The following is a 274,869-nucleotide window of genomic DNA, read 5'->3' as shown; positions in this document are numbered from 1 at the left end:
TATGTCTTTCCCCTCCGCGCACCTGGAGTTTACAGTAACAATTTACAGCTCAGCTTGCAAAGCTGCCATAATTTAAGACAGAGCCATTTAAACGGGTAAAAAAGTGTTTTAAAATGCAAATGGTTTTCCTTTATTCATTTAATTATTTATTTGTTGCCAAAAAATTCAGCTGCTAAACTCATTAGCTGAAACTAAGCCACTTAAAGGTGACACCAAATATGGATTTTTTTTTATGTTTGCCAAGGATTGGCTCCTTCTGCCTAGGGTGACCAGATGTCCCAATTTTATAGGGACAGTGTCAATATTCGGGGCTTTGTCTTATATAGGCACTTATTACCACCCACCCCGGTCTTGATTTTTCACACTTGCTATCTGGTCACCCTGCAGGGGCCCAATCCTGCAAATGCCAAGGGCAAAGCAGTCATGAGACCAACCAGAACATTTCACGGTCGCTTTGCACTAGTATGAACGAACAGGAGTCGAGCCCTGTAGCTTCCACCATCAATATTTGATCCAGGTGGAATCTTGAGCCTAAAGACAAGCACAAAAATTCTCTGAGGAAGCAGTCTCATCCCAGATGGTCTCTGTACCTTGCAATCTATCCTCACTACTAGACATCACTCCCGCAACGCACACATTGCGCTATCTGTTTAACTCACTTATGCCATCCAGCTTCATAGCTTCCTAGGGCTTTTACTTTGAGTAACAGCAGTCACCGTTCTTTGAATAGCACATGATCGTTTGGCCTGAATTCTTCACTGGCTTCTTAAATTTTCTTCTTGTTCCCTTCCATTTTTGCAGGGGGTGGTTTTTGCAATCCGAGAATCTGGAGCAATTTATCTCATCCCTCCCTCATCCTTGGGAGTTTAGAGAGAGATGGGGTAAAATTTTCAAATGTGCCTAAGTGACTTAGGAGCCAAATAGCCATATTTAAAAATGATGTAGGCAATATGGAGCCTAAGTCTCACTGAAAGACAATAGGATTTAAGCTCCAAAGGTATTAAGCAAACCTGATCAAAAATTTTCATACAAACTAGTTTTCCGTCGGAATATGCTGACTGGATTAAATCAGAACTTTTTGCTGGATTTCATCAGCATTTTTGTAGGAAATTATCCAAAATGCTTTGCTTCAAAAAGGGTGAAAGGCTTGGTTTTGATGCTGTGTTTTTATATTCTAGTATCAGATTGTATAAAAGTCTAAACAAGACATTTTGACCTTATCAAAACAAAATATTTTTGAATTGTTCACAGAATGGAAATTCCATTTTTTGGCCAGCTCTAGTATTTAAGCACCTAAAAATGCAGATGGGTACCTACTAGGATTTTTAAATGTGCCTAAATGAGCTAGGTGCCTAAATCCCATTGCCTTTCACTGGGAGTTAGGTGCCTAACCTGCTTAGAAGCCTTTAAAATTCTCACTAGGCATCTACCTGCATCTGTAGGTGCCTAAATACCTTGGTAAATCTGGCCCTAAGTCACTTTTACAAATGGGACTTGGGCTCATAGGTCACTTAGGTGTTTTCTTAATAGAGGTCCCCCCCTAAAGCTTTTCTCCTCCCTTAGAATAAGCTTAGCTACTTTATTCTTTCTGCGGCAGGTATCTGGGCATAATCTATTGACTAGGGTTGGGGGGATGGGACTGGGAATCAAGACTCCTGGGTTCTATTACTAGTTCTGGAAAGTGAGTGAGATTTAGTGGTTAGAGCAAATGGGCTGTGACACAGGACTCCTGGGTTCTACTCCCAGCTCTGTTGTTGACTCACTCCATGACATTGGGCAAGCCACATACCCTCTGTGTGCCTCAGTTTCCCCCAAGAGTAAAACAGGGATTGTGAGACTAAATTACCTAATGCTTGTAAATTGCTTCTTGCTGGGAAGTGCTACAAAAGTGCAAAGTATCGTTATTTTTAATAAGTTGTGGGAACAGAGTTGTCCCTCCTCTTTGACCTTCAAAGCAAAGACAATCTGGTGGAATGGTGGCCCATTTTCACCTCAGTCATCGAGATGAGATTGAAGGCCAGCACTCTGAATCGATCTCATTTCATCTGTTTGTGACACAGTGTTCCCAAACAGTTTAAAATACATCCCGAACATAGGAATCAAAAGACTAAATCAGACCCGTGGGCCATGTAGCCCAGTATCCTGGCCAGATTCTTCAGAAGTATCCTTGCAGTAGGCAGATGTGGGATAATCTACCCTCTACAATCCCTAATAGAGATCGGTTTAAGCCCTGAAGCATGAGTTTTAATATCCCTTCTAATGCTCATTTTGTTGGCATTAACTATTCTAACTCTGGATATTCTTGTTATCCAAACGTCCAATCCCTCTTTGAATCTTTCAAAGGTTCAAATCATCAGACCTGATGTTTTAAAAACAAGGCTTTAGGGTGAGAGTCACCCTTTGAACTACTTAATTCAAGCAAGCACCACAAGCCCTGTTCTGATGGTCATATTAGACGAGTTAATAGAAATATCCTTGTCCCTGATCTGGGTGCCATCAGTTTGACAACAGTGTAACCCCCAGTTTGAAACTGGTGTGAATCCCAGAATTTGACACCAGTGTGACTCTCATCTTGAAATGGTGGGACTCCCACCTTGAAACTGACATAACTCCCAGTTTGACACTGGTGGGACTCGCTGACTGCATTGGGAATTACTCCTGATTTACACTGGTGTAACGCTGATCAGAATCAGGACCCTTATGCTCGCAATCAGTGATGCAGCCTTTACAAACAATTTCTTTCCTTATCAAGGAATGTTAATCCCCTTCTCATCCTCAGTTTGATGGACAGAAACTTAGGAGACATTGATTTTTGTTCCTTAAGATTGTTGTTATGAGATCATCAGATACTGGCTTGGTTCTTTGTTGACTTGACTCTTGTGCACTCATTTCCACCAGTGCAAAGTGAGAATGTAAATATTACCCATTCTAATTAGGTAGCACTTTGTGTGACATTCAGGGAGACAAGAAACGGGGCCCATTTCATTTTGACGTCAATGGCAGCTTTACCTAAGTAAGTTCTACAAGCTTTGCTCCTGGCTGTGTTGTAGTCTGGATGGGGACTGGTATCAAAACCAGTGGCATCAGAACATGGTTGGCAGGGCATCTGGCTTTTTAGCACCGCAGTTACAATTCCAGGGAGGCCTGGATGAATTTTTATACATGACTAGTAAACAAACAACAGGATTGTCTTTGAGGCTGGGGAATGCAAGGCAGAAACAAATATATCTAAAGAGGCCTAGGAGTTCCAGCTCCTATCTGGCCTATGTTTAAATACACCAGTATCCATTTCAGAATTTACAATACACTGTAGCCCCTGCATAATGCTACTCTTACAGTTGGGGGCACTATCTAAACAGCACCCCCTCCCCCTACCACTCTAAGCCTTCAAAACCTTATTTTCACTGGTTGTTGCAAGAAAAGCTATGACAGGACTAGAACTTTTGGAGCTGTAAACTCCAAGCAGTTGGTTAAAGTAACAAAGTGAGAGTGAGGTAAAGAGGGCAGAGTTAAGGTTGGGTGGTGGGAGTGAGGTATACATTAATACACCTCTATCCATCCCCAAACACTCCCCTCTATCTTCTATCCATCCCCACACACACCTTTCTCTATCTATCCAGCCCCCACACACCCTTTTATCCATCTACCTATCTGCATACACATCTTTCTATCGATCTATCCATTCACTCATCCCTCCCTCTTTCTCCACACCCATTTCCTGGGTTTGGGAAGTTTAAATTTGCATGTTCTTAATGTAAGTTTAGCCACTTTGCATATTCTGGAAGGGCACATGACAGCAGCAGGCAACCATAAGTCTGCCTTAACCAAGTTTTGGGGTAGTTAATAGACAGGGAAAGTATTGCATAGAGCGAGGAGCATGGCTAGTATTGTAGCTGTCATCTTCATGGCTGTCAATTGACATGCAAACCAGTCGCCCCAAGGAGCAGCTAGCTTTCCATTCCCCCACATAATCCAGATCAGAATTGGACTGGCACGCAGCCAACGGACATTCAACAGCTCAACACAGCTGCAAAGGAAGTCAACCCCTTGTGTAGCATCGTTAAAAGATTCAGGTCAGCTCGTTGCAAACTGGACCTCGCATAGCATCATCAAACAGACTCAGTTCAGTCCCTTGCAAACTGCAAGGGATCCATCGGACCTCAAACAGCACCATCAAACAGAATCAGTTCAGCATTATGTTCAAATTCTGTATCTTCACATCAGCGGGACCACAATCCCCCCACTCGTCCATCCCTTTTCTTCTTCCGTGCATCTGCTGAGCCAGGCGCGGATGGAGGCCAGCCTGGTTATCCTGTCTCCTCGCCACCAAAATAAGGGTTCTTTTCCGAGAAACCAAAGTGCACTCATTACGCGCCCTTTGGCCTCTTTCCTTTAGGTGCCTTGAAATTTTCAACGTCTGAGATGAATGTGTTCCTTTGTCCCCCCTTTTTTTTCATATAAAAACAAAAAACAAAACAAATTGACAAAAAAAAGTACGAGTTTAAAAGAAAAAAATTCTTTCCTTGTCCTTTCTTGAAATAAAATAGAAAGATTTAACTTTTACGGTGGTTTGAGTCATTCTCTCCTCACCTGGTGGGTGAGGCTAGGTGTGCAACTGCAAAATTAAAAGGAAGGCACTGTCGTGTAGAGGAATAAAAATGGATTGGTGCTAGGGTAGGCTTGGAGCGTGAGCTGGAAGAGAGCTACCAAGGGAATTATATGTTGCTTTTTCTCCCCAAAGCACTGCACAGTGGCCCTGAGAACAGATAAGCATTTCCATCCCCAAGGCCAGAGTGATGTTAGTGTATAAATATCAAGGCAGCTCCTAAAACCAACCTCTATCTATCCATCCATCGGTCTCCATATATACTCTTCTATCTATTCATCCATCTCTGTACACATTTTTCTCTATCCCCATATCACCTTCTATCCACCCATCGCCATAAACACCCCTCTATGTATCGGTGTACACAGCACTCCATCTATCTATCCATCCTTTCATTTATCCATCCCCAGTCATATCTATCTATCTATCTATGGCAACCCCTACCACTCTGGATGCCAGGCAAAAAAACTCCAGATCGTGAAACAGATCAGGGGATAGGCATTGGCCATGATGTAATGGGCAATATGAGGGGAAGGGTGTTAGGCCATGGTGCAAGCGGGTGATGTGAGGAGAAGGGCGTTAGGCCATGGTGTGAGGGGGATGAGAGGGGAAGGGCATTAGGCCTCATGCCCTTCCCCTCACATCCCCCCTTCACACCATGGCCTAACGCCCTTCCCCTCACGTCCCCCCTTCACACCATGGCCTAATGCCCTTCCCCTTGCGTTCCTCCTCACCCCATGGCCTAACGCCCTTCCCCTCACGTCCCCCCTCACCCCATGGCCTAACGCCCTTCCCCTCTCATCCCCCTCACACCACGGCCTAACGCCCTTCCCCTCTCATCCCCCTTCACACCATGGCCTAACGCCCTTCCCTTACATTCTCACTCACACCGTGGCCTAATGTCCTTTCCCTCACATCCCCCCTTCACACCATGGCCTAACGCTCTTCCCCTTACGTTCCCCCTTCACACCATGGCCTAACGCCCTTCCCCTTAAATTCCCGCTCACACCGTGGCCTAATGTCCTTTCCCTCACAACCCCCCTCACACCATGGCCTAACACCCTTTCCCTGCATCCCCCCCTCGCACCATGGTCTAACACCCTTCCCCTCACATCCCTTCACAAAGCGTTAGGCCATGGTGTGAGGGGGATGTGAGGGGAAGGGCATTAGGGCATGGTGTGAGGGGGGATTTGAAGGGAAGGTCGTTAGGCCATGGTGTGAGGGGGATGAGAGGGGAAGGGTTTTAGGCAGAGACCCAACTCCCAACAAATTCTCCATGGTTTCCTCACATACACAAAACTTCCTGTCCAGCTCTCATTGCTCAGAGGGCAGAATAGGGAGTTCCAGGCACAGAGGAAGGGAAAAAACACAATAAGGATTCAGCCTCTGAAGCTTTTCTGCCTGACGTGGAGACATGGCTGGCTGGCTGGCTAGCAGGTGCAGAGAATTCTTTAGCTGAAACGACAGGGACATTTTCCCTGGCTCATCCCACTTAGGTATATGAAGACAGTCATGTGGAGGCAGAGATGAGGGGCTGGGATTTACAGACTGCGTTTGTTTGTTCTGTAGATGTCATGAGTGCTAGGAGCCGACTCCTCCTCTACCCCACCCCACCCCAACTTGGCACTCTGCTACATTCCCCGCTAGCCTCAACCTACCTTTCAAACGCCCCGAGAAAATTATTTGCTGTCAGGAATCACAGTGGTTTTTGCTATATTTAACCTAGAATCCAAGCTCATTGCTTCTGCATTAGACCTGATTTCATGTCTAGTTACAAGTTAATGGATTTTTCCTCCTTACGGCGTTGCACAGGAATGCCATTTCTCAGCTCAGGAACATGCTTCAGTGGCAGCTTTTGTGCATCAAAAGCAGGCTGGGGCTTAAAGGCTGGGGAAATGATCATACCCGCAAAGACACTCCAGTGACCTGTAAGGTACACTGTGCCCTAGTCCAACCACAAGCTACAAGGCTCCATGCAAGAATGGCTGGGTGGCATTCTCTGTCCTGTTCTTATGCAATAGGTCATAATGATCCCTTCTGGCTTTAAAATCTGTTACCTCAGCTGTCAGCGCACCCATTATAGGAGCTGCTACATTCACGGGGCCAGCTCTCCAGCTGGTGTAAATCAGCATCACTCCATTGGAGTCAATGGGCTGCTCCTGGGTTAGGGGAGAGGATGCCAGGGCCGGCTCCAGCTTTTTTGCCGCCCCAAGCGGCAAAGCCAAAAATAAATAAATAAATAAAACCGCGATCTGCGGCACTTCGGCAGCAGCTCTACCGTGCCGCTTCTTTGGCTGCGATTCGGCGGCAAGTCCTTCCCCCAAAGGGAGTGAGGGACCCGCTGCCAAATTGCTGCCGAAGACCTGGACGTGCCGCCCCTTTCCATTGGCCGCCCCAAGCACCTGCTTCCTTTGCTGGTGCCTGGATCTGGCCCTGGAGGACGCCAAAAAAAATGTTTCACCCTGGCCAGCAAAATGCCTGCGGCTGGCCCTGCATGTCCCCTCCCCATATTCCCCCCCGCCCATATTCCCCCATGGTATCTGGCAAAAGAAATGTAGGTAATGAGATGACACCGGTATTAAAGGGACAGACCCAGAGGACGTAGAAGAAAAAGCTGGCTAGAAAGATGTGACGAGTCCTTCATTATAACCAACTTCCCAAAGGGCCACGGTCACTCCACTGGGGACTCTGCTATGTACCTTGGTTCTGAGAGCAGCATGAACCCCATTTGACACTAAGAAAGAAACATTTTAGCCTGAATACTTGAGGTCCAGAAAAGGCCACATGCCCAGTCCATGATTTAACTGGCCAGCTCTGGAGGCTGGAACCAGAGGTTAAACCTTCCAGAAAATAGAAATATTAACGTCCTTTCCAGGCTGGAGAAAAGCAGCTTCCCAATAGGCATTATTTATATCACAATGATGCTTGGAGAACCCAGGTGTGATTGGGGATCTGTTGTGCCAGGCAGTGTAAAGACCCCAACTGAGATCAAGGCTCCCATTGTGCTGGGCATTGCGCAGACACAGACAGGGCCGGCTCTGGCTTTTTTGCTGCCCTAGGCAAAAAAGCCACCTGCTGCCCCCCCACCCCACCCCCAGCACGGCAGGGGAGGGCGCCGAGCCCGGCCGCGGGCCCGCAATCCCCAACCGGCCGGAGCGCCGGGGGGAGGGCGGCGAGCCCGCCGCGGCTCCGCTCTCCCCGGCGGCCAGAGTGCCGGGAGCAGGGTGGAGAGCCCGACCAGGGCTTTCTGCTCTCCCTGGCGGCGAGCCCCCGGCAACCAGAGCGCTGGGAGGAGGGCGGAGAGCCCAGCTGGGGCTCTCCGCTCTCCCTGGTGGCCAGAGCGCCGGGGAGAGGGCGGAGAGCCCAGCCGGGGCTCTCCACTCTCCCCGGCAGCCAGAGTGCTGGGGGGAGGGCGGCGAGCCCGCCGTGGCTCTCCGCTCTTCCCGACTGGCCGGAGCGCTGGGGGGAGGGCAGCGAGCCCGGCCGGGGCTTTCCGCTCTCCTTGGCGGCGAGCCCCCGGCAACCAGAGCGCTGGGAGGAGGGTGGAGAGCCCAGCCGGTGCTCTCCGCTCTCCCTGGCGGCCACAGTGCTGGGGGGAGGGCGGCGAGCCCGGCCAGGGCTCTCCGCTCTCCCCGGCGGCCAGAGTGCCGGGGCGGAGGGCGGAGAGCCCCCAGCGGCCAGAACGCCGGGGGGAGGGCAGCGAGCCCGCCGCGGGGAGGGCGGCGAGCCCAGTCGCGGCCCTACTCTCGGGCTGGGCTGGAGCGCCCCGTCACGCCGCCCCCCTCCAGGCGCCGCCCCAAGCACATGCTTGGTAGGCTGGTGCCTGGAGCCGGCCCTGGACACAGAGTAAGACACAGTTCCTGCCCTGAAGAGTTTACTATCTAAACAGACAAAAGGCAGGAGGAAAACTGAGACACAGAGACGGGCAGTGATTTGCCCAAAGTTGGTGGCAGATCAGGAACAGAACCCGGGTGTCCTGACCCTCAATCCATTACCTTACCCGCTAGACCAAAGTACCACTAAAAATCTTGCCATTACATTTAGAAAAGAGTGGCACACTGAGATACAGAATGGCCAAGCAATATGTCCCTGGACTGGAACTAGAGGTTGTGGGTTAAATTCCAACTCTGCTACAATCTCTTTAGGTGAGTCACTTCTCTTGTTGGGCCTCAGTTTTCCCATCTTTAAACTGGGAATAATAATCCATCTCTTACCTATCTAGACTGTAAGCTCTCTGGGCCAGGGACTCTCTCTCACCATATATCAGGGCAGCACCTGACACAACAGGGCCCCGATTTCAGCTGGGAGTCTATGCAGCGCTCAGCCCAATGGGGCACCGATCTCAGTTGGGATGTCTAAAGGAAAGCTGATCTCTTGCAAAATCTAGCTTCTATAGTATGGACTAAAGGATATCTATCCCTCAGGGGAAATCCTCTCCCAGGACAATCCCAGACATTCGGCACAATGTGATGCCTCCCAAATGGGCAAAGACATCTGTGGTGGTCTCTCGTGTCATCATTTACACTAGTGTGAAGTAAGCAGACAATGCCCTCTAGATCGTTTCACATCCATCCAGCTCGACTGCATGAGGTTGCTCATTTGAAATCTCTGGTATTTGGGGGTGGATTGGCAGGGATGATACTGCAGGAAGCAGCTGGGGTTGTACTTCAGATCAGGGAATTTGGAAGTAGGGTTTTAAACAGGGTGGGGTACTCATTCCTGGATAGCTCCTTTCCAAGTGGCGCACGTCCTGAATCAAAGCACCCCTTGATGCATGGCATGTCTCCAAAAGCCTACTGAGGAGGAGTCGACGGGGAATATAAAAGCATTTTAAATCCTCTTTTATTCACCTGGAGCCTTGGGCGCCTAATCGCCTCTTCAAAGCCAGCCTGAGCTGGTGCAGAGGAGAGGAAATATTGTAACTGGCTCTTTCCTGGCGCTCAAGCAAATGGATTCGTCGTGGGAGAAAGGATTCAGCTTTTCCTTGTGTTGCTATAAGGGGGGAACCCAACAGCGCATCTGCTGGAATATCCAGGTTAGAATACAGGGGAAAGGAATTGCCTGGTGTGAAGACTCTCACAGGACTCTGTAAAGTAATGCACATTGGAAAAAATAACCCCAACTATACATACAATATGATGGGGGCTAATTAATTAATTAATTTAGCTACAACAAATCAGGAAAAAGATCTTGGAGTCATCGTGGATAGTTCTCTGAAGATGTCCATGCAGAGTGCAGAGGCAGTCAAAAAAGCAAACAGGATGTTAGGAATCATTAAAAAGGGCATAGAGAATAAGACGGAGAATATATTATTGCCCTTATATAAATCAATGGTACGCCCACATCTTAAATACGGCTTACAGATGTGGTCTCTTCATCTCAAAAAAGATATACTGGCACTAGAAAAGGTTCAGAGAAGGGCAACTAAAATGATTAGGGGTTTGGAGAGGGTCCCATATGAGAGATTAAAGAGGCTAGGACTTTTCAGCTTGGAAAAGAGGAGACCAAGGGGGGATATGATAGAAGTCTATAAAATTATGAGTGATGTGGAGAAAGTAAATAAGGAAAAGTTATTTACTTATTCCCATAATACAAGAACTAGGGGTCACCAAATGAAATTAATAGGCAGCAGGTTTAAAACAAATAAAAGGATGTTCTTCTTCACACAGCGCACAGTCAACTTGTGGAACTCCTTACCTGAGGAGGTTGTGAAGGCTAGGACTATAACAGAGTTTAAAAGAGAACTGGATAAATTCATGGAGGTTAAGTCCATTAATGGCTATTAGCCACGATGGGTAAGGAATGGTGTCCCTAGCCTCTGTTTGTCAGAGGGTGGAGATGGATGGCAGGAGAGAGATCACTTGATCATTACCTGTTAGGTTCACTCCCTCTGGGGCACCTGGCATTGGCTACTGTCAGTAGACAGGATACTGGGCTAGATGGACCTTTGGTCTGACCCAGTACGGCCGTTCTTATGTTCTTATTGGTGTAAGTGACTTGTGCTTTGTCTGTACTGGGTTGGGGGGCGGGGGTTGCATTAGTGCAAGACCCTAGTGCTGGTGTGTTGCACTGTGTAAAGTATGACTTGCAGCAGTGCACACTCCAGTGTAAAAAGTAACTTGCACCAGTGCTAGTCCCTCGTGCAGACAGGTTGTACTGCTGTGAACAGTGACTTACATAGTGTAAGGCCCTAGTACAGATTTGTCACCCTAGTGTAGAACGTGACTCACTGATTTGAAACGAAGGAGTTTTGCACCAGCACGCTCTTTGACATTAATGTAATGGCCCTGCCAAGGGGGTTGCCACAATACAGATACAGCAGCACAAACATCCCCCACATCTCATGATTTTTAAGACAATCTCAGGATTTTTCATGGTGTTTGAATGCTTCAGGCTTATGGTGCTGGGAGGATTGGATAAAAGAGCATGGAAGACTGGGAGCTGAGGCAGTAGCATGATTGAGGGACTCTGCCTGAGCTAGCCAGCCAGATTGCAGCTGTATTTAAGTATCCCTTTGGATCAAAGGCAGCTGAGTGTGAAGGTAAAAGACTAAGCCGCTTCCTTCTGCAGAGGAAGGAACAGCAGGACTCCAGCTCCTTTATCTCGCAGTTCGGTGTCTCTCCCGGCACCCCCTGCAGCCCACTTTGGTCTGGAAAAGCATCCCCGTGAAAGAGACAGAGCCCTGACCAAGGGTGGTAATGATAACTGGCATTTCATTTTTTACAAGGAATATTTTGCACAGAGAAGCAGGCGGGGCGGACAGCAGAACACAGTAGGAAATGGGCAGCACTTGGCAATGCTGAGCTGTAGCGCTGGGGTAACAAGCACACTGAAAGGGCCCAGGAGACTGGGAGTGAGTGCAGTTGCCCCAAACAGGTACATGTACACACACACACACACACACACGCTTTGTTTTCACTGCAATCTAACCCGGACACGGGTGCTCAGAAGTCTCTCTCAACAAAATCTGATACACCCACACATCCATGCACACATACCAAATGTGATTCAGAGGCAGTAAGGCCAGAAAGGACCCCTGTGATTATCCTGTCTGACCTCCTGCAGAATGTTACCCACTGATTCCTGCCTCCAACCCATAGCTGGTACTGAGCTACAGCATCTCTTTCAGAGAGCTACCCAATTGTGACCTGAAGAACGCAAGTGACGAATAATCCAGCCCGTCCCTAGTTGCTCCTATGGTTAATTCTCCTCCCTCTGAAAAATGAGTGCCTTATATTTCCAGGCTGAATTTGTCTAGCTTTGGCTCCCAGCTGTTTGTTCTCACTTTGCCTTTGTCTGCTAGATTAAAGAGCCCTGTGCTCTCAGAAATCTCCTCCCCACGTAGGTGCATCTAGACTGTGTGATCAAGCCGCCTTCTCTCCAGTCAGTGAAAAGGACAGACAAATGCAGCTCCAAAAGTGCTGCATTAACAAACACACAAAACCAACACAGCTGACGTAGCAAAAATTCCCCCTGGAGAAAGCTTAACGGGCTTCCTCTGGGGCTCCCGACCCCCACCCTTTGCCACGCGCCAACTGAACCCAGCATGGCTTCAGCTGGCACTCTGCCTGCCTGCCATGTGCTAAATGTTCCCAGATTGCAGGTGATGATGGGACAAGCCTGCAAACTGCCTGTTTAACTTTTTGCAATCTCCCTTTCTAAGACAGTGGAAGCAGGAAGCGAAATAATGCAATCGGCTACACAGCTGATAAGAGAATCATTAGCAACAGGAATATCACACATCTTATCTTCACATCACAGTGGGAGACAGAAGGAGATCAGCGATATGAGGAAGGGTGTAAGGTTATTACCATTTGTGCTACAGGAGAACTTACAGGCCCCACGCTAAGATCAGGGCCCCATTGTGCCAGGCGCCGCAGAGACCCACCGAGATAAGGGCTCCCATGGTGCTTGGTTATGATCTGTGCGGCATCCAGCACAATGAGGGCCCCCGATATCGTCTGGCATCTGTACAGAGCTCAACACAATGGGGGCTCTGATCTTGGTTGGATGACCTTGTACAAGCCTCGTCTGCCTGCTGTGCCTCAGTTTCCCCATCTGTATAACGGGGATAACGATACCAACCTCTTTCATAAAGTGCCTTGAGATCTACGATGAAAAGCACTGGTTAACACTGTGTGTTGTTATTATTTATTATTATTATCCAACTTTCTCATTTGCTTGGAAAATCTGTTTCGGATTGTGGGTGTTGAGCATGGCTAGTTGTAATGTCCCTGTCGAAAACATTTCTCAATTGAAAACAACCTTTTTTCACCCCACAAAATGAATCTTTGTTTCCAGTTGGTTTCGTTCAAAATGTCTTCCTTAATTTTTTTCTGCTCAATACCCAAAGTTTTTTCCAGAAAAGTGAGGGAGAGATAAGTACTGCCCCCCAAAATTCCCCAAAATCCATTTTTGGTTGGGAAAAAAAAAAAAGTTTTTTGCAGGAATTTTTTTTGGGGGGGTGGGGGGGGGAACATTTTAAAATTTTCCCTGAAAAACAATTAGCAGTTGTGTCTAGCTCTGGCATGAAGCTCGTTTGCAAAAGAGGGATAGGGGGAAACCCTCTGTGCCTCGGTTTCCCTATCTGCATGAAGGGTATAATGATTCTTGGGTTGCTGGGATGAACATATTGTTATGCTGAAATGTGCTAACAAGTGCCATGCAGGGGGTCCTGGATCTGAAGACAATCACAGATCCTGTTAAAGCCTGTGGCTGTGCCAAGCGTTCTCAAAGGGAGTGTGGCTCAATGAAAGGAGCAATTGAACATCTTTACAGTAGTAAAAACCAACTGCAGACAATGGAGGTGACCGCCAAGGACTGGGAGACATGGCAGGTCAGAGATAAACCGCGTGGACTGAGGGGTTTCCCTGGTTGCTAGGAGTGCTGAGAGCTAGGAGATCGGTTGCAGGTTGTGTGCTGTGGGAGACAGGTAGCCAGAGGAAGCAGTCGTAAGTGGGACCCTGAGAGGGAGCAGAGAGACAGCGTTTCTTGGGCACAGAGCCTGCTGAGGGGCAGACGTGGGGATTTTGGAGCAAGGAACCAGTCTGCTGTTGGTTAGTTCTGCTGCAAGGAACCAGTCTGCTGTTGGTTAGTTCTGCTGCATTCAGGGTAAGAAGACTTGTAAATAAACAAGATTCCAGGCAGATTAGACCTGACTCATATTGCTGCATTTCCAGCCATGCCCACGTGCCCCCATCTATACCCAAACAAGGCCCTGAACACTGGCTAAGTGCTCGGGCAACAGTATAAGTAATTTGGAAGCATCCATCTGGGGACCCTATAAGCACACTGCCAGGATTCTCATGTCCCATCAAGGATCCACATGTAAACCATCCCCCTAACATCTAGAGCAGGGATTCTCAAACTTCATTGCACCATGACCCCTTCTAACAACAAAAATTACTACACAACCCCAGGAGCGGGGACAAAGCCTGAGCCCACCCGCTCGAGCTCCACTGCCGCGGTGGGAGGGAGGAGGGCAAAGCCAAAGGTCCATGGCTTCAGCCCCAAGTGGGGGGCCTGTAACCTGAGCCCCACCATCCAGGCTTAAGCCCTCGGGCTTTGGCCCTGAGCAGTGGGTCTCGGGCTTCGGCCCCTAGCCCCAGCAAGTCTAATGCCAGTCCTGGCAACCCCATTAAAACAGGGTCCCGACTCACTTTGGGGTCCTGACCCACAGTTGGAGAACCGCTGATCTAGAGACCAGCTCCATGCCCTTACACTGCAAACCAAACACCCTCATGCTCATGTCAAGGCCCCGTTAGCACCAGGGCCCCAGATATGGCAGCTACAAGCCTGTTGCAAAACCCTTTGTCAAGCATGCTTTGAAGGCGTTAAGCAGAAGCATGTGTGACAAGCGGTTAATGTTGCTTGAACTTCCCTTGGCAATTTTCCCCAATTGCTGTCGGAGCAATGAGCAGTGCCAGCCAACGCAGTGTATTTAAACAGCTGCTATTGACCACGGTCAGTAAGGTGGCTCAGAGACCAGAAAACACTGCGAGGGGCTCAAGGCTAGATAAGCAGCTAGAGGGAGCCGACTCACAACTAGTGTAAATCATAGAATGTATAAGTTTGGGGCCCCATAGTACCAGACACTGCACAGACCCTGCCCAAGTTTGAGACCCCCAATGCTTAACCAATCTTTGTCAGGGTTACCTTGCAAACCACACACCACTTCAAGGAGACAGGCCCAGAGAAGGCTGCAATTGGAGTGCACACAGACATAGGGATTAGGGGCACATACAGGGGCAATTCAGGAGAGAATCCGAGATGCAGCTGCAATTTTAATAAACCCTGATCGATGCACAGGGCGGCAAAAGGGTTCCTTTCCCCTGGGTCCTTTTCATGCCCGTTCCACTTGAGATACCAGGCAGCAGCCGCCTTCACATCTAAAGCACCCCCGGAAACAGTGGGGGTCCTTTGTAGCAGGGCAGTCATGCCACACAGATCTCCCCACCCCCCTTTTATAAGCCGGCTGTGAAATGTGAAAGGTCATCAGGTGATGAGTTTTAATTAAAACAGCTTTAAAGTGAGGTGACAGCTGCATTTTGCAAGTGCGTGTGCTGGTGCGGGGGTGCACCTTTGGTCACAGTTAATCCTTGGGATGCAAAGACTAAACTAAAATGTGTGCGTGGGTAGCCAGATTCAGTGAGAGTTAATCTTTGTGTTCTTGTATACCGCATGCAAAACTGCATGTACATACTCTTTACGAGCCTGGCTTCAGACCCGGATTGTTAGGGCATGTGCAGCTCCCAGCTTGATGGGGCCCTGGTCTCCTCTAGGTCTGTGCACCACCCGGCTTGATGGGGGCCCCAGTCTCAGTTAGGGTCTGTGCAGAACCTGACACAGGAGGCCCTGATCTCAATCAGAATCTCAGTCTCTCTCATAATACAAACAGCAACAATCACACATGCACTACAGACACTGACCAGTCCTTTCCTCCATATAGGCAGAGCAGATGGGCCTGCATTTGGATAGCAAACTGCCATCTCTAGGGCTGTCGATCCAGCCCTTGAATTCCCCCCTGGGGAGAGGTTAAGGGGGAGGTGGAATTCCCGTCTGCGGGATAATTGCAGTGTCTGGTAATGAGCGAGGGGCACTGCCATAGAAAGTGAGCCAGCTCAGCCTTGCAATTTAGGCTCCAGATCACAAATGCTCTGCTCTAGGACGGTGAAAGGCACCAGGGATGGGTATATGACTCATGTTTTTATTGCACGGCCCTGATCGAGCGCTAATTAGGAAGAGCCGAGAAGGGGGGGAGGCGCATCCCAGCGCTACGCTGCTAGGGCTGAAGTGGGATGGGGATTTGAGGTTGAAAGGAAGCTACCCAGCTCTGAAGCTGTCTCAACACCATGGTCTGGTCACAGCCAGTGAGTTACTTTCCCCAAAGGGGGCAGCTGCAATCAGGATACAGAGGAAGGAGTGAAATAAGGAGCTAAACACACACAAGAGCCATGATCTTGGTCATGTTCTCTGCAGCATCCAGCTCAACAGGGGGGCCCTGATCTCAGTTGGAGCCGGCCCAGCACCCAGAAAAAGGTGGGAAGAGCGGGTCCCAATCTCATTCGGGGTCTGCACAGTGCCTGGCACAACAGAGGCCCCATTCTCAGTCAGGCTCTGAGTGCCGCCTGGTAGAATGGCGGGGGGGCGGAGCAGGCTGATGTAGGTCAGGGTCTGGGCAGCACCCGGCCAAGATGGGGGCCCCATTCTCAGTCAGGTTCTGGGCAGCCCCTGGTACAACTGGCGATCTCAGTTGGGGTCCTCTAGTCGCTCCCATAACACACATAATAAACCCACTCCGTTAGCAGGGTTCTTCTACAGAGCACGATTCCCCTGGAAGCTCCTAAACTGAGGGTTGAGCTGATGAGCAGTTCCCGTCAATTCTAAGCCATTTGCTTGGCAGCTACTCAAAAGCATCTCACTCCCGGCGAACCCTCTGAAAAGAGGGAATCGCAGCTTAATGCCAGCGAAAACCTGAATGTGCAATACAGCCCAACAGCTATAATCAAGACAGGGACAAACAGGCTCGGACAAGGAATTGTCTGGATCGCACGCTCCTGGCTCCCTGGCAAGATGGCTCCAGCCTGTCGCTACTCTGATGGGGATTCTTCTGGCTAGGAGCAGGGGAACAGAGAGAAGGAGTGACAGGGACAAGGCTGCTCTCACACCCAGGGCTCCTTTCCTGGAGGGAGGTGAAAGGAACCCCATTGATTCCCTTACAACTGCTGGTGGAGGATGCCCTGCTCGGCCACAAGTGTCTTGTGTTGTGGTTAGAACAGGGAGGGGCTGGGGGTCAGGATGCCTGGGTTCCATTCTGGCTCTGGGATGGGAGTGGGGTCCAGTAGGTTAGAGAAAAGTGGAGCTAAATGGCAGGACTCTTGGGGTCTGTTTCTGGAACTGAGGTCTAGGGCAATTAGATCAAGGAGGGAATGAAATGGAAATTTGAATCCTGAAGTCCTAGCCCTAGCTCTGCAAGGGGAGTGGGGGCTTGGGATTAGCAGTGGGCTCGAAGGAGAGAGGAGAACTCCTGGGCTCTAGTCCTATCTCCACCCCTGCCCCCGCCCCCACTCTCCAGGTCTCTCTTTGCCTTGTGGTTCTGCACATGTAGTACCCAGCACATATCCGTGATAGGCCATTTGCAGCCTGCAGTCAGCCAGCTAATACAAATAGATTCAAGAAGAACGTTAACATGCAGCGTGTGTTTTCAGGGCAGCGGCAGAATCCGTGATCAGCGAGACTGCGCCGTAGCAGTGGGTGAAAAGCACCAAGCTGATGAGATAACAGTCATGACTATCCTTACAGGCCAGATAGCTGCCCAGTCTGGGGGGAGTGGGAGGGGAGACAAGCGTGTAAGGGCGAGTTCATGGGGCCGAGCACAGGACTGGGCTGGGCTATCAGGGCAAACTTCCCCCATCAAAACTCGTTACAGATTTTAATTAACTGTAGGTAGCTCTCCATGTTCTATAGATCGGGGCTGGGGAAACTGAGGCATGGAGCTTCAGGGATTGCCCAACATCCACGACAAGAGAGGGGGGAATTTGTAAATGTCCGGGCTTTCCCCCCCATGCAGAGCGCGTGCGGCTGACAGGGCAGCTGGCCGGATGGTGCCACTTACATGGGGCTCCGACAGCCAGAGAGAGCCCCTCCTCCGCTTCCCCCTCCTCTCCCCTGCAGCTGAGAGCACTCCCTCCCTGCATTCGCAGATCACCAGCCGGCCCGTTCGCACCGGCAGTCTGGAGCTCCTCCCCCTGCTCCTCCTCCCCAGCACGCTGGTCTGAGCGGCAGGGTAAGGGGGCCAGGGGGTCGGAGAAGGGGCAGGGAGGTTCTGGAGGGGGCAGTCAAGAGACAGGGAGCGGGGGGGGGGGGTCGGGAGTTCGGGGGGCGCTTTCTGGGGGTGTGTGGATAAGGTTTTGGGCAGTCAGGGGACAAGAGGCAGGGAGGCTTAGGTAGGGGGTGGAGTCCTGGGGGGCAGTTAGGGGCAGGGGTCCCAGGAGGGGTCAGTCAGGGGACAAGGAGCGGGGGGGAGGGTTGGAGGTTCTGAGGGGGGCGGGAAGTGGGAGGGGCAGGGGCAGGGGCGGGGCTAGGGCAGGGGCGGGGCCAGGGTGGGGCTCCTCCCGTCCTCTTTTTTGCTTGCTGAAATATGGCAACCCTAGTTCAGAGCTGCCGACTTAAAGCAGCATATTATAGTGGGCCGATTTTTGACAAATGCAGTTTACAGGCTTCTCAAGGAAGGTCAGAATAAAGGATCGAGGCCAGGGATTGTCTTGTTCTGAGTTTGTAAAGCACCTATCACTACAGAGGGCCTAGTCCATTACTGCAATATAAATAATAATAATGGGCCTTTCTGTCTTTAAAATCTATGACCAACGGGGCGGCTCACATCGCCAGCGCATGGGCCAGAGGAGTAGCAGCATTTGTGCACTCACTTTACACAAACAACTGCACAGCCTCAAGGGCAGCAGAGCACCAGGCAGAGGCCATCACTGACCCCAGAACTACTGAAGGCCAAACCAGCATTTTAACCCCACATCCAGCCTTAATCTCCCGCAAACCTCTGCCCTGCCTAGCCAGTTCCACCTTGCAATTAATCTCTGCCACAGAAGGGCTGCAGTTAGCAACCCCACTGCCCTAACCCAGGAAAACAATTTGATAGCAGGGCTGAGGGGAAATAAATATTTAAAGATGTATTTTGATCAGTGGGGGGGGGGTCCAGGAACCACTTGCTCTGAGCCCTGATGAGGCAGCAATTCAAGCCTACTGTTAGCACCACCAATGATGCGAGCCTTGACTGTATCAGGTGAGGGATTTCCAGTGGAGAAAGGGAAGTATTAATGGCATTGGACAAGGCACTGGGAAGAGCTCAGTGGGAACACCGTGAGCTGTTTTGGTCCTCCACATTCAGGAACAAAGGATTCAAACCGGCACGGTGCAGAGAAGGGGTCCCAGGCTGATCAGGGGAGAACTGATCTTACAAGAGGAGACTGAGCGAGCTCGGCCTGTTTAGCCTGGCAAGGCAAAGGCTGAGAGGGGATCTGGTTGTGTCTATAGTGGAAGGGGGGACCTGGGGAGGGAGAAGGTCTATTGAAGCTAAAGGACAATGTTGTCACAAGAACAAATGGGGATAAACTGATCAGGAGTCAATTGAGGCTGCGGATGAGAAGGTGTCTACCCATCAGAGGAGGGAGTTCGGGTGCAGCCTCCCTCCCCATAGAAGCAGTGGGGGGAAGCAGCCCAGCTGGATAAACTGGAGATTAAAATGTCGGGGCTTGCCTGCAGTAGCAGGGACTGGCCACGCTGAGGGAGGAGTCCCCTATGGGATAGCTTTGTGATCACTTCCACAGCTGTGAGCGGTTCCCTGCCGTGAGCACTGCGCGCTGGGAAGCAGACACTGTGATGGGAGCGGGGAAAGGCAGGGATCTGAAATGGCACCGCGGTGCATGGCTGGCACTTGAGCGCACCCCCACCCTTCCCAGTTACAGAGACAACGTACAGCGCTGCATTCCGGGCTGCACTCCTCAGGGACCTGGACGCTGCTAAGGAGGGGCAAGGGGGGAGCGTGAAGCAGGAAGAGGTTGGCATCAGAGGAGAGGAAGAGGAAGGGGAGCTTTGGCCAGGGGCACAAAGGAGGCTGGTGGTAGGGGAAGGGGATTTGGGCACAGTGAGTCCAGGTGTCCTTTTAAAAGCAACAGGTTTCAGTCTTCAGAAAGCTGCACAGCAAAAGTACATACAGAATCACAAGCCCAGTTCGCACAAGCAGCTCAGCAGAACTGCACCGCCAAATCCTGTTAATCCCTTGCTCTCTATAGCACGTTTACTCAGTAAATCTCACAGCAATTTCCAAAGGAGGTCAGTATCTTTATCCCCAGTCTACAGCTGGGGAAACTGAAGCACCGAGCAAGGCAGTGACTTGCCCAAGGTCACCCAGCAGCAGAGCTGAGTATAGAACCCAGGTCTCCCGAGTCCCAGTCCAGTGTTCTAGCAAAGTGTATGTAAATTTATAGCCAGACAGCATGGTCCAGCAGGTAAGGCAGGCACCAGAGTGGGGTCTGTTCTCAGCTCCGCCATTGACCTCCTGGTGCCTCTGTTTTCCATCCCACCTTTTGTGTAGTGAAATGTTCAGCTTACCAGGGCAGGGACTGTTTCTCACTATGTAGCTACCCTGGACCCCCAATTTCAGGCAGGGTTTGCGAAGCACCTGGCACACAGTGGGGGCCCTGATCTTGGTCAGGGTCTGTGCAGCACTCACCACAATAGAGCCCAGGTGTCCTGACCCCAGCCCCTCTCTGCTCTTCCCCCACACCAGGGCACAAGATATCACAAATTCCTGTAGGCCCAGAATAACAAACCTCCACAAAACCACTGCAAGAGGATCCAGGATCATTCTGATTGGCTGAGGACAATTTAGGGCGATGATGCAACATTCAATGGCTGCAGGTTTCTTCCAGAGGTACAGCAGGGGCACACAAATTGCAAAATATTGCAGGCCTATTGTTCTGATACCTGCCCAGCTCCCAGAATGCCAAGGCCAAGCAGTTAGTGTGCACAGCACCCGGTGTGGTAAATCAATTGCCATGCACACTTAGCTGGGGATATGCTACAAGCACACACAGCATATTCAGTATGAGCCCAGCATAAAACTATATTTTAATGGGCAGATCCCATATTCCATGCATTCCTCAGCACACAATCGCCCAGTCGTGAAATCTGTGAGCACATAAACCAAGCTCTGGGATACATGATTAGTGAGGGAAGTGTGCGTGGAGGCAGGGCCGGCTCCAGGCACCCAAGCACATGCTTGGGGCGGCACTTGGTAAGGGGCGGCAGGGGGAGCGCAGCGCGGCATTCCATGGGCGGGGGGCGCTCCGGCGCTCGGTGGGGGGTTTCCGGCGGCGCTTGGTGGGGGGCGGTGCGGGCTCCGGCGGTGCGGCGCTCGGCGGGGGGCGCGGCGCAGGGCTCAGCGCTCAGGGAGGGGGTTCCGGCGGCGCTCGGCACTGGGGGCGGGCTCCGGTGCGCAGCGGGGGGGTGGCGCTGGAGGCGGGTTCCGGCGGCGCTCGGCAGGGGGAGGGGGCGGACTCCGGCGGCGCGGGGCTCGGCGGCGGGGGGGGTCCGGCGGCGCTTGGCGCAGGGGGAGTCTGGCTCAGGCGCGCGGCGCGGGGGCGGCGCGGGGGTTCCAGCGGCGCTTGGCCAGGGGACAGCGCGGCTCTCGGCGGGGGGCTCGGGGGTGGCGCTTTTTTTTGCTGCTTGGGGCAGCAAAAAAGCTAGAGCCGGCCCTGCGTGGAGGGGGGATTCACTTCTGGTTGTGCTACATGCTTTGCACTTTTTTTGCACAAGAGACTTTGAATGGCAATCTAGCCCAAAAGCAATCATATGATCCTGGAGCCAACGGACAGTGTGCGTAAACGGGCGCATCGTGACCCGGCAGCTTTGGGACCTTGGCTCGATTTGCACATTGGGGTAGCAGATCAGAGTGAGGGAAGCTAGACACGAAAGCTCTGTTGTTTTATTCACAAAGCCAGAGAGCCGCTTAAATGATTTTGTGTAATAAAAAGGGAGATAAAAGCTGTCCATTAAACTGAATGCCGGAGCCTGACTTAAGCTATCAGTCCAGCACTTTATAATGTCTCTTCCAATGCAACCCAGTGAGTTTCTGAATCAGGAATTGCTCCAAGGAGACAGGCGGGGAGAGTCTATAAAAAGAAGGACGCTCACGAGCTGGGTTAACAGTAGCTGCTGGGCGTGAACGCAGGCTAGTTAAACAAGAATCAGTCACCCCAGGAGAGGAAATCGCTTCGGGGAACTCCTCAAATGGATGGGCTGGCTTGGGTGAGCGATGGCTCAGCTGCATGAGGAACAGCAGCAGCTCTTAGCTAGTGGGTCAGCCACTGTGCTAGGAGTCAGGACCCCTGGAATGCACACATTCTCACAACCCCCCATAAGGCAGCACTGTGCTGTTATCCCCATTGTACAGATGGGGAAACTGAGGCAGAGATGCACCAAGAACCAGATTTTTAAAGCTATGCAGGCGCCTAACTCATTGGAGTTGAGACTCACCCAAGGGATCTGTGGCAGAGCAAGGAATTGAACCCAAGTTCCAGGCTACCATCCTAACCCCAGGGCCACCTTTCCTCTGCTTCTACCTTTGCAGTATGACAGACCCTGGGGCTCTCAGAAGTTTCCTCCCCTGTGCAGGCCCTTACAGACCGTGATCTAACTGCTCTGTCATTGTCTGCTTGTGCCCCACCATCAGCTGCTCTGTCTCCACCTGCTGTCTCTTTTCTTCTGCTAAGGGTATGGCTATGCTGCAGTAAGGGCATGCGACTGCAGCGCATGTAGATGGACCAGAGCTAGCTCGGGTACAGCACAGGCTGTACAGGGCCACCCGGGCCACAGGGTGATTACTCAGGCACTAGCCCACGATGAGCCCTGCACTGTAGCTTCACGGCACCGGTACCTGAGCTTGCCAGATTAAAGTGAGCTCATGTATGTCTACACAAGCTAGAGTTACACCCTGTGATTGCAGTGTAGACGGTCCCTTGGGTCGTCAGCTATTTGGGGCAGGGACCATCTTATTGTTCTGTCTGTGCAGCAACTAGCACAACAGCGTCTTGGTCCATGACTGGTCAAATAACACCACTCAAATAACAAAGCCACCTCTGAGTCTGCTCCTCAGCAATACTCCTCCACACTTGCCTCAGTCTTTCCATCTGTAGCATTGGCATCTGCCTTTACAAAGGGGTCCCGAAGTGTCATTAGCGGTGTATAAAAGGAAAGGCTGACAGGAACAGAGTAGCAGGGGCTCTGTCAGTGCAGCACCAGAGTTATTAGTTACTGGGGTAAGTAAGTCCCTTTGCCCCAGTTACTGTCTCTTTATTCTGTGTCTGTACAGCACTTAGCACACTGGGAGCCTGGTCTCTGACTGGGGCTCCTGGGGGATACCACAGCACTATTCAATAATAGTGATGCCTAGGGCCAAGTCGAGACCCCAGCAACCAATCGAAGCACTGCACTATTCTTCCTCTCACTTCGATACGGTCCCACCAAATCCCACTGCAGCACGATGATGAAATCTGCAACACGCTAAGCAGCCTGCACAGAGGCTGGATCTTCCCCGAGGTCTGTGCAGCTGCCCCCACTGCCACTTGCTCTAAAGCCGTGAAGCTGGAGCTCTGCCTTGGCATTAGAGCTTCAGGAAAGTTTTTAACCACATTTTTTTTTGCAGGGCGGAAAAAACGCAGGTGCAGCAACCCTACAACATCCCGCAAAGTCGTGTCCCTTTCACAGAGCTGCTAGGGCAGGAAAAACAAACAAGAGAAAATTTCTGAAAACCCCCCCAGAAAGTTTCACATTTTTGGGTTGAAATGACTTTTTGTTTCAAAATGTCCTTTAATTTGAAAACCCCCATCACAGCCATCGGAAAACCAACGCGATCACAATCAAAACAAATCTTCTAACTTTTCCATTTACTGAAAGTTCAGTTGGACCCAAAACAATTATTTTCCCCCCCAATTTTTCAGAATTTCCAGAAAAAAAACCCCAAATCCATTCTTCACCCTGGTAAGCTGCCTCCACCCCCAAAACGGTGCAGTTTCCCTTGCCGACGTGTTCTGTAAAGCCACAAAGTTCGAGCTCCGCCCAGGCACTATCCCCGCATCTCTGGCAACTGATTTCCCCAAGGGATGGCAAACAGCAGAGAGCGACAGAGTTGAAGTGACAGATAAAGCAATTTACACTGACACTTCAGCATTGCAATATCTGCTTAGAGTTTGTCTCCTGCTCTTCGCAGTCCCATAGCCATTGTATTAGAAGGCAGTGATTCATAACAGAAGGGACTTGGTACTGGCTTGATCTATCCACAGAGAGCTAGAATGAAGAAGGACCATCACCTGCCTAATAGAACCAGGGCAAGACTAGGGCAGTTGCTGTTCAGCTGAATTCTATAGCTAGGGAACCAGAGAAAAGGCTCTTGATCTATCTATGATACTTTTATGGTCCCCCTCACCATGATATTTGGCACCTCACAATCTTTACTGCAGGGTTTCTCAATTCGTGGGTTATGACCCAAAACTGGGTTACCAGAATGCATCCAAGGGTCACGGGGCTGGCTGGGCTCGGCTCGGCTTCCCATACCGGGCACTGTGACCTCCAGGATCGCAACACTGCTCAGGTTTGGCCCTCTGGCATGATGACATGGAGCCACCTGGGCCAAATTTGAATGAGTGGCACTGCAACCCTATATGCCAGGTTGCAAAGCCATTCACACAGATTTGGCCTGACCAGCCCCGTCATCATGCTAGAGGGATGGCTGGGCCGAACATGGGCAGCACTGCCATCCCAGCAATCACAATGCCCGGAGCAGTAAGCCAAGTCCAGCAGCTTCATGGGACAGGAGCCAAGAGGGAGCAGCTGGTGTCATGTCCTCTGGTAAGTACCAGCCCCCCAATGTACCTGTGACCCTAGGAAAACCCCAAAGCTGGTTGGCAAAGGGCTCCCTGGTAAGTAATAGTAAATCTCAGTTGGCCTGACCAGTTTAACACACCACACACACGGTTGTCATGATATGGATCCAAAAGGTGTCATGCACGGTATCTGGTAATGCACTGTGGTGTATGTTCTGGGTGTGCACTAAGAGTTATAAATACGTGCTGGAAATGTGTTTGCCAAGCAATGCCCAGTCTGCCCTAGACAAAGGAACGTGTATTTGCTTGTCTGACTAGCCTGGTCGTCAGGCAGAGACAATGACGGACCATTTACAGAAGGTAAATAAAGGCATCAAGCGGAGGAGAAGACAGCATGGCATCTACACCCCAGCAGGAGAGAGCAGCTTTGTCTGGGCTTCCCTGTCAAAGACCACATTTCAAAGGTTTAGTGAACTATAAAAGGAGGGGGAGAGAGCCCCTAATTTATCCTTCACCTGGGGAGACAAAGAACCCAAGCAGTCTGAGCTCTGCAAGGGGTCCTAGCTAAAAAACTGGGCAGGCACGCTGGAGGAACGACTGGAGAGAAAAACTTCTTTGCATAAAGGTTTCTAGTTTGTTCGGTTACACGGACACCTTAGACAAGTTTCTTACTTCGGTGTGTTTGTAACCATTCCTCGGTCTTTAGTCCTTATACTCACTATCACTTAAACCTGGGTCCTTCTGTTAATTAAACTTGTTTTACTTGTACTATAAACCAACTCAGTGCTTTGACGGAAGGGGAGGGTTTGTAAACCTCCATAAGTTAATAAGCTGCTGCAGACTGTCTCTGTAGAGGAGCAGTGGATCTGATAAGGTTTTGTGGGTGGTGCAGTAAGGGGGGGGTTGAGTGCTGCAGGTGAAGATGGTTCTGTGGCACTCGGGAGGTCACTGATTGTTATCAGCTAGGCGAGCTTTGGGCTGGCCGAGCCCTAAAAAGTTTGCTGGCAAGGCAGCCAGGCTGGTGTGTCAGGGAGCTGGCACATAGCTAAGCAAAGCTCTCACTTGCTGAGGCTGATGGGGTAACAGTGGCTCACAACTCTGGAACCCCAGCAAAGTGTCTGCATATCCTTCCCCACTACACCCCCAGCCCTTTCTGTCCCCCCCCACTCCTTCCCCAGCCCCCCCACATTACCCCCAGAACCCCACATTACCCTCACACTTTTACCCTGTGCAACCATAGGCCGTGTGTGTGGGCCATGTGGTTTTTGGGAGCTGTCGGCTCCCCCCACCCTCCCCTGGGCTCCAGAGCCTTCCCCCAGACCTTCACTGCACTCCAATTCCTTCCCCAACCTCCCCACCCTACCCCCTGCAACTCCTTCCTCACTACACCACCTGGCCCCATAATCTCTCCACTTCACCTCCAGGCCCCCCAAATCCTCCCCACTCCTTACACTGCTCATGGGGGGACAGAGGGTGTTTTGGGTGTCTCAGTTTTTTGCCCCTTCCCCCAATTGCCAGTGGGGTGCGTGCCAGTCGTTCACCTCTGGCTGGAGCATCTGGAATTTTAGCTCAGAGCCTCCCCTCTCCCAGTGGATCCCTGCATGGTCTTGGACATCTGGAGAGGTTTCTGGGTAATAAAAAGCCACCACAGTTTAGAGATGGGGCCTGAACCCAAACAGGCGGAGAACCCCACTGCTGTCATGTAGTTATCCTCACAAGCTGCCTGTAAGGCAGGGCAGTGCTCTCATCCCCAGGGGACACTGGGCACAGACAGAAACAACGACTTGCCCAAAGTCACACAGGAAGCCTGTGGAAAAGCAGGGGCTTGAACCAGGTCTCCCAAGGTTGTCAGAGGTTATTAATTCCCAAGATGAAAAGCAGTGCAGTCCAGACAGACACACTGGGTCGGATAGCTCAGGATTCCTGGGTTCTGATGTGGGCAAGTCACTTCCTCATCTTAGTTTTCCTCCCCCTTTATCTATTTAGCCGGTGAGCTCTTTGAAGCAAGGACTGCCTCTCACTCTGTGTATGTGCAATGCCTGGCACGTGGGGGGCCCCCCCAATCTCAAATTGAACCCAGGTGCCTTGAATCTTGGCCCAGAGCTTTAGCTACAAGCCGGCCTGTCTCTTGAGAGCCTAAGCAGTTAGTGGGGTGTACAGGAATCAAGCCAAATCTCTACATGCTCAAATATTCATTTAGGGGCCTAATGTTAGCAACCAACATCTGAATATTATGTCCCCAGGTTCTGTATGACGAGTGGCCATAATCATGTCTCACTTCATTATTATCTTAACTACAGAGGCCAACTAGTGATCAGAATGCAGGGGACTGGGAGTCAGGACTCCCGGGTTCTATTCGCAGCTTTGCCACCAATTTGCTGTATGGTCTTGGGTGAGTCACTTTCCCTGTCTGTGCATCATGTTTTCCATTTGTAAATGGAAATGGGATGCTTTGTTAATATCCATACTGTTCTTTGAGATCAAACTTTGCAGTCCTCTTACATCTTCATAGGGTCTTCAGGCCAGATCCCTGGCTGGTGTAAATTGGCCACCGCTCCATTGGAATGAGCGTGGCCAGGACCCCAGCAGCTGTAAATTAGTCATCGGAGCTGTAAATTGTCACCAACGGACCTGTGTCAGTGTACGTCAGCCAAGGACGTCCCCTGCCCTGCCCCGTAGGGAACTGGAACCCCTTAGATTTTCAACCAAGGAGCCAGGCCCACCCAGCTCAGTGCTGCAAGCCTCCAGGGGAACAACGCCCTGGCAGGAATGCTCCATTTCATGCAGGAAAAGCCCGGACCAGCCCCCTCTTCCCAGGAGCAGTGGCCTACAAAGGAGTATGTTGTGCCCCCAGGACCGGAAATGAACCCCCCCATCCCCACACACCCTATTAGTACAGACGAACTACTAGCTTAAATGCATTTCCCTTGCTGCTGTGCAATGCTGATCAGGCAATTACTCATGGCTAATGATGATTATCAAGTCGCGTAGAATTTAATGGACAGGTATTATATTCCTGCTTGTGACTTTACATATGAATTAACCACATATGGGTTTCATGAGGCACAGAAGCAGGATTTATGAAGCACTGACAAAGCCCCTTGTTAGTTAAGACTTTTATTCTTCTAATAAACAGGTTGATTTATTGGGGCGGAAATTAATAAGCAGCACATTGGAAAGCTGAGACGTTGGCGCCCCCTGCTGCCCAGCCATGGGGCGGGGGAGAGAACATTTCAGTGAAGAATCAGCTGTGTCAATCTTAGATGTGTTATTACTTGTTATGTCTAGCAAGGTAGGGTCAAGTGAGATCAGAGGCCCCACTGTGCTGCACAGACAGGTCTAAATACAAAGTTACACCAATATAACCAGAGATGTGACTTTACATCAAGTTAGCGTTTCCAATGCAACGTTGCATGTGGATGCCCTTACATCAATTTAAACCTGGCTTATATCGATTTAACCTCACATCAGTCAATTTACAGGCACAAACTAAACCGATTAAGCCGTTTTAAGCAGATACAAATATCCACAGGGGTTGCACTGGCTTAACTAACTCCATTCCACCAGGGATTTAAGTCACTGGTGCAAATTCTATATGAAGCAAAGCCAGAAAGAGCCAAATCAGACAAAGGGAAGGAGGGGAAATCTGGGCTCTGTTCCCAGCTCTGCCACTGGCCTTGGGTAACCCCTTCCCCTCACACTGCGTCTATCTTCCCACCCACCCCTTGTCAATTCAGAACGTGAGCTCTTTAGGGCAGGGACTGTCTCTCACTGTGTGTCATGCGGCTCTGCACAAACCGGGGTCCTAACTTTGGTCAGGGTCTCTGCAGCACCCAGCACGACAGGGTTTAAATTATTTACTGCTGCCCAAATTACCATCTTGCCTTTAGCGTTTTCTCCAAATCTGCTGTCGCAGCCTCCACCACTTCATTACCACCTCTGCGTTCCCGTTTCCAGCCAAGAGTCCAAGGCTGCATTTAAGAAATGGCTCTGCTAGTCCCTGAAGCACTCAGCCACAGCAATTTCTCATGCCTTCCAATCCTAGAGAGTGCTCCTGCTCCCCAAACACCTGCTCATTCGCCCTCAGCCACTCTGAGCTTGGCTTGGCCACTGCCCTTCAAACAGCTGCCCTTCCCGTGTCTGCAAACTGGCCCCTTCTCACATCCATTCCTAACCCTCCTGCCATAGGCATATTCCTGGCTTGTCACACTCATTGCTTCACCTCCTCTTGGTGTGCCCCCCACAGCACCCCAGGTTCTGTTACAAACACGAGCCCCCTCCGCTAGCGCCTAAGCGTGTGGGAGGGAAATTTTCCCATCAAAACATAATTTCAACCAGAAATGCCGTTGTGTCAAAAAAACCCAATCACCCTTTTTTAAGGGAACAAAAATTCATTTGCAACCTCCTCATTGAATTGTGGGTCGGTACAGCACCCGGCACAACAGGGGCCTCCTGATTTCAGGCAGGGCCTGTAGCTACGCAGTACAAAATAATCCTCCAGTGACTTTGAACCTTCAGGGCTTGCTAGAGCAATTGGAAAAGGGGACACTTCTGTTCTCCGTCACATAACACAAGAGACAGGGGATCACCACTGCAATGGGAGGTGGCCAATTCTAAACTGATCAAAGGAAATACTTTATTCACTTGACGCATTATTAGCCAGCAGAACTCTCTTCCATGGGATGCTGTTGAAATCAAAAACTTAGCAAGATCCAAAGATGGGCTGAGTATTTATACACCTCTACCCCGATATAACGCTGTCCTCGGGAGCCAAAAAATCTTACCGCATTATAGGTGAAACCGCGTGATATTGAACTTGCTTTGATCCGCTGGAGTGCGCAACCCCCCCCGAGTGCTGCTTTACCACGTTATATCCGAATTCGTGTTATAGCGGGTCGCGTTATATCGAGGTAGCGGTGTATTTCTAACGAGAATGTCCAGAGCTAGAACAGTGGATTCATAGATTGTAAGACCAGAAGGGACCACTTTAATTGTCTAGTCTGACCTCCAGTATAACAAAGGCCCCATAGGACAGCCCTGAATTAATTCCTGGTTGAACCAGAGCAGATCTTTTAGTAAAACAGCCAATCTTGATTTAAAACACAACTAATAATGGAGAATCCACCACTCCCCTTGGGAAGTTGTTCCAGTGGTTAATCACCCTCACTGATACAAATCTGTGCCTTATTTTCCAGTCAAAATTTATCTCACTTCATCTTCCAGCCATTGGATCTTATTGGACCTTTGTCTCCTAGATTAAAGAGACCTTTACCATCAAACTTCTGTTCCCCATGTAGGTTCCTATACACCGGGGTGAGCAAACTATGGCCCAGGGGCCAAATCCGGCTCTTCAAATGTTTTAATCCGGCCCTCAAGCTCCCGCCGGGGAGCAGGGTCCGGGTCTTGTCCCGCTCCACGCATGCCATGGCTCCCGGAAACAGCGGCATGTCCCCCCTCCGGCTCCTATATGTAGGGGGAGCCAGAGGGTTCCACCCGCTGCCCCTGCACCAAGTGCCTCCCCCACAGCTCCCATTGGCCAGGAACTGCAGCCAATGGGAGCTGCAGGAGCGGCGCCTGCGGACCTGGCAGCACGCAGAGGCACCTGGCCATGCTTCTGCATAGGAGCCGGAGGGGGGAATATACCTCAAGCAGCTCCTGGAAGCAGTGGCAAGAGCCACCCGGAGCCTGCACTCCTGACCCAGCCCTGATCCCCCTCCTGCCCTCCAAACCTCTCGGTCCCAGCCCAGAGCACCCTCCTGCACCCCCAAACCCCTCATCCCCAGCCCCACCCAAGAGCTCGCACCCCCAGCTGAAGCCCTCCCCACTCCCTGCACTCCAACCCTCTGCCCCAGCCTAGAGCTCCCTCCCGCACCCTGAACTCCCCATTTCTGGCCCCACTCCACAGCCCACATCTCAGCCAGAGCCCTCACCCCCCCCCCCCCCCGCACCCCAGCCCCCAATTTTGTGAGCATTCATGGCCCGGCATAAAATTTCCATACCCAGATGTGGCCCTTGGGCCAAAAAGTTTTCCCACCCCTGCTATAGATTGTAACCAAATCACACCTTAACTTTCAGTAAGCTAAACAGACAGAGCTCCTGGAGTATCTCATTATAAGGCACTGTTTCCAATCCTTTAATCATTCTCGGGGCTCTTCTCTGAATCCTCTCCAATCTAGTAACATCACCTGGATTTGTGGACCCCAGAATCTGACAGTTTTTCAGTACTTGTCATATAAGTGCCAAAGGCAGAGTAACAAAACCTCCCTAACAAAGATTTTGGATGGGAGCTAAACCCTCAGGATTCAGGGCTTAAGCTGATCTCTAGTAGAGGGTTAGGATCAGATGTTCATGGAAAACAGGTTACCCAACATCTGCCCACCACGGGGCTCTCACAACTTCCTCTGAAGCATCTTGTACTGGCCACTGTCAGAGGTGGGTTTCAGAGTAGCAGCCGTGTTAGTCTGTATCCGCAAAAAGAAGAACAGGAGTACTTGTGGCACCTTAGAGACTAACAAATTTATTAGAGCATAAGCTTTCGTGGGCTACAGCCCACTTCTTCGGATGCATATAGAATGGAACATATATTGAGGAGATATATATACACACATACAGAGAGCATAAACAGGTGGGAGTTTTCTTATCAAACTGTCTGTACTGGGCTAGCTTGATTATCACTTCAAAAGTTTTTTTTCTCTTAATTAATTGGCCTCTCAGAGGTGGTAAGACAACTCCCACCTGTTTATGCTCTCTGTATGTGTGTATATATATCTCCTCAATATATGTTCCATTCTATATGCATCCGAAGAAGTGGGCTGTAGCCCACGAAAGCTTATGCTCTAATAAATTTGTTAGTCTCTAAGGTGCCACAAGTACTCCTGTTCTTCTTTTTGTCAGAGGTGGGATACAGGGATGGATGGACCAGTCTGGTAATTCCCATGGTCGAGACAGTTCTCAGAAAGCAGCCAGCTCTAAGCAGAGCCCTTTCCCCACAAGCACCCGCCATGAGGAACACACACAGGGAACATATGGCTAGAGTTTATCTCCCTGCAGCTTAAGAGGCATGTGCTGACTGGGTTGACAGGCTCCTTAGCCAGATGTCAGAGATAAATTGCACTGGAGCCATCTCTCATGAGGGACTCTGGGATGAATTGCTTACAGAATGGAGAGTCTGTGCTAAGGAAGGGGAGATGCCGGGGAAGGCTCCATCATTCAGTTCTGGCACACACCAGATTGGGGACCACAGAGGGAGAAGGTGAATCAGAATCTGACACCGTCTCATCTTTCAGTGATGTCATTTGGATACAGCGTCTCTCTCTCTCTCCCTCTCATTGTTCGCACAGAGTTCCTGGTCACAGAATGCTTTGCAGAAAAGGAATTGGATAAAGTGCCTTTCCCCTCTAGGGGCCACCAGCTCCAATCTGGCCCCCGATCAGAGGGAGGGTGAGTGGCTGGCTCAGGGGATGGGAAATGGGACACGGGGCCTTTCCCCTCAAGGGGGCATTGGCTCCAATCCAGCCCCAGGGCAAGAGAGTTGCAAGGAACAGAACATGGGGCCTATCATCTCTAAGGCATCAGGTCCATGATCACACTTGCCAGCTCCCACAAAAAAGCGCCTGCTACTTGACATTTCTCTTAAAAACCCAACTCCTGGAGTCATGGGATGATGCACGAGTCTCGACTTCCATTTTAAACAAAGAAAGATTTAAGCCAAAAAGCTGGAAAATGTGACCTCAAGTGTAACTGCTGCAGCAACGCCTGCCCGAGCCTGCAGAGACCCTGAGCCAAGCACACCAAAAAGGGGGAGCTGGCCCAGGGTAACACACGCAGCAACCCCTGCCTGAGTCTGCAGAGAGCCTGAGCCGATCACTCAGAGTGGGGAGCTGCCCTGAGTAACTGACAACTACGCTCACCTGAGTCTGGCCGACAGCCTGGGCTGCAGGGAGTGATGTCTCACTGGTTCATTTCCTGAAGACGCTGGAGAGGAGAGCCTGCCCCACACCCGGCTCAGCTTTTGTACAACAGAGGGGCATTCAGTTGTATCAGAACAGTCATGGAATCTGGACAGCACCCAACCCACCCACCCCTCGAGTTTGGTTCAGCCCATTTCCCAATGGGTGGCAGGGTTGGGGTTCTACAGCCGCCCAAAGCTCAGGGAGGGTTAGTTGCAGAGCCCCATTTCCAGCAATATTATGACCCCCACCCCAAGCCAAGCTCACAGAGGGACAGCAGCAAAAACGAGGCCAGTGCCACATGAAACCCACCTCCCTCAATTCAGTCAGACACACCCCAGCTTCACTAATGGGGAAGGGAAGTTTTGCTCTGAACAAAGGTTTAAAAACAAAACAAAAACCCTCAGATAAATCCACACCCACCCTTCCCCCAGACAGACAGACAGTAACGAACCCCAACCACCTCACAGAGACCACTCACTAAGTAACTAGGAGACACAGAGCCCATGGACACACATATATAGCAGCTACTGGTGGAAATAGATCAAGCCACCCTCCACAGCCAACCAAAATCCTATACACGCACCATAATCTTTGGGCAGGCAAATAACCAACCTTATAGAACATCTGGAAAAGGGCTAGAACCTACACACACAGCAGTTCTTTAGTGGGATGATCGACAGACCCTATACCACATATGGGATGGGGTTAAGTCCTACACAACCAATGGGTTCTGGGGGGCAACAGAACTGTGCAGAAGTGGCACAGGCTGCATGTTCTCTCAGCAGACAGGAGCCCCACCCTCCAGAACAGACAGGCCAGAGCCAAATGGCACCTAGCCAGCTGCTCTTGGGGGCAGCCCAGCACCCTACCCCACTGAAACTCCCTCTCCTGGCTCAGAGCACAGCCTGACGGGCAGCTGGCACTCCTGCCAGTCCCAGACATGGATGGGAGCACGTTTTCTCACACCCAACCCTCTTTCGCCATATGTTCACCATGGGGTTCGAGCCCGCCGTGACCCAAAGCCTCCACCCCAACCAGCAACATGCAGAGAGGAGGAGCTGTTGGTGCTACATGAGCAGGGGGTCCGGTCAGCAGAGGGGATCTGTAACCCACTCACCAGCATTGACGATTGCATCCACCTCCAGTTTGGTGATGTCCCGGCGGACAAGCGAGATCTTCTCGTTCAGGTGATTGTCTTTGGGGAATTTGGTCTCCTCGGGCTGCTTCAGTCGGGCACCTAGAGACAAGGGTCCAAGGTCAGGGATCTCCACGCCCTACAGGAAAAGCGTCCAGCCATACCCTGCTTCATCCATTGTGCCACCAGAATCAGGATTCTGGGATAGAAAGGGCAGGGCTGTGCCATGCCCCAAAGCATGATTGGCCTAGGCTCTATCAGAAGCGAGAGGGAGAGCAGATCCCAGAATTGGGGAGCCCTCCACCCCACAATTCACACTGGGTTCTAACATCCACATGGCTATGCTGGGAGACCACTGAAGTGCCCCTCAATCCCAACCCACAGTCCCCTGCTATCCCAACCCTGAGCTCCCCCACCACTGCTCTGTCAGTGCCCCTCAACCCCAACCCATAATGAAAATCTACTACGCACTAATAAAGGATTTTAAAACCCCCAGCCTCACTTTTAGCCATTTTTTTCCAGGTGTCGATGTCCTTCAGTGTGACGAAGTCCTTGGTGTAGTAATGCTCCCGTCTTTGCTTCTGATTCAGACCTTTCAGGTATGCTGCAGGGGAGGGACAAGGCCCACAGAAGTGTTACTAGGGTAACGAGAATCAGGTGCCCCTATAATCACCCCCAGCACTTCTGTAGCGCTTCTCATCCATACAGCTCGGTATTGCCCACCCCAAGGGAGCAAAACCATGAGTCAGACCCCACCCCAACCAGGAGATTTTGTTATAAATAGTGTATTGTGGTGTTTGATGTTTGAACTCCCACAGCCCATGCCCAGTGAGTGTGTGCGGGGGCAGGCGGGGACAATTAGTTCTGCTCAATCTCCCGCTTTATTGGGTAAGGTGACTTTGGCTCCTGCTGCAGGAGCTCTCCCCCCCCACCGCTGCCATCTGCCCAACCCCTGACCAGTTCTGCCCCCCACACCACCTCCAAGTCAAAACTGTCCCCCCAGTCTGCCCATCACTTCTGCCCCCTCAGCTCCATCCCTCACCCAATCCCCCTTCACACCACCTTACACCCCACTCACTCCCCATCCCTCACCCAATCCCCCCTCATGCCACCTTACACCCCGCCCCCTCCCTCCATTCATTCTGTCTCCAGCCCAGCCCCACCTCTGCATCTCCTGGGCTCCTCACCCCCCTCTCCCTGGCCTAGCTGGAGTGAGGTCCCCCTCCCCCTTCAGGCTGGGCAAGCAGTTCCAGGGGCTCATCCCCCTCACACAACCCATCCCCCTTGCTCCCAAGGGGAGCCATTGGCCACCCCCAGCTCAGGGCTCTCCCCTCCCCTGCGGTGAGCATGGCTTCAACGTTGCTGAGAGCACTTCCAAAAGCCACTCCAATTGGCTGTTCACCCCAGGAGGCGGGCCCGTGGGGCAGGCAGCCAGTCAGAGGGGGTTTCCCCAAACAATGCAGTCTGCCCTGCTCCCAGCCCAGCTGAAACCCTGTCACTGTGACAACACTGTGAGAGCCAGGTACGCAGAGCTGTGCAGGGGAGGGGCCTTGCTTGAGGTGGCCCTGCAGAGCAGGGTGGACCCAGGCGCTGGTGTGATGCACTCTGAGCCTGGGGCCCTCCGAGTGGCACGGCCCTGCCTGCCCGGCTGGGGGAGCATCACACCCTGCCAATGCCCACCTGCAGAACCTGAGACTGGGATCCTCTGCAAACAAGGAGTGCGCTGCACCAGGGAGGGGAAATCAGCACCAGACTGAGCCCCCCAGGTCTCTCACTCTACGGCATCTTCTCCCACTCTCAAATCATTTTTGGGGATCTTTTTTGCACCCTCTCCAAATTTTCAACATTGGTTTTGAAATGTGATCCCCACAACTGGATGTACCAGTCCAGCCGGGGTCTCGCCAGGGCTGTATTCAGAGGTAAACTCACCTCTCTGCTCTGACTCACTACTTCCCTCTTCATACATGTCAGGATCGCACCAGCCCTTTTTATCCCAGCGTGACACTAGGAGCTCATCCTGAGTTGTTTGGAAGTGGGTTTTAGCCCACAAAAGCTTATGCCCAAATAAATTTGTTAGTCTCTAAGGTGCCACAAGGACACCTCGTTGTTTTTGCTGATACAGACTAACAAGGCTACCACTCTGAAATCCTTTTCAGAGTCACCACTTTCCAGGATACAGTCCCCCCTTCTGTAGGAACGGCCAGCAAGCCTTGTTCCCAGATATATGCTCTCACGTTTGGCTGTAATAAAACATGCTTCGTTGGAATGGGCCCAGCTTACCAAGCAGTGTGGATTGCTGTGCAGGACTGTCCTCACCATCCCACTCCAAAAATCTTTGAGTCATCCATCAATTTTAGCAGCAGTGATTTTATATTTACTTCCAGTGCATTGATGGAAATGTGGACTAGCATCAGGCCTAATACTGATCCCTACAGAACTTCACTAGGGATGCCCTGTAAGGCAGATGCCATCCCACACGCCCCCTTGTGGCCAGGTACAGCACTTCAGACACACCCTGACAATTTCCCCAACTGGGTCATTAGGAGGCTTGGCAAGGCTTTTGAAGGTCTCATTTAACAACAGAAACTTTTACAGAAACACAAGACCATCACCCAGTCTTCTTAGCAGGGAGGCAGACTCCATCTGTGTTTATCATCCTGGGCCCTTTAGCCAAGAGGCACTCAGCCACCATTCCTTCCCTGGAGCCAGGGCCCTCCATCTGACTGCCACTCTTCTCCAGGCAGCACAGATCCTAGTAGGCTGGGCCTCCTGCAGCTATCTAGGCTCCTCCTTAAGTTCCTTTCCCTGGGAGTTTTCTTCCTCTGTACCACTGAAACTCCTGCCCTTGGGAACCTCCTCTTCCTAACAAGCATCCTCCTCCAACTGGTCTGAGGCCCTTTATCTGGTCCAGATGCCCATTAACCAATTCACTGCCAAGCAGCCACCTCGGCAGTTTGGCACAATGGACTCATTCCCCTTAAAGAAGCCCATCACAGTAGAGAGGGCCCTACTCCAGGCTCCCCTTAAAGGGCCAGCCACCCTGAGACTCATCTCCATTCAATAGGGATTCACCCTTGACAGCTACTTTTTGAAATCTGTCAGTTAACCAGTTCTTAATCCAGGTAACATGTGCTCTACTGATATTACATAGTGCTTATTATTGTTGTACAGCATGAAGTCAAATGCCGTACATAAGTCTAAGTGTATTGCATCTACGCTGTTACCTTTATCAACCAACCTTGCAATCTCCTCAAAGAGAGAAATCAGATTTGTTTGACAAGACCTATTTCCTATCAAACTGACATTAATTATAGGCCCATCCTTTCGTTCTATATCACCTGACTCCCATATCAGTTTTTCCATTATTTTGCCTAGGACTGATATCAGGCTAACCAGCCTACAGTTACCTGAGTCATCCCACTCGCCCTTTTGGACTGGTATAACATTAGCACTCTTCCAGTCTTCTGAAATTTCCCCAGTATTCCAAGATTGATTAAAAATTACCATCAAGCAAGCCAGAGATCTCCTCAGACAGCTCTTTTAGGACTCTCAGGTGCAAGTTATCTGGACTGGCTGATTTAAAAATATTTATCCCTCATAGATGTGTTTTAACTTCCTCCTTAGTTAATAATGGACTGAAAAGTACTTCTCACATGAGGATGGTTACAAGTACATCATCCTATGTCTTTCCAAATACAGAACAGAAATATTTATTGAGCGCTTCTGTCTTTTCTGCATCATTAACAGTAGTTTTACCATCTCCAGCTTGTAACTGGCCTGTACCATTGCTAGGATTTCTTTTGTTCTTAAGATACTTAAACTGCTTATTTTCCTTAGCCCTGCCAGAAATGCATTTTTCCCTGATGTCTTCAGTGCCTCTTATCAGTTTTCTACATTTCCTACCCTCTAATTTAGATCATTGCTATTACTCCCTTTTTCCATTTGTTTTATATTACTTTCTTTTTAATTTCTAACTGCCGCCTTCACTTTGCCAGTGAGCCAGGCTGGGCTTTTGGCCAAAATTGTCATCTTGCGTGATTGTGGAATTGTGGCTTTTTGGCCATCTAATACACTCTTCTTAAAGAGCTCCCAATTTTTCTGTCTTGGACCGTTAGGTTCGGCCTAAGACAGCTGTGCCAAGGGCCTAAGAAATCCTGTGCCCCAGCCTTGAGGAAGATAATCCCCTAATTAGGGGCTGAAAAGACTCTTGAGCCTAGAGCATGGGGGCTTGGGTGAGGCTATATGGATGCTGAATCTCAATATAAACTGAAAGGGGCCAGGGAAGAGGGCTGCGGTGTTGGGTTTTATGATAATAAGCCAGCCCCAGAAGGCAGGGCCGGCTTTAGGCCAATTCCACCAATTCCCCCGAATCGGGCCCCGCGCCTAAGAGGGCCCCGCGCCCAGTGGCAGGGCCGCCGGGGTGGGGGCAAGTGGCCGAGAATCCCTTCCCTGGCTAGAGGCTCCTTTTTAATTTTTACTCACCTGGCAGCGCTCCGGGTCTTCGGCGGCACTTCACCGGCGGGTCCTTCACTCGCTCTGGGTCTTCGGCAGCACTTCGGCAGCAGGTCCTTCAGTGCCACCAAAGACCCGGAGCGAGTGAAGGACAAACCACCGAAGACTACGAGTGCCGCCCGGTGAGAACAAGCCCCACATGTTTTTTTACGTGTTTTTTTTTTTTCAGTCATCCCTGCCGGGGCCTCATCAAAACTGTTCGAATCGGGCCCCGCACTTCCTAAAGCCGGCTCTGCCAGAAGGGGTGCAATGATGAAATGCAGAGGCACCCGTCAATATGAGCCCTGCTATACCATCTTTCACTGGGGCAGATACTGTCTCTTACTCTGGGTTTGTATGGTGCCTGGCACAACAGGGTCCTGTTCTTGGCTGGTGTCAGGCACTACCATGATGAAGAGGATTAATAACCCAGGGGGACTGTGCCAGCAGCACAACATGGATGCTTTTGCACTTTCTGCCACTGACTGCTAGAAAGCGGATAGGCCAATACGTTCTCTGTGCCCAGGGCAGCTCTCATGGTGGGGTCAGGGCTGGCATGTGACACTGCAGTGCCACTAGCAGTCAGTGCAGAGTGTTCTGGTCCCATGGTTTGGTTCTAGAAGGCCAGCCCCATAGGGAACAGCTCTAACGCACCAGCTCTGTTCTCCATGCAACACCTGGGATAGGAAGTGCTGCCTCCCTCCAAGTAATTTGGGAATGGTGCCACTGCCAGGTGAGTTCTGGGATATGGCACAAGGGATGCTGGGAGTATTGACACACACACGCACTCCCACAATTCCAGAAGGGGATCCCACAAATCACCCACAATGCATTGAGGCGGCACAAGGCATTATGGGATTCCTACCTATGCTGTATGGCGGGGTGCAGAGATGAGTGATGTTGGAAGAGCTGTATCAGTTTTTAACTAACCCAATGCACTGTGGCAACAGGCCTCCAGCTGTTCCATACCTGGGGGTGGACTTCATGTTGGTATTCAGATTCCCTGCACAGCTGCATGGTGCCCAGGGAAGAGACAAATGCCCTTGGGGTCAAAATTAGGCAGGGTAAGTGGCCCTAAGTGGAGGCATGCTGCAAAGGGCTGTATGATGCCCAGCTAAAGGGAGGCATGGCAGAGGGAAGGGGTAACTGGGCATGGCGCGCGCACACACCCACACCCTCACACTTACTTTTTGCCTCTTTCCAGTCAGTGGACGTGGTCAGATCCACCTTAGCCGCCATGCCTAGTGGGGGAGCAGCTGCCCAGCTCCGGAAGGCTCTTGATACCAACTGGACCGTGCCACGGGGAAGGCTGCTAGTGCTTGGTTCCCTGCAGCTCCACGTGCCCCTCCTGACACTACCCACCACCCAAGGGATCCTGCCTTTCCCCCAGCCCCCCAGAAGCTGCCCTAAAGCTCCAGACAGTCTCCTGCCTAGCAGGGTCATGAGAACCCCTGGCATAGTAGCACAGAAGGGAATGCACTGGGTCTCCCAGACCAGCTTCCCTGGTTGGTCCCTGAGCAGTCGAGAGAAATTCTTCTCCCTTATTTACTGCACCTGGTATTTGGCTTGCAAAGGGGGGTGGGAGAGAGGACAAAATTGCTGCTGCGCTGCCACTGAAACTCACCAAGGGCTTTGCACTTGCAAGACCTGCCCATCTGTGTGCAAGGGATCCTGGGAAATGTAGTCCCACCCCCGTCCAGGCTCTGGCAGTTTTCCTCTTCCTTCCCAATAAAGAGTCCTGATGCAGCAAACTCAGGGAGATGAGCAAAGCCCATCAGTGTCTTGGGATAGCATCTCAGGCGCAATGGGATCCAGAGCCTGAGTTCAGCAACAGGGCCTACGATGACCATGTGCTTCCCTGCTGTTAGCTGGTTTTACTATTACTGTGCCCCTGCCGCACCTTGCATTATGGTAGCACAGCCAGCCCCGCCCCTGTTGTGCTGGGTGCTGTACAGACCCCAACTGAGACTTGCACCCTGTCATGCTGGGTGCTGCACCAATGCACAATGACAGGCAGTCCCTTCCCTGAAGAGCTGACAGTCCAATTAGACAAAAGGGGAGAGGGGAAATAGAGGCACACAGAGAAAGGTCTACAGCAGACCTTGGACTAGAATCCAGGAGTCCTGAGCTGCAGTCCTACCCACTGGACCACTCTGTCCCTCAATAATTACATTCATTGTAGTATTGTATTCTGGACTCCTGGCTTCTATTCCCAGCTCTGGGAGGGGAGTGTGGTCTAGTAAGTTAGAGCAGGGCACAGCTGAGAGTCAGGCCTCCTGGGTTATAGTCTTAGCCCTGGAAAGGGAGTGAGCTCTAGTGAGTTAGAACAACAAGGGCGGCCTGTGAGCCAGGACTCCTGTGTTTTATCCCTAGCTCTGCCAGTGACTAGCTGTTTGACTTCTCGCAAGACTCTTCCCTCCGGTATGCCTCAGCTCCTTATACATAAAATGGGGATAACATTATTTATCACCCAAGATCACACAGGGGGATTAATTCACCCATGTCGGTAAAGCGCTGCGCTTAAACATAGAACAGAATTCTTCCACATTTGCCCCTCAGACTCTTGGGACCAGGCTTAACTTTGAAAACTGGGAGACTGAAAACTTTGGAGCCAACTTTGCAAACTACAGTTCCCAGAATCCCAGGCAAAACAAGATGTAATTTAATTTCAGAGTAGCAGCCGTGTTAGTCTGTATCTGCAAAAAGAAGAACAGGAGGACTCTTAGTCTCTAAGGTGCCACAAGTCCTCCTGTTCTTCTTTAATTTCAGTGACTCTTGCTCTCAACCTGCCTCTAAGCTGCTTGTGGGCAGGAACCAGGAAACAACTAACTACCATACTTTAAAAAGCCATCATTTGCAAAGGGGACACACACTCACACACCCAGGACATTTTAACAGCACAGTAGGTTAGCTTAATCTATAAATAGATCTTTGCCTCCTGAGTTTGCAGGGTGCCTTGGCAACCCTACTAAATTTAGCAGTGCTAATCACACCAGAAGACAGATAGATACTGCTTGCTGGGAGACCTGGCCTTTTGCTAGTCTCTTGGGCGGTTGCTTCAGATCCATGCTATCCAAAGAGCAGGGCACCCTCTTTTATGCCCCCAAATCCTAATTTAGGAAGATTTGCAGTTCTTAGAGCAAGCCTTCAAGATTCAGCTCTGCATTTATCACCACATACTGTTGCTTGGTCCTTTTTTTTTTTTTTTTGGAGGATTATAAAGCACTTCACAGTGATCAATAGTTTTGCAAACTTCCTGGGGATAAATCAGTGTTATTCCCCATCCTGGGGAAAATGAGGCACAGAGCAGCAAAATGACTTGTCCAAGGTCACTAGCAGAGCAAGGGGCAGAACCCAGGAGTCCTGATTCCCCATTGCCCCCCTCTGAACACTAGACCCCTCTGCTCTTCCAGAGCTGGGGACAGAACCCAGAAGTCCTAACTACAAGCCTCCCTGCTCTAACTACTACACCCCACTTCTTTTCTAGATCTAAGGACAGAATCCAGGAGTCCTGATTCCCAGACCCTCCCTGCTCTAACTATGAGACCCTCCTCGCCTCTCAGAGCTGGAAATAGAACCCAAGAGTCCTGACTCTGTCCCCCACACTCTCCTTGTTATAATGCACCAAAAGCGCAGCAGATTTCCTGTTCCTCCCCCACATCAGCTCCTACAAATGTTTTACAGAAAGCTGCCCAGTAGTCTGCACTCAGCTTCTATAAGAGCTTCCCATTGTGAAACTCCTCTGTGAAAACAAAGCTGAGATTTGTGTCCAGTGAGGAAAACAGCCCGGCAGGTGTATGACATCAGGTAAACTCCTAGGAGTTACACTGAGTTAGTGAAATTGCTGCAGGGGGTAAATCCATGCAAAGGTACATGTATGTACGGAACGTGCCCCAAGGCATGTGCACTGTATACAAAAATCATGCCCTGGGAAATACACAAGTATACAGAAATTATGCAACCCATGCTCTTTGCTGTACACTGCACTTACAAAATTATAGTGTACACACCACAGCGCCTAATTTTAGCATATACCCATTTTGCATAACATTGCATGCCATGTGTCACAGTTTCAGGGTAACTGCACCTATTTTCTTCATCTGTGTGGTCCCTCCAGGTGTGCCCAGTCATGGCTCAGGGCTCCAACCAACACCAGTCTCTGGGCAGGGACCTTTATCCCACTCCCTGCTGACCTAGAGTTTTAAGTTTGCAGTTGCATAGCCCCTTGCCATATACTGTAACATCGCCAGCCAGCCTTTCTGCCTGAAGGCTAGTGCCTGGGCTGTTTTCTCTCCGAGGACAATTCATGTTTTTAACGGTGTGACCACACAGGTCTTTCTCAGCAGAGTACATTTTAAGGACCAAAAGAAAAAACCCTAGAGAAAATATAACAAACAACAAAAGTTCCTACATGTTTACTAAACATAACAGAAATTACCCATAAGTCTTATGGAGTCTTAGTCAAAGCCTTTCCAACTTTTCAGCAAGGGTTGAGACCCCCCCAGTCTCTCAAAACTCAGCCTTTATATACCAAAAGTCTTTGTTTTTTAGTGTCTGGAAAACCCAGCCTGAACCAGTATACGTATATGGAAAACACCCAAGGGTTGTTATTTTTCTGGAGCTGGTTACAATTTCTGAGGCTTTTTGTTTCTGGAGCAGCTGTGGTATCCCATAGAGTTGCATACAGTCCCTGGCCCACAATACACTAAACATTCATAAACTGAATACAATATAGTCTTCAAAAACACTGCATGTGGTTGCAATAACTGTCACACCATGATGTACAAATTTTGTACTGTGTGCATACCATGGGACACTTTTTTAAACCTGGAACGCACATTTTTGCACTTACTCATTTACAATGAATCTCGTGCAAAGACTAATAATTCTGGGCAAGTGGGACTGGAATAGTTGCACTACAGCACCCATGGCACGTGTAAAATACGGGCCGGGTGCAAAAGCTCAAGAGAATTTAAGTGAAAATTACACATTGATCACATGGGAGGGAGGCCAACACAGCCTGTTCCCCCACCTCAGGGCTGCCTGCAAGGTACATGCAAACAAGATTCTCCAGTGGAGGGTGTGCAAGGCACATGTAAAAAAACCCAGCGGTATTAGGGGCCGTGGAAAGCACGTACAAGTATTTCACACACCACCACCACCACCACTCCTTAGGAACTCCAGCTCAACCAGGCAAGCTATACATTCAGAACCTCTTCCCCCCTTCTTGGAGTCTCCCAATAAGGGATGGTGTCTTGATGACGCAAACCCGCTACGCTCAATCAGGATGCAGCTCCTCGCATGTCGTCACTTTGTTCCTGAGACCCAATGAAAAGGATGGAAAATTCCAGAAACGGTCTCTAACCAATGGGTACGTCCTTTGGAGCCTGAGGGGGTCTCCAGACCAATGGACTTTGAGAATTGCTGAGGCTATTGGAGATGCTGGCCAATCAGATGGGCAGAGCAGGGGGCGCGGTACAAGGCTGACATCCAATCAAAATGAGGGCGGGTAGGAGAGCTCCTCGAGGTGATATTGATTGGCATGCCGCCAGACCTATGAGACGCGGGGTAGGCGGGACTAGTTGTCGCTTGACATTTGTTTCCACCTATCACTGTGCTTATCGCAATGATCCCCGCCTCCATTGCCGCGGAGGCGGGGAGTAGGCCCGGCCCGGCCCGTGAGCGACACATCTTCTAATCTATCATAGCGTTGGGAGGGCGGGGCCCGGATGTGCACCTACCAATGGGGCGGCGAGGGCGGCTCAGGAGGCTTCTAGCAGGTTCCAGAAGGCGGCGTGAGACGCGGTAGGCCGGGCCGGAGAAGACTTAACCGGCAGTGTCCCGGAGACAGAGCTGGACCCTGAGCCGGAGCCATGGAGAAGGTGAGGGGCGGGGCTGTTGGGGGACCCCTTGGGGGTGTGAAGGCGGGAGCTGGGCAGGCTGTGGGGCGGACTGTAGGGGGCGCCTGTTGGAGGTGTGGAGCTGCGGGGCAGCCGCGGGGAGGAGCCTGGGAGCTGGGGGGCAGCCGCGGCGGGGGCTGGGCGGCCTGTGGGTGGATCTGGGGGACAGCCCACGAGGTGGGGGTAGGGGGATGCGGGGCTGGCTGTCTGCAGCCCGCGGCAGGGGTTGACATCTACAAGGGATGGAGCCTCGGGAGACTCCCTCAGGCGACCAGCGGGGGCGGGAGGTGTCCGGGTGGAAGGAACAGCCCGGGGAAGGTGTTTGGGGGGTGGGGGATGGGACACAGCCAGGGAGTCACTGCAGGGCCCTGGAGTAGGAGACTTTGCCTAAACTAGGTTAAAAGGTGTCTCTTAAGAACCTGTTGCCGGATACATGTTAACATCCTGGCGTAGACAGGGGCAAGCTGTGTTTTAGCGTGGTAAACCCTCCCCCACGACCTAGCTCTGCTAGCTAACACATGTCAAAGACCATCTTATCTTGGCTGCATTTGAGTGTCAAAATGTGTTTGCTAACATGGTTTTAAGACACTTTTTTATCTTTCTCTAGATTGAGCCTGAAAGGGAGGGGGCCAAGTAAGTGAGTGTGGGTGCTGGGGTAACAGCACTCAGGAGAGGGTGGCTGGGATTTGAGGGGGTGGGGTAGATTACCGAAGAGCAGTCTGGGGCACTGGGAGTGGAACAGCTGTGAGAAAAGGTAGCTAAGAGTCCTGGAAGTTGGTGGTGGTGGGGTACCCGGGAAGCAGGAGTGTAGGAGGAGATAGATAGTAAAGGGGGCAGCATAGGGAGTCTGAGTTGGATGTGAACTAAATGTGTATGATCGGGGTTGTTTAAGGAACTGTCTGGAGATATGTTGCTTGGTAGCTGGGACGAAAGTACTGTCCCCGTTATTTTCAGCCTCACCTCTGCATATGCATAAACACCCCTGCCTCATACCCCTACCATAGAAGTTGTGCCCAGGTAGGAGTAATTGTTCTTGTTGGGTAGCTGTTAAGGTCTCCAAGCAACGTTAAACTGTTTGGGGAGGAGGTGAAGGATGCATTCCCATGCTGGAGATGGGAGCTGTACATAGCTGAGCTGCTGTTTAAACAAGGCTTCTTAAGGTGCAGTAGAGAGACCCTGGGGTATCTGTATTGGAGGGAGTGTTTGGAGCAGGTGTACAGCTGGCATAATAAATGTCACCAGAATCTCCCTCCTACCTGTCCCATTTGAAGAGAGACTGTTGCTTTCGCATGGGCGAAAGGCTCTTAATTGTTTTCTCCACTAACTTCTAGCTGCACAGCTGACTTTGCTTCTTGGACCACAGCAAATCACCGACCTGAGGGAGCTGCTTTATCTTGGAGTTGGGCAATTGAGTTTAACTTTGCATCTTGGTCTAAAATTCATGTTGCTGTGGAACTAATGAAACTGAGGCACTTGTGCTTACTAGAGCCTAGGTATAGTGTGGATGAGGCCTCCTACACAAGCACAGCCTTGCCAATGGCCCACAATCCTGAACTACAAGACCCCATCCCGCTATTCCTGTCTTTCTGCATACAGCTCTGCCGATGCCCTTCAGTCCTGACCCTACTATCCCAGCCCTAAGTTCCACTTCCTCACAGCTTTGCTGATGCCTGTCAATCCCAACTGCCTCCCCATTCCACTCAAGGAATTCCTCCTGTCTCCTGCCCCTGCAGACATAACTCCTGATTTATCTCAATGCCATTTTTCATTTCCTATCTTGGTCCCTGACTTGAGCAAAAAAAGCCCAGCTTTTTGCACAATTATGTGTTGGCTTTTTATCTTGCATACAAAAATCCACTGTGAACTGGGATGAGGCCCACCAAAACTTTTTGCTTATGACCTTTGTCAGAATGTAAATCCAGCTCTAAAATGGAAAAAAAGTTCTTAATTTGTAGCACCATCTCTGAGCTCTCAAACCCTGGCACTGGAAACTGGAGTGCCAGTTTTGTCACATACCTGAACACTGAAGTAGAATGTCAATTTTTTTTTAAAAATTTGATTATTTCTGCTTCTGCCCCAAATAGTAAGGCTCTTACGCTGTCAGCTAATTTGGGAGTGAGCATTCAAAAGCTTTTAGAGGCAGTAATTATTTTGCCATTCATGGCATATAATTTGAAGATCCATTATTGCTCAGGCCCCGTCAGCATTGAAAATGGAGTTAGCATTGGAACACAGCTTTTAGGGATCCATCTTAACACTCCTTGTAGAAGGGAGACTTTGGATATAACTGGGACATGCTTCTGTTTGTACTGGCAGAGTTCAGGCTATGGAGTACTTGTAGAGTGGAAGTAACAGGCTGAGAAAAATGCAAATATTATATACAGCCTTCCTAAGGAGCTCATTAGAGAGAGTTCCTACCTGATGTGCTGTTGAAGTGACTCATCAGTGATTGCCTTCCCTTGGCCGAGACATCTCGCTAGCAGTTGCTGGGTTGTCGAGAGGTACTGCCTCCCCATCAGTTCACGCTTAGCAGGGAAGTCACACCTACACAATTTTACCCACCTGATGACTTCTGGGTCTCTGGAGTGTTTGCGCTAGGTGGTTAAATCATAGATAAATTTCCTTTGACTCTGAACGGACTGATTGGCCCAAGCTGCATCTTCCAAGAAACTGATGATATTTCTTGGGCATTGTTTGAAACTACTTGAATCAGTCATGTGGGAGAGTTCCATCGATGAGGCGTCTCCAAATGGGAGAAGTAGCTGGCTGGTGAGAATTTCAAGAGGGATAGACTTGGCTATCTCTGATTTGGGGTATTCACAGACCTCTGACTGAGAAATCTGGAGTCCTTTGGTGTTGCACAACTTCCATAGAACAGCCATGTCAGTTTCCGAGTTCTTATTGAATCTCTGTGCAGTCAAGATGCTGATCGTGCTCTTGTATTAACCTTTCTGGGACCGTTAAAGGAGGCAGTATGTCTCCCTTCAAGCAGGTATTGAGTCAGAGTGGTTGCTGGTGAAAGATTATTCTTCCTATTCCAAGTGCCAACTGCAGTAAGACTTCAAGCAGCTGCTACTTGTTATTGCCTCTTGGGTTCTTCACAAGGGGCAGTCTTTAAAGTCACTCTCCTGCCTGTGATGCTGTGAGTTGGGAAAGATAATTCCAGGGCAAGAGGATCCCTTCGAGACTTCCACCCATAGCTGATCATGCTAATCCCCTGCTCACTCTTGCTCCCCCTTCCACAGGTGAACGAGTTGAAGGAGAAAGGTAACAAAGCCCTGAGCACAGGCAACATTGCAGAAGCCATCAAGCACTATTCGGAGGCAATAAAACTCGACTCCAAGAACCATGTACTCTACAGCAACAGATCTGCAGCCTATGCCAAGAAAGGGGAGTACCAGAAAGCGCTGGAGGATGCCTGTAAAACCGTTGAGCTCAAGCCAGAGTGGGGCAAGGTGAGGGTCCCGCTCTAGATTGTTTTGGGGGTCTTAAACTATGTTGTTTTGCCTGTAGACTGAATGTTAGGGCTGTTGTTATCAAGGTCAGACTGATCACAAGGGTGACTTCGTGCCTTAAAATCTTGGTCATTGGAGAGTCATGTTTTGCAATAGATGCCAATTGGAGTTAGCCTGACTCTCCCTCGCCACATGTGGTGGGAAAAATTGTATTGTAACGCAACATAACCATGTTATCTTCGTAGTTTAAACCAGGAATAAATGATCCCTCAGTGCTCTGAAAACATGCTGTTAAGAGGAATTCCTTTGATCTTGGCTGAGATCTTCAAAGGAGCTGGTGTTGGGTGACTAAATCCCAGCCTATTATTTATTTCATGTACTTGTATGGCTTCCATTACTGTAGTATTTGTGGATCTTGCAATCTTTAACATAGTTATCCCCACAATCTCCCTGCGAGGCAAGGCAGTGCTGTTAACCTCGTTTTACGGATGGGGAAATGAGGCACAGAGAGACTGATTTGCCCAACATCACCTAGTTTGGTGGAGCACGTGAACCCACGTGTCTTGAGTTTAACCCTGAGGAATTTCTCTTCAATCAGAGCAGTTTCCAGTCTCCGGAAGTAACATTTGTGGCTGCTGTTCTATGTGTTGGCCGCCATGTTGGACTGGGGACTGAATCCCAGACCTTCAGCGCTGTAAGCCATGCGTGGCTATAACTTGAGCTAAAAGGTTAGGCTCATAGCTGGGGGCTGTGACAGACTCATATGCTCTGGGCATGGGCAACACAGTGGCAGCTTACAAAGATGTGCTTGTCAAACCTCTGTCCTCCAGTGGTATCTGTTTTCCTGCACAGGATATTGGGGTTTCTGTTCCCTGCCATACAGGAGACATGGGCCTAAATGTTGCAGAGGCAGGTTGCTCTGCTAAGATTCCTATGTGCCAGAGTATGCTAGTCTGGGGTGGGGTGTAGTGATGCTGAAATTCCATGAGTGTGGGGACTCATCCCATCCTCTATTGGGACCTCATGACCTCCCGCCCTATTGTATCCCTCTCTCCCGCTTTCAGGGCTACTCCCGCAAGGCAGCTGCCCTGGAGTTCTTGAATCGTTTTGAGGAAGCCAAGAAGACTTATGAGGAAGGGCTGAAACACGAGCCAGGGAACTCTCAACTGAAAGAGGGGCTCCAGAACATGGAAGCCAGGCTAGCGGGTAAGGGAACGAACTGGGGGAGCAGGAATTGCAGCCAGAGATCTCCACTTAAAATATAAGTACTGCCTTCTTCCAAGCCACCCTGCTTAGATGCTTGGCACTGAGAAGTTGCAGAGATCAGACTCCTCTGTGCACCTACAGTAAGTGCCCTCTCAGGGGCTGGGCTCTGCTCTTGGGTGGGCAGGAGGAGCATGGGAGAGAAAAGGTGCCATGGAATTAGGACTAGGGCTACCTTCTTTCCACCAGGCAACTGGGCTTAAACTGCCCCTTCTTCAACCCTGAGCTGAGACTGACACAAGGCTCCCCACCCCTGCATCTGGTCAAGGGGCAAGTATCCCTCAGCAGAGATTGGTTGTTGTGTTAGCCATGCAGGCTGCAGCTTCCCTATAGCCGCAGAAATGTCATGCCCTGTATCAGACCCAAGTATCCTCTTGGGCTTCCTGGGTGCTGAAATGACCCGCCCATGCTTCTGTTCCTGCCCTCCCACAGAGAGGAAGCTCATGAACCCCTTTAACATGCCAAACCTCTACCAGAAGCTAGAGAGCGACCCCCGCACAAGAGCCTTGCTGAATGACCCCAGCTACAAAGACCTGATTGAGCAGCTCCGGAACAAGCCTTCTGACCTGGGGACGTAAGTTGGACCTACCCCAGTTCTGCGGAGGGTGATTCTGCTGTGGTTCAATCTTGGGAGGAGTAAGGTTTCATCCTCTTGAGAGTAGTTTGTCCTGAGCCTCATGCATGGGGTCTCCCTTGCTCTGCAAACTGCAGCCATTCTGTCTCCATGCTCCCCAGTCTACACCATGCCATCCCAGGGTACGCCTGATCCAAGATGCCCAGTCATGAATAACCCTTTAGCCCCTGTCCTTGAGCCAAAAGGCAGAGTGTATACGGATCACTCTAACCATTCACACTGCCCCTCAGATGCCGCAGGCAAGGACCCTGTCTGTGGGCTCTGGATTGGCATGTGGTAGAGGAGAGCAGGATAGTAGCAGGGTGTTACGGGGGTTGAAGTAGGCAGTGATGCAGGTGAAGCCCAAGCCGTGCAAAATATAAAGGTGCTGCAGAAAGGGAATAGAAAGCTAGTATTTAGCTCCCAAGGCAGTTCCCAGGTATCTGACTTTCCTGAGTTTCCCCCAGGCTACAGCAGGAAGAATCCAGCGCCTGGAGTTGGAGATTCAAACTATATTCCATCATCCCAGTTGACCAAGATTAGAAGCCAGGTCTGTAGGGCCTGTCTGAATGGCTCCCAGCTACTCACTCCTCTCCCTTGCCTCTTTCAGGAAGCTGCAGGACCCACGAGTGATGACCACGCTGAGTGTGCTCTTGGGAGTTGACCTCGGCAGTGGGGATGATGAGGATGAAGCCATGTCTCCACCTCCACCCCCTCCACCCAAAAAGGAACCCAAGCCAGAGCCCATGGAAGAGGATCTCCCAGAGAACAAGAAGCAGGTACCACCAGCTGAATCCCTGGTCCTGTTAGGCTGAAAGCTTCCTGTCATGCGCAAGAAGCTGGGTGGAGGGTTTTGGCTCAAGGGAATGCCCTTTAGTAGGGGGCTGAGTATGGCTGCAAGGCATCTTAATAAAGATGCACTGGTCTCAGGAACAGAGCAGATACTTGGCTGGCTTTGCCCTCCAACTTGCTGGCAGAGCAGCAGATCACCTGATCAGCTCAGATTGGCCATTGGCCCTGTGACAGGAGCCTTAGCACAGACCCTTCTCTCCTGAGGCTGCATCACCTTGTTTCCTTTGTGTTCACTAGGTTAACGGGCTATCGCTATGGTGCTCCTGTTGCCTCTGTTAAGGGGCAACTGCCTGCTTGGGAGGAGGGTATAAGTTTCGTGTTTAGGCTTTTACCTGCACTAGGGTCAGTGGCCAGGGCAAAGAATTCATCTTGGGTTTTGCCTGCACCCGGATTTCCTATGGCAATAAAACAACCAAGGTTAGGGGCCTGACCTCGATAGGTGCTGTTCTAAGAACTACTGTCCACAGCTGGTTCATACCTCAGGTTTTGGTGGGGGAGATCCTGTTAGAAAATCAGGCACTTAATCTGTTCACAAGTAAGAACTGGTAGCAGGCGAGGCCTCCCCAGCCTTCATCTTCTCATTGGGCAAAGGATGTTGCACTGGGGCCTGACTGTTTTCAAAGACACCGTTAGTTCCTCTTGGCTTCCATTAGAGCTCAGTGCCTAAGGCTATGAAGCCCCACTGAGCTGTCTTGCAGTGTGGGAGGAAATAAGTTGCTTTATTTTAGAAATGTGCCATGCCAATCGGCAAGTTCATTAACCTTTGCTAGTATGCAGAAGGCTGGCTCGCCTCTCCCCTGAATGTATCACAGTGTTAGTGTGCCAGACTAGCCCCTTGTCTGTAGTCCACCCATAGATGCCCTCCATACAACCTGCAAGTCGTCTTATCACACAGCTCCATGTGTTGTTGCTGGACTGGAAACACAGGTAATTAGAGCAAGGCTCCCAGTTGACGACAGGAGTGCTAACACATCACTGTGGAACACCTTCCCCTCCAACCTCGTGCTGTCTGTTTCCTGGCAGCAGGAAATACTAAGATTGCATGGGTTTGTAAGAGCCATGCTCCAAAGTAAACATTTGTGCCCCCACAAGCCTTGGTTCCAGTGGTGGTGGGAAGGGGGGATGCTAGGAAAGCCTGTGAATGTCTAGCACTGGTCATTGGAAAGATATCTTAGCATAGGCCAGGCCTCAGCTCATGGCTTGAACTCCAGATCTGGGTTGTAAGGCCTAAGAGAGCTGAAGGGCTTGGTACAATGGCAGCTGGAGATGCTTTTTAACTCTTTCCCCTGCCCCCACTTTCAGGCTCTGAAGGAGAAGGAGCTGGGAAACGAGGCCTACAAGAAGAAAGATTTTGATGCGGCGCTAAAGCACTATGACAAAGCTAAAGAGCTGGATCCCACCAACATGACTTACATCAGTAACCAAGCAGGTAAATGGCAAGTTCCAGTCTGATCTTGAGGGTGCTGCTTCCAAAGTCTAACTCTAAAAGAGATTCTCTCCCCCCACACACACTCTGAGATGCAGCCACCTCTGGGGTGAAATGGGACATCTGTCTGTCAACACCCATAAACACTAGGTCAGGAGATTAAGGAGAATGTTATAACCATTGAAACAGCAGCGAGGCAGAATGGAATTATCTGACCTGGAACATGCCTGAGTCCCCAGAGTTACCAAAAGGGCTGTAGTATGTCCTATATGTACAGAGTCTCTTACCACATTTGTGCCCCTTCGGTCCATGTTGAGGCTGATGGAGTAGATGGCATGCTTCCCTGTGGGGTTCCTTGGCGGTCTCCCATCCACATGCTGATCTGGCCCAACCCTGCTCAGCTCACACAAACTCTTGTGGAGGCAGTGTTGTCTAGTGGATAGACCAGTGGATCTGGGGCTCAGGAGCTCTTTGTTCAGATGAGCTATTCTAAATTTGGATAACTAACCTTGTCCCATGCCCCTATGAGCAGGGCTTTGAGAAAATTGCACTTTCACTGACTGCATGGAAATCATGAAATGAGCCCAATACTGCGCTTCTCCCCCCTAACCCCCCCCCCCCCCCCCCCAAAAAAAAAAAAAACTATCAGGGAGGCAGAAGTGGCCATCTGTGGCAGTTTCATGTTCAGTTTGACTTGTAGCATGTAGCAATGTCATGTCAAAGCAGTAGTTTGTAGCGGTGTGGGACAGTGCTGCTGCTGCTGTTTAGAACATGAGCTGCACCGAGCAGGACGTGGTGCGTGCGGATCCACGCTTCTGTCTCCCCTGTGAGGCTATGGCTGCTCATGTGCCATGTGATGGTGGCATTACCTACTGTGCCTCACATAAAACCAGCTGCTGAAAACTCCCCCTGTACTGCTATGATTTTTTTTTCCAGCTGTGGGGAGGCAGGAGGTGACATCCACATGCCCCAGTTTCCTGCTAAGTGTAGCTCATAATGCATATTCCAAGCAGTGGTGGCACAGGCTACTGTGCCTCACATAAAATTGGCTGCCAAGTCCCCCACCCCCCAAACTGCTCCTCTGATATGCTGCTGCTCAATGCTAAGAGTCACACCAGGCAGGAAATGAGTGCGTGCAGGTGCCCATTTCCTCCACCTGTTGAAAAAGTCACAGTAGTTCAGGGGGGACTCAGTGGCCGGTTTTATACCAATGAGTACAGAAGTGACCTTTCCCTGGCCGCATTCTGTGAAAATTGCTACTTTCCCCATGACACTGGTATTAATTTTTAAAAATTTCAATTTTTCTCAGGGCCCTACCCATGAGGCACACTACATTTCAAAGCAGTATGAGCAGCATGTGGATTTTAGAGCATGTAGAAGGGGTCAGCCTTTAAACAGAAAGAGTGCACAACCTTAACTTGAGTGGCATTGGGGCTCTGCTAGAAGAACAATGCAGGTGGTCTGGCCGGGGCTCATGGTAGAAAGTGGTCTCATGCGTTTTTCCCCTTGCAGCGGTGTACTTTGAGAAAGGCGACTACAATAAGTGCCGAGAGCTGTGTGAGCAGGCCATTGAGGTGGGGCGTGAGAACAGGGAGGACTACCGACAGATTGCCAAGTGAGTGAATTCAGCATGGGGCTGGGGCTTATGAAAGAAGGCATCTTCGCCACCTGCCCTTCTCCTTGGGTTCCTATAGCACCCTCATCAGTGGTGTATCCAAGTGCCTCCTAGTCATGCATGAAGAAACTTCTTACCTCCAGGTTGCTAGTTCAAATCCAGCCCGGGTCTGGGCTATTGTCATTAGCCAGTGGCTAGAAACAAGTTTGCTGGGCTTTGTCACTGCCACAATTGACCGCTGTGCCACAGACACTGAACTCTCCTCTGCAGGGGTCCTCTGGTTCAGGGAGAAAAACTTCAGTAAGGAGGATTGTGCAGGGTGCCATACTTCTGTCCCCTATTGCCCTTCTCTTGATGCTGGCTGCTTTCTCCACATTCAGAGCTTACGCAAGGATTGGCAATTCCTACTTCAAGGAGGAGAAGTACAAGGAAGCCATCCAATTCTATAACAAATCTCTGGCTGAGCACCGGACTCCAGATGTGCTAAAGAAGTGTCAACAAGTGAGTGTGCGGTTGTGTTCCCTAGTGCATGTAGGGTGTGCACCCACTTGCACAGCGTTCCCCCGCTGGCAGAGCAGAGACATCATCCTGCCATTCAAATGCCTTGACTCTAAAATTCAAGCCCCATAGCATGTTTGTAGCTAGGGGGCTTCTAGGGCTCCACGTAGTATTGGAAACATGATTTTTGCCAAGTTTCCCCATTATCACAGCTGTGAGCCCCTGACACCTTACGTTAATCCTTTGTCTCCGAGTCTTCCTTTTGCAGACACAATTCTTGTGGCCAGCAAGAGTGGGAACCATAGAATTAATTATTTCCAAGGAGGGGGGATTTACCCCTCTCTGAGGTATTATTTTCGGCTGTCTGAAGACTTGGGTAGACATCAGCAGTTGTTAAACTCAGTTGCATGAAGTTTTCACTGCAGCCACGAAGGCTAGAAGCATGATCTTTTCAAACAAAGGGGGAGGTTTTAAGCATCGGGGTGGGTGCTTGGCTGCAGCACTACAAGACACCAGCCCCTGACTTGCCCATCGACTGGAACACATTCCTTACTGCTGCATGATTGTGAGTATCTGTGTGAGAGCAGCCAGTCCGGGTGAAAGTGGATCATTGTAGTAACTCAGCCTGACCTCTGTCTGGCACTGACTCACAGCATGGCCACTCTGTCCTAGCACTCCATGCAGAGCCTGCTGGGCTGGGTGGCTTTGTGTGTGGGACGAGGAGACCACTGGAGCTCCCCACAGCATTTACCAGGGCACAGCACCACATTCTCAAGCCCCATCGTCTCCCTGTGTCTTGGCCATTTTTATCCCTACTGCAGCCTGAATGCAAAAAGCAGGGAGCAGTCTGTAGTGAGTGGAACATGTTGCCAAGGAGAGGGGGGTACTACTGAGAAGGACAGGGTCTGTTACATCATACCATGCTTCCTCCACAGGCTGAGAAGATCTTGAAAGAGCAGGAGAGATTGGCGTACATCGACCCCGATCTGGCTCTGGAGGAGAAAAACAAAGGCAACGAGTGTTTCCAGAAGGGTGAGGGCTCTCAAAGCTTGACTAGAAGTCAGTGAAGAGCCCTGCAACCTAGCCAGAGCTACAGGGCTGGGTTAGTGGGTCGGTCGGTCGCTTCAGTAGCCATAAAGGAGCCTGCCTCATGTACCCTGGTGTTCTTTTCCTTGCTGTGGGGGTGTGACTGAATCTGGCATTAGCTGTTTTTATAGCATCAGGCTGGGATGTTGTCGGCCTAGCCTCACTACTGGACTGAGTATGAGGAATCGGGTAGCCTGATTTCCAGAGCTACAGCTGAAACTGAGAGGAACTGCAGGTTCCCGGGCTGTCTGGCAAAGGAGGGAAGAGTTAAGCCATGCTCTGGTCAATGGGTTAGTGCAGTGCTTACGAGAGAGTGCAGGCATTCAGTGGTCCCTGTGATTTACCACTGCCCTCTTCTCCTCTTAGGGGACTATCCCCAAGCAATGAAACACTACTCAGAAGCCATCAAACGTAACCCCAACGATGCCAAACTCTACAGCAACAGAGCTGCCTGCTATACCAAACTCCTGGAATTCCCGCTAGCGCTAAAGGTAAGCACCGAAGGCTACTTGTCTCCGAGTCCATCCTATACATGCATTACTAGGCCTCTGGGCTAGCAGCAAACCGGGGCTTCTGTCATCCTTGCAACAAACCTGGGCAACATCTTGCCATCCCCAGAGATGACTATTTCTTTGTATTACTGTAGGTGCCCCAGTCACAGGCCAGGACTCTATTGTGCTAGGTGCTGTACAAACACAGAACAGTCCCTGACATAAAGAGCTGACAGTACATGCTTAGAATTGTCTCTAGTTACACAACAGCTGGTATTAATTGTACTCCAACCCAGGTTTGGTGGTGGGCCAACATCTTTAAACCTTTCAGCCCTATGTTCCAACCCCACCATCCCTCTGAACATTGCTTTCCAAGGCATTTAACCCTTCAGAAGCTCCACACTCAAGTATAGGCTTTTTCTTGGCTGGCCTGGCAGGTTGTGAAATGGCAGCATTTCTTGCTCAGGGCAGTTAAATAGGTATGAACTCAAGTGCTGATAGGTGCTCCTCTCCTCCCTTTCCCTTCCCCCTCTCTGCAAATGGCAGGCAGGGCCTCATGGGGAAGAGGCTGGGCAGGCCTTGGGGCAGAGCATGGGGCAGGACCACTGTCCAGGTGCTGGGGCCCACAAAAGATTAATCCAGCCCTGTGGGTGCTTGAGCACCGGCACACCCACGGAGTCGGTGCCTATGGGTATGAAGCAGGTCAGGTGTTTTGCTAATAAAATGACAAGCCTGTTAACTTCACTGGAGAGAGAACTTAATATGGTGTCTTCCCTCCTTTAGGACTGTGAAGAATGTATCCGGCTAGAACCTACATTTAGTAAGTAGACTGTGTGTGTCTGACTGGGGGGTGAGTTGCACAATTCACCTTGGCTGGCCTAGTGTCTCATGTGACACTGTGGAATAGCCACCATGTACTGAGGTGAGGGGGGGAGCCTGGGCTGATACTGTAAAGGCCTGTGAAATAGTTCAGGCTGAACATACCTTAAGTTCATCCTGTTGGACAGGGCCTGTGGTTCCTAATCAGTGTTTCACATGCCCTGCTGACCTTGCTACCAAAGGGAACCTGTGGTGGAAGCACAGGCAGGGAAGATGTGTTCAGCAAGCGTAAACCCCAAGGGATTGTGTTTTGCTTGCAGTCAAGGGTTACACCCGAAAAGCTGCAGCACTAGAAGCCATGAAAGACTATACTAAAGCCATGGATGTCTACCAGAAAGCTCTCGACCTGGATTCCAACTGCAAGGTGAGAGCATCTGATGCCTAGTGGTACTATACTGCCAGCAGCTGGTTGGTGTTGGAGAGCCAAAGAGGTGGCTTGATCCTGGCCTGTAAGTGCTCTCAGGAATCTTCTCCCCTTGTAGGTAGAGGGCCTTTTAATGTAGCAAACAAAGACAGAATGAAATTGACTGGAAATAAGGTAAAGTAACTCTTTAACAGGGAACATAATTAACCACTAGAACAGCCTCCTGGGGTTGTGGTGGATTCTCCATCGCTGGTGTCTAAATCAGGACTGGGCGTGCCCCTCTGAAAGAGCTGTGCTAGCTTAGAGATGTCAAACTCCTTTGGGAAACAGTGCTGAATTCTAGGCTTAATTATGGTCTGTGGGTTGGGATATAAATGCCCAGCAGGATCCCTGTTGGAGTTAATAAGACTTGTACAGAGATCAGGGGATATAACCTTTATAATAACAGCTACCTTTGTAGCTCATTCATTGCTGCCTTGACTCATTGCTCAGTGGGGAAATAGGCTTCCGTTTAGGCTCAGTACTTTATTTCTTTCCTCTTTATTTCTCCTGGTTTTTGAGTCTCCTCTGTGCTTCCTGCCACAACTCACCATTCTGAACATTGTTAAAACAACGAGGAGTCCTTGTGGCACCCTAGAGACTAACACATTTATTTGGGCATAAGCTTTTGTGTGCTAAAACCCACTTCATCAAATGCATGGAGGAAAAATACAGTAAGCAGAATATATATTATAGCACATGAAAAAATGGGAGTTACCCCCCACTTGGTAAGGCAAGTGCTGACAAGCCAATTCAATTAAGGTGGAAGTGGCCTATTCTCAACAATTGACAAGAGGGGGCGAATACCTAGGGAGGGAAAATTTACTTTTGTAGTGCTAACGAGGCCAATGCAATCAAGGTGGCCCATTTCAAAAAGTTGACAAGAAGGTGTGGACACCATCAAATTAGGCCTGAATAAAGACTGGGAGTGGATGGATCACTACAAAAAGTAATTTTCCCTCTGCTGATACTCGCACCTTCTTGTCAACTGTTTGAAATGGGCCACCTTGATTGCATTGGCCTCGTTAGCACCCTAGGTATTCGCACCTTCTTCTTAACTGTTGAGAATAGGCCACTTCCACCTTAATTGAATTGGCTCGTTAGCACTGACCCCCTCACACTTGGTAAGGCAACTCCCATCTTTTCATGTGCTATAATATATATTCTGCTTACCGTATTTTTCACTCCATGCATCTGATGAAGTGGGGTTTAGCCAACGAAAGCATATGCCTAAATAAATGTTAGTATCTAAGGTGCCACAAGGACTCCTCGTTGTTTTTGCTCATACAGACTAACACGGCTACCACTCTGAAACCTGAACATTGTGAGTGTCACTTCCATTCCATCCACTACAGCTAGTTAATGTTGACCACAAACGGGGCTCTCAAGTTGACACTTTAATCAGATTAAGAGGGGTAGCAGAACTGGCCCCTCTGAATCACTGTCAAGCTCTCTGAAGACTCAGGCAGACAGAACTGTCTGTTGCTGGTCCCATTTGGAAGGTTTTCTGCAGACATGAGAGCTAGAAACTTCTCTTAAAATTAAAGTTGAGATTATACATAGCCTATCACACAAGCCATGTAAGCATAACATGCTGTTTTCAACCACAAAACATTGGGCTCCATGTTTGGGTGAAAGTATTATGCAGATCAGGCTAGGTGATCACAATGGTCCTGTACCTTACGACTGTCTGTCTGTGGGTGTAGGAGCAGGCTTGTTTGTGCCAAACTGAACTGACTTAATGTACTAGCTAGACAGCCCTTCCCCCAGGGTAAGCTGTGCTGAAATGCCTTGCTAAGGTTCCTTGGTAGCGATCAGTTCTGGCTGTGGTCCCTTGAGGCCCAGGTTGCAAGGACTAAAGACTGAGACGGTCTAAGGCCTGTGTCCTGTCACCAAACCAACCTTGCATGGCATTACCCTTGCCCCTCACCTGCCAGAGTACAGTGGCTAGCTCTGACAGAGCTCCTCATGCTATCCCTGCCGTTCTTGCTTCAGGAAGCTGCTGATGGCTACCAGCGCTGCCTCATGGCCCAGTACAATCGCAATGACAACCCCGAGGAGGTCAAGCGGCGTGCCATGGCTGATCCTGAGGTGCAGCAGATCATGAGCGACCCAGCGATGCGGCTGATCCTGGAGCAGATGCAGAAGGACCCACAGGCGCTGAGCGAGTGAGTGAGGCTGCCTGAAAGTGGGGGTGACTGGAGCTTGGGTCTGGTTAGATCTAGCTCTAGGCATCACTGAGGTGTATAGTAGAGAGATGTCTGCTTAGATCACAGGGAGGTCTCCTGAGGAGCTACATTGTGCTTCCTGCTGAGCCACATGGGGTGTGTTTCATAAGGAACCTATAACACTGCTTAGCTCAGCCTTTAGGTGGTGCTGTTGGGTCCAAAACCATTATCCCATGCTGGTCCCTATGGCAGGGGACCATGTCCACCACAGAGAGCCCATAGCATTTTCTCAAGAGTTAGGGTGTTCACCCCAGTGCCTTAGCTGAATTTCCCCCATTCTTGGAAGTTTAGACTCCTTACAGCCCATCAGTTTCAAGTATGTGCAAGATGTTCCTTTACCCTCTCAAGCAGAGTTGTCTGACACCAGCCACCCCTCACCCTTGCATCCCACCCCAGAGGTGGCTGGGTCACAGGCAAGAAATACTTCATAAAAAGGCACTGGGCCCTAATCTGGAGGCAGCTGCATCTTGCAGGTGATGTAAGTGTCAAACTCAAGTGCTTTGGGGTGATACTACTTCTTCCTCTCTGCAGACACTTGAAGAACCCAGTAATAGCCCAGAAAATCCAGAAGCTGATGGATGTTGGTTTGATCGCAATTCGGTGATGACTTCGCCACCCTGCTCTGCCCCTTTGCCTGTTCATAGGGCAGCTGGGACATTGGACACTGGCAGTACAAGCAAAAGGAAAGGGTATCTCAATAGGAGATAAAGACTTGTACAGTATCACGCTCTCTACGGGACCTGCTGCCCACACCACCCTTGCCAGTGCGGGGCCAGCTAGCCACTTTCTCTCCAGTTCCTGTATCTTCCAAGCAGCTTGTTCCGTTGTTGAGCTGCCCCTCCCCTCTGCGGTTCTTTCTCGGCAGAGGCCTGGGAGGTGGCGGCTCTTACCTGTTCATTGTCTGGTTCTTCTGGCTGTGAGACTGCATTGCCATGCCGCACTCCCAATAAAAGAGCAAAGCAGTCAACGGTGCTTCTGGGTCTGTGTCCGTCCCTCCTACCCACCAGACAAACTAGGGAAGGTCTGTGATCCTAGACGTGTCCATGTACGCTTTAGAAAGGTTGCATGAGTTGTCTCTTAGCAGCCAGCGTGCTTGGCGGCTGGCTGTCCATAGGGGGCGCTAGAAGGCACATGGCTTCACTTGTCAGTGGCTGTATCTGTCACTTCCTGTTTCACTTACTGGTATGAATCTCACTGACATGTCTCGATATGTAGCCAGACAGGCAGGATCTGGATCCTCTGCTGGTGTCACAAGCTGACGGTTATGTTGACACCAGTTGAGATCCTGGCCTGTAGCCTTTAAGCTCATGAACAGATAATACAGGCTCAAGTCTCTACTGTTGTGAGATGCCTGGCTTCTTCCCTGGAATCCCTATCTTGAGGGGAGAAGATAGTGGTTGGTATGAAGGCCCTATCCTGGAGAGATGACAAACACCCTGGTAGCAGGGCTCACTTTGCAAGGGGTGTGTCAAGCTGCCCCTAGGGGGTACCCTGCCCCAGCCTGTTGCCCTACAGGGTCCGCTCCCCTGTCATGCAGTACTTACGACATTGCAGGGGGTCACATGGGCTGAGGATGGGGCCGGGGGGGACATTGCTACATCTCATTCTCCCCGCTAGCGGAGGGAGCTGTGGCACTGGGTGTATTTCCCCCCACCTTAGAAAGGCAGAACTCTGTAGCCCCAGTGCAGCGAGTGGGCTGATTCTGCAGCCAGCTGATCCCAGCTGCAGAGTGCACCTACCCTTTTCCCCGGGGGACCTTAGCAGCTGCGTCCCCATCCCCCTTCCCCAGAGGCTGCGCCTGAACGGAGCTTCTGCTGCTATAAATACAGCACCCACAGAGGCAGGAAGGGGGCTCTGCCGCAGAACAGGAACTAGCGATGTGACGCAGGCTTAGTTGTTCAGATCCCAGTGTGATGTGCCAAAATGGTCTCTAAAATGCTGTGCACTGTTCCTGTGCATTGATCATTCCATGGCCTGGACAAATCTAAACCCTCCTGTAAGGAGAGAGGTGCAGGAACAGGCACGTGCAAACTAAATGCCTCTTGGATCCCGCAACCCAGCTCAAATTTTCCCCTCTCTAGCTTGTCCCATCAGCTTCCTCCTCCCCCACCCCCAACTTCAAGTGTCTGACGTGCACCCTCTTTCCATGCAGCCACTCCCATTCCCCTTCTGCCCAGATATGCCCACTCAGCTCTGTGCCCAGCTGGGAGCTGGGTGTTAACTCTGATCAAGGCTTTTTGTTGTTGTTTTTGCTCCCAGAGTTGTGTTGATAAACTGCCAGCCAGTGCAGTCCTACATTGACAAGCCAAGCCTTGAGGATTGTACTTCAGTTTAGGAGGAGAGGGGTCAGTTGGAGCAGAATTGGGACTCAGGACTCCTGGGGTTCCATTCTTAGGAGTGGGGTCTAATGGCTTAGAGAAGAGTTGGGACTGCAGCATTCTCTGCTGAAATGTGTGACCTAGGGGCAATTAGGGAAGCAAGACACCTGTGATCCAGGGTAGGAGAAGTGATAAGTACCCTAGCACTCCAAACACAGTTGGATGCTTCTCAACAGTGCCCCAAATTCCAATGGCCAACAGCAGTGTGGGAACATAAGAACTGCAAAACCAGATCAGCCCAGTGAGTCCACTGGGCCCAGAGTCCTCTCTCCCCTCAGTGCTTCCTGCTTCAGAGGAAGATTCAAGTAACCCTGGGGTCCTGCTCACAGGGCACACTCCCCCCACTGAACACCTGTTGGCGTTCTGCTCCCTATTCATCCCCCTCATACATTCTTGCCACCTGCTTGATTAGCCCCTGAATGAACTAAAATCCTTTCTGAACCTTTGGCCTGTAATGGAATAATGTGGCCATGAATTCCACTGCCTATGTGTTTTCACTATGTGCTGCTCAGTGGGGCAGAGGAAAATTCATAGGGAGACTCCCTTTCTTTTCCCTTTGTGTTCCAACAGCTGCTGTCTGTCCTGTGGATTAATAAAGGGGTGCCCCCCCTGGGGCCAGGCATTGCCACCCCCTGGGTTGAGCTAGGATGACCTGTTGTGCTGGGTGCTACACAAACCATAACTGAGATCAGGGTCCCTATGGTACTAGGTGCTTCAGCTACAAAGTGAGAGACAGTCCCAACTAGGAAGGGCCTACAGGCTGCCCACAGCAGTGTGGGCGTTACTCTAAAGCAATCCCAGGGACGCAGCAGGTGCCTGAGTTGCCATTGGGCCCTGATGCGAAGGACTTCCTGCTCAAGGCAAACACAATGCAGAGCCCTGGAGCTGTTGAGCAAACTGCTGGGCGGGCTGAGAGGAAGTGGGGGGGGGGGGGAACGTAAGGGAAACGCCTTGGGCTAGAGCAACGGGCTGGAGTGATTTGACAGCAGGCACGCTGGGGAGGGATACAGAGCCCAGGCTGGATCCCTATCGGTGCTAGTTGAGCTAACCGCTCCGGGAGCTTCGGAGAGAGCCCACACCTGGAACGGTAAGGGGCTGGCTGCATGGTGGTGGCTGGGGGTGGAAGGTTCCACTTTACAGTGTCTTGGCAGGTCCCACTCCATCTGTCCCCCCACACGAGTTTGCCACGTGCCCTTATGCACAATCCTCCACTGAAGTGGAAGAGGGGACCCCATTTTGGGTGGGGGTTGGGGACCGGCTGCATGGAGGTGTGATCTAGCTAGACACATGGCACTTCCTACCCAGCCATGGGAGAATTCCTCGTGGGTAGCTGAAAGGATGTGGGGGGGCTGTCCCTGGGGCCAGGCCTCACTCTTTGGGTGCCTGGCTCTCTACTCTACTTCTGGGGCTCCTGGCATTTACCCACCTGCTGATTTGTATCAGCCCTTGTGGCCTTCAGCTATGAGCTAGGGATCAGGGGTAAACTGTGACTGTGTATCAACCTGGGGGATGGAGAGTCAGGATCCTTGGGTTCTGTTGCCAGCTCTTGTTGGGGAGTGAGAAGTAATGAGTTGGGAAGGATTGGTGGTGTGTTCCCCCCCCCCCTCCCCCGGTCAGCAATGGGCCCAGGAGTCCTGATTCTCAGTCCTTCCTGCTCTAACCCACTAGACCCCACTTCCCTCCCAGTGTTGGGGATAGAACTCATGAGTCCTGACGCTAGCTCTCTGGCCTGATCAGCTATTTGCAGGACAGACTCCCCAGGGCCCACCCAGCACCACCTCACTCCTGCCAGGACTGGGATTCCTTGGCTCCCATCTAGCCTGGGATCCTGTGCCCTGCAGCCCCCGAGCACAACACTGGGCCAGCCTAGTGCTGCGGTATGGGAGCAGTGGTCCAGCTATTTCTGCCTCCCCCCTGTGCTTTGGAGGAAGGCAAATCCTCTCCCTCTGTGTAATGGGCAGGGGTGGGATGTGTCCCTTGCTGAACTGTGGGGTTGTTCTCACCCCTTCATCCCCTTGTACCACCCCAGCGCTACTGACCCACTGACATACAGAGAGAAAAAGGGACAAGCCTCCCCCTCATCCTTGTTACACTGACCATTGAAGTTGAGGATAGAACCCAGGAGTCCTGACTGTCAGCCCCCCTGGTCTAACCCCCTAGACCCTGCTCCCCTTCCAGAGGTGTGCACAAAACTCCCGTATCCTGTCTCCCTTCTGACCCTTGTGCTGCACTCGTTCCAGGGCTAGCCATGGCCGGGCTGAAGACAGCGAGCGGGGATTACATCGATTCCTCCTGGGAGCTGAACGTGGCTGTGGAGGAGCTGGGGCCTGAGGCCGAGCCCCTCACCCTGCGAGTCACCGGAGATGTGCACATTGGGGGTGTCATGCTGCAGATTGTGGATAAGATCGGTAAGTATGGGGTCCCCCTGCTGCTGTGGGTTACATGGAGGGGTGTCCTCTCCCATTAAATCCCCTCCCCACTTTACACGCTTCTCCCCACAACGGGTGAGCCCCTGCATGGATGTTCTGTCCCTTTAAATCTCCCTGCCGCACTTCCCCCTCCAGTAGCCACCAACTTCCTGCTGTGAGATTCCCAGCATCACCCATCTTAGCATCAGAGAGGGGGGTTCCCCAACCCTCTACCCTAGGGCACCTCAAATTCCCACTCCCCCCCAGCCCAGAGCTGGGAATGGAACTCAGGACTCCTGACTCCCAGCCCCCTGCTCTAACCACTAGACCCCAATCCCTGCTGTTCCTGCCAGTCTCTCACATGATGCAGGCTGAGTCATGGCCTGATGCAGGGAAGTAACTCCGAATCGCCCAGTTCCACCCTCAGTTCCTGTCTCTCCCCTCCTACTCTGTGCAGGATCGGGGTCTGGCTGGGGCACTGCCTCCCCGATTACCCCAGAATTGCCCTCTGTGTCAGGGAGACAAGCACCTGCCATCTGTGGGCATGGGGGTTACCCAGGGGGTGGGCCAACCCTGGAACGCCTGGCTGGGCTCTAGTCTGCCCAGTTGTCTGTCCTTTAGGTGTTAGTGATCCATCCGTCCGTCTCCATCCGTCTGTCTCCACGTGTCTCCCTCTCCTGTACTCCCCTACAGTGTCTGCCCCCTGCCCCCATCTCCCCACTCCCCTAGGTACCAGTGAGGGAGGGGCCTGGGGCCTGATGGGAGGAGGGCCCAGGGACCAATCCAACAGGAAGTGACTCCTTATCTGCCCAGGACACAAGGTGGGCCTGTGCCATGTCTTCCTGTGGCCAGTCTATGTGGTATGGGGACCTTCCCCTGGCAGTGCCTGATAGCAGCTGTAGCTGCTGCTGCTGGAGACTGTGAGGCCCATACCCTGGATGGAGGCTGATAAGGGGTCAGCTAGCCAGAGCCTATGGCTATAAATAGCCTTCAGAGCTTGGGATTCTATTCCTGGCTCGGGGGTGGGGGGGTTAGTGAGATAGAAAAAGGTGGGCTGTGAATCAGGACACCTGCGTTCTTTTCCAACTCCAGGAGGGGAATGGGGCCTAGTGGTTAGCGTGGGGAAGCCAGGACCCTGCCCCAGTAACCATGGCTCTGGTTTAGACGTCTGTAGTTGTATTGTGTGTGGTTTGCACAGTTCAGCTCCTGGGGTTGCAGCATCCTCTTTATACTGGGAGCTACCTATTGCGTCCCACCCTGAGGTGGCACTGGCTGCATCTCAGTGCTGGGCAAGGGGTCCCTATATAAACAACCCCCATACCTCACCCCAGAGGTGGCTGCATCTCAGCACCAGACAAGGGGTCCCTGTGCAAACTACTGTGCTTTGCCCCCAGAGGTGAAGCAGAACTGGTCAGACCACGCTCTCTGGTGGGAGCAGAAGAAACTCTGGCTGCTCAAGACCAACTGGACCCTGGATAAGTACGGGCTGCAGGCAGACGCCCGTCTCCGATACACACCTCAGCACAAGCCTGTGCGGCTGCAGCTGCCCAACCGTCGGATGATCCGTGTCCACGCCAGCTTCTCTGAGCCCGTCTTCCGTGCTGTGGCTGGCATCTGCCGGGTGCTGAGTGAGTGCCCAGGAGGGGGTGGGGCATAGACGGGCCCAGGGTGGAGAAGGATGCAGGGGTTAGACATTGAGGGTGAGCATCAGGGAGGGGCAGGAGTTTTGGAGGCGGGAAGGGCAAAGGTGCAGGGGGGTAGGGGTTGTGGAGGTGCTGGTGGGGGCAGTGCTTAAGAAGTCTAGAAAAAGTGCATGGGGAGTCATGACAAATCAGTGACATCACATCTACCTAGCTCCTGGGGCTCTTCTCCCCGTCTACCCCTTCCCAGGTGGGGAGTACGAGCATAGACAGGCCAGTGTCTGGGGTGAGGAGGTGACCCAGGGAGCGGTAAGGGGAGGAGCCGGGTACTCTGGAAGGAGCAGGGGTCGGGGAGAGGAGTGCAGGGAGGTACAAGGGGGTGAGGGGAGGGGTTGGGAGTGAGGAAAAGTAGGGAGAAAAGCCTGGGTGGGCACGGGGAGGAGGAATGGGACTTTTGGGAGAGAGGGGCAGGGGCCCAGACAGATGGAATGAGGGGGAGCTGGGGGAAGGCCCCCTTACTGGGGAGCTACCTCACCTCGTGTCCTCTCCCCCCAGGTATCCGGCATGCCGAGGAGCTTTCACTGCTACGGGCGCCTGAGGAGAAGAACAAAAAGAAGCGGAAGGGGCCGGCGCTGGGGACAGAGGATGAGTTTGACCTAAGCGGGGTGGTGCTGCCAGCCAGTGAGTACGGATGAGGGGGGTGGGCAGGGGCGTGTGAGTGCACTCTCCTGCAAGTGCTGGGGTGAGTGTGCATGCTAGTGTACTAGTGTGAGTGCCTGTGAGAGTGCCCTCATGTGCTTGTGCCAGAGGGTACATGCACTAGTGAGCACGAGCACTGGTGTGAGAGGCTGCCCTGCTGTGTGTGCCCCCGGTGGCGTGCGTCTGCCTGGGCGTCACTAACCCGCCTTGTGCACAGAGCAGAAGCCCTCACTTTTCCCACAGGTGCAGAGCAGCAGCCATTCCGGGGGATGCCGGCCCATTTCTCGGATAGCCCCGCCACTGAGGCCTGTTACCGGATGCTGTCAGTGAGCTGGACTGGCCTGACCCCCGAGCATGTACTGAAGATGCCTCGGCCCAGCAACCTCGTGGAGAAGGCCCAGATCAACAGCCGGTGAGAGGAGCTGCGGGTTGGGATTGAGGGGCACTGGGATAACTGACAGGGAGGGGGCAGAGAGCTGCTCCTGCTGGCCCTGTGCCTGGGGGCAGCACCACAGCTGGGTCCCGTCATGGATTTCCAGGGCGTTCTGTACCCCCAGCTTTTATACCATCACCTCTAACGGCGCCCGGGCATGCCGGGCCATGGAGTTAGGATGAGCCCGCAACTCCAGCACGCCTAGGTGGGGCCTGGGCTCCAGCCCCCCATGTCTCTCTGTATCTCCCCAGCGGTTTCTCTGCGTTCAGTTCCCTGCAGCGACCCAGTGCAGCCTGTTCAGAGCAAGCCAGCGTTTTCTAGTCCCCTGGGATCCAGCATCATGGGGTCCTTAGTTCAACACAGAAAGCCAGGCTCAGCCCGGAGTCCATGCTAGCAGCCACCTGTCCCATTCCCTAGGCTCCTGCCAGGCTTCCCTGTCTTCTGTCCGTGATCTCACTCCTAGACCAGGGTGGAGTGTTACCCTTAGTATCCAAGAGTGAACCCTCCCTCCCGCACTGCCTGCATGAGCACCATCACTGCTGAGCCCTTGGGGGGCACCCCACGCTGGTCAGACCTTCCGTCCTTACAGCAACAGGGCGCGGGGAGAGCTGACCCTGACTTGCCTTATGAATGCTATATGGTCAGCCCAGTTCCTAGCCCAGGCCTGACTGGCAGAGCTTCCCACAACTGCTGCTGGGGGATGCAGCTTCTCCCACGTGGGAGAGCTAGGCTGGTGGAAGCACACTCTAGCTACGGTGGCCAAAGCCCTTCCATGCTGGGATCAGGGCATCTGCACGAGGGCTCACGCTGTGCGGGGACACTGCCCTCTCCCTCCCACCCCAGCCCACAGAGCTCTGCCGGGCTAAGTGTGGGCCAGGCTAGAGCCACCTCCTGTCCCCTGATCTCCAGCTGCCTGGTGCTGGGGTCACACATGTTCAGCCTCCCTTGGCTGGCCAGTGGGGGTCCCGGTATCACTCCAGGGTTCCCTCCCTAGGGACAGTTCTTGATGGTGCATTCTTCCCCCACCCCCAAGCTAGAGAGACCCACGGCCATCCCGTCTCCCCTGCCCTAGATGGGAAGGTAACCCCTTCCCGCCCAGTGGGTGGCAATCTCAAGTGGGTGGGGAAACTGAGTCATGCCTGTTCTTACAAATATGACAATTCCCATGTTCCCCTCCAGGTGGCTGAGCTCCTCGCGGTCACTGATGCAGCAGGATGTGCTGGAGAACGAGCAGCTCTGGCTGCGGTTCAAATATTACAACTTCTTTGACCTGGAGCCCAAGGTAGGACCTCCCTGTGCCTCCTCCTCCCGGGCTCTCCGGTCCATCCTTCACTCCCCAAACACAGCCAGCCTGTCCTGGTTACTTCATGCGGGAGCCAAAGGGGGGACCCTCAACCCCTACCACACTCCATTGCCTCTCCCCAGACTCTCCCTTCCCCCCTCAAACCTACCCTGACTTTTTGGATCTGGAGCCCAGGACCCCCTCCCCCCGACCCAACTCTCCTCCAGACCCCTGTTCCACCCCCTTCCCTGCTACTCCCCCTTAATTTCCCCCATTGACCCCTAACCCCCGCCCACCTTTCCTGTCCCCCGTGCTGCAGTACGATGCGGTGCGCATCACCCAGCTGTATGAGCAGGCGCGCTGGGCCGTGCTGCTGGAGGAGACTGAAAGCACCGAGGAGGAGATGATGGTCTTCGCTGCCCTGCAGGTACTGGAACTCCACCCACCCCCAGACCCCCCCCTTCCCCTCCCTCCCCCAGCTAGGCCGGGATCCACCTCCCGCTGCTGGTCTGGGATCCAGCCCCACCTACCAGGGATCCCCCCCAACAGTCAAGCTGGGATCCATCCCCTTCCCCCCCCTCACATGAAGCACCCGCAGATAGATAGGATCCATCCTTTCCCCCGCCATGGAACACCCCCGCCAACCCCACAGTCAGGCGGGGATCTATCTTCCCCAGAGCTCGTCCAGTGGGGCCAGGACTAACCATCTCTGGAGCCGTCCCACCCAGCTGGACTGGGATCCATCTGTCCCCCAAGCACTCCCACCTAGTGGGGATCTCCACTCCCTCCAACGGGGCACCCCTACCCAGTATATTTCCACCCCCCACCCCCAGCTGGGCTGGGGTCTATCTTCCCCAGAGCTCACCAAGTGGGGCCAGGGCTAACTACCCCTGGAGCTCTCCCACCCGGGTGAACAAGGATCCATTCCTCCAGGTCAAGCCAGTGGGTCAGTCCCATGTGGGGGCTATCTGGGTGGGTGGGGTGAAGATCTCCCTCTCCCTTCTCCCCAACTAACCTGCCTCCCCCTGCCCTCCAGTATCACATCAACAAGCTCTCCCTGAGTGCTGACCCCACAGAGCCAGATGGGGAGCAAGGCATGGATGACCTGGACTCAGCCCTGTCCAACCTCCAGGTCAAGCTGGAGGGGGGGACATCAACCTCGGACATGCTGGTAAGGGGGGCATGGAGGCATGAAGGGCACCAGCAGAGCTGGGGGGGGGGGGGGGGGCTAGGTTGGAATATCAGGAGGCTGCAGGATTGAGGGGCATCGGGGGGCTGGGCTGGAGTAGCAGCGGGTGACTGTGTCTTGGTCTCCTGGCAGGAAAATCTCACCACCATCCCTGAGCTGAAGGATTATCTCCGGATATTCAGGTGAGCCCCAGACTCTTTCATCCTCACTATGGGGGCAGGGGCTGGAAGTCAGGATTCCTGGGTTCTACCCCTGCTCTGGGAGCAACGTGGGATATAGTGCTCAGTTCCAATAACATGCCTGACTTCATCCCCCAAGCTGTCCTCTTGCACCTGCCCCATGTCACAGCTCAGGGTCCAAGGGGGACTGTGTGTGTCTTCCATACTTGGGGGGTGCCCGACTGTGCCCCTTCCACCTTGGCACTGACGCCCTCCTCCATAGGCCCCGCAAGCTGACGCTCAAGGGCTACAAGCAGCACTGGGTGGTGTTCAAAGAGACCTCCATCTCCTACTACAAGAGCCGTGAGGAGGCACTGGGTGAGCCCGTGCAGCAGCTCAATCTCAAGGGTGAGTACGGCATCCCTTCCCCCGGCATGTCTTCTCCCCCACACTCTCCCGATCACACTGATGGGCTCATCCAGCCCGCTGTGTCCCAGCTCGCACAAAGCCTGCTGCTTCAGAGAACTGAGCGTAAGCCTTCCCTCAACACTGAGCTCCCCTCACCAGGCGATGCTGGGCGGGATTCCCCCCATGTATATTCCACCTGCAGCACGAGGGTCTCTTGCCATCAGCACCCAGGATGCAAGGGAATCCCTTTCCCTAGAGAAACGTCAAATCCTCTCTATTCCAACCTCCTGGGCCCTTTGCACTCCAGTAGCAGGGAGTTCCATTGTTAACTGAAAGGAAAAGGACGGGGTTTTCTTTTCTGGCCCCTGCCATTCGCAGCCAGCCACTGGTCTCTGGCATCAACTAACAGCCAGATCTAATCTCCCTAAAGCTGTGGCCTCCCTAAAACTCCTGTAGCAAGTAGTTCCATAGGTCAACACAGAGGCGAGAAATTGTCCCCCAGCCTCATGGGATTTTGAGGTGTTTTTGCAGCCACAATAAAGCATTTTAATCACCAGATACACTGCATTCCACTCCCCCCACCCCCAATTTCAGGCTGTGAGGTGGTACCGGACGTCAACATCTCAGGCCAAAAGTTCTGCATCAGACTGCTGGTGCCATCTCCGGAGGGGATGAGCGAGGTGTACCTGCGCTGTGAGGACGTGAGTTGGGGGGCAGCAGTGGGATTGGACTGTGGGGTGGGTGGGTGCCATGGGATTATACCCTAGGGAGTCACATTGGAGGATGCATTTGGGATGTACCATGTAGGAAGAGGGTTGTGGGGAGTGAGAGGGCAGTGGGATTACACCATAAAGGGAGGGCTGTGGTGGGGCTATACTGGGGGAAGGGGCTGTGAATTGGTGGGTGAATGGGATTATCATCTAGAAAGGGGCTGCAGGCTCTGTACTGCTGGGGTCTGGCTACTGAGATGCATTGCAGCGGTGGTCTCAGCTGGGGGTCTCTAGTGCCTCCCCCTCCTTTAACCCCCTCCCTTCCTTTCTCTTCCCTCCCCCCCACCCCTCCGCAGGAGCAGCAGTATGCCCACTGGATGGCAGGGTGCCGGCTGGCAGCCAAGGGCCGGACCATGGCAGACAGCACGTATCAGTCTGAGGTGCAGAACATCCTGTCCTTCCTGCAGCTGCAGAGAGCCAGTCCTGACATGCCCGCGGCCCCCGATGCCGAGGCCATGGGCACCCAGTGGCTGGTGTCCCCCCGCTACCAGAAGAAATTCAAGCCGAAACAGGTAGGTGGGCGTTGGGGCAGCAACCCCAACTGAGCTCCCTGCCCCACTCCCTGAAGCACAGGGTGGCCCCAGGATGGAGTCAAACTGACTGCAAGAGGAGACATCCCCTATGGAGCCCCACCTCTAGCACAGCTCCCCCTAATGGGGACGGCACTGACTGCAAGGGCAGAACCCCCTCTGCTGAGCCCCCCACCCTGCCCTGCTCCTTGCAGCACAGCGCCCCCTTCCGTTGCACTTGGGTAATGGGGCCAGCAATGACTGTGAGGGGAGCACCCCCCCACACCATTCTCCCGGGAGGTCTCCCATCCAAGCAGTGATCAGGCCTGGAACACAGTGAAACACTGACCCATGTCTCTTGCCCACAGTTAACCCCGCGCATCCTGGAAGCCCATCAGAACGTGGCCCAGCTCTCACTCACCGAGGCCAAGATGAGGTTTATCCAGGCCTGGCAGTCGCTGCCTGATTTCGGCATCTCCTACTTTGTGGTCAGGTGAGGCACCCCTCCCCACAGAGCCAAGGGTAGAACCCAGGAGTCCTGACTCCTTCCCCCCCCCCCCCCGCTCTAACCACTGGACCCCACTTCACTCCCCTACAGAGCCAGGGATAGAACCCAGAAGTCCTGACGCCCAGTCCTTCCACTCCATCCCCAACCCACTCAACCTCACTCCTCTCCCCCACTGAGCTGGGGATAGAAACCAGGAGTCCTGACCCCCAGCCTCTCCTGCTCTAATCCATAGACTGCTGCTCCCCACCCCCAAACTGCAATACAACCCAGGAGTCCTGATGCCCAGCCCTTTCACTTCATCCCCAACCCACTCACTCTTCTCCCCACTGAGCTAGGGATAGAAACCAGGAGTCCTGACCCCCAGCCCCTCCATGCTCCACAGGTTCAAGGGCAGTAGGAAGGATGAGATCCTGGGCATCGCCAATAATCGTCTGATCCGAATCGACCTGGCCGTGGGAGACGTGGTGAAGACTTGGCGGTACAGCAACATGCGCCAGTGGAATGTCAACTGGGACATCCGTCAGGTCAGTGCAGGGAAGAGGGTGCGGGGCCTATAAGGAGCATGCCAAGCCATTATGGAATCTGGCACAGGGAGAGCGGGTGTAGGGGAATGCCCTAGGAGACACAATTGTATTGGGTCATCTTCTCTCCAGTGCCCGTGGAGGCTGGGCTCCAGGACTCCTGGAGTCTCTTGCCTGGCTCTGGGAGGCGAGTGGGTCTACAAAATCACAGAAATGTAGGGCTGGAAGGGACCTTGAGAAGTCACCAAGTCCTGCCCACTGTGCTGAGGCAAGACCAATAAACCTCCACCATCCCTGACAAGTGTTTGTCGAACCTGTTCTTAAAACTTCCAGTGATGGGGATTCCACAACCTCCCTTGGAAGCCTGTTGCAGAGCTTAACTGCCCTTAGTCAGAAAGTTTTTCCCTAATGTCTGACCTGAGTCTCCCTTGCTGCAGATTAAGGATGACTTCTTATCCTGCCTTCAGGGACCATGGAGAACAATTAATCACCATTCTCTTTGTAGTAGCCTTTAGCATATTGGAAGACTATTAGCAGGTCCCCTCTGTCTTCTTTTCTCATAACTAAACAAGCCCAGTGTTTTTAACCTTTCCTCCTAGGTCAGGGTTTCTAAACCTTTTATCATTTCCATAGCTCTGCTCTGGACTCTCTCCAGTTTGTTCCCATCTTTCCTAAAGTGTGCTGCCAAGAACTGGGCACAGTACTGCAGCTGAGGCCTCCCCAGTGCCAAGTAGAGAAGGACAATTATTTCCCATATCTTACATGCAACACTCTTGCGACACCCCAGAATATTAGCCATTTCTGCAGCTGCTGACTCACATTCAATGTGTGATCCATTGTAATCCTCGCATCCTTTTCAGCAATATTGCTACATAGTCAGTTGAAGAATGGCCTCTCCCCTTGTGGGTTACAAGACTAGGTGCACCAGGAAGCAGCCATTTACGGGGGGGGGGGGGTCATCTCTGCATCCCCATTCTGAGGTGACATTTACCCAGTCAATATGAGGATAGTTGAAATCACCCATTACTACTGTGATTTCTGGTTTTGTAGCCCCTGAAACCTCCATTAGCATTTCACAATCACGGTCACGCTCGTGGTCAGTAGTATATTCCTACTGCAATCCTCTTATTATTCATTCAAGCTTGGAATTTCTACCCAGAGAGATTTTACAGTAGTTTGATTCATTTAAGGTTTTCCCTTTTATTTTTATTTTTTTAAAACATGTAGTGCCACCTCACCCCCACCAGCATGACCTACTGTCATTCCTATATATTTCATACCTTGGTATTACCATGTCCCATTGATTAGCCTCATTTCACCAAGTTTCTGTAATGTCTATTATACCAATATCCTCATTTAATGCCAGGCACTCGAGTTCACCCATCTTAGTATTTAGCCTTCTAGCATTAGTATGTAAGCCCTTGTACATTTTGTCAATATTTAGTTGCTTGCCTTCATGTGTTATGTTTAAATGAGAGTCGTATGTTTGACCGTTCCTTACTAGCTCCTATCTGTACTTTACCAACTTCTTTCCTATCTTAAGATACTGAGTTTGCCCTTGAATAAATTCATCCCTAAGGAATGTCTCTACTGAGCCATATGCTCCTCCACACCTGTCTGCTTACCCCCAGCTCTTGGTTTAAAAACTCCTCTACGGCCTTTTTAATTTTGCATGCCAGTAGTCTGGTTCCATTTTGGTTAAGGTGGAGTCCATTCTCCCCCGGTACAAGCTACTTCTTCCCCAAAAGGTTCCCCAGTTCCTAACACTAAAAGGTGGGAGCCAGGACTCCTGTGTTCTTTTCCCCAACCAGCCCCTCACTACTGTCCTCTCTCCCAGGTGGCGATTGAATTTGATGAGCACATCAATGTGGCATTCAGCAGCGTGTCGGCCGGCTGCAATATCGTGCACGAGTACATCGGGGGGTACATCTTCCTGTCCACCCGCTCCACCGACAAGGGCCGGGGCCTCGACGAGGAGCTTTTCTACAAGCTGACAGGGGGCCACGAGGCCCTGTGAGCACTCAGCACTGTTCCCATCTCCTGCTGGGTACCAGGGGGCAACAGGGAGGGGGGAGAGCTGGGGCCAACATTGGCCCCACCTACAGGGAGGGAGCAGCCATCTGTACAATGGACCCCTCACCCACCCATCACAACGACCTACCCTCCTATCCCCAACACACCCACCCTCCTCCCCATACAGAACTTAACCAGCCCACCAATCCCTACACACACATTCCCAAGCCCCTCCCCCATGCACCAAAACCCCAGCCTCCACGTTTCCATACAAACCCAGCTAACCAACCCAGCCACCCCAACACCTACCCCCCTCAAATTCCCTACACATAATGCCCCAACACCTACCCCTCAATAGCCTACACAACTCCTGCCCAAGCCACCCCTTAATCCACCCATCCCTTCTCGTGCCCCCTGCCACCCCAGCACTCCTGCATGTGCTCTATGGAAAGGGGAGTACAGGTCCCCAGCCAGCACCCCCTACCCCAGCAGTGTGTGTGTTTGGGGGGGAGGCGGGGCGTGCGGCAAATCCAGCAGAGAGATGGTTAAACAGGCTGCAGCAGATGGAACAATAGGGATGTTATTTTACACTGCTCTCTCCTGCCCTGATTCTCCTCCATGTCATGACCCTGGAGCCGGCTCGGCCCTGTGGGGGTCACTTGAGGGGTAGCAGACGCCCTGAAAGAGAGAAGAAGAATACAGAAAGGTGTTGGCAGCAGCTGGCTTTCCTGCACCCACCTGCCCTTGCCAACCATGCCAGGGAATGACAGGACCCTCCACCCCACACTGGCCCATGGGCACTTCTCTGCCACTCCCTGGAAGAGGATCAAAGCCACAGCTACTTGGATTCTGCCACGAGTTGCCAGCCAGGCATGTCGGCTGGGACTGCAAACACAGAGTAATAAACCAAGCTCTCACTATGTTGGGCAGGTCTGTGACTCTGTGGAAGGGTGGGAATTGCTCCCCAGACTCCAGGGTTCTATCCCCAATGTGGGAAGGGGAGTGGAAATTAGTGGGTTAGAGCAGGGGGAGTGGGAGTCAGGACTGCTGGGTCCTACTCCCCACTTGCTATATGACTTTGGACGAGTCCCTTCCCCTCTTTCTAGTGGGTGGGGCTCATGGGGTGATGGAGAGGTCAGAGATTATCCTACCCACAATGCCAATCCCCCCCCCCTCCCGAGAAGGTAGGAGGCAGGGTGGGGGAGACTCTTACTGTCAGGCCGGAGCTGCAGGACTCTCTGGAAGTACTGGGGAGGCAGGAGGCCTTCAGCATCACCCGGTGTGAGGATGACACCATTAGCTGAGCGATAGAACTTGATCCCATCTGCAGGGGGAAGCAACACACAGGGTCATGGGAACCAGGACACCTGGGTTCTATCCTCCACTCAGGGCAGGGACTGGGGTTGAGTGGTTAGAGGAGGGGGCTGGGAGCCAGGACTCCTGGGTTCTGCTGCTGAGAAGATAGGTGCCTCAGTTGGAAGGGTTAAGGAAACTTCTTGGTTTCCACCAGAGACTCTCACCCCCACCCCACTCCCCTTACTCACCTGCCAGCGCCTGGGGCCCATTGATCACTATAGCCACATCACAGTCCTGCCTCATCCCTGTGGACCAATAGTCAAAGAGGTGGTCAAAAGCGGGCTATGGGGAGCAACTCCTAGACCCACACACATCCCCCCAGCTGACTGGGCTTTGTACACAGAACCACCAGTGTCCCTCGGGATCATAGCCCCTCCATCCCCAAAGAAAGCTCCCCACTACTGCACCAGGGACAGGGGGGCAGGACTCCTGGGTTCTCTCCCCAGTACAACGTGCACACTCACCGCTGAGGATATGTCCATCCCCGGGCAGCCCAGGTGCTAGGTGGATATGGTTGCGCCCCATGCGGGAAAGGCCCCCCTGGCAGATGGCCGGCCAGTGCCGCAGGTAAGTGCCATGGGCCATGGTCTGGGGTAGGGCTGTGGGCTCCAGCAGTGGGATCAGCTCTAGCTCTGACACCTGCTAGTGAGGGATTGCAGGGATATCACAATGATGCTTTTGGCCTGGAGTCCCTTTTTGTGCTCCCCTTAACCACCATTCTCTTGCCCCTTCTTATGTCCAAGGTGCCCCTGCCCCCCATCCCCTGAAGCAAGGATCCTGTCCTTCCCCCTGACTCCTCATCCTGGGAGAATGAGGATCCTGCTCTGACCCATCCCGCATGCTCTGGGACCCCAGGTTGTAGGATTCCCACTGCCCACTCCACTCAGTTCCCCCCACGCTTCCCCAGAAGAGGGGTCCCTCTCTGCTACCCACCACCCCTCCCCCAGCACCTGCAGTGAGTGCCCCTGGTTGGCACGGATCTGCAAGCGCCCGTCACTAGGGTGGGAGCGCAGGGCAAAGCGGCGCTTCTCGTTAGTCTCCACGACGTGTCGCACATCGGCCACAGAGACACCCCCAAAGCGGGGCAGGCTCAGCAGGGCAGCCACGTCTACGAACCCATCTAGGGAGGGGAGACAGATAAGACCAGCTAGGCAGAGACCTGCCCCCTCCACGCACTCTGATGGGCTAGGCTGAAACCTGGCCCTTCCCCACACCCCAATGGGCTAGGCCGAGACCTGCTGCCCGCCCCCTCACTTGTCCTCTCCCACCCCCACAATGGGCTAGGCTGAGACTTGCCCCATCCCCACACCTCGAGGGGCTAGGCAGAGACCTGCCCCCCTTGCTTGCCCTGTCCCCATCCCCACACCCCAACCCCCCGCCCCATTCATCCTGTCACATCCTCCCTGTCCCCACAACCAGCGAGGGTGAGATCTGCCCCTCCTTGCATGCCCTATCCCATTCCCGCACAACTGGCTAAGCCAAGATCTAAACCCCCTTTGCATCCCCAACCAGTGCGGCCGAGACTGACACCCCCTTGCAGCTCCTACTCATCCCTCCAACCTTCACTGGTAAGGCCTACACCTAACCTGTCCTCACATGCTCTAACCCATCCCTCCCCTGATCTGATCTGATCTACCTCATCTCCCGCCCCAACTATGCCAAGGTCCATCTAACCCCATCATCTCCCTCTGCAATCCACTGGGGGTGGTTGAGGGAAAAGACCAGCTTGGCCTCCACAAGATGCCCTACCCCTTCCCACCCCTTCAGGCTCTCCTCACACCCAACCCAGGGCACTAAGGGGCTGAAGAATCCCGGTGTCCTGGGGCAGTGCCCATCCATGGGCCCTCCAGCAGAGGGCAGGCCAGTTCATGTCAGCACACCCCTGTCCCCAATAACCTGCGGGGGCACACAGCCTCTGGAGCAGGGGACTGGGCTGTTTAGTGCAATGAGTCTGTGGATCGCAGGCCCAGCCCTAGTCTCCTTCTCTATGCTCTCTTTCCCAACACCTCTCTGGGCACAGGAAGCACATGCACCAATACCAAGTGCCCCCCATGATGACCCCCTGAACTTTCAGGCCCCAGGGGTAGGTAGGAGAGCCAGGGATCCCATGTCAGCTATGGGGGGGTTGTACCTAAGCAGAGGGTCCCCTGTCTCAGCCCTTTCTGCTGGGGTTCAGTAGCTTTCTCTCCATAGGAGAGATGCTGTCCTGAAGCCTGCCTGCAGGGCCAGGGGGAGCAGATGCGTGGGAGTATGGGTGCACTTACCAGCACCCATCTCCAGTCCCAGCTGGGCTGCTCCATGACGCAAAACATAGGACAAGGCTTTGGACAGACGGACATCTGGGTTCTGAAAGAGAGATGGGGACAGAGAATGGAGGGAGTGTGGGGGGGGAGGGGGGCTCATCCCAGAGGGATCCCCACATAACTCTCCCCCCTCCCTCCAGAAGCCTCAGTAGAAAGATGAGAGGGGTCTAATGGGTTAGAGTAAGGGGGTTGGGAGCCAGGACTCCTGGGTTCTATTTCCAACTCTGTTAGAGGAGAGGGGTCTAATGGGTTACAGTAAGGGGGCTGGGAGCCAGGACTCCTGGGTTCTATTCCCAACTCACTCCTAGGGAGGGGTTCCTGTCATCTCTTGCCGGCCCCACCCAACCAACCCTGAACTGGAGGGGGGAACCCCTGCAAGAAGTCTGGCCATGGAGACAGGTGTCACCAGCTTAGCCATGGGAGAAGACTGGCTGGAGTTTAGAGTCAGGGGCAGGGGAGATTGTGACTGGCTCTAACCTGGTTCTGCTGCCTCTTTCGACTCCCAGACTTCCGGCTCCCTCTCCCAAGAGCCCTAGGGAGAGGCTGCTGAGATTCTGCCCCCCCTGGATCCATACTAGTCGTTCCCACCCTGCTCCTGTGCTCTGTACAGCCTCAGCCTCCCTAGAGTGCCCCCAGGCAGTTACCCTGTTCCCAGAACCCCCCTCCCCACCAATCCCACTCTCCTGCCTCCTCCTGTTCCCAGAACCCCCCTCCCCCACCAATCCCACTCTCCTGCCCCCTCCCCCAGAGCCCCCTCTCCACCAATCCCACTCTCCTGCCCCCTCCCCCACCAATCCACTCTTCTGCCCGGTCCCCCAGATCCCCTCCCCCCACCAATCCCACTCTCCTCCCCCCTTCCCCACCAATCCCACTCCCCAGCTCTCTCGCTCCCTTCCTCCTCTTTCTCAGCGTCCCCTTGCCTGGGGGCAGTTACCCAGTCCCAGACCAGACTGCCAGTCTCCCAGTAACCCACAGCTGCAAACTGAACTCAACGGCTCCAGCCCCACCCACCAAGCATCATGGACAAATACGTGACCTGGAGGCCCAGCTTTGGGGCCGCAAAGGCCTCTGGGGGTTGTAGTCTTTCAGGTAGAAACTGGCCAGCAGTGGGAACCAATCTAGCCCGGTATTCCAGCTCCTGCATGCGCCAGCGGCACTTGCCGGGAGCGGGGGGAGGCTCCCCCTACTGGGCAAATGTGGAATAATGGGGGGCGGGGGTTCCTAGAAGCAGGGTTCATCTTCCATCCCTGCCTATGACTGTCTGTCTAGCCCCAGGCCCACCTATCTGAGCCAAACAGGGCATGTGGGGTAATAGCGCTTATTAGACCAACTTCCCTTGCTGAAATAGACAAGCTTTCACAGGGCTCTTCTTCAGGTCACTCTTCCCATCTGCCTGCCTGTCTATCCCCATACCCACCCATCCATCCCCCTCCACCACTGTCTCTCTGTCCATCCCCTTTTCCTCTCTACTCTGGGCTGGGTCTGGACCCCTGCAGCAGGCCCAGCAGTGCTGCCTGGCCACACACGGTGGCGCCCCACATCCGCTTTGCAGGCAGCTCCAGCTCTGGCTGCCAGGTCTCCTGTTTGCAAAGGGGGTTTGAAGGGCCAAGGCTCCGCTGCAGAAGGAAGCATCCCAGATGCCAGCCCCACCATAAGCTGGGGCAGTGGGAGACGGGAAAGGGCAGGAAAGGAGGGTGTTGTGGGGGAAATGAGGAAAAAATGGGGTGAAATTAAGAACAGGTAAACTGAGGCTAAGGGTGAGGTACCCCATACTGTGCAATCCACTCCCTGGGCAGGGACTGGGAGTCCTGAGTTCTGTCCTCAGCATGGGGCGGGGAGTGAGGTCTAGGGGTTAATGTTGGGGGGGGGGAGCAGGAGCTGAGGCCATGACAGCAGCCCTTGGCCAGCAGGAGGTGACTCAGTGAGTCAGGTTGGCTTGTGGCAGCACCTCGTGTCGGCCCAGGGCTTGTGCTCCTGGAGTCACCTTTCACCTCCTTGCTGCACAGAGCCCTTTCCCCAGCACCACCCACTGATATGGACGGCTGGGGGAGGCCCTGACTCACACACCCTTGGCCTAGTTCATTCCACCAGCCAAGGCAGTTGCAAAGAATATGATGATGATAATAATAATAATAATAATTTACTATCTGCTCTGGGTAGGGAGGGCATCCTAGTGGTTACAGCAGCGGAGCTGGGCATCAGGACGTGTAGGTTCTATTCCTGACTTTACCACCTCGCTGTGTGATATCAGGTACATCCATCACCTTCTCTGTCCCTCAATTTCTCCCAGGGTTGGGGCATGGCAGATTAATGCAATTTATGGGGAGAAGACCGAGGGAACTCAGGACAGATGGGGTTGGTGGGAAGGATCCATGCATAGTCCACAGGCTCCCACAGGAGTGATCCTAGGCTGGGAGGCGCGAGAGAAGGCCCGCATCTCAAGGCTTTAGCCGTTCCTCCCCACTCAGCTCCGATTATCCAGCTTATTGGCAGCTTGAACACAATTAACGAGCCAGGATTCCAGGCCTCACCATCAAACTAGCCATTCACCCCCTCCTTGAGCCGATTAGGGGCTGAGCTGCCCTTGGGCCGGCCGAGACCAGGATTAATGTCTCCAGGGCCCCAGCATCCCAGGACGCCTATGGCTGACGCCTCCAGCCATTAATGTGATGTCATAGGTGTGCAGGGACAACCCCATCCACTGCCCAACTCTGACTGGGGAAAGACCCTGCACAGATCTAACCACTAGACCCCACTCCCCACTGGCCCCAGGAATTTTGATCCTTCTCTACCTGAGCGGGGTGTGTGTGGTCCAGTGGTTAGAACATGGGGTTGGGAGTCAGGACTCCTAGTTTCTTTCCCTGGCTCTGAGAGGGGAGATGGAGCAGAGGCTTTTGTATTATCATCATGAGAGACTAGTGCTATATCCAGCCCTGGGGCAAGAGGGCCAGCTGAGGGGTTGCTGCATGGTAAGACTGGACAATGCAGACCAGAGAGCTGGGGGAACCATCAGAGTCTCCGGGGTGCACCAGCCCCCCTCTGGGGATTGGGATTCCCTTAGAGCTCATGTAGCCCTTGGGAAAGGGGCTGGGCTAAAGTGTATCCTATCCCCCAGCCAGTGCCCCCTAGAGGGGAAAGGCCCCAAATCCCATTCCACACTCCTCTGGGCTAGCCAGTCGTCCCCCCTCAACACACACACACACAGTTCAGCTCTGATGGCAGCTGGCCGAGATCATCCAGATAGGAGGCTATGGGGAAGTGCTGCTGCCTCCTTCAGGGCTGGGCCAGCCCAGTGCATTCTGGGAAATGGGATCATGCCAGAGGCTTAGCACCTGCCACTGCCGTCAAAGAATAAGTTCTTTATTGGGAGATGGGTTCTCAACAGCCATGGCTAAAACAGCCAGAACTGGGCCCTGCCCCTGGAGAGTCTGGTCCTGCAGTGATCCCCCTCCTGCTGGCTCCATGACATAGGGCTGGCATGTGCAGAGAGCTTGCAGGGTCTGTCGATGCTCAGTTTGGCACAGAGAAGCCCCCATGGTGGCCCGGGGAGGTCAGTCCCCTTCCTGTCACTGCCCCCCACCCTGAACCAGGGTGTAGAGTCTGACAGCCCCCTTGGCAGATGGGCACAGCTCCCTCCACATCCCTCCGGTCTGCTCCAGAGTCAGGACGTCCTGCAGGGGAAGCACAGGGACACCATGGGATCAGTGCCAGGGAGCAGGGAGGCAGGGTACCTGCCGGCACCACCCAGAGCTCATGTGTGACCCTTATCGACCACGGGAGCTGGGAGAGCCGGGACTCCCCCGGGACTCCTGGGTTCAATTCCCAGGTCTAAGAGGGGAATGGGGTCCAGTGGATTAGAGCAGGGGGACTGGGAGTCAGGACTCCTGGGTTCTATTCCCATCTGCCAGGCTGTGCCTCCCCTTACCTCTCTCTTGATAAAGATGATGCCGGTGGATTCCTGAGCTTCAGGCCCCCCGATCTCATATCTCTGCTTCACCTGCTCCAACGTCAGACTGCACCTGGGACATGGGGCGGCTCCATTAGCAGAACAGAGACAACCGCGACCTGAGGCCCAATGGCAGCTGCACCTGTTTATTCTCTGTTCCTATGTGCAGCAAAGTTGAAGCCTGACCTTGTGGTAACAGCTCAGGACACCTGGGTTCTATTCCTAGCTCTGCCACTGACTCTCAGATACTTTGGACAAGTTGCATCCCTGCTATGTGCCTCAGTTTCCCCATCTTTAAAATGGGGATAACGATCCTTCTTCTGTCTAGTTAGACTGCAAGCTCCTCAGGGCAAGGACTGTCTCACTGTGTGTCTGTGCAGCACCTGGCATGATGGGGGGCCTCCAATCTCAGTCAGGGTCTGTGCAGCGCCTGGCACAATGTGAGGTCCCAATCTTGGCGCCATGCTAGTATATTTATTTTGGCTGGGGGTGGGGAGGATATGGTAGAGGAAGTCAGGGCCCCAGGATGTGGAGAGAGGTTGCACCCCAATTGCTGATTGGATCTATCACCAGTTCAGGGTTCCTCTAGCTTCTAGATCCAAACAGTCAGGACATGGGTATAAGCCACCAATTGAATCAACAGTGCCTGAGCCAGATCCACCAAAGTGGACCTCTGCCTCCTGAGCTCTCCCTGTGCCTAGCATAGCCCTCCTGGCCTTTCTGTGCACTGAATTAGCCCCATTACCTGACATAGAACTCAGCGCTGGCCCGACCTGCGCTGGTCTGGTTCCGAGCGATGCCCAGCAGCACTGGCTGGCTTAGGGTGGGCAGTGGCAGGTTGACCTATGGAGCAGGGAGGCGGGTTAGTGAGGGGCAGCAGAGCACAGAGACACCAACAGCCAATACCCCACATCTCTCACCTCATCTCGGATCTCCCGCAGGATGGAGTTGAAGATCTCCTTGACAACCATCTGTCTGGGGAGATCCTGCAAACGGATGGATTCTTCTGGGACATCCCCCACCACAGCCTGCAGCAGAGGAAGGAGCCCAGGGTCAGGAAATGCACCTCTGGAGTGGAACACAGCAAGGGAGGTGGATGCCAGGGAAAAAACATTCCTACGCTTACAGGGAGTCCAGGAGATGTGCAATGGGGGCAGGCGGTGGGAGTTAAGGTTTCCCAGGGTGGGGGAGAACTGACTGACTCAGGGGGTGGGGAATGGGATCTGGGGCCTTTCCATTCTAGGGGTGCTGGGTGAACCCACCTGTGGCTCAGGATGCCCCCCGGGGATGTCTATGAGGCCAGGCGCCTCGCCCACCTTCAGGCTGCGCCGTAGGAAGACGAAGCAGTCATCAGCGGTATGCACCATGGCGCCCACTCCCAGCGGCTCCGCCAGGTAGGCCTGGCTGTCCCCAAAGTCCTGCCGCCCCTGCTGCTGGAGGTGCCTGGCCATGCCAGCCCGGTTGGTACCCAGAAAGTCCTTGTAGCAGGTGAGGCCCAGACGAAAGGTCAGGGAGCCCCCATCCAGCTGGGCTGAATGCAGCCGGAATTTGGAGCCGTTGAAAAGCCAGGGGCTGTGGCGGCACCGGGCCTCCCAGACAGCGTCGATCCAGGCCTGGCCCCCGGGCAGCTGGCGCCGGTCGTAGGCTGGGGAGAGCTCAGCCCGCACCTCTGTTTCTGCCAGGCCCTTGGGAGACGGACACTGCAGCATGATGGAGATCTCAGGGTCCATGGTGCTTCCCTGTGCCTCCCAGCCCCGGACACCAGGCTCAGGGCATCTGGGAGGAAAAGATGGGGATCACTCAGTTTCTATGCCAGGCTACCACCCCCTCACACACACCCTGGAGAGCCAAACCCATGGGTACCAAGGCCCTAAAGAGCTGGTTCCATGGGCACTGCATCCCTCCCCCAAGAGCTGGTCCCATGGACACCAGATGCTCCTGATTGCCCCACGAACGCTGTACCTCCCCACACTGCCCCAGAGAACTGACCACATGGGCACTGCACACCCCCTTACTGCCCAGGAGATCCAGGCCCATGGATGACCCCCCCCTTCCTCTACTGCCAGAGAGACCTGGCCCCAGGAGCACTGAGCCTCCCCCATTCACCCAGAGATCTGCCTCCCACTGCCCCAGAGAGAGGGCTCCATGGGCACCAAACACCTCTCCCCACTGCCCCAGAGAGCTGGCCGTATGGTCCCCACATGCCATCCCCTACTGGCCTGCCGAGCTGGCTGCATGAGCACTGCACACCTCCCCCATCCCAATGAGAACCCCCTCGCCCCCAGGACGCATGTGCCCCAAGGTTGTCCGGTGCATGGAGGGGTTTAGGGTGGGGATTGAGCTTCAGCAACTTCCTAGAGGGGCAGCGCTGCAGGCTCATGCCATCCCCTCTGACCGCGGAAGGGGTTCTTAGGGGTGGGTGGGGTTATTAGCGGCAACACCCCAAAGCTGCTAGTTAAACTCCATACACATATAGGGCTGTACTGATGAGAGCAGGGGTGTGCGGGTGGGAGCCAGGACACCTGGGTTCTCTCCCCAGCTCTGGGAGGGGAGTGGGGACTAGCGGATAGAGCTGGGGGCTGGGAGCCATGGACCCCCCTCCCCGTCTCTATTATCCTGGCTGCCAATGAACCGGACACGCGCACAGCTCCCGCCTCCCCGGGGGCAAGGAGCACAGGGGACGGGGCTGCAGCCGGCTAATCCCAGCCCTGCAGGGCAGCCTGCCGGGGGCACATTGTGGGGCCATTCACCCCACGGCACAGCCCGGCCCCTGCGCGGGAGCCCCCGAGCGCTCCGCTCCCCAGCCCCGCGCCGGGCTCAGCGCCAGATTCGCTACCTCCAGCTCCAGCTCCATGGCCCGGCCCCAGCCGCCCCCTTCCCGGAAGTCAGCGGCTGCCTGCGGCCGCGCTGATTGGTTCAGGGTGACTCTAGCCCCCTGCCGGCTGTGCCGCCCCATGGCTCCGGTATCGGGCTGGGCGGCTCTAGTTCCCTGCCGGCTGTGCCGCCCCGTGGCTCCGGCTGGGTGGCTCTAGCCCCCTGCCGGCTGTGCCGCCCCATGGCTCCGGTATCGGGCTGGGCGGCTCTAGTTCCCTGCCGGCTGTGCCGCCCTGTGGCTCCGGTATCCGGCTGGGTGGCTCTAGCCCCCTGCCAGCTGTGTTGCCTGATAGCTCTGTGCCCAGCAGGGTGGTTCAAGCTCCCTGCCCATTCCACCCTATATCTCCAGCATCTGGCTAGATGGCTCGAGCTCCCAGACAGCTCCTCCCACACCACTTTTTGAGAAGCATTTCAGTCACCAGGGGATTCCAATGGGCAGGAGTGACATGGGCATGGAGCCAAAATATGCAGTGTGTGACCCTCTCCCTTGCAGGCAGGGTTGTTCCACCCCTGGCAGAAATCAGAGACATCTGAGTTTATCGTACATGTTTGGCAATGCTTGTCATGCCAATGGAGCACCACTGATGTGAATGAACTGTGGGAAGGGGGTGGGGTCTGGTGAGTTAGAACAGGGGAGTTGAGAGTCAGGGTGCCTGGATTCTATCCCCAGGTCTGGGAGAGGGGGTGGGGGAAGTCAGGACTTGCCAAACTTCTCCAACTCTATTCCACTCATTAGCAGCTCCATTCTATCCCCCATCCCCAGCCAAGGTCCCCGGTCTGTGTTTCCCACTGTGATTAACGCTAATTAGTACCAATTACAAATCAGATTAGACACGGCTTTTCTGGGGCAGATCTCTAATGAATGGAGCCATTGCAAACCTGAGGAGGGGACCTGCATGTGCACACGCATGCGCACATGCACACCTCTCCTCCCAGTGCTGGTGAGAGAACCCAGGAGTCTTGACTACCCAGCTCCTAGGAGAGAAAAGTATCTTATGGTCAGAGGTGGGATAGTGGGAGCCAGGAATCATAGATTGTATCCTAGATTGTGGTCCAGTGGGCTAGAGCAGGGGGGATGGGAGTGAGGACCACTGGATTTTATCCCCACTCTAAGAGAGGAGTGGGGTTTGTGGTTGGAAGGGGCCCTTTGAGTCATCCTGCATTCTGGACATATTTCTGCCACATCCTTGCCATGGGGGCACAGTGACAAGGGCTGTGAAACCCAGCCCCAAATGTCCATCCTGGGGTGAGGAAGAGGGAGCTCTGCCCCATCTGAGTCCATCGTCTATTCTCCCTACTCCCTCCACCTCCTTTGGTGGCGGGGCCACACAACCATGAGACCTACCCTCCTCCCCCCCCACACACACACCCCTGGACTCCTAGGTTCTAATCCTGGCATTGCCAGCAACTCTGGGCAAGTGGTTCCCCTCCAAGGCTAACTCTCCCTCCAGGTGTGTGTTCATGGCTGGGGGGATGGACCATAAGAGCTTCAAAGCTCCCAAATGGCAAAAAAACTCAGCCCTCTCCCCCCTGCATTTATTAACCTCCCTGTCACATTGTGGGGGGCCAGCTCTCCCTGTCGCCCCCACTCCGTGGGGCATAGCTGCCCTGCTTCCCTGGCAACGGGGCTCCCACAGTGTCACTTCCGCTTGCCAGCCCTGACTGGGCTCATTGTCGGGGAGCCCCCGGCCAGGGAACACGGGGGGCATTGTCCCCCGGAACAGGATGAAGTCATCGCAGCCGTGCTGACAAAAGGGGGATTGTTGCCAACGGTCTTGTGCCCCCCCTCCTGGTCTCATTCCCACAACACCATTGAAGCTGACACAGAGCCCCAGATCTGCTTAGCTACTGCCTCCCCCTTACAGTCCCTGTGCTGGCTCTGAGCTGCTTTTCCTGGGCATTTTGCCTCATGTCAGCCATTGAATGGGCACACGCTGGGCATGGCAGGTCCCTTGGGAACTCAGAGCAGGCTCTTCACATCCATTAAATCAGTTATCTATGTGACCACTTCAAATGCAAAGGAGAGGAATGACTGTGGTGTGGTTAAGGTGCTGCATTGGGGTACAGGACATTTGGGCTCAATATCCATCTCTGCCACAAACTACCTATGTGACCCTGGAGAAATCATTTTGGTCAAGATCCACAAAGGGACTCAGGTGTCTGTCTCTGTAGGTGCCTAAGTTCAACAATTAAGTGCCACTAACTTTCCCAAAACCCCCACTCAGCTGCCTCCTAACTCCATAGACAGCCACTAAGTCCTTATGTCACCCCACAGCTACTGAGCTGCTCAGAGCCCTTGTCCATTCTTCAACTGCAGTGGGATTGTCAAACTTTACTAGACATTCCCCTGAGCAGAGTCCCATCCAGCAGGCGTGCTCAGAGCACACCGATCAGGCAGTGTGTGTGTAAAATAGCCAGTAGCTCAGTGGTCAGTGCACACGCCTGGGATGTGCGATACTCACCTTCAGCTCGGTCTCCCACAACCCAGCAGATCGCCCTGACCACTGGGCAACAGGTAGGCTTGGAAGGGCAAGATTTTGATCAGCAAATATGGCCAGACATCAATTTCACCTACACACACAAACTGACAAACATATTTATATTGATAACTGCAATGTACAGACAAGCAAAGTAAGAGAAATGCGGCTTGAGAATTTAGCAAAGTTTGATTTAAGTATATTTACTTGGTATATTTGGACATGTGATGTTGACAATTGGTGTTTTACCCGTAACTTTTTGAAACCCAACATCTATTGCCATGACATAATTATTGTCTACCCCCCCATTGTCTGATCTCCACCCATAATTTCCCACAACTGTGAACACTTACATTGATTTAAAAAAAGCTTACAAATAAACATGGATATTATCTATCACACTTATATAAGAATTAGGCAGCAGAAGATGTATATATACACTCTGCCAAGCCTAGCTCTAGGGTCCTCTCAGATGGGTCTCTCTCCACCATTCTCTTCTGTTAAAGCTGTTTCACTTTGAATAAATAATTACATATTTCTTGAAGCAGGAACCCAAACCTGCCTCATCCCAGGGGAGTACCCTAACCACTGGGCTATTAGGTATGATGGAGTTTCTGTGCTTTTATACAAGAAAGGAATATCCTGGCTTAGGCGCCTGGCTCCAGAAGAGAATTCATGGCTGAGAATCCCAAGCAGAGGGAGGTGTGTGGAGGCCCAGCTCAATGGGAGTTAGGTGCCTACGCATCTTTGTGAATCTGGTCCCTAAGCTCCCCCCCACTTTCCTGTGCACTTCACTCCTGGTTAACTTAAGTGGGTCCCTGCTCATCTTGCTGGCTTCTGAGAATTCCTGTCCTCAGCGCTTAACTCTCCCCATATAGTGCATGGATACCCAACTCAAGGCTCAGGATGCCACTAGGCAGCAGGGCACCTAAGAGTTAGGCATTGCAACACTCAGCATAACAATGCATATGTCCCTTTTTGGGTCTAGCCCTTCAGTCTCTCTGTGCCTCCATTTCCCCATCTGTAAAATGGGATAAAAATCCATCCTTTGGGCTATATAGACTGTAAACTCTTTGGGGCATGAACAGATTCTCACCGTGTGTCTATGCAGTGCCCAGCAGAATAAGGCACTAATGTTGGCCTGGGTCTATGAAGCATCTGGCACAATGAGGGCCCTGATCTTAGTCAGGTTTTGAGCCTCATCCACCACAAGGGCTTGATCTCGGTCAGGGTCTGTGCAGCACCCACAAGACCATGGTCTCAGCTGAGGTCTCTAGCTGCTACAATCACTCAAGCAGTAACAAAGATGTTTAGTTTTAAATTGAAGCCAGGAACTTCAAAGAGCAATGGGACATTTGCAAGGCTCACCACAACCTCCAGAGTTCTCGTAGTGAACAGTTTTACAAGAGGATTGGAAGGGACATAAACACTCGTGTGTCAAGGTTTAAGCCAGTCTCTATTAGGGGTTGGATCAAACCTTCATGAAGGCAGATTACTCCATATCTGCCCACTGTGGGATTCTCACACCTTCCTCTGAATCATCGGGTTCTGGTCTCTGTCAGAGACAGGACATTGGATTTAAATGGGCCATGACTCTGATCCAGTCTGGCAATTCCCATGTTTCCAACTGTTATGGGTGAGGTGAAAGATTGTTCAAACCAGTGGGTGTAAACACTGCCCTTCGTTTGGGACACATGTAAAAACAATTACACTCCTTTTCAGGTGGCTGAAATGAGTGAGGAAGGAATTTTACCACCAACGCACAATTGGCCTGGTTTGTTCGGCTTTTTTTGCATTCCTCTGAAGCATCAGGGATTGGAGACTGGACACCAGAGAGGGTAGGCCAGGCTCTGAGGTGGTTCAGAATCCAGTTAATCCTCTGTCTAGCTGCCTGGCTGCTTGCTCAGGATCCAGCGGATCATCAGATTTAGGGTCAGGGAGAAATTTCCCTCAAGTCAGATTGGCAGGGACCTTTGTGTTTTTTCACCTTCCTCTGTAGCATGGGTCACCAGCGGGGGTCATCTGTCCGACCTCATCAATTCCCTGTCATCACAGGGCCTCCCGCATGGGTGGCCGCCTGGTTTCTCCTGTTCTTTGCCTGCAGTACACAACAGTTTAGTTTCCTGAGGAGGACTGAAATCTTTGGTCAAACTAAAGTCATTGGGCTCAATATGGGATAAATGAGCAAAACTAAGTGGACTGTGCTGTACAGGAGGACTGATGGTCCCTTCTGTCCTTAAAACTCTATGAAACAATAGGGGCCTCCACCCCAACCACAGGCATATGTCACACTGCCCAAAACAAGGTGCATGTGGTGGGCAGAGGTGTTTGATGGGTATCATTCTAGCCGAGGTATGCATGAGAAAGAGAAGCCGAGAAGGATCAGAAAGCCAGGGGCTCAGCCCAGAGAAGCAGGGAGAAAAGCCCAGGGGGAGTGAGAGCTTTTTGGGCTAAGGGCTACCTGAAAGAGGCACATTGTGACTGTGAGCAAAGTTGCACTAGCTGCGGAGACCAGAGGGACAGGGTCTTTCCAGTTTGCTGATCATTCTGAAAAATTGAAGAAAACTAGGGTTGACCCAAACTGAAAGTTTTTCAAATTTGGCAGTGAATCAAAAAGCTGGAAAAAAAATCCTGTTTCCGTCAAACCATTTGGTTTCCAAACTTGTTTATGCGTTCTCTGAATTTTGTTTAAATAAAATCAAAGTAAATTTTGAAAGGACAAGTCATTTTGAACTGGAAAAACTGAAATATTTCCTTTCAAAAATTACCAAATATTTTGGATTTTTTTAAAACCAAAACAATTTGGCAAATTTGACACAAATTCACAACATTTTTCGGTCAGCCCAAATCTGCATTTTTTGGCCCAACGTTTTGGCTGAAAAATGTTGCCTAGCTTCAATCCTAACCGGTGTTACCCTGAATTTTGGCTAACTGTGGGGGTCAGAAGGGAGTAATCTACATTACATGCTACACGTAGAGGCAGGCAGCTGAATTGCCTGGCATCTGCCCATTGCTGCTTCACCGTCATTGAGGCCAGGGCAGCGCAGGGGAACAAAGATGTGCTCAGCTGCCCAGTGAACCCTAATAGTGGAGGGGAGCAGCCACGCAGGGAAGGGGGCCTGGTGGGGAAACAGAGGTTGATTTAACAGCTGTTGCCACTAGTATCTGTTCCGTGCTGGGGATCCTGAATGAAGGTGGCGAGGTGGAAGCGATCGCAGCAGCTGAGGGGAGAGCGTTGGAGGGCTTCAGCAGGCCAGAGAAGCATGAGGGCAGCACTGGGGATCATGGGAACCGTATGTGTTAGCGCAGGCAGGGAGCTGAAGTCTGTGTTCCAGTCCCCACCCGTGCTGGGCGGCAGGCATCAGAAGAGCCCGATCTCGGGTTTACACGTTCGTGCTGCCTTACAATGGGTTGGCTGGGGATAGAACCCAGGCGTCCTGGCTCCCAGCCCCCACTGGCCTCCCAGAGCTGGGACAGAACCCAGGCGTCCTGGCTCCCAGCCCCCACTGGCCTCCCAGAGCTGGGACAGAACCCAGGCGTCCTGGCTCCCAGAGCGAGGCAGGAGCTAGACCCTCGCCCCCGGCAGCGGCCTGGCCTCATACCTGTCCCGGCCTAGTGCCAGGATGCAGCGCAGAGCCGCACCGGGCTCCGCCACGGCGCCCAGTAGCTGGGGCTGGGGGCGGGGCCCGGCCGTCACCACTCCCCCCGCTCCCCGACGGGCAGCTGCAGCTGCTGCCGGAGGAGGCCGGAAAATGGCGGCTGGGGCCCAGCGTAAGTCTCTATGACAACCGGTCTCCTCCCCCCCCGTGCAGGCTCCTTTACCCCCTTCCCACCAGCCCGCCCCCCCCCCTCGGTTTGCCCCCTTTTTATCCTTTGCAGCCTCCACTGTTGCCCACCCGCAGCATGTGACCCCCACACTAATGCCCCCACTAGGGTGACCAGATGTCACGGTTTTATAGAGATAGTCCTGATTTTGGGGTCTTTTTCTTGTATAGGCTCCTATTACCCCCCCACTCCCTGTTCCGATTTTTCACATTTGCTGTCTGGTCACCCTAGCCCCCGCCCCCTGTAGTAACTCCCCCCATAACTGCCCCCCTGCAGTATCTGCCCCCTCCCCCTGTGGCAACTGCACCCCCCACCTCTTGCCCCCTGTACCCGCCCCCCACTGTCACCCATTCCTCCTCCCCCTACTGCATTATGTCCCCCCACTTCTGAGTGTCCCCCCACCCCCAGAGCCCTTTCTCTGGAAGGGCATGACCCTTCCGGGGTGGGCAGAGCTGTTGGCTCACACGCTGTGATTTACCCCTGTTCCCAACTGGCTGGTGAAACCTAAAGTGATTTAATGGAAAAAGCCCTTTCAACTTTGGGGGGCCCAGCTGGACACACCTGTGGGGCTGAGGTTGGGCCCTAATCAGCACCCAGAAGTCCAGGGGAGCGGTGGATGCTCAGCACCTCTGGGCATCTCTAGTCAGGCACCAAAAATCTCCAGCCACCTTTGAGATTTGATCTTTAATTCCGTTCTGACTATTTATTAATATGTGTATTACAATAGTGCCTAGAGGCCCCAACACATTGTGCTGGGTGCTGGACGGCTGTGCTGGACAGAGATCGGGCCCCCTGTTGTATCAGGCACTGCACAGACCTGACTGAGACTAGGGCCCCCATTGTGGTGCTGCACAGACCCTGACCAAGAGCAAGCCCCCCCCCCCCCCTTGTGCTAAGTGTTACACAGACACACAGGGAAATACAGTCCCTGCACCCAAAGTGCTTACAATCTAAACCGATAAGAAAGATCATCCCCTCTTTTATAGACAGGGAAACTAAGGCCCAGAGAGACTGAATTACTTGCCCACACAGGGAGTTCAATGGCAGAGCCAGGAATTGAGCCCAGATCTCCTGGGTCCCAGTTCAGTGCTTCAATCTTGGGTGACGTTGGACAAGTCACTTCCACTCTATGCCTCAGTTTCCCCATTTGTAAAAAGGGGATAATGATGCTGGCCTTCTTTGTAAAGTGCTTTGAGATCTACTGTTGAAAAGTGCTAGATAAGAGCTAGGGATTATTATTTAACCACAAGACCATCCAATGTTTAAATGATTGAAATCTTTCCTTTAACAGTTTTCCCTTTTATAAATTATTTGTATTGTGACCTGAATCAGGATCAAAGCCACGTGAACAGCATTCTTTGTTCATATGGGTGGGAGGCTGATCGTGTGTGTGTGTGTGTGGATATTTACCCAAATAATCTATTTCTATTTGATTGTGTTGTGGTTTTTTTTTTTAATGTCACAAAGCCATTTCTTACTGTGTTTTGTAAAACTTAAAAAAAAAATTAAATAACACACTGAATTTGGGCCTTAAACTCAGGGAATATTAAGTTAAATCCAGGTGTGGAGCAGAGTGTGTCATTTGGTCAAAGTAGCTGCATGCAGAGAAGGGCTTCTAGGCTGATGAGGGGAATGGAGAGCCAATTTTATGAGAGGCTTGTTTAACCTGGCCAGATGAAGGCTGAGAGGGGATCTGGTTGCTCTCTAGAAATACATCCATTTGGGAGGGGATCCCAGGGTGGGAGAAGAGCTATTGAAGCTAAAGGACAATGTTGGCACAAGAACCAATTGGGATAAACTGGACAGGAATAAATTTTAGCTGGAAATAATGGTTTCTGCCCATTAGAGGAGGGACTTCTGGAGCAGCCTCCCCATAGGAGCAGTGGGGGCAAACAACCCAGTTAGTTTGAGCATGGAATTTGATACATTTATGCCTGGGATTATATGATGGTGTTGCCTGCAGTAGCTGGGACTGGACTCAGTGACCCCACAGGTGCCTTCCAGGACTATGTCCAAGGGTGATTAACTGATGCTGATTTTGTTGGTCCAGACTGAAGGGCTAAGAATCAGATTTTAAAAAAAGATTTAGGTGCCTAAATATGCAGATAGGCAGATTTCAATATCCCACCAGGGGACCTAGGTGGTAAAATTGGGAGCTAGGTTAGATGCTTCCAACATGTGAGCTAACACTTCCTAATGCCATCCCATTTATTCTAGTCCAGACAAGGCCTTGGTGTGAGGAATTCCAGGAGGGCAGTGTGATCTAATGGCCAGAGCACTGGATTGGGACTCGGGATACCAGCGTTTTATTCCCAGCTCTGCCACTGGCTTTGGGTAAGTCTCTTTACTTCTCTGTGCCTCAGTTTCCCCATCTGTGAGAATGATACTGACCTTTTGTAAAGCACTTTGAGCTCTACGGAAGAAAGGTGCTATAGAAGAGCAGGGCCGGCTCCAGGCACCAGTTTAACAAGCAGGTGCTTGGGGCGGCCAAGGGAGAGGGGCGGCACCTGCGGCAATTCAGGGGCAGCAAGTTCCTCACTTCCTCTAGGAGCGAAGGACCTGCCGCTGAACTGCCGCCGCCGATCGCGGCTTTTTTTTTTTTTTTTTGCTTGGGGCAGCAGAAATGCTGGAGCCAGTCCTGTAGAAGAGCTAGGGTTTATTAGCATTATCAGCTATTCTGTATAGAGCAGTGGTTCTCAAGCCTTTTTTTTTTTTTGAAGCCCACTTGAAAATTGCTGAGGGTCTCGACGGACCACTTTCCAAATGTTGTTTGTACCGTTAGCTAACTATTGTAAAACGCTTTGGATAAAAGCGCTCTATAAAAAAACCCTTAATAATAATTAATGTTTTTTGTTCTACAAATAAAAGCACACAACTCATATTTTAATATCAGTAGTCTTACCTTTCTAATGCGATGGATGTGCCCTCTCCCTCCCCCCCCGCCGCAGCCCCCAAGCTGGGACTGGGAAGGTGAGGGGTCTTTCCCCTGCTGCGGCAGCCCTGGAACTGGGGAAAGTTGCCTCTTGCTCTGGCCGCCACAGCCCTGAACATCCCAAATTCCCCCCACCCCCTCTTCTCACCCCACTGCCCCCTCCCAGCTAGCCCCTATTCCCCCCAAGGCCACCACCTCATCTTACGTGTGCATCTTCTCCAGGGTCCAGGCACCTAATTAGTAGAGCCATGCCTGCACGACTCCACTAATAAGGTGGGTCGCCCTTCATTCTCTTGCGTGCAGCTGCCCAGGTGTGCACCTTAGAGGGAACTATCCGTGGACCACCTGAATGGAGCTCGTGGACCACTGGTGGTCCATGGACCACAGTTTGAGAGCGTCTGGTATAAAGCAATACACCTGGGGCTGGAGCCATCTCATATGAGAGTTTCTTGTTTCATCACCTATAATCTGCTGGCTTCAATGGACCTGCTCCGATTTACACCAGCTGATGAGCTGGCCTTTAGTGACTGGGCTTTTGAGGACATTTCTGAGCCAAGGGGCAGCCAAAGCCCATTAATAGAACTATGCCATGGTGGGAGTTTTTTCCTTTAAGCACCAGTTTTGAGGTATTTTTATGGGCCCTCAGAAAAATATCACAGATTAAAGATGTTAATATTTGTGAGTGAAACAAGTAGAGAATATTATTTCTTTTGGCAGTGGCTCTCCTCATGTGGAAGCCGTTAAAGCGCTGCCCTTTTCATAGTTGAAATAAATCGCCCTCGAGGGAGGTTTCTTTTTCTAGTGGGCACTGATACAGAAAATATCCTAGTTGTGGCTTGCCTAAAACTCAACTGGAAAGGAAGGTGGGGAAAGGAAACCTAAACCATAGAGCAACTGGGCATTAAATACCAAAGCCTGTGCAATACTGAGCACTCTCAGCTCCCTGAGCCATAAGTAGGAGCCCAGCATCTTTCAGCAAACAGGGAAATAGTGAATAGAAGCAGGGAAGTGATTTTACCTCTGAATATGGCATTGGTGAGACCCATACTGTGTCCAGTTCTGGCATCCACATTTTAAAAGGGAGAAACCAGAGAATGTGCAGAGAAGAGGCACAAAAATTATTTGAGGGCGGGGAAAAATTGACTGTGAGAGACTTAAAGAGCTCAATGTGTTTTTCAGAAAGAAGATAGCAAGGTGACTTGATTACAGTATGTAGGTACCTTCACGGGGAGATAATCTTGGGTACTAAAGGGCCCTTTAGGAGAGAGAGACAGAGCAAGACCTAATGGCTAGAAGTTAAAGCCAGACACATCCACATTAGAAATAAAGCACAGTTGTTTTTTTTAACGGAGAGGGTGGTTAACCCTTGGAACAAACTCCCAAGGAAAGTAGTGGATTCTCCATTTGAACTCCAGATTCAATGTCTTTCTGGAAGATGCTTTAGTTAAACACAAGTGATTGGACTCAATACAAAATGGTAACAGTGGAATTCTCTGGCCTCTGCTATATAGGAGGTCAGAGTAGGGCCTTGTTTTGCTGGTATAGCTGTACTGGCAAACCCTCCCCGTGTAGAAGCAGTTTATACTGGAAAAAAAGTCCTTTTGCCAATATAGTTTATACCAGTACCCCAAGTGAAATAATCTATTACAGCAAAAACTGCATTGCCAGGGTTTTCTCTGGCACAACTGTGTCAGCAAAAACTTACACCCTCAGGTATAACTATGCCAGCAAAACTTCTAAGCGTAGACCAGGTCTAGATGACCTAAAGTTTCTCGTGGCTTTAAAATCTATGGCTCGGTGTTGAAGCTATATCCCAGCAGGCCTTGTGCAGTTTGGCTGTACCACTGGGTGTTGTGTTTGCCACTCACCCTGCTGAGGGCTACTCAAAAAGCAATGGGATTCAACTGCTGGGGAACTCAGGTCTGCGGGCCACATAATGTTCTCTGCAGCCTGGGTTCAGTGGTTCTGTGTTCTTGATCTCTGGAACTTGCAGTAATAAACGTGAGATTTCTGAGGCTGGGTAAGGTGGCGAGGGCTGGAGGGAAGGGCCCCTCTCTCATTAGCAGGAGGATTGGCAGTTGCCATGGCACTGGAATGATGGCTTTTTGCTGAATGCCAGTGCAGCCAGTAGGCGACCCCAGGTGTAGGATGTAGCAAAAAGATCTCCATGCTGGCGAACAGTCTGTCTAAAGTGGGCATGTTTGGATTGATGTAGCTAAGTGCATGCAAACCCCCAGTGCACTGCACTGCTGCAAAATGGAGTTTACGCTGGTCCCACTTACTCAGCTTCCAACCCTGACGTTCCACTGGTGCAGCGGGCATCATGAGGCATTAAATCCCCATGACAGAGAGAGCGTGCACAGAGGAGGCCCTTATGCAAGTAGCTGCGGGCATGCTCCAACAGAGCAAGTGATCTACCGGGTGCGTCACTGAGTCGTGTTGGTATTTCCATCCAAGGGCCGCCCTAGCTCTTCCACGGCATGCCCCTGTGTTTGGTAATAAGGGCGCTCAGAGTGGATCGCTGCTGGGTGCAGGCCAGCTGTGTAAATGCTCTGCCCCTCCTTTATGAAATAGAAGGTCTAGTCTGCGAGGTTGGTTTATGCCAGTATATATGATTGTCCTGATAAAATCAAAACAGCCATACTGAAATGTCGTTCTGATGTTAACAAAAAGGAAGTATTTTGGAATTTTCGTTTCACAGTCTATTTTGATTTTGCTCTGATATGGGATGAAAAGAAATTTGGAAATGTTGGAGTTTCCCATAGAATGGAAATTCTGAGTTTTGATCCACGCTGAAGACGGTATGTAGTATTAACAAAAGGGCTCTGCAGTCAAGCAGACAAAGATCTAACAAGATCCAATAGCTGGAATTTGAAGCTAGACAAATTCAGACCAGAAATGAGATACAATTTTTTCCAGTGAGGTAATCAACTGTTGATTAATTGTGGATAGATTCTCCATCGCTGGCAATTTTAGAATCACAATTGGATTTTTTTTTTAACAGATCTGCCCTAGTTCAACCAGGAATTAGTTCAGTGCTATGGTCTGTTATACAGGAGGTTAGACTAGATCAGAGGTGGGCAAACTATGGCCCGTGGGCCACATCCGGCCCACGTGACCATCCTGCCTGGCCCTTGAGCTCCCAGCCGGGGAGACTAGCCCCCCCGGCCCCTCCCCTGCTGTCCCCTCTCCCCCACAACCTCAGCTCGCCGTACCGCCAGTGCTCTGGGCAGCACGGCTGTGAGGCTCCTGCCGGGCAGTGTGGTGGCGTGGCTGGCTTCAGCCGGGCGGCGCGGCTGCCAGACATGCTGCTCTGAGCGGCATGGTAAGGGGGCAGGGAGCGGGGGGAGGGGGGGTTGAATAAGGGACAGAGGGTCCTGGGGGGCTGTCAGGGGACAGGGAGCAGGGGGTGGTTGGATGGGGCGGAGGTTCAAGGGGGCGGTCAGGGGACGAAGAACAGGGGAGTTGGATAGGCATGAGAGTCCCGGGGGGCCGGTCAGGGCAGTCAGGAGACAAGGAGGAGGGAGGTTGGATAGGGGGTGGGGTCCTGGGGGGGGAGCGGTCAGGGGACAAGAAGCAGGAGGGGTTGCATGGGTGGGGGGTTCTGAGGGGGGTGGGAAGTGGGAGGGGATGGATAGGGGGCGGGGGTCAGGCTGCTTGGGGAGCCACAACCTTCCCTACCCGGCCCTCCATGCAGTTTTGGAACCCTGATGTGGCTCTCATGCCAAAAAGTTTGCCCACCCCTGGACTAGATGGTCACAGTGATCCTATCTGGCTTTATAATCTGTGAATCTGGGAACATGTGTTAGCAGGTCAAGGTAAGAACTATGGGGGAGCTCAGGGTTTTCCCTGTCCTTCTGACTCACATGAAAATTACAGACTGCCTTTTCTTCATTAGTTAACACAAAGTAACATGAGGTGAGAAAACACCTTTTTTCCTCGTGTCGATGTATCCTTGGAATGCGTCTTTTAGCTTTTTAACAAGTCTTTATCCTTTTAGTACGAGTCCAGCAAGCACCAGTATAACATGAATGAAAATGTACCAGAATAATATCAAATAATTTTCAGATTTCATTGCACATTCTCAAAGCAATTTACAAATGTTAAACCCACTTAAAAGTCTCCTATCAGATAGGTCAGCATCCATCTGCAAGACTGATAAAAATACACTGAAGCTCAGATTGGGGTAGTGAATTGCCCAAAGCCAGATACAGTTACCTACTCCTGGGGGAATTCTGCGTCACTGCGCCATGCAGAATTTTGCAGAAATTAATGTTGTGCGTGTAGAATTTCCTTTCCCCCACAGAAATGGGGTGCAGTGCTGCTGGTCGACAGTAGGGGCTTCTGGACCTGGCAGAGCCCAGCTTGCTTATAGAAGACACTGCGGGGGGAGGTGGGGGGAGCTAGAGGGTTCCCAGCAGCTCCAGTTCCCTGCACGCTCTAAGGGAAGGAGACGGCAACTGTGTGCAGGAAACTCCACACAAGCCTGGGACCAAGCATCGGGCTGTTTCTCCCTCTGGATCCCTGGGCTTTGGGGCGCGGGGGTTTCTGGGCTAGGGCAGGCCCCGTGGCTTGGCTTTGGAGGGAAGGGGGTGGGTATCTGGGCAAGGGGGGGCCCTGTGGCTGGTCTCTAGGGGGGAGGGGGTTTGGGTGTATTGGTTGTGGGGGGCTGCGGCTGGGCTCTGGGTGGGGAGGGGTTGTGGGTGTCTGGCCCTCCAGCTGGGCTCGGGGTGGGGGTGCAGAGAAACAGGAACTGGGCTGTTTTAGGGGTTTCTTTAACTCTCTACTCCTGGGGGAATTTTTGTGTGTGTTTGTAATGTTACAGACATACTTGCTGACAGGTATTTTGAAATAAATTTCCAAATAATTGAAACTGGCATGATTATGTAGTGTTATTTTGACAAATAAAATTTGCAGAATTTTAAAATATTGTGCACCAATTTTTTATTTTTTTTTGGTGCAGAACTTCTAATTTTGATGCAGAATTCCCCCAGGAGTAACAGTTAGTGGATGAGAACCAGGAGTCCTGATGCACAGTCACCCTCCTATGTTAACCTCTAGAGCACATTCCCCCCTCAGCTGGGAATAGAAGCCAAGAGTCCTAACTCCTAGACCCCACTCCTCTCCCAGATCTGGGAAGAGAGCCCAGGTGTTCTTTCCCAGTCTCCTATGCTAACCACTAGAACCCACTTTGTTCCCAGAACTGGGAACAGAACCCAGGCGTCCTGGCTCACAGCCCCCCTGGTTTAACCACCAGAGTACCTACATTTTTATCATGTGGTAAATGCAAAATTATGGTCCCTTGATACTATATGCTACTCAATTCTGTGCCCTGATCTCCAGTCCCTGGAGCTATTTCAGTGCTGCTTGCTTTTAGCAGCTTTCCATTCATGTTGCTTTTTGGTGTGAATTTTTGCTGCCTCAGCCCCTTCTATTCTAAATTCCTGCTTTCTGTTCAGCTGTGGCCATTCTCTCTGGGATGCAACTAGCGAGGTCCAGGCAAGGAATGGTTTGATAGAGCGCTCTGTATACTACAAGATTACTGCGAAAACAAATGGACTTGTGTTTCCCCACTGCTTTGTCTGCTGGTTAAAAAATGGTTTGAACAGTGAATTCATAGCTGGATTGAGGCTTGTGAGGGTGTTTTGGCTGAAAGGAGCCAGGGTTTCAAAATCAGCTCTGTACTCACAAACCAGCATTGTAATATTATTTCTTATTGCTACTACAGTAGTGCGTAGAGTCCCCAGCTGAGATCAGAGCCCCATTGGGTTAGGGTTGCATAAGGCCTTGTCTGTATGCAAAAGCTGCACCCATGTAGCTAAAGCAATCCAAGCCCCCTAGTCTGGCTGGAGCTATATTTGTGCTGATTTCCTTAAGCGAAGGGGAATAAGCTATACTGGTATAAGGCACTTTTATCCCAGTATAACTGCGTCCACCCTAGGGGTTGGACCGGTATCACTATATCAGTAAAGAAATCACTGCCTTAACCAACAGTGATATTGATACAAAATCAATGTGTAGATCAGGAGTCCCTGACTTTGGTCTGGACCCCGTTGTGCTAGATACTGTACACACACATATCAAGAGCATATCTAAATGAGAAAATATCTCTAATTATATTTAAGATGTGATGTTAAACCATAGCAAATATCCACATTGTCCCTTTTATTTTAGGTTTAAAAGAGGTGTATTTTGGTTTAGTGTAGGGATGCAGTTTTCAAAAATGCCTAAGTCCCATTTTCAAAAGTGACTTAGGAGCCAAAGTCACATTGAAAGTCACTGAGGACTTGTTTACCTGGGGAAATTGACCGTCGTAGCCTTACAGAGCACTAGACAGAACTCCCTGTGAGGACAGCTTATTCTGGAATAAAATCCCTCTTATTCTAGAATAGAGTGTCCACATGGGGGAGTTATATTGGCATAACTACTATAGTGAAATAATTATTCCTCTGTAACTATGCTGGGAAATTTTCCTGTGTAGCTAAGCCCTTCATAGGGAGAAAATCCTGGGTACAAACGGGCTCTGTAACCTAGTACAGAAAGGCAGAACAAGAACCAATGGCTGAAAGTTAAAACCAGACACATTCCAATTAGAAATAAGACACCAATGTTTCACTGTGCCAGTGATTAACCATTGGAACAAACTCCCAAGGGAAGTGGTGGAGTCTCCATTTGTTGATGTCTGGAAGATGCTTTAGTCAAACCCAAGTTATTGGGCTCAGTACAGGGCTAACTGGATGAAATTCTCTGGTGGTCAGACTGGATGATCTAATGGTCCCTTCTGGACTTAAAAACTATTAATCTTTTATTTCCCCCCCCCCCCCTCATTTGTTGGGAATTCTGGTCCAAAACTGGGGATCCAGTTGTACAGGCAGCTGGATGGGGATGGAAAGAAGCACTTCACCCAGCCTTGCAACAAAGGGGTTAGCCTGTGCTCCTCTCCCCTGCAGGCATGACTTCCACCCTCCTGGGTTACACACGCACTGAACTGGGAGCCTCCAGAGTTCAAAGTATGAGCTACTACAACTTGAGCCGAAGAGCCAAGGCTCTGTAGCTGGCATTGTAACAGACTCATGCCCACCCACCGACCAGTGGGTTATACAAGCGTCTGTGTCCCTGCCGTGGGCAGAGAGCAGTGGTCTTTTTGTTAGCGTTCCACCTGCTTTGCAGGAGCTTTGATGAATGAGATGGATTACCCACTAGCTTGCCTAAGTGCCGGCTGTGTCCTCTGCAAAAATGATGCAGTGTTCTGTCTGACAGCAAAGCCACATCTAAGCATGAGAGAGGTTTGTGCCACTCCTGTGGTTACCATACCATGCAGTGCGCTGCCGAGGCAGGGGACCGCGACTGTGTGCTTTTTATCTTGCACGGGAATGGCACCACTGCTCTTAAGCAGCATCTCGAGCTAGGACTCCTGGATTCTGTTTCTGACTCTGAGAGGAATTATTGCCTAGTGATTAAAGCAAGGGCCTGGAAGCCAGTTCTGTTCCTGGCTCTGATAGAAAGCAATATCTTGAGGTTATGGAGGGGGCTGTGGGAGCCAGGACTCAGGGGTTCTCCTTCTTGTCTCTGGGGATGGAGTATTGTCTAGAGAAGGGACTCTGGAAGCCAGGACTCCTGCTTTCTCTTTCTGGCTGCGGTGATTAGAACAGTTCTTTCCTCAGCTCTCTCCTTGACTTGCAGTTTGACCTTGTTTGAGACACTTATTGTTGTCCAAATCTCTGTTTTATGTCCCACATCGGTGAAAAATGGCTAATACATGTCTATCCTTGGGAAGCAATGTTGCCTAGTGGCTAAAGTACTGGATTGGGTCTTAGGAGACTAGTTCTGTTCCCGCTCTGCCACTGGCCTGCTGGGTGTCTTTGGACAAGGCACGGCCCTGCTCCGTGTCTCAGTTTCCCCACCTGTAAAATGGGTATAATGATACTGCTTTCCTCTGTAAAGGGCTTTGAGATCTGCTGATGAAAAGCATTACTAGAGAAGGGCTAAGGACTATTTGAGATGGGTTGAATCCAGGTCCAAACTCCTCCTAGATTAGATCCAGCGCCTTAACAATGGCATCTTAAAAATGCGACCGCTACAGCATGTGAAAGTTCCTGGTGCTGTGGCACACTCTGTCCAAAGAGCTGGCGAATTAACCTTGTGAATGTAGTGTCAAACCACATCTGTTGTCACCAGTCTTGGTTACCTTTGGCAGCAGTGCTATCCATGTGCTAGGATGATAGGAATAGCCACAGTGGATCAGACCAGGGGTACGTCTTGCCCAGTATCCTGTCCTCTGCAGTAGCCAGTTCTGTAAGCTTCAGAGGAAGATGCAAGAAGTTGGGAATAATTCCTCCACCCCCAAAAAAATTCTTTCCTAACCCTTGTCAGCTAGAAGTCAGTTTATGCCCGAAACGTGAGAGTGGGAAGGATGGTTTTGTGGGCTGAGATTCAGAAGGTCTGCCACTAACTCCTCATTTGAACTTGGGCAAAACATATCCCTGCTCCATGCCTCAGTTTCCCCATCATTCTCCCTATCTTACACATGGGGAAACGGAGGCAAGAGAGGAGGGGAGTGACTTGCCCTAGGTCATGTGGAGTCTGTGGTAAAACCGGGAATCGAACCCAGATCTCGTGAATCCCAGTCCAGTGCCTTAGCTACAAAAGCACTGCCCTTCACAGGGGCAGAGTTAGGTGAGAACCCTGGTGTCTTAAGTGCCATTTCACTTCAAAAAGCCATCCTTCCTTTAGAAATGCTTACAACACCAACATCTTTGAGGGTGGCAGGAGCATTATCTAAGTGCTTTACATAAGAAATCGGGGTCATTATCCCATTTTACAGATGGGATAATGACCCCGATTTCTTATGTAAAGCACTTAGATAATGCTCCTGCCACCCTCAAAGATGTTGGTGTTGTAAGCATTTCTAAAGGAAGGATGGCTTTTTGAAGTGAAATGGCACTTAAGACACCAGGGTTCTCACCTAACTCTGCCCCTGTGAAGGGCAGTGCTTTTGTAGCTAAGGCACTGGACTGGGATTCACGAGATCTGGGTTCGATTCCCGGTTTTACCACAGACTCCACATGACCTAGGGCAAGTCACTCCCCTCCTCTCTTGCCTCCGTTTCCCCATGTGTAAGATAGGGAGAATGGTACTTTCCTATCTCACAGGCCAGAGGGAGTTGTGAGTGACTATGAAATGCCCAGATATGATGCCCATGTGAATAGGTAGACAGAACCTGAAGGGAATGCCAGGTAATTGTAATTGTCCTCATTGTTATTTATTATGCATATTGCGATTGTGCCATGGGCCAGCACCTCATTGCACTAGGCACTGTACAGACACAGATCAAAAAGCCTCATCCCTCCTTTCTTTCCAATAGGTCCAGTAGCAGTCATCCGGCTCTTTACATGAGTGGACTGTGACGTCTTAAAGTCGCAAGTACCTGCCCTTTGGAAACTCCGTGCCTGGCATCTTCCCTCTGTTTGTTTTTGACAGGGCTAATGGTGCAGAATGATTTAGTGGTCTCTGTGCTGTAACCAGCCAGATGGTGTTTTTGCTAACTGCACAAATAAACACATCAGGCTGTCGAGTAGGCGAAAAGGGTAGTGACTCTCCCTCCCACCCCCCCCACCCCCGACATTTACCCAAGGGCTGGATCGCAGGCTCAGCGCTTCAGCAAACACGTCTGGAAACAAATGCCAAGTGCAGGTGTCCTGCCAGCCATGCAGCAAGAGGCAGGCTCAGTGGTGCCCGCTGGAAGGGGACCAGAGGTGGTCATCACATGAAAGGCACTTGGTGTTTTCCAGGGGGATTTACATATACTCCGTGCAGTTATTTACAGCAGAGCAAAGCAGGGTGTAAATCACTACCCGCTTGGACTGGGAGTTTGTCGTGCTCTGATTTCATCGGACACATCTACACAGCAATTAAACACCAGCAGCTGGCCTGGGTCAGCTGACTTGGGCTCGCAAAGCTCAGGCTGCGGGGCTGTAAAATTGCTGTGTTGATGTTCAGATTCATACTGGAGCCTGAGCTCTGGGACCCTGCGAGGGGGAGGGTCCAAGAGCCCAGGCTCCAGCCAAACCCGGATGCCTACACAGCAGTTTTTAGCCCACAAGCCTGAGTCAGCTGACTTGGGCCAGCCGTGGCCAGTGCCCTAGGTCTTTTATTCCAGTGTAGATGTACCCATAGATTACGAGGCCAGAAGGGCCCACTGTGATCATCTAGTTTGACCTCCTGTCTAATACAGCCCATAGGATTAATTCCTGTTTGAACTGGAGCAGATCTAGAGCACAGTGTAAGGGAGTGTGCAAAGTGCAGGGTATTGTTTCTGTTCTCAAGAGCTGGCACTGCAAAGAAGCAAAGTCAGACAAATGGTAGGAGAAAGGGAGACAGCCTGCAGAGCAATTAGGGGGATCACCATGGCATGCAGTCTATTAGTTATTATGGGTATTCAAGTAGCATCTAAGGGTCCCACCTGAGATCAGGGCCCCTGTTGTGTCAAGCACTGTATGGAAACCCCCGACTGATGTTGGGAACCCCCCCTCATGCTGGCCGCTACACTGATACCTCCAGCCAAGATTGGGGACCCCGTTGTGCTTGGCATTGCACAGAATTATCTGGGCCAGCCTGTTTACCCTTTTTAAAAATTGGTCCAACATGAGGTTTCTTCCGGTTTTCTGGAACTTCCCCAGTGCTCCTAGACTTATTGAAAATCAACATTAATGATGCAGCAGGCTCCTCAGCCAGCTCTTTTAAAACCTTTGGATGCAAATTATCTGGTTCTGCTGATTTAAAGATGTCTAACTTCAGTAGCTTCTGTTTAACATCCTCCAGAGATACTAGTGGAATGGATAGAGTGTTATCATCACCATGTGATAAGACTATATCATCTGTTTTTCCCCCAAATACAGAACAGAAATATTTATTGGGAACCGCCGCCAATGGGAGCAACACCTGCGGGCAGAGGTGCAGCTAGGCAGCTCTGCACACTGCCTCCCTCCCCAGGCTCTGCCCCTGCAGCTCCCATTGGCTGCAGTTCCTGGCCAATGGGAGCTGCGGAGCCAGCGCTTGGGATGGGGTGGGAGCAGAATGCAGAGCCGCCTTGCCATTATATGAATCATCCCATCAGGTTTCAGTAATAGCAACTAGATCAAATTTATGCCCATAAATGAGCCATTCCAATTCCTCGTTTGTTACCCAGGCTCCTAGCATCGGTATATAGGCAATTCAAAAATTTCTTCTCCATGTCCTTTGGTTCCTTTATTTATTTTGTTCCCAACATCTTGATTTTGTGCTGGGTGCTTATATCTTCCCTCTTTTTACCCTCCCATTTTGTTATTAGTTTAACCCCGTGCTGACTGCTAAAGCCAACCTGTCCTCAAAGAGATTGGTCGTCCTCCTACTGAGGTGGAGGCCATCCAAACTATACAGCTTCTTTCCCATAAAAGTTTGACCAATGTTCCAGAAAACCAAAACCCTCTACCACTTACCTAGCCAGCGGTTCACTTCCTGAATCTTCTGCTTTCCTTCGCTCATGGGAAGGAAGGATCTCAGAGAAGATAGCTTGGATTTTCTTTTTCTTCACCACACTTCTGAGTTTCCTGAAGTCATCTGCTATATGCAAGATACCCTGTGACACAGTGTCATTAGTGCCTGTATGAACCATTGCCAGTGGAACCTTGCCCGTCAACTTCAGAAGCCTATCCAGTCTTAGAGTGACATCCGGGAATACAGCACACTGTCCTATTGTCTGCCTGTCCCTGGCACAATGTTCTTTCAGTTCTTCTGAAAGAAGATGGAGTTTGAGGGGGGGAGCCTTATGCCAGGCACTGCACAGACCGCTCCCGCAGGTGGAGATCGGGGCCCCCCATTATGCCGAGTGCTGCACTGTTACAGAGAATATATAACCTAAATAGACAAGAGGTGTGGGGGAAACTGAGGCACAGAGTGGGGAAGTGACTTGCCTAAGGTTACTGAGCAGGTCACTGCCAGAGCTGAGAATAACCCGGGTGTTCTGAGTCCCAACCCAGATTCAACCTTCCTCTCTTCCTTCCTGCCTGACTGAAGAAGACTGTGTTCTCACAATCATATGTCTCATATATGAAATGTAATTCAACAGCTTGAGATTTGTTCCCCAGGGCACAGGACCGGCCCCAAATATCCTCCATCTCTGAGCTTTGCTTGTTACAGGAAGGGGCTTGTGGGGGATGCGCCTACCCATTAGACTGGGTGTGAAAAATTCACCTATGCATAGGGATAGCACCAGGTCTAGGCGTCATCCCCTAGTGTGGAGTCCTGCAAAAAAAACCAAGGGGGTGAGGGGTTGTTTGCTGGAGATCTGTTTTGACTGGTATTCACAGGAGATCTAATCTGACTGGTTTATGGACAGCCAAGGTTCAGAACCCATCATCCCAGATGGAATGAGCAATCGGGCTTTATGCCTGGCACAGCAGTGTTATGTACAGGAATCCCTTTAAATAGCTTGTGAACCCTCTAGTGGTGCTCATTGTGTTCTGTGTCTCAGAACCCAGCCAGAGCAGCAGTGTGTCTAGGTTTGAGCATTATATATATATAGGGAGCAAACGTGGTTACTCTGTTTGAGTCCCATGCTTCCAGTACCATAGCTGCTTGCATTATCACCTTTCCCCTCCTCCCCTTCCCGCTCCCAGGGTTAATGCCAAATATTTTGAAGCATCCCACGTCCTTGGCAGGTCCCCTTCTCCCTAGTACAAAGGAAGCAGGTGCGGACAAAAGGGAAACATCAACGGGATCTATGCTGTGCTGGTGAACCACAGCTGTTTCCCGGTGCTGTCACTTTCTGATATCCTGTCTAAATTCCCCTCTTTTCTTTCCTGAGCTGCCAGTGTCCCACTTCTCGCTGAGGTTATTTTTAACTTCACAAGACCGAGAACTATGAAATTCCAGCTATTGGGGCTGCCTCAGATTTGTGACGGAGTGGGGTGAGGGTTGATAGAGCCTGAGCAACTCTAAGGAGCTTTGGAAAGTCAAACAGACGGCAGCTCTGCTTTTATCTGTAATGGCAAAAAAATGACACCATTCATAACCTCCTTGACAGGCGGGTCTCAGACTGTACAATCCATGCTGCTAGTTGGAGACTCTGTGTTTGTTTGGTTTAGAAATACATCTGCCACAACAAGCCAGGCAGATAAGTTTGTATTACACCGTGCTAATTTTCTGTCCGCCCAACGAGCGGTTACAGCTAGCTGGCTTGCTTTCAGAACGGGAAATCGTTATAAAAAACGGCAGGAAAGCTTTGATTCCTTTTCAGAGTTGGATATATGATGAGAGAGGGTCCTGGCTCAGTTGCCATGGCGATGAATTTAACTGTTTGATGGGGATGCAAATTGAAAATCAAATTATTGTTATTACGGTCGTGCTGCACAGGTCCCACCCCTGGGATCATGTTGTGCCAGGTGCTGTGCAGGCTTCTGGCCAGGATCAGGGTCTCGTGTTGTGCGTTGGGCACTGGACAGTGTTGGGGGCCCACGTCACGCCAAGCACTGCACAGACCCACTGGCAGATCGAGGTCCCCATCATGCTGTGCGCTGCACAGAGTAGGAGACAGTCCCTGCCCTGTAGAGCTTACTGTCTAAACAGGCAAAGGAAGAATTGACAGAAGGTCGCGCACTTTGTTGCATCTGTCGGCCGAACTGATTGCACACGTCAGGGGCTCCTCGCCTTCCTCTATTTGCAGTTCCCAAGCTATCTGGGTGCCACCTTCTCATCCCCCTCTATTTCAGGGGCTCCCCGCAACTTCCTCCACCCCTTCCCTCATGCCAGGGGCTCTGTGTGCCCCCTTTCCCTCTTCCAAGGAGTCTGTGTGCCCCCATTCCCCACTCTCCCCATATCAGGGTCCCCCATTCTCTGCGTGCCCCACCTTCTCCTCTCCAGGATTATTTATTTTCTTTCTCTCTGGGAGATAAGTCATTCAGACTGTCAATATTTTAAATGTAATTGAGAAGATGGGCACAGCTAAGGTGCAATTACAGCTCTGGTGGAAGCTGCTGGGTCTGCTCAACAGACGAAAGGGGCGCTGGGTGTCCCCCTTTCTAGTTTTCTGATTGTCATCAAAATCCAGAGGCTTCTGGCCATTGATGCCTAGAACATTCCATGAAATTTAGGAATTGATCTGATGTGGCCTTCAAAAGTTATCATGTTACAGCCAAATCCAAGTTCCGTGCAGTTTTATCCTCATTTTACAGATGGAGAAACTGAGGCCCAACCACAGTGACACTGGGGATCTGTGACAGAGCTGGGAATTGAACCCAGACCTCCTGAGTTCTTGTCCAGCTACTTAACAATAAGATCCTTCTCTAGCCTAGTGACTACGCACCATTTAAGTCAGGGGTTCTCAAACTGGGGGTCGGAACCCCTCAGGGGGTCGCGAGGTTATTACATGGGGGAGTGCGAGCTGTCAGCCTCCACCCCAAACCCCACTTTGCCTCCAGCATTTAGAGTGGTGTTAAATATATTAAAAAGTGTTTTTAATTTATAAGGGGGTCACACTCAGAGGCTTGCTATGTGAAAGGGGTCACTGGGACAAAAGTGTGAGAACCACTGATTTAAGTTCTATCAGAGAGGGATTTCGTGGAGCATAGGCCACACGCTGGACCTTTGCACAAGGGTAAATTTCACCCAAAGTGCATGCTGGGACATGGTTACAGTCCACACGGCTAGAGTCTGCTGCAGGGGTCAGTCCAGTCCCTTGCCTAAAGGCTGCAGTGGGAGGCTCTGGAGGTGAGACCTGGCTAGGTGTGAAGCAGACAATCATCTGTGTTGACTTCTCACAAGGTTGTGTCTTGCAAGCAAACTGGGTTCCCCAGAGCTCGCACAAGCCATAGATTCTCAGATCATAAGGCCAGAAGGGACCATTGACCATCTAGTCAGACCTTCTGTGTATCACAGGCCATAGGCCAGCCCTGAATTAATTCCTGTTGGAAGTAGAGCAGATCTTACAGAAAAACATCCAGTTTTGAATGGACAATTGCCAGTGACGGAGAATCCACCACGGCCCTTGGGAAGTTGTTCCAATAGTTAATGACCCTCGCTGTTAAAAATTTGTGCACTGTTTCCAGCCTGAATTTGTTTAGCTTCAACTTCCAGCCCTTGGATCTTCTTAGACCTTTGGCTGCTAGACTGAAGAGACCTTCATCCAATTTCTGTTCCCCACATAAGTACTTATAAGCTTGGAGTCTCTGACTAGCAGGCCTGGTTTCCAGCCCTTTAGTCATTCTCCTTTGCCAGCCCTGCAGTCAGTGCAGGGTTAACACGCGCACAGCAGCACTCAAAATGTTTGAGCCCAGGAAAGCTGCTGATTCCTCATTTCACAAAGCCCAACTCCCTCATTTGAAGCGTTTCACAATTTTCCTTCATGTGCTGCTAGCTTGGGTGATTAACAGGGGTTTTATTTAACGCTGGGTGGCCGGGCCGCTGTTTTGTTGAACAGCCGAGTGGGGGGTGGGGTGGAGAGCTATGCTTGCAGCCTTTCAAAGAACCAAGAAAGCAGGATTCCATAGGGTGTAATTCACTGCACTACATTGCTGCCCAAATCATCGTCTGAGGTTTTCACTGTCTTACTATTTATAATTTGGTCTTATTATTTATCGTAGGCCCCCACTGAAATTAGAGCCCCTATTGTACCAGTTGCTGCACAGCCACCTCTCCCAACCCCCCCCCCCCCCCGACCTGACTCCCAGTCCCCCTGCCCTAAGCAGTAGACCCCAGTCCCGTCCCAGAGCTGGGGATAGAAGCCAGGAGTCCTGACTCTCCATCCTGGACTCTTCCTGCAAGGCAGTCCTTCCCTCGGCTGTCAGGTCCATGCCAAGTTGGGTTCACAGGAAATTTGCCTGTGAGAGGGAGAGGTGTCACTGCTGGGCAGGGTTATCAGCGCATGTGGAGGGGTTGGCAGAATGGCACAAGCTGCCCCCCACCCCATCCTTCCAGCAGCTGCCACACGAGGGTCTGGAATGCGACCGTGGTGTTATTCTTGGCCGCTTATGACGTGAATGCCTGCCTGTTTGTTCTGGTCGGCAGAATCTCCTTAACAAGAGCCTCACTGCCCTGCTCTCCCCGTGCTCTGAACACTGATCCCCCTCCTGCACACTCTCCACACTCCCATTTCCCCCTGCTCTGCACACTCATACATTAGCTCAGTGCCGGTATCTCTGTCAGGGCATGCAGGCTCTGGCATCCCACAGCGTGCACCTCTGCTTCCATCCCCATGATCTTGTCTTATCCTTGGCAAATTTCATGTCCCTCCAACATTGAGCTGCAGTGAAATCAGCTGTAAGCCTTTCTGGGTTAAAGCTAGGGAGCATGGGGGACACCCCCTCACACAGAGGGGAGCTGCCACTCTCCCTACCTCCTTCACCCAAACCCTTATCCGCTGGGAGAATCCCTAGCTGATATCCTATTCCGGGGTCTGTCCTGGAGATAGAGGTCGGATAGGATCCATCGCCCAGCAAGGGAGCAGAGATCCAGCTTACAGAGAATGGAAATGACTTTCACAAGATCACTGAGCTGGGGATAGGACCCAGGTGTCCTAATTCACAGCCCTCCGCTCTAACTCATTAGATCTCACTCCCGCCCCAGAGCTGGGAATAGACCCCTGGAGTCCCGACTCCCAGGCCCCTGTGAACTGTGCAACAGCCAAAAGTGTGCACCCTAAAGGCTCAGAAACCAGAATGCAATTTTTTAAAACACTGTCATAATTGTGAAGTCAATCTTGTGATTTTTGGAGCCTGGCTTATTATCTTTGAACCATTCAGTGTTGGAGAGACTATGAAGGCAGGTGTTTGGATGCAGCCCAAGCATCAGCGGCCGGGCTTGCACCAGTTTGGCAAGCAAGAGTGGCTTGTCCGGTGAATGACATGTTTCCCAGCCTGCTTCTGCTTGGCTCCTGTGCTGACGGGAAGCGAGGCTGTTCCCTTGGGGATGCATGTGGGCTCTGGGTTCCATGATGAATGTTCCCATCTATTGTTATTTGTTGTTGATGATTATAGCCATTTTTTCCCCAGTTTAGTCAGGAGGGGCAGCTGGGGTTCATAGATTCCATAGAGTTCAAGGTCAGAAGGGAACATGTAGTCTGACCTCCTGTGTAGTTCAGGGCATTAAATTTCATCCAGTTACCCCTATATTGACCCCAATGACTTTAGAAGAGCAAAGCATTTCAGTCCTCAAGAGTCTAAACTATTGTGTGCCCCAGGCAGAGACCGAGGGTCCCCCATTGCCTGAGGCTCCTGCAGTGGCAGGGACTTGATGAGATGAGATATGCCCCCAGCAGGCGAACTGCATCCCATGCTGCAGAGGAAGGTGAAAACTCCCCAGGGTCCCTTCCTGAAAAGCATCTGCCTCCTGTCAAAATACCAGCTGCTCAAAAGCCAACATATTTATATTTGGAGATGCTTATGCTTCAGGTGCATCACATCCCCATTCTCCTTTATGGGCTAGGGTCCTTGGTCAGAGTACATCTCCCATGATGCACCTGACCAGGGACTCCCATGGTGTCTTTCCAGGAGGATAGAGCACTGTGCATCCTGGGAGATGTAGTCTGACCAGGAAGCCCAGCCCATAGAGAATGGGAACATGAGGCACCTGAAATATAACTGTCATGAGGCGCTGCAGCAGCTCAGCAAGAAGGGAGATCATGGTGCATTATGGGAGATGTAGTGTGATCAGGGACCATAGCCAGGGCCAATGCACATTGTAAGTGAAGGCAGAGAGCTAGCACAAAGCCCCCGACACCAGGGCCCTGATCATGCATTAACTTATGCAAGTGCATAAGTTTACTGTCACATGTAGATCCAGCATGTGCATAAATGTATGGAGAGTTGGGACCCAGCTAAGCAGGGCTAGTTGGTGCATGACCTCTTATTTGCCTCTCTTGGAAATTTATCCTAGGCTGGTAAATGACCAATGGATTGTTTCAAAGAGCCAGCACTTCATCAGTTGTTTCCATATGCTTTTCCAACATCCGTCTCTTTCTCCCCACCCTTGCAGATCTGAATCGCCTCCAGCTCTCTGCGTGCTGCTCCCTGGCTCTGAAAATGCCTCTGTCCATCCCCCACTTAGTCTGCCGGTGCTGCTTTTGGTGCAGAAGTGCCACACAACGGGCATTTTCTACCACACTCTCAAACTGGTGAGTAGATGAAATGTGGTGTTGGGGCACCAGGGCACCATCTCCTACTATGTCTGCCTTTCAGTATCTCTTTTTTTGGGTTATGCTTTTTTACTCTGCTTTTCGTGGAGGGATGAGAGTAAAGCAACACGCAGCATAACATAAGTCCTTCCCAGGGGCTGCACCTGTTTAACTAAAACCTGATTGGCTTGCAAAGACTCCAGCCAAATTAACAAGATTTATATCACAAACAAAAGGGCAATGGGAGAAGACAGTAAAAACATCAGTGTTTCATCCCCCTTCCGGGCCTGTGCAACTAACAACGGAAAGGGGCTTACGTCTGCAAGTTTATGGAGATGACATATACACAGCTGGGAAATGTTAGACACACACACACATGCAAACATGCCTGGTCCAGCGTGTTACTAATGAATCTCCTGTTCTAGAGAGAAAGAGACTCATCCATTCACTCTAGATTGTGTGTGCACACACTTGCTCTCGCACACGGACACTGGGTTACTAATAAATCTCTCCTTCAAGGAGGACCAACAGATTCATTCTCTTACCCATGCACTCGCTTGCTCACACTATTACACATTCACTCACCCATTCACTTGTTCACAGTCTCTTACCCTTACATGCACTTGCTCCTGCACACGCCCACACATGCGTTCGCTTGTTCAGACACACACTCATTCACTTACACATATGTTCCCTCACAAATATTTACACATGCATTGGCTCGCTTACTCACATGTTTGCTTGCATTTGCATAAACATGCTTGTTTACTCACTCTGACACATGAACTCATTTGCTTACACACAGAGGCCCTGATGACTGGGTTATTAATGAATCTTCTGCATCTCAAGAAGAACTGGGACACACACACACACACACACACACACACACACACACTCTCTCTCTCTCTCTCAAGTAGCACAACCCAGTTAGTTCCCCCGCTCCCTCAGAATGACCTTGCTCGATACCTATCACTTTGGAAATCCCAGAGCTGTTTTTCTTTCTTCACCCAATATCAGCTCCATATATAAATGCCTCACACCAGTAGCCATGGCCCTGTCTGCCAACCTAGCAACAAATAGCCCTGGCACAAGCCCATGCGCTTGTGCCCCCCTCCCTGTTTTGGTTAATCACTGCACCCCCTGATGTTATTGTGACCTTCCCTCCCTTAGTGCAGCTAGAGGAGCCGGTTTCCATCTTAGGTCGGTGACTGACACCCCCCCCCCCCAAGCCCTTGATACCCCCCCTACTCCCCCTCCCCCGTTTGGGCGCCCTCCTCCCCTGCCTGCAGCCTAGCGGGGAGGAGTGGTTGACTTGCTTCCCCTTCCCCTGCCCCCCTTCTCTGGTGTGTTTTCCCCTTCTTCACTGCTCATTATGGAGGGGACCACGGCGGGCGAGACCCCTCAGGTAGGCCCCGCCGCCTGTCCCCCCGACGACCCCCTTAGCCTCTACCTCAACCGTCGCTGCCAAACCACCTGCCACTGCCCCCGCTGAGGGAGCATAGGCAGGCGATGAGGTGACCTCCGCTGCTGCCACGTCCCTCGCCCCCTCCGATTGTGGGGGAGCCCCCCCGGCTGGCAGAAAGGCCAGGGCAAAAAGAAAGGAAAGAGCCCCGCTAAGAAGACTGGGCCCTCCATGGAAGGGGCTGCCCCCACTGCTGCGGCCCTGCCATCGGCCGCGACGTCCCTCACCGCTGTTCCCTCCACCAGCTCTGCGGGTGCCCCTACCCCGGCCCCCAGGGCGTATGCCCAGGTGGCGGCAGCTCCCCCGCCTGCCGCTACATCATCTCGTCCATCCACCGCCTCTGCTTCCATCTATAGCGGCCGGGGCCCCTAAGCACGGCGTCCGTTGCCTCCTGGTGCCCGCCTCGCCCCACGTGGAGACCTACCTACGTGCGGGCGTTGGCGAGGGTGGTGGGGCCAACGGCCATCGTGGCGGCCTCCAAAATGTATGGCAAGGTTGTCTTCTTCCTTGCCTCGGAGGCCACCGCCCAGGAGGTGGTGGAGAAGGGTCTGGCGGTGGGGGGCGTGTTCGTCCCCCTGGAGACGCTGGAGGACCTGGGTGTCCGTGTAGTCCTCACCTCCGTTCTTCCTTTCCTCCCCAATGTTGCCCTGCTACCTGCCCTTTCTACCCTGGGGAAACCAATAAAAAAACAAAAGCAAATAGCCCTGGCACTTTCTGCCAGAAGACAAGCCATGCCGTGTCCCACTGATGTGCCCTGGTAGCGATGGTGTGAAGATGGCAGGGTGTCCTGAGAACCACAGCAGCATGGGACATAGCCAGGGATGGTTTGGGTGAGAGGTGTGTATATTTAGGCTAGGGTTTATGTACCCCTGGAAATTCATGGATGTCAGGTGTCTAATTCCCGTAGGTTTCCTAGTATTGTTGGCAGACCAGAGCTAAGCCCTGTGGGCTGAAGGGGTTCCTGGGTTGGAAGCGCAGGCACTAGGAAATCAGTTGCAGGCTTTGTGTGTCAGAGACAGGTAGCCAGGGGAAATAGTCTTGAATGGGACCCTGAGAGGGAGCAGAGAGACAGAGTTTCTTGGGCACAGAGCCCACGGGAGGGGCAGATGTGGGGCTTTTGCAGCAAGGAGCCAGTCTTCTGTTGGTTGTATCTGCTGCATTCAGGGAAACAGGACTTTGTGCCCTTTCTTTGCAAATAAGCCAGCTTGTATCAATTATAATAATAAATCCCTAGCCCTTATCTAACACTTTTCATCTATTCATCTCAAAGTGTTTTGCAAAGGAGATCAGTAGCATCATCCCCATTTTACAGATGAGGAAACAGGCACAGAGAGTGGAAGGGATCTGCCCAGCAGGCCCGGGGCAGAGCAGGGAATAGAACCCAGGTGTCCTGAGTCCCCACTCCAGTACTCTGTCCACTAGAACACAGTGCCTCAAGTCTCCAGAACAGACCGGACTCAGAGCAGCATTGACTTCTCCTCCTAACAGAAACAGCCCTGCGGGGCTCTGGAGAGTGGAGAAGCACTCTGACTGAAGGGACAAGAGCATCAATCTTTACTGTCTCATTCCAGTGTCCCCATCACCAGCGGTCTGGGGGGGTCCTGGCAGAGAGCCGTGGGCTCTGACCTCCCCTTTCCTCCCCATAGAGTTCCTCCAGTACAGACATATTGGGGACGAGGGAAACTTGCCATTCCACTGTCCTTGTGCCCCGGCGCTGGCAGTCCAGCCCCGGTGGCAGGTCTGTAGCCCAGATCCTACACCCTGCTTTGGCTGAACGAGGAAGGAATTGGAACTGGCTCACTGGTACAGCCACGGGGACTCAGAGAGATGAGTGTACCTGTGCCTTCTTTCCCCTAGGTCTGTCCGCAGCAATTACTATGACCTGCTGGGAATCAAGCAAGACGCCACCATGGAAGAGATCAAACAAGCCTTCTTCGCCAAGTCAAAGAAGGTACAGGATGTGGCTCTTGCTATGCCAGTGTTTGTCATTGTGGGTCTGGCCTGGATAACAGGGTGTGAGAGCTGGCAAAGGCTGGGGAACTGCATCCTGGCACAGCACATGCCTGTTTTAGTGGTTAAGCTTAAGGCCAGGTAGTCAGGATCCCTGGGTGATGTTCCTGGCTCTATAAGGGGAGTGTGGGGAGTCAGTTTCTGTTCTGGCTCTGAGAGGAAGTGGGTTAGAGTAGTAATAAGAAGAATGACAGTAAAACCTTATCTAGCACTTTTCATCAATAGATCGGGGCTGGAAGTCAGAACTCCTGGGTTCTCTTCCCAGCTCTGGGAAGGGCGTGGGCTTAATACATGGTACTGGTAGACCCTCACCAGTTAAACAAATAGGATATGGAGCTTCCCCACTTCTCCATCCTTCATCTAGCCCTTGCCATCTCTGCTGCCAGTTCCCATCAGCCACCAGAGCAAATAAATGATGATCGATTCTGCTTGGGATATTTGACCCTCTGTGACCTCCACTCCCACTACTAATGGGGCCCCTGTGTTACGCAAGCAGCAAATGGTACCGGGAATGCAGGAGCCTGTGCTGAGCTGGGGGAGGATCCCAGCCCAGCCAAGGCAATTGTCAACACCCCATCTGTTTGGAAATCACATGGAACTTCCTAGCAAAAGTAGGAAAAAGCTTTCCTCCTACCATTAACTCTTTGCATCCTGATGCCTTTGAGTGTTAGATACATTTTGCCATTCCCCTTCCTCCCTGAAGAGGGCACTGCTGGGCAGGAAGTGTTCAGAGCAGGATGGGGACCCGGTGTTGCATTCCCAAAGGGAAGAGGCAACTTTTTAGTTGGTTTTCCAATCTGGTGCAGAGTGTGTGTTCACACGTGTGTGTGTGTGTGTGTGTGTGTGTGAGAGAGAGAGAGAGAGAGAGATATCAAGAGATGCAGAATAAGACTGGAATTAAGATGTACATTTTTACCAGTATCAGAGGGGTAGCCGTGTTAGTCTGAATCTGTAAAAAGCAACAGAGGGTCCTGTGGCACCTTTGAGACTAACAGAAGTACTGGGAGCATAAGCTTTCGTGGGTAAGAACCTCACTTCTTCAGATGCAAGTCTGACTGAAGAAGTGAGGTTCTTACCCACGAAAGCTTATGCTCCCAGTACTTCTGTTAGTCTCAAAGGTGCCACAGGACCCTCTGTTGATTTTTACCAGTGAGGAGAATTAACCACTGGAACAACTACCCAAGGGATGTGGTGGATTCTCCATCACTAGGAATGTTTAAATCAAGATTAATGTTTTTCTAAATTATCTGCTCTAGTTCAAGCAGCTGGTAATTCTGGGATGTCCTATGGGCCTGTATTATACAAGAGGTCAGATTAGATTATCACAGTGGTACCTTCTGACCTTAAAAATCCATGAGTCTACCACTTCCCATGGAAGTTTGTTCCAATGGTTCATCACCCTCCCTGTTAAAAATTTGTGCCTTTCTAACTGGAATGTGTCTGGCTTTAACTTCCAGCCATTAGTTCTTGTCCTGCCTCTCTCTGCTATGTTAAAGAGCCCTTTAGTACCCAGGATTTCCTCTCCATAAAGGTCCTTATATGCTGTAAGCAAATCTAGTCTTGATCTTTTTGATAAGTTAAACACATGAATCTCCTTAAGTCTTTCACTCTACGTTTTTTCCCCTGCCCTCCACTCATTTTTGTGGCTCTTCTCCACCCTGCTCTGACGTCAGCCCAGTTCATTGTTAAGCCCCTCAAAGCGCCTCTGACCTTTCCTGTTAGAGGACGCCCAGACACTGCTCCAAAATATCCTCCTGCTTGGGCACCAGCTATGGCTTTAGCATTTGATGCCTGCTCCACTGCTCCCAGCTGGCCTTGGAATTTCCTCCTTGGCTATCATCCCCACACACCTTGTGAACACTCAGCCCCAGTTGTTAGTCACCATCGGAGGAAATCTGGCTGAACCTTATCACAGCCGCTTGCATGCATTGTGTGTCCAGACAACGCTGGCAGCAGGTGTGCAAAGAGCCGGCTGTGTCTCGGCTGCATATTAGCTTGAGAGTGTAGGCTCCAGCCTGAAGGCAGACGTACACACAGAATCTATTTGGTATCTCTCTCTATCTATGGTGCTTATCTGGCCCTCATCCCCATAGCATCTGAGCACCTCCCAATGTCTCTCTCCCTACACCCCCCTGTAAGGCACGGCAGTGCTGTTATCCCCATTGTACAGTTGGGGAGCCAAGGCACAGAGAAGCTAAGTGACTTGCTCAAGATCACCCAGGGAGTCTGTGGCAGAGCAAGAATTGAACACAAGTCTCCTGAGCCCTAAAGCAGCAGCTTAACCACCCGGCCATCCTTCCTGTGCTTGCTGCTTGTAGAGATTTAGGTCTCAATCCTGCACATTACTGAGAACTCTGGGCCCAGGCCCATACAGAACTCAAGCATGTGCTTGCCTTTAAGTCCTGCTTGTGTCCAGTGGAACCACTCATATACTTAAGGTTGAGCATATGGTGTGGAAGCTTCCTGGGACAGGGACTGTCTTTGTTCTGTGTTTGTACAGCACTTGAAACAGTGGTGTTCTGGTCCATGACTAGGGCTCCTGGGTGATGGCATGTAATGGGACTTCTGCTCCTAAATCAATTAGTTGGTTTCATAAATCCCACCCCATGGGTTTAAAAGAAGGGCCAGAACCCGGATGCTCTCTGATTTCTATCAAAGTAGCCCCTGGTGGAGATTGGGGCACCCATCATGTCGGGTGCTGCATGGATCCCCAGCTGAGACTAGGACCCCAGTCATGCTGGGCACTGCATGGCTCCCCAGCTGAGATTGGGACCCCACTTGAGCCAGGTGCTGCATGGATCCTCAGCTGAGATCCGGACCCCAATCGTGCTGGGTGCTTCAAAGACCCAGAGTCGAGATCAGGGCCCCCAGTGTGCCAGATTCTGCATGGATCCCTAGCTGGTATCAGAGCCCCCGTAGTGCTGGGTGTTGCATGGATCCCCAGCTCAGAATGGGACCCCCCTCGTGCTGGATAGTGCACAGACCCTCAGCCAAGATTTGGGCCCCAGTCTTACCAGGCGCTGTGCAGACATAGAGTGATACGGTCCCTGCCCCAAAGAACTTGCCATTTAATGATACAAACGTGTGGGGGGCGGGGAGAGGAACTGAGCCATAGAGTGGGAAAGGAATTTGCCCAAGGTCCCACATCGAGTCAGCAGCAGAACTGGGATAGAAACCATCTTCCCTACACCCCTGTTGCCTTAGAAATGCAGCCACCTCTGGGGTGGTACACAGCAGTTGTTGAACAGCACCACTCCACAGTAGCTGGGAATAGGAAGCTGCCAATTCTGAGTTGTCTACATGGCAAGTCCAGAAGAGTGGCATCTTAATTAGAAAAGAATGAGGAGACTTGTTTGTTTAATGTGAAATAACTGGGAGAAGATGTTAAGAAATAATAATAATGTAGTCATGCTCCTACAGAAATGTGCTCTGCTTTGCCTCTAGCTGGGTGCCTTGTGTATTGTCATCAGGGCTGCTATCATTGGTTGTTTATGGCTTTATTTCCCCCCCCAAAAAAAACCACTTTTCCCAAAATAGAAAGTTACAAATATACAAAGTAGAGTAAATGTGAGCTAAGCAAAGCCAGCCAAGTTTTGTATTACATCCAGTCTCTTGCCAAGCCACTGGGATGAGGGGAGAGGAGGCAGCTCTACAGGAAACAACCTTACAATATTTTGATGTAATCATTGTTGTAAGTTAAGACGTTGACTAGTGATTTTTTTCAGCACCCCAATTTAAGGCACCTGAAAGAGGTCTGATATTCTAAATAAGGCTGAGAATTGGAACTCTGAAGTTGAGGCCCTTTAAAGGTGAGACAGGGTCTGTCTTTTTGCTCAGTGTCTGGGCAGTGCCTAGCACAGTGGGGTTCTGCACTGGTGCTGGAGCTCCTGGGTGCTGACTTTTCACTTGTGCTCCTAAGTCAATTAGTTGATTTAAAAAATCCCACCTCATTGTCCAGGGGCTACTTTGATGCAAATAAATGAGAGAGCAGGCAGGTTCTGGCCCTTCCTTTGAACCCCTGGGGTGGGATTTTTGAAACCAGCTAATTGACTTAAGAGCATGAATCCAGTTAAAAATCAGTACGCAGGCGTCCTCTAGAAAATCATGCTTTAGAAAATCTTGAATTTTCTATTTAAAGCTTTGCAAATTTGTTGCTATGTGTATTAAAATAGGAATTTCAGGCCCCAGCTGAGATTTGGGCCTCCATTGTGCCAGGCGCTGCACAGACCCTGACTGAGATCGGGGCCCCCATTGTGCTGGGCACTGCACAGCTCCAACTGAGATTGGTGCTCCCGTTGTGCCGGGCGCAGCAAAGGTACAGAGCAAGAGACAGTTTGTGTCCCAAACTGCTTACAGTCTAAGTGGACAAAGGGTCGGAGGGGAAACAGAGGCACAGAGCTGAAAAGGGACTTGTCCAAGGTCAGTGGGAGATTTGGCGATAGAACCCAGGTGTCCTGAGTCCTAGGCCATGTGCCTCCTATAAATACCTAAAGCACAAGACAGAAATGTATCCAGGATATTATTATTTATTATTTGCTTGTATTACCATAGTGTCGAGGAGCCCCAGTCATGGACTAGATCCTGTACAAACAGAACAAAAAGACAGTCCCTGCCCAAAGAGCCGACTGTCAAAGTAGCAATTCACACACAAACAAGGGAATCTAGCTTGACATCTCTTTAGAACCATGGTGGGTGGGTGGCAGACAAGAAGCAGGTGAGCTCAGAATACTACTATGTAGAAATATCAGTGGCATGGGAGCTGTTTGGCCTGGTCCTGCAAGATGCCACAGCATAAACCCTTGCATTGTAAGCATGTATCATCTGATTTCAAGAGCTCAATCTGTTCAGCTTCTCAGAAAGATCAAGAGGTGACTTATTACTGTATGTTGTATGTAAGTGCCTTCATGGGCAGAACATACCAGGTACTAAAGGGTCTTTAGTCTAGCACAGAAAGGCTGAATGAGAGCCAATGGCTGGGAGCTAAAGCCAGGCACATTCCAATAAGCCACAGATTTTTAACAGTGAGTGTGATTAACCACTGGAACAAGTTGCCAAAGGAAGTGGTGGATTCTCTAGCTCTTAGTGGCTTCAAATCCAGCCTGGCTGCCTTTCTGGAAGAGGCTTTCGTCATACATAAGTGACTGGGCTCAGTACCGGGGAAGTGGGTGAATTTATCTGGCCTGTGTTATCCAGAGGTCAGGCTAGGTGCTCTAATGGTCCCTTTCAGCCTTTGAACCCATGAGGCAACGCAGGCCCTTTGATGTGGCTTGAAGATGTTCCCCAGACCAGCTCCTAATCCCTTTGTTGTTTCCTCCTGGGGCTTCCATGTTAACAAGCCGAGATGATCCTGTCTCTGCCAGTGCCTGGGGATGTATGTTGATTTTTAGGGGAGAGGGGGTGTGTGGTGGTGACTTCTGAAGCAAAATACTTGTTTTAAACCTCCCCCAGCTTAAAAGATATCAGGTCAAGGCCAGAGACTCCCCCAGGGATTCCTGCCTGCAACCCAGAGCCTCTGCTTGAGCTAGAGCATCATTTAGAAAGAGATACCCAACCTCCATTTCTGGACTCCACGTGAGGGCGACGCCCCTGTGTCCCTTGGTGCTATTGTCCCTTGGCCCAAGCGGCAATATGTGGGGCCTTGCTGGCGTGTTCTTGATAGGGGGAGAAGCAGATTTTATGATAACGGAGTGACTGATCCAGGACTCAATTAATAATTTAATGAAAGGAGGGGAATATAATTAATGGCAATTTACGTGGGTTATGGAAAATAGATTCTGTCAAACTAACTTGATGTCTTTTCCTGCTGAGATTACAAGTTTGATTGATAAAGGTCATAGTGCTGATGTAATAGACTTCTCTCCGGCATTTGACTTGGACTACACAACATTTTGATTAAAAAGCTCGAATGATACAAAATCAGCATGGCGCACATTAAAGGGATTAAATGATGGCTAACTGATAGGTCTCAAAATGTAATTGTAAATAGGCAATCCTCACTGAGCGGGTGCAATCTGATGGGGTCCCACAGGAATCAGTTCTTGGCCCAGTGCTATATACCATTCATCAATGACCTAGAAGAAAACATAAAGTCATCACTGGCAGATGACTCAAAGATTGGGGAGTGGTAAATTTTGAAGAGGACTGGTCACTGATAGAGCAACCTGGATCTCTTGGTAAGCAAAAGCTCGGTAAGCTGGGCGCAAACAAAGAATGTGTGTTTTAATGTGACCAATGTAAAGTTATACATCAAGGAACAAAGAATGTAGGCCATATTTACAGGATGCGGGACTCTATCCTGGGAAGCAGTGACTCTGAAAAAATTTGGGGGGTTGTGGCTTATAATCAGTTAAACATGAACTCCCAGTGTGATGCTGTGTCCAAAAGGGCTAATGCAATCCTTGAATGTATAAACAGTACAATCTCAAATAGAAGTAGGGAGGTTATCTCACCTCTACATTTGGCATTGGTGCAACCGCTGCTAGAAACCTGTGTCCAGCTCTGGTGTCCACAATTCAAGAAGGATGTTTATTAACTGGAAGGAGTTCAGAGAAGAGCTACAAGCATGATTAAAAGGGTTGGAAAATGCCTTGTATTGATTGACTCAAGAAGCTCAATCTGTTTAGCTTAACGGAGATGGTTGTGGGGTAACTTGATCTGTCTATAAGTACCTACATGTGGAATGGAAATTTGATACTAAAGGGTTCTTCAATCTAGCAGACAAAGGTACAACAAAATCCAATGGCTGAAAGCTGAAGCTTAGACAAATTCAGACAGAAAATAAGGCTCAGGTTTTTGCCAGTGAGGGTAATTAACCATTGGAGCAGCTTCCCAAGGGCTGTGGTGGATTCTCCATCACTGACAATTTGTAAATTAAAATTAGATGTTTCTCTAAAAGATCTGCTGTGGTTCAACCAGGAATTAATTCAGGGCCTCCTGTTCTATACAGGAGGTCAGATTAGATGATCACAGTGGTCCCTTCTGGCCTTATTATCTATGAAGTTATGAGTCAGATATTTCTGTAGTGCAAACCTGTATATTTACAAAGAATGTCCACAAAATCCTATTTCCCTGACGACAGTAGAAATAAACAGTAGGAGGCAGTTTCCAAGCCTACCATTCCAGCCAGTCCGGTGCCCAAAAGAAGCACTCTCTCTTGGCTTCATCTCAGAGTCATAAGAATGGCCATACTGGGTCAGACCAATGGTCCATCTAGCCCAGTATCCTGTCTTCTGACAGTCGCCAATGCCTGATGCTTCAGAGGAAATGAACAGAACAGGGGAATTTATCAAGTGATCCATCCACTGTCATCCAGTCCCAGCTTCTGGCACTCAGAGGTTTAGGGACACCCAGAGCATGCGACTGTGTCCCTGACCATCTTGGCTAATAGACATTTATGGACCTGTTCTCCATGAGTTTACCAAATTCTTTTTTGAACCCAGTTAGATTTTTGGCCTTCACAACATTCCCTGGCAACAAGTGCCACAGGCTGACTGTGCGTTGTGTGAAGAAGTACTTCCTTGTTTGTTTTAAACCTGCTGCCTATTAATTTCATTGGGTGACCCCTGGTTTTTGTGTTATGGGAATGGATAAATAACACTTCCTTATTCAATTTCTCCACATCATTCATGATTTTATAGACCTCTGTCATATCCCCACCTTAGTCATCTTTTTTTCAAGCTGAACAGACCTAGTCTTTTTATTCTCTCCTCATATGGAAGCTGTCCCATATCCTAATCATTTTTGTTTCCCTTCTCTGTACCTTTTCCAATTCTGTTGTATCTTTCTAGAGCTAGGGCAACCAGAACTGCATGCAGCATTCAGTTTGTGGACATACCATGGATTTATATAAAGCAGTGGTTCCCAAACTTGTTCCACCGCTTGTGCAGGGAAAGCCCCTGGTGGGCCGGGCCGATTTGTTTACCTGCCGCGTCCGCAGGTTCGGCCGATTGCGTCTCCCAGTGGCTGCGGTTCGCTGCTCCAGGCCAATGGGAGCTGCTGGAAGCAGTACTGGTTCTCTTACTGGTTTGGGGGTTTTTTGTTTTTATTTGGGGTATATATGTAGTTTGAGCTTCTATTATAGTAAGTTTCCATGCAGCTTGCAGGTCTTTCACTCATGTGACTGTCTCCTTTAATTTCCATTTAACTACCCTCCTCATTTTAATGTAGTTCCCCTTTTTAAAGTTAAATGCTACTGTGGCGGGTTTCTTTGGTATTTTCTCCCATACAAAGATGTTAAATTTAATTACATTATGGTTGCTCAAGTGTTTCAGCTATGTTCACCTCTTGGACCAGATCCTGTGCTCCATTTTGTACTAAATCAAGAATTGCCTCTCCCCATGTGGGTTCCAGGACTTGCTCCTCCAAGAATCAGTCATTAATGGTGTCTAAACATTTTATCTCTGCATTCCATCCTGAGGTGATATGCGCCCAGTTAATATGGGGGTAGTTGAAATCCACCATTATTATTGGGTTTTCTGTTTTTGTAGCCTCTCAAATCTCCCTGAGCATTTCATAGTCACCCTCATCATCCTGGTCAGGTGGTTGGTAGTATATTCCTATTGTTATACTCTAATTTTTCAAGCATAACATTTCTATCCATTGAGATTCTTTGGTACAGTTTGATTTGTTTAAGATATTTACCTTATTTGATTCTGCTTTCTTTCACATATAGTGCCACTCTCCCACCACTGCAACCTACTCTGTCATTCTTGTATGTTTTATACCCTGGCATTACCATGTCCCATTGATTATCACCATTTCACCAAGTTTCTGTGATGCCTATAATAGCAATATTCTCATTTAATACCAGGCACTCAAGTTCACCCATCTCAGTATTTGGACTTCTTGCATTTGTATACCTGCACTTATAAAACTGGTCAATATTTAGTTGTCTGCTTTCATGTGATGTAATTGAATGGGACTCTTTTTTCATTTGACTGTTTCTCTTCAGTTCCTCCCTGTACTTTATCAACTTCTATCCTCTCCTCTTTCCTAGGATATAAAGTATCCCCTTTAATAAATCCTCCTCAAAGGGATGTGTCTATCTGAATCGTGTGCTCCTCTGCTCCTGTCAGATTTTCCCCAGCTCTTAGTTTAAAAACTCCTCTACAACCTTTTTAATTGTATATGCCAGAAATTTGGTTCTCTTTTGGTTTAGGTGGAGCCCATCCTTCCTGCATAGGCTCCTCCTTTCCCAAAAGATTCCCCAATTCTTAATAAACCTAAAACCCTCTTCCAAACACCATTCTCTCATCCATGCATTGAGACCCTGCAGTTCTACCTGTCTAAATGGCCCTGCATGTGAAACTGGAAGCATTTCAGAGAAGGCTACCATGTGCTTCTCTCCCTTGCTTGCTTTCTGATTCCTGTCACACACACTCAGACAGCTGTAACCAAACCAAGACTCCAGCCCCCCTGTTTGCAATCAGTCTCTAGAGAAACCCCTCAAGCCACATGGCTCAGCTTCTTCCCAGGCCTTGCCATGCTGGTCCATGCCTTGGGCAGTGGCTTCTATTGTTTCAGCTATGACTATACAAAGGTTCATTTAATTGCTCCCTCATTTAGCCTGAGTGAAAGGTGCTGGAAGGCCCATCAGCTTTACCAGGATCTATGATTGCGCAGAGATTAAAGACACACTTGCTGGCAGCCATCAGCACCCTCCATCATAACATCTCTGCAATGGTTAACCGCTCTCTCTGTTAAAAACGATTTTCCCTAGTCTGAATTTTTCCAGCTTCAGCTCCCAGCCCTTGTATCTCATTCTGTCTTGTCTGCTGGATTGAAGAGCCTCTGCTCTCAGAAAGCTCCTCTCCATGGAGGTGCTTATAGACCAGGGTCAACTCATCTCCTTATCTTCTCTTCAATAAGCTAAATTGATCAAATTCCTTCAGTTTCACTTCAAGGTAGGTTCTCCAGAGCTGGAATCATTTGTACCCATTTTGTTCATGTCTGAAGGACCTGTGTGGCTGGTTTTAATGCACTGTGCCAGAGGAGGAGAATGGCTCAGATGTTAGAGCACTAGGGAGACCTGGTTTCAAGCCCCTGCTCAGCCACAGGCTCCCTGTGTGACCTTGGGCAAGTCACTTAGCCTTTCTGCACCTCAGTTTCCCCATCTGTAGAATGGGGATATTGATCCTTCCTTTGTCTATTTAGACACTGAGCTCGTCAGGGCAGGGACTATCTCACAGTGTGTGTCTGTGCAGCACCCAGGATGGTGGGAAGCCCCAATTCCGGCCTGGGGCCCTGTTTCTGGGCAGGGGTCTATGCAGTGCCTGGCACAGCGGCAGGCTCAGTTCTGGTCAGGATGTCTTGTGCAGCTGCCAGCACTGTGTGGGACCCTGATCCCAGCCATCTGTGCAGCACCTGGCATGATGGGAGCCTCACAGGGGATTATGAGGATAAATATATTAAACACTGTGAAGCATTCAGATACTACAATAATGGGGTCATATAAATAGCTAGATTGGGTTGGTGATACACTCAGAATTGCATGTGGGGGCAGAGGGGAGGTGCATTTGGGCCGCCCAGCCCGGTGTGTGTAAAGATCTGCTGGTGAGGGGAGATCTCGAAGAGCATCACGCAGTGATGCCTGCATGTGGGCTGGCTGCAGCATCAGTGGAAGCTAGTCTGCAACTGGGAGAAAGAGACTCCCGGGAGTCTGTCCCTGCTCCAATCACTCACGTCTCTCTCAGTGCAGTCTTGATGGGACTTCCAGGTTGGGAGGTCTCTGAGATGTGCTCTGCATTTAAAGTTACTAGGAGCAGGATGACAGCAGGGAAGTGGGCATGGGCTGGGACACTGGGATGAAATTTTAAATGTCTGGTTGAAATGCACCCTGGGAAATCTCTCTGCGCAAAACAGGAGAGATGTGGGCTTGTGGGTGAGGCAGTGGAGGGGGGCTTAGAACATCAGGAGTCAGTTCCCAGCTCTTCCACAGACTCCCTGAGCGACCTTGGGGAAGTCACTTCATCTCCCTGGGAATCAGTTTCTCTATGTGTAAAGAGGGGATAATGATCCTTCCTTTGTCTGTTTCGATTGAGAGCTCTTTGGAGCAGGGACTGCCTGTCACTGTGTGTCTGCGCAGAGCCTGGCACAATGGGGGCCCTGATCTCAGTCGGGGTCTGTGCAGCGCCTGGCACAATGGAGGCCCTGATCTCAGTCAGGGTCTGTGCAGTGCCTGGCGCAATGGGGGCCCTGATCTCAGTTGGGGTCTGTGCAGCGCCTGGCACAATGAGGGCCTTGATCTCAGTCGGGGTCTGTGCAGCGCCTGGCACAATGGGGGCCTTGATCTCAGTGGGGGTCTGTGCAGCGCCTGGCACAAGGGGGGCCCTGATCTCAGTGGGGGTCTGTGCAGCGCCTGGCACAAGGGGGGCCCTGATCTCAGTGGGGGTCTGTGCAGCGCCTGGCACAATGGGCAGGGCCGGCTCCAGGCACCAGCCCACCAAGCATGTGCTTGGGGCGGCACCTCGAGGGGGGGCGGCGCGGCGCTCTGGCCCGAGAGCAGGGCCACGACTGGGCTCGCCGCCCTCCCCCTGGTGCTCTGGCTGCCGGGGAGAGCGGAGCCCTGGCCGGGCTCTCCGCCCTCCTCCCGGCGATCTGGCTGCCGGGGAGAGCGGAGCCCCGGCCAGGCTCACCGCCCTCCCCCCGGCGCTCTGGCCGCTGGGGAGAGCGGAGCCCCGGCCAGCTTGCCGCCCTCTCCCTGGCGCTCTGGCCGCCGGGGAGAGCGGAGCCCCAGCCGGACTCTCCGCCCTCCTCCCGGCGCTCCGGCCGGTCAGGGAGAGCGGGGCCCCGGCTGGGCTCTCCACCCTCCTCCCGGTGCTCCGGCCGGTCAGGGAGAGCGGGCCCGCAGCCAGGCTCACCACCCTTCCCTGCCGTGCTCCCCGTGGGGGGGGGGGCAGCGGCAGGAGCCGGCCCTGACAATGGGGGCCCTGATCTCAGTGGGGGTCTGTGCAGCGCCTGGCACAATGGGGGTCCTGATCTCAGTGGGGGGGTCTGTGCAGCACCCAGCACAATGTGGGCCCTGATCTCAGTCAGGGTCTGTGCAGTGCCTAGCACAATGGTGGTTCCGATTTTGGTGAGGGTCTATGCAGCACCTGGAGTGATGGGGCCCTGATATCAACCTGGTTTCTACTACGGTAATCATAACAATCAACACGTTAAGCCAAGTATCCCAGTGGAGCAAGGAGTTACATCCTCAGTCACCCACGTCAAAGGAGCATGCACACTGAAACATCCCTGACCATCTGCGTGCAGCTGTTTCTGTCCCCTTCGCGTGTGCAGGAAGCAAGAGCTCGACCCTGGGGCCCAGCCTTTAACAAACTGCTTCCAAGCAGCACATAACTCTCCCGCCAGCAATCAGTTGGAAGAAGCTCCCAGCTTCTGGGCAGGGCCAGGAGCAGCAGCCTTGTGGTCTGTAGGAGGCACATGAAACCATGTCCCTAGCTCAGGGCTCAACTCCCTCACTACATGAGGAACTTCCTGGGAGCAGAGGGCAAAACACTTGGGGACTGGCCTGGAAACGTGGGGGCTGCTTCTCAGCTGGGGTCAGTTTCTAGAGCTCTAGCTGAGGATCTCACGCAAATGCTGTTGGAGAGCCCCTCCCCTCGCCCCATAGGGGGGCTGTTCCCAAAGATCCTTATTCCCTCCTACCACATGATTCCACCCCACCTGCGCCTAGCAGCGACATCCCCTCCAGCAGCTGTTGGTTTGCAGGGAAACGTGCAGTTTAGAATGTTGAGCATGTACTCTATTTCTGGCTATTTTCAAGTGAAATAAACATTGGGGGAATTTTTCGGTGGCCACTTTCCAATATGGAAACGGCTCATCTGTGCTGGGCATGTTTTGGGCACATCCAGCAGGGACTGTCTCATTATTATTTCTATGACAGCTGTGTTTTTTTAAATTAAATTAATGGAGATATCCCATCTCCTAGAACTAGAAGGGACCTTGAAAGGTCATCAAGTCCAGCCCCCTGCCTTCACTAGCAGGACCAAGTACTGATTTTGCCCCAGATCCCTAAGTGGCCCCCTAAAGGGCTGAACTCACAACCGTGGGTTTATCAGGCCAATGCTCAAACCACTGAGCTATCCCTCCCCCTGTGTTTAGAGGCTCTGACTGAGATTGGGCCCACTGTTGTGCCAAACCCGTGCTGAGATGGGGGCCCAATTTGTGCTGGGCCTGCCCAGATACCTAGTGAGAGAGATTCCCTGCTCCAGAGAGTTCATAGTCTAAATACACAAAGAATTAGTCTCCTTATTGTACAAGCGGGGAAAGTAAGGCACAGAGGTGACGTGACTTGCCCAGGATCACGGGGAGTCTGTGGCAGAGCCAGAAATTAAACCCTGATCTCTTGACTCGCAGCTCGGTGTCTTACCCACAAGGCCTTTCCCATCCCTCCTGTGTTTCAGTTCTTTAATCCCTGTTCCGCTAGCATCTGGTGTTGCATGGGCCTATGTGACAGACCCCACTGTCTGGGTGGTGCCGGTGAGGCAGGGCTGCTCTTAGCTCAACCACTCCTGATCGAGGAGACCATTGACTCCTTCACTCCCGGTGGGAAACCTAAGCTGCCTCTCTGCCCAGCCCCCTGCACAGCTGAGCCAGGGAATCTTTTCATGGCAGCTGCCTTCCATGGTCCAAGTTGTGAAATGATTGGTCCCAAAAAAGTGTGCCTCCCCTTCCTAAGAACACAGTTTGCCGGGAAGGAATGCTGTGTGTGTGTGTGCATGGGGGGTAGGGGGGTGGGGTAAAAGACAGGAATGCTAGGGGTTGGGGGAGGCATTCAGAGCAGATTGCCTTGGCACATGCATTAGCTGATGGGGACCCCAGTCCCGGATGCAATCACTGGGCATTACTGTAATCTATTTTAGGGTTTTCTCCTGCTTCCCATCACCATCACATCTGGGTGCCTTCCACCTAAAATCAGTGTCGATAGCAAAGTCATGTCCTATGAGTGACAATACTAACCCCATGTCCTCTCTCTCAGAATCCCTTCTAGGAACAGCCCCGTGCCTTGTGCTATCCAGGCCCCACCTCAGGGAAGAGTTACCGTCTGGCCAGCTCCTGCCAACCCCGTCTCTGGCCTCCAACTCCAGGCCTGAGCTATTGTTTGCAATTGCTGAGAGTTTGGCTGGCCAGCAGGGCCGCGTGCCTGGAGTGTTCTCCCTCCAGCCAAGCAGGGCTCCGTTTGCTCTAACGCCGGGGAGGGGCGTGTGTCATAAACTGGCAAGAGCGAACACAGCGATGTTGAAATGTCTTTGGAGACAGCCGGCCTTTGATCAATCTTTAACTGAGCTCTTTCCCACTCCCTGTTTGGCTTGACCGGCTTGGCCTGAGGAGATGGTTAACATCGTGTTAGTTATTGGGGGCACATTCCTCTGCTCTATTAGCCGCCTCTCCCTGACCCCAGCTGGGCGCCAGGCAGGCGACCTGCGCGAGCTCGTGGACTCACGCGCACACACTCACCCTCATGCACTCTCACATGGGCAGCTCACACCCTTGCACACACTTACCTACTCACCCTCATATGCTCCCATGGGCACCTTGCACAGGCACTCTTGTGCACTCACACTCACATGGACACCCTTGTGCATACTCACACCCCACTCTCTGCAGAACAGCGCCGCCTAAAGTTGCACTGTGGCATTGGGGCCAGCACTGACTGCAAAGGGAGAGAGCTCTTACCCCAAACTTTCCATGCATTAAACCCCAGTCTCCCATCCTGCTTCCAAACTAGGGTGATCAGATTTCCCAATTTTAAAGGGACAGTCTCGATATTCGGGCTTCGTCTTGTATAGATGTCTATTACCCCCTACCACCATCCCGATTTTTCATACAGTACTTACTATCTGGTCACGCTATACCAAACAGGCCCTGCACTACTTAGAATGATCGGCTGATACCCCAGTGGCAAGGCAAGGGTGTGGTGTTTGGCCTGGTGGCTTTAACATTGACTCTCCTGCTACAACATAGCGAGTGAGCGTTAAGTCTGTGGCGAGCCATAGTGAACACGAGGTCTGTAATCCCGCTCCTTAGAGGTTACCTAACACAGGAAATCTCCCTGAGCCAGGAGGGGAGCAGCACCTGCTAATGTCCTGCAGAGCCCCTTGGGTCTGAGTATCTGTCCCCATTGTGCCCACACGTCTATGGGGCAGTAGCCAAGCACCTCATTGTCAGTAATCAGCTGCCTGGGAGGCAGGGAAATACCATCCTTATTTTACAGGTGGGAAAACTGAGGCATGGCTTTTCAGAAGGGCAGAGCACCTGCCACGGAGGCCAGATTGTCCAAGGAGCATTGTGAGGGGCTGAGGTCCCCTGGGCCTTGTTTAGGTGCCAACCTGAAAAGCTTGGGTCCAATTGTAGGTGCCACACCACTGGAAATCCACCTCGAGAAATCCCAGCGCCTAACCCGGGCTACTGCAACACCAGCGTGGGCTAGTTCCATGGGCGTGGCTACTTGCAGGAGAGTGTGGCTAACCCGGGTGCCCAGAGCCAGGCACACTCTGCAGTGAAGACACACCCACAGCAGCTCACTCCACATGGAGGCTGGAGCAGGGAAAGGAACCCAGGACTTGCAAGTCCCCAGTTAGCACCCTATCCACCAGGTTGTGCTGCGGCTTGCTCTGACCCATGAAGGGGAAGCAGGGAGGAGTTTAACCTGCTGCTTAGGAAGTGGTACTTTTGCAACCTTGGATGTAATAACAAGGAAGTGGGTCAGCCCTGGACCTTGTGTCAGGGGCAGCCTGCACAGTGCCCAGACTGCAGGGTGCCCACTGCACCTTGGCATATGGGCTGTAGGGGGCAGCCTTCCCAGAACCCAGGCTGTGGGAGGCACGTTCCAAAGCAGCAAAGGGGGCTTTCCTGGGACTGAGTGTCCCTTCCCAACGACTACAGAGCCCCGCCTCTGATGCTAACCCCGAGAAGGCACTGGAGCTGTGCCCCAGCTGGGCTGCTGCAGAGGTGGGAGCCATGATGGCTTGCCATGCCCCCAGGCCTTAGCCCTGTGCTCTGAAACCTCAGCTGGAGCCCAGGTTAGACAGTGATATAGAAAGGCCTGTTTATTTGCTGCTTATTCCTATTAAACTGCCTCAGGACTCCTGGGTTCTAGTCCCAGCTCTGTCACTGACTCCCTGTGTGACTTGGGGAAGCCCCTTGGCCACTCCATGCCTCAGTTTCTCTATCTGTGGATTAGTGATCTCCCTCTACCCATGCACTGAGACCCCTTGAATGGAGTGAGAGCTCCCTGACTGCTGTTTCTCTGCCACAGTCTGGGGAGGCCCCTGGGTGGGGGAAACTGATCAGCAGTAGAACGCGCCAGGGACCGGTCTGCAGCGGCTCAGATGCAGGCAAAAGGGGAACAGCTGGAAGCAAAGGGGAGGAGAGGGACTGGCACCAGCAAAGCAGGGGAAGGTTCAGCTGCAGGCATTCAAGAACACCCACTGCCCTGGCCCAGCTGCTAGCAGGGCTGCCCGCTAGCATGGACAAGCAAGGTGCCAGGCACCTGACTGTCATTCAGAGCATTGCATGCTGGGAGTCCTTCTGTTAGAGACGAGATCACCATTGAACTCTGTAGCTGCACCTTGACCCAGGTCAGGCCTGTGGGCCCAGCCACCCTGCTCCCCTCTGCCAGCCGAGTCTCCTTGACAGCCAGCAGAGGGTGCTACAGCCAAGCCCAGCACTGTGTTGGCATGCTGGGATGGATTACAGGCTTGGCCAGCCTGGAGCTGCCTATTAGCCAGGGGTATAAACATAGAGCAGCCTCAGAGAGCCCAGGTAAGCTCTGTCTGCCTGTTTCTGTGGCACAAGGGCATGCAGCCCCGGTGCCAGTCACTTTGTTACCACTGCAGCACACTTTCACTAGGAGCCTGGCTGCACTTGTGCACCCGCTCACACTGTGCAAAGTGCTTCCGTTCTGACTGGGGTGTGGGTCACGCTCACAGCTGTACAAATGGCTGTGCAAGGTGCTGGCAAATCAGGCAAACATGAAACATGCTGCACTGCTGTAAAATATGGCTGGCATTGGGACAACTCATGCTGGGGAGAGTTGCTTGGTCCATGAGGGGTTTGCACTGGTGCAAAAGTGCAAGCTAGGACAGATGAGAGGGGTGTGTGTGTGTGTGTGTGTGTGTGTGTGTGTGTGTGTGTGAATGCTGTGAGTGCACACGCTCAGCATGCAGTGTGAGCGCGCATGCAGTACGGATGTGCATGCAGTGCAGGTGTCTAGTGCGTGTGCATGTTCTGTGTGTGGCACTATGCAGTGTATGTGTGGTGTACAGGATCCCCTCCAAGTCCATTCCCCAGGGCTGCATTGTGAAATGTTCTCATGGCTGTGGTGAATTGCCCTCCTGGGGGTACAGCACATGGAATGATTGTGCAGCGCCGGCTGAGGGAGTTTGGAGGGGGGACAAGAGAGGGAAAGGCTCCAAACACCAAAGAAGTGAAGGAGCGTTCCAGTCCCATCTGGATCGGGGAAGCTCAGCCCGGGCATAGTGATGGGGCCGGGTGCTAGTGGGCTCCGAATCTGGTCCATCAAGAGGGAGCCACCCGCTCCCTCCCTCCCTCCCTGGGACAGTTAATGAGATGGGAAGGTCCATCTGTCGGCTCTGACCTGTTGCTTTGAAACAACAACCTCAAGGCCCCACTTCTTGCGTCAAATCGTTTAACTAGCGAAAAACCCCTTAATGAGGATTTATAGGCTTGTCAGGGCACAGGGGCGTCTTAACTCCTTAGCGTCTGCCAAGTCTTTCCTCCTCCATGCTCTAATGAGGTGGGGCCACGTGCATCAGCTGGGATCGGGGTGTGGTTGGAGTGCCCTGAGATGTGGCAATTAGCCAGCAGTGCAGATCCGTCCCCTCTGTCGCCTAGGTATCCCAGTGGGGGAGAAAGCAAAATGCTGGAGATGCCTGGGTTCTGTTCCCAGCTCTCTAGGAGGGGAGTGGGGTCTAGTGGTTACTGCAGCAGGCCTGGGAGTCAGGACTCCAGGGTCGTGTCTCTGACTCTGGGAGGGGAGTAATGTGTAATGGTTACAGTGGTGGGGGCTGGGAGCCAAGACTCCTGGGTTCTATCCTCAGCTCTCAGAAGTGCAAACATCAGCTCTCTGACTTATGCTGGGGAGTTTGTTCTCTTAGGAAATTGATGACATGAAGAGCTGGGGAAGGTGGAGTTTCATGCCTTTCTATGCCAGGCTCTCACCCACCACAACAATCGGTAACACTTGGGCATGGAGATGCTGCCAAAGAGACTGCTCCCACATCCTGAGTGGAAAGGCAAGATGTGGGGCATGTCCCACTCACAGAAACCCCCAAAGGAGGTTGAACAGAGTCCCAGGACAGATGCACTCCCATCACAGTCATCCCTAGGAGCACATGGTGCATGGCATGGTCTGCTGGGCTGCAGTCTGCTCTGGGGTAGAGTACAGTAGCAATGCACTGAGGCAAAGCCCTGCTCTTTCAGGGGGCGCACCCACGCTCAGGGACTGATTCTGCAAGGTGCTGAGAGCACCTGTGACTCCCAAAGAAAGCAATTGATGGCAAACTGACCATGGGAGGGACCTGGTGGGCGTGACATGGCTGTTGGCCTATCACACCTGCGCAATGGATGCACCAATGTACCCTGGAGCTCCATCCATGCTTGCACTAATGGCTCCCATAATACCCAACTGTAGGAGCAGGAACAGCCAGAGGCAAGACCTGTATGGTGGGAACGAGCTAGCCACAAGTGGCAGCTACTGCAGCAGTGATCGCCACCAGCTCAGCCGAAGCTACAGGCTTGGCCTCCAGCCACCGGCACCCTTGCTGTGGACAGCGGCCGAGTGTGCCTGCAATTTACAAGCATTGCAAATGGAAGCCACTGCAGCAGCAAGAGTGAGCTGCGAGAGAGATTCTGTAGGACAGCGTCCTAGACAATGCCCTTCTGCTGGCAGTTCTGGGGCCGAAGGAAGATCCATCCTGGATGAAGGGGCTGCATTCTGTGCAGGCTTCTTCACCCACAGTTCTGTGACTCCCAAGACGCACCACCCAGCTGGGTCAGAGGGGGTGTGTAGACTCATGCTTCCATTCTTCTCTACAGGCAGGATTCCCCAGCTGGACCACATCTCCCAGGGCACAGTGGGGGCCCCGGTCTCAGTCGAGGACTGTGCAGCGTCCATGGGGCCCCTGATCTTGACCAGGTCTAGCGCCTGGCACAACAGGGTCCTGATCTTTAGCCACTACCTTTAGGCACTACCACAAAACCTACAATAAAGGGACTGTTTTGTCACTGATTTCAGCTGAAGCAGGATCAAGCCCTTAGCTTTTAAACAATAAAACAAGCCTTTGAATCACCAATGAAATTGTACAAAACACCCTGTCCACGATAATATTTTTGTGCCTGCAGAGCGTCTGCGGCTCACTTATAAACCCGCTCTCCAGAGCGATGCTGGCATCACTCAAGGGCTCAGACAAAGATGTTCCAGGGTGATAAGGGACTGGAAATTGATGCTGTTATTTTTTTCTTTAAGCAAAAAAAAGGCTCATATTAATTCCAGCTGCATTAGGAACAGAAAAGGAGCAGTAATTCAGGCTTGGCAAAGAGTGTATTCGCTTTCTATGTGGGATCTGATTCCCATTTCCACCAGTTTGTTCCTTATTCCCGATTGCCCTCACACATATAGCGGGGTTCAGGGAGAAGCCTCTGGACAGGCTATTCCGTAACTGTCTACTTTATTGTTATTCATATTATAGTAGCGTCTACAGGGTCAGACGGAGATCAGTTCCCTGTGATGCTGGGCACTGCGCAGTCACGTAGTGAGACAGCCTCTGTTCCAAAGTCATTTACAGGCAAGGGGAAATGAAGCACAGAAAAGGGGACTGTCATACAGGGAGTCATTGGCAGAGCCAAGGATTGAAGCCAGGAGCTCTGATTCCAAGCCATCCTGCTCTAATCACTAGACCCCACTCCCCTACCAGAACCAGGAGTAGAACCCAGGTCCAGGAGTCCTGACTCCCTGCTCTAACCACTAGACTCCACTCCTCTGCCCAGAGCTGGCACTAGAAGACAGGTGTCCTGGCTCCTGTGCTGTTAACCCCTTATAACAAGCTGGTTCTGTTGTGGAACGTAGAGGATCAGATGGGCCCCTGTGAAGTCATAGCATTTGAAGGTTGTTCCAGCTTCGGTATTTCTGGAAGGCAAGCCAGCAGCCCCTGCTTTGTGTTGCTCTTCCTACTGCAGCTACTGCTTAGCAAAGCTTCCCTTCTGGACCATTAAGAAGCCGGCTAGAATATCAGTAGCAGGCGTGACGCATGCCAGCCAATGGGATAGGCTCACGAGGTCAGAACCTGAGCTGGCTGCTGTGCAATCCTAGAATCATAGAAATGCAGGGCTGCAAGGGACCTCAAGAGGTCACCTAGTCCATCTCCTTGTGCTGGGGCAGGACCAAGTAAACCTAGACCATCCACGTCCAGCCTGTTCTAAAAATCCTCCAGGGACACAACTTTCCTAGCTGACCTGTTCCACTGCTTCGCTAGAGAAAGTCTCTCCTAATAGCTGCCTTGCTGCAAGTTAAGCTGATTCTTTTGTGTCCTACCCTCAGTATTTGAAGACTGTTATCATGTCCACCCTCAGCCTTCTCTTCCCTAGACTAAACATGCCCAGTACTTCCAATCTTTCTTTATAGGTTTTCTAAACCTATACTCTCCTCTGGACATTCTCCAGTTTATTCACATCTTTCTTAAAGTGCAGTGCCGAAAACTGGACACGGTACTCCAGCTGAGGCGTCCCCAGTGGTGAGTAAAGCAGGGCAGTTATCTCCCATGTCTTACATATGACATGCCTGTTGATACATCCCAAAATGAAATTTGCCTTTTTCTCAGCAGCGTCACGTTGTCAATTCAGATTCAATTTGTGATCCACTAGACCCCTCCGATCCTTTGCTGCAGTACTACTGCCCAGCCAGTTATTCCCCCATTTGTATTTGAGCATTTGATTTTTCCTTCCCAAGTGTAGTACTTTGCATTCATCTTTATTGAATTTCATCTTCTTGATTTCAGACCCGTTCTGCAATTTATGAGTCGGGGGGGGCCCCAATCTCGGTTGTAGTCTGTGCGACACCCAGCACAATGAGCCATATCCCCATCCAGGGCTATGCAGTGCCTAGGACGATGGGGGGGTCTGTGCAGCACTGAGCACAGTGAAGGTCCTGATCTGGGTCAGAGTCTGGGCAGCATCTGATCCACTGGGGGCCCCAGTCTCAGTTGGGGTCTGTGTAGCACCCGATATAATGAGAGCCCCAGTGCCGGTCAGGGTCTGTGCAGCATCTGGCACAATGGGGGGCCCTGGCCTTGGTTGGGGTCTGTGCAGCATCCAGCATGACGGGGCCCCAATTTCAGCTGAGGTCTGTGCAGCACCTAGCACAGTGGGATACACATAATGGAGTCTGGCTGCAAACTCTGCCGCTGCTGGGACCCACTCAGTTGAGTCTCCCAGCCTGAAGTGCGGGGGTCCAAATCAGCCAGGATCCTCCTCTGCCATCTGGCCAGCCCTATGGAGCAGCCGAGACAGCCTCTCTCTAGTCCCAGATGCCATTACCCAGCAGGGAGGAGGCTTGCCTCATGCCCCACCCCCTTTCCCAAGGCTGGCTCTTGTCACACAAGTGGAGAGCTGGGCAGCCAAGCTGAGCCCCAACCCACCCACTCCTCTGGATCGCAGCCCTGCCTATGGCTTCCCATTACTCACCCGTGCTGGGGCTGGGCTGGCTCCAAACTCCAGAGCCAAAGCAGAGAGCAGGAGCCCAGTGAGTCAGCAGGGACCAGAGCCCGACATCTGTGCCCCAGCTGCTGGGGATAGGAGTCTGCAGAGAAGGGTCCCTGCAGCCCCTGCTGTCTGCAGCCTGGACCACTCCCTGCAGCTCTTTGTAGAAGGGCATTTTGGGACAGGGTCAACTGGGCCCATGACTCTGCAGGCCGAACCCTCCCCCCTGTCTGTGGGAGCAAGCTGAAGCTCACCAGTTCTGCCCCATGGCTTGGGCAGGGGAATGGCACATAGGGGAGCATACTGCACTGGGTCCTGCTTGGGTGTCTCTTTCTGTGCTGGGCAGGGGAATGGCATGTAGAGGACAATCCTGCCCAGGGGGATGGGCCCTGCTGCTGCTGGGGTGTCTGTCTCTTACCTCCCATGCCCCTGTGATAAGTATTCCAGTTTAGCCCCACATGGAGGGGTTTACCTTTAGGGGAGAGCCCTATAGAACTGAAGAGGGGATGAGAGCTTCTATCTACAGGTGTTCTCTCTTTTCCTATTCAACCCCAGTGCGTGGTTCCCGACCCCCTATAGAAAAGGTCTGCTTCTTCGTTGAATCCCATCAGGTTCTATAGGACCCTCTTGGCTTCACTCACAAGGGTTTTTCCATCAGGGACTCAGAGCTGCTCTTCCCTGTTCTTTAAGTACGCATCAGATGGGGGGACATCAGTGATGTCTGGGCTGCAGAATCGAGGTCCCCCCCTTTTAAATAGGGAGATGGCATGAGCATCGCACTCCTTGGTGCTGTTGGGGTGACGAGCCAGGTGGGAAGTGTTATCAGAACCCCACTCCACACCGAGCAGTGAGTCTCCCTGGGGACAGCAGTTCAAAAGGAAATTGACTGGGGCTGTCTGGAAAGCGAAGATTCTGCATCATAAAAAAGTCAATGTTTTAACATTTGTTTCCATTCCAATATGGAACTAAACCAAGACCCTTCTCTGGTTTGAGAACAAGTCACCCCGGCATAGGCTTTCGGCTGAGATGTGGGAGATCCAGGTTCAAATCCTTGCTCTGTCTGATTCGAAGCAGGGATTGAACCTCTGTCTCCCACATCCCAGCTGAATGCTATCCTGGAGTGCGGCAAGGGAATGGCATGCAGAGGTGATCTTGCCCAGGGAAATGGGCCCTGCTGGTGCATGTCTCTCTCTAAGACGAAAAATCCCATTCTGAGCCTGGGAAATCTTCCCGACTAAAGCTTCCTCAAAACCGATGCATTCCCGTAAAACGGTTTGGTTTGGCGAACTGGTGTTTTCCACAGAATAATTCCTGAGCAGCTCAATAGCTGATTTGGCTAAAGAGCTGGAAGCGGGAGCATGTTGGGATGCCTGGGACACAGCCTCACTGCTCTGGATTTCTCCATCCTGTGCCTGGGAGGCTTTCCTATTGCTTAGCTCCGTGGCCAAGAGGAGTGATATCAGTGGAGTTTGGCCAGGCCTGAGATGTGTCGTCTGGAACAAAGATGATTGCTGATCCGTGCTCGGTGATAAAGCCTCCACTGGGGCTTTGGCTAGCCCTGTCCATCCCATCCTCCCGCCCCATTGCTGGATTAGCATCACAGCACTCTGCAAAAGCTTAGGCAGCTGACTTGGGCGGGGGCTGGGGATGGAAGACAGCTGGGAGGGAAAAATTAACACCTCTTTCTTGAGTCAACAGAGCAACGGCTTTGGAAGACCTCTCCTGAGAGGTATGGAGAGTAACAGAGTCATTTCTAGTATGGATCTGCTGGGAAAGGGTGGAGAGATGAAATGAATGCAGTAAAGACACATTCAAAGCTCTTCCTTAGGAAGGAAAAATCAATGCCAAAATACAAAATGGAGAATAATCGGCCAGGCTGCAGTAATGTGGCAAAGGATCTGGGGGCTAGAGTGGATCACAAATTGAATATGAGTCAACAATTTGATGCTGTTGCAGAAAAAGGCAAATATCATTCTGGGGTGTTGTGACAGAGTGCTGAGGGCTGGCACTTGAGCCTGCACTCTGGTCACTGTTAGTACTAATTAGATTCGCCTGGAGAAGGCCTAATTGGACTGAGGTGTACCTGACTACCAGGCCAGACTGGGACTGCTGAGTAAATATGCCGATTTACCCATTCCCCGGGAAACTGTAGAAGAGGGCACTGGAAGGAGTGCTCGGGGGAAGAGAAGGAGAGAAACAGAAGGCTAGAGGAGCCCGCCAATGAAAGTCTTCTTTGAATAGTGTCCTTTTGCGTGCTCTGCTTCAGGGGCACTCACCCCCTTGTCCTTTAGTCGGAGATTTTTGGTAGCTCGGCTCCGTGTGCATCCTATGTTCCCTCATGCCCTGCTCGGAGGCTGTATAGGGCTCTGTGGATGAACCACCCTCAGTTCCTTCTCAACCATCTGAGATGGATCAGTCGCTTAGCCTCATTACATTTCTTCAGTTCATTGGGTTTTTTCCTTTAGTTAATTTATTTACTTTTTATTGAAGGATTTAGAGAGACTCTCTCTTGATCCTCTTCCCCTTTGGAGAGGGAGACTTTCCCCTGCTACATACTGTGGCCCTGAGTTATGCCCAGAGGCCTTCCTGGTCAGTGACAGGTATTCCCATTGTATCCGCTGCTTGGGAGGGCATCACATCCCGCAAAAGCGTTCCCATGTGTGCCACTTTTAAGGGCAGGGTCATTAAAAATCGGGAGCTAAAACTGAGACTCTTAATGAGGAGTGTTCCCTCCAACCAGCCTCAGATCCAGGTCGGGTGACCCCCTAGAACATAGGTCACTGAGCAAACACAGTTCCCTGTCAACTTTGGCATGTTCACCTGGGTCTATGCGCGGAAAATCCACGGAGAAGACCCACAGAAAACGGAGTCATTCTTCACAGAAAGAATGCACCTCAAAAAGACCTTGACCCCTGCAGGACAAGACCACTACAGAGACTTCTAGTTCCACCCTGGATATGACTGAGGCTCCAGACACTTTTGGTACCAATCCTGTGGCCGGAGCTCTAGGCTCAGCAGAGAAAAAGGGTAGCAAGCATGCCCAGGTACTGAAACCTTTGGTGCCGCAGAAGAAGGACACCGCATCATTGAAGCATTCCCTTTCTAAGAGAAGGTACCCACAATTCCTCCAGTACTGTCAACATCTAAGCTAGCTACTAAGGCTTGGTCTACACTACCCCCCCTAATTCGAACTAAGGTACGCAACTTCAGCTACGTGAATAACGTAGCTGAAGTTCGAAGTACCTTATTTCGAATTAGTTCAAACTTACCTTGGTCCACACTCGGCAGGCAGGCTCCCCCGTCGACTCCGCGGTACTCCTCTCGGCGAGCTGGAGTACCGCAGTCGACGGCGAGCACTTCCGGGTTCGACTTATCGCGTCCAGACTAGACGCGATAAGTCGAACCCAGAAGTTCGATTTCCAGCCGTCGAACTTGCCGGTAAGTGTAGCCAAGGCCTAAGACAGTGTCAGTACTGGGAAGATGCTATGTCTCACATATGGTCTTGGTGCCCCCACAAGGCATCCTCATCAGTACCATCTACTTCGATCAGAGTATTCTTACCAGAGCACCATATGCCCTCAACACTGACAATGGAACAGGGCCCTGCTCTTCAAACACACCCCGTACTGCAGGAATTCAGATTCTCTAGGGACCTACTTCTTTCAGAGAAGTCGGAGTCTCTCTTGTTACTCAGTACTGAGAGATTATCAGTACCAAGACAAGCACAGTCACTGAGGTCGGACCTTTCTCTGGTACCCCTTGACTGTCCAACACCTTCAGAGAGTGCTGGGGCTCCTCCCGTTGAAGGGGAATTTCCCTCCAATTCAAATATTTCAATCCGGGGTTCCCCAACACTTCAGACAAGGGATTTCCATCCTGACACTTTTGACAAGATGGGGGAGTTGCACCAAAGACTGTCCCGTGTTCTCCTGGTCTGGTTTGAGCACCAGTGAATGCCACCCCCAATGCCTTTTGAGCACCAGTGAATGCCACCCCCAATGCCTTTTGAGCACCAGTGAATGCCACCCCCAATGCCTTTTGAACCTCCCCAGTGGCTGTATTGGGATCCTTGGCTGTATATCGTCAGCAGTTTTCCCATGACCCTAGTCTCTCTCGTGGGGAATACAGGGGGAGACACTCCCCTACTCCAACTGTTCTGCTGTTACCTCAGACAAAAGAATCCTTTGAGGAGGAGGAGGAGGCCTGGTCAGATACAGAAGTTGCTCCCCAAACAAATATTTCTTCACCTTCCCCAGATGAAGTGGTTATGCCTCCTCCACGGACTGTGGCTGATGATGTCTGACACTTCCAAGAGTTAATGAAGCATACTGCAGATTCCCTTCAGATTCCTTTGGAAATGGTCAGGGCATCACAACTACTCAGGTTGCCCTGCCCATTAATGAGGCCCTGTTGGATTCTCCAAAATCCATCTGGCAGAGCCCTGCAACAATTCTGCCAATGAGTAAATGGGCCTATAAGAAATATTACACACTGGCTAAAGATTCTCTTCACCCATCCAACACCAAACTCCCTGGTTGTGGAGGCAGTGAACAAACATGGCAGACAACATCATGTGAAAGCCACATCATATGATAAGGACCAAAAATGCCTTGATCTATTCAGCAAAAAGACCTACTCATCCTCCACTCTTCAGTTTAGGATCCCAAACTATCAAGCTCTCATGGCTAAATACAATCACTCAAATTATGCCAAATTTACCACCTTTCTCGAGCATCTGCCGGCTGACCAGCATGAGCAGTTTCAGGCTATTATTAACAAAGGTCACCTGGTAGATAGAACATTGATCTGCCTAAGAGACATGACTACACATCAACCTCCTCAAACTGAGGGCAGTCAGGACTGTCTGTATCCACTTCCTGCCTCTAACCAGGAAGAAGTCTATAAAAATTCTCACAGACAACATAGTTTGCATGTTCTATCTCAGCCAACAGGGAGGAGTCACATCCCCTTCCCTTTGTGCCCAAGCAGTAAAGTTCTGGAATTGGTACATAACCAGTTCCATCCTTATTTTGGCCACTTACCTTAGGTTTGGCCATTTCCATCCAGAGACTCTCCAGATGGATCTCTGACTGTATCATATTGTGCTATAAATCTTCAGATATGCAGCCTCCTTCTAGGATGTTGGCCCATTCCACAAGATCTCTATCTGCTTCTATGACATTACTCAAGAATGTCCATATTCTGGACCATTTGTAAGGCTGCCATTTGCTCTTCCATACATACCTTCTCCAAGCATTATTCAGTGGTCCAGTCTTTTAGATCAGATGCTGCCATTGGAAATGCTGTGTTGTCTTCAGTCTTGGTGTCAGCTCCGAAGACCATCTCTAGCTGGGGGTGCTGCTCAGTAGTCAGCTGAAGTGGAGCACCCATAGAGACACTATTCGAAGAAGAAGAGGTTACTCTCCTCCAGTAACTGGAGTTCTTTGAGATGTGTCCCCCATGGGTGGGTCACTGTCTGCCCTCCTTCCCTCCACTTTGGAGTGTCCTCTGGGGACTTTGTGGTAGAGAAGGAACTGAGGGTGGATCGTCCACACAGTCCTGTATAGCCTTGGAGTGGGCATGAGAAAGCACAGGGCACATGTGCGGGCCAAACAGGCATTACTACCAAAAATCTCAGATTAAAGGCACAAGGGTGCACATATTTCGAAGAACTCCAGTTACTTCACAAGGTGAGTAACCTCTCCTTCTGTGAAGAGACTCCTCACCCCCCCCCTTTTTGGAGAAGGGGTCAGAAAGTTGAGATACAATGTGTAAATTTGTGGAGACACTGCTGTGTATTGGAGGAGGGATTAAAACACTCTAATAAACTACACAATTTACAAGCAAAAAGGTCTCAGAGTGGTCTGTGTTTGTGGAAGGAGTGTGTTAACAGGAGTGTTGTATGTAAGACATGGGAGGTAATTGTTCCACTCCACTCGGCACTAGTGAGGCCTCAGCTGGAGTATTGTGTCCAGTTCTGGGTACCACAGTTTAAGAAAAGTGTGGACAAATTGAAGAGAGTCCAAAGGAGAGCAACAAAAGTGATCAGAGGTTTAGAAAATGTGACCTGTGAGTAAAGGTTGAAAGAATTGGGCATGTCTAGTCTGAAAAAGAGAAGGCTGAGGAAGTACATGATAACAGTCTTCAGATGTGTACAAGGTTGTTATAAAGAGGACGGGGATTAATTATTCTCCATGTCCACCAAGGGCAGGACAAGAAAGAATCATAGTTTGCAACAAGGGAGATTTCGGTTTGACATTAGGGAAAACTTTCTAACTCTAATGCTAGTGAAACTCTGGAACATTTTACCTAGGGAGGTTGTGAAACCCCCTTCCTTGGAGGTTTTTAAGAACAGGTTAGACAGACCCCGCCCAGGGATGGTCTAGATATAGGTGGTCCTCCCTCAACCCAGGGGGATGCACTAAATGGCCTCCTGAAGTATCTATATTTCTATGATAACCTCACAGCTCTCACCAGCCTGCAAGAGACAGCTGGGTCGTAGCAGAATCATGGAGAGACAGCAGCATGGGGGATCTAGGGCTGGAGAGCAGGGAAGTTCTTGAGGTCCAGTAGTCCCACAGCACTGAGTGCTGCCCAGCGCCTGTTGTTGCGCAGACCCATGACCAAGATTGGGATTCCCTGTTGTGCCAGGTCTCAGATCCAGATCAGGCCTCCTTTCATGCGGGGCACTGCACAGACCCCAGACTAAGATCGGGGCATCTGTTGTGGTGGGTGCTGCACGGGTCCCTGACCAAGATCAGGGCTCCCTGTCTTGCTGGGCACTGCACAGATCCCCAACCGAAATCAAGGCCCCTTGTCATGCCAAGTACTTCACCAGCTCATAGCAAGATACAGTCCATGCCCTGAAGGGCTGCCAGCCTAAATAGACAAAGGGTAGGGGGGGAAGCAACATGCCCAAGGTTAGTAGCGGAACTGGGAATAGCACTCGGGTCTCCTAATTCCCAGTCCAGTGCCCTAACCACTCAACCCTTCTGCCTAGGTGCTCTGATACCTTTTGACTAAGCCCTGAAGCTCCTGCTTATGCTAAGCTGGGAGGGCTCTAGGTTTAGAACACAACAAGGGCTGGCGGGCCTGGATTCTGATGTTTGCGGAGTCACCAGTTGGTCCCAGCCTGTCCTCAGGAATGCCAGGTAGGGGCCAGGGTCTCCCTGAAAGCGCTGTAAACTCCTCTGTGTGTCTAGGGCTGCTTGCACAGTGTCCAAGGCCAGGTTAAAGGTAAAAGGCCAAGGTGTCCCCTGGCCTTTGAGAATTGGGGCTGAGGGTCTAGCGTTGGGGGAGATGCTGGTAGATTTCCAGCCAAAGCGAAGAAGCTTAAATCCAGAGTTGGTTGGAAAGCACAATTTCCATTCTGTGGAAAATTCCAAAATTTTGGGAAAAAATCAGTTCCAAATTGTAACAAAAAGCCAAAATTTCCAAACAAAAATGTTGATTGGGCAGCATCAAAGTGTTTTGTTTCAAGAAGGTCGACACGTTTGCTTTGGGCTTTTCTGTCTATTAAACTATTAAATAGATAAACATAAATCTAATAAAATAAAAGGAGTGTTTTGACCCCTGGCTGCACATGGCCTGGGCTTTAGCATGAGGGCAGCAGACAGTGGCAGGGGTGGCTGAGCCTCTCCACACCTGGGTTCAGTCCTTGCTCCACCACCAACTTACAATGTGATTTTGGATGAGCCTCTTCCGCTGTCCATGTGTCTCAACTGAGGCAGGTTTTGGAGACTGGATTCCCTGTGCTCTGAGATCTTTGCATGCAGGCAAGCAAAAGGTTAACCCAAAGAGGTGGCCATAGGCCATTGGCACGCTCCTGGGGCCAGCCTGGCCTGGCTGCTTGTACAGAGCAGGACCGAATCACAGCTCCCAAAGCAGATTCCTGGCCAGTGGGTAGCCGCCTGGATCCTCCACCCCTTCTCCTCTTCGTCCCAAGCATGAAGTCAGCTGCTCTGATGAGTAGAGCCGCCAAGCCCAGCTGGCTGGGAGCAGGGCCCTGCGCACCTGGGGATGAAGGAGTCTGCAGAAACAAAGGAGTCATCATCTGCTGGGGACGGAAATCGTTGGCTGTTAACTTTGGAAATATCCGGCGCCCTTTCTTCCGTCCAGTTAAAGGCAATTGCAGCCTGAACCAGGAGGCCTCTGGGGCCTATGAGTCAGGAGTGAGAGCATCTCCATGCCCAGGCAATGAGCGCAGAGGAAGGACCTTGGCCAGAGATGCTTGGATTCAGCTGGAGCTGAAACTAAAGCAATTCAGACTAGAGCTCAGGTGCCAGTTTGTACCCGTGAGGTAATTAACCAATGGAACAACTTCCCAGGGGCTGTGGTGGATTCTCCATCACAAGCAGTGTTAGATCTGCTCTAGTTGAGCCAGGGATTAGTTCAGGGACGTCCTGTGGCTGTGAGATAGAGGAATCAGACCAGCCTCTAGGGCACTCGAGTCCAGGCCCTGCTATCTCAGCCAACCTGGTGCAGAATCCTGGTCGCTCGTGTGCATACGGGCACATACCCACATGACGGCACATATGCCTACATGCACAAGCGCATGCATGCATCCTTCTGCACAAGCTTGCGCACACTCTTCTGTTAACAATTGTATTTCCCCTCCCCAGCCCAGTAAAAAAATGTGTGGAGAAAGGTAGGCATGAGAGGCAGGGCACCTGGGTTCTATGCCTGGCTCTGGAAGGGACCCTCTCATCTAATGACTCTCCAGGAGTCCTGACACCCACTTCAGTGCCCTGGACACTAGACCAGGCTGTCACACACACCGTCTCTCCTGACTGGGCCAGTGGCGTTTGAAATGTGGCCTGAGACAGACCCAATGAAACTCATGTCACCAAACAACCACCCCCTGCAGTTTGCTCCTGGAGGGATGGAGTGAAATGGGCTCTCCCTCTCCAGTCCCCCTGGGAGCTGGCTTCCCATGTCACCCGTGACCAACACAGAAGCTGACAGGTATACAAGCCTCCAGCCAGGCCCTTTGTGTGACCTCATGGCAGCATGGCCCCCAGGATACTTGCGTCAAGCGGGGGCAGTGCAAGGTCTAAGAGCGAGCGGCAAGGCTTAACGAGGAGCCTATTTTACATTCCAGGGGGATTTGCACCCCATAAACGTGAGCGATGGGCCGACTCTGACGGGAGTGGGGTAGGCATGCAGTGCTGGGGGCAGGTTCTGTAGCTTTGTTCTCCTGAGCCTGCTGGCCTGGGCTCTAGGATTGGGGGTGGGGTGGATGAGTGTTGTGCGGAAACCAGGCGAATATATGAGTGTGCATGTTGGGGGTGCATGAGCATGTGCGGGGGGAGGGGTGCATGTTGGGGTTGCGTGTGCATGTGGTGTGGGGGTGCATGAGTATGGATAGGGGCAGTCAGGCCTACACTAGCACTTCTTTGCCATTGTGGCTCCCCTGGTGTACTAGGGCTTGTGTATATGGCCAGTTAGTGGACAGCAAGTGGGCGTGCTGTAGCTTCACCCCCTGGCTGGCCATGCACTGGCTTGCTGTGTAAGCTTCTCTGCTGGCTCCCCTGGGCTGGCAGATCCTCAGGGCGATGCTGTTGCCCAGGCCCTCACCCTCCCCTCTGTCTCTGTGTCCCCCAGCTGCACCCCGACAGTGACCCCAACAATCCCGACCTGCACAGCCAGTTCATCCAGCTGAACCAGGCCTACCGGGTGCTGAGCAAGGAGGGCAGCAGGAGGCTCTATGACAGCCAGCGGGCCTGGCACGCAGCCTGGCCCACCACGGGCAGCAGCCCCAAGCACAGCCCCTTTGACTTCACAGACCTGGGACCCAGGCCTAGTACCAGGTAAGGACACCAGGGCCACAGCACAGGGCACAGAGGTGATGCTGCTGTAAGGGATCGGAGCCTGGTATCCCCCCACCTGCCAACGTGAATCAGACCAACCTCCAGCCCTCTCTACCCAGCTGCTCCCCCACCATGTCTGTGCCCCCTGATCCCACACTGGTTCTGAGCCAGTGAGGAGACCCAGGCTGGCACTGAAGCTCTAGAGCCCAAGCTGTGTTGAGCCCCTGCTAATCCTGTGTGGGTCTGAGCTGAGAAGGGCCAGCGCAGGGACCTCGGGCCAGCGCAGGGACCTCGGGCCAGCGCAGGGACCTCGGGCCAGCGCAGGGGTGCTGGGACCTGCGGCTGAAATGGGAGCAGCCGCCACTGACAAGCTGTTGAGCATCAAGCTGTCAGGAAGCTGCTAAACAGGAAAAGGCCACTTAGCCCATCCTGCCCTGGCCGCCCCCGCGCCCCATACCAGCTCGCCACTCACGCTAATGACCTGGCTCCGTAGCTTGCTCCACCTGGGCCGCTGTCTCCATAACACAATGGAGACCAGCCCCCTGCAAAGACTGGTTTGAGATATGATAGCTCACTGTCCTCCCAGTGCTGGCTCAGACCAAGGGGCCCATCTAGCCCTATAACCCCCACCCCCCGGATCAGACCAGGGGGCCCATCCAGCCTGGTAACCCCCATCCCCTGCATCAGACCAGGGAGCCCATGCAGCCCAGTAACCCCCACCCCCCAGATCAGACCAAGGGGCCCATCTAGCCCAGTATCCTGCCTGCCACCCTGGATCGGACTAGTGGGTCCATCTAGCCACATATCTGACCCACCCCAGATGGGGAAATGGGGTCTGTGGACTGCAAGGCTGGGTTGGCTGCACTGGCTGCTGAGTCCCCTGCAGCGGCCCCGGGCCCCCCAGAAGGGCTGGCAGCTCTCCAGGGTAGGGCCATCCCTGCAGCTCGCATGCCATCACCTAGGCATTGCTGGGGGGAGGTGTCAGGGGAGTGAGTGAGTGTGACCCCAGCAGACACACTGTGAAGCGAGTGCTCCCAGCTGGCGCAGGGGTCCCCAGGCTGGGACATCCCTCCCTGCATCTCCCAGCCCTGGGAAGAGACGGTTCCAGAGGGGCTGCGTGTACCGGGGCAGGGCCATTCTCTGGGGCAGCCCAGAGCACCCTGGGCCCTTGGACCCTGCGTGGAGGAGCAGGACAGCTGTGCTGGGTCTCGCAGGCCGCCAGAGCAAGGCATCCCTATCAGCACCGCAAGGGATGCATGGCCCTGATACTTCGGGAATTTCATAAGTGACTGGTCCAAAGGGCAGATAGAAGCCAAGAGTCCTGACTCCCGGCCCCCTGCCCTGAGCCTGCGGCTCGATCCTTGGGAGAGATCCCAGGAGTCCTGTCCAGGGCCAGCAGTCCCCTGGGGTCAGACCCTTCCCCCCAACGCAGCCCCCATCAGTGCCTCTTTGTCTCCCAGTAGCCGAGGGCCTGACGAGAACATGCGCTACTGGGAGCAGTTCCATACTCACCATGCCAAGACCTTCTCAGGCACCCAGGCCAAGCAGAGGCAACACTGGAACCGGCAGCTCTTCGGCTACTGCCTCCTCCTTATGCTGGCCAGCATGGCTGCCCACTACGTGGCCTACAGGTATGGGGGGCAAGGAGTTGGTGGGGCACTGCATGACAGCCTGCCTGGGAGAGGGCTAGGGGCCTTCAGAGTGCCATCCCCCGCCCGAGGGCAGGGTCATCCTCTACAGTCTATCCCCTCCCCACCCCGAGGGCAGGGTCGTCCCATACGCTACACAGTGTCCCCCCCAAGAGCAGAGTCATTGCCTCCAGTCAATTCCCCCCCAGGACTCTGGTCTTAGCAGTTCACTCCTCCACCCTTGGAAGAGACCATTGCTCAGGCTGTGCCCTCACTCTTAGGGGTTGTTCCCCAAGAGCCAATAGAAATGCCCCTTTCCCCAGATACCTCTCCCAGTGCCTGGAGATAGTCCCTGGGCCCACACGTGGGGCATGGATCCACAGTGGGATGGGAGGAATGGGCTTCAGGGAAGGGGCAGCTGGTATAAAGTGTCCTTCCCAGGACTGGGACAGCCCCTCCCCTCCATCCCAGGAGTCCTGCCTCCACTGACTGCTGGCCCCTCTCTGTGCCTCAGTTTCTCCATCTGTAGAATGGGGGCACTGACACCCATAACCCTGGCATGGCAGATCAGCACCAGCATGCACCCTCAGAGTCCTAGCACTGACAGAGTTATAGAAAACTCGGCCAGGGGTGGGGTGTTGTCCTGACCCTTGCTCTGGTTGTGGGGTGAAGTCTTGGTCTCATTGCGTTTCCTAGAAGCCATCTGGTGCTGTCTTGACTGGCCTCTAGCCCGCTCTGTGCCATCCCAGCATGCCTCTGTAGGGAGACCCGGGGTCAAAGGGTCTGGAGTTGTGCTGGGTGTGGTTGGGGGCCTCTGTGCCATCCCTGCACCATAATGTCCCCACCCCCACCAGCCCAAGCCCCCTCTAATCTCAGTATCTCCCCATCCATGCCCACTAGTGCAAGCCTCCCGTGATCTCGGCCTCCCATGTGGCCGGCCTTCCCACTCACATCCCCACAGGCCCCCATGTCTCTCTCATGATCTCAGACTCCCACATGGCCAGTGTCACTCTTTACATCTACACACACACCAGTCCACGTCCCTCCCTTTCCCCCACAATCTCAGCAGCACTCCTGGCACCCCAGCCCAGCTTCCCATTGTCCAGCACAGCTGGGTGCACATCTGTAAGGCATTATACGTCTGAGTGGCTCTTGCAGCGCAGCGAGCCAAGGAATGTGGGAGCCAACAACGTGGTTTCTCATAACCCGAACACCAGCCAGGGCCCTGTCCCCTGGAGGAGCCAATGTCCCAGGGCATCTGCTGACACTTGGAGCAGCTCTCCCCGTGCCCTCGAGGCATGGAGCGTATGCCAGCTGCCCTAGGGAGGCATCGAGGTCACCCTTCCCAAGAATGTGGATCCTGCTAGAAATATCAGCATCTGCCCAGCTGCCCGGGGCTTCCATCAGGGCCTTTTGTTTCTTATTAATGTTTTAGCACATTGGTGAGTCCATAATTGAACAGTGAACAGCTGCCAGGCTGGGGGGCAGGGCCTAGATTGCCACACTGAGGGAGCTAGATAACTGTGTGGAGTGGGGCCAGTCTGGGAATCTAGGTCACTGGGCGGTGGGGGGCAGTCCGGGAATCTAGATCACTGTGTGGAGTGGGGGCAGTCCGGGAATCTAGGTCACTGGGGGGGGAGGGGAGTCCGGGAATCTAGATCACTATACTGGGTGGCAGTCTGGGACTCCAGATCACTATGGTTGGGGGCAATCTGGGAATCTAGTTCACTGTGGTGGGGGGTAGTCCGGGAATCCAGAACACAGCACTAGAAGGGGGCCAGTCTGAGACTCTAGATCATAGTACTGAAGGCGGTACCAATCTTGGGGGTCTAGATCATAATGTGGGACAGTGTGCCAGTCTGGGAGGGTGTAGATCACAGAATTAGAGGGGATGCCAATCTTGAGGAGTCTAGATCACTGTTATTCACAGCCACCACGGTAGGCACCCTTACTCAAGGCAGTCCCTTGCTGTTGAGTGTGAATTTAGTGCTGGCGGGATGGTGCACAGATCAGGGGTTTATGAATGCAGTGAGGACAGCAGCTCCAGCGCCATCTTCCCACCCCTCCCCACAGACCTTCCTGGGCGCAGGCAAAGGGGGATTCATTCTCTTTGGGGCCTGATCCCAGGATTCACGGCAGGCAGTGGGGGGGGGAAAAATCAGAGCCTAATGTGGGCTCTGCTCAGGCCTGCCACTCACTCGCCAGACTGGAAAGGATGTGAGTCACAGTGGATGGGAGTACATACGCAGATAGCCACACGTACACAGACATACAGTCATGCGCACTCCACCCATGCCGGATGCATCCCCTGGTGAGTTCCTAGTCTCTGGCCTCATGCTACAAGGGGCCATATTGGCATCAGGGTCCCCCTTTCTGGGATGGGAGTGGGGACCCAGCCCCTCATGCATGGCACAGACTCCCTGGCATCCTGACTTCCAGCCCCACCTATGCTCTAAGCCAGGGGTGGGCAAACTTTTTGGCCCGAAGGCCACATTGGGAAATAGAAATTGTATGGCGGGCCATGAATGCTCACAAAATTGGGGTTGGGATACGGGAGAGGGCTCCGGGTTGGGGTGCAGGAGGAGGATCAGGGCTGGGGCAGGGGGTTGGGACGTGGGCAGAGGCTCAGGGGTGCAGGCTCCTAGCAGCACTTACCTCAAGCGGCTCCCAGAAGCAGTGGCATCTCCCGTCTCTAGCTCCTATGCGGAGGCGCAGCCAGGTGGCTCTGCTCACTGCCCTGTCCGCAGGCACCATCCCTGCAGCTCCCATTGGAGCGCGTAGGAGCTGGAGTGGGGCCATGCTGCGGCTTCTGGGAGCCGCATGGTGTGGCCCCGACCTAGTGCCCCGGCCCAAGCAGGGCCGAGCCGCGTGGTGCGGTCCCTGACCCAGCGCCCTGGCCGGAGCAGGGCCGGGCCGCATTGTGCAGCTCACAGGTCGGCTTAAAATGGCTCGCGGGCCGGATCTGGCCCGCAGGCCATAGTTTGCCCACCCCTGCTCTAAGCTCTAGCCACCATTCCTCTTCCAGAGCTAGGAACAGAACTCCTGCATCCTGACTCCAAGCCCGTCCTGCTCTAACCACTAGGCATCATAGAGATGTAGACAGAAAGGAAGCTCGAGAGGTCATCAAGTCGAGCCCCCTAGCCTGAGGCAGGACCAAGTAAACCTTGACCATCCCTGATAGATGTTTGTCCTACCAGTTCCTAAAAACTTCCAAAGATGGGGATTCCGCAACCTCTCTTGGAAGCCTGTTCTAGCTTAACTATCCTTAGAGTTAGAAAGTTCTTCCTCCTGCCTATCCTAAATCTCCCTTGCTGCAGATCAAGCCCATTGCAGCTTCTCCTACCTTCAGGGGCCATGGAGAACAGTTGATCCCCGTCCTCTTTGTAGCAGCCCGTAACATATTGGAAGACTGTTAGCAGGTCCCCTCAGTCTTTTCTCATGACTAAACAAGCCCAGTGTTTTTAACTTTTCCTCTTAGGTCAGGGTTTCTAAACCTTTCAGCATTTTCGTTGCTCTGCTCTGGACTCTCTCCAGTTTGTCCACATCTTTCCTAAACTGTACTGCCCAGAACCGGACACAGTTCTCCAGCTGAGGCCTCCTCAGTGCCAAGCAGAGCAAGACAGTTACACCCCCCCACACACACCCCATATCTTACATACAACACTGCTGTTAATACACCCCAGAATGATATTTGCCTTTTTTTGCAACAGCATCGCATTGTTGACTTATATTCTATTTGTGCTCCACTATCACCATTGCTGCAGTATGACCACCAGCCAGTTCTTCCTTATTTTGTAGTTGGGCATTTCATTTTTCCTTCCTACGTGCAGTGCTTTGCACTTGTCTTTACTGAATTTCATTCTGTTGATTTCAGACCAATTCTCAATTTGTAATTTTAATCCCCCTCCCAGCTGGGGGTCATCCACAAATGTAATAAGCATGCTCTCCACTCCACTATCCAAGTCCTCACTCACCTCCCAGAGCCAGGAATGGAACCCAGGAGTCCTAACTCCCAGCGCTCCCTGCTGTAACCCACTAGACCCCTCTCCCCTCCCAGAGCCAGGTGTCCTGACTCCCAGCTCTTCATTTTTTTCCTGCAGCCCATGATGCCTGAGAAATTGGGCATGGGCAGGGGTCCTTGAATCCCTGTGGTGCCCCTCTATGGGTCAAGGCCTTTCAGACCTACGCGAGTGTGTTTCATTGAATTAGGGCCAATTAGGGTGTTCATCCTTCCCTTGGCAACAGGGATCAGAGCTACTGGGGAGGGCAGCAGCAGCAGTGCCCAGGCTGGGAACTGGCACAGCTATGCACTGTTCGATAGCAGTAGGCAGCAGCCAAGCAAGGCCCCCCAAGCAAGGAGACAGACATGGCTCTGTCAGGGAGGGAGACTTAGGTGCATGCCCCGTGACATGAACCCCAGCAGGGGCACCGTTGGGTCTGCTCCTGCACTCAATTACACACTTGTAACCTCAGCCTCTCCAGCTTCCCAGCTGAATCCTCCTGGGGTGGAGGTAATTAATTGACTCCCTGCAGGGAGCATTCAGGAAAGGGGGTGGGGTCTAATGGTCAGAGCAAGGGGGCTGGGCAACAGGACTCCTGGGTTCTGTCCCAGCAGTCTCTCTGGCCTCAAGCACATCACTGCCCATCTGTGCCTGTTGGTTCTGCTAACCCATCGGTAGCTCTGACTGCATCTGTGTTTTACCAAGTGTGTGTGTGTCCCTACTGGAATCAGTCTCTGGAGCCCAGCTCGGGGAGACCCGACTGGAGCCTACCTGTGCCATCCAGTTAATGCTCTGCCTGTGTGTGGGAGGCAGAGGTTTGCTTGGCCTGTGTGTGCTCTGTCCTTCCAGGCCACCATTGTTCTGTGTTGCTCTGTCAAGCACCCGCCTAGGGTGACCAGATGTCCTGATTTTATAGGGACAGTCCTGATTTTTGGGTCTTTTTCATATATAGACTCCTATTACCCCCCACCCCCGTCCTGATTTTTCACACTTGCTGTCTGGTCACCCTACACCCGCCTGTCTGTTTTGACATAGGCTCCTACAACACAGACGGTTATTAAGATACCATGAAAGGGAGCCGAGCTGCAGGATTGGACCCTGAGAGACCAGGAGATGGAGAATCCCCCTCTTTAGACCCTCCTCCCCACTCCCCAAGAGACTAAGGCAGGACTGATCCCTGCAGCAGCGTTGTCAGGTTTGCTTTAGCCCTGTCCCAGCTCTCTGGAGGCTGGACTCCCCCGGGTGAAGGGGCTGTGCCGAATGCACACCCAGCACCGATGGACAAAGCACCATGTGTTTGCGGGGGAGCCAGGGCACAAGGGAAGGGGCTGCGGCCTGCCTCATCAGCAGCTGGAGCATCACCCCCATCCTCATTTCCCTGTAACTCCAGGCTCCCAGCAAACAAGATCTGGTGTCATTTGTTAGGGAAATAGCACATGAGGCAAGAGAGACTCATCAGCCTGTCCCTGCTCCGGGAACTCACACAGCAATCAGTGCAGTGACACGCAGGCTTGGTACAACTCCCCCAGCCTCTGTAGAGGGCGCGGAGACGTGCCATGCATGCCAAGTGACCAGGAGCAGGGGAGGCACAGCAAGGGAACGGGCAGGAGTTGTGTCTGGGGCTGTGAGAAGCCTTCAGATGGCTCATTGGAATGGGCCTAGCCAAATCCTGCTCTGTCAAATAGGAAAGGCACAGTCCTGTGGTTAAGGAGCAGGGCTCTGGCTCAGGACACCTGGGTTCTGTTCTGGGCTCTGCCACTGTCTCCTGGGTGGCCTTGGGCAAGTCACTTCCCCTCTCTGGGGCTCAGTTTCCCCATCCGTAAAATGGGGATAATGATCCTTCGTCTATTTAGATAGTGAGCTCCTCAGGGCAGGGACTGTCCCTGTGTCTGAACAGCGCCTGGCACTGTGGGGGTCCTGATCTCAATTCAGGTCTGTACAGCACCTGGCATAGTGGAACCCTGATCTTGGTCAAGGCCTCTAAAGTACTACTGTAATGCAGATCATATTAACAGAGGGTATGAAAAGCATGCTAGCACTCAGAGGCCCCAGCTGAGATCAGACCCTTATTGTGCCAGGCGCTAAAGAGAGATCAGGGCCCTGCTATGCTGGGTACTGCACAGATACACCATGAAAGACAGTCCCTGCTCCAGACAACTCACAGTCTAAACAGCCCAAGGGTGGGAGGGAAAACTGAGGCACCGTGATGTCCCAGAGCCAGGAATAGAACTCAGGAGTTCTGAGTCAGACCCCCCCTTTGGGCTTTAAACTCTCTGAAATGTCCCTGTGACTGGGTGAGGATCCCTTAAACACAATTCTACATGGCGCTGCCCTTGCATTGTCAGTAACACACCTGTGTCACAGCAGGTGCACGCTGCCCTGAGCTCCATCCATTAGCAGCTCCACACGAAGACCAAGAGGCACCTAGGTCACAGTGTGTAAGTTCACAGAGAGAAACCCCAGCTCTTTAGCTCAGCGGACTTAGGCCTGGTAGAACCAGTGGATGGAAGTTAGGTTCTTCCTTGAGTAGATGCAGCCATGTATTCCACACACGCCGGAGCTGGAGAATTTTGCCTAGCAGTACCCGTAGGGGCGGTGCTCACACCTCATGGTTGTAGCCCTGAGCCTGGCTATATGAGGTGGCTCTGCCCTGACACCCCCTCAGTTCCTTCTCAGTGCCTGTGGCTGGTGTCGGAGCTCTGTGTGGTTATCACGTCATTTGTCTGAGTGTTTTCTCTTTATGTATATAGTTGTTAGATAGTTAGCAATACCTGAGATCGTATTAGTTACCTAAGAGTTAGATACTTGTTGTCCTGTGGGATGCCCTCACTATGGTTCAAGCCCTGTCCATCATGGGGAGACGGGGGGAGGGGGGGGACGATCCCCACACAAGGGGCTTGTTGTGATGAGGCAAGGGACATGCTCAGGAGAGATGCTCTGTTTGTAAGTTGATTACCAAAATAATCCCTATGGCTAGAGACTTACCTCTGAAGCAGCATCTTCTCGAGTAGGCCCTGAGGCTTCTTTCGGCACGGAGGCCCGCATCTGATGGCGGTGACCTTCGTACTCAGTGAACGAGCCTGGTCCTTCTGCACTGCAGACTATGGAGTTGAAATCAGTGCCAGGCCCAGCCCCAAGGAGCATTAATGAACCCCTCACTGCCGACATTGTTTTGTCGGCAGATCCTGTCTTCTACTTCAGTTCCTCCGCTGACCTCAGTACCAATGCCTTCCCCAGGGTGGGTGCCACATATTTGGTACAGGCTATGCTGATTCCTCATTGGCACAGGAACTGCTTTCCAGTTGAGCTACAGACAAGTCTGTGTGCCCCATCGGGACTGGCTCCACTGCTGTCACTGGCCACCAGGGACTCTTCGGGATCCATGTTGGAGTCCTCCTCCCAGTCTTCGTTGCCTGATTGGCGCCACAGACCATTCTCAGACTAGTATCGATACAGAGATCGACACTCTCTGCATAGTCGGGACAGGGGCTCCTGGCCCGGTGCTAACTGGCCACCAGTGCTTTATCTGAACACACTGTGGCTTCCTGGTCCCAGAGATCACATTCTCCATCCCACTCCAGAGCAAGATCACCGGTCCCCTTGGTGGCTAATGTTGGTGACCCACCACAAGCTCAAACAATGGTTGAGCCTCCTCCCTAGGGGCCTCCAGATTTGTCTCATCTGGGCCCAACAGTTCAGCAACAGGATTTGTTCCTGGTGCTCTTGACAGTTTTTATCCTCTCCTGATGATTTGATGGTACCAGGTTCCTCTTCTCCTTTGGTGCCCGAGGATTTCAAGGTATACCAGGGCCTTTTGTGATTGCTTCTTTAGGCATCCAGGCAGAATTTTTACAGGAGAATACGCAGAAGTTGCTCGACATTCTCTGACCATCTGCTCTGATGAGTGTAGCCCTCCCTATTAATGACACTCTCCTGGAGCCTGCAAAGGCCCTCTGTAACACTCTGGCCTCAGTGCTGTCCATAGCGGAGTGTTCAGAGAACCACTATTTTGTCCCTCAGCAAAGTTTTGAGGGTTTCTATTCTCACGCTGTCTCTAATTCTTGTCATTCGCCGCAATCACAATACTTGGCTCGGCAGGGTAAGCATAAATCTGCTCTCAAGGAAATGGAGTCAAAGAAGATGGACTTGATGGGGAGAAAGATTTATACCTCCTCTTCCCTGAAAATGCGTATCACACACCAATAGGTGTTGCTATCCAAATATGACTTTGTTAATCCAATGGCCATGTCTGAATTTGCAGATAAGTTGCCAGAAGCCCCCAGACAAGAGTTTAGAGCTTTTATGGCTGAAGGCTGTTCGGTGGCCAAGACGTCTCTTCATTCAGTGTTGGACGCGGCAGATTCATCAGTCAGAATTGTGGCCTCAGCTGTGACCATGAGGAGGGTGTCATGACTGCAAAGCTCAGGCATTGCTTCTGATGTGCAGAGTATTGAGGACCTGCCCTTTGATAGTCGAGTACTATTCTCAGAAAAGACTGACAAGACTTTGCAGTCTTTTAAAGATTCACAAGCCACACTGCGTTCTTTAGGGTTGTAAACTCCAGCAGTCCAGAGGCACCATTATGGCAGTCAGCAGCAGCAGTATCTCTCACAGTGCTTCATTGGGAAGTCCTTCTTTCCCCCAGGGAAACAGGGCTACCCTAGAAAAGGTCATAGATCCTGGAGGCAAAGGCCTTCTGGTTCTGGTCTCAGCCCATTGACTTGTTTCCCTCCCATGGGTGGGGGTGAGGTTCAGCAGGGAGGTCTGGGTATGGGGCAGTCCGGATGCACAGGAGTTGAGCAAACAGGGGAGCAGCTCCCCATACAGTGACCCTTCTCCCTGCAGCTGAGGAGTGATGAAGTGCGGAGCTTCCTATAGCTAGGGAACTTTCTGTGGGTAGGTCTGACCTGGACCTGGCCGCGGCCGCTCATTGCAGGAGAAGAGGAAGCTCTGCCCTCCCCCAGCCCAGCTGGGACTAGAAGCTGAGCCTGGCACAAAGTAGGAACCACCAGCCGGATCGTCCCCAGCCAAGACCTCCCCACAGTGATTTACCTTTCCATCAGCTGCTTTGGAACCCAAAATGACGTGCCCACACTGCTGGAGAGGAGAACTCTTGGGGCTTCCCTTTGCTTCCCCACAGAAAATGATGGGAAGTCTGCAAGGGACATGAATTCTGCATGTGTGCGGTGGTGCAGAATTCCCCCAGGAATAATGCAGGTGGTCGATTTTTCCAGATTGTGTCTTCACCCTCTCCAAATGTGGCTGAAGTCAGTCTTTCATCTGAACCATCATCCCTTGGATAACTGGATTCTTTATGTGGGTGAACAGTTCAGGACAACATATGCCAGGGTGTTCCTTTCGCTCGATCCCCACCAACCAGGATGGTTATCACTGACGTCTCTGAGTAGACTGGGGAGCACATCTGGGTCGTTTAAAGTTCAGGGCCTGTGGTTGAAACAGGAAGCTTCACTGCATATCAACACTGTGGAGCTTCAGGCCATCACACTTTCCAAGATTACATTAAAAGCGCAGTGGTTCACACACTCACCGACAATATCACCATGATGTACTATGAACAGACGTGGGGGAGAACATGCAAAAGGCCTGTGTCAGGATCAGGCTCTGGCAGTTTTGCACTGGGAGGAGCATTATTCCGGTGACCAATCATTTACCCAGGGTCCAGAATCAACTCGCAAATCACCTCAGCAGGAATTTTTCCCTGTGACACAAATGGTCCCTGAAGCCCAGTGTCCTGTGGTCTGTCTTTGCAGCTTGGGGCATCCCAGCAATCAACCCGTTTCCCATGAGAGACAAGAAGAAATACCAACTGTTTTGATCTCGAGGGGGTCTAAGCCCAGACTTCCTGGCCGACGCTTTTTGCCTGAGTTAGTATTCGGCACTCCTGTATGCTTTCCCTCTGATTCCAATCATCCCACAGGTCGTCGTCAAACTGAAATTGGACTGTGCCAAGCTCATCCTCATTGCTCCGGCCTGGCAGAGACAAACTCGGTTCTCCGACCTTCTTGTGTTATCAGTTTGGCCTCCCATATCCCTTCCTTTCCATCCCGACTGCTTGACTCAGCATCACGGTCAGATTTTCCATCCCACACTCAGATCTCTCCACCTCATTGCATGGCTGCTCTGTGGTTAAATGAGAAAGAAGAACAAGGTTTGGAGGCTGTTTGACAAGTTCTACTCAATAGAAGGAAGCTCTCTCCGAATGGCCGATTTGGCCAAATGGATGTTGTTGTTTTTAATATGATCGTTGGCCTGCAGAGTTCAACCAAAGGTGGCTGGTATCCAGGACATCTTGGAGTATTTGTTACATCTTCAGTCCTCAGGTCTCCTACTTAGCTCATTGAGGGTGGATCTGGCTGTGATTTCAGCATTTCATCCACCCATCCATGGGAGGTTAGTATTTTCTAATACCATGGTAACAAGATTCTTGAAAGGATCCTTTGTCTCTACTCACCATTGAGAGAACCAGTTCCTTTGTGGTACCTTACTATGGTCTTAGTGGCTCCGATGGGACATCCATTCAAGCCTCTGGCATCATCTTCTTTTTCTCTTTTGTGTCAAAAAACTGCATTCCTGGTGGCAATAGCATCTGCGAGGAGAGAGAGAGTCGCAGGCTTTGATGGCAGAGTCTCCTTACACACAATCCTCCAAAGACAAAGTGACCTCGTGGCCGCACCCTACGTTTTTAATCTAAAGTGGTTTCTCAATTTCATTTCAAGCAGGTGGTGTATTTACCTGTGTTCTTTCTTATGCCGCATTCAACCCTGGTGGAGCAGCATCTTCACACGGATGTCAGGCGATGTCTAGCATTTTACCTGGACAGGGCTAAACCTTTTCATGCTTCGCTTTGCCTGTTTGTGTTGTATGCAGACGGAAGGAAGGGACAAGCAATCGCTTCGCAGACGATCTCTAGGGGATTAACTTCCTATATCAGGACAGCATACGGCTGATTGTGCCTCCACAAGGCTGTGAGCTCATTCTGCAAGAGCGCAGGCTATGGCGATGACGTTTTTAAGTGATTTAATATTGGTCATCTGCAGGGCTGCCACTTGGTCATCTGGACATTTGCCTACGAAACATTATGACACCTGCAGCATCCAGAGTAGATGTAAGCTTTGGGAAGGCAGTTCTGCAATCCTTGTTTAAAATAGATTCCAAGCCCCACCTCATGCAAATCTTGCTTGAGTCTCACCTCCTTGGAATACATGGTTGCATCTACTCAAAGTAGTAAACATGATTACTTACCTGTGTTGTGAGCATCCTTCGAGATGTGACGCAGACGTGTATTCAACAACCCACCTCCGTCCCCTCTGCCTCGAACTCTATGCTCTTGATGTTCAGCATGAAGGAACTGAAGGGGATCGGGCCTTAGATAGCCAGAGGTGGGCTACAGCCATGAGGTGCGAGCGCACCCCTACAGGTACTGCTAGGCAAAATTCTCCAGCTCCAGTGCACTGGGCGTGCACACACCTATATGAAATACACGTCCACGTCACATCTTCAACAACAACAGTAACAACACAGGTAAGTAACTGCTTTGTCTTAGTGGACAACCAGTTGAACATGAGCTCCTGGTGTGATGCTGTAGCCAAAAGGGCCAATGCAATCCTTGGCTGTATAAACAGGGGAGTAGTGAGCAGGAGCAGGGAGGTGATTTTACCTCCCTAGACGGCATTGGCGAGACCCATCCCGGAATGGTGCGTCCAGTTGTGGAGTGCATGTTTTAAAAAGGATGTTGAAAAACTGGAGAGGGTGCAGAAAAGAGCCAGAGAAATTATCAGAGGGCTGGAGAAAATGCCTGACAGCGAGAGATCTGGGGAACTCAATCCCTTTAGCTTCTCCAAAAGGAGATCAAGAGGTGATTTGATCACTGTGTGTAAGTAACTTCACAGAGAGAAAACACCAAGAACTAAAGGGCTCTTGAGCCTAGTGGAGCGAGAACCAGTGGCTGGGAGGTAAAGCCAGACATTTGAATGAGAAACAAGTTTTCACAGTGAGGGTGATTAACCATTGGAACAAACTCCCAAGAGAAGGGGGAGGGTGGATTCTCCATCTCTCAGTGTCTTCAGATCCAGCCTGGTGCCTTGCTGGAAGATGCCGTAATCAGACACAAGTGACTGGGCTCAATCCTGGGGTAACTGGGTGACACTCTCTGGCCTGTCCTATACAGGAGGTCAGACTGGATCAAGGGTAGGCAACCTATGGCACGCACGCCAAAGGTGGCACACGACCTGATTTTCAGTGGCACTCACACTGACCTGGTCCTGCCACCGGTCCAGGGGGGCTCTGCATTTTAGTTTAATTTTAAATGAAGCTTCTTAAACATTTTAAAAACCTTATTTACTTTACATACAACAATAGTTTAGTTATATATTATAGACTTATAGAAAGAGACCTTCTAAAAATGTATCACTGTGTAGAGGGGCAGACTCACCCCTGCAGCACCTCCTGCTGGTGACTCTGGGAATTAGCTCAATCCAGCCATCAGAGCACCCTCTGCAGGCTGGTGATCCACCTGTCCTCTGGCCCGTGTCCCTTCCAGACCCCAGTGCCCTTGTATCTGGGGTGCTGCCCCCTGGCAGTACCCCTCAGTACTAGGGTCTCCCCTCCCCAGGGAACCCCCACCCATTATCCCTACCTCACCTCAGAATAAGGCCACTGCCAGTCAGCAACTAGCCCCCACTCCCTGGGACAAACTGCAGTATAGGCCACTCATCATTAGCAAGGTTGGGTTTGGACCTGCTGCCTTGGCCTAGCCCTGGGCTGCCCTCTGCAACCCCCAGTACCCCTTGGCCTTCTCCTAGGCTACAGCCTGGGGCTTTCCAGGCTGGTACTCCCCAGCTCCTCAGCCTTTCCCCAGCCCTGCTCTACTACAGGTACCCTGTCTCTCGCTCCCTGCAGCCAAGCCCTTCTCCCTCTGAAAGCAGAGAGAGACTGCTGGGCTCCTGGCTCCCAGCCTTTTTATACAGGCCAGCTGAGGCCTGATTGGGGCGTGGCCCAGCTGCAGCCACTTCCCCCAATCAGCCAGGGTTTTACCTTGCCCAGCCCTCTGCAGGGCTTTTCCAACACCTTCAGGGCCAGAGCAGGTGTTCACCCTGCTACGCACTGGCACGCGAAACCTTAAATTAGAGTGAATAAATGAAGACTCAGCACACCGCTTCTGAAAGGTTGCTGACCCCTGGACTAGATGATCTGATTGTCCCTTCTGGCCTTAAACTCTGTGGCTCTCTCAAACAGTATTGAGCAAACACAAAGCTGTGGGGCTGAGGTGATCATTCATGTGGATTGGGGTTTCTCTTTGTGTTTCCAACTGGTCCCAGTTCAGTACTGCTGCCCCTGGAATTGGCTCCCCTCTCTGGTTTACTCTTATGAGGTTGTTATTGGTACTGAAGTAGCAAAGAGGCCAGAGTTCCATTGTGCATATACGCGTGGACAGTCCCTGCCTCAAATTGCTCACATTCTGAGAGCTGCTCTCCAGGCAGGTCTTGGATCAGTTAAGAAACAGAAATAGTTATATTGGGAATGTCCCCTCCAGTGCAGGATGTGGCTCGGGGATGCCCACTCCAACACAGGACTTGGCTCAGGGATGCCCACTCCAGCACAGGACATAGATCGGGGGATGCCCACTCCAGTACAGGACGTGGCTCGGGGATGCTCACTCCAGCACAGGCCGTGGTTCGGGGATTCCCACTCCAGCACAGGACATGGATCGAGGGATTCCCACTCCAGTGTAGGATGTGAATCGGGGGACACCCCCTGCAGCAGAGGACGTGGATCGTGGGACGCCACCTCCAGCATAGGACGTGGATCATCGGATGCATCATCCGGTGCAGGACGTGGATCAGGGGATGCCCCCTGCAGCGCAGGTCGTGGATTGGGGGACGCCTCCTCCAGCACAGGACGTAGATCAGGGCACACCTCCTCCAGTGCAGGATGTGGATCGGGGGATGCCCTCCCCCAGGCCGGGGTCAGATCAGGGAAGGCCTCCCCGACCTTCCCAGGGCAGGATGCTGCTAGAGTCTCTTTGGTCAGAGGAAGTGCCTACACTGGGGTCACAGTGATTTCCCTGCAATGGTGCCAATCCCAGTCTGGTTAAGTGGTCTCCAGTCTGCACGCAGAGTAGCCTGTTAGTACGTGACAGCTAGACAGGGGAGTGTGAGCATCCAGGGGGATGCAGCTAGTCAGCCCCTCTTTACCCTGCTGAATTTGTCATCAGCAGTGGTAAGGCCAGAAGCGACCATGAGATCATCCAGTCTGGTGCCAGCGTGCCGCAGGCCAGAGAATCACACCCAGTTACCCCAGCACTACCCTAGTGACTTGTGTCTATCTAAAGCATCTTCCAGTCCCCCCAGCCCCCTGCCCGGCTCTAACCCACTCACTCCTACTCCCTCCTGGTGCTGAGGTGGGCTGGGAGCCAGGACTCCTGGGTTCTGTGCCCACCATTCCCCAGCTGGGGAGATAAATCCCCCCAGTCACCTCTGGCAAAGTGGGTCTTGTAGGCAGTGCGGACCAGGGGGAGCAGAGGCCTGGCTGGGGGTGGGTGCCCTGCCCATCCCTCACCCTGCCCATCCCTCACACTGGGGCACCCTGGTGCTAGTGCTGCAGACCCTGTTACATAAGGAGATGGCAGCTTCCAGGGGAAGATCGGGGCTGTCGCTGGCCCCAGAATCACTGAGTCAGTCCATCCCTGGCTTTTCATCCACTCACACCGCTTGCCCAGTGCCCAGTGCAGTCCGCACCTCCAACTGGCGCCCCAGCAAGGGGGACAGTGCCCTGGGACCCCCTGTCAGCCGGCACTGGGCAGCCACCCCCAGCCGCCACTTCGGGCCCGGTCTTGGTGCACACAGCATTCAACCTGCTAGAGCACAGCCTGGAGCGGAGAGAAGGCGGGAGCCCTGCTGTGATATACACGCACATCACACAGACACCATATGCACATACTGCACAGACACACCACATACACTCATACACACCACACAGAGACACACACCACACGTGCACACTGCACAGACACAGATCCACACACACATACTCGCACACACATACACACCACACAGAGACATACACACCACACGCACACACACACTGCACAGACACATGCATACGCATACACACTGCACAGACACACACACATACGTGCACACATACATGCTGTACAGACACACTGTGTGCGCACGCTGCACACACACATACATGCTGCACAGAGACATACACACTGCACATGCACACACACTGCACAGACACATGCGTACACATACACACCGCACAGACACACACACACACACTGCACCGAACAGTCACACTCCATACACCCCCACCCCTTAGAGATACACACACATCATACAGAGACACACACAGCACATCCACCATGAACACACAACACAGAGACAGACACACACACTTAATCCATATAGGCTCAGACACACACAGATCTATCCATCCGTCCCCAGACATGCGGCTGCATTCGTCTTTTGAACTCTCCATCCCCACCCACCCACATCCATCGACACGGGAGGGTGCAGGGCGATGTGTGTAACCCTGCCCCGTGTTCTCGGCAGGAAGCTGGAGGAGGTGCACAACAGCTTCATGGACAAGAAGGACATGCTCATAACCAGCATCTACAATGAATCCAAGGAGCGGGCCAGGTTTGCACAGCTCCCCCAGCCCCTGCCTCAGTTTCCCTCTCCATACCTGGGGACAAGGATTTCCTCTCCCAGAGGGTTTGGCAGTTGGGCTGGGATAAAGTGCTGCTGCCAGAACCTGTGGGGACCCCTCCCTATGTTCACCCCATGCTGGGGGCCCCCTGCTCTCTGGGAATACCCCTGTTCACCCCATGCTGCCCGCCCCCATCGTCTGGGGAGTCTTCCTCCACATTGACCCCATGCTGCCCCTCACCCTCTGGGAAATCCCTTCCCCCTCCTTCACCTCATGTGGGTGTCCTCTGCCTTCTGGGAATCCCTCCCCTCTGTTCACCAATGTTGCCCCCCACCCAGTTTACTCCTTGCCAGCTTCCACCAACCTCTGGGGAGCGGGAGGAATCTCTCCCTCCATTCACTGCCTGCTGGCCCTCAGTGCCCTCTGGGCATTCCCCTCTCCCCCACCCCACATGCCCCCAGCCATCGCAAGGGGTGCGATGAGCCGCTAGCCATGGGCCATCAGCTTGAATGGCTGGGAGTGGAAATGGAGGCGTGTGTGTGCGCACTCACAAGGGTGTGGATGAATGTGTGTTAGTGTCCAACACCAGGTGCATTAGTGTGTTAGCGTCCGTGTGTGCTAGAACATGCGCAGACGACACGGGGTGTGTGTGCACCAGCATGGGTTGGAGTGTGCACATGCCCTGGGGCATCTGAACTAATGTGTTAGAGAATGGGCATGTGCACTAGAGCACGTGTTACTGGGCATGTGAACACAAATGTGTGCACTTGTTTGTGCTAGACTGTGTGTGCAGCTGTACACTAGCATGTACCCCCATGCTCTAGCATGTGTTTGCATGTTAGTGTGTGCTTCATGCACTAGCACGTGTTACCATGCCCCCATGCAGTAGTGGGTGTTAGCATGTTACAGTGTGTGCCCCCATGAACTAGCATGTTAGTGTCCTAGGGTATGCACACTTTAGTGTGTGTGCCTGAGCTTGCGTTAACGTGTGCATGGATGCCCCAGTGCGTGTTAGAGCATGTGCATTCACACGTTAGTGCATGATGCTGAGCATCACTGTCCCAAGTGTGACCCGGCCCCTGCGCCTCTCCTCCCACAGGGCCAATGGCTTCCAGAAGCAGCAGGAGCTCCTGCGCCAGAAACACGCCGAGTTCACACAGCGCTACCGCATCCGGCCCAGCGAGAACAGCGCCCAGAAGTGACAGGCACTCTGGACACTATATGAGGGGGACTGGGTGCCACAGATGCTGTATGGGGAACACCTCACACACACACTTGTCCCCTCCCTTCAATAAATCACTGCCCATGGCCCCGGTGCCATTAGCCTTCCTGGAGGGTTCCCACCACTGCTACGAGGAGGGGGAAATGGGATTCATCTGAGCCCTCCAGCTCCCAGCCTGCACTACCCAGTGTCACCACATGGGCTCTTGGAGCAGGGATGAGCCTCGGGGCCCTCTCCTGTCCCCACCGCCCCTCCCTGTGGAAGCAGGAGCTGCAGCAGCCCCTCTGAACCAGCTGGGATCCCAATGCTGCAAGCTTCTCTGCAACAGTGTCCAGGAGGGACTCCGGTACTGGGGATGGTTGGAAAGTTGGAAGTGCTTCCTCACTGCAATGCCATGCCAGGCACCCCATCCCTGTGAGCTGGGGCCAGGGGCCGACACTGGGAGAGGAAGACTGCCAGGCACATATCCAGACCCCACTAGCAGGAGCAGAGACCATAGGGACCAGTGTTGCCAGGATGGGGATCAGAGAGTTGAGGGGGGCAGCCCCCCCACACACACAGAGGCAGTTGCTTAGCCAAGCCTCTACACAGCCAGTGCTCTGGGCTCAATCCCCCCATCTGAATGGAGCACTGGGAGTGCCAAGTGAGAGCTGTGCTGGGTGGATTTGGGAGGGGTGGAGGCAGGTGAGTCACCCCAATGATCATTAGCCATGGTTCCAGACTGCTCCACCCTCCCCAGAAAACAGCTAAACCCACCGGGCATCCAAAAGCCCCAGTGTCAGGGCAGCAGATATCAGAACCCCAAGGGCTCCTGTGCTCCCCTGAATTCCCTTCTACATCCGTCTGTGTGTTCTTATATCCATCCATCCGCACTGTACCCCTCCCTCCCCACACATCCCCTCCCTCCATCTCTCCATCCCCAACCACACACAGCTCCCCACAGACACCTCTCTATGTATCTATCCACCCCTCCCTCCATCCCCAACCATACACAGCTCCCCATAGACGCCTCTCAGTGTATCTATCCATCTGCACCACACCCCTCTCTCCATCTCTCCATCCCCAACCATACACAGCTCCCCATAGACACCTCCCTATGTATCTATCCATCCGCACCACACCCCTCCCTCCATCTCTCCATCCCCAACCGTACACAGCTTCCCATAGACGCCTCTCTGTGTATCTATCCATCTGCACCACACCCCTCTCTCCATCTCTCCATCCCCAACCATACACAGCTCTCCATAGACATCTCTCTATGTATCTATCCATCCGCACCACATCCCTCCCTCCATCTCTCCATCCCCAACTATACACAGCTCCCCATAGACACCTCTCTGTATCTATCCATCCATGAATCCCCACACATCCTCATCTCATCCATTCTCCTCTCTGCTATTTCTGATGCCCCTTTGTGACTATCTGAGCATGACGCTCACACGTTCCCATGTGGGGTGCCTGCAAAGGGGCGAGTTGGGGGAGGATTCGGGAGACACACACACACGCCCATGCCGGTCAGGCGCCAGATGGGGAGTGCGGCTCTGGGGCCTGTGCATGAAGGATTAATCCTGGCATTTCACACACAGTTCCCATCGCAGCACACTCCGCTAATCCCCTGCCCGCGTCACGGCCTCACCCGCCATAGCCCCCTCTGTGCCTGCTGGGAGGTAGGCTGCTGCATGGAGCTCCCTGCTGGGAGGGAGAGCCTCTTGGCTCTGTGAACTTCCCCACAGCAGTGCCCAGCCAGGGATTCCAGTGCTGCGAGCTTTCCCACAGCAGTGCCCAGTCAGGAACTCCAGCACTGTGAGGTTCCCCTCAGCAGTGCCCAGCCAAGGACTCCAGTGCTGTGAGCTTCCCCACAGCAGTGCCCAGCCAGGATCTAGGAAATAGCCCTTCTGGGTACAAGTGCCCAATAAGGAAGTGCACTGCTCCCAAGCCCATCTCATGCCAGGCAACACTATGAGCTGTGTATCCTCCCGATCAGCACCCCACAGCCCACCCCCGGCACCCTGCTCTGCCTCCCTGCCCAGGATGGAGATGGCATCAAATATGCTTCCCCTACAGTTGTGTAGCTGGGGAGTTCAGCTCTGCTGGTGCTGGGGGCCAGAGCCTGAGGAGGAAGGGGCATTGATGGCATTTTCCATGCTCCATCTCCCATCCCAGCAATTCCATCCTGTAGGGGTGGAGGGTGGAAACCCGTCTAAGCCATCCCTGCCCCCTCACTCTGCCCTCTCAGTCCGCCCTGCCTGGGGATGCCAGGTCACATTCCTGAACCCCCCTCCCCAAATGCACCTTGTGTTACAGCAGGTCCCAGCAGTATGTGCTGGCTTCCCCTAGTGGCTGGGGGCACCTGGCTGCCCAGCTCAACTCCTGCTCCACTGGCCAGAGAGAGAATGGGCCCAATCTAGACGGGATGGCTCCCCCTGCAAGCTCCCCATGCCCAGCAGCTCAGCTGCTCCTGCACCTCTGCCAGCCCAGCACCCTGAGCTGCCCCCTGCACAGTGCTGGACATGGGCATGTGAGCCACAGCTCAGCAACTGCTCAATCCTTCCCCAGCTACGCCTCCGTCCTTCCAACTATCCCCAGTCCTCCGTCCTCATCCACCCCCACCCCTCCGTCCTTCCAACTATCCCCAGTCCTCCATCCTCACCCACCCCATCCTTCCCAACCCCTCCATCCTTCCAACCATCCCCAGTCATCCTTCCCCAGCTACGCCTCCATCCTTCCAACCATCCCCAGTCCTCCGTCCTCATCCACCCCTCCATCCCCACCCACCCCTCCGTCCTTCCAACCATCTCCAGTCCTCCATCCTCACCCACCCCATCCTTCCCCACCCCTCCGTCCTTCTAACCATCCCCAGTCCTCCATCTTCACCCACCCCATCCTTCCCCACCCCTCCATCCTTCCAACTATCCCCAGTCCTCCGTCCTCATCCACCCCCACCCCTCCGTCCTTCCAACTATCCCTAGTCCTCCGTCCTCATCCACCCCCACCCCTCCGTCCTTCCAACTATCCCCAGTCCTCCATCCTCACCCACCCCATCCTTCCCAGCCCCTCCATCCTTCCAACCATCCCCAGTCATCCTTCCCCAGCTACGCCTCCATCCTTCCAACCATCCCCAGTCCTCCGTCCTCACCCACCCCTCCATCCACCCCCACCCCTCCATCCTTCCAACCATCCCCAGTCCTCCATCCTCACCCACCCCATCCTTCCCCACCCCTCCATCCTTCCAACCATCCCCAGTCATCCTTCCCCAGCTACGCCTCCGTCCTTCCAACTATCCCCAGTCCTCCGTCCTCATCCACCCCTCCATCCACCCTCACCCCTCCATCCTTCTAACCATCCCCAGTCCTCCGTCCTCATCCACCCCTCCATCCACCCCCACCCCTCCATCCTTCTAACCATCCCCAGTCCTCCGTCCTCATCCACCCCTCCATCCTTCTAACCATCCCCAGTCCTCCGTCCTCATCCACCCCTCCATCCATCCCCACCCACCCCTCCATCCTTCTAACCATCCCCAGTCCTCCGTCCTCATCCACCCCTCCATCCATCCCCACCCACCCCTCCATCCTTCTAACCATCCCCAGTCATCCTTCCCCAGCTACGCCTCCGTCCTTCCAACCATCCCCAGTCCTCCGTCCTCATCCACCCCTCCATCCATCCCCACCACTCTGTCCTTCCAACCATCCCCAGTCCTCCATCCTCACCCACCCCATCCTTCCCCACCCCTCCATCCTTCCAACCATCCCCAGTCATCCTTCCCCAGCTACCCCTCCGTCCTTCCAACCATCCCCAGTCCTCCGTCCTCATCCACCCCTCCATCCATCCCCACCCACCCCTCCGTCCTTCCAACTATCCCCAGTCCTCCGTCCTCATCCACCCCTCCATCCACCCCCACCCCTCCATCCTTCTAACCATCCCCAGTCCTCCGTCCTCATCCACCCCTCCATCCACCCCCACCCCTCCATCCTTCCAACCATCCCCAGTCATCCTTCCCCAGCTACCCCTCCGTCCTTCCAACCATCCCCACCCCTCCATCCTCATCCACCCCTCCATCCACCCCCACCCCTCCATCCTTCTAACCATCCCCAGTCCTCCGTCCTCATCCACCCCTCCATCCATCCCCACCCACCCCTCCATCCTTCCAACCATCCTCAGTCATCCTTCCCCACCCACCCCTCCATCGTTCTATCCATCCCCACTCGTCCGTTCGCACCCACCCACCCTTCCTTTCATCCTCCATCCCCGCGCCTCTCCCCCACTCCATACCCACACGCCCCTCCATCCATCCCTCCCCACACACCCATCTACCCCTCCACCCGTTCCCCACTATCACTACAAGGGCTGCTCACAACATCCTCCACCCCGGATGGGAGCCCAAGTACCATCCATTCCCCTAGCCAGCTCCCTCCTGCCCCCCCCCCCTGCTTCCTGCCCATCACCCCTCTCCTGCTCCGCCCTGCTGCCCCCCGTTCCCCCTCCCGGTCCCGCCGCGCTCCCTCCTCCCGCTGCCTGCCGCCTCCCCTGGGGCCGGGCTGGGCCGGGCCATCAGTCACTCCCTGGAGCCAGCCCCGCTCCCTCTCCCCGGCCGCCCGCTGCCGCCTGGCTCACTCGGAGCCGCTCGCTCCTGCAGGCGCGCTGGCCCCGCGGGCTCCGATGCACCTGTAGCCGCCCCGCGGCAGCGGGGCCCCCTGGGGCCAGTCAGTGCGCGGCCTGATCCGCCAGGCGGGGCCCGATCCTTGGATTTACCTCCCCACGGACTGCGGAGCCGGGCTCCTGCGCTGCCTTCGAGGGACTCCGAGGGCCGAGGGGTCCGTGCCCTGCATCCCGCCAGCCCAGCGCTCGGAGCTACCATGCGAGTGCCCCGGGCTGCGGGCGCTGCCGGAGGGAGGGGGCAGCTGCCGGCCAGGCGCCCTGGACACCAGCGCTAGGGGACCCCCACACTCCGGCTCGGCACCATGAGAGCCCCCCGGGAGACCTTGCACCTCCTGCTGGCTACAGCCCTGCAGCTGATCGGCTGCGCAGCTAAGGTAGGGGGCTGTGGGGAGCGGGGCACCTGGGGTAGGGGTAGGGGGACACTGGGGCTGGGGGGAGCGGGGTACCTGGGGTAGGGGGACACTGGGGCTGTGGGGAGCGGGGCACCTGGGGTAGGGGTAGGGGGACACTGGGGCAGGGGGGAGCGGGGCACCTGGGGTAGGGGTAGGGGGACACTGGGGCTGGGGGGAGCGGGGTACCTGGGGTAGGGGTAGGGGGACACTGGGGCTGGGGGGAGCGGGGTACCTGTAGGAGCGGGGCATCAAGAGGCTCAGGGAGCGGGGCACCTGGAGTGGTGGGAGGGGGGCACTGGGGGCTGGATGCAGCGGGGCACCTGGGGGCTCGGGGCAGGAGAGCACTAGTGGGGAGCCGGACACTGGGGGCTCAGGGAGCCGGGCACTGGGGGAGCTGGCACTGGGGGATCCGGGCACTGGGGGAGCCAGGAACTGGGGGAGGGACCTGGCCCTTTCCCCGTACCAGTGGAGGACGCACTGTGGGAATGCCGTATCCTGGCAGGGGCAGGCACTGGGGCCCCGCTCGGTTAGCGCCTTATCCCGGGGGGATAGCGCACGGTCTGGCCTTGCCGGGGGCCCCGGGGCGTGGGGCGGGAGGGTGGCTAGAGCCAGCGCGCAGGCTGGGGACTTGTAGCGCTGGGGCAGAGCTGCAGTGTCCGGGGTAGCGCCCAGGACAGGGGGCAACCGGGACAGACAAGAGCCCCCCGCCCGCCTGGGATTCCCCCTCTCCAGGGTCTCCCCAGCAGACCAGCCCCTCCGGTTCCTGACGGGATCCACCCCCACTGCCCCGCTCCTGCTGCCCTGACCTCCGGGTCTGCCAAGATTCCACTCACCCCTGCCCCACCGTGCCCCTCCCCGCCCCTAAGCACGGGGGGAGGGGCTGGGAGACAGGACTCCTGGGTTCTATTCCCAGTTCTGGGAGGACAGCGGGATCTAATGGGTTGGGGGTGCGGGGCTAGAAGCCAGGACGCCAGGGCTCTATTCCTGCTCGGCCAATGACTCCTTGTGAGTGAGCTGTGGGGGTGAGTCCCCTCTCTGCCCTGCCCAGGACGGGACAGTTCCTCAGGCCCATCCAGCCAAAGATTGTTCCATTGCCCCTAATCCCACATACACCAGGGGGAGCTGTCCCTCCCGCCCCCTCCCCCAACTGCTGATTTGTCATTGTAGGGTCTCTTGGGGGTGTACCCAGCCTGACTGCATGCAGGTTAGTGGAGCAACTCTGGGTTGGGCGGGGGGGGGCGACAGGAATAAGAGGGGAGGGAATCCCTGAGGCTGGGGTGTAATGGAGTGGGGAGAAGGGGGAGTGGGGTGGGGGCTCCCGCCGAGCTCGACGAAGGGGGGATGGGGCTCAAGCGAGCCTGGGGAGGCAGCCTTCCTTCACACACACATTGTCTGGGACTCAGAACCTGACTGCCTACGTCTTGTCCTTTCCAGGCACCACAGCCCCAGACGAAGGGGACCCACCCGCTGGGGGAAGGTAAGAGACTGGGGTGAGGTGCGGGTTGGGGGGCTGCTGCCACGAGGCAGGGGGACGTGTTTGAGGATAGCAGTGCTGATGGGGCACATTTGGGAGTTGTTGGGGGTACAGGCACCTCACCCCAGAGGTGGCTGCATCTCAGTACTGGCTGTAGGATCCCTATGTAATCAGCCCTCACCCCCTACCGCAGAGGTGGCTGTGGCTATGTCAGTTGGCATTATCAGGGTGTGCTGACCCCGGCACTGTCCCCCTCTGACCCCTGCAGTGATACAGTGGATGGAGGTTTATAACCGCAGCTTCTGCCAGCCGAAGGAGATGCTGGTGCCCGTGAGCGAGGAGCACCCGGCTGAGGTGGAGCACCTGCTGGCACCCTCCTGCGTGCCCCTGCGTCGCTGCGCTGGGTGCTGTGCCGACGAGGGGCTGCAGTGTGTGCCTACCCGCATGCATGTGGTGGTGATGGAGGTAATGGGAGGGAGGGCAGGGGAGAGAGGAATGCCAGAGGGTGGGTGAAGAGCCAGTCACTGGGGGGAGGGGAATGCCAGGGGTGGGCAGACAGCTAAGGGAGGGGAATGCTGGGGGTGGAGGGGGAGCCAGGCACTGGGGGGAGGGGAATGCTGGGGGGGGGAGTAGCCAGGCACCAGGGGTGGGGAATGCCAGAGGACAGGGGGTAACCAGGCACTTGGGGTGGTGAATGCCAGAGGACAGGGGGTAGCCAGGCACTGGGGAGGGGAGTGCCAGGGGGTGGGAAGAGTGGGTATCGGGGGAGGGGAATGCCAGAGCACAGGGGGGAGCCGAGGGAAGGTGTATGCTGGGGAGTTGGGCCTTGGCATCACATTACATAAGGTGTGCTGATCCCCCATCCCTAGGCTCTTGGTGCCCCCCTCACTCACCCTTTCTCTGCCCCCCAGGTGATGAAAACCCGCTACCTGTACAGCCACCTGGACCAGCTGGCCTTCGTGGAGCACAGTGCCTGCGAATGCAGGTGAGGGGGGTGTTCATTGTTGAGAGTATGGGGGGCATTGATGGGGTTCCCAAAGCATCTCTGCACCCATAGGGCTTCCCCAGTTGTGACCCCACCGTCTCCAAGCTTAGCCAAAGCTTGAACACCCCACTGCAGCCAGCGACCCCCCACCTCAGGCAGGCAGCCCCACAGAGGTACATAGGGGGCCCGTGAGCTCCCCAGTTCCTAGGGTGACTGCTGTGGTCTCCCCCCCTTGGCACTGTGCCACCCCCCCATTTCAGGGGGCACCCCACTCTCTTCCTAGGGCATCGCACTGCCTCCCATAGGTTGATCCCCTTTTGGGGGGGCAGTTCTCAGCAGCCCCCATTTCCCTGTTAACCTGGCGTCCCCTCTTTTCTTTTGCAGACCAAAGACAAATAGCAAAGTAAATCCAGAAAGGTAAGGACCCCCAGCTCCCCGCACCCCTGCTGGGAGAGGCCGGGGCTGGAGCAGACCGGAGCTTCCCCCACAGCTAGTGCTCCCGCCCCACTCCCTACAGCACCCCCTGCTGGCTGAGAGGGGAGCTCAGTTCTGATTCTCTCCACAGGCCTGTGCGGCCCAGGGGGAAAAACAGCATTGGACGCAAACACAAAAAGAAGAGACCCCCTGAACAGGACTCCCCCCACCTGTATGTCCAGGGACCCTCATGCACCCTCCAGTCCCTGCATGCCCTCCACTTCCTTACTAACTCTGCTTGCATTGGGGGGCATTGAATTGGGGTGAGCAGGGAGGATCAGGTCACCTTATGGGGGTTCACTTCTAACCGGGGTTCCTCATGCCCCCCACTCCAGTACCTCATGGGGGATCAAAGGAGGGGTGGACTACCCAGACCAGCAGCGTCAAGGCCCCCTCCTGCACCATGAGGATTGGGGCGAGGGGGTTCCCCCCTCCCCTATGTGGAGACCCTCTTGAATTGGGGCTGGAGGGGGTGCTGTTCTATAGGGGTTCCCTATATACTCTAAAGGGTGGGTGAAGGCCCACTGTTATATGGCAGGCAGAGCAGGGGACCCCCAGAGGTTCTGGGGGGCCAGGAAGAGGATACTTCCCTCAGTGTGGAGGTGGGAGTGGGGGGTCCCAGAACCATGCCTCTGGGGGCTGAGATCATCTGGATTCTTTCCCTGCTCCCAGGCCCTCCTGCCCACCCTGCTCAGACAAACGGAGGCGCCAGGATCCTCAGACATGCCAGTGCCGCTGCCGGCGCAGGTCCCAGCACTGCCAGGACCGGGGCTTGGAGCTCAATGAGCACTCATGCAGGTGAGACCCCTCTGACTCCCCCCATCTCCCTCCAGGCCAGAGACACCTCAAACTCCTTCATGGACCAGACAGACCCCCCAACCTCCTCCTGGACCAGAGACACCCCAAATTCCTTCATGGACCAGACAGATCCCACAACCTTCCCCTGGACTAGAGATCTACCCAAACTCCTCCACAGACCAGACAGACCCACTGACCTCTACCTTGACCAGAGACACCCCAAACTCCCTCATAGACCAGGAAGATCCCCCGACGTCCCCCTGGCCCAGAGACCTACCTGAACTCCTTCACGGACCAGACAGACACACACACCCCAACCTCCCCTGGACCAGAGACCTACCCAAACTCCTTCATGGACCAGGCAGATTCCCACCAACATCTTGCCATGGGCCAGAGGCAGCCATGACCCCCCTCAGACAGACAGACACCCATCTCCCCTATGGGCTGGAGATACCCCCTGAACTACCCTCACAGGCCAGAGAGTGCTGCAGGATAGAGCCCCCCACGCCTCCCCCATCAGGCTTTGGGACAAGGAAGGTGATTCTGTCTGGGGGAGTTGGGGGTCCTGGGGTTGGTGTCCCTGAACCTGCATGGCCCCTCCAACTGCCCATAGCCACTCTGTTCTCCCCCGAGGTGTGAGAAGCTGCGCAGATGATCTGATGGGGGAGGGGGGTGACCTGGGACCAGCCTCTCCTCTCCCCCCCCCAAGCCCAGCTCTTCATTGGATCCAGAACAAGACTTTGGCCCTGAGTGCCCCCTGCTGGAGAGGAGCCCAAGGAAGACGAGCAAGGCTGCCCTGGAATGGACCTGATGAGAGGACTCCTGGGACCATGTTGGGGGGTCAGACCCCATTATCCACTGCCTGGACAGGACCTGTCAGGAGGGGCTGCATCTTGCACGGCCTCTCGTGGACTGGGGCAGCCAGATCCCGGGGCCCCTCCGAGACTAGGGCAGATGGATTTCAGGGCCCCTCCAGGATTGGGGTCCAGATCCTGAGGCCCCTCCAGGACTCCGGCTCCCAGATTCCTTTGATGCCCACCAAGGCCGCCCCAGCTCTGCTGGCCAGACTCTCATCCCCTCGTCGTTATTTAAAGTTCCACACACACCCCTCACTGCCCCGCTCATCCCCAAACCCTTTTAATTTAATACTTGCCCTCACCTTCCTCTCCATCCCCCCGGACCAAACCCTGTTTCCCTGCCGGAGCCAAGGGGAGGCTGAGCACCAGCTCGAGGACCCTCCCGGGGCACGTCCTGCTGCTGTAACTGCCCGCACATTGGTATCCGGCTCTAAAGCTATTAAACGGATGAGACATGACGGCCCGCAGAGCTGTGAGCGCACGACCCCTGCAAACACCTATAGGGGTCGAGGGAGCGTGCCCCACTCTCAGGACTCGCCGGATTGGAAGGGGCTGCTGTTCCGTGGGGCGCCCTATATACTGCACTGGCTGGGGAGGTCCTCGCTGGAGGAGGTCCTCTGTTGTGGAGGGGAGGAGGGGTGGAGAGGGAATCCTTGGGGGTTATTGGCCTTTCACCTTTGAGCCGGCCTTCATTCATGCTCCACAAACATGTGGCAGCCTTTACACCCATGAGCTCTTCACCCCAGGGCTGAGGGCTCCTTCATGCTTGGTGTGTGTGGAAAAATTACTGCTCCATCCTAGAGGCGGCTGCATCTCAGTGCCAGGCAAGGGATCCCTCTATAAAGAGACCCACCCCCGGCACCCCAGTCCAGAGGTGGCTGCATCTCAGCACCAGGTGAGGAATCCCTCTATAAAGAGCATCCACGCCCCACCCCAGAGGTGGCTCCATCTTGGTACTGGGCAGGGGATTCCTGTCTGTACAAGTGCCATAGTTTGGAATCCTTTGGAAACACAAGGTGCTGGTAAAGCATGAGATGCAGTTGATGTTCTATGTGGGGATACTGGAAAAACAGGTGGGCTGGGCCAGCAAGGGGCTGTGGGTCAGGATTGAGAGGCATGGGCAGAGCTGTGGGGGTGGGGCGCCCAGGGCTGGGCTAGCAGTGAGCTGTGGGTCAGGATTGAGGGGCATGGGCAGAGCTGTGGGGGTGGTGAGCCCAGGGCTGGGCTAGCAGGGAGCTGTGGGTCAGGATTGAGGGGCATGGGCAGAGCTGTGGGGGTGGGGAGCCCAGGGCTGGGCTAGCAAGGGGCTGTAGGTCAGCATTGAGACCCATCAGAGAACAGGATGGAGGGAATATGTGGGGGATTCCCTTCCTGGCTCTGGGGCCTGTCCCCCTCCCTTGGGAGCGTGCAGAGCTGTCAGTCTAGTTCCCAACACCAGTGAATGGGCCGGTGCTGGCATTGCCCACAGAGACGTGCTGCACTTCATGACCAGGCTGCAGCCCTGGGGAAAAGGGAGGGGGTGGATCCTGGCAGAGCCAACACCTGCCTGTGTGAGCCACATGTAACACAGGGATTGGGGGCAGCTCATGGATGAGCCCAGCTCCGCTGCCCCCCCCCCCCCGCCCACTCCCTCACAGCTTGTGCCCAAGAGCAGGCTTCCTAGGTACTAGGGAGGGGGAGGGGCAGGGATCAGGGCACATCATACACCTACAAGGGGGAAGAGTGCAAGGGTGAGAGCTCTGGGGCTCCATCCCCACTCTCAGAGGGGAGTGAGGTCTAGTGGGTTAGAGCTGGCAGGGGCTGGGATTCAAGACTCCTGGGCTCTATCCCCAGCTCTGTGAGGGGAGTGGGGTCTCGTGGTTAGAGCAGGAGGGGCAGGAGCCAGGACACCAGGCTCACAGCTCTGCCTGTGCCACCTTGGCCTGTTCTCCCCCTATATGTGCCACTCGCCCACCTTGCCTCATCTGCCCTGGGCTTCTACAGGTGCTGAAATGGCTGCTATTTCAGCAAAATGTGGGGCTAAACCTGATTCCTACATATTCGCACAGAGGAGGCAGGGTGCCCTTGCCACCCAGCAGGGGGAACTGAGGCACACAGATGGGGGAAGGATGGCCCAAAGTCTCACATGGATGGAGCTAGGGCTAGAATCCAGGAGTTCTGACTCCCAGACCCCCTGCTCTAACCACTCAACCCCACTCAATGGCTCTGATGTGTTGATTCCAGCTGGATAAACTCCCAGAATCCAATGGCTGGTCAGGAGGGGGGGGGGATCTGAGGGCAAGCTTCTGCCCTCCCACCCATGCCATGGCCTCAGGGAGCCTGGGGGTGGTGGGGGCATGGCCTCTGGCCGATAAGGAACTGCGCAGCCTGGCAGAGGGCCCATAGCTGAGCACTCGCTGCCAATCCCTTATCAGTCCATGGGCTCTGGTGCACGTAAGCTGCTTGGGACGGTGGGGGGGGGGGGGGGGGGGGGCAGGGCCATAGGCAGGAGGTGCCATAAGGATCTGGGGTCCAAAGGCAAGGGGTCAGGAATCCTCAGCAGGTGGGGTCTGACTCCAGAAACAGTGCAGCCTGCACACCAGGGGCCCAAGCCAGGCAGGGGACAGGGTCCTGGATGCCAGGGTCTCACACCAGGCTGGAGGGGTGCTGTTGCCCTGACACTGGGCCCTCAAGCCAGACTGGGGTTCCAAGCCAGGCTGGGGGCAGGGCAGCCCGGATGCCAGGGTCCCAACGCAGGATGGGAAGGTGTGAGGCAGATGCAGGGAGCTGGAGAGTCAGGGCTGCTTGTTTGTCCTGCACCCGCTTGTTTGTCCTGCACCCGCTGCCTCCAGACTTTGCCCCCACCCAGAAGCTCCAGGAAATGGCAGGGGGAGGGGTGGAGGGGCGACTTTGACCCCAGAGGCACTAAGTGCAACCTGAGACATAAACACCCCCCAGCCCTCCCATGAACAAGAGGGCAGCGAGAGAGATGGCACCGTGCCCCATTGGGGGAGGACTGGGAGCCAGGACTCCTGAGTTTTATCCTGGCTCTGGGAGGGGAGCGGAGTCTAGTGTTTGGGGACCCAGGACTCCTGGGTTCTATCCAGGGCTTGGGAAGGGGTTGAAGACTGCCAGGGCACTGGGCTTTCCCCCCACGGCTCCTGCCCAGCTGATATCCATACTGGCCGCACTTTGGTCCCAGTCAGAGCCCTCAGGAAAGTCAATATTTGGAGAGTCCTGAGGGGGGCTTGGCTGGCTCCCCAGGCAGCCCCCCCCCTCATCCCCCTGAGACACAACCCCCAACCCCTGGCCAAGGCCAGTAGGGAAATGAGCCAGGGTCTAGGCATTGGCACTGCTGCAGAGTGTACTCCATGCTGGCCAAGCGGGGGTGCCATGCAGCTGGCAGGGCACAGAAATACGGGGCTACCCTCCACCCCAGCTGTACCAGTGTTTCTCAATCCTGACCCACAGCCCCCTGCTAACCCAGCCCTGGGCTCCCCAACCTACACATCACTCGCCTCACAAGGCAAGACCCATGGGTGAGGGGGACAGGGCTTGAGAGCCTTGGGATCAAAAACAAAGGGGGCTGGGGCAACAGCCCTGGGCAAATGGAAGAGGGCTCAAGCCAAAGCAGCCCAGACACCAGTGTCTGAAGCCAGGACAAAGGTGTCATGACTCGGATGCCAGGGTCCAAATCCAGAATAGTGTCATGGCTTGGATGCCCAAAAGCCAGGACAGGGGTATCATGACCTGGATGCCGGGGTCTGAATTCAGGTTGGGTGTGGTACAGCCCAGACATCAGGGTCTCCAGCAATACCCAGGGCCAGGAAGGTTGTGTTTGGCTTACGTAAGCTATAATTACCACCACCCTAGTTTGCAACTGGCGCATAGCTATGGCAGAGACCTCAGATCTCATCTAATCAACCCATCTTCTGGCCAAATGCCCTCTGGGATTCCAGGAGGGAGCAGCACAGCCCTGCAGGCACCTCTGAGGGCAATAATGAGACCCCCCATAAACCTGTTGCCTTCATCTTACCACCCCAGCCAGCCACCCCCCACTGCCTGGGCACTGAGTGAATGGTGCCAACAGCCTGCCCCAGACAGGGGAAGCATCAAATCCAGCCCTGTCACCCCTGCACCCCAGCAAGACAGGTGGGCACTTGGCACTGGAAAAGGAAAGGGAAAGAGAAAGGGGGAGCACCCTCCCCTCCCACCAAGCCCTATCCCTCCAGCTCTGTCATGGGGCACTGGCACCCCCTAGTGGGCATAATGGGCATGGCCATGTGGGGAAGGTGCCATTTCTCCTCTGGCCCTGGGACAGACTGAGGGGGTGAACCCCAATAAATGTGTGGGGTGGGGGGGTCAGGAAGAGGGTCTTGGGGGATCGCAGGAGCTGGGGCAGATCCTGGGAGATACTGATGGATGACAAGGGTCACTAGAGATGGAGACACAGAGCAGGAAAATGGCTGGGCCAAGGCAGGGGCATGGGGTTGGTGGGGGGGCTCTGGGACTTGGGGGGCAGGAGTCGCCATGAGCCATCGGGGTCCTGGGGTCAGTGATGGTCACATGGGGTCAGGGGTCACATGGGGTCAAAGAGCCATATAAGGTTATCTGAGGTCACAGAACATCTCCCTGAGGGCTGAACCCCACCCCCCGATGGACGCCATTTTGCGCCGCCAGCAGCCAGACGTAACTGCCCTTGCATCTGGTCACGTGACACAGAGCTGCTCTGGTCACGTGATGGGAAAGATGGCGGCCCCCAGGGCGGCTTCCGGGCCTGGCCAATCAGGAAGTGGGAGCTGCCGGCGGCTGCGCAGAGGGGTTTGGAGCGGGGGTCTGGAGAGGAGGTGAGAGCTGGGGATGGGGGGTCCCGAGGGAGCCCAGGGGAGGGGGGCCCCAGCACGGGACGTGGAGCCCCAGGAGAGCGGGGGTCCAGTGAGAGGGGCGAGGGGCCCGGAGAGGGAAGGCCCAGGTCATGGGGAGGCTGAGCCCGGGGCTGTGGGGACCCAGGAGTCTGGGGGTGCAGTGAGGGGGGAATCCCAGGGTCACAGCGGATTGAGGGGGGCTGAGCTAGGGGCTGTGGGGACCCAGGAGTCTGGGGGTGCAGTGAGGGGGGAGTCCCAGGGTCACAGCGGTTTGAGGGGGGCTGAGCTAGGGGCTGTGGGGACCCAGGAGTCTGGGGGTGCAGTGAGGGCGGAGCCCCAGGGTCATGTGGGATTGAGGAGGGCCAAGCTAGGGACTGTGGAGACCCAGGAGTCTGGGGGTGCAGTGAGGGGGGAGTCCCAGGGTCACAGCGGTTTGAGGGGGGCTGAGCTAGGGGCTGTGGGGACCCAGGAGTCTGGGGGTGCAGTGAGGGCGGAGCCCCAGGGTCATGTGGGATTGAGGAGGGCCAAGCTAGGGACTGTGGAGACCCAGGAGTCTGGGGGTGCAGTGAGGGGGGAGTCCCAGGGTCACAGTGGTTTGAGGGGGGCTGAGCTAGGGGCTGTGGGGACCAAGGAGTCTGGGGGTGCAGTGAGGGCGGAGCCCCAGGGTCATGTGGGATTGAGGAGGGCCAAGCTAGGGGCTGTGGGGACCCAGGAGTCTGGGGGTGCAGTGAGGGGGGAATCCCAGGGTCACAGTGGATTGAGGGGGGCTGAGCTAGGGGCTGTTGGGACCCAGGAGTCTAGGGGTGCAGTGAGGGGGGAGTCCCAGGGTCACAGCAGATTGAGGGGGGCTGAATTAGGGGCTGTGGAGACCCAGGAGTCTTTGAGGCAAATGGGGCCTAAGCGGGATCCACCCCTGAGGAAAGGGCTGCAGAGGGTCCCGGTGGGGGGTGGCCAGGGAGAAGCAGTCTGGATCCATAGGGAATGGAGGCAGGGGGCCCGGGCAGGTGGGCAGGGCCCTGTTGAGGTCTGGGTGCCCCGCAGGCATATCAAGGGCTCCCCAGCGACTGGGTTGCCTCTCTGGGGTGCCCAGGGCAGGTGGGCTTCGAGGGGAACCCGTGGTGGAGGAGGAGAGAGCCCCACAGATCCTGACCAAGTGTGGATCCCCAGGGAGAAGCCGGCTCCTGCTGGGGGGCCTGGGGACATCTGGGTGCACAAGGTGAGGGACCCCGCAGGAGCTGGGGAGATGTGGGTCTGGGCCTGGGAGGCCACAAAGAGCGAGAAGGACCAAGGGGAGGCCAGGGTGTGGACCCTCCAGAAAGCGGGGGACAGGAGAGTTGGGCAGGGAGAGGGGAGGCATGAGGCACCCTAAGTGGGCAAAGGTAATGTGCATCACATGGGGCCTGATATTGGGGGGAACTGCAAACACACACTGGCAGGGGAGCAGATATCACTGTGGGGTGGGAATGGGGGGCACAGGTAGGGAGACCCCACTGAAGCACCTTGGGTGGGTGGGAATGGGGGGCACAGGTAGGGAGACCCCACTGATGCACATTGGGTGGGTGGGAATGGGGATACAGCTGGGGAAATCACACAGGGGAGAGCTAGAATAGGGGGTGCAGGTGGGGAGACTTGGTGGACGTTGGGAGACCCCACCGTCCACGAGATTCTCTGGCTGGCACACCAGAGGGCAGTGGTGTCTGGTGCTACTAGGGCAGGGAGCGGAGGAGAGGCTCCTTCAGCTGGAGGACAGGTAAGTGGGGCGTCCAGAGGCTCCCAGGCCTGGACAGGGGGGATCCGGACGGATGGACTATGTGCCGCTGCATGCCTAGGGTAGGATCTGGAGGGGTGGGTAGCAGTATGAAGGACCAGTGGAGGGCTTAAAATATTTACAGCATGTCACTGTGTGTTTGAGTTGGGGGGGTATGGGGTGTGCAGAGGATTGGTTCAGGCCCAGGGAATGGGATGACAGCACCTTCCTCTCTAGGGGACGCTGGTCTGAATTGGCCCCAGGGCAAGGGTACTGGCTGGCTTGGGGAGGGAATAGGATCTGGGGATTTTCCCCTCTAGGGGGGCTGGCTCTAATCCAGCTCAGCGGGGGGGAGGGGGGACTGGCTGGGACTGAGGGTGAGTCTCTTGATTTACCTGCACTAACCAGGTTCTCATTGCATGTCCTTCCAGGATGCAGTCGAGCCAGGCCACAGCGCTGCTCACACTCTGCCTGTGGGCGCTTTGTCATCCAGCGCTGGGCACTGAGGGCAAGAGAAAGCTGCAGATTGGTGTCAAGAAGCGGGTGGAGAACTGTCCCATCAAATCCCGCAAGGGAGATGTGCTGCACATGCATTACACCGTGAGTGCTGCCCTGTGGAAGGGGGCAGTGCCAACCAGCTAGGGCCTGGGGATCTGTATGCTGGCAGGCACGGGAGGCATCAACTAGCCAGAGCCTGAGGTTCTGGGGCCAAGGAGAGACCTAGCCAGCCAATGTCCCTGGTGCCCCATTAATGCAGGGAAAGGGAGGGCACAAGTATTTGCCTATAGCTCCTGGGGCAATGTTTTTGTGTTGGGAGATGGGAGTCTCTGGCTGGGGCAGGCCACTCCATCTCACCCCCTCCTTTCCCACAGGGCAAGCTAGAAGATGGGACCGAGTTTGACAGCAGCATCCCACGTGACCAGCCTTTCATCTTCTCGCTGGGGACGGGCCAAGTCATCAAAGGCTGGGACCAAGGCCTGCTTGGGTAAAGTCCTGCTCTGCAAGTTGGGGGAGGGGGTGTTCAGAGAGCAGTCCCCCACATTGAGCCTGGGGCTCGACTCAAGCTGTGGCTGGAATCACAGAGTGAGGGACCCAGACATCCAGCTCGTGGGAGGGCATGTTGCACAGTCCCCTTTAGCCTCTCTCCATATGTCACTTGGCCTCCCCCTTCTCTGGTGTTAATCACGTTTATTACAGTAGCTCCTGAGGACCCTCTGCTGTCCCAGGCACTGCACAGTCAGGACTGGCTGCAGCCCTGCCCCCCCAAGCTCCCACTCGACCAGTAGAGGGGGCAAATGGCCTGTTCCGAGCCTTGGCATGGATTTGGAGAGCGATCCATGCCCCAGCCTTTGTACAGTCTTGGAGCATCCCCTGCATTGTGCTACAGCCTAGAACCACCCCCTTTGGCAAAGGGTGAAACCCACCGCTGTGAGACAGGGCCCTTGGGCTCCAGCTCCCTCTCTCTGTGGCTCCCCAGCTAGTGCGTGGTAGACGCTTTTCATCCCTTCAGGGAGTGATGCAACTAACGGATTTGCAGCGACCCGGCGCAGCCTTTTCAAAATGGGCGGGTGTTTATTAGTCACTTGGCCTCCATCATTAAAGGGGCCATCTTAGAATGGAAAACAAAGCTTAAATCTGAGTCCATGCTGGCAGCATCACCTGCCACTCTGGTCCAAAGCTTGGAGTCTCTCTGTCTCCCTACACTGAGTATTGGCAGCTGAATTCTGATAACCGTGACCTCAGCCCCTTGGTGCCCAGGTGCAGCCCTGCTGCATCTGGGTCCTTCTCCCTTGGCTGGCAGTCGTGGCCGGCCAGCCAGACTCCCAGTGTTTCTCCAGGGCTTGATGCCTTGATGCATTCGCCCCCCAGCTAGAGAGACCGCAGCTGTCCCTTCTCCCCTGCGCTAGGGGGGAAAGTAACCCCTTCCCGGCCAGAGGGTGGCAATCCCAAATGGGTGGGGAAACTGAGTCACACCTATGGTTCATACAGATATGACCACAATTCCCACACTCTGCACATGCCTCCTGAGCCTTAATTCAGACTTCGCTCCACCTGCCCTGTCTGCAGTGATCTTCCTGATGCTGCCAGCCAGCCGTCGATCACTGGGGTTGTCCATTCTGCGTGACTTCACAGCAAAGAGATTAACACCTTCTTCTCTTTGAACTGGATGCTGCCTATTCCCACTCTGGATCAGCGGCAGAGATGTAGACAAAGCAGGAGTCCTGGCTTCGAGCCTCTGCTCTAACCCACTGGACCCCACTCCCCTCCCAGAACTGGTAATAGAACCCAGAAGTCCTGGCTTCCAGCCCCCTCTGTGCTAAACACTAGACAGCCGTGCTGCTCCAGTTACGTTAGTCAACTGTTAGTGGCCATAGCCAAGCTAGTACCACACGCTGTTCCATCCCTAGCAGTGGTTGCAGGTGGATACGTGGATTTTTTTTCCCATGGGGGGCGGATACACCACATAGCCCAATGAGCAGCAGCTCTTCTGACACTACTGTCTTACCCACTGTGACTTCTCCTATACTTCTCAACCAATCTTGGTTTTTAAGCCTCTTACTGTTTTGGTTTGGGCTGCCCTGTTCGCTCTTGGAGCCGATAGTGGTTCAGAGGGTGGATGAGCTTATAACCAAGAGCTGACTGAGAGGGTGCAGCAAGCAGAAAATGGATTCTCACGCATGTAAGCCACTCTGGGTCAAGCAACAGGGTTGGGAGGGATTCCAAACCTGCCAGGGGGTGGTGAGGTGCCCCAAAAGTGATCCCCCACTGGGGGAAGAGTGGTACAGTGGTTAGAGCTGCTTAGATGGCTAGTTCTCAGAATGGGGCTGACTCCTAGGCGCTACTGTAAGACAAACAGGGCCCTAGCCTAGGGCTCTGGAAGCCCTGGTTCCATTCGCTGCGTGGGCAGGTCACTCGGTTTCTCCATCTGCAGCTGGGGATAATAGCTCTGCCCAGCCTCAGACCTGTGATAAAGATTGAGGTGCCCAGACCCAGTGGGGATGGGGGCCAGAGCAATACCGAAGATGGGTCTAGAACTGACTCTTTCCTGCGCAGTCATCCATCCCAAGGCCAGAAGAGCCCACGGTGACCATCTGGCCTGACCTCCTGTCCCAGGCCATTGGACTCTTTCTGGCCGAACTAGAGCAGAGCTGTTAGAAGAACATCCCTTCTTGATTTAATAATTGCCATGACGGAGAATCCACTGCAGCCCTTGGGAAAGATGAGTCCGAGCAAGAGAAATTGGAGACTGGCAATCCCACTGATGCTCACACTCAGATTCCTGGGCTTAGAGGCCCAAATGCACGATACACCTCCCCTGGATCAGCAGCAGGCTTTGAACCCCTTCACCTTCAGAGCCCCACGACCCCCTTATTGTTTCAGGTACAACGGAGGTGGTTGAACTCTGCCAGATTTCAGCATGTGCAATACATTCATTCTGTTAAATACCTGCTATTTGTGTTACTGGGTTTAGCCAGCTGTCTGTGCCAGTGGGGGATTTTTAGCTGTCACGTGCAGTTGAAGGTAAATAGTCCATTGACAATTTTGGCCTCAGACATTGGGAATCTGGGCAATATCGACTCTCCCATGAACTTGCCCATGATTCATTTTACCTGCACGGACTATTAGCGGCAGAGGCGCCCTGAGCTTTTGCCATTGTGAAGTGGAGTTATCTGCCATTTTACTGATGGCAGAGAAGGATGTGGGGGTGACTTCCCCAAGCTCCGGAGAGTGAGTCAGCGGCAGGACCAAGAGTGGAATTCAGGAGTCCTGCCTCCCGGCCTCCTGCTCTAGCCCACGGGGTCCCACTCCCCTCCCAGAGCTGGGGGTAGAATCCAGGAGTCCTGTCTGCCAGCCATAGTGTTTTGCCCCAAGAGAGGGCTCTGAGTGGCGGCTTAACAGGGGAAGCTGCAGGGGTGATGTTTGCTGCTGTTGGGTTACAATAAGCATATGATCCTATCTTTGCTTCCTTAAAGGGGCTTTGTGGTGGGGAGTAGGGGGGTCTGACTGAGAGGTCTGGTGCTGTTGACTCAGCAAGTCTCACTGCTGTCTCCTTTCAGGATGTGCGAGGGTGAGAAGAGGAAACTGGTGATTCCCTCCGAGCTGGGTAGGTAGCCAGGGATTGGACTGACCCGCTCTGCAGGGGGAATGGGGTACAAGGCCTTTCTCCTCTAGGGGACGCCAGCTCTGATCCAGTCCTAGCAGGCAGTGACCAATGATCAAACTGCTGGGGGTCTCTCCAGTTTCCATGTCTTGCTAAAGTCACCTGCCCAGAACCATCACCAGAGGGGACTGTGGGTGGGAATTGAGGGGCATCAACAGAGCTATGAGATGGGAGCCTGGGGCTGTGGGTCAGGACTATGGGGCATCAAGGTGTTCACTCCTAGGCCAGTCCCCTGTGGGAAAGCAGGTGGGGGGGAGGGGGACACTGCTTTGGGTGCCCAAAAGACACTGACATTTAGGGGAGGGTGCTCTTTGTGCCAGTCTGGCCTCTTTCCCATTGCTCAAGTCCCTGCCCGAAACCTCCTCTCCCCATTGGGCTGGGGGGGTGGGAGGGTCAGTTCCTTACTTTAAATTTTCTCTGTTTCCTCCAAAGGCTACGGGGACCGAGGGGCTCCACCCAAGATCCCAGGTAAGGCCACTGTGCACCCCATGTGCTTGGTCCCTGCCTGTCCCTCGGGGCAGTGGTGCCAACCGTGTGAACTCCCAGCCCATCAGGTCTCCACAGCCTACCTCCAATCACTCACTGGGGCGGCCCCTCCCCTATCACCTTCCAGGCAGCAGGGCCCCTATCCAGCCATCGGGCAGTGAGGTCCTCCCTGCTCCCCTCTCCCACAGTGACATAGGGTCCCTGCTGTGCAGAATGGCTGGGGGGTTCCTGCCTGGGTGGGGGAGGAGTGGGGCAGGATTGCATGATGCTCCCCTGACTTTGCCCTATCCCCCTCCAGGTGGCGCAACACTGATCTTCGAGGTGGAGCTGCTGAAGATTGAGCGGCGACCGGAGCTGTAGGCAGGCAGCATTGGCTGTGGGTGGGTGGATGGAGGTCTGGGGGGGCCTCGGCTTGGTGGGGGAAGGGTTGTGTGTGACCATCTGCACACGGGGGGGGGCGGGCGGGCAGAGAGCTGTTTAAAACAATCCTGGAAGATCAAAAATAAAAGCACAGACTGGAGCTGCCCAGTGTGTGGGGGGAAGGGGTGCTGAGATGGAAGGGGGGGCTCTGGAGAATGGTGCAGAGGCAGGGCAAGCCCAGAGCAAAGTAAATTGAGAGCTGGGGCTCCTGGGTGCAATCTCGGAGGGGAGAGGGGGCTTGTCAGAGCAGGGAGTCCAGGCTTCTGAGTTCTCTCCCTGCTTCCAGGCAGGTGCTGTGAACCATCCTGCCAAGGAGTGGCACTGCCTGCCTTCGCCACAGGGTGGCACCTGGCAACAGCTGGCAGCCCCTCTGCCTGTGACCCGCTTTCCCAGGCAGAGAGGGGAGGGGCAACTCGCTCTGGGGCGGGGCTGTGCCTGGGACAGCATGGACAGGGCAGGAGGGAGGCCTTGGGCACTGGCCTGGCTGGGAAGAGAGAGCTGAGGAGCTGAGCTGGGGCAGGCCCCGACCCGCTGCAGGCCAGCTTCAAGGGCAGAGCGGGCAGCACGTGGGAACCAGCAGCAGTGACTCAGCCTGCTCCCAGATCCACCCTGTGAGACTGCAGCCGCACCCTGTGCTCACGAGGGCCCTGGGACTGGACAGCAGGGGCTGCGGGGCTGGAGTGAGGGGCACTGGCACAGCTGGGGTCGGAGGGGGACATAGGGCTGGATAGCAGGGGCTGCAGGTTGGGAGTGAGGGGGACCGGCACAACTGGGGTTGGTTGGAGGGGGACAGAGGCCGGCTAGCAGGGGCTGCAGGTTGGGAGCGAGGGGCACTGGCAGAGCTGGGATAGCGGGGGGGGCTGCAGGTCAGGATTGAGGAGAACTGGCAGACATGGGGTGCCCAGGGAGAGGAGGGAGGGGCAGTGCCAGGCCCATCTGGTCAGCCCCATCCTCCATTACCCAGCAGGGTGATCAGGGAGCCAGCTGGGTTGCTGCTGGAGGGCAGGGGGCTGGGTGGGGTGGAATGGAGGCTGCCAGCGCACTCGTCCCCACCACAGCAGGGTGCTGGCCCCAGCCCTGTCCTGCCGGCTCCCAGCCACCCGGTGACCTCAGGCCGGAAGCACGAAGTGTGGCTGCCGCCCGATTCGTTCCAGGAGCCAGGGACATTCTTTCCGTGCTGAGCTCAGCCCTGCCAGGAGCGGGGGAGGGGAGGCACTCAGCCTGGCCTGGATGGGGCCTAACCAGCCTCCTGGGGCATGGATGTCACAGGGCCAGGGAGCCCCCCCTCCACAGACAGCCTGTTGCCAGTGCTGGGACCCACCTTGCCACCTGGTTGCCACAGCAGCTGCCTCCCACGGGGGGGGAGAGGGCCTGGGGAATGTGGAGCTAGCAGCAGCTTTGTGCGGGGAAGAAGGGCTGCTCTGTGGGGTGCGAGGTGGTACCAGCAGCTGGTGCTGGGCACCCCAGTCCTTGGCCAAGCCCCACGTGGGGCTCAGTTGGCCCTTCCTCTGCCTGTCTTTCCCAGGTGATGTGCAGATGCTGAGGGCTTCCCTTAGTGCTGCTGATCTCCCCCCCCACCCCCCCGCCTATTAGCCACAATTAACATCTCAGCTGGGCCTGCTAGCAGCAACAGGGTGTTATCCTGCAGGGGATCCCACCACCCCTGCTGGGAAAATGGGGCCCAGTCTGGACCCGCCCTCCATTCCCTTTTCAGCTGGGGGTATCTGCCCACAGCCTCCCTGCTCCCATCAAAAGATGCTTGAGAAATGGGGAAAGGGGCTGCAGTCACCTCAAGCTGGAAGCCCTGCGGATTCCCATCCCACAGAGTGCCCTCTTCAGCCCCCCCCATGCTTGGGAGTGTCCCACACACACCAGTGCCCACTTATACCAGTGGGTGCTACCCTCTGACCCCCAACCTGCCTGCAAGTTTCCCCCATTGGTCCTGCACCCCCCAAACCACCCAATCTACCCCACACACACACACCACAGGACAGCAGCTCCCCAACTCTCAAACACTTTTATTAAATTCATATAAAAACACAAAATTCATGTAATAATTAAAAAAACCTCAAAAAAATCCTTACAAAAAATCAAATCATAACCCCCCTCCCCAGAGCCCCCCACTACCAAAAAAAGAGGGGGCTCATGTGGGGGTATTGCTAAGGAGCTGTCCAGCTGGCTAGTGATTATCAATGCACTGGGGAGGTTGAGGAGGGGGCCCCCCTCCCTCTACATCCCCAAGCTTTAGAGAGGGGATTCCCCCCACCCCAGCCTGGTGCCATTGGTTGCTTCTCTCCCCCCTCCTCACCCCCTAGCTGGGGGAGGTGGGTCTAAGGACGGGGGGGGGTGTCATTTCTTCTGGGGGGTGCTGAGCTTCTGCATGCCTCGGATCTTGTCGAGCAGGTCCCCCACAAAAGCCTGGTGGGGAGGAAGAGGAGAAGGGTTATGGGGGGCAGGAGCGGAAGCCCCTTTCCTTTCTGATAGAGCCCTGGAGTCCTGCCACCCACCCTGCCCTAACCCACTAGACCCCACCCCCTCCCAGACTGGTTCCTTCCCCCAGTGGCCCAGGATCCTCTAAGGATACAGCCCCCACCCAGCAGTAGGTTTCAGAGGGCCCCAGAAACCAGCTCTGGCGAGGAAGCCCCCACCCCAAAGTGACAGGTGTGGGTGGGGGGGGACGGGACTGGAGAGGGAATAGCAGCTGCTGACACCCCCCCCCCCCAGCCTGGAGATTGATCACAACTGCTGGGGCGGGCCCAGAGCCATCCACCTCCCTCCCACTGTCCAGGGGGCGGGTCCCAGTGTTTCTAGCTCCTGTGTGAGATGCAGGGGGACCTGCCACTCACCTCCGTGGGCTTGTAACAGTCAACCAGGAGCTCCTGGGGAAGGGACAGAGAGGGGGGTCAGGGCTAAGAGGGGGGCTGCCCGTGGGCCAGATCCATGCATGCTGGATCTCCTACCCCAGCCCCATACCTTATATCCCTCTCCCTTCTAGCTCCCAGCCCTGCCTCCTTCCCTGCCCCATGGCTTCCAAGACCCCAGCACCACCCTGTCCCTTGGGTTCCCCACCCCCTCAGGCTGCATGATCCCCAGCTCTGTATCCCACTCCCTCCCCTCCTAGGCCAGCTCCCCTGGCATGCACCCCAACCCCATGGGTGGCTACTACAGGGCCCTCCTTGCAGCCAGGTCAGTACTGCCGCGGATTCTACCCCCATCAGGCTGGCTATCGTCCCCTACAGTGTGGTGCTTTGCTGCCCCAACCCTTCCCCTCTAGCCTGGCACTCCACCAACCCCCTGCCACCATCCCAGGCACCTCACTAGTCCCAACACCTCCCTGCACTCCCCCCCCAATCCCCTGCACTACCAGCTGAGCCCCACGCCAGCCCCAAGGGACTGACAGTGTATCTACTGGCAGGGGGACCCTGCTGCATTCCCTACCTTCACCCTGGCTCCCCGGGCATCATCACTGCCCATGTCCAGCAGCTCATCTACATCGATCTCCAGCTCTGGAATCTCCTCTTCCTGGGAAAGGGGTGGAAATGATTGGCGGGGGGGGGGGGGGGGGGTTAGTGCACTGGGGTAGCCCCCCCAACTAGTTACCCCCACACACACACTGAAGAACAGGCCAGTCCCCACACTCCCAGCTCAGACTGAGACTGAACAGTGCATGCTGGGAGCAGTCACACCTACCCCCATCACCCAGCTCCCCACCCACCCACACTAAACCAGACTGGGAACCGGGGGTGGGGTGGGGAGATTAGCCGTTGGAAGAGTTTTAGCAGCACAACAGAAACGGCCTAATCAGGTCACCCTCCATTCGAGCAGCCAGGCTCAGACCTCCTCTCCCCCGCAAAAGAACCCTGCCTAATCAGCTCCCTGGCTAATTAAATCAGAAGTTGGGCTCTCACCCCACGAGGGGGGGCATGGCAGACCCAGTCTGAACAATAGGATTCAGCCCCTCAAGCAGCTCCAGCTACTTACAGCCCCATTAGCCAGCTCAGAGACAAGCTCCATATGGCGCATCTGGCCCTGTATAAACACCCCTGGCACCTCACCCCAGAGGTGGCTGCATCTCAGCCCCGGGAGGGATCCCTGCGTGCGCCCCTCCCCCCAGCGCTGTGTGCAAGCGGGAGTCACCGAAATCCACACGGAGATTTGGAAACAGGAAGCAAGTCAGTTGGAATCCAGGGAAGAGTCACGCCGCCCCCCCCCCCCCCCCCCACCGCTGCCCCACCCCCTTTGCTTGGAGGGATCGTCCACATACACTAGCCTGCGCCCCCGGCCCCCACCAACATCAAAAACTGATTAACCCCAGCAACCTCCTCCCAAATGCCCTGGACCCCTCACCAAGGGAGGGGGAGAGAATCTGCCCCCCCCTTAGACAATTTAGGAATTAACTGTTTAGATTCCATCCAGCCCCACTGACTCTGGAAATGGGGGCGGGGTTGCCTGTCTCCCCCCGAGGCTTTAAAGCGATTACAGCCTGCAAAGGAAATCCTTGGAACTAAGCAGCGTGAGAAACTTGGGGGAAGTTTGAGGACCCCCTCCCGCCCGATGGGAGTGTGGGGAAGGGAGGGGGGATTAGCAGCTGTCCAACTCGGCCCCCAAATCCACCGGCTACAGAGCAAATCTGGGGGAGGCCTGGCGCGCAGCGTGAAGGTCGGGATGGGATGGCGGCTGGTACTTAAGCGGGGGGTTCCAGCTGGGGGTCACAGTCATGTGGCCGGGCGAGGTCCGTGTTTTGGGGACGGTGGATGGGGACTGGGAGACTCGTGTCCCTGGGCGACTGGGGGAGGGGACTCCCCTAGTTTGGAGATGGGGGTGCTTATTGGGGTGCCAGGGAAGTTGGGGGCTCGGGGGTCCCTGACAGGCAGAGATGGGGCAGTTCCAGGACCCGGGGCGGGGTACCTGGCAGTCGTACAGCTGCGTGAGCTGCTCCAGGATCCACTCCTCCAGGTTAAGCCGCTTGCGAAGCTCCTTGCGATCGTATTTCACCGTGACCTTCCCCTGGCGCCGGACCGGCCCCTCCTCCTCCTCCTGGCCCGGCTCCCCCGGGGGACTCTGGAAATACACCCGGGGGCTTGTGGCCCCCGCTGGGCCGCTCTCTGGGCTGCAAGGCGCTGCCATCCGCCGTGCCGGGGACCCGAACCGGGTCAGAACTGACTCAGCTGCTGCCTGAACCGGACCCACGTGGGCTCAGAACCTCCGGCTGCTGATGCCGGGAGCGGCTCTCAGCTGGGTCCTGCCGATGCTGCCTCAGCCCAGACCCCGGCACACGTGGGTCCAGAACCGAAGCCGCCTTCAGCTGCCGATACCGCGATGGAAGGAACCAGGTCCTCTTCCTGCCCTCGCGGGAACCAGAACCGGATCCTGCTATTACGGGCTCTGGGTTCTGCCTTCAAGGAACCAGGACCACGTGCAGTCTGGGCCAGATCCTTCCACTGCACGGAACCGGGCCCAGGCCGGAACCAGAACCGCTTTCAGCCTAGTACTAGGTGCTGGGTCGAGATTCACTTCTTGTCTGCACCGAATCGGAACCAAACCCACATCCGTCCTGCCTATTCTGGGACCACGTGCAAACCGAACCGGGCCCGAGCCTCCCCCCGGACCCTAATTCGCTTCTTGCCCGAACCTAGTACGACCAGAACCGGATCATGGTGCTGTCTTGTCCCGAACTAGGTCCGGATCCCCTCTTCTTCCTGGTGTTTCCGGACCGGGGCCGGGATCAGAACCAGAATATGGAAAAGCTCCGTCTCCTGCTGGTACCGGATCCGCCTGGTGCTGCGGCTACCGGTTCGTCCCAGCCCCGGTTGCTAGTACCGGCTCCGGCCAGCGCTGTCCTGGGTGCTGGTACCGGTTCCTCCGGTACTCACTCGCCCCAGCCGCAGTACCGGTTCCTCCCGGCTCTGGTTCGGTTCCGATCCGCTCCCCCCGACGGCCCCTTTGTCCCGCTGCTGCCGCTATCGCTCGCTCCTCGCCTCCCTCCCCCGCCCCCTTCCCGCCCCCTTAAAGAGGCCGCGTGTCTGTCTGTCCGTCCCCTCCCCCAGTCCTTCTGTCCGTCAACACCCTCCTCACGAGAAGTGAAGGGAGGTCAGGCTGCGCCCCCGCCACCCACCGCAAGCGTCTGTCTGTCAGTCCGTCGCTCTCTCACCTCCTGTGTCCGCCTGTCTGTCCGTCATCCCCCCCACTGTAGGGGGTGGAGTGAGGTCAGTCTGCTCGCCCCCAACACAGCGACTTTCTGTCCCATCCAGGATCTTCTATCCCTCCCGGCTCCCCCCCCCCCCCCCCGGTCTGTCCCCAACCCCTCCCCCACGGGACAGGGGCGCTCGGGGTATCCCTCCATCTAACCCAAGGTCGATCAGCCTGTCTCTCTGTGTCCCCCCCCGTCTGTCTGTCCATCCCGGAGGTGTCCCTCCCCTAAACTCCCTCCCCCCCCCATACCCAGGGGCTGTCTGTCCCTTCCCCAGGGGTTTTGGCTGGCTGTCACAGCGCGCGGGGCGGGAGGGGGGGTATTCTGCCCTTCCCCTGCACATGCTGTGTGTCCAGGCCACAGAGTTTATTCTCGATGTGTGTCCCCTTCCTACCCACCCCCACCCCTGCTTTGTCCATCCATCCATTCTCCCATCTAATTCCCCCACCACATCTTGCCTGTGTCTGGCCTCTCCAGGGCATGCCCATTTGTCCTTCTGTCTCACAATGGAGGGAGGGGGGAGTGTCTGTCTGTCCATAACAAAGGAGCGGAAGGAGGCTGTCAATTTGTCCAACCCGCCCTCCCCCTCCGCCAGTCTTGACTGCCCCCACAGACAGCCGATCTGCCCCCCTCATGTCTGTCCCTGTCTATCTGTCTCCATCCTTCCTGTTCCGCTGTGGGAAGGCAGCGATGGTGGGGGAGGAGCAGCTCCCTGCAGCCTGGGAGATAGCAAGGAAGGAACCCCCCTTCCCACCTGGCTCAGGGTCAGGCTGCAGTTTGTACGGGGGGAGGGGGAGGCAGCAGGCTCTGACCTGGGTTATTTGGAGAGGGACTAGGGTAGAGACAGTGAGAGCTGAGGGGCTGGGAAATCTAGTGGTCACTCCTCATGCTGGTGGGGCGCGCCCGGGGGGCTGTGTACCCAACCCAAGCATCCCTCACTTGGTGCTGAGATGAGATGCAGCCACCTCTGGGGAGGGGCATGGAGCTGTTTATACGGGGATCCCTTGCCTGGTGCTTAGATGCAGCGGTCTCTGGGGTGGGATGCAGGAGCAAGGATCCCTTGCCCCTGAGCTGCAGCTAGTGCCACCTCTGGGGTGGGGCACAGGGGCAGTACAGAGCAGTATTATGCTCCCTGCAGAGAGGTGACTAGAGAGAGGTATGGGGGAGGGGGGATTTACAGGGGTGGCATGGAAAGGCCTGGAGGCCTGGGCTCACATTCCCCTTCTCACATGGAAAGCTCTAGGAGGGAGGGCTGGGGCATGTTTTCCGTCTTGCTAGCAACCACGCTGGTGTGTAGCCCCGCACCTGTCCAGGGGGCGGAGGAGGGGGTCAGCAGAAGGAGGGGTGATGGTAGAAAAGTTTCAGTGGGGGAGTTGGGGGATAACCGGATACAAAGGGACAGCAGGAGCAGCGCTTCAGTAGGTTCCATCCCCCCCCCCCCCCAGTCCATGCACACACACACACCCTGACCCCATTGGGAATTTGTGGGGGCCTGAGGGCCGCTGTCCCTTTAAGAACTGGCTCCCTGCGGCCGGCCTGGCCCAGGGCGTCGGGGAAACACGTGGCCGGGATTGAGTAACAGAGCCGCGATTCAGGCGCTTCCTGGCCTGGCCGGGGCCCCGGAGCAAGCGCGGCAGCTGCGCCCGGCAGTGACACCCTCCGCGGCCTGATCCGAGCCTCCCCCTGTGCCTGCGCCCCAAGCCCCAGAGTGACCCCGCCAAAGGGAGCCCCTCCCGCACTCCTGTGGCATTCCCCAGCTAGCCGCCCCCCCCCCTGCTTCCTACCACACTCCCCCAGCATGGTGCAGATCATACCCCTCCCTCGGGCACCACCCTGGCACTGCCTTGGGCTCAGCATGCTGGGGCAAGGTCAGCGGTTACATGCCCCCCCCACCCCGAGAACCCAATCCTTCCACAGGAGGTGGGGGTGGCTCCTCAGTGTGGGGAGGTGGAAGCCAGGACTCCTGGGTTCTGTTCTTGGCTCTGGGAGCGGAGTGGGGTCTCTCCCTTGCAGCCCTACAATTCTACTGTGCTTCAGGAGAAGGGGGTGGGGAGACTAGTGGGTAGAGCGGAGCAGGGGCCTGGAAATCAATGTCTCCCCAGAGATATCCCAGCCACCATGGTAATGGCTAGGGCTCGTGGGTGCTACCCCACAATCTGCAGCACACAGCATCCACACCATGGCAGGGTGCTGTGCATGCAGCGGCATCAAAATCCCGTCCCATCCACTATCCCCATGGGACAGACGGGGGGGGGGGGGGGGGGGGCGGGACTGCAGCACCTGGCTGTCACCTGTGAGCATGCACTAGGGTCAGTGCAGTCTGCAGTGGTCCAATGCATTATCCCCATGCAACATGCAGGGAGGCTATGAGCATGCAGGGTGTGTGCAGCAGTAATGCAGCCTATGTGCATGCATTGGAGTCATGCAGCCTACATAATTCCCATGCTGTGACCCCATGCGGCTAGCATAGAGTTTGGGGGGCACATTGATGCAGCTATAAGCATGCACTAGGGTCAATGCAGCCTTGCACTATTCATATGCAGCTTAGAGCCAAAGAATGCTGCAACAATGCACCATTCCATTGTACTGCCGCCGTGCAACAGGCAGGGAGGCTGTGCAGCACACTGATGCAGCCTCTGTGCACGCATGTATTAGTGACCGTGCCACCTAAACTATTCCCCTGGGCTGTCACCATTCAGCAGGCTGGTGTTTGGGGCTGCATGCAGCACTTTGCCACAGCCTGTGCACTAGGGCCGGTGCACACTGTTCCTCTGGCACGTAGGGCCCTTGGGTGCAGGAAGCGTCGCGTGGCCACTGCGAGGGGATCAGATCCATTCATGGAGCTAGGTGTGGGTTTCAGGAACGTAAAGACTCTGGCCCACAAAGGCTGTTCTCTGTGCGGGTGCGGCGGGCTGCAGCCCGACACTGCCACCTGCTGGCTACTCGGGGAATGGTCGCAGCAAGGACAAAAGGGAAATGGGATTCACCCATAGATGGAAGGGGTGGAGCTGCTAGTCTGGGTTGAGAGGCACTGGCAGAGGTGGGGTGGGGTGGGGAGCCCAGGCCTGGGATAGCAGGGAGCTGTGGGTTGGGGCTGAGGGGCACCAGCAAAGCACAGGACTGGGTAGCAGGCAGAGAGGAGCATCCAGATAGATGCCCCGTAGGTTGAGACCCAAACACTCTCTTTAGCTTACATCAGTACTGTGCTCCGGAAGACTTCCCTCCCCCCACATGGCTCCCACCCTGCCCCAGACCCAGGCGCTGCTCTTGGTTCCAGAGCTGCCCCCACACCCTGTTTGCTCTCATTGCAAATTCCCCCAGCTCCCCCCCCCACACACACACACACACTCAGCCAGGTTCCTCAGGGCACAGCCCCTCTCCCTTCCCCCTCTCTGCATTGTTTATTCCCCAGAAAGACTGGCATGGGGCCGGGGTGGGGGGAGAGCAGAGGCAGATGGGGCCTGTCAAGGGGAACAGCCCCAAAGGGGCTCCCTACAGACGGAAAAGTGTTGCCCATTTGTGGAAACTACAGGCGGGGGGGTGTGAGGCATTGTTGGAGTGGGGAGTCACGGGGGGGCAATAGGCCCCCCCTCCTGCTGCTCCCCACACTAGGTGGCTAGATTTCCCCCACAACATCCCAAGGACTCCTGAGTCCCAAGACAGCGGCAGGTTCATGGAGGTGGGGGGCCCTACTGCCTGGGTCTGGTCCCATAGCTGGTGAATCCTGTTCTCTCCCCATGCCCCTTTGTTCGCCATGCTGGAAAATGCCTTGGACCCTTTGCCTGATCTGGTGCTAGGGGGCGCTGTGCTGCAGGCAGCGGGGTGGGCGGGCTCAGTAGAGGGTGCTCTCTCCTTACAGTCAGTGCTAGCCCCAGTGTGGGGCTAGGGGTGCGGTGCTCCAAGGTGGGGCGCTCTCCCACTGAAGTCAGTGCTGATCCCAGTCCCTCTGTGCTGCAGAGAGCAGGGGGGACAGTGGGAGGTGCTCTCCCCACATAATCAGTATTGGCTCATATGGGAGCTTAGGGGTCTGGAGCTGGCTTGGATGAAAGACCTGGTTGATGGCAGTAGTCAACATCTTCCAGCTCAACTCCCCAGCCCAGCACTACCTGTGTCCCAGTGGAGTTTAGAGACCCTGGAGGAGAAATACGGGGAATAGGAAAGGTGAGGGGGATGGGGGCACACAGCATCCCTGGCATGAGGGGAATGGGGGACCCTGGCATTGGGGGGGGAATAATGGGGGATTCTGATATGGGAATAGGGGGCAGCCAGAGCCCTAGGGGAGAGGGATGGGGTGGTGGGAAATGCAGTGAGTCCCTGAAACAGAGGGGGGTGGGTGTGCGGTACCCAGGGAGGGAGCTTGGGGGATTGAGGGATTTAAGGAGCCTTATTGCGCTGCACAGTGTATGACCCTTTAGGATTAGCTGAGATCCAACGCCCAGTTCCTGAATCTTTAACCCTGGCATCAGGGGCACATCCCCACACAGTCCCCCATTAAATCCCTGCCTTCCCTACACTTTCGCACACATCCCTAAACACCCCCTTTGGGCTGAATCCCTAGAAGGGCTATTCCAGTAGGGGGAAATTAGGGGGGTGTTAGCTTATATGGAGTGTAGCTCCCCTGCCCATTCCAGTGGCTCCCTCTCAATCCATGCCCCTGAGAATGAAACGTATTGTTTACATAGGACCTACAGGAAGTAAGGTTCAGTACAGCTGGCGTGGGAGGGGGAGGTAGGCAGGGTGCTAGGCTGCTATTGCAAAGGAATGGAACGGGGGGGATTGCAAGTCGGGGCTGGATATGGAGGTGGGGGCAGTAGAAACCCGCTTGTTCCCTTGCTGCTCTTTACATGATCCCAGGCCTCAGGAAGTTGAAAGTGAAGGCTGTATCCTTTGTGGAAGCTGGCCAAGCTGGCTTATGCAATGATCCTGTTAAATATCTGACGCTCTGCGGGGTGGGGCGGCGCTGGGACTGGACAGGAGTCCCCTGGGTAACCCCTGGGGGGCTCGGTAGGGGGCACTCTTCCCTCCCAGGCAGTGGTGACCCCAATACCTGCTGCAGGGAGTGGGGTGAAAGCTCAGTAAGGGGCACGTTCCCCTCGCAGTCAGTGCTGGCCCCAATGCCCCTGTTTGGCGCTAGAGGGCGCTGTGCTGCAGGGAGCAGAGCTGGGGTCTCACTGGAGCACCTGATGGTTTGTTATTGTAGGGTCTCTCTCCAGGCCCCAACTCCGAAAGGAGGTGGGAGAGGGGAAAGCCTTTCTCGAGGCTGGTACTTCTGTAATGCACTTCCAGTCAATGTTCCTGGGCTAACAACGCTGCAAAACCTTCCCTCTGTTCCGGGGCGGCTGTCCCTTTAAGAAGCTGCCCCTCCCTGGGGAGGAAGAAGATATGTCTCTCCCCCCCGCCCCCGCCAGCCTCTTAAAGGGCCAGTACCTCAATCATCGTAGTCTCTTAAAGGGCCAGCGCCTCATCCCCCATTCTCTACCCCCTCCCTTTTATTAAAGTGGCAGCACCCACTCCGGAGGGGTGGGGGGCGGCGGCGGCTGTTTCTTTAAGGCTCTCTTTGGCCGGCCCCACCCCCGCGCCTGTGCCCGCCCCGCCCGCAGCCCTTGCAGGCGAGGCCGAAGCAGCTAGGCTGGGTGTCCCGGGGCGCTGGGTGCAGCCATGGCCGGGGCGCGCCCGGGGGTCCACGCGCTGCAGCTGGAGCCGCTGCGGGTCCCCGAGACCCTGATGCGGGGCAGCAAGTTCATCAAATGGGACGAGGTGAGTCTGGGGAGAAAGACACCCCCGCCAGTCCTAGGAGAGTCCTGTCCCGTCCCGGGAGACCCCTGCACCCGCCCCCCAGACCGGGATACCCTTGCACCCGGGGCTCCCCCCCCCAGGAGAGACCGCCCCCCAGATCGGGAGACTACCTGCACCTGACCCCCCCCCCGGGAGAGATTCGCCCCCTCCCTCCTTCCCCCCTCTTGCTCCTGACCTGGGAGAAACCCCCTGCCCGGGGGAGAGGATTCCCACAGCCCGTATTCCTCCCAGCATCCCTCTGGAGAGTTCCCCTAGGCACTTCCCTCTTTCCCTATGTACCCCCAGACCCACCTGCACTCCCTTCCTCTGAAGAGGCGACCCCCATGCACCTCCTATCTCCTTCCTGGGCAGTCCCCTCAGGAGGGAGACCCTCAACATCACTCCCACCAGGAGAAAGTCCCCCCAGTATCCTGAGGACCCCCCATAGCAACCTGGCAGGGGTGAGGGACATAGAGTGGGAAGAAATTATTCTGTGGAGAGCCCTTGACACCTCGGGGGAGACACTCCCGTCCTCCCCGGCCCCTAGCAGTTGGTCTTTCTTGCCTCTCTCCTGCATCTCCCTTGGGGACAGTGTGTTGCCATGTATCCCAGGTCCACAGAGGGATTCCTCTGTGCCCCCTGTATAGCCCCCTAATGCCCTCCTCAGGCATCCCAGGCTCTGTCCTGTGCCCCCCAAGTCTCACCCAGCTACCCCAAATTCCCATACCTGCCCTCTGAAGCCCCCTGCATAGTACTCCAAACTATCAGTTGGCTTGCAAGGGAAGGACTGTGTTGAGTGCCCCCCCCAAACTTCCTATCCCTGCTGCCCTCTGGGCCCCTCAAACCCCTAGGGACAGCCCCACCATTCACCCCCAGCACATACCCCTACACTTTGTACACCAATTCCTTCCTGCATCCCTCCAGAGGGGGTCCACCGAGCCCCTGCATCCTAGGAAAGGGGAAGAATTTTGGGGGAGATCTCAGGCATAGGTGTAGTTTGACTTCTAAATTTGGGGGGCAGCTTCAGTCAGGCCAATGGGACTGCATGTGTGTCTGGGGGGGAATTTTGTGCCTGTCCTGAGGCTTGCGGTTTGGGGAGGACAACACCCCCCTGCTCCCCCAACTACAACCATGACCCCAGGGTGGTGGTAGGATCTCCCTGGCTCCTCGTCCCCACACCAGCTGAATTCGCAATCTCAGGCCCAGCAATTCCCCCGTGGCTTGGCGCTCAGCCCCTGAAACCAAATAGGGAAGTGTGAGATGGAAAAGAGAGGACCCCATCAGGGAAGAAAGATTGGGGGGACCCCCCACTAGACCCCCATCTAGTGAGGCATAGAAACATAGCTCTGACTGCTCTCCATCCTGACCCTCCTCCCCCTGCTATCCCAGCCCTGGGCTCCCCCCAGCTTTGCAGGAGCCCCTCAATCCTGACATGTAGTCTACCCCCACCCCTATGGGTTGGTTTGATTGACTCTAGCGCTGCTTTGGAACCCTTAGTGACTCCTTCCTTTCCACCTGCCCCCCCCCCTTTGGGGGTCAGATTTCCCTCCCCAGTCCTGGGAGGGAGGAAATGCAGCATAGTTGGGGGGAGGGGGGCAGCAAAGGATCCCAGACACTTGGGTTCATATCTCCATGTGCATCTGTCCTCATTATAGGGAGGTGGAAGCACAGCAGGGGTTATGCACTTGAAGGTTTCCCTCCCCTGCCTTGAGCACCCCACCCCATAGCAGGATGCCCCTATTCACCCCTGACACCCTAGGGTTTCCAGCTCACACTGTAATTGGATGCTGCCAGGGCAGATTTGGATGGCTTGGAGGAGACTGAGAGCTGGCCTTATCCGAACCTCCCCCCCACACACACACATGGGCCTAGTACTGAGATGCAGCCGCCTCTGGGCTGGGACATGGCAGCAGGTTAAAAGCCCTCAGAGCCAGGACTGAGAAACCCCTTTTCCCTGGAGGACCAGATTTAGGGATGGAGGGGACGAGGTCTCTCCTGATCCCAGCCCCCTTGTGCTCTGACTCCCCCTCCCCCAGCACTGGCATCCCCCCTTCTTTTTCGCTCTGGGGTGTGAAATCCTAACTGTGTTTGCACAGCTCAGAGAAACAAGCTCCCAGGTCCTTGGCCAAGCACCGCTCCACACCCCCCAGCAACTTCCCGACTAGCTGTGAGTGTGGCCAGGCCAAGGCCGCAAGGTGTCTCCCAGGGCCCCTCCCTCCCAGCACCCCAGCTCTGCAGGTACCCCTCAGCCCCGACTCTCATCCCCCTGCTATCCCAGCCCTGGGCGCCCCCACCAAGCTTTGCTGGTTCCCCTCAACCCTGATCCGCAGCCCCTGCTATCTCAGATGTGCAGCTGTGTCAGATCATGCCTTGTAAGTTCAGGGCTGGGCAGGTGCCAGGCACTGCCTGGGACGGGTGGTACTAGGAAGGCTGGGGGGTTGGGCACTCCTTCGCACCACTCTCGGGCAAAGTCCTGGGGCATCAGCAGCTTTGTGATGCTGTTTTATTGCAGCTGAATCTGGGGTCCAAGGTCTTTCCCGAGTGAACAGGTGATGTCTGAGCCCCCATCCCCTCAGCCAATGGGTCCCTGCTGGGAGCGGCTGGGCTGGAGTAGCTGGGAGCTCCCCTCACAGCCAGTGCTCCTGCTTTGCTCCCTACAGCGCCCCCTGCTGGGAGAGTCTGGCCTGGAGTAGCCGGGAGCTCCCATTGTGTCCCAGTCTCTCTCTAGTCTCTTGTTTTTGGCTCTTGACTCATTCTCATGCATCCCCCTCCCCTGACTCTTTGCATTTAAGCCAGCAGCACAGAGGGGCCATTGACCAAGAAGCACATCAGGTCTCCATTCATTTCCTCCCTCCCCCCCCCCCATACACACACACTTGAACAATGCACTGCCTAGGGGGAATCCTGTCTCCTGGAGGCCAAGGGGCCTCTCCAAGCAAGAGGGGTTAATAACCCCCACCATGTCCTCCCAGTGTCTGTGATCCCTGGGGTAGGGGAATAAGATACTTATCCCCATGAGAGTATCAGAGGGGTAGCTGTGTTAGTCTGAATCTGTAAAAAGCAACAGAGGGTCCTGTGGCACCTTTAAGACTAAGAGAAGTATTGGCAGCATAAGCTTTCGTGGGTAAGTACCTCATACCCATGAAAGTTTATGCTCCCAATACTTCTGTTAGTCTTAAAGGTGCCACAGGACCCTCTGTCTCATGGGGATGGGTGGGGGGAGAGACCTAGTTAGGTCTGTGGGAGTGCCCTGTCTTGCTGGGGGGAGGTGCGATCTGGGATAGGTAGTGCTCTCTGCTTAGGATGCATTCACAGCTCCACATGGGGGGCAGCAGGATTTGGAGGGGCCCTGACTGTTGATTGCCACCAGCACTGCAGGTCCTGGACCCCCAGACCAGGGCTCACCTACCCCCTGCTCATGGCTAATCCCCCCCCCACACACACACACACACAGATGCTAGAGCTTCCAGGCCAGGGCTCCCCTGTCCCCTCGCCACGACTGATATTTCCCATGTGCCCACTCCTGCCAAAAATACCTGCACCTAGTAAGATCTGGGACACCACAGAGCTGGGGGACACTGAGCATCCGGAGGGATAGGCACGTGCAAGAAAGTCACTAGACTAAGTTTTGTCCTCAAACCAGCCAGACCACATGGGGGGCTGTGGGGTAGGGATTGAGGGGCCCCAGCAGAGCTGGTGTGCGGAAATGGGGGAACCAAGGCCTGGGATAGCAGGGGGCTGTGGGTTGGGGGGCACTGGCAGAGCTGGGGGGTGGGTAGATCCCAGGCCTGGGGTAGCCGGGGGCCATGAGTTGGGGTTGAGGGGCACGGGCAGAGCTGTCTGGGAGAGGGTAGAGCCCAGGGCTGGGCTGGCTGAATGGGTACGGGTCTGGATCAGGAACAGACCCAGTTGCACTTACACTCCTTCCTCTCTGTGCCCCCAGGAGCCTACAACCCAGACTCTGGTGACGCTGCGGGTCGACCCCTTGGGATTCTTCCTCTACTGGAATGCGCCCCACATGGTAGGGCCCTGGCAGCACTTGTAGCGCGTGGCCTGAGCTGAAGCTGGCTTCTGCCTCTCCCCCGCCCCCCACACCCCCATCAGGCCCTGCTGAGATGATAGAGCCCGGAAACACTTGGCACTTTCCCTGCCCTTATCGAGGTCAGCCAGGGAGCAAGACGGAAAAGGCCCCATGGCCGGAAATGTCTATCAGCCGCCCCCCACTTCCTCCTAGCCTGCCCTTCCTATGGCGCCCCCTGCTGACAGAGGCCAGCACTGGATGGGAGCTCCCCCCACAGCTGGCCATCCCACCCCGCTCCCCACAGTACCCCCTGCTGGGGCAGGCTGGGGTTGCAATACCCAGGAGCTCAGCCAGCCTGCTGCTGCTCTCCTGGAGCTGGCCTGGGAGGCTGGGTCACTCGCTCTTGGGGCTGAGCCATCAGGCCTGTTTGGCAGGAATTCGCTGGGGTGGTGCCAAGGGGCGGTCACCTGCCTGCCCCCTCCCTCGCCAGGCTCAGTCGGGGGGTGAGCCCTCCTTCCCCCAGTCTTGTCTCCCCAGCGTGCCCCACCCCCGCACTCTGATTTATGGTGTTGATACATTCTTAGGAGGGGGTGGTTCTTGCGGAGGGGGAGGGAGGCAGAGGATTGGGGGTAGTGGGGGGGGGGAAGCAAGTGGAGGGTGGGAGGGTAGAACTGGGGGGGTGCAGAGTGGTGGGAGAGTTGAATTTGATTCAATCTGCATTTCAGGTCTCTTCCCCTCCCCCCCCCCCCCTTCACTCTTGCTGCTCCCCGTCCCCTCTGAATTAAGTTGGTTTCCCAAGGGTGGCTAGTTTTGAGACACCCCCTGGTGGCTGGCTGGGTGGGGAGAGGGCTGCCGTAGGTCCCCTCTCAAGGGACCGTGTGGAAATTCTTGTGCTTCTCTCAGTTACAAAGGGTGGGCAGGTTCCAAGCTCTGCTGTGGTTTTCCCCCCCTTTTCCCTCCTCCCTCCGCCCCCCCCCACCGCGCCATGGGTGGGGATGTGGTGGGGAGTGTTTCTGGTTTGGCCCCTCTCCCTCTCTGCCCTTTCCCATGACCCCCCAGCACAGCCACCCAGGCCTCACACAGGAAATGCCCCCCCACTGCCGCCCGCACACCCCAGGGGTGGGGCTGCCTCCCTCCTCCAGGCCCCAGATGGTCCCTCTCCTGAGCTTCCCTTACTCCTGGACCCCTATAGCCCCCTACCCTGTGTCATCCCCCCCATTTACCATCCTGGTGTCCCTGCCCCCCATGCGCCGTGTGCTGAGGGTGGGTACAGCATCCTGAGGCGGAGGGGGGGGGGCAGCAGGGATTCCCCCAGCAGCAGTTCCACAGGATTTGCCTGCCTTGGCAGCTGCTTTACATGTGGCTGGGATTGGTGCCCAGAGGCCGGACTGTTAGGCAGGAACTCCTCCTCCCACCCCCCGGCTGTGGGGGTCCGCACTGCCCCAACTCTAAAGGGGCATCTCGCCCCACCCCTCTTTTTGTCCCTGGCAGGAAGTTGACATCTTGGACATCAGCTCCATTCGAGACACACGGACTGGGCGCTATGCCAGAGTCCCAAAGGTGAGCGAGGGGCTCTGCCAGAACCAGCTGAAAGTGGGGGTGAAGAGACCGTACAGTCACAAACTGGTGCCTGTAGCCCACCCTCCTCACATGTGGGGAGAGACCCTACCACGACAAAGAGAGGGGATGGGGGGGGACTCTTCGATAATAAACTGGCGCATGCTGCCCTCCCCCACCCCCCACTGCAAGGGAGACCCTACAATAAGGAACCTAGTCCTCCATCCCAGCTTCCCCATGGCCAGTGTGGGTTGGCTGGGTAGCTGAGTGATCCCTGCCAAGCTCCACCCCCTCCCTCTTTAGGTTCCGGGCCCCACCCTGGGCCCCAGTTAGGGAGCATCTGCAAATTCCCTGTCATGGGAAGACAGCTCCCAGAACGGAGCTGGGAGAGTGAGGGGCACAGTTAGCTCTAACACTCCCCTCACTTCCGCGGGGGAGCCATGCCTGATGGGGGAGAGGAATAGGGTGCCTGGGAGACCCTCCCATAATGCACTGGGGGCCTAATCCTGGCTTGAGCTGAGACCCTACAAAACACAGCGGGGACACAGCAGGGGAGCTGGGCACTGGCTCATGATCCCAGAGATGGCCTGGAGTGGGGGTGATTTTAACCCTGATTGGCTGAGCTGCCCAGTGTGGCTCCTCATGGGCGGGTGGGTGATGTCACAGCACTCTCTGCTGGCAGGCAGAGCATTGCTGGCTCACGCTATCCCCCAACCCCTGGCAGGATCCCAAGTTGCGGGAGATGCTGGGACTGGGGGGCTCGGAGCCGCGGCCCGAGGAGAACCTGCTGACTGTGGTGCATGGCCCAGACCTCGTCAACATCAGCTTCCTGAACTTCATGGCAGTGCAGGAGGATGTGGCCAAGGTGGGTGTGTGGTGGGTGAGCGGCAGCTGGCAGGGGACCAGGGTTGGCAATAGGGAGGGAGAATGAATGCGGAGTGTTGCCAACTGTGGCGTGGGGGATGTTGGAGGGGGGGCTGATGGGGTGGGTGGAAAAGGGGATACTGGGAATGGGGAGACAGTTGAGTGCCTGGGGGAATGGAGGGAGATGTGGGCGGGGAGGGAGACGGGCAGTGGGGGAAGGTGAGTGGGGAGCAAGCAGAAGTAAGCAATGGGGCATGGGGGGGGCAGTACTGTACTGGGGGAGGAATGGAGGGGAGTCCATGGGGGAGGGGGTTGGCAGAAAGGTGCCAATAGGCTGTGGGGAGAGAGCGGGGGTAATCAGCAATGTGTGGGATATGCTGGAAATGGAGGAGGGTTGGGTAGTGGATGGCCGGGGGTTGCCAAGTGAGTGGGGGTTGGAGACTGGAGGTTGCGTCTCAGATGGGGTTGGGGCAGGGTGGTGCCTAGTAACTATGTCCCATAGGAGTGCACCCTACTGGCTCACTAATGGGTGGGGGAAAGGGCATCCTTGGCACAGGGGAGGAAAGGGGCAGCAGCCCTGCGGGGTCTCATCTCTTTTCCCCCCACACTGTTCCCCCCAGGTCTGGACCGAGGAGCTGTTCAAACTGGCTATGAACATTCTGGCCCAAAATGCATCTCGCAACACCTTCCTGCAGAAAACGTAGGTCTTAGCGTCGGGCAAGGGGTCCCTATATAAATAGCTCATGCACCCTACTCCAGATGCGGCTGCATCCCAGCACCAGGCAAGGGATTCCCGTATACGCAGCCCCCGCACCCCACCCCAGAAGCATCTGTCTCCCAACACTGGGCAAGGGATCCTGTATAAACAGCTCGTGGCACCCCATCCCAGAGCTGACTATGGTGAGGGGTGTCTGGCCAGGCTTTGCTGCTCTGTAACCTCTGTCTTGTTTCCTTCCCTCAGCTACACCCGGCTCAAACTCCAGGTGAACCAGGAGAGCCGGATCCCAGTGAAGAAGTACGTTTCCCGCCCTGCCTCCTGCTCCCTTTACTGTAGTAGGGAGTAGCCAGGGACCCACCAGGCCCATGGGTGGTGTTTCCAAACCCCTGACTGAAGATGAGCTCTGCTGGTACCTCTCAGACCCGACCCACAGGCCCCCTCCCTCACCCCCCAACCACTGCTCTGCTAGTGCCCCTCAGTCCCGACCTGCAGTCCCCTCTAACCTGAGCTCTGCCGGTGCCCTTCAGTCCTGACCCACAACCTGCCCCTCCATCCCTTGCTCTGCTGGTATCCTTCAGTCCGAACTGCAGGCTTCCCGCTCTCCTGTCTCCCCAGCATCCTGAAGATGTTCTCAGCCGATAAGAAGCGTGTGGAGACAGCTCTGGAGTCCTGTGGCCTTAACTTCAATCGGGTACGTCCCTCCCCTCCAGCCACTCACCCCAGCTGCCTCATGCCCCCAAGCGATTGACATGCACCCTTGTTATTCTCCCCAGAGTGAGTCGATCAAACCAGACGAGTTCACCCTGGAGATCTTTGAGCGCTTCCTGAACAAGCTCTGCCTGCGCCCTGACATCGACAAAATCCTGCTGGAGATGTGGGTGCTGGCCCCCCCGGGTGCCGCTGGGAGGGTGGGCTAGTGTCTGGGGCATGGCTTTGGGGCTGCAGCAGAGGGTCCACTGTCAGGAGCAGGGGGCAATCTGGGAATCGGGGGTGGGGCGCCTGCTGAGGGTATCTGGAGAGGGTCCATTGTCTGGTGGGGTGGCACTGGTGATGCCACAGGGGGAGGGGTTGTGTGTTTGTGGGGTGGGGAAGGAAGGCTCCCAGCCACCAGGGAAGTTGGAGGAGGGGGGTTCAGCATCTAACTGGAATGGCAGTGACCTGCCAAAGGCGGGGGTGCTGTGGGGGTGAGGTTGCCTGTGGAGGGTGTTGCCTGGTGGGTAACCTCTCTTTCCCCCCCCCCCCCTCCTCCAGTGGGGCGAAGGGGAAGCCCTACCTGAGCCTGGACCAGTTGATGGATTTCATCAACCAGCGGCAGCGGGACCCGCGGCTGAATGAGGTGCTGTACCCTCCCCTCAGCCGTGCCCAGGTGCGCCAGCTGATCGACAAGTACGAGCCCAACCGCCAGTTCCTGGAGCGTGGTGAGCCCCTGGGGGGCGGGGACAGCTAGCAGGGAGTGGGGGTGGAACCGGAGTGCAGATGGCAGGGCTCGGGGGAGCCCTGGGACAGGGCTGAGGGAGACTGGGGAGGGGAATGGCAGTAGGGGTGCAGGAGGACTGGGTACCCTGCTGGGGGCTGGTCGTCCTCACTAACCTCCTGCCCCCCAGACCAGATGTCCATGGAGGGGTTCGGGCGCTACCTGGGTGGGGAGGAGAACAGCATCGTCCCCCCTGAAAAGCTGGACCTGAGTGATGACATGAACCAGCCACTGAGCAGTTACTTCATCAATTCCTCCCACAACACCTACCTCACAGGTACGGCCCCCCTGGACCACCCCCCATAACCCCTCCCTCACAGGTACCGCCCCCCCATCAACCCCTCCCACAACACCTACCTCACAGGTATGGGGCCCCCAGACCACCCCCCCATAAACCCTCCCTCACAGGTACAGGCGCCCTCGACCGCCCCCCATCAACTCCTCCATCACAGGTACGGGCCTCCCCAAACTGCCCCCCCATCAATTCCTCCCACAAAACCTACCTCACTGGTACGGGGGGGCCTGAACTGCCCCATCAATCCCTCCCCCAATGCCTACCTCGCAGGTATTGGGGGGCCATCCCCTAGCACCCTCTGAGCTCCACAACTACCATGCAGGTCTGGGGGACTCCCTGGCATCCCTAGGGATGGCCCTACCACGTCCCCCCCTCATAGACCCCAGGTACTGCCCCTTGTTCCTCCGCCTCCCTGTGGTGGTAGTTGTGGTGTGTGTGTGTGGGTGAGAGAGAGACAGATGTGAGGTGGGTGTGGGCTAGGAAGGGTCTGGAGATTGGGGATCAATGAGTTTGTGTTGGGAGTGTGTTTGTGTGTATGGGCTGGGTCAGGGCTGTGTGTTTGTGGGGGGGTTGTATGTATGGGCAGGATGGGGGTCTGTGAGTTGAGTATGGGGGTTGGCGGGGTCTGTGGAGTGGGTGGGTTTGTGGGGTCAGGGCTGTGGGGGGGGGGGTCTGTATGTATGGGTGGAGCAGGGGTCTGTGAGTTGAGTATGGGGGTTGCAGGGTCAGGGCTGTGTGCTGTGGCTATGTTTGTATGGACGGGGTGGGGGTCTGTGAGTTGAGTATGGGGGTTGCGGGGGTCAGTGGAGTGGGTGGGTTTGTGGGGTCAGGGTTGTTTGCTGGGGATCTGTATGTATGGGCGGGGGTCTGTGTGTTTGGAGTCTGGGAGGGTCAGGGTGTCCATGGGGTGCTGATGCTGAGACCTTTCCCTCCCTGCCCCAGCGGGCCAGCTGACGGGGAATTCCTCGGTGGAGATGTATCGACAGGTGCTGCTGAGTGGCTGCCGCTGCATTGAACTTGACTGCTGGAAGGGGCGGCCCCAGGACGAAGAGCCCTTCATCACGCACGGCTTCACCATGACAACCGAGATCCCTTTCAAGGTACTGACTGATGCACCCCTGGGACCCTCCATTGCTCCCAGGGATGTGGGGCTGGAGGGGCCACAAGAGGCCACCAAGTCCAGCCCCTTGCGCTGAAGCAGGACCAATAAATCTTGACCTTCGCTGACTGGTGTTTGCCCAACCAGGTCTTAAACACCTCCAAGGGAGGTTGGACTCCCTGTCACTGGAAGCCTGTCCCAGAGCTGAGCTACCCTTAGAGTCCTAACGTTCTGCCTCACATCTGGCCTAAATCTCCCTTGCTGCAGATCAAGCCCATTAGGGTCCTGCCTTCAGGGGCCACGGAGAACAATTGATCCCCATTCTCTTTGTAGCAGCCCTTAACATATTGGAAGACTGTTAGCAGGTCCCCTCTGTCTTCTTTTCTCATAGCTAAACAAGCCCAGTGTTTTTAACCTTTCCTCCTAGGTCAGGGTTTCTAAACCTTTTAGCATTTTTGTTGCTCATCTCTGGACTCTCCAATTTGTCCACATCTTTCCTGAAGTGTGATGCCCAGAACTGGACAACTACACACAGTACTGCAGCTGAGGCTTCCCCAGTGCTGAGTATAATGGGGCGGTTACCTCCCATGTCGTACATACAACATATCTGTTAATAACCGCCCCCCCCCCAAATTATATTAGCCTTTGTCACAACAGCATCATGTTGTTGACTCATTTGAACTGTGATTCACTATCAGCCCCAGAGCCTTCTCAGCCGTATGATCACCTAGCCAGATCTTCCCCATTTTGTAATGGTGCGTTTGATTTTTCCTTCCCAATTGCAGTACTTTGCACTTGTCTTTACTGAATTTCATCTTGTTGATTTCAGATCTCTTCTCTAATTGGGCAAGGTTGTTCTGATTTCTAAGCCTGCCCTACAAAGTGCTTGCAACCCCTCCCAGCTTGGGTCATCTGCACATGCTGTGAGCACACTCTCCACTTTACTGAAAATGTGGAATGGTACCGGACCCAGGACTGACCCTTGTGCCAGCTGTGGGACCCCACTGGATACCCCCCCACACACACACATTTGACAGCAAACCATTGATAACTGCCTTTGAGTAGGGCCTTTCATCCAGTTTGGCACCCCTCCGATAGTAATATAATCTAGACCACGTCTCCCTAATTTGCTTATGACAGCTTCACCAGGATCGTGACGATTCCATTAAGATACTAGGGACACCCCCCCTTCCCCCCGCAGTCCTGGGCTCCTGACCCACAGTCCCCTGATGTTTCCATCCTGGACTCCCCCAGGCCCACAGCTCTGCTGGTGCACTCAGTCCCAACCAGCAGCCCCTTGTTATGCCAGCCCTGACTCTGGTCTCCCCCGGCTCTAGGAGGTGATTGAGGCCATCGCTGAAAGTGCTTTCAAGACCTCCCCATTCCCCGTCATCCTGTCCTTTGAGAACCACGTTGACTCGTGAGTAATCCCCGTGGCCCCCCGCCAGCGCTTCCATCCTGCTCCCTGGGGCACGTCCTGCTGGGAGAGGCTGGGGCTCCATAGCTCTAATGGCCCCTTCACTCTGCCCTCAGGGCCAAGCAGCAGGCTAAGATGGCCGAATACTGCCGCAGCATCTTTGGGGATGCTCTACTGATTGATCCCCTGGAGAAGTACCCGGTGAGGTGGCCGAAGTGGGGGGCAAGGAAGTGGGGGGATCAGGCATGGAGGCAAGAAAGAGGAGTATCTAGGCATGGGGGTGGGGTGCAAGGGGGAGAGGAGGAGGAGGGGTATCCAGGAATGGGGGGCAGGGGGCAAGTGTATCAAGAAGCTGGAGGTCAGGGTTGGGGGTATTTGGGAGAGTGTGGGGAAGTGGGGAGAGGATTGGGGGTGTGTGTGGATGAATGGGTCATGAATTTCTGCGGATGGAGGGGCAGACAGGGTGTCTGGAGGAGGGAGTTGGGTCAGTGGGGATTGGGGGGAAAGAAGGGGGGCTGTCCATGGGGTCTCCATCCCCTAATGGCTGGCACGCCCTGTTCTAATCCTTGTCCCCCCTCAGCTGCAACCGGGCGTGGTGCTGCCCAGCCCCCAGGAGCTCATGGGCCGCATCCTGGTGAAGAACAAGAAGCGGCGGCAGCGGCGGGCGAGCAAGGGCCCCGAGGGGAGCAGCATCCGCAAGCGCCTGCTGGAGTCCACCGTGAGCGATGCGGGGCCAGGCCTTGGGGATCTGCCCTCGCCCCCACCGGGTACGTACCCCTCCCCAGCCTGTGTATCCCCCCCCGCCACCTCCCCCCACCACACACACATACGGTGTGTACTCTGGATCCACCCCCACTGGGTACGTACCCCCTCCACAGCCGGTGTGCCCCCCCACTGGGTACGTACCCTGGATCCGCCCTGGCTCCCATGGGGTATGTACCTCCCCAGCTAGAGCCACCCCCTGCCAGGTACTTACCCCCTGGATCTGCCCTCACCGCTCCCCCGTCCAGTGCCACCCTCATGCCAAGCACCCTGGGCTCTGTACTTCCTTTCCCCACCAACCTCAGGGACAGCTTGGGCATAGACAAGCCCGACCCCCGGCCCAGCTGAGGGGGGAATCAGGCAGTGCTTCCCTTCCAGGCTCTGCCACAATCTCCCCTCTCCCCACAACCATGCAGTGCGCTCCTCCCCATGGAGCTTTCCCCTCAAGGGTGGGGCAGGAATATGATACCCCCCCCCATGGGTGCTGTGGGCCTGCCGTGGGGTCTGCACAGGGAAATACCCCTTCTAGATGTGGGGTCCACCCTCCATTTCCTGTGTCACTGGGGAGCTGGGGGCACCTTCTCCCCCCCCTCCCATCAGCTCTGTGGTGCTCACACCCCTCTCCCCCCAGGCTCCCCCTATGTCGAGCAGCACAAGGGGGCCACTCCTCCGGTCATTGCCAACGGGGAGGAGAAGGCGCCACCGGAGAGACTGGCCAAGCTGGCAGAGCCCCGTAAATCCATTGGTGAGTGGGGAGGGAGGCACGTCCCATCCCTAACATTCCCCTCCCCCAAGCATCAGAGCCTGGGGGGTGTGTGTGTCAGGAGGAGGGGTCTGAGTGATGAGGGGGCCTGTGTGTGGAAGGGGTCTGTGGTGGGGTTTGGGGCTAGGGCACTAGGGTGACAGTCCTGTGCAGAGGAATGTGGGGAGGCTGGGGACAGAGAGGTTGGGTCTCCCTGGTGGGGAGCAGGGGGTGGAGTGACTGTTGGGGGGGGGGGTGTTTAAGGGTGGGGTGTCTGATGATCCAGGGTCTCTAACCCTTCTCTCCTCCACCCCTCCAGACCGGGAGGCTGACAGCGAAGAGGAGGAGGAGGAAGAGCAGCCAGACCCCAAGAAGCCCACAACAGATGAGGTAAAGGGGGGCCATGGGGGCTCCATTTCTGGGGGCTGCCCCGAGGGGGGGGTCCTCCCCTCCTGCCCCCTGGTTTGTAACATGGGGGGGTGTTACTGGGTGGGGGTGACTAGGATGTGAGCAGCACTGAGATGGCAGATATGGGGGTCGATAGCCAGCTGTGCCTGCCCAGCCCCCCGAACCTTTGCAGAGAGGACTTTGCTTCTTGGGGAAGTGGCCTTGGGACCCCAAGTTGGCTGCCCTGACCTCCCACCCCCACCCCCCACAGGGTACGGCCAGCAGCGAGGTGAACGCCACCGAGGAGATGTCCACACTGGTGAATTACATCGAACCCGTCAAATTCAAATCCTTCCAGGCCGCCAGCAGTGAGTGTTGCGGGGCAGGGAGACTGTCTGGGGGGCAGAGAGGTGCGGGGCGCTGAGATCCAAGAGGCTGGAAGGGTAGGAGCTCTTTGTGCAGTGGGCTTGGCTGGGGTCAGAATGCTTGGGGGGTTATGGGGGGATAGGGTTTGAGGGGCTAGAGTGGAGAAGTGGGCAGGGATGTCTGTGAGGATGGATGGGGTGTGATGGTCTGGGGGGAGGGGAATTTGGGGGGGGCTATCCGGGGGGGCTGTGGAGGAGGCAGGGCTGTCTGGGGGGGGCTCAGTGGAGGGTTGGGTGTTGCTGACCATGGAAATGTGGCGGGGGGGCTGATGCTGCAGGAAGGGGTCTCTCCATAGGGGGGCACTAATGCACTCCCCCTTACTGCCCATAGAGCGGGACAAGTCCTTCGAGATGTCGTCCTTCGTGGAGACTAAGGGGCTGGAGCAGCTCACCAAGAGCCCCATGGAGTTTGTCGAGTATCCTGCCGGGGGCAGTAGTGGGGGGCAGGGAGCTGCGGGGGGGGGTGGTATAGTGGGGAGGGCAGAGGTAGGTTTGGTGGAGCTAGCAGGAAAAAGTAGGGTTGGTGTGGGGGGGGCAGGGAGCAGTGGGGGGATTGTGGGGAGGGCTGGAAAAGGGAGGGCTGGTTTGTAGGAGGGGGTGAGCTGCAGGGTAGGGGCGGGTGCTCCTGTGGGGGGGCTGTTGGCCACTGTCTCCCACTGCTACCTTGACACCCCGCCATGTGCCCAGATACAACAAGAAGCAGCTAAGCCGCATCTACCCCAAGGGCACACGGGTCGATTCCTCCAATTACATGCCCCAGCTCTTCTGGAATGCCGGCTGCCAGATGGTGGCACTCAACTTCCAGTCCCTCGGTGAGGATCCCCCTCAGTCGTGACCCGCAGCCCCCAGCTAGCCCCCAGGCTCCCCCCAGCTCTGCCAGTGCCTCTCAATCCCTGGTGCTGGGGGACCCCAGTGTGATTGGAGTCCTCGGGAGTAGTTACTGTGTCATGTTCCCTCAGCACCTTCCCTCTTAGTACCATTCATTTTGCACCCCCCTACCCAACTGAGGTTGTGCCAGTGATGTGGGGGTGTGTGTGTGTGTGAATGAGGCTTCCTTTCAGTGCCCTGCCCCTAATCTCCACCTCCTCATGGGGGTCCTGTTACTCTCCAGACCTGCCAATGCAGCTGAACCTGGGCATGTTTGAATACAACCGGCGCAGCGGGTACCTGCTGAAGCCCGAGTTCATGAGGCGTGAGGACAAGCCCTTCGACCCCTTCACTGAGAACATCGTGGACGGCATTGTGGCCAACACGGTCAAGGTCAAGGTGAAAGCTGGGGGACTGATGCCAACCCATCCTGGTGGGCATGGGGGGGGGAAGTATGGGGTGTGTTTGGGGCACAGGGGTGTGTGGGGCATGTGGGGCTGGGGCTTGTCAGGGGGCACTTGGGGGTGTCAGGTGGGATCGGCTGTATGTGGGGGGTCATTAGTGATTCTGACCCCTTCTCCTCCTCTTCCCCCTCCCCCCCCCCCCCCCCAGATAATCTCGGGGCAGTTCCTGTCAGACAAGCGGGTGGGCATCTATGTGGAAGTGGACATGTTTGGCCTCCCCGTCGACACCAAGCGCAAGTTCCGGACGCGCCCATCCCAAGGGAACTCCTTCAACCCCGTCTGGGATGAGGAGCCCTTCGTCTTCCCCAAGGTAAGGCCGCTGGAGCAGGGGCAGTTGATACCACTGTGTGGGCAGGGTCGGAACAGTGTCCAGCCTCTTCCCAAGCCCAGGTGTGGATGATCCCTCCTCCTGTGGGTCCCAGGGGCAGCATCTAACCCCCCCCTTTGCTCCCCCAGGTGGTGCTGCCCACGCTGGCATCCCTGCGCATTGCTGTGTTTGAGGAGGGGGGTAAATTTGTCGGGCACCGGATCCTGCCTGTCTCCGCCATCCGGTCTGGTAAGCGGAGCCGCCTGGGGTCCCTGCCTTCACCCCACCTTTTGCCAAGGGAACGGGGGATATGCTGGTTACCCGACAACCTCCCCCATGAGCTCTAGGCCTGGTCCCATCATACATTGTTCTAGGCCCGTCACTGAGGCAATGGGGAGGGGATTTGTGAGATGTGAATTACCCAGAACCCCCTGCAGTGGGCGCCAGCTGCATTGCTCCTGCCCCCTACAGTTATTTCTGCCCCTCCCGCCCCAGTTCTGTCAGCTCTCCCCCCTTAGGGTCCTGTGGGCAGCCTTGTCTCTGTCCCCTGAGGGGCATGGGGGCACTCCCTACCCAGCCCCCAATAATGCTGGGGGGCACAGTGCCCCCATAAACCCAAGCATGCTCCCCCCCATTTGGTCTGGGCTGACCCCCTCCTGTCTCTCTGCCCTCCCGACCAGGGTACCACTACATCTGCCTGCGCAGTGAGAGCAACCAGCCACTGAGCCTGCCTGCCCTGCTGGTCTACACAGAAGCCAATGATTATATCCCAGACGACCACCAGGGTACGTCCTGCTGTGGGGCTGGCTGGAGGGGAGCCGGGGCTGGTGGGGTGTCTCTGGAAGAGGGTGTCTATTTGGAGGAATGAGGGAGTGTGGCCTGGGATGTTGGGGGGGGGGGGGAGTAAACGGGGGGGCTGTGGTGGGGACTGGGGGGGAATTTCCCTCCCATGTATCTTTCAGCCTCCTATTGCTACCCCTTAGACTACGCAGAGGCCCTGATCAACCCCATTAAACACGTCAGCCTCATGGACCAGCGGGCAAAACAGCTGGTGGCGCTGATTGGAGACAGCGAGGTGAGTGGGGGATGGGCATAGGGTACCAGAACGGGGGCGGGGGGGGGAATGTGGGATAATGGATCTCGGGGAGGGAGGGTGCGTGCAGTAGTGGCTCTGAGGGAGAAGGGGAATGGGGTATCAGATGGGGGATGCTTAGGGCAAGTTGGGGGGCAGTGGATCTGGGTCTGAGGATAATGGGGTACTGGTGAGGGGCGGGATCCCACTCCATCTAGAGGTATGGCTTGGTGGGGGCTCTAGGAAGGCGTCAACAGGAGTTTCAGCAGGGGGTGGGTCTTGGGGACAGGTTGAGGGGAGCCCACTGAACCCATCCTTGAGCCCCTCTCTTCCCCAGGAGAATGCAGAGAAGCCACGGGAAACACCTGGGAAGCAGCGAGCTGATGTGGTGGCCGAGCCCTCCACGGACCCCCGACAGCCACCCGCTGTCCTGCTGCCCCCTGCCGGCAGCCCCAGTGTCGCCAGCCCAGGCAAGGGAGATCTGATTCCTGTCCCCATTGGGGGGGCAGGGTTATAAGCTGGGGGAGGCTTCCCTTTAATGTGGGGGAGGGAGTGTCCCCTATAAGGGGCGGGGTGGTGGTGTCATAGGCTGCATGAGGATGGGGGGTTCTCCTGTGATGGGGAATGGTGCAATGGAGCCAATCCCAGTGGCATGTGGGGGATGCATAATGGCAGAGACCCCTGTGGTCCAGTCCAGTCTTCAGAGCTATAGACCTTTTGGGCTCTGGAAGAGATGGGGGTGGGGGGTGTTTTTCCTCATGCCTCCCCTTAACAACTGCCTCCTCCCCCCTGCAGGGCAAAGGGATGACCTCATTGCCAGCGTCCTCGCAGGTAAGGGCTGCACCAGAGCATAGGACACTGCCTCCCACTGACCCCACGTTCCTCATCTTGGAGGTAGTGGGAGGAATCAGCTTTGTTGTTACCAGCCCCCTGTGCCCCTCCCCAGAGGCAGCTGCATCTCAGCACTGGCTTCCTGTGTATGCAGGGATTAGGGGATGCTGAGACCCTCCTCCCCTCCCTCTATTCCAGAGGTGGCCCCCCAGTCCCTGGAGGAGCTGCGGCAGCAAAAGGGCTACATCAAGTTGCTGAAGAAGCAGTACCGGGAGCTGAAGGAGCTACGCAAGAAGCACATGAAGAACATCTCCAGCCTCAACAAGAAGCAGAGCACCCGGGCCAACCAGCTGCACAGCGACAGCCTCCGGCGCCGCTCCCAAGTGGAGCGGAGCCTGCGCCGTGGGCACCAGGAGTGAGTGTCCCCCTCATGGCTCTGCTGGTGCCCCTCAGTCCTGACCTGCAGCCCCTACCACTGCCTCTCCCACAGCCCCCTGTTATCTCAGCCCTGAGCTCCTCCCCCCAACTCTGTCCCTCAGTCCCGACCCACAGCCCCCACCATGCTGACATTCTCTGTCCCTTGCAGTGCCAACGGCTCACTGGAGGCACTGGAGCAAGAGGTGTCTCGGCAGAAGCTGGAGCTGAAGGAGGGGCAGATGCGGGGACTGCTGCAGCTGCGGGAAACCCAGCACCAGCTGGAGAGAGCCCGCAAAAAGGAGCACCTGCAACAGGTATCTAGGAGGGCGGGCAGAGGAGCATTGGAATAAGGGGCAGCTCAAACAGGTACCCTTCCGGAGGATGGCACAGGGCAGCTCCCAAAGATCCCCTGCAACTGGGGGCTAGGGGGGAACTGCACATGGGTATCTAGGGAAGGGGTTCCAGGAACTAGGAGGGGAGGGTATCGGGGGTGGAATGCAAGGGGCGCACTTTGGTGGGAGGCAATGCGGGATTGCTAGCTGGGAGGGGAGTTTGGGGGAAGGGAAGCTGCCAGGGTCAGAGATCTAACAGCAAATGCCCTGACACTGCTCCCGTCTGTCCCCACCCACCCACAAGGCCCAGCAGCGGCTGCGGGAAATTGCCCAGGACTGCCAGGCTGCCCAGCTGAAGAGAGTCAAGGAGACAAGTGAGAGGTTGGTACCAGGGGTGGGGACAGGAAATGGCAGTTTCCCCAGTACACTGCTCCCCCTAGGGCTGATAGATCTCTGTGCCCCTCCCCAGGGAGAAGAAGGAGCTGCAGAAAATCCTGGACCGCAAGAGGCACAACAGCATCACAGAGGCCAAATCCCGGGAGAAGCAGAAGAAAGACGTGTGAGTGGCAGGAGCGAGTGGGAGCTAGCGGTGTTGGGCCGGGGGGGGGAGGAGAGGAGTGAGCTACTGGGGGGGAAAGGGATTAGTGGTGGGCAAGGCTAGTGGTGGAACAGGAAAAGAGAGAGCTAGCAGGGGTGGGCCCAATGCTGGGGGAGGTGACCTGCCCAGCCCCAGGAGTGGCAGGACTAGGGCTGTGGGCCCCAGTGCACATAGGGGTGGTGGGGAGGGGAGGCAACATGAATCCTGGGTCACTGGGGGATAGGGCATACCCCAGCCCCCGCAGCACAGGGATCTGTATGTCCCAGCCAGTTCTGAGCGTGATCAGTCTGGGGGACTGGAGTTGACCCTTTATGGGAAGGGGCTGTCCCGTCTGATGGTCTGTCTCTTCTTCCCCTCCGTCCCTGCAGGGAGTTGACAGAGATTAACAGGAGACACATCAACGAATCAGTGAACTCCATCCGTAGGGTGAGTGCCCCCCACGTTGCTTTGCTCTGCCCCCCACATCAGCCATTTGGGGGGGAGAGAACAGCCAGCTGCCCCACTTGTGACCTGCCCAGGTATATGGGATCCCTGTAAGATCTGAGCATTATTGGGGGCAGCTCTCCTGCTAGTCCTGCCCCTCATTCATTCCCTGGGCAGTGACCGGCTCACAGCACCCCTTTCCCTTGGTCTGCTCCGCTAAGAAACTCTTTCCCCCTCTCCGCAGCTGGAGGAAGCCCAGAAGCGGCGCCAGGAGAAGCTTGTGGCCGGGCACCAGGAGATCCTACAGCAAATAGAGGAAGAGGAGCCCAAGGTGAGTGTGGTAGGGGGGTGAGTGGCAGTGCCAGGGGGTGTCTCCCATGGGCCCAGTTGCCCTAGCAGGGGGGAGTGAGTGGGGCAGGTGCTGTTCTAGGGTCACCCCAGGGAGCCCTGGATGCCTGCAGTGGGGGGAGGAGCTATGGGCCCATCATGCAGGGTGGAGGAGTGATTGTGCAGCTTCAGGCCCTAGAGTAGCCGTGGGGGATGGGGGTCTGTCCCATTGTCCCCCACCAACACCCCTCTCCCCTCCCCTGCAGCTGGTGGAGGAGCTGGAGCGGGAGTGCGAGCTGGAGGCACAGGCCCTGCCCCAGGAGATCCGCCGCTTCCTCCAAGCTGAGCTGGAGGTGGGGGTGAGAAATGGGCACCCCCCTGCTGCCCCTCAAGAAGAGGAGGAGGATGAGAGCACTGTGCTGTGAAGCGGCGGGGGGGCCTGGCACCACTCCTGCTGCGGAGAACACCGTGCTGGGAGATGCGCCCCGCCCCCCCCAGCCACCCCACTGGGGAGACCACTGCTGAGATGGGGGGTTGCCCTGGCACCTCCACACCCCCTACAACCAGCATGTGCTGCAGGGGGAGAGGGAGGTGGCACTGTGCCCCCTTCATGCACTGGGCCAGAGGGGCATGCAGAGTCTCTGCCTTTGGGGTGTTCTAAGAGGTGGGGGTGCAGGGGTGGGGGGCTATATGGGGTGGGGCCACTGCAAATACACTAAGACACACTTTTTAAATACATTTTTACTTTTTTTAATCAGCGACCCCCACCTTGATGCCTCTGGGGAGGCTGCCCCACAGATTATTCAGGGGGCTTGACGCTGCCAGGGGGCTGCCTCATTGTGAAGTGGAGGCTGTTCCCTGTCCTGACAACCCCCACCAAAGATGAGATTGTGGGGGGTAACCTGTTGTGCCCCCCCTTATGACCTGGGGCTGATCCTTGGGGGAACCTCAAAGCAGGATAAAAAGGGCTATTTTTATATAAAACCTTTTTTAATCCTATTTTTTACTGATTTGTATCTTTGTAGTTTTTTGTGGGGGGGCAGCTGGGTGTGACACTCCCTCCTTCCCCAGGGACAGATGTAACATAAGAGCCTTTTATTCTTCTACAGATTATTTTGTATGGGGGGAGTGGAAAGGGGGTAAAATGCCCCTGACTGTAACTTTTTTCCTGGCTAATTTTTTTTTTTTTAAATGTGGAATTTCAATAAATCTGCCTCCAGGGAATGACCAGCCTCTTCTCTGGTGGGGTGGGGTAGGAGTCCTGCCCCCAGAGCAGCTCCCCTGTGAACCCAAGGTGCAGTGCACCTGCTGTGGGCTGGGCTAAATCTATCCTCTGCTGGGGGGGACCTGGGAAAGTTCTGTCGGGGGATGACACCTCCTCCCACCTACATGGCTTCTGCTCTGAGACTCCCAGCTGGCACTTGGGAATGTGAGAGGAGGGTCCCTCCCTGTTTGACTCCCCCACCCCCTCCCATCAGGTTCACAGCCCACTGTAGTGCAGAGGTAAACACTGGTGCCTGGGTTGTGTCCCCCTAGCTCAGGGGCACGTCCCCCCTGGGCCAGTACGCAGAGCTCTGGCAAAGCCCTAGGAATGTTGGTGCCTGTTGAAGCCAAAAGAAATGGCCCTTAGACCTGATGAACTGGGGGGAAAGGCCCCGTATCCTGCCCCCAAGCCAGTCCCCCTACCCTGGGACTAGATTGGCATTAGCACTCCCTGGAGCACAAAGACACAACACTTTTAGTACAAAGTTTTGTTTCTATTTGTTTTGTTTTTTTTCTTCCCCTTAACAAATGAAAGATGCAGGCAATGGGAGTGTGACAGGGAAGGGGGAACTACTAGGGGCAGGAAACATTGTGGGTTTAACCAGCCAGCAACAGGCAGACACGGACAGACAGATGGACAAGTGCAAACACATATATTGACTCACAGATGCTAACGACCAACAGATGCCAGGATGGGACACCATGCACGGGACGAGGGGTATGGCTGCATCAGTTAGCCCCACAGCCCAGTTCTCTGGGGGGGAAGCTGAAGAGTGGGGCTCTGTTGTTGTTCTTAAATACAAAATAAAATATTCTTTTCTATCTTTTTAAATAAAATAAAATCAAAAGAATAGAAATCTGGATTCTGTAGGCGACGGAATGGACGGGGGGGAATGGACCCCAATTTGTTGCTATTTTCATTAGCAAGACTTTGTGCTGTTTTGGCGGGCAATGGGGGTGACCCCAATATTGAAGTTGGAGCCTATTTACCCCACTGAGACCCCATGGGGGGGGTCTCTTCCCCCTTGTCCTAGTGAGAGTTCATTAATAATGGTGTTTTGGGGTGGGGGACACAAGGGTCCCTGTGCTTGGGAGCAGGGAGGTTTAAAAACAAAGTGCATGAGAGAGAGACTGATCCTCCCAGTCCCTGCCTGCCACGCCCCCCCATTTGTGTGCTGACCTTGCAGCCCTGTGGGTGGGGCTGCTGCTATGTGCCAGATGCCACATTCCCTACCAGCCCCTGCTAACAACCTCCCCGTCCCCCCCAACTATCCTGCCACCTGCAGGCAGGGTTACCCCCTCCTGGATCCTCGCTATCCCATGGCACAAGTAGGGAGATTGCAGGTGGGAGGGACTTGGGGCAGGAAGGGCTCTCGGGGGTGGGGGTGGATGGAATGACCTTTGCCCCCGGCTAAATCCAAAGTGCACTGGGGGGGGCAGTCTACACTTGGAATGTCCTTTGTCCCCTTTTGAACTGAGTTGGGGGCTGGAGGGGTGCCCAGGGTGTGGGAAGGGGACTCTGCAGTGTGGGAGGCTTCCCCAGTTTGAGGGGGGCAGGCGATGGGGGAGGTTGGAATGTCCTTTGCTCCTGCAGCACCTGTTGTGTTCTCCCCCCCTCCCCCCGTGGAGCACTGAGCTGGGGGCATAGCCTCCCAGGCATTGTGAGGAGTTTTCCCCAGAGCTGTTGAGTGCTTCCCAGCCAGAGGCCTGGCCTCCCAGGGACTGGGGCAGGACAGTTCTCCCCAGCCAGAGAATGGGGGTCTGTCTCTCACCCCCACACCCCTCAGAAGCCCTGGATGTGGCAGTAAGCCTCCAGAGCAGCCAGCAGGATGTAGAGGAGCCAGAAACAGAAGAAGAGCAGGACCGTGAGGATTTTGGGGGTGTGGGGACCCCCCAGCTCGCCCCCCACAGGCGCACGCCGCCGGTACAGCAGTACAGCGATGCTCAGCAGGGCAAAGATAGTGAAAAGCGTGACGGAGAAGGCCAGCGTGCCCGGCGCCACCATAAAGCGCTGGCCCTGGCTTGCCCAGTACCCGGCCGCAATGGTCCAGGCCACCCCTAGGCCCAGGAAGACGTTGACTGCGTTACTGCCCGTCACATTGCCGATGGAGGCATCCGCGTATTGGTCCTGGATTGCCGCTGCCCGACTGGCAAAGGTGTCTGCAATGGAAGAGGGCAGGTTAGTGGGGAGGGGGACAGGCCAACGTGAAGTGTTAATGGGGGGAGAGGAGCTGGTGGGGGAGGACAGGGTAAAGAGTTAATGGGTGAAGGGGTTAATGGAGGCAGGACAGGGATTAATAGGGGTGAGGGGTTGGGAGGGGGACATGGGATCAGTGAGGGTGCAGGGGGAGGGTTTAAGTGGGGCATGGGGGCTAGGGACATGGAGGATTAGTGGGGCAGAGTTCAGTTAGATCAGTGGAGGAGTGAGCAGAGAGGAAGAGGAAAGTTAGTGGGGGGTGATGCAGGGGGTGACATGGGGAGGGGAATTAGTACAGCACCCCACCCAATGCCACATTCCCTACCACCTCCCGCTAACCAAGCATAGAGCCCCCCCGACTGCCCCACTCCACCCCAAAACAGAGACCCCCGCATGCAGCACTCCCCCACTCACCACGTGTGACAAAGTGGGGATTTTCTGTATTATTTTTATGAAGCCTATGCGTGCCTCAGTTTCCCTCTGCACTTTGCATTGTAACAAATAAGTGCAAGTCTCCTGCGAAGACAGTGCAGGAGGCATGAGATATGGGTGTCACCTGGCTGGATGGGTGGAACGAACAGGGCTATTAAACAGGCTGAAACCGATCCAAATCCACAAGCATCCCGCAAGACACAGATGCCCAAGGACTGAACCATCAACTCCTAACACCCCAGGAAGACAGACCAGTGGGAGAGGGAGAGAGAGAGAGAGCACCAGAGCTGGAGTCCAGCACAGCTTGGCTGGCCCATCAGGGCACTAATTTGACCAGGGTAGGCTACGGCTTAACCCCTCTTCTGTGCTAACCCGAGCACTTTCAGCTGCTGTAGCAGCCAGGTGACTCATCGATGGGAACTCCATTTAGAAAAGGCTGCCTGTGTCCCTGTGTATATGCCCTGGCAGAACAGTCCAAGCCTCCTGCTGGCTTGGCTGGATCTGCTGCAGGAAGCCCCAGGAAGATACAGGGAATGCTGGTGCCAAAGGCCCAGTCTCGGAGGCCATGGGCCTGCCCCAGTGGAACTGTGGGTCCCTGGGGCCCAGCCCACTAAAGAGGTCACTCCCAGGAGACTGGTTATAGGCTTGGCCCTTAGCCCTGACTCTGTGACTCCATGACAGCAGGCACAGAGCCCCTCACCCCATGGAGCCCCTGTGTGGAGTCCCCTGACCCACTCACCAGGCACAGAGCCCCTCACTCCATGGAGCCCCTGTGTGGAGTCCCCTGCCCCACTCACCAGGCACAGAGCCCCTCACCCCATGGAGCCCCTGCATGGAGTCCCCTGCCCCACTCACCAGGCACGGAGGTGCCAAGGGCCACGAAGACCACAGCAGTGACTGAGTCCTTGAGGCCGACGGTGCAACCGAAGTGGGAGGCCAGGTCGCCAGTGAGTGCAGTGAGCACCCCAATGAGGGCGATGGAGACAAGGAAGCAGGCCCAGCCCCCCCAGTACTCAGTGGGGGGCACAAAGGCGAAGAGAACCTTCCAGAACACTGTCAGGAAGTGCATGATGTAGTCGAAGCAGGACGGGAGCCGCTCCTCGCCCGTCTCATCCTCGTCCTCGTTCCCTGGGTGGGGGGGGGCAAGCGGTAAGAGTGGGGTAACCCCCTGTATCTCCTCCCCCTCCCCCTGCCTCCCTGTACCCCCTCACTGCTCCTCGCCCACCTCCTCATTGTGCCCTGGGGCAGGAGAGAGTAGGGTCCCACCCCCCAAGTCCCGCTCATCCCTGGGTGGGGTGCACTCCCCCAGCCTCTCCTCCTCCAGCCCCACCCCTCCGTACCAGCGCTGACCGTCACGGCACTGACGAATTGCTCCCTCCAGCTGCTGCTCCCCACAACCAGCGCCAAGTTTGTTTTCTTGATCAGTTTGTCCACAGTACTCTGAGGGGGATAAAGAGGGGTGAGATAGGGGGCAGACCCCTAAGCAGGGCCGTCTCTAGGGGCTGCGGGGCCTGGGACAAATCAGCCTCCACTGGCTTGAGGGACCTGCTCTGCATTGGCAGCAGCCCCTGCACCCCTAGTTCCTGCACCTATGTCTTGTGGGACCGACTGCACTGGCTAATTGTATCAGCCCGTGGGGCCCCCCAAAGTGTGGGGCCCAGAGCGGTGACCTGATTTGCCCTACCCAAGGGACGGCTCTGCCCCTAAGGCCCAGTGTGGAGGCTATGGCAATATTGGGGCACAGCAGGGTGAAGCCCAGAGCTGAGATGCCAATGGGGGGAGGCTGGGAGCATCTGGAAGATATTGGGGGGCTGGTGGTGTACCTAGGGAACTGCCCCCTGACACCTGGGCTCCATGTGCATGCCTCAAAGGCCTCCTGGCTCTGGCAGCCTCATGTGAGGTACACAGGTGCGGGGCGAGGACCCCTGGGGGAAGAATGCAACTGTCCCTTAGTCTGGTGGATCATCCCCCTGCCCCCCACTCCACTGTGCCAGATAGGGCACTGGAGCAGACAGCACGTGGTAGGCAGGTATGGAGTGGGGGAGATGTCCTCGGGGGAGGCTGGTGGACTTGGTCTCCGGCCCAGCTCAGCATGGGGAGGGAGACTGGCGGGGTGCCTGAAGTGGGGGATGGGGGGCAGGAAGGGTTGCACAGGATACTGTGGGGTCTGGGGGAAGGAGCACCTGGGACATTGGGGAGGGGTGGTGTGGGGTTGATGGGGAGCCAGAGGGATGGGGTAGAGGGGGCACAGGTAGTACATGGGGGAAGGAGGGAAGGGGCAAACTTGGGCACTTACCTTGAACTCGTAGGACTCCTCAATCACCACCTCAAGTTTGTGGTGTTCCCCCAGGCTGGGACACCCCATCTTGGCGATGGTGGCCCCCTCCTGCCCCTCAGTGGGGCGGTTCTCATTAGAGTCACCTGTGGTGAGAAGAGGCAGAGGGACTGTTACTTGCTGGCTTCCCCCACCCCACCTCCCTGTGCTGCCCAGTGCCCCACCCCCATCGCACCCCCCAATACCATGGGCTGTGCCCGCCCCGTACCGTGCCGCAGCCCCATCTCCAGCAGTTCAGGGGGCCCCAGCTCCAGGTGGAAATTCTTGTTTTTCTCATATTCCTCGTCATCGATTATTTTAATCTCGATGAATTTCCTGGAGGGAGAGATTGGGAGGCAAGGTGAGATGGGGGTGCTGCACTGGGGGCCTGAGGGTGCTGGTTGTGGGGCACAGGGTGAGATGGGGGTGCTGGTTGTGAGGCACAGGGTGATAAGGCTGCTGCATGTGAGGAGTGGGGGGCACTCATCCTGGGCTCTCTGCTCCAACTGGAGCAGGTGAGGGTCTGTGGCCCCTGATTCAGGGGGGTGACCTTGCCCCATAAGGAGGGGGTTGTGCTACCATCTTTGCTTTTACACAATCAGCCCGCTGCCCAGGCTGTCACCCCCATGACTAATCCCTCCCCCCAGCTAGCATCAACTCAAAGCTAATTTGGGGCAGGTAATTACAAGAGGGAACAGCTGGGAAGACCACCCCTCTGCTCCCTTCCCCCAACCACCCACTGAGCCCCTCCACTGCGACACCTCCCTGCCCACCTGTCACCCGCCCCTCAGACACAGATCTCTTTCCCCCCTCATCTCTCCCCACCCTTCCCCCAAATGTCAAGCAGTAGGTTGGGGGTTAATGGATGCTGCAGCGCTGAGTGGGGGGGGAGGGAGGGGGATCAGCCAATGGGCTTGGGCCATTTGGGGAGGCGGCTCCAGGCCCCACAATCCCATTGGCCATTAACAGAGCACAGGGGAATCGGCTGCTTCACCCCATTAGTGAACCGGAGAGTCCCCCCAGCTCTGCAGGTGCCCCTCGATCCCACCCCTCTTGCTCCCCCAGCCCTGGGCTCCCCCCACAGCTCTGTGGTGCCCCTCAATCCCAGTCCCATGCTATTCCAGCTGTGGGCAACTCCCCACACAGCTCTGTCAGTGCCCCTTAATTCCACCCCACAGTCCACTGCCCTCACATACCTGGGTGCTCCCTCCTAGCTCTGCTAGTCCCCCTCAATCCTGATCCCCAGCTCCCTGCTATCCCAACTGTGGGCTCCTTGCAAACCCCCCCCCCCCCCCTGGTCACTCGGGGATCAGGCCCTGGCAGTGCAGTCACTGGCCGTACCCCGCCCCCCCACCCCGTGCCATCTGTTCTGCTCTCTAATTATGAGCACAAAGGGCCCTTCGCTCTGGCGGTGCTGGGAGCAGCTGTGGCGGGTGGGGGGGAAGGAGACGAGCAGAGGGGGAGCAAGGGAGGTTTATCTGCCAGCTGTAGGGATCTCAGCACAGAGCATCTCACATTCTCAGCACAGCCTGTGCCCTCCCCATATGCCCTGCCTGGCCCTAATGTTCCCCCTGATCTCCACTATCACTGACCCCCCAATACAGAGCCCTAATACCTCCCCATCCTGTACCCTTGGCCTGAGCTACCCAACTACAGGCCGGCAAGCTCCTGGGGGAGCCCATGGCTGTGCCCCATTGATTCGCACGCACCGCGCTCAAGAACTGGTGTGCTGGGCTCTGCTCCCGCCTGGGGGGCATGACCGCTCTCCCATCTGCTCTCACTCACTGGTTCACCACCATCACACGCATGCCCGCCCCCCCCTTCGTTACACTGGTGAACAGGAGACTCAGGGCTCCCGCAACCCCTTGTCTGGGCTTATGTCTAGGGGGGAAAAGCTCACTGTTGCCATGGAGACACCGGGAGGGGCGAGGGGGGGAATGTATCCTTCTCTGAAATTAGTTTCATTTTCGGTACAGTTGATTGAATTGGGGAGTGGGCTAGGGGGTAAGGGATGGAGGAGGGGAGCCCATGTACAGTGTGGGGGCGGGGACTCGGTGCCCCCTGCTTTCCCTTTACCAATTGCCCAAGGTGGTTGGGGTTGAACCCCTGGTATCTGGAGCTGCAAGGTGGCTGCAGCAAATGTCCCCTGCCCCCAGGTCTGCTGAAGTGCAGATGCTCGCCCACCCCACATGGGCTCCAGACTCAGCACTGGGGAGAATGGCTGCTCCAACAATTGCCTCATTCAGCCCCCTGCCAGTGCCCCTCCATTCTGATGTGCAGCCCCCTGCTATCCCAGCCTTGGGCTCTGCCCTCCAGCTCTGCCGGTGCCCCTCAGTCCCAAACCATGGCCCTCCTGTTATCCCTCGTTCCCCCCAGATACCTGCTCCTCTGATCCCCCCCCCACACACAACTTGTCCTTGACCTGTCTTTCCCTGGCCATTGCCCCTCTCACAAACACATCAGGTGTCCTTCTCCCTGCTACCCAGCACCCTGATTGCCCCCTAAGCAGCTGTCCCCTCCCCCCAATGGCTCCCCCACAGCCCCACCGCCTGATCCTTGTCACGCACACCCTGTTCTTCCTCACCTTGCTGTCCCTGCCCTTGCCCACTTGTACCTGCTCCCCTTTGGCACTCCCCCCATCTCCCCCGTCCATGTCTCTCACGTGATCTCGTCGTTGAGGAACTCCACCTTGCCCTCGGCCTCCTCATAGTCCTCACCAGCCTTTGCGGTACCCTCCATGGTGCGGTAGGGCAGGGCCACCCGGCCCCGGGCCCCTGAGGTGCGCAGCACCCGCACCCGCACGGCCCCCACACTCTCGCTGACCCGCACTGAGGCGCCCTCAAAGGTGAAGATGCCGGCATGATCGTCGTCGAAGATGGTGACGGTGGCAGTAGTGGCAGGGCCCAGGCAGGCCTTGGGGGGCGGCTCAGCCCCCGGCTCAGCCCAGGCGGCCCGCACGTTGCTGAGGTGCACACGGAAGTACTCGTCCTCCTCGAAGATGTCATCGTCGATGATGCCCACGCGGATCTCACGCTGTGTCTCGCCCGGCTTAAAGAGCAGCGTGCCCTCGGCATACTCGTAGTCCGAGCCAGCATTGGCTGTGCCGTCCTCGGTGCGGAAATCCACACGCACGGCCGTGCGAGCTACGTTGCCACCGCGCCGCTCCACCGTCAGCACCACGGCGCCACAGTTCTCAAAGCACTGGTAGAGCGCTGGCTCAAAAGTCACCCTGGTGAGTGAGTCGTCATCCTCAGGGCGCACTTCCGGCAGACTCAGCGCCTTGCGTGCCTGGTCGGCCGCATGCTTCTTCAGGATGTTGCCTGCTCCGATCATCATGCGGGTAGCCTGGATGCGGTAGAAGGCCCGGCTCTTTTGCTGCTGCACCAGCACGTGGTAGTTGGCCATCTCAATCAGCTGCTCCATGTCCTTCTCTGGGTGCTTCTGCCGCAGGTCTCTCAGGGTGCGCGCCATGTCACGGCGGGCCTCCTCATCCCCGTCCTTGCCTGCCTCACCCACCCCATTGGCCTGGGTGCTGTCCAGCTCCACCTCCAGCTTGGGGAGGGCTGTGTCGCCTTCCGTCTCAATGATCAGGCCCCGGGCCTTGTCGGCGCGGTACTTCTTCTGCACGTACTTGTAGAAGAGGAGGCGGCGGTCAGCCAGCCAGGCCTGCACCACACAGATGGGGAAGAAGAGGAAGGTGAGCAGGCCTTCCCACACCTCCACCTCACCAGGGGAGAAGCAGGCCAGGATGAGGTAGAGCCAGATGTAGGCGAAGATGCTCCAGGCGGCCGTGACAAAGAAGACGCGCAGATGCTTGATCCTGCGCGTCTCGCCCTCGGGCACCACATGCACGCACACGGCAATGATGACGAACATGTTGAAGGCGGCGCTGCCCACGATGGTGCTGGGCCCCATCTCGCCTGCCTCGAAGCCGTGGCCCACGATCTCAATGATGGAGAGCATGATCTCAGGCGCCGAGGAGCCCAGCGCCATGAGCGTCAGGTTGGAGACGGTCTCGTTCCAGATGCGGATGGTGGTGGTGCTGGTCTCACCATTGGCCTTCTTCACGGTGATCTCCTTCTCCTGCGAGGTGATAACCTCGATGGAGGCCATGAAGCGGTCGGCAATGATGGACATGCCCAGGAACATGTAGATCATCGCCACAAAGTAGACGATGGCCCGGGCCACCTTGTCACCCACCGAGGGGTTCTGGGGTAGCCACACGGGCAGGATCACCCCCTCCTGGCACTCTGAGGCCTCCTGGCACAAGGTGCTGACATTAGCCCCATCCAGCGATGATGCTCCCTGGGATGGGCCTCCCAGACCCTCCTCCACCTTGGCCTGGTGCAGCGGGAGGCTCAAGGCCAGGAGGAGGAAGATGGTAGAGGCCCCAAGGTGGGACAGGAGAGGCATGGTGGAAGTGGGGGTGGGCAGGCAGAACCTGCAAGAGAGGAGGGGGCATAGTGAGGAATGAGGAGGACACATGGTACCTAGTGGTGCTGGTGGGGAGAAGGGCTGGGAGGTCATTCCCTTCCTTGTGGGCTGGAAGGTGATGGTTGGGGCTGCTCCCTTGTGAGATTGGGGGGATCTGGGGGTAGAACGGGGTGCCCACTCCCTCATGAAGTAGGGGAACGGCTAGGAAGAACTGGTGGGTGTTCTGAGCGGCACAGACAGTCCCGGGGCCACAGCATCCATCCATAAGGAGCCATGAGGGTCTCCTAATTACACTTCCCCCAGGGTGTATTCCTCCCCATCTTTCCCTCAGTTCCACCACCATGGCAATACCTACCCTGACCCTTTTAACAGGTGAGGCTGCAAAACAGATGGCATCGCAGCTCAACCGCCATTGCCCACTGCATCCCTTCCCCTCCAGGAGACAGGGGGTTGGTTAAGAATGCAGGAGTCCTGAGCTACTGGACCAACTCCCCTCCCAGAGCTGGAAATGGAACTCAGGCCGACGAGGGGGGGTGGAAGCCGGTACAAATTATTGGGGCCTGGCGGTCCGGAAGGGGGCCCGGAGCCCGGCTTCCCAACCCTCTCGTCAGCCCTGTTTAGCTGGTCCGCCCTTGCTGGGGGGGCCCGAAAAAATTCTGGGCCTGGCTTCTCCCACCCTCGTTGGCTCTGTTTAGCCAGTCCGCCCTTGCTGGGGGGCCCAAAAAATTTTTTTTACCAGGGCCCGAACCCGCTCTCGGCAGCCCTGCCCAGGAGTCCTGGTTCTCAGTCCTCTCTGCTCTTTCAGTGGGGGAGGGAGGAGAGGGAGAGGAGAATGCTAGGAGCCAGGACTCCTGGGTTCTCTGACTCTGTGCCCCATGACCCATGCCAGTGCTTCAAGGCAGCGCTGGTAGCTGATTCACAGGACCCATCTGTGCCCAATGGGCCGAGAGACAGCACCAGTCAGACATGAATGAGGCTTGGACCCAGCTGAGCACCATAGGGCTGGTGCTTGCCCCAGATGGGTACTGCGGGGAGGGGGGCCCCTCGTGCCCTCTCCAAGCCCTGCTGGGCACCAGCAGCCCCATCAGGCTGCATTAAGGGGCTCTAACCTCCCCACCATGGGGCAGCAGGATTGACCCCATGGCAGGGTCAGGGGGAGCAGTCAGGAGTGACCCCCTCAGCCAGCTTAGTGTGGGGAGCTCAGACCCACACCCAGTGCCCCTCCAACCAGGTCCTGGCAGAGATTGTGAATGTGGTGTCTGCCCCCACTCCAGCACCTCACTCGGCCTGTGTCCATGTGTGTGTGGGGGGGTGACTCCCTGGTCTTGGGGCTGGAGATACTGCAGGGGTTGACCCTTCCTGTGCTGAGTTTAATGGGTTTTTAGGAGTCCCCAATAATTTGCTCAGGGAGTAAAGTTTGGTGTGGGCACTCCCTCCTCCATCCTGGTGGGTGCCCACAGCTCAAGCACCCCCCCATGCTGGCTCCCTCCATTCCCCCCAAACTCACCTCAGCTCACACTCCTCCCCTGTGCTGGCGCCTCACCCCCACAACCACACACACACAAACACCTCCGTGCATCAGCACCAACTGGGAACTCCCCAGACATGGGGCTGGGGGCCAGTGCCTGGAGGAGCCCTCCATCCCAGCCACTCCCTACCCTACCGAATGTCCCAGAAGCTCATGTTCTTCCTTGACTTCCATTCCCCCCACCCTGTCCCCAGGGAGTTTGTGCCCCTTGCAGTCCCCCATCCCATCCCCAGAGTCCCCCCATTCCCTGAGCTGCCTTCCTGTCCCCGCAGCCTGTGCCAGGCGGAGCTATAACAGTGATCTCCCCCTGGGAACACTTTACACCTGCAACTCTCCTCTCTCTCAGTTTGGAGGTAGAAGCCTCCTCCCCATGAGGGGAGGATGCCCTTTGCCAAGCAGGCTGCAGTCCTGCGAAACAGCACATGGTGGGAAGGGGTTGCAGTTCTCCCCACAGTAACATTCTGCGAGGGGTGCACTAAGGAACAGTAGGGTGTGCAAGGAGGCACTCATGGGAGTGTGGCAGGGTTTCACTTGTAGAGGGGTGAGCATGCAAAGATTGTGCTGGTGAATATGCACTGGACCATCTTCCACAGACCTGGGGGCTAGGATTGCAGAGGTGGGCAGGGCGGGGCTGGCTGTGGGGCACGTGAACTTCACCTCAGACCACCCCAGGTGCCTCCATCCTGAACTCTGGCAGGGGGTCTCACCAGAGTGTGAACAGGACTCTGGAAGAGTATGCAAGGCACTGCTTTGGGTGCACGGGGGCCAGGGGTGCAGGTGTGAGGCATTGCTCTGGGTGCATGAGGGCCATGCATGAGCATGCAAGGCACTGCTCCAGGGACCATGGATGAGCATGCAAGGTGCTGCTCCAGGTGTGCAAGAGCCATGGGTGAGTGTGCAAGGCATTGCTGTGGGTGCACAGCGGCCATGGGTGAACCTGCAAGGCACTGCTCCAGGTGGGTACTGGCTGTGGGTGAGTGTGGATTGTCAGTGTGTGACCCCATGCATGGGTGTGCACCATTAGTACAGGCACAGTGTCCCTGTACATGCAGGACTGGGTAGATACATGCACCATATTGTTGTGTGTTGCACATACATCCTCCATGGAAAGTGTTGCACATGCATCCCCTCCTGTCCGCCCACACAAAGCACTGCCCGCATGCCCCCATCCCCCCAGTGCAAGGTGTTTTCCGTTTGCTGTCCCGTGCTCATGCATGACCCCAGGCCACCCCAGTACTGGGAGGGGGGCAATTACCCTGCCTCCGATGGAGGAGCTCACCTCCCCCATCAAACAGAAGGCAGCTGAGCCCAAGCTGTGTCAGGCAGCAGAATTTCTTGGAGAGCTGGGGGAGGGGAGAGCCCCAGGGGCAAGCTGACACCAATGTGGGGGGCAGTGAGTCCCAGAGCAGAGACTCAGTGCCCCATGTTGGGGGAGATGGAGGGATGACTCTGTAGAGGGGGAAGAGCCCCAGGTGGGGGTTCTGTGGCGGTTAGGGGGAGCTCCCCAAGGTTGGAGGGTGAAGTTTGGTGGGGGAAGCATCAGCTTTGGGGGGCAGTTCTATAGGGTGGGGGAGGGGCAGCCCCATGCTGTTTGCAAGATTTTTTTTAAATCCACAAAAGCCAGAGTCAGGCCCCTGTAGCCCAATGCCATCTCCCCAACCCCCCGCCCCTGTCTTGGGGCCAGGTCTCCTGTGCCCCCAACCCCCCATTCCAAGACATACACAACACATCCCAGCAATCTCTCCCCGCCCCATCCCTTCCCCCTCCTCCCAGCTCTCCCCCATGTGGCTACCCTGGTGTCTGGGTCCTCCTCCTCCCGCTCCAGCAAGACAGCCCAGGAATGCAGAATTGGACACATGCAGAACAGCTCCCTCCACCACCACCCCAAATTTACCTCTCCCAAATCCCCCCTTTTTCTCTCTATGCAACTTTCCTCAATTGGGGGGAGCTGCAAATAAATTCCGGCGGATTAAAGAGGTAAAAGAGGCAGGATTCCCCCACCCCCCCATCCAGAACCCCCGGGGGGGGGTCTTCCCTGGGCATCAGTCAGGGCGGGGGGACTGGTCGCTTCCCTCCCCCCTCAAGGCAGCGTCCACACACACCCCGCTCAGATCCATGGGGGGCAGCTCCCCCCCCAACCCCCTCTCCCCGAGCTCCCCCTTACCGGGCTGTGGGATCAGGTCGCAGCACCACCTCCCCTCTGGGGCGGGCTGCACACACGCTCCCCTCGCCGCTGCTCAGATCTGTGGGGAGCAAAGGAGCGGACCCCCGTTAGCTGGCGTTCGAGGGGGCACAGGGCTGCTCCTGGAGTCACTGGTCCATCTGCAGCTGGGAAAGGAGTGGGGGGTCTGCACGATCCCCTCCACAGCCTGTGCCTCCGCCCCTTCCTGCAGAGCCCCCCAGCCGAGCTGCCCCCCGATCTGGGGGGGCCGGGGACCCCTCTGCCGCCAGGCTGCGGGCACCAGCAAAACGGCGGAGCGAGCCCGGCTGCCGGGGACAGGCTGAGGATGCTCCCGCTGGCAGCTTCATGCTCCACCCTGGCGAGGGATGGATGGCTGGGGAGGGCACCGTGCGCAGACTGCAATGGGGGGCGGGGGGGCTCCTAACACGGCCAGCAGTGCCGGGAGGGGGGAGTGCCCTGGGGAGGGGACCCCCACTGCAAAACAGCAGCACACCCTCACCCTGCCGCCGGAACCGAGATGGAGGGGGCAGCTCAGTGCACGGGGGTCCCCATACGCCTCATTGAAAACTAGTACCCCCCCCCCCGCACCCACGCCTGCAAGCCAGACACTTGGAAGGGAGGAGGAAATCTTCCAGCTGCGCCTCTACTGCTCCCCGACCCCAGCTCCCTCCCCCATCCCTCTCTTCCAGACACTGCCCCCCCAAGTTCCCCCCTACACACTCTCCAGCATATGTCCTCAGCCGCCAATTCCCCCTCCAAATGCTTCCCCACCTGCCCTCAACCCCCCATCGTTCTCCAGGTGATCCCCGCAACTCCTCTCCCAGCACGGGGCGCAGCAGGGAGCGGGTGAGAGCGCTGGCTGTTGGGGGAGCTCCTGGCTTCTCCAGATTCGCCTCTCCCAGCAGGGGGCGCTGTAGGGAGGGGTGTGTGAGAGCGCTGGTTGTGTGGGGAGCCCCTGGCTTCTCCAGACCCGCCTCTCCCAGCGGGGGCGCTGTAGGGAGTGGTGGGAGCGTTGGATGTGGGGGGAGCTCCCAGTCACTCCCTTCCCTCCCCTACTCTGTAATCCTGTCTGGCTGTTCCCCTCGTCGCAGTCCTCAGACACCCCCATTGTCTGCGGCTCCAAGACTGAGGGGGAAGAGTCCGTGTCCTTATCTGATCCCTGCTACTCCCTCATCTAGCCAGCCCCATTGCAAACCACCTGGAGCTCCTAGCCCTCGTCCCACCCCAGTGAGGGAGGGGTCCCGGGAGTCCCCGTCTTCAGTGGGCGTTTTCCGAGCGTTTCATCCGGTGAGGGGAGGGGCGGAGGGCAGGATTATGTCCCCATTCAGGTTTATGGCGGTATGGGGGGGGGGGGGCTCAGGTATATTCCTCTGCTAAATCCGGCTTGGGGGGTCAATTTGGCAGATGGGGCAGGTCAGCACTGACATCTGCTGGTGTTGCAGCGAGGGGGGTGGGGAGCTGAGGGGGACAAAGGATCGGAGATACCAGGCTGGAAGATGAGGGGGTTCCATTGGGGGGTGAGGGAGATGCGGAGTCTATGGGGGCTCCCATGCGGTGGGGGCGGGGTTGGGAGGTGTGGACTCCCATCCGGTGGGGAAGGCGCTGTGGGGATCGGTATGAAGAAGGCTTCCTGGGGGGCGGGGGTGCTGGGCTATGGCTTCAAGCGAGGGTGCCCTCCTTGTGCTTGTGGGGCGTATATGGGATTAGGGGTCAAGTGTTTCTTTGGGGTGGGGAGTTTGGGGTCTGAGGTGGGATCAGGGGGGCGAGTGGACACTCAGGGCTGAGAGGTGGTAATGGTAATGGGGTCTGGAGCTGAGTCATGCATGGGGGTCTCCCTTGGAACAGGGGGTGACTATGGAGTCTGGGAGCGGAATCATGGGGGAGGGGTGGTTCTGGATTCATTTACTCCTGCGCCGCCCCCCACCCCAAGCTGCTGCTTCCAAACCAGCGCCCAGGAAGCGATGCGGGGCGTCCTCTGCCGGTCGTTGGCTGGTTCTGCACGCTGCAGGCTCATCCAGACTCCGCACCAGGGAGTCCAGCCCTGGCGCCCCATGGAGAGCGGGGGGAGCAGAATTGGGGGCGGGCGGGAGGGGAGGCTTCCTTGGGGTTGGCAGGGTGAAGGGGTCTGGGGGAAAGGGGGTTCCCCGGGGTTGGGCAGGGAGATAATGTGGTCGGGGGGAGAGGGGACTCCCGAGCGCGCGGGGGGGTGGTAATAGGGAATGAGGGGTCCACCAGGACAAGGAGGGTAGCAAGGGGCAGGGGCTCTCCCAGAGGCGGGGTGGTAACATGGTCGGGGGGCAGGGTTGGGCAGGGGAGGGGGTTCACCCACGGTCAAGTGAGGAAGGGGAAATAAAGAGGCGGGGGTTCCATGATCTTCCACAGAAGATGAGGGGTTAATGGGGCAGTGCTGGGGAAGGGGCAGTTCCCCTGGGTCAGGACTGGTGGCTAACAGGGTAAGGTGGGGGGAAGATGTTGCCCATGCGATTGGGGAGTAACAGGGTTGTTGTTGGGTCCTGGGGCTGGGGAGATTCCCCCCAGGTGTGGGGCTGAGTGCTGTGCTAGGGGCCCCCAATAAGGCAGAAGCTCTACCACAGGAGATGCCCACAGCAGAATGCACATCACAAACGTGTTGCCATGGGGTGTCTGTGCACCCCTAAGAACAGAGACATAGCAGGTGGCATGCAGGTAGAGACCATGCAGCAATAAAAGCACATAGTACATATGCTGAGCATGCACCTTGAGGTGCAGGCATGCAGTGTGGGTACATGCATGCTGTTGTGCACACTGGTTTATAGCTGAGGTGCAGGGATGCAGTGTGGGGTCGGTGCATGCACCATGCACTCTAATTTATTACTGAGATGCAGGAGTGTAACATGGGTGCACCAAGGATTCACACAGTGGTGAAATGTGGGGTACATGCATTCACCCTTCATTATTGGTATTACTGTGGCACCTAGGAACCTCAATCATGGACCAGGACCCCATTGTGCTAGGCATTGTACAACCGGAACAAAGACAGTCCCTGCCAAACCCTTTCCAATCCGAACAGATGAATACAAACAGATGAGAGAGTACAAAGAAACAGAGGCAATATTGGCCAGCATGATAGCAGCGGTCTCAGCAAACTCTGACCTCTGAATTATACCCATAGGATACGCACTGTGCGCCACAATGTATAGCTAAGCCTCAGGTGCAGTATGGGGTATATCCGTGCACCTTGATTTATACCCGAGGCACAGGGGGTGCAGTGTGAGGTACGTACATACACCGTTTTGTACCCAAAGCACCAGGGTTGCATGTGTGCACCAGGGGGAGCGGCATGACCGCAGGCCCCCCCCCGGGCCGTCCTCGCCAGCTACCGGACAGCTCACGTGCGCTTTGACTAATCCTTTAATTCCGGCCCTTGCAGCCGTGGCTCCGCCCCCCGACGGGGATTGGAAGGTCCCGGCTCCGCCCCCTGGTCACGTGGAGGAAGTTGCGCTAGAGCCATGGAGGAGGCGGGGGTGTCGCTTGGGTGAGTGGGTGTGTGTGTGTTGGGGGCAGAGCCCCGGGGATCGCCTGGGGCACGGGGAGTGCCGCCGGCGGGGTGGTGCCTGGGTCATGGGTAGCAGGACTCAGGAGGTGGGTGCACTGGCTCCCTGGGGGGAGGGCGGTGCAGGGTCAATAAGCGCATCCCCTCCACCTCGCACGTTCGCGGGGTGCAGCTCTGCACAGACATCTCGTGCACGCTCGCGGTGCATGCTAGGGGGAAGGGATAGCTCAGTGGTTTGAGCGTTGGCCTGCTAAACCCAGGGTTGTGAGTTCAATCCTTGAGGGGGCCACTTGGGGATCTGGGGCAAAATCAGTACTTGGTCCTGCTAGTGAAGGCAGGGGGCTGGACTCTATGACGTTTCAAGGTCCCTTCCAGTTCTAGGAGATAGTATATCTCTATTATTTATTATAGGGCGAGTCCCTCATTCCCTTCATGCACTTGTGGGGCAGGTTCACCCGCATATCCCCTTGGATGCTCGTGGCGCAGGCTTGCATGGGCGTCCCCTCTCGTGCATGGTTGTCGCTCGGCTTTGCATGTACACGCCTTCTCTCCAGTAGCTGCCCTGAGGGCGGTGGTATCCCTAACACCTGCATTTATTCCTCCCGTAGGCCCACAGAGCAGACTGTGCTACTGAACAGTGGAACCCGAATGCCCCTGCTTGGCATGGGAACTTTCCGCCTGCAAGGGGCTGAGCTGGTGTCCCAGTGCGTGGAAGCTGCCCTAGCCCATGGCTACCGCTCCTTTGACACAGCTGCTGTCTATGGCAATGAGGCAGCGATTGGGCAGGCACTGAGGGCCCTGCTGCCCCTTCATGGCCTAGCACGCTCTGATGTCTTCCTCACCACCAAGCTGGGTCCACGGGACCAGGGCAAGGCCGAAGCTGAGGCTGCCTGCCTGCGTAGCCTGGAGCAGCTAGCCTGTGGCTACCTGGATCTCTATCTCATCCACTGGCCAGGCACACAGGGCAAGCCCCAAGGAGACAAGGGCAATCGGGAGCGGCGCTGGGAGAGCTGGCGGGCGCTGGAGCAGATGCATCACGCTGGGCACCTGCGGGCAATAGGCGTTTCTAACTACACCCTGGGACACCTGCAGGAGCTACTGGCCCACTGCCGGGTGCCGCCGGCTGTGCTGCAGGTGGAGTTCCACCCAGAGCTGCCCCAGCGGGAGCTATGGGACTTCTGCCAGCAGCATGGCATTCATCTCCAGGCCTACGCCTCACTGGGCTGTGGGCAGCTGTTGGGCCGGGCAGAGGTGGGGCGGGTGGCAGAGCGCCAGGGGCGTACTCCTGCCCAGGTTCTTCTACGCTGGGCCCTGCACCAGGGTGTGGGGGTGATCCCCAAGTCTGTCAGCCCCACCCGCCTGGCCGAGAATGCCCAACTTTGGGGCTGGGACCTCAGGCCAGAGGATATGGCTGAGCTGGGGGCGATGGACTGCAGCAGGCACTACTGCTGGGACCCCAGTGGAGTGACATAAAGTGGAAGGTGCATATGTGTGTGGGGAGGCATGGTTGGGGTGTTGTTGGGGGTAAGCATGCGTGGAAGGGGGCACTGTTGCAGGGGGGAGGGATGATGGAAAGAACTCGGGAGTGGTGTCAGGCATATGTGGCTGGAGAGGTTGGTGATGCTGCGGGGGGGGACAGGGTGGCAGGCACATGTGACCGGGGGGGACAGTGCTGCAGGCAGGGGACAGGGTGGCAGGCATGCTTGGTTGGGAGGGCAGTGCTGCAGGAGGGGGACAGGTTGGCAGATGCGTGTGGCTGTGGGGGCGGAGGGCACTGCAGGGGGGGACTGGTTGGTAGGTATGTGTGGTCGGGGGTGGTACTGAAGAAGGGGGGGCAGGTGCATGTGGCTGGAGGGTAGTGCTGTGGATGGGGGAGGCAGTGCTGCCATGGGGAAGCGCAGTAGCAGGCGTGCATGGTTGCGGGGACGGTGCTGCAGGACAGGGAATGGTGGGAGGTGTGTGTGGCTGGGGCGGGGAAGGCAGTGGGGAGCGTAGGTGTCTGTGTTTGTGACTAGGATTTGGAAGGGGGCACCTGTGACGGTGGCTGTACCACCACAACAGAGATGCAATAAAAAACTAATGCAGGCAGCCATAAAAAATACCAGTTTTTATTACAACTTCCCCAGCTAGTGTAAAAAACTCAGGCTCTTCCCCCCTCCCTCCAGAGATAGATGTGGGGAGTCACCCTATGGGGAGACAGGCAGCTGCCTACCCGGAGGGCTGGGTAGGGGAGAGTTGTTTGGGGGAATATGTCCCATACAGAGCTCCCCCCAACATCTCCCTCCTCCCAGGAGACTGGCATCCTGCAGAGCTTGCCCTCAAGGGGCTGGTCCCATCCCCCCAGCAGGGAAGCTGCCGTCATTTGGAGCTCCTGGGGGGGGCATCACGGGCGGGTCTGTGTCCCAACCAGGCCTGGAGGGTTTCTTTCCAGCTGTTCCCCCGGTGCAGCTGGGATGTTGTGCCTGCACTCTTGGGGCGTGGCAGCACCTAGAGGAGGAGGGAGATGGTGAGAGCCCAGTGGGGACACCCCCACTGAAAGTGCCTTCTCCCATTGCAAATGCTGCCCCTATATAGCAAGCCCTCCCATGAACATCCCCGACTGCGTCTCTGGCAGCCCCCCACCTCTACTGCCCTCCCAGGTGCTTTCCCCCCCATCTCCCAGCTCTCTCTGCAGTGCTCCATGCCTGCCCTGCCCCCCCCCCCTTGTGTGGGCGAGCCAGCTTGCTGCCTCTTTGATGGACACTGCATGCTGATGGCCCTGGACAGCTGAGCAATGCCACCCCACCTAATGTGTGTGGGGGAGAGAAGGACGGACCCACCTCCAGTGGATGCTGGAGGGGTTCCTCTGAGGTGAGTGAGGAGGTCTTTTTGGCCTCCCCAAATCCTCTCTCCCCCCCAGCATCTTATGGTTCCCTTCTCCATGCCAGCCACAGGTCTCCGGCTTGAGACCTGGAAGTGGGGGAGCTCATTGGGTTGGCAGTTTGAGTGCAACTGCCCCCCAAGGAATTGTGTCCTCCCTTCCCCCCTGTTTCACCTCCCCCTGGGGGTCATCCCCTCTCCATGTGCCCCCTGCCCCTTCTAAACCCATCTCACCTGCAGCGCCACGTCAAACTCATCACTCATCCTGCGCAGTTCCCGCCCGTAACGCATGGCAGCCCAAAGGATGGGGGGGGCTGAGCGTGAGCGTGCCCGGAATGCCCCACCTGGCTCATCCTGCACTTCTGGCTCCAGAGATGGGGGGTCTGACCCTATCCGGCTTCGCACCTCTGCAGGAGGAGGAAATTGAGGGGTTGGAGATCAGGGACTGACACACACTCGCAGGGGAAGGCTGGAAACCCTGGCATTTGGGGGGGGGAGGAAGGGCTTTGTGGGAATGGGGAATTCCCTCAGAAAGATCTGGGAGCCCAACCTAGGGCGGAAGCTAGGAAAGGGGGAATCCCCCCAGCTGGGTGTTACATGGGGCAGAAGCCCCCCCCCAAAGTTCTGTGACCCCCATTGTGGACAATACTCTGGGGTGGGGGACGAGCATGCTGGGTCCAGGGCTGCCTTTTCCAGTCCGGATGCGGGGGGGGTGTCTCACCAGCTGTGGGGGTGTCTGGCTGCTTGGAGCCGGACGTGTGTCCCCGCTGCGACTCGGGGGGAAGAGGCGACTCCTTCCCTCGCCCCGGGAACACCTCGTCCGGGAACTCCTGGATGCGAAACATGCTCAGGGACGGGGCATGGCGCCCGGGCGCCGCGCTGCAAGAGAAGGGGGGTGTCAAGGGGTGCATAGCCCCGGGCCCCTCACTTGGGGAAAGGAGTCCCCGACATATACTCCCGGGACTGCCTGATCTCCCTGCCCCGCCCCCCACCTAGCATTCCCCTCTCCCACCCGCCTGGGATTGTATTCCGTCCCCCCTCCAGCCCCCGCCGTCTCCCCCTCAGCTCCTGGGATTTCCCTTCCCTCACTCACCCGCGGGGGGGGGGGGGGTTGCTATCAATCAATCCCCCCTATTTACACCCGGGATCGCGGGCCCAGCCACAGTCACCCGGGCAATAGGGACTGACACCAGCCGTGCCCAATCACAGATCCCCTACATCACGGGGGAAGCCCTGCCCCCTAGTGACCTCAGCCGGCCCCGTCTCCCGCCCCGGGTTCATGAGGCTGCCTGCACCAACCACGCCACCCCCTCAATCTTCCTGCCAGCGGGGCGACTGGGGTGTGGTCGCTGAGGGGGGCACTGGTGTGGGGCACAGGGGAGTGCTGGGGGAGGGGCTCTGGGGGTGCGGAGGCGGTGGGGGGCACTGGGCTGGGGAGTGACATGTCGGCGGGTGCAAAGGTTCTGGGCGGCTGTTCGGGGTCACTGGGGTGGGGGCGCTGGGAGATGCAGGGCAGTGGGGTGGAGGCTCTGGGGGATATGAGGGCGCGCTCGGTGGGGGCGCTTCATTTGCCCATAGCTAAGATGGCGGCAGGACGTGGCGCTCTCCCCGACCTCGCTTCTCGTTCTCTATGGTCGTGACTCTTGACGATTTGCCTTACGCCGCTTGCGCGGGGGGCGGGCCCGTCTCCTGCGTGGGGGTGGGGAAGGTTACGCGCTTTGCGCAGCTAGTAGCTGCCGGCTGCTGTCATCGCCGCTGCCGCGACTGAAGCCGGGGAACCCAGGCGTCCGAGGACTCTAGGCGGGGGTCTCTTAGCGGGAGGGGGTGAGGGGACCTTGGCGTCCGAGGACCGGGGGGAGGGAAAAGGGAGACCCCAAGTGGGGGGGAGCGCTAAGGGACCCCAAAATTGGGGGTACTTTGAGGGACCCTTTGAAGAGGATACCTAATTGGGGTGGGTCGGGGGACCCAGGAGTCCGGGCACCTTCGTGCTGGGACGCAGCGCAGCGGGAGGGGAGCCCCCAACTGAGGGGACCCTGGTGCCTAGTGAGGCTGGGGAGGGGGCAGAGAAGACCCCCCCCCATTGAACTGGGAGGGTATTAGGGTCGGGGTCATTCCCCTCACCTCCGGCAGGAGAATCCCCCCAACTGGGAATCAGGGCCCAAGCCCTCCATATTGCCCGCTAACCTGTACCACCCCCCCCCCCCTTCTGCCATGAAGCAGCCTGAGCCTGCCGGGCTCCCCCTGGCCTCTCTTTCCCCAGGATTTTGCCTCTTCCTGTGGGGGAGGCTGTGATGCCCACAGCCGGTACTGCTGTTGGGGAACTGTCGTGGGGGGGGGGTGTCCTAGGTGGGCTGGAACCCCCCCCTTTCCCATACATCCACGGGAGCTGGTTCTCCCTCCCTACATGCTGGACTCAGCACTTCGGAAAGGGAATTGATCTCTGGACACGCTGTTGCCCCCGATAGCAGCAGTACCCCCAGCCCAGGACACACTGCCCCCCCATAGCACTGGCACTCCCAGCCCAAGACAGACAGATTTCCCCTAGGGAAATCCCCCAGGACAAGCTGTGCCCCCAGCAATAGAACCCCTCAGCCCAGGATAAACTGTTTCCCGCTGTAGTAGGGCACCCCCTCTTGGCACCTCAAACCCGCTCTGCTGCAATCCACATCCTCCTGGCACCTCTCTTTCTTCATACCAGCCTTGCTATATCCTCCTCCGGCTCTCAGGGGATGCCTCCCCTCATAGCCCTCTTCTAGTTGAGCCCCCCCCGCACTCTCCCCTCAAAGAGACAGCTGGGCATGGAGCAAGCTGCCAGCAACCTGACGGTGATTGTGCCAGCCCAGCGCCTGACGCCAGCTTTTCCCCCGGCGGTCAAGCTGGGGCTCACAGCGCTGTACACGGCGCTGTATGCCCTGCTCTTCCTCTCAGTCTATGCCCAGCTGTGGCTGGTGCTGCTCTACCGGCACAAGAAGTTCAGCTATCAGACCGTCTTCCTCTTCCTTTGCCTGCTCTGGGCCACCCTCCGCACCACACTCTTCTCCTTCTACTTCAAGAACACTCTCAAGGCCAACCAGCTGGGGCCCTTCCTCTACTGGCTGCTCTACTGCTGCCCCGTCTGCCTCCAGTTCTTCACCTTGACGCTCATGAACCTCTACTTTGCCCAGGTAATCAGGGTGGGGTGGGGTGAGGGGGGCTTCACGGCTCAGCCCTGTGAGTAAAAGCCATCAACTTGGGTTTCCGCACACCTGGCTTCACTTTTCCTTGCTTGGCGCTTCCCATAGCTGGGGAGGGAACTCAGGAGTCCTGGCTCCCAACTCTTTCTCTAACCACTAAAGCCCCACTCATCTTCCAAAGCTGGGGACAGAACCCAGGAGTCCTGACTCCCAGCTCTAGCCCACTAGACCCAATTCCCCTCTCAGAGCTGAGGACAGAACCCAGTAGCCCCCTACCTGCTCTCTAACCCACTAATCCCCACTCCCTTCATATGCTGCTTGCATAAATATTTGTGGAGGTGCCCAGATACCCCAGTGATGGGGTCATAGGCGTGTCCAGACTCCAGAAAGTAGCATCCTGTGATGCTGAGTGCCTTGTCCCTGCCCCATGGAGAGGACTCCAACGTGGGACAGAAAATCAGTTGGGGAAGCATTTAGGGTGCGGGGGAGGAGCAGTGGAATGGAGGGAGGGGACTATCTGGCTATGGGGTTGAGGAATGGGAAACATGGTCTTTCCCTTCTAGGGGGCGCTTGCACCAGTCTGTCCCTGGACAGGGTGGGGTGGGGCGGGGCAGGGGGGACTGGCTTGGTGAGAGGTGTAGGGAATGAGATATGGGACCTTTCCCCTCTAATGAAATCCTGCCCTTAGTGGTGAGTCTTGTGAGGGATGACCAAGCCCCAGAGACCCAGCCTCTCTCCCTTTGCGGGGGAGGGGCTGCACATGGGGGGTTGCACCTGTTACTGCTGTGCCCCCAATTTTTGCTGCATTCCCTGCTGGCTCTGGTGCGCTCTGACTGTGGTTGGGTCTGGCTTGTTGGGGGCGGGGGGGCACGTTCTGTTTGTTGATGTTTTGCAACTCATCTCCCTTGGACTCTGCCTCCTCAGTCACGCTGCAAGGGGCATGTGCTGGTGGAGGGGTGCCCGTTAGGCTGTGACCCTAACTCTGCCCCCCTTCCTTAGGTGGTGTTCAAGGCTAAAGCTAAGTACCACCCGAACATGACCAAAGGGCTGTGAGTATCCCCCCCACACTCCCCCCTACCCCATACCCACTTATAGCCCCTCCATGCCCCAAGCTGGGAATAGAACTCAGGAGTCCTGACACCTCCTCGCCCCACTGGAACCCACTACACCCCACTCCCCTTCCAGACCCAGGGATAAAATCCAGAAGTCACTCAGCTGAATTGGGGCCATCTCACCCCCAGCCTGGCTCTGTGCCCCACATTCCCTGGTGCTGGTGGCTTTGGCCTAATGGGCATAGAGGCTCTGTGCCCACCCCCCTTCCCTGGGCAGGGCTGGAACAAAGGCTGGTGGGAGGAGTGGGATTGGACTGGCTCCCTGTGTGGGCACCTTCCCCCCCTGCCCCCCCAGCATCCTCTGAGCCCAGCAGCAAAGCTGCTTAGGGATTGAGCTGGGGGGAAGGAGGGGGAAGCTGGAGAGATGGGGGAGGGGCAAGGATGGGAGACTGTGGTGGGGAGGGGATCTGGGGAGAGTGGGAGGGGCAGGGAACGTAGTAGGAGAGCTGCACTGAGTCGGGAAGAAGGATCTGGAGGGGAGGGAATGCTCTGCAGAGAGATCGGGTAAGGACGGGGCAGCAGAGCTGGGGGCGGGGAGTGGAAGGGACTGGCAGAGTAGATCTGCCCCCCAGGGCAGGAGGGGAACAGTATGTCTCCAGGCTGGTCCCTCAGTCTCAGTTTCTCCCACAGGCTGGCCGTGCGGGGGGCCTGCCTGGGCGCCAGCCTGCTCTTCCTGGCAGTGAACGTGGCCTGTGCTTTCGTGGTGCGGCTGGGGCGGGCCGAGCCCTGGGCCGTGGTGCTGACCCGTGTCCTCATCAATGACTCACTCTTCGTGCTGGGTGCTATCACCCTGGCGCTCTGCCTCTGCCTCGTGGCTCGCGGCTCACCAAGCACCAGCCTCTACCTGCAGGCCAAGGTGGGACACATCCTTTTCCTCTAGGGGGTGCTGGTTCCAATCCAGTCCCAGAGCCGGGGCACTGGCTGGCTCAGGAGGGTTAGGAATGGGATACTGGGCCCTTCACCCCTAGGGGGTGCTGGCTCCGATCTGACCCCAGCCTGTGGGGGACTGGCTGGACGGAGGGTTGGGGGGAATGGGACATGGAGCTTCCCTCTAGGAGGTGCCATCTGGCACTGGCCAGAGACCATGCTACCTGGGTGGGTTTGGGAGGGCCCACGGGCCTGATGGGAATCCTTTGGGAATGGGTTCGGGAGGTTGAGTCGCAGGAATGGTGCCTGCATCTGTCTCCCTCCCTCCCCAGGGCACCACAGTGTGCCAGACAGCAGCCATGGGTGGCACCATGGTGCTGCTGCACGCCAGCCGTGCCTGCTACAACCTGGTGGCCCTGGCGTTGAGCTCCCACACCCGGCTGGACTCCTTCGACTACGACTGGTACAATGTTTCGGACCAGGTCAGTGCAGACAGTGGGGGACTTCCAGGGAGGGGGCTGGCACCGATGGAGAGGCAAGGGGGCCTGCAAGGTGTTGTGGGTGGAGATGGCGGGGCTGGGGGAGTGAGTGGCTCCAGAAGGCTGGGGGGGTATGGTGCATGTGGAGGGTAGTTGGGGGGATGCTCCAGGATGTGGTGGAGGGGTGGGTGTGGTTCGGGGAGGTTAGGTGACTCGGGGGGCTGCCCCTCCATGGGGACTGGTGTCTCTAACTCTCTGTTTGGGGGAGTTGGGCACAATCTCTCCCCCACTGTTTGCTCTCTGTTCTTGGGGGGGCAGCACCTCAGCCCTTCGGCAGAGCCTCGTTTTGGCTGGTGAAAATTTAGCGGGCACCTGGGGCTGGTGGCCAGACCCCCAAAGGAATCTGAACGGTCTCCCCCCACCCCTCCAGGCAGATCTGATCACTGACCTGGGGGACCAAGGATACTTGGTCTTTGGCCTCATCCTCTTTGTGTGGGAGTTGCTGCCAACTGCCCTACTGGTGGGCTTCTTCCGGGTGCACCGCCCTCCCCAGGACCTGGTGAGTGGGGCAGCTGGAGCCCAGGATTGGGGGAGTGGAGCAGGGCCTGCGGGGTTAATTGTGGAGGAATAACTGGATGCAGAGAATCAAAGATGTTTGCGTGACCCTGGCACTATCCAGATCTAACCAAGGTTTAATTGGGATTTTGAGTACAGGGACCTTGGTCTGCTCAGCCCCATGGCAGCCACCCCATTAAACACCCTCTGAACCTTTGGTACCAGATACAGCTAAAGGAGGCGAATCAGTGAAAGTGTTTCAAATGTGAAAAGGCAGACTTGTAACCCCAGCCCTTGTGCCAGTTCCCCTCGGGGGGGAGTTTCTGGAAGGGCAAAACCCGTCTGGCAGCCTCTGAGGTGCCAGTAAAGGTGTAATAACTGTCCCGTGATGGGGAGCAGAAGTTAGTTCAGAAGGGTTGGGCTGGTGTCGTTGCTAAGGTCCCACCCTGGTCCCTAGAAAACAAAACAAGACAAACACGCAATAGGACATTAAAACTCCCGGCCAAGTGAGAAACGTGGCCTCTGTGGAGCCGACTTTCACCTGCAGCCTCCCTGCTGGAGAAACACAGGCTGGGCACAGGGACCCCCCCAGCCGCTCCGGGCTCCTCAGGCCACTGCTTTGAGCTGCCTCTTTGGTCGTAGGTGTACGGCAGTGTTGCAAAATTTGCAGTGTGGGCCTGCTAAGCCAGCCGCTCATTAGACAAGAGGCATAAGGAGAGGGAGGGGAAAGAGAAGAAATAATGGAGGAACAGGGGGAGGAAAAGGACGCATGGGATGGGGTGACAGTCTGTCTCCCAGGTGGTGTTTGTATTTAATAAAGCTGGTGGAGGTGTCATCTGGGTCCATCTTTGCCTGGTCTGATAAGAGCATCTCCTAGGGTCAGGATGACAGAGGCCCAATGATATCATGCTGGATCCAGAGGTCCCAGGAGATGGGGGAGCAGCCAGCCTCTTTTTCTGGTCTCCTGTCTCAATCCCTGGGTGTTATTAGCCTGTTTTTCCTGTCCCCAAAGTCTTTTCTTTGAAGGGCCCCAGAAGGGGGGTGAGGGGCAGGAAAGCCCAGCCCCTCAGTATTTTGTCCACCAGTTAGGCCTAATTTCCAACACACCCATTTTGGTCCCTTGATTTCTGGGCTGACACGTCTCTTGATTAGCAGCCCTTGCGTTAAATCCGTCAGCATCCAGCTCCGTTTGCTCCTTTCCTGTCAGCGTTTGCTGGCCCCGGCTCTTGTGACGTGTTCTGAGCTTGCGCTCCCTTCTCGCAGTCAGGGTGGGTTTGCAGGCCCACTTGTTATGCCAGGCCGGGGAGGAGGGGCGTGGCCTGCTGAGATGTCAGTTAGCAGCTCCTGGGGTCAGGAAGGGCCCCCCCACAGAGTACCTCCCAGCAATGAGGGATTCCCCAACCCCCTCCTCATGGCACAGCTGGGCTGGCGCAATATGGCTTCCTCTATGGGGCAGGAGTCTTACAGCAGAGGGGGGGACCCCCACAAGGTGTTGCAGGCCTCAGCCTGGCAGGGGGGATCTACACACACACACACACACACACACTCACAGAACAGCCCTTCTCCTGTGGGTCAGCCTGGTGGGTCGCAATCACCTGGGGAAGGGGGGAGGGGGCGGTGAAGAGAAACCTGGCCTCCCTCTACAATAATAGCCTGTCTCTTCTCTCCTCCGCCCCCTGGCAGAGTGCCAACCACATCATCAATGGGCAGCTCGGGGGCTCCCGGTCTTACTTCTTCGACCACCCCGGGCAATACGAGAACGAGGGGCCCTCCCGCAGGAAGGGAAGCAGGTAACCCCCCCCCTTGACCTCTAGTCCCCCGGGCAGTACCAGAGCGAGCCCCTCCCCAGGGGAAGCAGCAGGTAACACCCCCTGGGGGGAGAATAAATGGGTGGGGAGGGAGTCCACAGGGTCCTTCTCCCTCCATTGGGTTTAAGGTCCCTGGAGGAGAACTGACCCCCAATGGGGTCTCACTAATGGAGCGTTGGAGCACTGCATGCTGGGAGCTAACCCCTCTGGATTCATGCCTGCTGGGGCTCTGCTTGGGGAGGGGTGGGGCAGATGGGGGGGACCCTATTCTGGGGAGTGGGATGGAAGGATGGTACTCCATGTAACCCCCCCCCCCCTCTGCCTTGCAGCCTGGCAGGCCGACTGGGCAGCGGCAGCTGGTATGGAGCCATTGGCCGGACTGGGAGGGATCCGGACTGGCTGGGGGGGCAGCCCCCCACAACTCCCCTGCTCTTCTCCCAGGTCACTGTGCAGGCCAGCCACCACCACAGCCTCTACTCCACCCCGCAGACCTAGATGCGCCCCCCACCCCGTGCGTCACAGGAGGACGCTGGTGAAATGGGGCCACGAGGATTGAATAGTGTGGAAGGCAGGGGGATGTGGAGGGATGAGTTCTGAGTGCAGGAAGTGGAGGAGACCCAGCTCTGTGCACCCTCCAGCTGAACAACCCCCAACCAAACAGCGCCCCTCCCGATCGCACAGGGATGGCTTTGGCACCACCCCACATGCTGCAGCCTCTGAGGGTGCAGGCCAGTTTGGGCAGGGATCCCAGTGTCCACCCGTGGGTCAAAGGAAGAATGGACTGTCTCCTCCTCCTGCTGCTGAATGTGCTGGAGAATTGCATGTCAGGAGTTCCCCCTCTGGATTCGTGCCTGCAGCTGAACCATCCCTGGGGGGTCACACTGTCGTGAGGTGCCAGACTGTGGCTCAGGTGCCGGTTCATACCCTCCGATGCACGCCAGCTCCTGGCTCCTCCGAGAGCTCTCCCCAGCGCTGCCCTCCCACCCCAAGGCTTTGGTGCTGTCCTGTCCCTCCGCCCCAGGCTCAATAAAAGGTTTGTGTTTGTGGCACAGCCTCTGTGTGTGGCTTTTGTGGGTGCGGAAAGCCAGGACTCCTCAGTTCTGTTCCCAGCTTGGGGAGAATGTGGTGGGGCTGGGAGCCAGGGCTCCTGGGTTCTATCCTGGAGGGGTGCGGGGGACTGGGAGCCAGGACTCCTGAGTTCTGTTCCCAGCTCTTGGAGGGGAGTGGGGTCTAGTGGTTAGAGTGGGGTGGGGCTGGGAGCCAGGACTCCTGAGTTCTGTTCCCAGCTCTTGGAGGGGAGTGGGGTCTAGTGGTTAGAGTGGGGTGGGGCTGGGAGCCAGGACTCCTGGGTTCTGTTCCCAGCTCTGCTACAGAATGCATGAGCTGCAGCAGGTAGTTTTCCCCGCCCCCTCCTTGGCTGGCACAAGCACTGTGTGCAACTGGGCTACATCTCTGCCCTCGCTCCTTGGACTTTAAACCCCCAGCCTGATGGGGTTAATCAGCAACCTGCCCCCACGTTGGCCCAGCATAGGTGATTGGGGTGGGGAAGAGAGCCATGTCCTGGCAACCCTCCCCCCAGGGGACTGGAGCTGCCTGTTGGTCTGCGAGGGGCATTGCCCCCAGAGCTGCCCTGTATTTATTCCATCTCGGCCGCCCTTTATATTGCCCATCCTAATCCCTTCTGCCCCTTGCCCTGCAGGAGTGGCACTGTCCCTCCCTCGCAGGCAGGTGCTGTTACCCTGCCTGCCCCCGCTAATCCCTCCATAAGCTGATCCACCCGCGTGCCGCTAGAGCCAGCTCAGCCCGGCGCAGGAGTTAGAGGTCACCGAGGACTAGCTCTTGCCCTAGTTTCTTGGATTCTGAGGCAGGCCCTGCCCCAGACACCTGGGTTCTCTGCCTGACTAAGGCCTGCCCCTTTCTCCATGTTTACCCCACACACTTTGGCGACACCTAGATTGACGCAGCACTTGCAATGGGGGCTGGAAGCCTGGACTACTGGCTTCTATCTTGGCTCTTAGAGAGGAGAGGGTCATAACGGGTGTGCCTGGCCTTGATGTCTTGGAAAACCAGCTTCGCCCCCAAGCCCTCTGGCCCTAGCTGAACAAACAGGCAGAGCTCCCTCAGCCTCCTTGACCTTGCCCATGGTTCCAGTAGCCTCTATAAAACCAGCTCCTCTTTATAACTGCTTGGGGCTGGCTTGCACGGAGGCTGACAAGGCCTAGCTGCTTCTGAGCACGCCTGGGGAGTGTGTTCTGCTGGGTTCAAGCAGGGGGCACTGGGAGGCAGGACGCCTGGGTTCCATTCTCTGCTCTCGGATGGGGTGAGGCAGCTGATTGGAGTCACGCAATAACAGCACAAGAGTGAAGGACAGGACGGGAAGGGAAATCTTTTTGTTTGCAAGGGAAACTGCTGAAGGGAGGGGGTTGGCTGGGGGCCTGGAATGGAGTCACCCATATGAAAAACAGCACTTCCTGTGGCCCAGTCCCCCACCCTGCTCAATGCCCCCCAGGGACCCGTGGACCAGAACCCCTGCCCCACTCCCTGCGGCTCAGCATCCCCCACCCTGCTCCCTGTGGCCCTGCCCCGGCCCCCGCTCCCTATGGCCCAGCACCCGCCACCCTGCTCCCTGTGACCGAGCACCCCGCAATGAGCCCTGCTCTGCGGCCAGCGGCCCAGTGCTCCCTGCTGAGCCCTGCTCTGCTCCCTGGGGCCCAGCACCCCCTGTCGAATCCCTGCCCTGCTCCCTGGGGCCCAGTGCCCCCCAACAAGCCCTGTGCCACTCCCTGCAGCCCAGCACCACCTGCTGAGCCACTGCTCCACTCCATGTGGCCCAGCACACCCTACCGAGTCCTTGCCCCCCTCCCTGTGGCCCCCCCTCCCTGTGGCCTAGTGCTCCCTGCAGCCCAGTGCCCCCTGACAAGCCCTGCCCTGCTCCCTAGCACCCCCTCCCCTCCCCGCTGAGGCCTGCATCACTCCCTGTGGCCCAGCGCCCTTGGCTGACTCCTCGCCCCGCTCCCTGTGGCCCAGCGCCCCCCGCTGAGCCTGCTCCCCAGTGCCCCCTGACAAGCCCTATCCTGCTCTTTGCGGCCCAGTGACCCCTGCTGCTCCCTGCGGCCCAGCGCCCCCTAGTGCTCTGTCTTTCTCTGGGCTGTGATGTCTAATCCCTGCTAATCCCTGCTGCATCCCGGCAGTGTCTGTCCTTGGAGCAAGCAGCAGGGGCTGGAGGGGCCCAGCCTTGGGCAGGGGAGAGGGCGCCATGAGCTGGCCAGGCGAGGCTTGGCAGGAGGGGCTGCCGGCACGGGCACTGCAGGGGGTGAGGGAGCTGGAGCAGCGCCTGGAGTGGGCCAACAAGGAGCGGGTCCAGAAGCAGGCACAGCTGGACACACTGGAGGCCGTGCTACACAAGCAGAGGCAGAAGGTACATGGGTGCCCCCCACACTGATGGGGGGTGGCACCCAGGGAGGGCAGCCCGTGGCTCCCAGCAGGCCAAGCACCGTTATGGCTGAGTCAGTGGCCATGCTGCAAGGCCCATTGCCCATGCCCCATGCTCCTGAACCAGCCAGTTCTCCCAGCCCTGGGCCAGAGCAGAGTTCGTGTCTCCATGCCCACCATATGCCCCCACCTCTGGGCTGTGCACTCTTGGGCTTCTCCCCCCGGCCTTGCACGCTCACACTCCATCCCTTGTAGCACAAGGAGGAGCGTGGCACGTGGGCGCTGCTGGCCCGGGAGCGGCGGGACCTGGCCGAGGCCTGCGAGCGGCTGGAGTGCGGGCGCCAGCAACTGAGCCGGGAGCTCCAGGCAAAGGGGGCGCAACTGAGCCAGCTGGAGGGGCAGCTGGGCCGGGCCACCCAGCGCATTGAGGAGCTGGAGGAGGAGCTGCGGAGGTACTGGCCGGGGGATGGGGATGCCAGTGGGACAAGGGGGGGTGTCAGAGGCACTGCCTGAGACAGGAGGGGGAACAGCACTAAGTGGGGTGCTGCCCAGGAGCAGGTGGAGGAAGTGCCCAGGGGTATCTGGAGGTCAGGATTGGGGGGTGCCCAAGGGAAGGTGAGGGGATGTGAGAGTGCAGTAGGGGATATTGTTGGGGTAGGGATGGTGTGATCTGGGGGTGGTGCCTGGGGAAAGGTGAGGGAATCTGGGAGGTACATTGTTGGGATAGTGGTGGCAGGATCAGGGGGCAGAGTAAGAGTGTGGGGGGGTGCCCAGAGGATGATGAGGGGCACCGAAGGGAGTGATTTGTGGTGTTGGGGTGGGGGGAACACTGTGCGGGGTGGGGGATGGGGCTGAGTGGAGCAGTGTTGGGGTGAGGGGCACTGGGGGAGCTATGGGGATGGGGGGCACTGGGGATGGGTATGAGGGGGCACCTGGCAAGCAGCACTAATCTCTCTCTGGGGTCCCCCCAGGTGCCAGGCAGAGCTGGATAACCTGCGGTCAAGCACCCCCCTGCTCCATTGCTGGGCCCCCCAGGATGAAGGTGAGGAGGGCAGGAGGGAGGGGGGCTCATTCCTGTCCCAGGCTGATGGGGGATTAGAGCTTGTTGCAGACTGTTGAGGAGGGGGTGGGGGGGGGACAGTCTGACCCCTTGGGGAGCTGGTCATCGGCCCTGCAGAGCTGACCAGGTCTGTCTCCTCGCAGGAGTTGAGCTGAGCACCTGGGAGCAAAATCCCAGACTAGAGAACAGACCCCGAACACCCAGCATGAGAGTGAGTACAGAGGGTGACCCTCAACCCCGACCTCCAACCCCCACCATCCCACCCCAAGTTCCCCCACCTCCAGCTCTGCCAGTGTCCCTCAATCCCAACCTGCAGCCCCCTGGTATCCCAGGCCTTGGTTCTCCCACCTCTATCCAGGGCCGCCCAGAGGGGGGGGCAAGTGGGACAATTTTCCCCAGGCCCCGCAGGGGCCCCCACAAGAGTTTTTCGGGGCCCCTGGAGCGGGGTCCTTCACTCGCTCCGGGGGCCCCGGAAAACTCTCGTGGCGCCCGGACCCCCGGAGCTTCTTCCGCTCTGGGTCTTCGGCGGCAGTTTGGCGGCGGGGGGTCCTTCCGCTCCGGGACCCGCTGCTGAAGTGCCCTGAAGACCTCTGCGGCAGGGGATCCTTCCGCCCCGGGACCCGCCGCTGAAATGCCGGGTCTTCGGCGGCAATTCAGCGGCAGGGGCCTCCCGCTGCTGAAGACCCCAGGTCCCCTGAATCCTCTGGGTGGCCCTGCCTCTATCTGCTTGTGCCCCTCACTCCTGAGCTGAAGCCCCTGCCCCATACAACTGGGGTGCATTTAGTAAAGGCCTGTATCCCTCACCCCCTTATCTCCCCTTCTCCAGTTGCAGCCCAGCAGCTCCACATTGGGGGAGGAGCCGCTCGTGCATCGAGGGGCTGCCTGGCACAGTGTCCCTCCTGGGGGCCCTGCCCCCCCAGAGAACAGTCAGGGGATCCCATCCCCTGGGGAGGAACCTAGAGAGGAGAATGCAGGTAAAACTCCAATGATGTTGGGAGAGACTGTGTGTGTGTGGGTGGGAAGTTAACCTCTTCACGCCCAACCTAGCTATGGCAGTTTCTCCTTGTGAGCAGGTCACCCAGCCCCCCAACCTGACCCTGCCCTGCCCTTCCTATAGTGGGGATCTGGATGGGTCCTGGGAAGGACTGGGCCAGGGGAGGGGCATTAGAGGGAACCCCCCTGTTCTCACCCCTGAGATCCAGGCTGATCTCCAGTTCCTGGGAGTGAAGCATTCTGGGTAACTTGGTTACACTGGGGCTGGTGTCCGGTTTGGGGGGGGTCTGCACAGGAGAGAACTGGGGCTGGTGTCCAGTGGTGGCTGGGGAGGGGGATGAGCTGGGCCGGCTCCAGGTTTTTTGCCGCCCCAAGCAAAAAAATAAAATAAAAAAAACCCAGAGTGCCGCCCCTTGAAAAGAACCGCCCCCAAAGGGCCAGAATGCTGCCCCTTGAGAAGTGCCGCCCCAAGCACCTGCTTGGAATGCTGGTGCCTAGAGCTGGCCCTGGGGATGAGCCAAGGGGTGCAGGGGTGGAGGGGTGTGAGGAACTAGACTCAAGGACTATGGGCCCAGCCCGTCCTTGGTGCCAGTGGTGGAAGCCCATATGGCTCATGATGGTGGAGGAGAGCAGGAGGGTAATGGCCCCAGGCCATTGAGGGCAGCATTGCCGTTTCTCACCCCTATCCTCTCCCCTGCAGGGCCGGGGCAAGGCCCCCCTGACATGGAGGCCTGGGAGTTGAGGGGGGAACTGCAGTCAGTGCAGCAGGAGTTGGCCCAGTGCACAGAGCAGCGGGACCAGGCAGTCACTAAGGTGAGCATGGGAGAGACCAGAGGGAAAATGGGTTAGCCTCATACTGGGTGGGAAGGGCCACTTGGAGGCTCATGGAACTGCTGCAGGGTGCAGTACCGCCTGCTGCCACACGGTGGGGGGCATGGAGCTGCTGCAGGGTGCAGTACTGACTGCTGCCACGAGGTGGGGCTCTAGTCCTTGGAGCACAGGGGCTGCAGGGATCAGAGGGGGGAGGCCTAGAGCAGAGAATGCAGTGGCGCTATTTGGGCCCTCTCAGAGGTCCAGAGAGGCCCCTAGCCATAATAAACATCAAAAATTATGACACGTGGTCTAATCTTGTCCCATCAGAACCGATACATTTTTATTAATATTTATGAACATTTTTAACTCTTTAATATGACAAAATCTATATCAGTTAACAAAAAAATGATGTCTTTTACCAGATCACATCTCGTATTTGCTTAAATCTGCAGCTCTAAGCTGAGAGAGTCTGTCACATTTCGGTCCGATAGGGATGCGCATAAAAACAAGTTGTGAAATTTATCAAATGCCAAAAAATTAACAAGTGTCTAAATTTGAGGCCCCCTTTGAGCTTGAGGCTCTCCTAGCCCCCCCCCTCTGATTGGCCCTGGTGCTATGAGGCAGCCCCAGAGGGGAGGGGGAGGGATTGCACCCCCCTTTATCTTTATCCCCCCCACTCATATTCCTGTTGCAGATCCCATCCTCCCCTCCCCAGCTGTGGTGAACAAGCAGGATACACAGAACTGGCACCTCTGGAGGGGCTAGGTGAGGGATGTAGCCCTTGGGGTGTCTGTTGGTTCTCCATGGAGCCACTGGAGGGCTTGCCCAAGTCTGACACATTGTTGCCCCCCCAGGTGAGTGCCCTGGAACGGCGGGTGCAGCAGCTGTTGGAGGAGCTGAGGGGCCAGAGGCAGAGAGCAGGGGCCACGCAGCGCCGCCTGGAGCAGCAGGAGAGGGAGCACCGGCAGGTGGGAGAACCCGTGCTGCACAGCCCACACCCTGCTACTCCCTTCTACGGCACAATCCCCCCAACTTGGCACAGCCCCCTCCCCCAGGCGCCTCATCCCCACCTCACAGTCCCTCCCCCACACCCAGCACAGCCCCACCTTCCCAATAGTACCCTGCCACTTTCCTCCCCTCCCTTCAGCCCCTGACCCCACTGCACTAATCCCCCCTGTGTGCAACAGCCCCACACTGCTGTGGCTGGCCAAGTGCTTCTCAGGCCAGAACAGCCTTACAAGGGGACCCGAAAGGACTGTGTTGCACTCAGCTAGGGCTGGGGTCCCACCAGGCTGAGCCCCCCACTCACCACAGGGAGACCCCTTGGATCCCCTCCACCCCGCACTTGGGGCTCCGGCAGTTGTCATGTTGCATATCACCCCCTGTCTGTTGCAGGAGCTGGCGAAGCTGGAGCGGCACCATCGGGAAGCGCTGGAGCAGCAGGTTACCCGGTTGGACATCCCTGAGCCCCCCCACCGCCCACCAAACAAGGTGAGAGAGGTGTCGGTGCCAAGGGGCAGAAGGGACTGTTTAATCAGCAAATGGAGCCAGTGCCTCATATCCCATTTCCCACCCCTCTGAGCCAGCCAGGCCCCTGCCCTGTCAGAGCCCACGTCACTCACACACCTATCTTCAGCAGGGCCTGGGGGGATCAGAGCAGCAGCGGCGCCCCCCAGGCTGTGGCCGGCGCAGCCTCAGCAGCTCCCGGCTGGAGCGGGCACCCGAGAAACGAGGGGCAGCTGGGAAGGTCAGAGGTGAGATGAGGGAGTGGGGTCAGGGTGAGGCCGGGGAGGGGAAGACAGGGCCCGGAGGAAGCGGGTATCAGAGGTGGGGGGAGGAGGGGATGCTGAAAGGGGGGCAGTGGACAAGGCTGGGTGTTTGGCCCTGTGGGTTTGGGGGTCCAGCCCGGGGCTGTGGTGGGGGTGGGGGACCTGCAGGGGAGTAGGTGTATGGGGGTAGGAGGGGTGGTGTCTGTGGGTATGGGGGTTACGAAGGGGGGCTGGGTGTGTGTCTCAGGGACCATGGGGAGGTCTGGGGGGGTCTCTCTCTACCCTGCGGCAGCCTAACATGGGCCCAGGGGTGCCCCCTGGCACCATGTCCCCCTAACTGCTCCCTCTCTGCTCTGTTTGCCTTCCCCCCAGGTTCCTCAGCACAGGATCCCCGAGCTGTGGGCAGGCTGGTGCCCGGTGGGGAGCGGGGCCGGGAGCCGGAGCCCCCCACAGAGCTGCAGGCCCTGAGGGCTGAGGTTTTGGGGCTGCGCCGGCGCCTGGCTGCTTCTGAGAGCCTGCACAAGGGGCTGCTGGAAACCTGCTGGCAGCTGCGTCCAGGCACCCGAGACCTGACCGGGGAGCACCGGGCACTGGCTGAGATGCCGCTGGCCCATGATGCTGCCATGCAGCACAAGGAGGAGACCCAGGAGCTGCGGGGAGCGCTGGGGCCCGGCCTGGCCAAAGGGGAGCAGGGGGAACTGCAGGCTCTGGCTGTGGAGTTGGAGGCTCAGGTCTGGGGGGCACCAGGGCCCGGCCTGCCTGGGGGGGATGCTCAGGAGGTGGGGGAGCTGCAGGTGCTGCGGGGGAAGTTGAAGGCCCTGGCCCTGGGCAAGGCTGAGGCAGAGGCCCAGGCGGCCCAGGCCCAGGAGCGGCTGCGGCGGCTCCAGGAGATGCTGGGGTTGCAGACGGAGCGGCTGGCACTAGCCTGTGAGGCCCAGAGCCAGCATGTGGCAGAGCTGCTGACCGAGGGGCATGAGCGGGAGCAAGAGCTGGAGCGCCTGGGCCAGGCGCTGCGGGAGGCGGGACGGGTCCGCGAGCTGCTGGAGGCTGAGGTGGGGCGGCTGCTGGTGCTGCTGGGTGGGGAGACGCCTTCCACCGGTCCCCCTGAGCCTCCCCGCACAGTCCCAGAGCCCGGCCCCGCTGAGCCACCCCCCACAGTCCCAGAGCCCGGCCCCGCTGAGCCGCCCCCCACAGTCCCAGAGCCCGGCCTGCCTGAGCCACCCCCCACAGTCCCAGAGCCCGGCTCTGCTGAGCCGCCCCCCACAGTCCCAGAGCCCCCCGCTGAGCCGCCCCCCACAGTCCCAGAGCCCGGCCCCGCTGAGCCACCCCCCACAGTCCCAGAGCCCTCCGCTGAGCCGCCCCCCACAGTCCCAGAGCCCAGCCTTGCTGAGCCGCCCCCCACAGTCCCAGAGCCCTCCGCTGAGCCGCCCCCCACAGTCCCAGAGCCCGGCCCCGCTGAGCCACCCCCCACAGTCCCAGAGCCCAGCCTTGCTGAGCCGCCCCCCACAGTCCCAGAGCCGCCCGCTGAGCCGCCCCCCACAGTCCCAGAGCCCGCTCCCCCTGAGCCGCCCTCCACAGTCCCAGAGCCCAGCCCCACTGAGCCACCTCCCACAGTCCCAGAGGCACTCACCACCACCCCCTCTGAGCTGCCTCCCATAGCCCCAGAGTCTGGCCCCCCAAGTTTGGCCTCCCCCACTCCTGTGGAGCTGCCCATTCCCCTGGAGTTGGCTGTGGTTAGCAGGATGTGGGAGCCGGCGGGGAAGCAGGCCTGGCACAGTGAGCAGGCACCGCTGCAGAATATCCTGTGGGAGCTACAGAAGCCGGCAGGCCAGGCTGGATTGCAGGAGCAGGTGAGTGAGCTTGGGGGAGGGCAGTTTCCCCAATTCCCTCCACCCCATGCACCCTCGACTGACCTGCCTGACCCGGGGCTTCCTTGCCCATACCTCCCAACTCGTGTCCCAGGGCTCCAATGCCTGACTGGGGGCTCCCCTGCCAAACCCAGGGTTCCCCTGCCCCATTCCCCCAAAACTTGGGTTCCCACACACCCCCACGTAGCTATCCCCCCCGCCTTCCAAAACACCCTTACTCTTTATATGCCACAGCCCACCCCACCCCCTCCACCTTCCCCATGAGCCATCTGTCATCAGTGTCCTCCATCTTGGACCAAACTGGTCTCGGTGGCGCCCCCCTCACCCCTTTGCCCCAGGGTCAGGTTGGGGTTCTTGGGGGCTGAACCCTGCTCTCATTGGGGTAACAGGATCTGTCTCCTTTCTCTTTCCGCACCCCCGTCTCTTCCCAGCTGGAGGAGGTGCTGTCCCGTCTGTTGCAGGAGAACCGGGCCCTGCGGGCTGAGCTGGCACTGTGGCAATCCCACGCTCGAGAGGAATGTACCACACCTGCCACTGGAGACGGACAACACCAGGGGACCTCAGCCACCCCCCGTCCAGCGCCCCTAGGGGATAGAGGCCAGGGAGACCTTGCTTATGGTAAGAGGGGGGGACATGGAGCTTTGGCTCAATTGGGGAGGGGGTGAGATCAGGGCTTTTGCCCTTGACTCTGCAAGGGAAGGGGGCTGGGCATCAATGGGGTGCACTGCCTTTCGGGAGGAGGGGTGGCACCTGCCTGCTGGTCGGGGGGAGGGGTCTGGGCAGTTATGGGAATCATGTGGGGAGAGAGTCCCGGGTATTTGGGGAGGGTCATTGGAGAAAGGGGGGTCATGGCTGGAGGCCCAGGCATTGGAGCGTCATGGTAGCAGACCCCTAACTTATGTCCCCGTCTCTCTTTCTCAGTTCTCCAGACTGCCTGGCCGGTGGTGCGGGATGCCCAGACCCAGACGGAGGGGCCGGCGCGGGGCAGGCGCCACAGGGAGCTCATCTCGGCGGCCTTCGACCACACTCAGTATGAGCCCTATGGGCTGCCTGAGGTCGTCATGAAAGGTGCGTGGTGGGCAGCTGGATCAGGCACATGGTGCAGGCACTGCCCATGTCTGGGGGTGCTGAGGTGTGGGGGGCAGTTCAGGGAGTTATGGGATGGGCAGCATTTGAGGGGCAGCCTGGGGCAGGTTATGGAGCAGAGGGGTTCAGGGAGGAGGTATGGGGCAGGGGAGTGGCAGACTGAGGAGGGTATGAAGTGGAGGGGATTCTGGGGGAGATACAGAGCAGAGGGGTACAGGGCAGGGGAAGCCCCAATTTGGGAGGGTTAGTGTGAGGGGAGTAGGGGGAGGCATCCCAGATTGTGCCTCCATGAGAGTCCAGTACACCCCCCGCCACCTGCAGCCAGTGGCCCTGTGCCCAGGCTCAGCTAGGAATTCTCCCCCCCTCCCACCTCCGCCCAGTTGATTTTCCATCTGGCTCAGCAGCTCTGAGCTCTGCAAGGCGGGGCAGGGGTGCAGTACTGATTCTGGCTCTGATCCCTCCCCAGGCAGCTGCCCTTCCCCCCAGCAGGGCACTGGAGTGAGAGTGGAGGGGGGACCCCTAGCAGTGCTCCCAGCCCCCAGGGAGTGAGAGATTGGGACCCAAAGGTGTCTGGGATGGGGGCTCACCCCTAGCAGAGCTCAGCCCCCACACGTTAACCCCAATCTCACTCTGTGCCCCACTCACAGGTTTTGCCGACATCCCCTCCGGCCCCTCCTGCCCCTATGTCCTTCGGAGGGGGCTCCTGGGCAGCACCCCCTTGGCCCAGCTGGCACCCAAAGCTGAGCCGGAGGAGGATCCCGCTGAACCTGCTATGGGCACCAGCGTCTGAGAGCATCTACACTGCTGGGTGAGCAACCCCTATATGCATCCCTGAGCTCCACCCCAGAGGCAGCTGCATCTTTGCATTGGGGCAGCAAGATGATGATTTCTGTGTTTCACATTCTTTTCCATTCTCTTTCCAGCCTGGATGGCAGAAATGTGTCCCCTCCGGCTACAAAGATCCCTGATATTGCCTGGAGCTCCCCAGCGACACACACACAGCTTGAAGGGAGTTAAGCCCTCTCTTCATGGCTCAGGGAATCAAAGGGCGGGTTGTGTCCACCCACCCAAAGTTTGGAGGAGCTGCTATGTTGAGTCATCCCCCCACCCCCGAGAGCGGCTCAGCAGAAATTCCTCAGAGAGAGGGGGTGCAGCACAGGGAGTCTTCCCCCCTCCCCCGCCCCAGCTCTGGGTTTATATGTAACTCTGTCTCCCCCGGCCCCAATAAAGTTCCTTGCCTCAGCTTCAGGCAGCTCCTACTTGCTTCTTTCCAACGTTGGGGTCTGGCAGTTGCATTGCTCCCAAGCTAGTCTGGGCTGGAGACACCCCCCTCCTGTGCAGGTCTCCAGCACTTCTGGGTGAGAGAGTGTTACAACAGCCCCCCCCCACACACACACAGAACCCAGGCATCTGCAGGCAGAGGGACAGTAGTGTCCCCACCCCATTCTGCAGGGGGGGAAACGGGCACAGAGAGGGGACGCGGAGCAGCTAAGAATTGAACCTAGGAGTCCTGCTCCCTCCTCTGGGGCCAGGGAGGGAGCAGTGTTGGGGGGCTTTGGGGGTTGCACCATCCCAGGGAATCCCCAGCAACACCTCTATCCTAAAAAATCATCCCAGAATCCCATGGCAAAGGGTTGTGTCCCCACCTCTGTCCCCCTGGGTACCCTGTGCTGGTACCAGCCTGTCCCCTCTCCGTGCACTGTCCCCCTCCATGCTGTCCCCCCCAAAAGGGTTAACAGCCCCCCCCCCAATCTGCAGCTCCTGCAGCCTGAGGCTCCGGCTCCCTCTGGCTGTGGCTGGGCGGAGATGGGGAGGCTCCTGGCAGCTGGGGGCCAACGGGGGGGGGGAGGCAGGCCAGCAGCTGTCCCCTCCTGGGGGGGGAGAGGAGTGAGGGAGGAGGCTGCACCTGTCTGCCAGATCCCAGTGCAGGGAGGAGCCGTTGCTGCTGCTGCTGCTAGTGAGTGAGTGAGGGATACAGGGGGAGGGGGGATGCTGGGGCGGGTACCACTCCATCCATCCATCCCTTCCCCCGGAACCCTGTGCCCCACTGCCCACACTGAGCAGGGTGATGAGGGCTGGGGGACCAACTGGGCTGAGCGGCAGTGGCTTTATCTGGAGTGTGTCAAATGTGTGAGAGACGTGTGTGTTTGTGTGTGTGAGATAGTGTGTGACATGTCAGACAGCCGGGGATGTGTGTGAGATGGGGTGTGACTGTGTGAGCTACAGTGTGTGACAGGGTGTGTGAGACAGTTTGTGTATGAGACACAGACATGGGGATGCGTGTGAGATAGGGTGTAAGAGTGTGTGTGTGATACAATATGTAATGTGTGAGAGAGTCCATATACGGGAGACAGACACGGGGATGTGTGTGAGATGCGGTGGAACAGTGTGTGTGTGATACAACGTGTGAGAAAGTCCAAGTATGAAAGACAGACACGGGGATGCATGTGACATGAGGTGGGACAGTGTGTGAGCTACAGTGTGTGACAGGGTGTGTGAGACAGTTTGTGTATGAGACATAGACATAGGGATCCATGTGAGATGGGGTGAAACTGTGTGTGAGATACAGTGTGGTGTGTGAAAGAGTCCAGGTACGGGAGACAGACATGGAGATGGGGTGGGACAGTGTGTGTGTGAGATACAATGTGTGATGCTGTGTGAGACAGTCCAAGTACAAGCGACAGACACGGGGATGTGTGTGAGATGGGGTGTTACAGTGTGTAAGCTACAGTGTGTGATAGGGTGTGTGAGATAGTTTGTGCATGAGACAGACACAGGGATGTGTGTGAGATATGTGTGACACGGGGGGTGTAAGAGAGGCACCATGTATGTCTATCACCCCATGCTGGAGAGAACAAACCTCACCCTGTGTATGAGACAAGTGTGTGTGTGTGTGTGTGTGTGCGCGCGCACCACAGGGGGCGACAGAGGGCCGTGTACAACGCCCCCTACTGGCAGAGGCCAGGACTGGCGTAGCTGGGAGCTCCCCCTGTAGCTGGCGCTCCTGCTCCGCTCCCTGCAGCCCTCTGCTGGGAGAGGCCGGGCTGGCAGGCCGGGCACGGACGCTGGCTGGCGGCCCCTGTGCAGTGCCAAACCTGCGGTGGCGGCACCAGAGTCTGGCGGGGCAGAGCTAATTGAAAGGCTCCCGTTAATTGGGCTCCGGCTGACAGGTTGGGTGGGGGAGGGCTGGCACAGAGCCAGCTGTGCACCAGGCAGATCCCCCCCACGCACCCGACTGGGAGGGGCCGGGAGACTCAGCCCCCCTCCGTCGCTCCCTGGAGCCCAGCTACTGTAGGGTCTGGCTCTGCATGGCACCCAGGTGAGTGGGGCAGCCTTTCCCCCGGGGCGGGGGAGGGAGACCCCCGCGCCCTCTGCAAGGGGGCTGTACAGTGTATCCCCTATGTATGGGGCCCCCGGGACTGGGGTTAACTCCCCCAAGACCCTCCCCATCTGGGATCCCTCGGATTGGGGTTAACCCCTCCACCCGACCCACCGGCGTTAACAACCGCCCCCTGTGGGGCCGTGGTCCGGGATGGGGGTTCCCCCCCGGTGCCCTTCCCCCCACCTCCATGGGCAGCTGAGCACACACCCGGCTGCTCCTGCCCCTTTAAGCTCGGCTCCTCCAGCTACAGCATCTCCTGGCAGCAGCCCCGGCGCCGTCTCATTGCCCCCCCGCTCCATCCACCGCAGCCCCTGGCCGCCCCGCCGGGTGCGCACTGCGCGCTGCTGCCCAGCTGGGGCCGGCCGGGGGAGGCAGCGAGGTGGCGGAGCCCCCCTCCCCCCGGAGCTCCTTGGCTCACCCCGTCTGTCCGTGGGGGAGCGGGGTCGGCTGAGGGGGGGTGTTCTGTGAGGGGGGGACCCACTGGGCTGAGGTTCCGGCTCCGAGCGGCGCTGGGGGGATCCCAAGGGGAGGGGGGCAGGGCCGGGATGTCAGTGCAGCTTCCCAACCCGCCTTCTCGCTGCCCTCCCGCCGAGCACCATAAGGTATTGGGGGGGGGCAGGGGGGTCTCGCGTGATGCTCCCACTCCCTGTCATCCCCTTGCAATGAGCAACCTACCCCCCTCCCATGGGGACCCTGGGGGCTGAGGCAGAGCGGGGGTGGATGGGGCGGCAGAGGGGATGGGGGATGGGAGGGTATCAGGTTGGGAATGGGGGGAAGGATGGGGTATATTCCCCCACCCCTCCCCCTGCAGTGAGGTACCCCATCTCCCGGAGTAGCATAGGTATTGGGGGGAACGGGGATTTCTCTATGTTATGGGGGTGGGAAAAAGGGGTGTCTCTTCTCACCTTGCCCTGCCAAGCACCATGGGCATTTGGAGGTGGAGGATGGAGGGTCTTTGTGTAGGGGGGGTTGTTGGTGGAAGATGGGTGTGGTGCTGTGGGAGTGGTCTCCCCCTGCAGTGAGCTACCCCCAGCCACCCCCTGGAACACCACATGGCACTGGGGGTGGGAGGTGGCATAGAGGGATGTCTGTGCAGTGGGAGATATGGGGAATTGGCAGAAGGAGGGTGTTTTTCTCTGGACTCTGCCTGTGTCCCCTCCCCACAGAGAGCCCCCTATGCATGGGATACTGGGGTGGGAGTATAGGGGATATTGGGGATATGTGGGTGTAATGGGTGTCTCTATGCAGTAGGGACTATGCGGGGTAGACATCTGTCCACACTCCTCCCATCCCCCACCCCAGTGAGCCACTGCCCCAGAGCACTATGGGCTACTGGGTGTGGCATATTGGGTTGGGGTTCTCTAAGAAGGGGGTTTATTGGAGGGGGCAAAGGGGGCATATCAGGGTGAAAGCTATGAGCAGTATTGGGTATACTGGAGGGTCTCTACATAGTGGGGTTATTGGAGGTATGGATGGGGTGTATCAGGGTAGGGACTATGAGGATCTCTAAGCAGTAGGAGTTATGGGGGTATGGGTGGAGCGTATTGGAGTGGGACCTCTGGGGGTCTATATGCAGTGGCGATTAGGGTATGGGTGGGGGATATCAGAGGGAGACCATCTGGGTATCAGGTGTAATGGGGGTCTCTATGCAGTGGGAGTTATTGGGGGTATGAATGGGGTATATAGAGATATCAGGAGTGTAATGGGGTCTCTGCAGTGGAGGTATTGGGGTATGGGTGGGGCGTATCAGGGTCGAGGGCTATGGACGGTATTGGGATGTAATGGGCTGTCTCTGCAGTGAGGGTGAGTGGATTATGGGTGGGGCGTATTGGATGGGGGTATGGGTAGGGTGTATCAGAATAGGGGGCTATGGGTATATTGGGGGGTCTCTCTGCAGTGAGGGCTATTGGGGTATATGTGAGGTTTATTGCAGTGGGGGGGCTATGGGTGGTATTGGGGTATAATGGGGTCTCTCTGCAGTGGGGGCTATTGGGTTATGGGTGGGGTGTATTGGGTGGGGGGCTATGGGTAGTATTAGGGTGTAATGGGGTCTCTATGCAGTGGGGGTATGGGTGGGGCATATCAGGGTGGGGGGCTGTGGATGGTATTTGGATGTAATGGGGGACTCTGCAGTGGGGGCTATTGGGTTATGGGTGTATTGGGATGGGGTGTGGGTGGTATTAGGGTGCAATGGGGATATCTGCACTGGAGATTATTGGGGTATGGGTGGTATTGGGGTGGCCTTCCCCCACACTCACCCCCATCTTCTCCCTGCAGTGAGCTCCCCCCTGACCTCCACAGCCCCCCACCCTGCCGAGAACCATGGGGCACTGCCTGTCTGCTACTCGTCTAAGGAGTCAATCCTGAGTGGGGCGGGGGTGGGGCAGACACCCCGTAGTGGGCAGGGCAGCGTGATGCGACGGGCTACGGTGCTGGCCCTGCTGACCGTGGTGCTGGTCTACCTGGTGAGCGGCGCCTTCGTCTTCCGCCTGCTGGAGCAGCCGCATGAGAGCCGCCAGCAGGAGGCACTGCAGGTCGCCCGTGAGCAGTTTCTGCAGAGATACCGCTGCGTGCCCAGCCAGGAGCTGGACACACTCATCCTGGTGAGATGATGGGAGAGGGGCATGGAGGGGGCAGGTGTGAGGCGTGAATGGGGACGGGGTGTGGTGGATGGGGGAAAGAGGGGAGCAGCAGTGGGGCATGGGGGAGGGGGGAGCAGGCATTGGTGGGGGTGATGGGAAGTGCTATGGCCACCACTGAAAGTCCCCTCAGTTACAGCGCTGCCAGTTCCTAAAGAGAAAGAGGCTCTCGCTGACTCAGGGATCGTGCAGAGCCTCCAGCTTTTCCTAAAATCCTAATGAATTAATTCTGTCCCCCCCCCAGTCCAGAAATTAATCCCCTCCCTGGCCTCCTACATCTGCCCCCCTCCTCTTGCAGCTCCATGGGGCTTGTCACCCTCCCCCAGTCTGGGAGGGGCAGGGCTGGAGGGGGGAGCAGGGCTGCCCTAAGCTGCTGGGCTCTTTCTCCTTTCCTCCCCACTTCCCTCCTGTCCCCTGCTCCTTCTCTCCCCCCACTCCCACTTCTCTAGCTGATATCTCTTGTGGGGGGGGAGAGCATCACCTGCCTCCTGCAGCATCCCTGATTGGCTGTCCTTCCCAGGAGGTGGAGAAAGTGGGAGAAGGGCAGCCAATCACAGGGGCTTTTCACCCCCACCCTTGGGCCAGGCTGGACTCCTGAGATTGGCCGAAATCAGAGTTGTCAATGGGGGGGCAGGAGGGGATGGTTATAAGGGGTAGATGGGGAAGGACAGTGCTGGAGGCATGGGAAGGGTGGGGGGGGGTCAGGTGTCATTGGGGTGGGGCAGAAGGAGATGCAGGTTGGGGTGATTTGGGGGGTAATGGGGTGGGGTGAGGCTGATGGAGGGTTTCCAGGGGGAGATGGGGAGAGGAAGGGGAAAGTGGGGTGGGGGGCAGTCAGGTGTCTGGGGACAACAGCCATGGGGCAGTCAGGAAAGGGTTGGCAAATGTGTACTGGGAAAGTCAAGTTCGGGGGTAAGGATGTGGGGCGGGGACAGCAGGAGCTGCATGATGGGGGGGAACCCAAAACCACTAGTATTAACCCCTTCCCGTCTCCCCCAGCATGTCAGAGACACCATGGGTGCCGGTGCTGACCCCACAGCCAACAGCACCAATGGCACCAGCACCAACTGGGACATGGGCAGCGCCTTCTTCTTCGCTGGCACCATCATCACCACCATCGGTACTGGCCCGTGGGATGTGTGTGTGCTGCGGGTAGGGATTGAGGGCAGAGGTGGGGGGTTGCTCAGGGCTGCGATAGCAGGGAGCTGCAGTTCAGGATTAAGGGGCATCAATTCTGCCCCCTCCCTGCTGACTCCATGCTCTCCCCCCCGCCAGGGTTCGGTAACACATCCCCCAAGACAGAGGGGGGGCGTCTCTTCTGCATCTTCTACGCTCTAGTTGGGATCCCGCTCTTCGGGATGCTGCTGGCTGGGGTGGGCGACCACTTGGGCTTCTCGCTGCGCCAGGCCATCGGCAAGGTGGAGGATATCTTCCTGGTGAGTGCCCTCTGAGTCCCTGTCCCCCTGTCCCCACAGAGCCAGGGCCCATGTACCCAGCAGCTCCAGGGTCGTCAGTGGTTCCCCCGCTCCAGCCCCTCATGTCCAGCAGCTACAGTGGCTTCCACTGTCCTCCTTGGTCTCCCAGCCTCCTGTGCTCCCCCAGCAGTCCCCCCACATACCCCTGCACCCACTCTCCGGGCTCTGTGCAGAGCAGGGGTGCTGCAGAGGAGGGGTCAGATAGTGGGACCGGGAGCCTGGCTCTGCTTCCCAGCACTAGATCTCTCCCATTTATGGGGCCAGCTTGGTTTGGGGCTCCTGTCCCAGGGGGCTCCCCAGTCTGTTTCCTCCCCCAACACTCTCTGCCCCCACCCCGTGTGTTCCAGGGATTCCCTTCCCGGAGGTGGGGGGAGGGTCCTTTCCCCAGAGTTGTGTGGCACAGTTCCCCTCCTGAGTAGGGTGGCCACCTCCAAGGTGCAGAAAACCCAGCCTCTGGCCACCCTGCCACCTAACAAATCACAGCCCCTGGCTGTCACCCCATCAACCAACAACAAAATGCGGTCCACTGGTCACACCACCACCAGAGCCCGGCCACTAGCCACGCCCCCCGTTAAGAAAAAGGGTCCTAGTGCCCATTATAGGTATTACTAGAATGCATTAGAGAACCGTTTTACAAAACAGACAAACAACCCCCACGCAATCTGTATATTTTTATGTTATTTTACATAAGAACATAAGAATGGCCATACTGGGTCAGACCAAAGGTCCATCCAGCCCAGTATCCTACCGACAGTGGCCAATGCCAGGTGCCCCAGAGGGAGTGAACCTAACAGGTAATGATCAAGTGATCTCTCTCCTGCCATCCATCTCCACCCTCTGACAAACAGAGGCTAGGGACACCATTCCTTACCCATCCTGGCTAATAGTCATTAATGGACTTAACCTCCATGAATTTATCTAGTTCTCTTTTAAACCCTGTTATAATCCTAGCCTTCACAACCTCCTCAGGCAAGGAGTTCCACAGGTTGACTGTGCGCTGTGTGAAGAAGAACTTCCTTTTATTTGTTTTAAACCTGCTGCCCATTAATTTCATTTGGTGACCCCTAGTTCTAATATTATGGGAACAAGTAAATAACTTTTCCTTATTCACTTTCTCCGCACCACTCATGATTTTATAGACCTCTATCATATCCCCCCCTTAGTCTCCTCTTTTCCAAGACAAAGAGTCCTAGCGTCTTTAATCTCTCCTCGTATGGGACCCATTCCAAACCCCTAATAATTTTCGTTGCCCTTCTCTAAACCTTTTCTAATACCAGTATATCTTTTTTGAGATGAGGAGACCACATCTGTATGCAGTATTCAAGATGTGGGTGTACCATGGATTTATATTTATAAGATATTCTCTGTCTTAGTCTCTATCCCTTTTTTAATGATTCCTAACATCCTGTTTGCTTTGTTGACTGCCGCTGCACACTGCCTGGATGTCTTTTATCATTTTTCTTACCTCATCCTAACACGGGCCACAGTCCAAACTACAAGGCATGGATTGTAGAGTGCTTTGGCATGTCTCAAGTGAAAAAACCCAGCACAGAAAATCTTCTACCTGGCAAAGCAGTACAAAACCCGGCCAGGTGGCACCTCTACTGCCAGGGGGCTGTGTGAGGGGGGCAAAGGAGTGAGTGTGTGTGTGTTGGGAGGAATTAGTGTATGTGAGGGGCAAAGGGGTTGGTGTGTGTGGTGGTGGTGGGGGTTCCCCTCTCGGGGGTCAGAGTGTGCGTGTGGGGGGGGGGCTGGCACAGTCTGTGGGGAGGGGGCTTTCCCCTGGTCCTCCCCTGATGCTGTCTCCTCCCTCCCAGAAATGGCAGGTGAGTCCCACCATTGTGCGGGTTCTCTCCGCCCTGCTCTTCATCCTCATTGGCTGCATCCTTTTCGTCACCATCCCCACCATTGTGTTCCAGCGAGTGGAGGGCTGGACCCTGCTGGAATCTGTCTACTTTGTGGTCATCACGCTGACTACCATCGGCTTCGGGGACTATGTGGCAGGTAGGCATGGGAGGATCTACATGGGGGAGGCTGTTGGTGGTGGGCAGGAGGGGGGGCTCAGTGGAAGCTGGGCTTCATGGGGGACAAGGAAAGGGGAGCAGGGAGCAGCCTAGTGTGTGTGGGAGGGTTAGTGTGAGAGAGCCCCTGGTGGGTCCCACTGTGGGAGGTGTGAGTAGCAGATGACAGGGAAGGTGGGTGGTGAGGTGTGATGTCCTAAGTGGAGCAGAGGATGTAGTCCAAGAGCTAATTATAGCAGGACTGCTCAGTAATAGGGACCATAATGTAATTAAATTTAGCATCTCTGTAGGGAGATAATACACGCACAAAAAATCCCACTACAGTAAAATTTAACTTTAAAAAGGGGAACTACACAAAATGAGGACACTTGTTAGATGGAAATTAAAAGGAGCTGTCACAAGGGTAAAATGCCTGCAAGCAGTGGAAACTATTTAAAAATGCCATAATACAGGGTCATAGTGAATGTATACCCCAAATCAGAAAAGACAATACGAGGACCAAAAGAATACCACCATAGCTCAACAGCAGAATATTGGAGGCTGTTAGAAGCAAAAAAGTACCCTTTAAACTTTGGAAATCAAATTCCAATGAGTTCCAACAAACTCAGGCTGGTTAAGGGTCCAAGTGTAATAAGACAGGCCAAGAAAGAACTTGAGAAGCAACTTGCTAAAGACGCAAAAACTAAGCATTTTTTTTTAAGTACATCACAAGCAGGAAGCATGTCAGACAGGCAGTGGGGCCAGACCACAAAGGTGTTAAAGGAGCACTCAAGGAAGACAAGGCCATTGCAGAGACGCTAAAAGGATTCTTTGCATCAGTCTTCACTCCAGAGGATGTGGGGGAGATACCCCCATCAGAGCTATTCTTTTTGGGTGAGACATCTGAAGTGCTATTACACAGATGTGTCAGTGGAAGAGATTTTAGAACACATTGATAAATGAAACCGTAATAAGTCACCAGGACCAGCTGGAATCACCCAAGAGTTCTGGAGGAATTCAAACATGAAATGGCAGAACTACTAACTGTAGTACGTAATCCATCACTGAAACAAGCCTCTGTGCCAGATGGCTGGAGGATAGCTTAATGTAATGCCGATTTTTAAAAAAAGGCTCCAGAGGGGATCCTGGCAATTACAGGCCAGTTAGCCTAACTTCAGTGTTGGGCAAATTGGTAGAAACTATAGTAAAAAAAAATGGAATTATCAGTTAACACTGATAAACACACTTTGTGGGAGAAGAGTCAACACAGCTTTTGTAAAGGGAAGTTGTGGCTCATGACTCAAGAATTCTTTGAGGGGGTCAACAAGCATGTGGATAAGGGTGATCTAGTCAATATAGTGTACTTGGATTTTCAGAAAGCCTTTGACAAGGTCTCTCACTAAAGGCTCTTAAGAAAAAAGTAGTCATAGGATTAGAAAAAAGGCTCTCTCGTGGATCAGTAACTGGTTTAAAGATAGGAAACAAAGGGTAGGAATAAATGGTCAGTTTTCAGAATGGAGAGAGGTAAATATCGGGGTCCCCCGAGGGACTGGGACTTGTGCGATTCAACATATTTACTAATGATCTGGAAAAGGGGAGTGAACAGTGAAATGGCAAAGTTTGCAGATGATAAAAAATTACTTAAGATAGTTGAGTCTAAAGCAGACTGTGAAGAGTTACAAAGGGATCTCACGAAACTGCATGAGTGGGCAAGACAATGGGAGATGAAATTCAGCGTTGGTAAGTGCAAAGTAATGCACACTGGGAAACATAATCCTAGCTACACATACAAAATGATGAGGTCTAAATTAGATGTTGCCACTCAAGAATGAGATCTTGGAGTTATTGTGGGTAGTCTGAAAACTTCAGCTCAATGTGCAGCAGTGGTCAGAAAGGCTAACAAAATGGTAGGAAGGATAGAAAATAAGACAGAAAATTATTATAATGCCGCTATATAAATCCATGATGTGCCCACACCTTGAATCCTGTATCCAGTTCTGGTTGCCCCATCTCAAAAAGGATATATAGTGGAACTGGAAAACATTCAGAAAAGGACAACAGAGGTGATCAAGGGTATGGAATAACTTCCATATGAGGAGAGTCTAAAAATATTAGGACTGTTCAGCTTAGAAAAAAGACAATCAAGGGGGGGGATATGATAGAGGTCTACAAAATCATGACTGATGTAGAAAAATAGAGAAGTCTTATTTACCCTTTCACACAATACAAAAACCAGGGGGTCACTGATTGAAATTAATGGGGAGCAAGTTTAATACAAACAAGAGGAAATACTTCTTCACACAAGGCACAGTCAACCTCTCATGAGATGTTGTGAAGGCCAAAAGTATAACTGGGTTAAAAAAAAAATTAGATAAGTTCATGGAAAATAGGTCCATCGCTGGCTATTGGCTAAGATGGTCAGGGATGGATGTACCCCATGCTTAGGGCGATCTTAACCCTCCAACTGCCAGAAGCCAGGAGGGGCAGACAGGTGGATCTCTCCAAATTGCCCAGTTCTGTATACTCTCCCTGAAGCTCCGGTATGGGCTACTGTCAGAAGACAAGATAGTGGTCTAGATGGACCATTGGCCATTCTTATGTGGCCAGGGGGGCCTGGTACAGGGAAAGGAGGACAGGGAAGAGGCAGAGGGAAGCGGGTGGAGAGGGGCTGGCAGGAGGATTGGGGGCAATGGAGTGATGGGGGAGAGGGGCAGGGAAGGCACAGCCGGTGCAGTGAGGAGGTTGTGTGTTTCGGGGGCAGTGTCTCAGCATCTCCCCTCCCAGGTGATGGTATGGGGGACAAGCACCCCTGGTACAAGCCCCTGGTCTGGTTCTGGATCCTGCTGGGCCTGGCCTACTTCGCCTCCATCCTCACCATGATTGGCAACTGGCTGCGGGTGTTGTCCCGTCGCACGCGGGCCGAGGTTGGTACCCCGCACTTCCCCCACCCTGCCTCTCTGATCCCCTCACTTCCCCCCATCCCTCAGATCCCCTCCTTGCCATCCATCCTGCCCCTTACCCTCCCACGGAACCCCCACTACCCTGCCCCTCTGACCCACTCACTGCCCCCTTTTGCATCCTCTCATGGACCCCTGACGGACTCTCCTCTGCTGTGCTCCTCTGCCCACCACTTCTCTAACCCCCCTACTTTCCATCATCCTGCCCCTCCAACCCCCCCACAGAACCCCCACTGCCTCCTGCCCCCCACCCCTCCAGCTCCCCGTATGAACCCCCACACTGTCTTGCCCCTCCATCCCCCTTACTGCCTCCCCTTTGCATCCCCCCATGGACTCCCCACTGTCTCCTCCTGTCACCCACAGACCTCCTATCCCCCTCACCACTCTAACCCCCTCACTGTCCCCCACCCCACCTCTCCAACTCCCCACAGACTCCCACTATCCCCTGCCCTCCCACACCCCTTTGCATCCTCCCACAGACTTTGCATCCCCCTGTGGTGTCCCCACCCCATCCCTATGACCCCCCCACGGCACCCCCAACTAGCTGCGAGTACTGTCCCAGCATACACATGCCAGGGTTGGTACCCCACTACAGACCCCTTCATAACCACCACCCCTTCCAACCCCTCAAAGGACCCCACATCCCCCACATTGACAACTTGCTGGGGGTGCTGACCCGGCACACATGGGCTGAGATGGGTCTTCCCCACCCCCCAACCGACCCCTCCATCTGACCCCTCCCACGCCCCTGCATCCCCCTGTGGACTCTGTCACTGCTCCACACCACCCCCACAAGATACACCCACTGGCGGGTCCTGTCCTGGTGCACAAAGGCTATGTACCCACCCTGCACACACACCCTAGCATGCACCCCCCTCCAAAAGAGCCTCCCCCCATCCTGTACACAGACCCCAGGGCGTGCCCATAGGTGAGAGAGTGGATGGGGGGGTCAGTCTGACACCCCCCAATCCAGCAGAGTGGATGGGTGGGGGAAGGGAGGAGTGGTTCATGTGGAGAGGGGGCATGTCAGTGGGAAGGGATGGGGTGGGGAGGAGTAAGTATGTGGGGGTCAGGGTGGAAGTGGAGGGGGGTCAGTGGAAGGGCTTGGATGGGTTCCCTGACCCCCCACTTTCCCCACAGATGTTGGGGGGGTCTCACCCTGCAGGCTGAGGGGGCTGGGGTGTATGTTGAGGCAATCAGTGGAGGGATGTGGGGGGGCTCAGTGATGTATGCGGTGGGATCAGTGGGAGATTTCCCTGCCTGTCCCTGATTCCCCTCTCAACCTACAGATGGGGGGCCTCACCGCGCAGGCTGCCAGCTGGACAGGGAATGTGACGGCCCAGCTGCGGGTGACGGGCATGGGGCTGCCTGAGAAGCTTCAGAAAGTGGGGACGCTGAAGGGACACCCACCCTCCCCTATGCCCCCGGAGCTTCCACCTGCCACGCCTTCTCCACCACCTCCCTTGCCTCGCCCGGAGCTCCCCTCTCCCAGCACCGCCCTGCAGGTGGCGCAGCTCAACGCCCGCAACATGGCCGCCTCAGCGGGGGGTGGCCTGCGCCCTATAGACTACATGGGGGAGAACCTGGCCTTCATCGATGAGAGCTCCGACACCCAGAGCGAGGCGCCCACTGAAGGGGGGCTGCAGGCCAAGCGCCCCCGCCAACTCCGCCGCCTGCGTACCCGCCACACCCACGGCCAGCCCCCCGGCCTGCCTATGGACCTGCTGAGCCGCACTCGCCACAAGGGTGAGGCGGTCTAGAGGGGAGTGGAGCGACACCTGCACGGAGACTGCCCCCCTGCAGCATGGTGCTACCTGGGCCCCCAACAGCATAGAGACTGCCCCCCGGGCTGTCAGCTGGGCCTACCTGTCCCCCATGGTACCAATGGGGCCCCCCAACACAGACCTCCCTTCCCTCATGGTACCAACTGGGCCACCCAGCATGGAGACATCCCCTCCCCTGTGATGCCAACTGCCCCCCTGCTGCCAAACTGCCAACCCAGCACTGAGACTGCCTCCCCCACCCCGGTACCAGCTGAGCACCCCTGGCACAGAGACACCATCCTCCATGGTCCCCTCAAGGTGCCAACTGTCCTCCCCAGCACCAGACCCCACCCACACCCAGAAAAGGGATTTGCTCCCATCCCCTTCTTGGTACCAGGAGACCCCCTCCAATACCGGGAACCCCACTGCACACAGACACCTACCACCCCAGCTCAGAGACTATCCCCCTCCCCTGGAGTGTCTGGGGGGCAGCTCGTGGGGGACACTCCTGTCTCCCCCCAAATCTGTGCCTCATTTGCCTTGCGGGATGGGTCCTTAACCCCCCCAAAAGGGGGAGGGATCAAACTGCCAAATGATATTCTGAACCCCCAAACTCCTGGGGGTTGACCCCTCCCAAATCAACTAGGGGGAGTTTATTGAGCCAAATAAGGGGCGATGCTGTTCCCTGCTGCCTCCCCTCCCCCTCCGTGGTGTAGGAAGTGGGGGTGTCCACCCAGTGATCCCCCTGTGTGTCTGTCTGTCCTGTCGCCACTTCCCCCCCCCCATCCACACACACAAAGGTGCCTGTTTGACTCTGTTCGATGGACAATTTTTTGTTTTGTTTTTTATTTTCCAGATTAAACCAAAATCTGAATGAGAGACACCGCATCTGTGTGTCTGTCCAGGGTGGGGGTAGCTGGCACAGTGCCTGAGGGAGGGAGGGCTCAGGAGGCACCAGCCCAGGAGGGGGGGCATGGAAGAGGTGTAGCGGGGTTCAGAGGCAAGGGGCTGTGGCGGTTTGATGGGGAACAGGAACCAGGGTAGGGGGGCAGTGGAGAAGGGGAGCTGGGAGTGGAAGTAAGTGGAGCATGATGGAGGTGGGGCCACAGAGTGGGGGGTGTCACCCGTCCCAGGGGTCCTCCACCCCCAGGGGACCTGTGCAAGGCATGGTGTGGGGGATTGGGGACCTTGGGGGGTGAGTCTCCTCCTCCCCCAGCTCTGCTGGGGGCAAGTGAGGGATTCTAGAGTCCCTGGGATGGGATGTGGGGGCCTGGAGACTGTTGCCCAGCAGGGTTCTCCTGTTGCCATGGCTTCACCGCAGGGCACCACGGGGTCCTGGTCTGAGTGGGGTGTCTGTGAGTCCATCCTTTCCTTTTGGGGGGGTGCATGGTCATTGTGGTCTCTCACCCCCCCAAACTCCAGCTTCTCTTTGTGCCCCATACTGGAAGGGTGATGGGGGGCACAAAGTAGGTGGGGGTCTGATGAGAGGGGGAGTGGAGGAGTAAATGGGGGGCAGAGGTGTGTGGCTGGGTTTGGTGGGTTAGCAGGGATGTGTGGAGGATAGGCAGATGTCAAGAGGGGTGACTGGGCTGCAAGAGGCATGAAGGATGTGGGGGCTCAATGGGAGTACTGGGGTGGGGATGATTGGGTACCAAGGGCATGGGGGGGCTAAAAGGGGGGGATTGGGTGGGGGCTGCTAGCTCTGACACTTCCCCTCCCCCGGCGTCTCAGGCACTGAGCTCACCCAGTTCCCTGGTACATCATGAAGAGTGGAGATGAGCCGGACACAGAGCAGGTAACAGGACATGTGAGGTGACATCCCCAAAATCTGTCTGGTTGGGAGGGCGCAATGGAGGATGCAACAGGGAAAGGAAGGCATGTGGGGGCACTATGTCTCAGTTCGGGGGGGGGCCTGTCGGGTCACTGGATCCTGATTTCAAGGGGGGGTGCATCTGGAGCACTGGTCCTGGTTTCAAGGGCAGGAATCTGTGGGCATGAGGTCCCCATTCAGGAAGGGGCTCTGGGTCTCAATTTCAAGGAGGGTGTCTGGGAAAGCTGGGCCCCAATTCACAGAGGGGTGGCATCTGGGAGAGCTCCAGTCCTCTGGATAACCCCCTTCCAGCAAAGGAGCTGTGAGAGAGAGGCACCCCATTAATCACTTCCTGGTGCATTGCAGGGCAAGGCAGGAATGGAATTGGATGGCGAGATGGAATTGCGCAGATGGTGAGAGCAGAGGATGCTGGGAATATCACCCCAAAGGCATGGGGTACAGGGCTGCATGGTTAGCTGGGGTGGGGGAGGATACTGGACTAAACCCAGGGTGGGGGTGTGATATCACCCTGTGGAAAATGTGGGAATTGCTGCCATATTTGTAAGAACAATAGGTATGACTCAGTTTCCCCATGCCCTTGAGATTGCCATCCCATGGGCAGAAAAGGGTTACTTTCCCCTCCAGGGCAGGGGGGACGGGATGGCTGCGGCTCTCTCTGGCTGGGGATGGAAGCACCAACAAGAACTGTCCCTAGGAACAGAGCCCTGGAGCGAACCTGGGAGCCCCGCAGGGCTGCACCTGGGCACCAAAGTCTTGTCTACTCAGGAGCTATTCCTGATTAATGATTCCTAACTCCATGTGTGGACACCCTAATTTCAGAATCAGGGTGCCTTAGCCCAAATTATCCTAATCCAGATTAAACTAATCTGGAACAAGGCACTCTGCTCCTGGTCCAAGAGCATCCACATATGCAGTTAATCAGGAATAGTTAATCCATTTAAAATTTACACCCTGCCTTAATCTGGAGGAATGTTTCCATGTAGGCTCAGGGGCAGCTGTCAGGTAATAATGCCTTATCCTGATGCCTTACCGGTACAATGCTGTACAGAGAGACTATAGGACTCAGTTGCTGTAATTTAACCAAGAGAAGGTGAAGAGGTAACTTGCTCCCAGTCTCTAGGCACCTGCCTGGAGAACAGACATGATAACAGAAGGTTCTTCAGTCTAGCAAAGGGCCACCAAAGTCCAGATTTGCCCCAGTTCAAATGGGAATTAGTTCAGGGCAGCCCTATGGCCCGTGATGCCAGAGGTCAGACTGGATGATCACAGTGGGGTTTATGAGCGATGAATGTTGGCGTAAGAACAAATGGGGGATAACCT

At 55.5% G+C, this 274,869-nt stretch overlaps 14 protein-coding genes across 45 annotated transcripts in view; 9 read left to right on the top strand and 5 right to left on the bottom strand.

Annotated features, from left to right (window-relative positions):
- MACROD1 (mono-ADP ribosylhydrolase 1) overlaps nt 1–39,677 on the bottom strand; it is a 200,523-nt gene extending 160,846 nt beyond the window's left edge. Inside the window, exons 1-3 of one of the 2 annotated variants that reach the window (XM_065552980.1) lie at nt 39,267–39,677; nt 34,091–34,192; nt 33,571–33,690 (exon numbers count right to left, since the gene is read on the bottom strand). In XM_065552980.1, coding sequence (XP_065409052.1) covers nt 33,571–33,690; nt 34,091–34,192; nt 39,267–39,537 — 493 coding nt within the window. In that variant the 5' untranslated portion in view covers nt 39,538–39,677. The remainder of the gene's footprint in view (nt 1–33,570; nt 33,691–34,090; nt 34,193–39,266) is intronic. The other variant, XM_008179657.4, reaches the window with a different exon arrangement.
- A 4,037-nt stretch (nt 39,678–43,714) lies between these two features.
- STIP1 (stress induced phosphoprotein 1) lies at nt 43,715–59,755 on the top strand. Its single transcript, XM_005305544.4, has 14 exons — nt 43,715–43,961; nt 47,225–47,434; nt 48,499–48,640; nt 49,130–49,271; nt 49,921–50,089; nt 51,465–51,591; nt 53,101–53,203; nt 53,584–53,704; nt 54,637–54,733; nt 55,154–55,278; nt 56,062–56,098; nt 56,418–56,521; nt 58,556–58,728; nt 59,320–59,755. The coding sequence occupies exons 1-14, from the start codon at nt 43,953–43,955 to the stop codon at nt 59,390–59,392; spliced, it is 1,632 nt and encodes a 543-aa protein (XP_005305601.2). The 5' UTR covers nt 43,715–43,952; the 3' UTR covers nt 59,393–59,755.
- Nucleotides 59,756–62,114: 2,359 nt separating this feature from the next.
- Nucleotides 62,115–74,624, top strand: FERMT3 (FERM domain containing kindlin 3). Its single transcript, XM_005305543.5, has 15 exons — nt 62,115–62,253; nt 63,407–63,574; nt 64,969–65,202; nt 65,770–65,895; nt 66,157–66,325; nt 67,526–67,628; nt 67,948–68,055; nt 68,665–68,799; nt 68,950–68,999; nt 69,259–69,383; nt 69,978–70,084; nt 70,450–70,665; nt 71,031–71,155; nt 71,553–71,694; nt 73,529–74,624. Exons 2-15 carry the CDS (start codon nt 63,415–63,417, stop codon nt 73,706–73,708), a joined length of 1,980 nt encoding a protein of 659 aa, XP_005305600.2. The 5' UTR covers nt 62,115–62,253; nt 63,407–63,414; the 3' UTR covers nt 73,709–74,624.
- Nucleotides 74,267–84,285, bottom strand: LOC101944943 (uridine diphosphate glucose pyrophosphatase NUDT22). Of its 6 annotated transcripts, none has more exons than XM_008179655.4 (11): nt 84,146–84,285; nt 82,572–83,085; nt 82,230–82,337; nt 82,055–82,152; nt 81,289–81,382; nt 77,325–77,406; nt 76,011–76,180; nt 75,525–75,702; nt 75,249–75,305; nt 74,918–75,028; nt 74,267–74,382 (listed from the first exon to the last, which is right to left on the bottom strand). In XM_008179655.4, exons 2-11 carry the CDS (start codon nt 83,037–83,039, stop codon nt 74,360–74,362), a joined length of 1,389 nt encoding a protein of 462 aa, XP_008177877.1. In that variant the 5' UTR covers nt 83,040–83,085; nt 84,146–84,285; the 3' UTR covers nt 74,267–74,359. The 6 variants fall into 6 exon arrangements, with proteins under 6 accessions (XP_008177877.1, XP_008177878.1, XP_023956047.1 ...); XM_008179656.4 differs by having other exon boundaries at nt 75,525–75,699; XM_024100279.3 differs by having other exon boundaries at nt 82,626–83,085.
- Nucleotides 84,286–90,299: 6,014 nt separating this feature from the next.
- On the top strand, nt 90,300–165,180 carry DNAJC4 (DnaJ heat shock protein family (Hsp40) member C4). 9 transcript variants are annotated; one of them, XM_065552974.1, is made up of 9 exons: nt 90,368–90,431; nt 92,703–92,819; nt 102,782–102,840; nt 111,424–111,562; nt 114,882–114,975; nt 146,358–146,563; nt 148,027–148,194; nt 163,769–163,855; nt 164,965–165,180. In XM_065552974.1, exons 4-9 carry the CDS (start codon nt 111,471–111,473, stop codon nt 165,065–165,067), a joined length of 750 nt encoding a protein of 249 aa, XP_065409046.1. In that variant the 5' UTR covers nt 90,368–90,431; nt 92,703–92,819; nt 102,782–102,840; nt 111,424–111,470; the 3' UTR covers nt 165,068–165,180. The 9 variants fall into 9 exon arrangements, with proteins under 9 accessions (XP_065409050.1, XP_065409046.1, XP_042705661.2 ...); XM_065552975.1 differs by having other exon boundaries at nt 90,372–90,431; nt 102,782–102,836; XM_024100257.3 differs by having other exon boundaries at nt 90,377–90,431; nt 148,024–148,194.
- A 4,625-nt stretch (nt 165,181–169,805) lies between these two features.
- On the top strand, nt 169,806–175,523 carry VEGFB (vascular endothelial growth factor B). Of its 8 annotated transcripts, XM_042849730.2 has the most exons (9): nt 169,978–170,117; nt 171,303–171,339; nt 171,570–171,612; nt 171,878–172,074; nt 172,521–172,594; nt 172,979–173,011; nt 173,160–173,240; nt 173,741–173,866; nt 174,480–175,521. In XM_042849730.2, the coding sequence occupies exons 2-9, from the start codon at nt 171,334–171,336 to the stop codon at nt 175,402–175,404; spliced, it is 1,485 nt and encodes a 494-aa protein (XP_042705664.2). In that variant the 5' UTR covers nt 169,978–170,117; nt 171,303–171,333; the 3' UTR covers nt 175,405–175,521. The 8 variants fall into 8 exon arrangements, with proteins under 8 accessions (XP_042705665.2, XP_065409043.1, XP_042705666.2 ...); XM_042849732.2 differs by lacking the exon at nt 171,303–171,339 and having other exon boundaries at nt 169,908–170,117; nt 174,576–175,520; XM_042849729.2 differs by lacking the exon at nt 171,303–171,339 and having other exon boundaries at nt 169,908–170,117; nt 174,480–175,518.
- Nucleotides 175,524–179,389: 3,866 nt separating this feature from the next.
- On the top strand, nt 179,390–186,482 carry FKBP2 (FKBP prolyl isomerase 2). Of its 3 annotated transcripts, XM_065552969.1 has the most exons (7): nt 179,446–179,549; nt 180,609–180,783; nt 181,746–181,914; nt 182,187–182,299; nt 185,373–185,419; nt 185,909–185,944; nt 186,261–186,482. In XM_065552969.1, the coding sequence occupies exons 3-7, from the start codon at nt 181,747–181,749 to the stop codon at nt 186,320–186,322; spliced, it is 426 nt and encodes a 141-aa protein (XP_065409041.1). In that variant the 5' UTR covers nt 179,446–179,549; nt 180,609–180,783; nt 181,746; the 3' UTR covers nt 186,323–186,482. The 3 variants fall into 3 exon arrangements, with proteins under 3 accessions (XP_005305586.2, XP_065409041.1, XP_005305584.1); XM_005305529.4 differs by lacking the exon at nt 180,609–180,783 and having other exon boundaries at nt 179,390–179,549; XM_005305527.5 differs by lacking the exons at nt 179,446–179,549; nt 180,609–180,783 and adding an exon at nt 181,162–181,317.
- A 1,898-nt stretch (nt 186,483–188,380) lies between these two features.
- Nucleotides 188,381–191,509, bottom strand: PPP1R14B (protein phosphatase 1 regulatory inhibitor subunit 14B). 2 transcript variants are annotated; one of them, XM_005305519.5, is made up of 4 exons: nt 191,291–191,509; nt 189,821–189,904; nt 189,229–189,261; nt 188,381–188,800 (listed from the first exon to the last, which is right to left on the bottom strand). In XM_005305519.5, exons 1-4 carry the CDS (start codon nt 191,507–191,509, stop codon nt 188,732–188,734), a joined length of 405 nt encoding a protein of 134 aa, XP_005305576.1. In that variant the 3' UTR covers nt 188,381–188,731. The 2 variants fall into 2 exon arrangements, with proteins under 2 accessions (XP_005305576.1, XP_042705668.1); XM_042849734.2 differs by lacking the exon at nt 189,229–189,261.
- Nucleotides 191,510–192,036: 527 nt separating this feature from the next.
- PLCB3 (phospholipase C beta 3) lies at nt 192,037–218,970 on the top strand. 3 transcript variants are annotated; one of them, XM_005305523.4, is made up of 33 exons: nt 192,037–192,588; nt 202,291–202,368; nt 203,860–203,928; nt 204,650–204,790; nt 205,410–205,489; nt 205,751–205,804; nt 206,123–206,198; nt 206,281–206,381; nt 206,759–206,925; nt 207,112–207,258; nt 208,219–208,376; nt 209,713–209,795; nt 209,909–209,993; nt 210,373–210,559; nt 211,186–211,299; nt 211,616–211,686; nt 211,955–212,051; nt 212,440–212,524; nt 212,796–212,920; nt 213,220–213,374; nt 213,588–213,749; nt 213,896–213,995; nt 214,427–214,531; nt 214,730–214,821; nt 215,156–215,288; nt 215,614–215,649; nt 215,848–216,064; nt 216,236–216,380; nt 216,703–216,779; nt 216,868–216,957; nt 217,365–217,422; nt 217,664–217,750; nt 218,013–218,970. In XM_005305523.4, exons 1-33 carry the CDS (start codon nt 192,037–192,039, stop codon nt 218,169–218,171), a joined length of 4,086 nt encoding a protein of 1,361 aa, XP_005305580.2. In that variant the 3' UTR covers nt 218,172–218,970. The 3 variants fall into 3 exon arrangements, with proteins under 3 accessions (XP_005305580.2, XP_065409037.1, XP_005305577.1); XM_005305520.4 differs by lacking the exon at nt 192,037–192,588 and adding an exon at nt 198,024–198,329; XM_065552965.1 differs by lacking the exons at nt 216,236–216,380; nt 216,703–216,779; nt 216,868–216,957; ... (1 more) ...; nt 217,664–217,750; nt 218,013–218,970 and having other exon boundaries at nt 215,804–215,915.
- A 540-nt stretch (nt 218,971–219,510) lies between these two features.
- LOC101941418 (sodium/calcium exchanger 1-like) lies at nt 219,511–232,692 on the bottom strand. Its single transcript, XM_005305525.4, has 7 exons — nt 232,079–232,692; nt 226,615–228,393; nt 224,182–224,288; nt 223,935–224,059; nt 222,979–223,078; nt 222,494–222,766; nt 219,511–221,169 (listed from the first exon to the last, which is right to left on the bottom strand). The coding sequence occupies exons 2-7, from the start codon at nt 228,363–228,365 to the stop codon at nt 220,793–220,795; spliced, it is 2,733 nt and encodes a 910-aa protein (XP_005305582.1). The 5' UTR covers nt 228,366–228,393; nt 232,079–232,692; the 3' UTR covers nt 219,511–220,792.
- Nucleotides 232,693–235,609: 2,917 nt separating this feature from the next.
- On the top strand, nt 235,610–247,527 carry GPR137 (G protein-coupled receptor 137). Of its 3 annotated transcripts, XM_065552968.1 has the most exons (8): nt 235,610–235,717; nt 236,237–236,762; nt 242,660–242,709; nt 243,403–243,628; nt 243,972–244,121; nt 244,549–244,677; nt 246,357–246,463; nt 246,811–247,527. In XM_065552968.1, the coding sequence occupies exons 2-8, from the start codon at nt 236,277–236,279 to the stop codon at nt 246,974–246,976; spliced, it is 1,314 nt and encodes a 437-aa protein (XP_065409040.1). In that variant the 5' UTR covers nt 235,610–235,717; nt 236,237–236,276; the 3' UTR covers nt 246,977–247,527. The 3 variants fall into 3 exon arrangements, with proteins under 3 accessions (XP_065409040.1, XP_005305573.1, XP_005305572.1); XM_005305515.5 differs by lacking the exons at nt 235,610–235,717; nt 236,237–236,762 and adding an exon at nt 240,325–241,651; XM_005305516.4 differs by lacking the exons at nt 235,610–235,717; nt 236,237–236,762; nt 244,549–244,677 and adding an exon at nt 239,982–241,651.
- BAD (BCL2 associated agonist of cell death) lies at nt 237,721–239,953 on the bottom strand. The gene is made up of 4 exons (XM_005305518.4): nt 239,787–239,953; nt 239,209–239,366; nt 238,722–238,894; nt 237,721–238,115 (listed from the first exon to the last, which is right to left on the bottom strand). The coding sequence occupies exons 2-4, from the start codon at nt 239,330–239,332 to the stop codon at nt 237,987–237,989; spliced, it is 426 nt and encodes a 141-aa protein (XP_005305575.3). The 5' UTR covers nt 239,333–239,366; nt 239,787–239,953; the 3' UTR covers nt 237,721–237,986.
- Nucleotides 247,528–247,679: 152 nt separating the features above from the next.
- Nucleotides 247,680–259,276, top strand: LOC122173687 (uncharacterized). 2 transcript variants are annotated; one of them, XM_065552967.1, is made up of 14 exons: nt 247,680–249,899; nt 250,169–250,365; nt 250,885–250,955; nt 251,117–251,184; nt 251,800–251,947; nt 252,667–252,779; nt 253,634–253,747; nt 254,175–254,270; nt 254,419–254,533; nt 254,921–256,398; nt 256,848–257,034; nt 257,338–257,484; nt 258,150–258,310; nt 258,426–259,276. In XM_065552967.1, the coding sequence occupies exons 1-13, from the start codon at nt 249,738–249,740 to the stop codon at nt 258,290–258,292; spliced, it is 3,039 nt and encodes a 1,012-aa protein (XP_065409039.1). In that variant the 5' UTR covers nt 247,680–249,737; the 3' UTR covers nt 258,293–258,310; nt 258,426–259,276. The 2 variants fall into 2 exon arrangements, with proteins under 2 accessions (XP_065409039.1, XP_065409038.1); XM_065552966.1 differs by having other exon boundaries at nt 254,416–254,533.
- Nucleotides 259,277–260,658: 1,382 nt separating this feature from the next.
- On the top strand, nt 260,659–272,597 carry KCNK4 (potassium two pore domain channel subfamily K member 4). 3 transcript variants are annotated; one of them, XM_065551100.1, is made up of 8 exons: nt 260,659–260,821; nt 263,162–263,487; nt 264,523–264,643; nt 264,799–264,959; nt 265,690–265,792; nt 266,816–267,002; nt 269,760–269,922; nt 271,245–272,597. In XM_065551100.1, exons 2-8 carry the CDS (start codon nt 263,299–263,301, stop codon nt 271,713–271,715), a joined length of 1,395 nt encoding a protein of 464 aa, XP_065407172.1. In that variant the 5' UTR covers nt 260,659–260,821; nt 263,162–263,298; the 3' UTR covers nt 271,716–272,597. The 3 variants fall into 3 exon arrangements, with proteins under 3 accessions (XP_065407172.1, XP_005305571.1, XP_042705669.1); XM_005305514.4 differs by lacking the exon at nt 265,690–265,792 and having other exon boundaries at nt 260,662–260,821; nt 269,783–269,922; XM_042849735.2 differs by lacking the exons at nt 260,659–260,821; nt 265,690–265,792 and adding an exon at nt 261,135–261,486 and having other exon boundaries at nt 269,783–269,922.
- The last annotated feature ends 2,272 nt before the right edge of the window (nt 272,598–274,869 follow it).

Source organism: Chrysemys picta, chromosome 7, assembly GCF_011386835.1.
Source record: "Chrysemys picta bellii isolate R12L10 chromosome 7, ASM1138683v2, whole genome shotgun sequence".
NCBI classification, from domain to species: domain Eukaryota; kingdom Metazoa; phylum Chordata; order Testudines; family Emydidae; genus Chrysemys; species Chrysemys picta.
Note: the sequence above shows the minus strand (reverse complement) of the source record. Positions and strands in the feature narration are given on the sequence as shown.

Coding starts and splice junctions, on each gene's coding strand:
- FKBP2 (XM_005305529.4), top strand. CDS start 179,443: ATGGGAAAGATGGCGGCCCCCAGGGCGGCTTCCGGGCCTGGCCAATCA. Junction 181,915..182,186: donor TGCTGCACATGCATTACACC/GTGAGTGCTGCC, acceptor CCTTTCCCACAG/GGCAAGCTAGAAGATGGGAC. Junction 185,420..185,908: donor GGTGATTCCCTCCGAGCTGG/GTAGGTAGCCAG, acceptor TTTCCTCCAAAG/GCTACGGGGACCGAGGGGCT.
- VEGFB (XM_042849729.2), top strand. CDS start 170,046: ATGAGAGCCCCCCGGGAGACCTTGCACCTCCTGCTGGCTACAGCCCTG. Junction 171,613..171,877: donor GACCCACCCGCTGGGGGAAG/GTAAGAGACTGG, acceptor TGACCCCTGCAG/TGATACAGTGGATGGAGGTT. Junction 173,867..174,479: donor CTCAATGAGCACTCATGCAG/GTGAGACCCCTC, acceptor AACTGCCCATAG/CCACTCTGTTCTCCCCCGAG.
- PPP1R14B (XM_005305519.5), bottom strand. CDS start 191,509: ATGGCAGCGCCTTGCAGCCCAGAGAGCGGCCCAGCGGGGGCCACAAGC. Junction 189,905..191,290: donor CGCAGCTGTACGACTGCCAG/GTACCCCGCCCC, acceptor CCCCTTTCCCAG/GAAGAGGAGATTCCAGAGCT. Junction 188,801..189,228: donor ACTGTTACAAGCCCACGGAG/GTGAGTGGCAGG, acceptor CCTCCCCACCAG/GCTTTTGTGGGGGACCTGCT.
- LOC122173687 (XM_065552966.1), top strand. CDS start 249,738: ATGAGCTGGCCAGGCGAGGCTTGGCAGGAGGGGCTGCCGGCACGGGCA. Junction 253,748..254,174: donor AGGAGAGGGAGCACCGGCAG/GTGGGAGAACCC, acceptor TGTCTGTTGCAG/GAGCTGGCGAAGCTGGAGCG. Junction 257,485..258,149: donor GCCTGAGGTCGTCATGAAAG/GTGCGTGGTGGG, acceptor CCCCACTCACAG/GTTTTGCCGACATCCCCTCC.
- GPR137 (XM_065552968.1), top strand. CDS start 236,277: ATGCCCCTGCTTGGCATGGGAACTTTCCGCCTGCAAGGGGCTGAGCTG. Junction 236,763..242,659: donor TGCCGCCGGCTGTGCTGCAG/GTGGAGTTCCAC, acceptor CCCCTTCCTTAG/GTGGTGTTCAAGGCTAAAGC. Junction 243,629..243,971: donor GCCTCTACCTGCAGGCCAAG/GTGGGACACATC, acceptor CTCCCTCCCCAG/GGCACCACAGTGTGCCAGAC.
- KCNK4 (XM_065551100.1), top strand. CDS start 263,299: ATGCGACGGGCTACGGTGCTGGCCCTGCTGACCGTGGTGCTGGTCTAC. Junction 267,003..269,759: donor CTTCGGGGACTATGTGGCAG/GTAGGCATGGGA, acceptor TTTCGGGGGCAG/TGTCTCAGCATCTCCCCTCC. Junction 269,923..271,244: donor CCCGTCGCACGCGGGCCGAG/GTTGGTACCCCG, acceptor CTCAACCTACAG/ATGGGGGGCCTCACCGCGCA.
- LOC101944943 (XM_008179655.4), bottom strand. CDS start 83,039: ATGGACCCTGAGATCTCCATCATGCTGCAGTGTCCGTCTCCCAAGGGC. Junction 82,338..82,571: donor GGGGGCATCCTGAGCCACAG/GTGGGTTCACCC, acceptor CCTCTGCTGCAG/GCTGTGGTGGGGGATGTCCC. Junction 75,029..75,248: donor TGGGCCCCAGGCGCTGGCAG/GTGAGTAAGGGG, acceptor TTCCCCCTGCAG/ATGGGATCAAGTTCTATCGC.
- LOC101941418 (XM_005305525.4), bottom strand. CDS start 228,365: ATGCCTCTCCTGTCCCACCTTGGGGCCTCTACCATCTTCCTCCTCCTG. Junction 224,060..224,181: donor GGAGATGGGGCTGCGGCACG/GTACGGGGCGGG, acceptor TTCTCACCACAG/GTGACTCTAATGAGAACCGC. Junction 222,767..222,978: donor TGCCGTGACGGTCAGCGCTG/GTACGGAGGGGT, acceptor CCCCCCACCCAG/GGAACGAGGACGAGGATGAG.
- PLCB3 (XM_005305523.4), top strand. CDS start 192,037: ATGGTGCTGTCTTGTCCCGAACTAGGTCCGGATCCCCTCTTCTTCCTG. Junction 211,300..211,615: donor AGAGCCCCGTAAATCCATTG/GTGAGTGGGGAG, acceptor CCACCCCTCCAG/ACCGGGAGGCTGACAGCGAA. Junction 216,065..216,235: donor CTGCGCCGTGGGCACCAGGA/GTGAGTGTCCCC, acceptor TGTCCCTTGCAG/TGCCAACGGCTCACTGGAGG.
- BAD (XM_005305518.4), bottom strand. CDS start 239,332: ATGTTTCGCATCCAGGAGTTCCCGGACGAGGTGTTCCCGGGGCGAGGG. Junction 238,895..239,208: donor GCCAGACACCCCCACAGCTG/GTGAGACACCCC, acceptor CTCCTCCTGCAG/AGGTGCGAAGCCGGATAGGG. Junction 238,116..238,721: donor AGTTTGACGTGGCGCTGCAG/GTGAGATGGGTT, acceptor CTCCTCCTCTAG/GTGCTGCCACGCCCCAAGAG.
- STIP1 (XM_005305544.4), top strand. Junction 56,099..56,417: donor CCGGCTAGAACCTACATTTA/GTAAGTAGACTG, acceptor TTTTGCTTGCAG/TCAAGGGTTACACCCGAAAA. Junction 58,729..59,319: donor GACCCACAGGCGCTGAGCGA/GTGAGTGAGGCT, acceptor TCCTCTCTGCAG/ACACTTGAAGAACCCAGTAA.
- FERMT3 (XM_005305543.5), top strand. CDS start 63,415: ATGGCCGGGCTGAAGACAGCGAGCGGGGATTACATCGATTCCTCCTGG. Junction 67,629..67,947: donor TCTTTGACCTGGAGCCCAAG/GTAGGACCTCCC, acceptor CCCGTGCTGCAG/TACGATGCGGTGCGCATCAC. Junction 68,056..68,664: donor TGGTCTTCGCTGCCCTGCAG/GTACTGGAACTC, acceptor CCTGCCCTCCAG/TATCACATCAACAAGCTCTC.
- DNAJC4 (XM_065552978.1), top strand. CDS start 92,752: ATGGCCAGAGCACTGGATTGGGACTCGGGATACCAGCGTTTTATTCCC. Junction 146,564..148,023: donor GGACCCAGGCCTAGTACCAG/GTAAGGACACCA, acceptor TTTGTCTCCCAG/TAGCCGAGGGCCTGACGAGA. Junction 148,195..163,768: donor GCCCACTACGTGGCCTACAG/GTATGGGGGGCA, acceptor TGTTCTCGGCAG/GAAGCTGGAGGAGGTGCACA.